Source organism: Penicillium coprophilum, assembly GCF_028826855.1.
Source record: "Penicillium coprophilum strain IBT 35676 chromosome Unknown utg000002l_segment0_segment0, whole genome shotgun sequence".
In the NCBI taxonomy this organism is placed as follows: Eukaryota; Fungi; Ascomycota; class Eurotiomycetes; order Eurotiales; family Aspergillaceae; genus Penicillium; species Penicillium coprophilum.
This window is the reverse complement of record NW_026622721.1, coordinates 1615827-1873788: the sequence shown is the minus strand read 5'-3', so window position 1 is coordinate 1873788 and position 257962 is coordinate 1615827. Positions and strand designations below refer to the sequence as shown.

The following is a 257962-nucleotide window of genomic DNA, read 5'->3' as shown; positions in this document are numbered from 1 at the left end:
GGGAAAATAAGCAGAAGGGGGGCCTGATATGTATATGGGGCCATGCAATGAATACACGTACAAGTATCACGACTCTGTAAACTTTAGCGTTGAGTCAACATTGATTGACAGCACCGGAATTCATCCACGCAAGGCATATCTACCTGATTGGTACAGTTCTGTATTCCTCTATCCAAGATCAACCCAGCATTCACGGGCATTGAACCGGAGGACCTCATTACCAGCAGCCCACCAGCCAGCGGTCAAGTTACGTGCAAACACCTCGAGGGCATAATAGTCCTGGAGCTGACCAACCTCGGTGAAAAACACATCCTCGAAAATAGATTTCAGGTTTGGTTTACGAGAATGCAAGTCTGGAACCGCAGCGATGACTCGTCTCGTGGTGATGGCCTCACTTATCCGTGTCAGATCATCCACTTGAGACAGGGGTGTTGTACTGCTAGCCTGAGCGTTGACATTGACATTAAGCCCACTCTTGCGGCCAATGACAAGGATCTCATACGGTTTTCGCCAGAGCCCGTCCAGTGCTGTGATCGGTCGTCCGTCCCACGTAGTCTTGACCCAGACCCATTCCTCACATATACAAAATCCTGCACCGCTCAAGGCCTCGTATGCTGCTCGCCGGGCCTTTTCCGCATTCGTGATCCATATAGCAGCTATAGACTGTTCACTTTGAGTCGGGCGACCAGTCTGTGTTTCAGAATGTTGTAGCCCCTGGTTTATTTTAGGGTCATGCGAGTGTACACGTAGTATATCTCGTAATCCTTCAGTAAGCACATCCATCTCGGAATAGTGGTGTGTTTGGTAGTGTCTGCTGCGCCGCACGGATTTATTTGGCCAGGGCGGGTCCATGAGGATGAGATTGAACTTCTGGTGCTTGGGGAGCCCAGGGATTGGATAATGATTGGATGTAGATGGACGACCGGCTTCGGTTTGAGATAGAGGTAGTGTACAAAGTACAAAGCTCGACTCAGGTGGGACAGCATATTCACACAGAGAATTCGTTTCACCATCGTGCCAGTTTCTAACCCTAACAATTGCGGGCTCTGGTGATGGATTCTTGACAATGGCAAGATCTGATAAAGCCTCGAAGTCGTTCGGCGAGGTAGTGGATAGAATTAGGGGGGTTCATTCTCAAACGAAACATGGCCATCTAGCGCACACTCTAAGTGCGTAGTATCATTTCCCCTCCGCCGCTTCCGTGGATGTTGGTTCGGCCCTGTGCTATCGTGAGATTGACTAGGCACAGCTCGAGCCTCACACCATCTGCGATCATGGGGAAATCCGGCCCTGATGGTTTCGAGAGAATCCCTCACGAGTGGCAATATCAGTTCCGAGTGGAACCGCCTCTCAGAAATAGGAATGCTGTCAAGGACCTTGGCGAGAGCAGCTGGCTTTTTGGGCTCGGTAGAGGGGAATGGCTCTTTGATAGGTTCGCATGAAAGTAATTCCTTATGTGTACTCTTTCCTGTTCCCGATTTTGATTTTGATTCTGGGGCTGGTTGTTGGTGTGGCGTTGGTCTCCCTTCTTGCGCAAGCGCAATTGAATGTGGGATGTCGAGGAGGTATATATTTATATCTTGGAAGAGAATTTCGGTCTCTTGGGTAGTATTGCTCATCTTGGGCTTTGTCTTCCGCCCTGTTGGGGATGGTGAAAATGGGCGGTTGATCACGCCGGGTAGTTGTTGAAGTTTCAGTTCTCTTGGCCTCATAAATTCAACATGGGAGAGATCTTGATAAAGTTGATTCTTTTCAATTCAATTCGATTTATTTGCATTCAGTACGATATAATTTCCACATATGCATCAATTCACTATGCTCCACTAGGCAGCCAAAATCTCGATCTTAAAACAATAGACTGAAGAGAAAAAGTCCTATCGAAAGATCAAAAGATACGAGGTCATTCAAAAACGCTGAAGATACAAAACTGGGCCCCCCACCCAGAAGAGACACAAGACTTTTTCACCGATTCCCTATGCGCATCCAGTTCCTCTCCCGGGTCCGATTCTCCCCTGCCGGCGATCCAGCGTCCGATCAGGGCGAAGAGATAGGACAGTGAGATCACAACACGTAGCCAGATAAAGCCGCTTGGTCTCCATGAGAAACTTCAAAAATGGAAGAAAATAAAGAAGAAGAAGATGATCAAGAAAATTTATACATGTATATGGGAAGGCAGGAAGGTCGATTAGAAATCATACGCGAAGATGGGATCAACGCTGGGCGCAAAGGCATGTACGTTAGTATTGCCGCATTACACGGGTTAGGGCCGATCCGAGAATGAACTCACCCGTCCACGTCGGCCTCCGCCCGACTGCCCCTGCACAGGCTGGGCCTGGGGGTAGTATTGCGGAGGGTACTGATACATCTGGGCAGGGTTGACAATGGGGCTGAACTGCTGGTAGTTCTGGGCAAGCATCGGGTTGGGACTCATCTGGCCAGGTCCAGACAGTGGAGAAGCCTGCTGCGGCTGCAGAGATCGCAGGTTATCCACAGCGGGCGAACCAGATGGGTAGCCGTAGTTGGCGCCCGGCATGCCAGGATAGCCTGGGGCGACGCCACGAGCCTGAGCGGCGAGGAAGGCTTGGTATTGCAGTTGTTGCTGGCTCAGAGATTCCTGGCTGTATCCGCCTGCACTGGAAATACCATTCAAGTGGTTTCCGAGCCCATTGGTCGAGTATGGGTCAAGGGGCGGGGGGTTGGACTGGTCAGCGGAGATCGGACGGGCGTCAGGGTTCTGCCCAAACGTGTTGGGAGTAAACTGCCCATTGTACTGCCTGTCCGTGGATGGCTGGGCTGGATAACCGGTGCTTCCGTGACGAGCCTGGCGGTGTTGTGATTTCTCCGGGGTGGAGTGACCCGCCTCACGTCCATGGTGATGCTCCCGACCACCACTACCACGTGAGGAGAGGCCCACTTCATCCATCAGGCGCTTATAGCCTTGGCTTGGGGAAGCCTTGAGCTTTGTGAGAACTTTGGACACGTTCTTCACGACTTCGGTCCGCATAGACTCGTCAAAGAACGGGGTGGTCAAGACCTTGAAGATTAGAGTCGCGCCAGATGTCTGATCGCTTAGGATCTTCTCTAAAACTTCATCGCCAGGACTGAAGAACAAAGCCTTTAGAACAATATCTCGAGCATCAGGCTCGTTGCGTTGGTTGATCACCTTGAGAACAGTCAAGTAAGCAACCTTGTGGGTGCAGAGGTGAACGAGGTGAGGCACGAGTCTCGGGGCCAACACTGTTCGGCGGCGAGGGAATGTGCACGTATCAAGGAACCAAGTGAGCAAAAGAGCTCCGTTGGCATTAGTAGCCAACTGCACACTGTGGAGAGCGATAGCAGATGCAAGCATCCGCTGCTGATCCTTGGTGGCATGGTGGCTTTCGAGACAAGCCCGCATCGCTCGGGCGCCGAAACGTCCCTGAGCGATTTCCCACATCCGGCTGAGCATAGACTCAAAGATAAAGCTGTTGAAGGGGCTGGCAAAACGTAGGCAGCACTGCAAGACATAGTTTCCATACTGATCCAAGAAAAGAGGAACGGTATAAGGGCGGAGAGCATCAACAATCAACTGCATCTGTCCAGGAGTTTTCGCGACATCAATGATCTTCTGCGCAGCCCAAGTTCCATTCTTGTGGACACCAATTTCGGAGAGATGGGGGGCAATGTGAGATAGCATTTTCTCTTTGGTGGATTCAGAGCAGAATTCAAACAGTTTCTGAACTACAGTGTTACCCAAATAATCGGACGCTAGCTCTGCAACCTCAGGAAGCATGGCCTCGGCAGTCTCCTCAATCTCTTGAATAGAGCATGCGCCATTGTCAATGCGTTTCCGGATGTCACGTAGACGAGGGGCGTCAAACATGCGCGACTGGCTCGTTTCCTGAACCGAGGGAATTTCATCCTCGAAATCTTGGAACGCGATGGAAGTCTGGATGCTTGCCGTGATGTTCTTCAAGTCATCTTCACTTGCGCCGAATTCTTGCACGATTTGCACCATTTCAGGCAACAGATCAGCCAGAGCGGCAATTTGAGGGACGGCACTACTGTTGTCAGCTCGATCTGTCCCATCTGCCGCTGCGGGATTGGATTTAAAGTTCGGATCAGGAGTAGGAGACGACTGGATGCCATTTGCACCAGGAGTACCGGTGGCCGATGCACCAGGAACCTTGGCGTAACCAATTCGAACGGGACCTGCGCCTGGGAAGATCTCCTTGCCATTGAGCAGCGATTTAGCTTGCACAGCGCTGTCGAGGCGGTCGAAGTTGACAAACCCGCAATTCTTGTGAGTGAGAACACGGGTCGATTCGATTTTTCCATACATTCCAAAGATGGCCTCTAGAGATGTGACAGTAGTGGACACGGGAATGCTACCAATCCAAAGGGCCCGGGTAGGTCCATCCTGGTTGTTCTCATCTACCATCTCGTTGGCCTGTCGGCCAACCATGGCGGTAATACCGTTTCCACCAAGATGCATCAGCTGAACTGCCTCGGACAATTCATCGTATTCACCATTCTCAGGAATCTGCAGGTCAGCAGCACTAAAGCTGTTGTCAAGACGGGAGGGCGTGGCAAGGTAGTTGCGGATCGACGATCGCTGGGGAGGTGCCTCCAAAATGCCAGCAGTTCGTGCCCTGGGTCTGTTGACAGAGGCATGGCTGGCAAAAGCTTGGACAGCAAGATTATGCTGGTGAATCTGGGCCTGTGTGGCGGCAAGTTGCGCGGCGGTTGCAGCGGCGGTTGGCGTCATAGTGCCTGAGGGAAGTTGGGAGTAACGGCTCTCATACTCAAGATCCTCGTCATCTGCGTACTTCTCCTTCGCATTGACAGAGTATGATCGGAATCGATTATTGTTCTTCATCATTGCCAGCTCGGCTAGGAGTGGCGGCAGCGCAGAAGCTTGATGTTGCTGCTGTTGCTGTTGCATCAACGCTTCCATTGAGGGACGTGCAAGAGAGGCCATTCCCTGTTGCGGGGTCTCTGCAAGCCCTAAGTAATCCAAAGTCTTCACATCGGTGTCCGCGAGTCCATCTCTCGAGAAAGAAGAGTGGCTGGGCGAAGTCGGTCCTTCCGAAGATCGAATACTAGTCAAAGTTGTAGCTCTCTCACGACCCGTCGACCAGTTGGTTGAAAACAATGATGGGCCGAAGGGGCCGCCACCTCCCAAAAAGTTGCCCCTCTGCGGCATCGAGCCAGCTCGAAGGCGGGATAGCGATGCCGGATTTGGCACCCCAGTTGAACTCGCAACCTTAGAACTTGTATCTATCCCAGAAACACCGGGGGGCCTAAAAGGACTAGTTGAGGGTGTGGGTCGCGAGGTCTGCGGCATGTAAGGCTGCTGAAGATCCACCTCATTCAGGGTTCCCATCGGAGGGAAACGAGATGGGACTGTTCCAGCGCGGGCTCGGCGGCCAGGGCTGTCCATGGAGCCATTGGTGGTGGGAATCAAATCGGGAAAGCTATCTTGACCCGGGGATTCGGGGATATTCTCGCGAAGCGGGGTTGAATGACCGCTAGTAGGGGGCCCCCAGATACTGGGAGAAATGCCTTCTTGCGCTTGAATTTCACGGGCTCTACAGGAAGAGTGAAGGTGTCAGCTAGTTGTCGCGGTTTTATATCCCACGGGAAGCAAACCTACCGCTTCGAGTATAGACGTGATGCCAAATCATGAGATGGGGAGCCAGCCCCCGGCCTCGAACTGCCAATGGACCCCGGAGAAGGTCCAAATGGCATTCTTGGGTTGCCAGACCCTGCCAGATCACTGGGAGAGCTGCGCCCCGTCGAGGTACCCGACATGGGTTGGGTAGTTGGGATGTAATTGAAATTCATCTGACCGTCAGGTCGCGAAACCGGCAACATTATGGATTATCACTTTATGCCTTCGATAGGGCAGTGCCCGAATCTTTTCCAAATTATAACCACCGCGCGAATCCCAAAATGGAGCAAAGTCGGGACTTAGATGAGCTTTGTCGTTCAAAGGCGTGGAATAAGAAAAATGAAAATAAGGATAGACCGAGGAATCAAGGACGCACACTGGAAATAGAGGTCGAAATTAGTTGGTGTTCAAAATACGTGTTTTGGCTATTGAGGGGGTTCGCAAAGTGGGAGGGGTCGATATAGCAATCCCAAAAAGTCGAGATGAATCGTGAGGATATTTCGAAAAGCAATTCGTTCCACATGCAGGAATCACTGTGCTGTGTCGGGGGTCTTTGATGACAATCTCACCGTTTACTCGGGGTGTATGACAATCTGCGGGTGTCCGAAAGTAATCGAGTTGAGCTGAAGCGGGAAAAAAAAAGGACAAGTCCTTTTCTAAGGTCGTCCAAGGCTCAAAAAAATACGGCAAATTCACAAGGATGGTCTGGCACAGAGTGCGTCGAGTTGAGAAATCAAAGATGGAAAGGATGATCCGGGTCCAAAGGGATCGAGGTGGCTGGAAGTGAATTAGTGTTGCGCTCCGAGAGTGTGTTTCAACACTAACCAAAAGTTGAATTCACCCTAAGAATGCAGAAATCAAAAGAAAAAAATAAAAGAGAAGTGAGGGCAAAGTCAAGGGAGGATGAGAAGGGGAGAAGAAAAGAAGGAGAAGAGAGATGTTGGGGAGCTGGCCGGATGCCCGAGGAAGATGGCTGTGGTTGGTGGAGGGCCCTCCAGCTTCACCCACAATTCGATTGTTGATTCAGATGAAATTTGGTTTGAGATATGGAATGATTGAATGTAATTGAATCTATTTACTTTATATATTGGCTGGTTTCGTTTTCTATCGAGTTCTGAGATATCCAACACAAGTACCTGGACATCTAAACTTGAGGTCTGTTTCATCTTACGGGAGCAAATATCGGGAATCGGCAGTTCCTCCAGGCGTTTGGCAATGGCCCCATCGATGTCATTTGGATGTCTCGGAGAATCTGTTTTCGCTAGACATGGCAAATCATCTCAAGAGGTATACGTTCAGTACAAATATCGGGGGCTTCATAACCCCATATCCATAAAAGTACAACTCAAAAAGCTTTCTCTCGGAAGAAAAGCGCTCATGGCACCCTAAAGAGACCAGAGTGGAAACGAAAAAAAAGCCCCGCATTCCAGTGCGTCATGCCTCAACGCTTGAATCCTTGGATATGTTGTATATTGATGGACCTTGGAAGCTCATTCACATCAAACATACCTGGGCATATAAGATATGATGCAACCGGTCATCTAGGCAGAATTGACCAATGTTTTGAAAAGACTGTTGGATGCGCGCAAGGGATATGGCTCAGGTACAGGTCCTCCTTCCTAGAGGCGTCAGGCTTGGAACCGTCTTGGATGGGTCACGGTGGCTGTGCGTTAGAGACGTAAACAGACTAGACTTGATCTGCCGGTTGCTAGCTTGAAGTACAGGGTGCTTTCTGGATCTTCAGGGTGTTCGCCAAGCTTCCAGAAGCTTTCGGTACGGAAGAACCGGCAGGTTCAAGGCATCGTGGTACAGGCACGGAGTACATGATAGAATCAATGATCGTCTCTGAGAGAATATTTGAGTGGTATCAGTATGCGATGAGGGTAGCACTAGATAAACTATCAGAGGAATCTTGTGTCGTTGCTTCAAGGTAGAGAAGTAAACACGTTAGTTGAGATCATTGGCCAGATCATATGTGCTCACCTGAGGCACCAACTTTTCTTTCGCGCCACTACCGGGTCAAGCCACTCTCCTTGCCAACTTGCCCGTAACGGTATCCTTCCACCATTTCAACAGCTCATTTTGAATTGCAGATTCCACATTTTACATGCTATAATTTTCCAACTTTTTGCTGATCATTGACACGCGATTCATAGTTGGTCCCGCGCGCGTGTCCCCTTCTCGCCTCTGATGCTTAATCGTCCTTTTTAAGGCACCTGCCACCCCAGTAACACCATGGCCGACATTATGGAAGAAGACCCATCGTCTGGACTACAATCTTCCGAGGAAGAAGAGATGCCGGTAGAATCCTTGGTCAGTGGACGCGCGAAACGGAGTACGGCGGGACTGCACATGTCTGCTCTCCTTGAGGCCGCTGCCGATGATGACCTGGCGCTTCTCTTTGAGGAAGTCGAAGACGATAATGAGTTTGCGGATGAGGTAGACCCGGATGCAGAGGATGAATTGCTTGAATCGTCAGACGAGGATGAGGACCAAGGACCGAACGCGCAGAACGACTACGAGGGTGAACAAAAGCTACAAAAAGATGAGCGCAAGAAACGCAGAGCCCAGAATGACCTCCGGTTTCAGACATTGCGCAAACGAGTTAAGATTGATCCGACCGCGCCATCCTCTATGGCCGCCGCCCCTCGTCCGAAGAAAAAGTCAGAGCGCATATCGTGGATTCCCACTGTGGAGGATGGGCCTACTCGGCAATCATCGCGTCGACAGACCATGGTCAATAAGGAGCTTACGCATGCTCGTCTTAAGGACAGCCAGGAAAAACGAGTCCGCATAATCGCTACAATGAAGGAGGCAGAGAAGCGGAAGGCCCATTTAAAACCGAAAGAGATGACCCAGGAAGATCATCTTGCGGAGGCTGCAAGGGTAGAACGCCTCAATAGCAAAAGTTTGAACCGCTGGGAGCTGTCGGAAAAAGAAAAGCGGACGAAAGACGCGCGAGGATCGAAGCACTACAAAACCGCCGTCTTGATGGTCCGGTGATTTCCTACTGGAGTGGTGTAGCTACATGGACGAACGGCCGGCTCACACGGGTGGGCAAAATCGACATCAAACCAAAGCCAGATAAAGAAGAATCGAGGAAGAAGAAAAAAGAAAAGGAAGATAAAGAGAAGGCTGCGGCAGAGTCAAAGTCCTTGAAATCTGCAAGTATCGTTGGATCCGCCCCTGCCTCTACCACAGCCACATCGCAACCACCACCAGACTTCCATGCAGTTGAGACCATTAGTCCAGCAAATTCCGCTCCACCTCCCACCTCCATGTTAGACCAGAAATCGCCTGAAAATAAGCCACCCGAAAAGCCTGCAGCTCCGACTGCAGATAATGCAGACACCCCCATAGTGTCTTCTGGGCCGAACGTCAGCCAATCAGATGCAAACCCTTCAGAGACGAAGGCAATCATGAAAACTCCTGTCGAGCAAAGCAAGGACAATGCCGTGGAAAATCAAGCTCCAGGGGTTGACCCAGATACACTAGTACCACCCTCTGCGCGAGATGAGCCCACCTCTGAAAGGCAATCTTCAAAGTTGTCTAAACATCCGGAGAAAAATTTTGCTGTGGAAATTCCAGCGTCTTGTCATACATTGCATTCTGCGGGCAATGACTCTACTCGAAGGTTGCCTGACTCCCCCACCAAGAACGACGATGCCATGGATATTGATCAACCCCCAGCGGCTGTAGCGGGTGCAGATTTTGCCAAGATTAATCAAGTTCCAGAATCAACAGACCAGGCAAGTTTGGCCACTCCACACGTTGCTGGTGTCCAACCGATTCCGGTAGAGACCCCTTTATCACATGCTGCTGGGGCGATTGCCCCAGAGCTACCAGTGGACATATCTCGGCCAGTTGAATCAGCCACGACTATCAGCCCTGCAATTGCACAGGCCCCTGAAGCCTCTCCGGCCACTGCAGCAACTAGTCAAGCCACGGTGCCCGAAAATGCTCCAGCCCAGAGCCTAAACCAACCATCCACATTACAGTCTGAATCCCAATTGTCAAATGGAATAGTGAAGGAACCAGCGCAACCTGAGATTCCAGAGCCCCCTCCAGTGATTGAACATACGGGACGCACTCTTACAATATTGGAGAACTTTGATTATGCGACCGCCAACCATCGTAAATACAGCATGTATTTCAACGCCAAGAAGCCTGCTCGTTTGACCAGTACGTTTCATTTTCGATTTGTTAGGACTCTCTCAGGCTAACCTCACACAACAGAAATCTCATCATCGCTTTGCGTCATCACCTCATTGCCTTCGCGTTACCGCGATCCAGAGACTGCTCTTCCTTACGCAAATTCATACGCGTATGGCCAGATCCGTCGTCTGCTATCAGAAGGGTATATCTGGAGCTCGATGCTTGGATGCTTTGTCGGCCCAGCCGAGGCTGCCCGTGGAGTACCTGAGCGATTTACAGGCAAGCCGGGCCCAGGTACAGTAAGACTACCGATCGACAGGGATGAGGGAGCCGAATCGATCACAGGGAAGGACAAAATGGCTCTCGATGAGGTTCCTTCGACACCCACTCCGGCTGGGACTCGAGCACCAGAGCCAATGGAGATTGATAAAGCATAATTATTTGTAGATACCCAAGAAATCGAGACCCTAAATGTCAGCATCACAGCAGAGTTCGTCCAAGCTTCAGATGATGTATTCTATGTTGACAGATGTCACCTGGCCCACAATTTATAAGAAAAAATCAATTTCAGCTTGCCCTGTGATGTTTTATATCCCTACCTGGTTCATCCAAGGAACCACATCGGTACCCGACGGAACGCAAAGGGGTAAGGGGGAAAAAAAGTCTCAAACAAAAAAAAAAAAAGGAGTCTCAACGTAAATCTGAAGGTAAAGACTGGGGACCCTCGGGATTCTCGAAACAAAGCCCCGGTTTTCCCCCATGGACCCGAAACACGGAGGATCGACGATGTGCAAGGCCTGGAATGATCTGTGACGAGGCCCCAACATTTTATCGTAATAGGCCGACGTACGGAGTGTGGCACTTCATATATCAACCCCACTGAGATTCTCGATCTATTTTCACTGTCGCCGTAGCCGGCCATTTTAATTCTGTATATTATCTTCACGACTTTGGTACAAACCTATGTGCGGACCTCGGGAGTAAACAGGGGGCAATGATGTATTCCTACCCACCTGTTCACGCCATATGGTAATATATGAAATAGTTCAATTCGAGGGATTTATGGCGTCATTTAGAATGTAGTTCTTCCAGGGTATATATGGTATCAATGTATACACTCCGTACTACGGAGTGAATTGTACATACTGAGGTAGAGATTCTTAAGAATGTAAATCTACCGATCACGCCAGATCCGACCCCCTCCGGAGATATGGTCCCTGCGCACTAATGCACTACTGCACTGCAGAAGATATGTTGGACTATCTACATCTGTGCGTTTCAGGCCCAAGGAGGTACACACGAAGATAATCCCGATTCAATCGGATTCAGGAGGTAAGTTGTATATACAAAAGCGAGGAAAAAAGAAAAAGAAAAAAAGAAAAAAAGCCGGTTAATTATAGAAAAAGCTCTATCGTCACTGGTGACTCAGCTGGTCTAGATCGGGGATTGCGTGTTCGGGCCTCGGGATGTGCCCGGGAAGTACCCGGGAAGTACTCTTAAGCGTGCATCATGGCGTCGGGGCCCATCGGAAGTGACTTACAGGGTACATCTGTTTCAACGGAGTCTAGACGTGATCGTCTCATCCTACCGCAACAGCACGTTTCTCTATTTTATCTTCAGGGCTAGAATTTCCCTCTTATATGGATATTTATATTCCAATTCCCTTCTCTTCATTCTGTGTCTTTTTCCTCAGTCTTAAACAATCTTAAATCAATTTGATACCTAGGTACCTATAAACTGGTATGTCATTCTTTATCTTTAGGACCTTCAGGGCCTGTTTTGCTCTTATCTCCCCCCACTCACAGGCTAAAGATAGCCCTGGGGTCCCCGTCTGCAAAAAGAGAACGTGTGTCAGATGCTAACATCTTATCAGTGAATTCATTCATTTTCTCAGTATACATACTCCGGTGTTTCTTCCTCGAAGCATTTGTATTCCCAATTACACCGGCCCGGCACATTCCAGTTGAAATCATCACCTTTTTCAACACAAATCCCTCAGTCTGTGCTCCCTCAGGGGCTCTTGTGCTCCACACTTGATCCAGTCTCGATAGTCTTCTTTTTTGATAAGATAGTGAGGCATTTGAATGCTTTCACCGCCACAAATGACTCAAACAGCCCCCTTCCACCGCCGCTCTCCTTCCACTCCTCATGTCGCTAAGCCTAAGCCTACTCGTCCAGCTTTACATCGACGAGGTACATCTGGTCCCAACATCACCAAACTAGGCTCAGGACAAAGGGGAGCGAGTAAGCCATCTACGTCTTCGGACGATACTGAGTTTGACATGGCCAGCTTCTTGAACTTTTGGTATGTCAATCCAAAGCTCTTATTTTTGCAGGGATTATTTCTCTCACATGCCTGTTGCCGTCATTTGTGATACACCGGTCTTTTCTTCAACATAAAGCTGACCCAATTCCAGTGCTATGTGCGAGAACCAGATTACTGTCCCCAACAACTCCTTGTTATATTGTAGCGAAAGGTATGTGGCACACCCCGGCCTATATTTAGAGCCATTGATATCCTCTCCTTTCCTCTCCCAATTCTCAGATCTTTGTTTGAGGCCTGCATAATATCTCAGTACTCGAATACTTATCATTTCCTTTCATCTGTACAGTTGCCGCCGCAAAGACTCTCGCAAACCACTTTCGGCATCATTACCATCTATGACCTCAATGTCTTCCACTACTACACCACCCACATCTCCTCCTCTCTCTCCACGCACTATCGTGGCCCCCTTGACCCCAACCAGGGTGCCAAGCAACTCAATTCCAACCATGCGGATACCCAACCACGTGCATGATGCCAAGTCAGATCTCGACCCCACAGAGTGGAAGCCGGTATTAGCCCGCAGCGCCTCATCCCTGGCATCTTCCGACGCATGGAACTACCTATCTCAGTTCCACCGCGGCACCAGCGAGCCCATGCTCTCCCGGCCCGCCGTCCAGCGCAGCAGCTCCAGCCTTCCCGCCCTGACCGGAAGTGCCCACGGCTACAGCAATGTCCCCGGCCTGACGAACACCCCGTCCACCGTGGCCTCGTCTTTCAGCAGCACCGCCTCCGATTACCTCGGCAGCATGTACGAGGCCCGGCCTCTTCCCCCGCGCCACAACCCGTACTTTTCCGGTACGAGCGTGAGCAAGGGCGTCGAGCTGGTCGTCCCACACATTGCTTCTGCACATGAGGATCTCGGCCCCATCGGTGTCTCGGACAGTGGCTCTATCTTCCCTGCCAGCAGTGCTGTGTGGGAAGATGGTTCGTATAAAAAACGCTCTGCTCCTATCTCTATGGCGCGGGGTATCAGCGGCCGGTCCGCTGATACCTATGTGAAAAACTGAATTGAACAAAGAAGATAAATGGGATGAGCATATCTTTGCTCACTTTTCTTTCCTTGGTTTCCTCTCGGTTCATTTCTCCCCCCATGCTTCTCTTTTCTTCTTTTCTTTGAATTTTGGGTATAAGCGAGCTGTGAATCTTTCAGCGTGGAAAATGATATGATATGATGGACTTTGCTTTTTATTTTATTCCATACTATTTATACCATCAAATATAGATTTCTTAATGCGGATATCACTGGTATTTAGATCAAATGAAGCTTTTGGAATTTGTTTCCATCTATCCCACCGGGATAAAATTATTTCGGTAACACTTAAACACATTACATAGTCTAGTCCTTGAATTAAGCTTATTTATTTGTGGATAAGCCTACCGGAAGATCTAGGGCCAAAAGGTGTAGGGTGCTTATCTGTGTATTTGTAGTTGGGTTCAGGCCGAAATTAGGGCTAATCGTCAATCCCAGTCTGTCAATGAAAGTTCGCCGTGGTCTACTTCCAAGATTACTTGGTATAATGAACAAGAGTAAACGGCCGCTATGCGGCTTTACGATGTCCTACAGGTCTTTTCAGCGGTCTTTTCAGAGTTCTTTTCGGCGAGCTTCTTAAATACCTCCAAGCCCGCCTTTCCAGTGTTATTAGGTAGACTGCAGAAAAAGGCGGAAAAGGCTCACTTTATGCAAGCGACTTTTCTATGTATAACTTCTGATAGGCACAACACCAATAGGCAAAAACACCCTATGAAGACAATTGAAACAATGGAGAAAGAACGCCCTGGGACCTGTGGGATTCGTTTCATCTGCCTCATGAACAATAAAGACACCGAAAGCAGATCTCATGGCCAAACAAATCCAACATCTACACCTGAGCCCTAGATATCAGAAGAAGTAAAACTGTACATATAGCGCCCTTGCCCGACTTACAGACAGCCTCCGTGCAAAGCGAATAGTAAGCACTGGTAGCCCGTAGCCTATGCATAGATATCCTATAACAAATGAATATGATGTGTATCGATATCTCATACGCAGAAACTAAAATAAGCACTTATATAAGGTTCCATAAGAAATTACCCTCATCCTTGGGGAATTGATGTTTGAAGAAGTACTTAGGCGGGACCTGAGAATCAGATTTCGATGGGTTCATTGGCGCGATGTCGCCCGATATATGGGGTCCTCGAAATGAGTCGTCCGAGGAGTAGGAGCTCAATGAACTGGAGCTTGGGGCAGGTCATGTGTGTGATTGTGGCGTGAAGGCTTGGGGTTGTGTTTTGATAGTCTTTATAGTTGTCACCATACTTGCCCCCGTATATTTGAAATTTCCGTTATGGGTGTGGTGGTAGTTCTAGACCTAGTTCTGATTTTAGGTTTGGTCGCTGTTCGAGCCTCTGTCAATGTGTTTGCGATCTTTCGTTTCATGGGCGAATTTCGCAGAGGGGAGAAAATATACATGTTTGAGTTGGTCTTTTGACTCTTGCAGTTGAAGCTGTTTTCTTTTCTTTTCTGTGTTTTGATATGTATAAATGGCAGTGCGTTGTGTTGTTGTTGATTGTCGTTTTTGGCGGATGCGAATATACAATGAACGCGCAGGACGGGGTTTCTAAGGAGTTCACGTGTACATATACATACCAGGAACAGGGAGCTGGTGGCGGGTCGTGTTTGTGTATCGCGTTGGTGGCAATTTCACGTGGCTGTGGAATGTAATCATGTGGCGTGCACAACAAAAGTTTTGTATAACACTTATATGAAATGGGATATCAATCAATGAAGGTGAACCTCTTGAATTCAGAAATGGATTCGTTGGTTTTGTCTGGCTGACAGTCGACTGCTGTTCTTGCGTCTAATTTCAAGCCTCGAGATGTATGAGCTGGGCTCATGTCTTCATACCAAGATTCGCGGAAGTGAATAAAACGAGCCACTGAATTTCGGTGTGTCTTCCAAGGTTGATGAGTGGGATTACATCACGTGTGTAAGTATTGGTGCACATTGTAAGTTGGCAATAGGGTCAAACCCCCTGGAGCAAGATGCTTGTACTGCCTCAGATATCGTAAACACGTATCGAGTAAAGTGGCTGCCATGGTACAAGAAACCTGGGAAGCTAAACTCGATGTCGAATCTCGATGTCACCTGCCCTGTCATGTTCATGTAATCCTTTTACATAATCCCTTAGAGGCGCCAGTTCCAAGGTTCCTGGGAAGTTTCCAAGTTCTCTCTCTGGACTCAAGGGAGTTGATGCCCTGAGAGGCTGAGACTGAGACTGGGATTATGGCTATGATGAGAACTGACTCACCCTCCCCTCATCACATGCTACTTAAAGTCTTGAATCATATCTCGCTCTATTGTGAATATAATTAGTTTGCCTCTCTGCCACTGAAATGCACCCTGATCAAGCCACGGATAACCTGAGTAACAACATATCGTCAAGAAAAGCGAACGAGATGGAAAGAGACAAACTAGACCAACTCTGGGTGGCAAGCTGCAACTTCAGTTCACGGGTGGACTAAGAACATTGGGAGCCGACGGATGGATTCTGACCAACCATCGACCACGTACGATTCTTTCGAGGTCAAACTGCACACAACAGTAGTGGGTATGCATACCAAGAGCAATATGAAGAGCGTTGCTCTAGTTTCTGTTGTTATTGTCGGTTTCGGCTGCATTGGTGGCCAGTCGTGAGATCTGGACCGTGAAGAAAATCTGCTTTGGCCCGATCACAGGTGCTCTCCAGGCTTCATATCCAACACTTCGATTCAACAAATGCTAACGTCCTCGACTATTGGTGGAGCACAGTCCGGATTCCAAATTTCTATCCAGTGTACATCGTAACACGCGAGGTTGATGCGCATTGCGTATTTCAACGTTGGCGCCAGTGGACCCCCCCCCAATAGCCTCGCCAGGAACTATTTTCCTCACGGCAGGTGGATCCAATTGGCGGCACGGGGTGAATGATAGGGCTTTCCCTCTGTCTTCCTTCCCCTTGGGCAAGGTGAAGACTTTGACCTCCCTTATGATGGTTTATGTCTTGGAAGAAATGGCAAATGGATAATCTCGAGGTGTACCCTCGAGATGAGGTTTTCCACGGAATTTGACGTCGCCTGGTGATAGGGGTTCTTACATGAATCAAAGGGATCGACCCTGATTGAGTGATCAAGCTAGAGTTCGAGGTGGGTAAACCTCGCACCTGTTTATCTCCTAAATCTCACCTTTTCCCTCCCATGGCACATCACAGTCACTATAAGAAAGTCTCACATCAATGGGGAAACGACCACAGGAAGAAACTGCGTCTGTTATGCATCGAGCTGACCAAATGGTCCTGGGGCAGCTTACCGACCGTGCTGTGTAATTACTAACGCAGATAGGCCGGTAGCCAGCCACAAATTGCAGTGGATGAAGACAGCGTTGCCTATTTCCAGGATGCCGAGGAAACAGTATGGCACATCTTCACCGTGTAAATAAGCCAACGTCGATGCCCATCACGACTCCCACCGAAAGCCCGACAACACCCAAGCAGTCTTCGCCGTGCCCCGATTGAAATGACCTCGAATCACCGATCAATACTCCCCTTGTTGCGTTTGATTCAGATTACCACGACGTTCTGTGCTCTGTGGCCATGAGACTCTCCGGTCAAGTTGACATCTGACCCGAAGACGGTCTTCAAACACAGACTTTTCGATAGGTTGCAAGGTCAACAGACATCATACCTTTGATTTGAACCGCCATGGGACGACATATACCGCATAACTGATGAACGGAGACGACCCACGACGACGTTCATAACGTATGGTTTGGCGACGGTGGTTATGGCCCATACCGTACTACCGCTCACTTATTTTCGTTCCAACCTTGTTCTTGCCTCCGTTACTGTTCGAAGAAACACCTCTACGGAGCCCAAATGCCCTAGAAAAAACCCCTCAAATACCCCGGACGTGACGGCGGAGGCGATAATGGAAACAGCTGAGATGGTCCGTTGGGTTCAAGACACGATATCCTGCGGCACTGATGAGCTTTTCCGCATGGCCAATAACGGGAAACTGATAGAAAGGATACATGCCATTGCACACCCTCAGAGAAGCATAGAAGGCAGTCTCAAGCCAGGGATTGAGTCAGGTGGTTTGTCGTGGACAAACTAACGCCAGACTCAACATCAAATGCTGGTTCCATGTCACAGTTTTGAATTGGGGTGTTTGGTCCAATGCCCAGACCCTGTCACACTGTGTAACATCGCGGAGTGTTGATGAACCGACCCTCCCATCCAGCCGCGCCCATGGCATCCATAACCGGACAGCCAGGTTATCATAACACCCTTGTTTTGCTTTTCGACGGCTAACAACCGAGGCCTAGATGGTCCCAGAAGACATTCAAGGCGTGATGCTCACGTTTCGAACTTCGGATGTCGTGGTACCGGCAACGAAATATTCGGATCATGCGACGTCGAGTAGAGCCAAACGTGCTCAGCTTTATAGGTGCGGTCGATTATCCATTATTGTATACAGGATGGACATGGGGGGTTCGATTGTCATCAAAGGAGAAGGAACAGGAATCTTGAATCTCGACGTTGGCAACCGCAAGGCGCTAAGGATCCCGAACGGAAAGAGCGAGTCAGCACGCAGTTTCTGTCCGTAGACGGAAGCTGAATCACGTCTCGACAAGACAGAGAACTTTACCTCTTCAATGTGTTTCCTTCGGGTTGAAAGCAAACAGAACCCGAGTTCCCGGGTGTGTCTAAGGAGACTGACTGTTCGGGTTGTGACTGGACGAGAGACCAGCGTCTCCAGATTATCCACCTGAATTCACACCTTCAACTCCGAGACATAGTGAAGGGTTCACGAAGTCAAACGAACCATCTTGATAGATGGTTGGATTCCATCTTTACTAAACTTGCAGTCAGTTTACGTGCAGTTGGTTCGAGTCTAACCGCGGATAACGTGCTAGCCGTCCCAATTGGCTGCTCCTGTCTCCCGAGATCTATTTAGAAGAGAAAATGTGCAAAGCATTGCCACTAAGCGACTTTGACAAACTACTTCTGGCAGAAAGTCCAAAGTCGCCACATAATGCAAGAAGGAATGTCTCGCCTCTTTGAAATCAAGATTCTATCCGACAGAGAGCCCTCAGCAAACTCGAATCCAGATGCGAACACAAATGCGAATTACAGGGCCGCAAGTTCGCAACAATTCTCCAGCGAATCACAGACCGGGATCTGAGCCCAGATTACAAAAGCTGGAAAAAAACAAGACACAAGAAAAACATGATCTTAAGTTAGTTCAAATATGATACTTGAACGTTCGTGGAGCAAAACACGACCGACGATTGGTCGGCAGTTTTATCCGTGGCCCCATTCGAGGTCTCGAGAATCGTGAACAACTACAATGCAATTCCTTTTTTTTTTTTTTTTTTTTTTCAAATTTGTGGTTAATTTTCTGCAGAAATTCCCAGGTGAATGTGTTCATCAAAGGCACAGGGTCAAGAGCTTTAGCTCAGAACTATACCGGGCCTGATAATTCTCGCCCTAGGTCTTTTCGGCCTTATATGGACCAACTAGACTGGCGGCAATCTGCTTAGGGTATTTCCCCAAATACCTTCTTTTAAAGGTCCCACCTTTCTCTCTTTGACCTCTCGAGTTCCGTCAAGTCCCATCTTCCCACCTTTCTACGAATTCTATGTATCAGGCTATCTACTTCCCAGTTGGGTGACACTTGTCTATAAACACGTATGGCCGACCGCTTTCCCCCCTCCCCACCCCTCATACCTGGTCAATATCCATACTTCGCTTTCTTGAGCCCTTCGCCCCCGTCCTTTCACTAGAATTTATCAATCCCCAGCCCAACGCCAGTAGTCTACTTGTTGACCGCTATGAAGTTGTGGTATTTATAGGTAGACGCAGGAGGATACCAAGAACCCTCACATGATCAGCTACGAGCACGATAGCCAAGACCATCCCCAAACCCTTGCCAACATAGGAGAGAATCCTTGAAATCACACCTGAAACAGTCCACTCCAAGATGTCGGACCGTACCACAGCCAATTCCCACGGCCACGGAGCTCCAGCAGACCGCAACGGAAATCGCCAGACCGAGTCGGCAGGCAGGGAGAATGCAAGGTGAGTAGTCATCTTCCCGCCCAGCTTGCAACGAAAAACCTCCATTCTCTCTTACCTCTTTCACCTATCTCACCTGTTTCTCCCTCCCAATCGCATCTGCCCGTAAATAAGCTTCTTTCCAGCAACACATGGATGATCAAAAGCTGAGACCCCGTGACCTCCCCACAGCCAACATGCCAGCTACTCACCCGAACGCATTGAACAGATCCGCCAGCAGGAATCCGACCTGAACTACTACCGGAAGTTTCTAGAAGATTTGGTCTCCGTCATGCGTGATGCTCATAGCGAGTCCGTCGCTCGGATCGTCTCGCTCATTCGATCCGGGGCGTCGAACGAGGAGATCCACATCGCCCTTCAACGCGTCCGGGACGAGAGCTGACGTCGCACTCTTCAGCTTTCAACCTTGCAATGCGAAGCTGCGCTGTGGTTGGTAGCTTTCGGCTTTCGACTTTTGACTTTCGGTGATCATTTGTTCTTTGTTTTTGTTTCCGGGGACGTGGCACAGAGAAATCCAGGTTGAAATGAGAGTTGTTGACATAATGAACCATTCATATGTTGATCATAGGAGAACAAAAATGAGAGTGCCCTCTTTTTTTCTTTGCCTAGGCCTCGATAAAGACATAAGACAATTTCAATGCTGCACGTCGTGTGGTAAGACGATATAGCTCATGACACCTTTTTTCACGTTCATATTCTTTGCTGGGGTATTATGCCCTACGTGATCTGAACATCTGGAGTGTTGTGTTTTGTTATATGTGATTTCGCCTTAGATATTGCCCGGGATGTCAATGAATAGGGTTGTTAAAAAGGAAAGGTAAAAGAGTGTGTCCAACTCAAGGAGCAAGAAAAGGGGAAAAAGAAAAGTATTCGAACCCAGTGGCAATGACATCAGGCGTTGTTCAACCAACAAATGTGATCTTGTTAATATGGAACGGCTGTATGCCTTCAGGCGGCCTGGATGTCAAGTTGAAAAATACTTACCAAGCCCCGGTATAAGGGAGGGGCATACGACCAACGATAGGTGTGGAACCCGATGCAAGTTCACCAGCCGGGGCATGGGTAAACTGACCCTGGCGATGAGACATAACACAAAAGAGAAGTGGAAAAAGAACAACATCAAGATCGACGATTCAAACGCGGGACGTGTGGGTGAACGGAACCGAGATTGAGCTGCATCTGTCTGCCATTGGGATATGATTGTCGGAACAGAAAGATGAAAACGGGGGACAAGTACGCCGTCGACGTTACGCGCGTCTATACGATGTACCCGATCCAACGGACAGTTTTCTATTCAAGCTCCTTCGACCTTCAGACAATGGAAGCGGAATATCCGTTACTAGAGACCTAGGGCTACTTGGGTGTTTCTCGAAGGGGTCGAATGGAATGGGAGTCCCTGTGGGCTCACGGATTCTATCTCCGTGCGGTTTCGAGCAATGGAAGCTCAGGGTGTAGTGGATCACCCTTGCGCTGCGCGCCTCTTTTCCTGTAGACGCAGACGCTCCTCTTTCCTCTCCAATGCTAGAGATACTTCGACGCTTTGCTCTGTTTTGGAAAAGCTGTACTTACCCATCTCAAAGATTGACTGGAGAACCATCCTTGCACGGTCCGCCTCTGTAGGCAGAGAAAGACCCAAGACCCTCTTCCTCTCTCGCTCCCTCTCCATCTCCTAGGGACAAGAGTCCAAAGACTCAGTCCATTTGCTGTGAAAGAAATGTCCATACTAACCTAACTCTCACTGTTCGCTGTAGGCGATGAAGGGGCTGTTGAAGATGATGGGAGAAGGTGGTTCACGGACAGGGTTTCCCGCCCGAAATGACTACAGTAGGACGACGCCACGCCGATTCGATCCCCCGTAACCATGACAGGATTTCATCCAACTCGATCTCGATTCCAATCTTATCCTATACACACATGACAAACCGATATCCTATCTTCGATCACAGCCATACCCTAACACCCCTTTCCTATTTCCCACTAATCGGAATCCTAGTTCGCAGCAGTCCAGCATCGCCGACACCACCAGACCCCATCGGTGGCCTTGCTTGTTGGGACTAGTAGCCATGGGCAACGTCAATAGCAAACCCCACGCCAACGCCAAAGCCAACACCAAAGCCAACCCCAACATCAACGCCAACCCCATCGCTAAACTCAACACAAACCCAACACAAACCCACAACACCTTACATTTACCGGTCAGGGGGCGATGTCGACGCAGAATATAAGATAGCTCGTGTCACGCCGCGCATGAACAGCCGTGTTGTGAATCTAGCCAAACCTCTATGCAGAAGGGACTCGGTTAGAGGAGGTGTGCGCATGCATGCTTCCGTTGTGGTTGGTTTTGTAATCACAGGCGCCAAGGTATTGGACTGGGTTTCAACGGCAAGGGTTTGGAATATGGGATTTCGCATCTTGGAATCTGAAACTATATTCCTAGGGGATCCTATGTCGAAGACTGCTCATGGGTAAACTGTACATAGGTGCAGAGATGAGTGTCGAAGACCGGTGTCTAGCGGCTGCAGTGTGTGTATAGTGTCAGTGGCTGTTATTTAGAATCTGGCAAGACATGGCAAGATCTAGGTCGATATCCGTGTTTTCAGGGAGACAAGCCAGATTTACTTAGGTACTCTGTGAGTAGGTAACATAGAAACAGAATCGGTTTGAATTGATCTGAAGGAAATTTCATTCTTTGTCCATTGTGGCACCAATGCCACATTCCCATACCTATCATGATCACGCTTATACTTTTTCTTTTTGCTTTTAACATATCTAAGGGGTGCAACGGCCGGTGTACCGGGGGTACAGTGAGCAGTCACGGACGGTATAACGACCGCACAGCCACGCCAAGAAACGCTCGAGACCGAGGCCGTAGCCACCGTGAGGGGAGGTACCATACCTATTGGTTCAGATGTTAGTATAGAACGAAAGGATTGAAACAGGAAAAGAAAGATGCGAGATAGCAAAACTTACTTGCGCTGGTCAGTGTACCAGTAGTAAGGCTTGGGGTCCATGCCCTCATGCTTGTAAGCGGCCATCAGCTCATCCCAGTCGTCCATTCTCATAGAGCCTCCGACGATCTCGCCAACACCGGGCATAAGCACATCAACACTCTCAGTGACGCGGCGGTCCTCGGGGTCCTTCTTCATGTAGAAGGCCTTGATATTGGCGGGGAAGTGAGTCAGGAAGATGGGTTGGTTGATGATATCGGTCATGCGGCGTTCAGCAGCCTCGGCAATATCGTCGCCGAACTGGTGGGGCTGGCCCTCCTCGTTGGGGATTTCGTGCTCAATCAGCCACTGGATAGCATCGTCGTACTTCATGCGGAGGAAAGGACGGGACGGTTTCTTGAAGTCAGGGTTGAGCTGCTTGATATATCCGGCGATCTCGGGCTCAGCCAAAGTGTAGTCAATAACGCGGCAGATCACATCTTCAAGGTGGTCGAGCAGATCAGTGAAGGTGATGAAGTCCAACTCGGCTTCGATGTGAGTGTATTCCGACAGGTGGCGACGGGTCAATGACTTCTCGGCACGGAAAGATGGGCACACACAGTACACATCACCGAGAGAAGGGAGACATGTCTCGAGGTACAGCTGCGAGGACTGGGTGAGGTAGGCGTTCTCGCCGTAGTAGTCGAATTTAAACAAAGTGCTGCCGCCCTCGACTTGGGTCTGCACCATGGCGGGAGGTGTCACCTCCAGCATGCGGGTCTCCTCGAAGGCCTTGCGGAAAGCACGCAAAGTAGCAGCGCGAACCTTCATGACGGAGGAGGAAGTCTCACCGCGCAGAACCAAGTGGCGGTTGTCGTAGAGAGTCTGCGGGTCGGCGTCCGGCGCCACACGCGTGGTAATAGCCTCCTTGTCGCCGGCGGCCTTGCCGATAATCTCGAAAAAGTCGGCGTGCAGCTCGCGGTCGTTGGGTGCGTGCTGCTTGGGGGGCACGGCGCGCATCTCACCGTGGATGGACATGGAGGTTTCAAGGGTGAGGGTCATGATATCGTAGGTCTTCACCATGTCACCGGTCAGGACACACTGCAAGTATCCGTAGCCGTCGGTAAGAGTGAGGAAAACGACGTCCTTTTGGGCGCGGGCACGGTGAACTCGGCCCAGAACACGGACTCGGGTGCCGGCCTCATCGGACTCGGGGGTGCGCAGCTTGACGATGGCCGGATCGGTGACATCCAGACGAATGCGCACGGGCTTGGGCAACGAGGCATCCTCCTTGATCACGACCTTCTTGGCATCCTCCAGAACCTTCTGGCGCTTCTCGGCCTCAGCCTTCTCGCGGATGGCCAATTCGTGTTCCTTGGCAGCCTTCTTCTTGCGCTGCTCCCAGAGGTTGTTGGCCTTCTTCATTGCCGACTTGGTGGCGGGCTTCCATTCCAATTTGGCTGCGGGGTCAACATCCTCGCCAGCAGCGTCGGTCTGGGACTTGCGTGTGAGGTACTGAATGCCTTCGGTGGTAGGGGGATGTTCCACGTAGGCGTGGACGAGGGTCTTGTAGGGGGCGGTCTCGGTGCCGGTGGCGGAGGACTCGTCTCTCCCGACGTCTTCGTCGATGTAGATGGTGATAGACATGACTTTTGATCTAGTCCTTGCAGCCCAAGGCTTTGATTGATTGGGGTTGTAGCAGGGGAGTTCTGTGGGAGAGATAATAAATTAGCATAGGGTCTAATCTGTGAGTCATACACCAAAAAGCTCAAGGGATACAGGCAGGACAGATTAGAATGTGACAAAGAGCAGACTCACCTGATACGCAGAAAATGGAACTCTTATCTATTCCCAATTGCAAGTTGTCCCAGGAAGGAATCGCACATTGAGGTAGAGGGGTAAATTTCCGATAGATGCGGGATTCCCCACGGGTGCCTGAGGCATTTCCATATCTCGGATATCTTTCGGAATATATTCTTCTTGACTCATCCAAAGCTGATTTATATAAAAGTGCTATAGGTTGAAAAAAAAATATTACCTGACTTGCATTCCTTTATCTATATTAGTCCATTACGCACCTATAATACAGTATATCCGGGCTTATAATATTCGAGATATATCTATGGATGTATATACTTCATTCGAAGCAGATCACCAACCGAGTGAGAACCTTAGATATTTCTCTCCATCCAGTCCGTTCTATAATGATGTACGGAGTAATTATGTTGTACGAGATATATATCGATAGCTTTCTCTCCCATCTCATCCGTTCTGTAATTATTTAGTTACGGGGTAGTTCTGGATAATGTCTGTTGTATATAAAGGATGTCACGGGACCGGGAGAAGGGAGATTAAAAGAGGATTTAAAAGACGTCTTCTCCGTACTCTGTACTCCGTACTCCATATTTATATATATATAGTAATCTGATGGGAAATTAGGGCCTGATCCAGTTCTGCAGGAGCCACGGGAACTCGAAGTTTGGGGAAAACCGAGTTTGTTTTTATTTTTATTTTTACATATATTCTTTATAGGTACATATACAACATAGTTCATATATCTCAATGCTCAATGGAAAATCCAATGGAATAATTACATATAACTTCCTATAAAATCAATATAGAGAGTGTCCCGGCCCCCTTAACCCACTCCTATTCCTCTCCCCCTTTTAATGTTTTTTTTTCCCTCTTCATACCTTACCTGGATTCACTTCCTTGCCTTTCATTCCTTTTCTTCACGCTCTTTTTTTTTCTATCCCTTTTTGCTTCTGTTTCTTTTACCTTTACTTTAAGGATTATTTTTCTAGTTTTTTTTTTTTTTTTTTTTTCAAAAAAAAAACCAACCCAAGCCTGTCAACTGTAAACTCTTCCCCATCTCCCCCAGTCTTACCCCCTTTTTTTTTTTTTTTTCTTCAGATCTTTTTTCTTCACTCGTATTTCCCCTAAGCTGTTGAAGCTAACTATTTGTAGTCTTTGACTCTGGATTTCCTCCTACTCCTTCTTTCAGGAAACTTGATACTTTGTTCTGCATGGGGATTTGTGACATATACATATAAGTGGCATTCTCTAGAAGAGACCAAAAGGACGGGTTTGTTCTCCCATTCCCCAAATTCATTGAAAATGAAACATTCCAATTGACTTTTGAACTTCAATTTAGACACGTCTCCAGTTGAGCTTCGTCTTTTTTTTTTTTGGATAATCTTTCTTCTCCACCCGAATCCCTCCCTATTTTTCCCTGTGATCTTGGCTGTGGAGTCATCTCCTGAATGGTGATCTGATAATCCTCCCTTTATTTTTTTCCCTTTTCTTTTTCCCCCCCAGAGCGTCTCAGTCTGGTAGTCAGGGCCTCTCATCCCCGACTAAGGCTAGGTTCTTGTCTGAGGACAAGTTTTGGATCTATCTCGCCATGCAAGCCTCGGATGTATCGAACATTCCGAATAATTCGCGTCTAATTCACGGGTCTAAATACGCGTTGAACGGTGACACTGGCTTTTCCCACGGAGCTTACAACAATAACCATCCCAACCCGATTCAAGGATTCTCGGACCGGAACTCTCGCCGCGCCAATATCCCCGCTATAAACACTGCCGCAGGCCAACACTCCGATATGGCTTCCGGCTTCGATATGAACTACACCCCCCTTTTGCCCTCCCAGCTGCTAGTAGGCAGTCCTTTTCAACCAGGAACACCCTCGGCTTTTGCTTCCCCTCAATTTGCCAATTTTGGTGGCTTCTCACAGGGCAATGGCAATGGACACAATCAAAACAACCAGAACCATATGCACAGCCCAACACAAGGAATGCAGAACCACAGTTTGTATGGAATGATGTCACCTGACGGCATGGGCTCCCAAATGATGGGGCCTCAATCGCCGATCAATGGTCTTGGAGGTATGGGCAATGCGGCTCTGGGCAGCCCCCAAGCTTCTGTGGCTCCAGGCATGCTGTCAGGGACCAGTCGAACCGTGTATCTTGGAAATATCCCGGCTGAAACATCCGCCGAGGAGATTTTGAACCATGTGCGTAGCGGTCAAATTGAGTCGGTGCGCCTGCTCCCTGATAAGAACTGCGCATTTATCTCCTTCTTGGATAGCAGCTCTGCCACTCATTTCCATTCAGATGCCATCTTGAAGAAGTTGGCCATCAAGGGAAATGACATCAAGGTCGGCTGGGGTAAGCCTTCTCAGGTCCCCACCTCAGTCGCCCTGGCTGTTCAACAGTCCGGTGCGTCGCGTAATGTTTACCTTGGAAATTTGCCCGAGGAAACATCCGAGGATGATCTACGGGAGGATCTAGGCAAATTTGGGCCCATTGATACCGTCAAGATCGTCAAGGAGAAGGCGATTGGATTTGTCCACTTCCTGTCGATCAGTAATGCCATGAAGGCTGTAACCCAGCTCCCTCAGGAGCAACAATGGCAAGCGCCAAAGCGAGTGTTCTACGGCAAGGATCGTTGTGCTTATGTGTCCAAGACTCAGCAACAAAATGCTGCACAGTTCCTTGGAATTGCACCTGGATATGCGCACGTGCTAAATACTGCGGATCGGGATCTGATTTCTAACGCGCTTGCACAGCAGTCTGTTGCCGCTGCCGCTGTGGCAACGACAGCGGGCGGTGTCAACAACCTCGGTAACCGCACAATTTACCTTGGAAACATTCACCCCGAAACAACCATTGAAGAGATCTGCAATGTGGTCCGCGGAGGCTTACTGCACCATGTTCGATACATCCCAGATAAGCACATTTGCTTTGTTACATTTATCGACCCCACCTCCGCCGCCTCCTTCTACGCCCTGAGCAACCTGCAGGGGCTGATGATCCACAACCGACGCCTGAAGATTGGATGGGGTAAACACTCCGGCCCCCTTCCACCCGCTATTGCGTTAGCAGTCAGCGGTGGTGCATCACGTAATGTCTATGTTGGTAACCTGGACGAGGCCTGGACGGAGGAACGCCTTCGCCAGGACTTCTCGGAGTACGGTGAGATCGAGTTGGTGAACACCCTGCGTGAGAAGAGCTGCGCCTTTGTCAACTTCACAAACATCGCCAATGCCATCAAGGCTATTGAGGGAATGCGCAATCGGGAAGACTACCGGCGATTCAAGATCAACTTTGGAAAGGACCGCTGCGGAAACCCACCCCGTCAAGCCGGAAACAACCAGAACGGACAACAGAACCGTAATGGAACCGGCATGGAAGGCCAGTCACCACCGTCCGCTCTTAATGGATTCCAGCAGAACCTCAGCCAGTCTGGCTCCCAGTCCAGCCCGAGTCGCCCTGCCCTTTCCCCGGCATCCGGGTCATCTCAAAATGGGCAGCACCGCCACCCGCTGCAGAACGTATCCTCTCCATCTGGGGTCTTGAACGTCGGCTCGAGCAACCCACTAACCATGTACCTGAACCAGATGTCCGCTCATCAGGCACAGGACCAGGAGAACCATATCCACGACCCTATGGCCCTTGCTAGCTTACAGGCACAGTCCCAGGCACAGCAATCGCTGTACAACGGTGTCAGCAACGGTGACATGTCAAACGGAAACATGGACCCACCTATGCACCAGCACAAATCCTCCAACAGCTACCTCAGTGTGGCAAATGGATCGGGACACGGTCATCACGCAAGCACCAGCAGCCTTAGTGTGCCACGTGCCTCGCACTCAAGAGCTGTCAGCTTGCCCTCATTCTCCCAAGAGCCCTTCGGCCCGGTCTCTGGTCAAAGTCACAGTCGCGCAGGTGCGCACCAGCCTCAGAGCAGCTTCTCCAGCTTCTCTGCCCTCGCTGGACTGAATCACTCAGGATTTGGCTTGGCTATTCAAAACGAAAACTCCCTGCCCGGCTGGGCTGAGGAGGAGATCGGGGCCAAATAATTATTTGCGCACGCTCCGAAGCATGCAACCTTGGGCTCATTGTCCTGGGTGAACTTAATGCCACATTATTATTGTCTGTTATTACATATAGTCCCTTCTTGATTCTCATGTCTTTCCTCCCCCCGCCACCCCGCCCTTTTTATCTGATTCGTTTCTTGTATTGGTCATAATCTCTTCACTTCGGACTCTTTGCCATTCACTTTCCACCCTTTCCTTTATTTATTTATCTTTGGCTGTTTTTGGCTTTTCCCATTTCTTCGTCCGGAATTATTCCGTTCGCAATGATTTTCTATTCCCCTATTAATCCTTTTCATGCCATCTTCCCTTCATTTACCACATTGTATTGCTAGCTGGCTTTGAGTCTTCTCCATCTTTCTATATTTTGACTTTTCTATCTCTTTATTTTGCTCTGGGGCTGTGAGTACGCTGCATGTTTCACTGGATGATGACCATGGAGAGGGACGAGTCGTGGCGGTGATTATCGCATTGCATAGCGACCACTTGGGACTTTGGTCCTATTGGATTTTATTGCTAGCAGAGAATTGGCCATCTACCCGTTGAACTTGGAACATTAGTTAGAAATGTAAATGATCATCCATCTGTAATAGAAACCGGCTAGATTTCATACATGGAAACAAGAAGAATGTACCGGGCCAGATGTCATCTCCAATATCATCTTCAGCTATCTACCAGGGCAGGATTGGAACCGTTGAGTAGGCTGTATCGGCATGATCTAGGGAATAACTAGCATTTCGTAGATCTGTGATTGAAATTGTGCTGCTTAGTCCATATTACATGCATATACAGCCAGTCTCTTAGTTTTCATTCGGCCTTATTTCGCTCTCATCTGTCATCGACATCTACAATGCTCAGGTCACGTGATGACCAATCCCAAATCGGGCAAAGACGGACACATCAAATTGGATGCTTCAAACCACCTTATCCATTCGTCTCTCATCCACAACCCCAAACAAGCCATAGCAAAATCTGCGCCAACTTTACAACATGGCGCTTCCACCAGAGCAAATTAACATCAAGCGTCGGCGTGAGGAAGAGCCGGTCGAGACCCTATGTACGAGAGCAATCCCCTTGAATTTTCCCCTGCAACGTAATCCCATCTCAAAGGACACATAAAACCATTCAAGCGTTGCCTATGAAATTTCGTCCAACATATTGACAACAGAACTAACCTACCCCGCAGTCATTCAATCTGCACTCCACCAAACCAAGCGGCGCTTCACCGACTTCGTTTTCCACAGAGTCACTCTGAAAGCTAGCGAGAGCACGAGTGCAGATGCATCTCCAAGCCCCCCAGCAACACCAGCCGCTCAGCGGCTCCTGCGCAGCCCGCGCTCAGTAAGCAGTCTTCATGTAAACCGGCGGGCTCCGGCATCCTCGATGGGTGTGCCCATGGTGCGGGCCACCTCGCCGGGAGCAGAATTTCGCGAAGCGCAGCGCATCATAGCTGCACGCAAAGATGTGGCAGAGAAGCACAAGCATGCCGTTTACGGGGGTCCCAATCCTTTTACTGAACTGCAGCCCAGCTCTGCGGCTAGCTCTGATATCACCCGTCAACCCACAGTACGCGACAGCAGCCCGGCGTCAGTAGAGACTTCTTCCAGCCGTGCGCAAGCCCTGCGCCGCTTCCAGATCTCGCGCTCAAATCTCGACTCCCTGAGAAGTTCCCCTGGGGGAATACAGAAGCGACGCGCTGGTGGTCCGGCGCCTGGTGTGGCCGTTCTGGTCGAGCAGCTGCAGCGGAATGCGCACTCGCGCAAAGCGTCTATGGTCTCGGATCTGGTGGCGGAAGCACAGTCTCTCTCGCTGAAGCCCAAAGAACTTGTTCAGGATACAACGCCCCCGTCACCTGTTAAACCACGCAAGCGACCTGTCATTAACCAGGCCGAGAAACGGTGGCGCGAGGAGCGCAAGGGTGTCATCTCGGCTGCGAAACAGCATCTGTCTGATACCTTGGAAAAATCCGCTCAGACACAACAGAGGAGCTGGGACCAGGAAGCCGAACGCCTGGCCCATGATTTAGAGCAGGTCGCGATGGAGCTCGAGCTAGAACATGACCAAGACCATGGCATGGACCTCGATGTCCAGATCGCTGGAAGACCAGCTCCTCCCCCGCCTGCATCTTTGCAGCCTGCTTTCAGTGCCGCTCCTAAGCCCCCGTTGAAATATCAACCCCGACAACCCAAAGAACCAAGAGTCGCACCTACACCACTGCAGACTTCTGTGCAAACTGAACAGGCTGTGGAGGAGGATGACGAAGGCGACTATGTTTACGATGTTTACGTCCGTCGTCCGCTATCGGAAGCTGAGATGCTGAAGAATCCACTCGCCGAATATGAATCCGATCAGCAGCAAAAGGCGATGGCCAAATCCCAGCCTGGGGTGGGTGTCATTGTCATCACGGCCGAGGATGAGGAAATTTGGGAGGAGTTTATAGAGGATGACGAGGAGGAATGGGATAGTGAGGATGCTGACTCTAATGGTACGTGATTTTCCCCCATATTTTGCCCTCTCCTTACCCCTTTGCCTCGATCTTCTTCCTCTTCATTTCCAACTCATAGACTTCCGCTAACCCTGTTCGACCACAGCCGAAAATCACCCCGCCAACGATTATCCAGATGAAGAAGCGTCATCCGATGACGACGAGTTTGACTTTGATGATTCAGCGAGCGAGGATGGCGGGACTGGGTATATGTCTCGCTACCGCGGGCACGTAGACTCGGATGAAGACTACTAATCTGATTTGTTTGTTGACGGCCATCACAAAAAGCGACATTAATCTTCTTGCCATTTCCCCACTTCTCTTTGTTCTCGTTTTAAGAGGGTTCCGTTCGTCGGGCGTTTGCTTTGATTGACCCAGATACCTCAAAATTCATAATCCAGGCCTCGTTTGCTACCATCTTATTTGACCAGCCACCGAGAGCAAGGATATGGGTAGATAGCTAAAACAAAATAATCCCAAGCCCCAGCCAGAGAGGACAAAAAGATGACTGGGCCTTGTGTCCACTGTGGACTGAACTGGGAAACTGGTATATCAAGTAGGCAACAGACAAACGAGCGCTACATCCATGCTTCAGGATATGATCTCTCAGACGTGTAGTAAACCTATCCATCGAGCTCGGGAGATGCCTCCTAAACCATTCATCTACCAAACTCGATACATCGATGTATTATTGGGATCATGGAATAAAGGATGATCCCTGAGACTGAACCAGGATAAAGCCCCCCCTCACCGCTGATCCTGCATAGAAATTGAAAGCTGAAACGACACTACGACATCCTATACTACTAAACTATACCGCTTTCCTAGGCATTCGTCGAATATTTTTAGCCGTGTAGGATTGCATACAACATACATACAATATAGGCCATTGGTAACCAGTAGCATCAAAAGCAGCAGCCAACAGCGTCTAAAGACATGTGAATTCAAGCCATGTCCCCACCATTACATTCCCGGTCCTAATCCCATTCATCAATTCAATCCCAACCCTTGGTGCGATTCCACCCGCAGTCGCCCCTCTCCGCCCCCGAAAATATCTCCCCGAGAGAAAATGGTGACGAAAGTAGATGGAAAACCTCCGTGCGAGGGAAGTGGTCAGGCCACCCAAGTTAAAATAGCGGGCCAACGTTCAACTCTCGTATGGTGGAACCAACCAGATACGACGGTTTGTGTTGGGGGGGACTGGGGGTTCGCTTGTCTAACATCAAGATAGGAAGGAGTTAATGATTGTGCCACGTGGTTTTGCTTGTAATGCAGTCATCGTGAGATGTGATGAGATGGACGGGCCGAGTGTCGTATTGCGGGGTAGAGATGCAGATGAAGTCATTTTTGGAGCAGGGCGGGTAGATGAGGCTGTGTTGACCTTAGTGTTAGTGTTGGCGCAATAGATATGTGTATGTTGATGACGAGGCTCGGTCAGGTGTTCAGATATACATGCCGGGGATGTCGATCTTGTATATACTTACCCGGCAGCTGCAGAGTCTATTGGATGAAGAATATATATACTGTAGTTCAGTCCTTCGGTAATTGGTCCATAAAGATTGATGACAACCAACTATATTGTACAAATAGATGCAGTGTACATCTTGCTTCGCCGTAGGTTGTACAGACCGTTCCAAAGTTGCGATTATACAGTGTTCGAATCAGTCTGCCTGCATGTCCCGAAACAGTAATAAGATATGCATGCTGCAGGAGATCTATCCTATAGCGGTCACTAGTGTAGCGCTATAAATTATTGGGTGCGGCAAATTCAGTAACCAACCCAACATATGCGAACAGCTTCTTAACATAGGTGATATGGAATAGAATTTCAATAAATGCATGATCAATGCACGCACGTTCCAACGGCGCTTGATAAATGGATAATAGCCTTTTGAGAGGCGCAAGGTTGGATATCATTATACACATGTACACCGTAGACTCGACAATATTTGCAAGGCTACCACCCCACTACTTCGTGCAGAAATAGCTCCATATTAATCCGGCAACACGGCCCAAAACATGCCAAAATCTCGAAGATCATAAGAGATTACATTCGGCTTCTAAACGGGCAGATCCGATGCATACTAGGCACTTTGTGTTCTTCACGCTTCTTATCTTGAGCTTCTTATATGTTGCTCAAGTTTGAATGGAAGATCAACTCAATATCGCAACTCCGTCTGAATCTCCGTGTTCTCCGGTCTCGATGGAGCCAGAATATCATTCACGGCTACCCCGAAGTGTATCCATGGGTCGTAATGGGTCTATACTATAGCCTGGCCTGGTTCCATGGTTCGCTTTCATTTACTGCAATTTAATATCTCAATGCTGGTTGGGCGGATATAATAAGCGAAAGTTTATGAAGATGTGAGGCTCTGTAAGGAAAGGAAAACAAAAAAAAAAAAAAAACGTCGCGCTAGATGTAATTTACTCTATTGAAAAATTACAATAGAAACCAAAAAACAAATACCCACTGTAAAATACACGAATTCTTTACCTGTATCCCAGTCCTTGAAGACTCTTTCTGATTCATTCCAAACATGAAACAACCGTGCAACGTTCTGACTCGCAAAAGGAACCATGAGACCGACGTCACCAGTCCGCCTTGTTTGAGCATGTGCTTCCGTAACCCAATGGGAATTTTTAACTATCAAAGAAAAACTGTTGCCAAACCGAGTCAAGATGTGCAAGTTGTCGTCAGATGTATGCTCGGGGAATCTCTCAAGTATCCGCTATTAGTTGGGCATGTCTAGCATCGGTTGCGGAGAACGTCGGAAGACAATCCGTCACACTAGATGACATGTGGTCTCTGATGCTGTGGTCTGTGAAGCGATCCCTTAAAACTCAAATTTCTGAATAATACCTGAAGATATGCTGTGTGGTATTGCTTGATACTGTATGCTTTGAAGATCAAGGTCCTGCCAAATTGGGTGTATGGAGTAGAATGGATAAACTTTATCATACTTCAACGAAGATGACGCGGTTGATCCGGAGAAATTCATGAGCTATGAGGAAAGGCTATCGATAGTCTGACCTACTAAATCAGATGCAAGTCGGTGATATCCCAGAACTAAACACGCAGATACTACCTCAACTTCACGCTGAGATGAATACTACGCACCAGAATCATAGCCCCGCCCCCTCCTTTCAAACCAACCTGTTCGAGGCAGCAAATCCCGAAGCGATGCATTAAGACATCTCCGTCATCCAACAGGCTGTCGGAATTCAGACTATCAGCTGAAACATTAAAGTGCAGAAATAGCTCAAGCCAGAAGGCCCGATCCCGGAGCTAATGACCCGGGTCTCTGGCTTCGGTGTGATGGTGGTAGCATTAGTGCTTCGCCATGTTGTCAATGCTTGGGACTGATTGGCGTGGCTTGGGTTGAAGTCATACGCATGTGTGAATAGTGACCTGATCGGTGTCCTCACCGATAGTTATAGCGGACGCTGTAAATTTGACTGTTTACTACTTTAGGGATGGTCGAAGGTGCACAGCGCCTGGAAGTTAATGTGCGTGCATTTGACTTATGATCGCTACGGTCGCTCCTGATCATGAGTTGAGGGAGGTAATGATATTGTGGTTGTCTTGGTCGTTCTGACGAATGAAAGATGGTTTCACCTGTTGGTTCTTGGACTTTTTCACTTGGCTTTTTCATTTCTTTTTCATTTCCACCTTTTTTTTCCCGTTTCATTTCTTCGGAGGATCCATGTCACATCTCCCCATACGCAACATCCACACACATGTCCTAGCCTACATCACACCCAATCCAATCGTTCCTAACCTTGCAGTGAAAATCCTTCTTTCGCTTAATCATAGGTTGTAGTTTGTAGTACATCGTAGTATGGCGACATATCCTCGTTCCACTGCATAGCCCACGATCGGCTGCCGTGTAACAGTTTCCGTGCCAAATCCGGCCGTCAGGGCTGATCCGAATCCACTGTGGGAAATTTATTATTCTGCAGAACTCCTATGTACGTTGTCTCTGTTTACATAGCAGTAAACCTTTTCCAATGCATTATACCGGAGAGATGCCGTGAGAAAAAGAAACGACAGGCCAACACTATCCAATCCGGGTCTGACAATGTCGTTGTTCTCCACATATAACCGGTTGGACATTGCATATACGCACTGGCAAATCACAAGATGAGATAGCTGCTTTACCTGGCATTTAGTGGGCCGATTTAAGGTCTGAAGTCTGTACAAGAGATGTATGTTTGTACGACTGTATTGCACAGACCCAAAGTTAAGGCAGATCGTGTTTTCCAGGCCTGAAGAGTTGGCTGTGGATCAAAATAAATGAACATTCAATATCAGTGTATAATATATTCCATACAATATATCGTATGCTGTGTAACTATCTATTACATCCATGGACATATATATCCGGAAAAGCATACACACCTGATAGGCCTGAAATAAGCAAACCCCGACACAACCACCCCAGTTCTAGAACAACGATCAGGATCAAGCTAGTGACAACGTAAGACGAAAAGTAGGAATAGATCATCGAAAGTGAAAAATAAGCACAGCCTCTGTCAGTTCGTCAGAGAATTCCACGTGTCACTAGTGCTTATGAGCACCTCTCCGCAGCTGGGGTCGAGCTCTTTATTTTTATTTTTATTTTTGGCTTTGGGGCTGATAAGCATGGCTGGCTTTGGCAAGAGCCTGGAATTACGGGGTAAGATATCCATTGTGCTATATGTATCTGAGTAACGACTAACCCGTCTAAAGGGAAAAGCACGAGAGAAACGAATTGCCTTAACACGGAATTCGAATCTATATCCACTTAGCCTTGTAAGGGTCGTGAAGAAGATCGGCAAGGAAAAGAATGGTATCCAATAGCCGATTGCAGTGTTTTCAACGACGAACAGAAAACATCATGCAATAACTTTGCTCGATATTGTTTCATTTCATTCCAGGGCTTAATAAAATGGGGTTTGTGGATATCCCGTGCGGTAGATTGGTGAACTTCGACAATTTTGTATATTAATGTATATATCATCCACGTGGCTGGACTATCTACACAGGCAATGGCAATATACAAGCTGAATGATATTAGTATCCTAAGCCCGATGAGTATTAGCGCAGTTTCTATTTGGCCAGTCGGCAGTAATTAACGTAATGGAAATTTAAAATACATTGGTATCTAAGACAGGTATTTGTGCAAGATTTAGCCTTGTATTTCCGACTGAGGATTCTCATTCGTTGCTTCGCTTATCATTTCTTTGTGATTTGCACGTCGATCGATTCCAGAAGCGTGGTGGAATACGGAGTCTAGTCCGCTTTGAGTCTGTACTTTTGTTACGGTAATTTCGTCTTGAATATCGAAAATTTCAAAGAAAAAAAAAACACCCATATTCTGTCTTTGCTTCTACGTGTTATACACTCATAGCGTTTTTTCCCCCTCTTCTTTCTCTCTGAGAAAAATTACAGATCCTCATGAATTGCTTGCCGAAAAGTGAGATCTCCTTCAGACAAAGGCGATAGACATGGACCTACCTCGCCCTAGACTACATACGGTAAAAGAAGCTGGAGGCACTAGTAGGTACTGGATATTGAGAATCCTTGGCATATTTCCCTCCCATTTTTGATTCGCGAGGTACTTGGTTCAATGGTACTATATACAGGGGGCCATATAATTAATAATATCACGATGGTAGTATGACAGCATTGAGTATCCCGAAAGCATAGACGTATTCCCGTCAGAGCCACAATAAAAAAAACAGGAAGGTGATCATGGTTGATTTCATTGCGGGTGAGTTGCATTGGATCGAACCGTGCAGGATTGGGTCGGCCCCCGTTTATCATTTTAGTGCGAATGATGGCGTGGGGTCCAAGAAGCGGAGATACTCGGATTTAGGACCTTGCACTAAATATTATACATCAGCCCTCTAGTCTACCTGCGCCTAGGTACACCGTACATGCTACTGCTTATACCGAATTAGGAGCATAACGCGAAACTACCACTACTCTATACTACATGTAGTAAAAGCACATACCACGGACATGGGTCACTAGGGCGTGTCTAGTGCGAGAAATCCTGCACGCTTGTCACCTTGCGGCTGAAACATACGCCGAGTGTCCGAGGGCAAAATCAAGTAGGCTGAATCTGGGCCTATAGCTACCTAGATAGGGGACTCGGATCCGAAGCGAGCGCAAGGCCGAGAGGAATCGCGGAATGTTTGATTATTAATGCTCCTCTTTTTTTTACTAACGAAATATTTGAATCCCTGATAGCCAAGGGATAGATCGTTGGAAATTACCACGGGCCTATGATCTGATGTTGCAACACTGGCGCCAGGTTTTGACGCCCTCAGCGGGCCCCAACAGCCAACAACCAACAAAAGCCAACCCTTTGCGGGATTACCAGGGTTCTCGGGATAGTCGCTCTTGCCTGCAGGAGGTTACAATCAGGTGCTCGCGCCCAGTACTTGTTTTTAGTTAGCTACTCTGTAGTTGGCTAGTTGACTAGTTGGCATTCCTTACTCCGTACATGTACCGAGCTTTGAACAATATAACCAGCTTACAACAGGGCCCCACATATACGAATCAAGCACTCTTTCGCAGTCACGAGCTGCCAGGCTCTAAGCGTATCATGCCACGCGTTTGATCTGACAGTTCGGGGTAGTTCGGGGGGTCTCAGTGGATCCGAGATTTACTTGAGAGTGGCCGAGCCTCAAATTCCGATCCATGGAAAGATGAGGCGATTCCAACCTTGGAAGGTTACAAGGTCCGAAAAGGGTTATTTGTAATCATTTGGAATCACCGTGGAGTTCGGAGTTCACGGAATAGGAGCACCAGTCAAATAGATCGGTATTATGCGTCAATCGAGATTACCTGTCTCCGTACTCCGTATGGATGGATATACAGCATACTTGGTGCAGATGAACTTTTTGTCCCGTTGTGGGGGAGTGCCTATCCCTTCTCTCCGTTAGGCAACCCGTTCTAAAACTGTAGGATCCCCGAGTGTTGCGCAGTGACTGCGCGTCCCCGGGATCCATTCAGGACAAGTTGGATCCTGATCTCCCTGCGATGTAGTATCCGTGGTCGAATTTTCGGAAAATTGCGCATCAAACGAGTCATTCCCCCTGTCGACGGGTTCATCCCGTTTCAAATGGGGGAGAACAGATTCCAGGAAGCTGAGAGAGGAAGGGTCCAGATCTAAATGGATTCTAGATCGTCAAAAGGCCTAAACGCGCATTGTTATCTACTCCATACTCCGCAATGCATAAGGCAATCTACTTCGTGGAATGGCGATATTATCCAATTATTTCGTGCTGCAACCGTGGGGCTGTCGGCGGCTATCGCTAACGTTAAGCAACAGGACATAGCGTTTTCTTGGCTGCTGACTTGGGACAGTTGCAGAGCCTGGAGAACAGTCAAGGATCAGAGATTTGGAATTCATCCTTGCATACGGAGTACACTATCCTCATAATTGAGCTACAAACAAAGACAGCATTACAAAGAAGAAAAAAAAAAGAATATACCCAGAAAAAGGAGTTTCGACACCTCTCACCGATCTACGCGGCTCAGACCGGAAAAAGAAATATGAAATCATCAGGCAGTTAAGCGATAGAAGAAGATGATTGGTTATATACATATGAATTTTGGACCAATCTTCCTACGTTCTGTATTTGAATAAATTAAATTATTTTTTGTTGGTTAGTCGTTGGAGAGGGGCATGCCAATATGCACATCATGACTCGCGCAATGTGACAATAATTAACTTGGAAATTACCATGTTCTTTTGCTACCATGAGCACGGCAATGATGTCTCCATTCAGGAGAGAGTTGGATATTTGGGTCCCAGCGCGGTGAAGTGCACATATCGTCTGCATCTACTCTCCTAGCGTATCAAATCCTTTTACGGAGTGCTTAGAACCAAAGAAAAAAAAAAAAAGACGACATGGAAAATGCGATTGTAATATATACCAAAGCACGTGATTGAAACTGTCTGCGGCTACGCGACTGACGAACGCCATCAGGCTTGTGATTGGACGTGGATAGACAAAGAAAACAAGGTGGAGAGGGAGGGGGAAACTGGTATTAGTCCCCCGGGGAAGCCATGTTGATCCGATCTGCACGGAATCGGGGGCTTCAGGGACTAGGATTGTGAGAAGAGGCTTGCCAAGGGGGTCTCGGAAATAGCGGGCCATACAGAACCGACGCCCTGATTGACGGAATCCACGCTTGCGCAAGTTGACTGCGCCGCAGAGATATCGCAACGTTTCTGCCTTTTTCCTGGTCCCTTTTTTTTTTCTATAACAATTTGAGGAGATGATGTGGATGTCTCCAAGCAAATGAGATACAAGTATACCCGAGACCATGATACCTGTCCCCGCTCAGACCTGTTGATACCTACAATCTATATTGTTATACTTTTTTTTTTCTCAAATGTAAACCGTGAAGAAAATCCAAGGAAACCGTTGGCGGCTGCAGACTGACGATCTGGTCAAGGCGCAGATCGAAAAAAAAATGGCGCATAGGAAAATTATCACGCGAGTAACGTCTGAGGGCCATAAGTGGAGTGAGATGCATCGTCACAAATTTATGATGCAAGTTGACTGCGGAAATCTATATCGGCTGCTGCCGAGTTAACGCTGGCGCTCCCCCAATCTCCCCGCGTCTGAGATAAAAAAGTCAATCCACGGTTTGCTCTCGGTGCTGTTACTGAATGTGTACAATCTCAACCAGTATCAACTTAGCTCCGTTCAAGGTCCTGAAGAGGATAGAGGAGAATTGTGTGCTACAATCTTCAAGAAGCACTCTTACCTCATAATGCACCTGGCAGCCTTGGATGTGTTGGCCAAATTGAGCTTGCATTAGCTCCTTACGCTCATTCGTCCCGGCATCCCAGGGCCATGGCGCACGTCGCAACAGATGACTTTTGCGTCTACCAATAGACGCGGCGCGTTTGTGTTGGTTTTTTTTCTTCTTCTTAATTTCTGCAGTCTTTTTCCCTTCTATCCATGACCTCGAATAACAAAAAAGAAAAGAATGAGGAAAAAAACCCCCCCCAGTCAACATCTGACTGTATTAGCTCTCTACCTATCCACTTCTCACATGAACGGGTACGGTAGCGTTGGACAGTGCAAAATGAAACACTGACACTAAAATAGACAATGTACGCGAATTCTGTAGTTTTTTTTCTTTTTGAAAATTTGATTTTTTTATTAGATTAAGTCCCCAAAGAATCTCGACCCTATGCTAGTCATAAAGAGATAGCAATGGTTCTAATATCGGGTCGATATGAAATTTGTCATTCTTAAATTTTGCCTTGGCGCTAAGATTGTAAAAGGGCTAAACGTACGGAGTATGTCGTATGTCGTATGTAATTTTGATTACCGCGTAGCACCGGGTAACTTGCAATACCAAAGAAAATTCAAGGAGCTATATAGTAGGGTATAGTAGACATTGATTCAATTGCAAAATCGGAGTAGACCGAAGCCATTGCCACATCTTCAAATATCAAAGTGGCGAAAATAATGAAAGGTCCACGGTGATGTCTGTCCGGTTCACCGGTTTAATTCTTTTTTTTCTTCTTTTCTTTTTAATGTATGTTGTATTTTTTATTTAATTATCTGGGGGTGGAACTAAACCTCCCAAAAGAATTAAAAAAAGAAAAAGAAAAAAGACCCCTGTTAGCCCATGGAGCCTGTATCCGTACACAGCTATACAGGGGGGCCAAAGGAACGAGTACACCCAACAGCGACTATTTTGCTGTTTTTCTCTTCATTTAAGACTGTGTGTGCTCCAGGCTTCTTTTCTTTTTCTAGAGTTTCCGAGATCTATAAACCTTGCCCACCCCTTTATACTTCCTTTCCGTGCTCCATTGGCTCTTTGATATACAACTCTATATCCCCACTATCAAACTTGGTTTGAGCTTTCTGGAAGCTTGGTCTCTATAAATTCGTTTGTACATGTTATCGAAAATGGCAACACACGCAGAATCATACGCAACACTGCCATCAGAACGACAAAGCAAAATGAAAATCGACGCCTTGCTAAATCCAGGCGACGGAGATGATGACTCTCCACGTACCCAACACGCTTCTATCCCATCCCATCGTCATAGCTACCATCAGCCCTCACCAAGCTTCCCCCAAGCCCAAACTACTGGTACAATCGGAACTACCACGACACCAGCCCAGGCGCACTATCCAATACAACCACAGCAACAACCCAGAGCAGCAGCACAAACGCCAGTCACCACAGCGTAAACCCACCCCAATCCCACCAAATGTTCTTCACATATCGGCCCTCGGCCACGGGCAATCGCGCGAGCGGAAGTACAAACCAAAGCTCGCTCTCGACTCCCTCCTCGCCAGACCCCTACCATTCTCGCGAGCGCTTCTCCAGCGTCTCCAGCTCTTCCTCTACTAACGGCGACCGCCGCCGGCCTCCTCGTCCAAAGTATGAGGAAGAGGAAATGTACTTCATCTGGTACCACCGGGTCGACTTGTGTCAGGAGTGGAAGGAGGTCCGTGAGGCTTTCAATCGGCAGTTCCCGGACCGTCAGAGACGCGGCTTCCAGGGTATTCAGTGCAAATTTTACCGTTTCATCAAGGAGAAGAAGTGTCCCACTCTCCGTGAACAGAGGCGTATGCGGGATGGGGAGTTTTTGAGGGAGGGTGCTTCTGCTGCGTTGGCGGGAGATCATGGCTCTGCGCCCAAGTTTGGGGTTAGGGAATATACCAATGTTTGGTATCCTTGGATGAGGAAGGATAGAGATGTTGCGTTGCGACGGATGTGATTTTTTTTTTTTGGTTTTTTAACGTTCTGGGAGGTCAATTTGTCTGTCTTTTGTTTTTGCGTGGGTCGGTCTTCGTCTTTATTTAAGATACCTCTTGTTCAGCGTGGGAGGTTTTGTTGTCTTTTTGATGTTCTCTCGTTTACTCTCCTCCACTCGGGTTCCTGTCGTTTCTTTGTTCACCTTCGCTTCCTACCAGGTCCACGGGTTTCTGGGTCATATAATATCTACAATACGTTGTATGGAGCAATCCGTACTTGTGAGAGTCAATATCAGTTGGATTAGATCTAGATATGACCATCATAGAGTCGTTGAACTTGAATTAAAATCATTTCTTAAGCTTTTATGTTTAACCGGTATGACGCATCACATCATTTCCCAGGGCTGAATTTTCATTACCTTCTCTTTGCATTATCGTTCAACATCCTCAGACAACTCCCCTTGCTTTCTGTCCTTCCCAATCACGCATACTAGGCCAATAATCTTTCCAAATTCCGAGTAATGTACATGGTTCTTCCTCACCTTATTCGATATCCAACACCGTCCAGCCTTGTTTCACCTCTCACAGCTTATACCTGAAACCGTTGAATGGAACCCGTTGAGAATGTACATTCGTTTTTCACAATGTATATGCAGCATCGATCATGGCCATTGTGTTCTTCCCTGGAAAAATATCACTCACGTTTTGATTATCCGTACAGCCGGCTAATACAGCCGGCCAGACCGTGCTAAGAAAAGAACCTATCCACAGCCCGGCCAATCCCTCAGATCCGTCGATCGTGGGGTCTGCAATCCTTCATGCCAAGGCAAGTGTATTCCGAATCGGTCCTCTATACAATATACTAAGCATGAAGATCTCGGGTCTTCGGACCAAGTTGCGTAAACGTGTGACTACTTCTCACTAAAGCTTCCAAGACTGGGACCATGGGCATGTTAGGGGCTTAGGCTGAAGGATTTTATTGTTGACACATGGTGCGGAGTTCGGAGTACGCAGTACGGAGTACTTAAGTGCCGTGGCATACAATATAAATTGGGGGGTCAACTGCTCATTTCAATCGGGTGATTTGTTCTCTCTTTTTTTTTCTTTCTTCATATCTGGCTAATGTAGTTAATCAGCGATAGATGAACGCGTCTAATGGAAATCATACCTAGAATACGGAGTAAACGATGTAGACCCGCAAAGTCCGTACCTAGTTGACTGTGATGAGTCTAGGCGATAAGGGAAAGACAAAATTGACATGTCCCGCTTCGGCGTTTGCTTTTATCGTCATATTTTTATTTACTTTTTATTGTTTGATCTACAACCCTCAGATACTCCGTACTTCATGTGCCAAAGATCAAATCAAATGCAATTGGGCCCAATCCTGCTTCCTAACGGGCTCGGGAATTATCAACCACGAGTCCCATGAGATTTTTTTACTCCCTCAAAAATAGATCCCGATCCGTCTCAACCGCATGATTTCCCGAGGCACATTGTATGGTTATTTTGGGCGGGGCTTAGGCGTAGTAAAGGGGCTGACCAGTCAAGTGTGTTCGGTTGCCTCTAGAACAAAAAAATATATGAATCTGTCAATTGACAGAACTTTGATAGTTAGAGATATGTAGGTCGATATAGAGTGCTTCTCCAGAAGAATGTTGATGTAGATCTACTTTGGGGTATGTTTTGCACAACACGGACCTACCAAGTATCAACTTGAAAGCGAATTGGATCTTTCACATCCAGTCTACACCAAACAATATAGGTAACATGAAAGGTGCAACAGGAGCGATATAGAAGCACAGCTTGTGTCACAGTGATACAGGAACCAATCTTGATTCTCAAGTCGAGTACTACATAATTGGGGCAACTTGCATGTTTCTCGTGCAAGTATATTATGGCACAAACAACGGAAAAGTTCCCTCAAATTTAGACAACCCAGATCCACTGACGCAGTACGGAGTAGTTCGCACTAAAGTACTCCGTACTCCACATTGACTTCTAATTGACCACTCTCTTCCGCGAATCGCATCAGCACTAATACGAAATGAGCAAGAGAGTACTGCCGTTTCCGACATAGCTCGGGACTAAGTTAATCTAGGTCTACCAATTACGACGGATTCTTATGTACGGAGTACGGACATACTCCGTACTCGGCACGGGATACTACAATATACCATGTGGTCCCCTGGCGCACCGTCTTCTTCTAGATTGCTCGGGGATTTTGTATCTTGCCAAGGTTGTGCAAGGATGAGCATGTGAATAACAAAATGTTGTACAATTGTCACGGTTGACCTGCATGGCCATGTTGGATTTTTCCTACCACTGTAGCAGCTGCTATATACCGTACACGTGGGCTTCTACACTCCTCGGTGGTTTCTGTGTTTCCACTCTAGGGCTCTCAATTGAATGTCAACTTGTGTTTCATTGATTGGGCTACGGTAGATAGAATCATGTCCTAACAAAAGGATGAACCCTTAACTGAAATAGCCATCGAAAACAAATAGAAAAAATCTCAATCCAGAGAAGTCTTTTTGAACTCATCCGCTTCACTGTCTTGAAACCAATGGCCATGATGAACCTCGACGCGGTTGTGGCCATCAATGGATATTAGGCTCATACCCGTTTACTCCACGATAATGTTAGACAGCATCTGGTTGGGCTCATCAACAAAGTGGAATCCCTCGGCACGAGCGCATCTGGTGCAACGACTGGTCAGTAAAGGAAACCATCCGAAAATTGTAAACCAGACACATACGGGTCAGCTTCAAAGCTGGCAATGCAGTCATATGCCCCCTCTTTGATGTTTTGCAAGAATTCCCAACCTTCATGGAGATCGTAGAAGAAGATGTAGACATCGACCCCAGACTGGGAAAGACAGGTCAGTAGGGACACAAGACATACAACTACTGGCGTGCAAACTTGCCTCGGCTTGCTTGATCAGAATGTGATCGAAGCCCTTGCTACCCCAGGAAGGGTTGGCGGCAATACCTAAGATCTCTTCATTGTCGCTACTCTTGAAGCCAGTGGGAAGACCGGAGAGACAAACAACACGCGATGCACCCTCTGCGACTCGCTTGGAAAGCTCAGAGTTGTCGTGCAAACCATGCTCAGGCATAGAAACAGAAAGAACGAGTTCGCCATCACCATCGTTCACCTTGATTCCATCAGAGTGGTTCTCATAATATCTGACGCAGTCGTCTTGCTCAACAAACTGCACAATGACTTCACCATTTTCACTCCATGCGCGTTCAATAGCACCGCCGTAGACAAGATGCAGAATGCCGGAGATATTGGCCCACTCTGGAAGGTTTCCGAACACAATGCGACGAGGAGGTCCAGCAGGCACAACCTTTGGTGCAACCTGCTTCTGCGAATGCAGCAGCCGGACTTGTTTCATGAAATCCGCTGGGGCCGTAACACCCCTGGGCTTCTGGGAGGAGCCAGTGGACTCCTGATACTCGACAGACTCGGCCTTCTGCGATGTCTTGGAATCAACAGTGGACTCGTTGCCTGCATGCTTGTTTCCGGCGCCAGCTTTGGTGGGAGTACCAACGGCCTTTTTGTTTTTAGCGGCGAGATCCTTGGTGGAAACGTTGTCGGCGGTGTTACGACTCAGTTCAGCGTCTTTCTTGGGCTCGTTGATGTCCTTGCGAGGAGCGCTCTCCAGAGGCATATAACCGACTCCATCCTTGGGTCCAGCAGACTCGGTAGCAACAGGAACAAATGGTTTGGCACGTGGATCAATGCCAAAACTCTTCTGAGCGGCAGCGGGAGGAGGAGGAGCAGTAGCGGCGTTCTTCTCCTATGGAAAGCCAGTGTGAGACAGAAGTAACGAAGATAGATGCGACTTATCCTAGAGAGTGACAGAGATTGATGGGAGCCACGAACAATACCAGAACAGGGAAGGGAAACAAGTCACAGAGAGGAGAACATGAACATGCAATGGGAAAGGTCAGAGTGTAGACAGGGGTGTGGATGGAAAAAGAATACGACATACCTTTCCGAGCGGCATAGGCTTTGAAATACCCTTTTGGATATCATGAAGGTTTGGCATGTCATCCGAGACACCAAGCTTAGCGGAACGACGAGTAGCCAGCTGAGCAGACACAGTCTCCACGCCAGCAAGGCGGTTTGCACGAGCCTTCTTACGTACAGCGAGCGGAGCATGAATACTCTCCTCCAGGCTGATCATCTTGCAACTGGAGATGACGTCGTAGATTACCTTGGTGGTCAGGCGAAAATTGGCCTGACGCTCAATCGAGATCGGGGCGAGACCGTTAGGTCCAATCACAACAGGCTTCTCCATGATGAAAGATAATACCATGGAGGAAAAGGGGGAGGAGAATAAGAAAAGCACAATTTATCGGACGCGTCTGAGAGTCGAGTTGGGCAGGCACGTGTTGACCGTGGCTCTTTCCTAAATCGTTTGTGACTGTGATCCTTTTGAGGTGTGGACGGAGAGTCAAAGGCTTGTTGGATTTGGACATCCGTGACTTCTACTTCACCAAGTCCAACAGAAGAGTCATTGTTATGAGGCACAACCTATACCTATCAACGTCTTCAGTTATAGTCTTTGCAAAGAGTCACATTGTTTTCTGTCGAACAAAGAAATCTCCCAACAAGGTGGTTTCATTGCTCTCTTAGAGCATGCTTGTGCTGTCATCAACCGGCTTGAATTTTGGATGATATCTTGTTCATCAAGCTAGCTGCTATACTGATTAGGTAGAAAGGGAGCTGTGATACCTTTCAAGCTTTTCAATATTTTTCTTCATAGCTTTAGTGATCATCTCCCAAGAACAATTAGCCCGTATCTGCATCATAAAACCCCTTGAATGCAAACGCAAAGTGAATTGCCCTTTCTAGTCTTGCCTTTTTCAAGTTTAATACCGAACCTCCCTATCCCTCGCCCACCTTCGAGGTCCATCCGAACTTCACGATCCTATTTTGGTCTTGTCGTTAAAGTTTAGACTCACGTCCATGTTCTTTTGCCTCACAAACCACGCATTAACAATCGCCCATTCTGCACTAGGATCATTGAATTCAATCTGAATGGATGTCCAGGTTAGTCTCAAATCTCATTTTAGAACCAGAGTCTCCCACCTTGTATCTGAGAAATAACGATGGTATCAGCTTATAAATCTCAAGCAGACTGATATTCTTGCCAATGCAAATCCTTGGACCAGCCCCAAAAGTAAATGTCGCACGAAGCATCTTCTGTTTTCTGTCCTGGAACTCGAGCTCAGACTCGGTATCCATCTTGAGCCATCGTTCTGGAATAAATGACTCTACATCTTCCCCAAAGATCCGGTGACGATGGATTATCCACGGATTAGCACCAACTATCGTCCCGGCCGGTAGAAATGGGCCATCGGGAAGCTGGAGTCCCTCAGCGGGTACAACCCGCTCAAGCATCAATCCCACGGCTGGGTGAAGGCGTAATGCTTCTTTAATTACTGCATCGAGGTAAGGGAGTTGCTCTTGGCTTTGCTTCCACGAGACAGGTAAAGTGATCCGGTCTTGCTCAAGGGCGACGGTGAGCTCTTGATGCAGTTTCATACTTACTCGGGGGCTCTTCAGGGTGTAATAAAGTATTGCTCGGAGAGAAATCGCCGTTGTGTCAGAGCCGGCATTCAAATTGCTAATCGTATATGAAAGGACTTGGTTATCGTTGACAACAGCCGGGTGTTCCTTTTTTGCTTCTAAAAAACGATCGAGAAAGTCCTTCCGTTTATTGGCCATTGGTGACGTGCCTTTCTGGTTCAGTCGTTCGTCTATTCTGGCGCGAGCAAAGCGAGCCACAGCTCCGGTTGAGCCCCCTTTGAAAAAGCTCCTGAGAGGGTTCTTGATGAAAAGGTAGTCAAGCCATGGCATCTGCCCAATCTAATACTCAATATAATCAGCTTTCGAGCCGATCATCCGAGGCGTCACATTACGAACCTTTCCGAAATAGTCGAACATATGCTCCAGTGCAATGATGATTCCGTCGATATCAGTTCCTTTCTCGAGGAACCCAAGTGGTTTACTGAATGTCAATTCTCCGATGACATCAAATGCGTCTGTATGAGCTACGTTGGCTCCTATTTTGACATCTAATAGGGAGAAATAGACCACTTACAGTATTGCAGCCAAGTGGCAATATCGCATACTTTTGCTTCAGCCACAAACTCATCCAGTCTCCCAAATAAAGTATGAATAGTCTTATCGACAAAAGGCTCGAACTCGGTCAAAGTACTCATTGAGTAAGCTGACGAGATAGGCTTTTTTATAGAAGCATGGAAAGCTTCATCGGTTGTAGTAAATAGTGTAGGTGTCGGTCTGCCTTTGGCAAGCTGCTGCTGAACAGAATAGAAATTTGTCTTGCGAGTATTAGTGTGGAGATCAATCAGTTGTAGTTCGAACCCACCTTTTGATATCCCTTATTGGTGCCATATATAGTTTTCAACGCATCCAAATTCCGTACACTGACCACGTTGGGTCCTAGTCGAACATAGTCCCCGTGTTTTTTATGGAGACTGTAAAGCGTCACTTCTGTACGACCATTGGCAACATCGATGAACCTCCAAAGGTTCGTTATCTTAGCTAAAAATGGCCCGGGGATTGACGCTGCTCCTGGTTTGAGATAATTGCGAGTGAAATGAACTAAAGCAAGGGTGAGGAGGATAGTTGGTAGATGTGACCAAACTGAGATGAATGCTTCTGAGGTGATGGCCATAGTGAAGTCCACCGAAATGAGATCCTGGGTAGTGTGCTACTAGTACAAGGGATCTTGCCACCAGATAGTCCTTGTGGAGCGAAGTGATAAGGTTATTACGTAATCACTATGTGCTGTTAGCTACATAATCACCGCCGAATTTAGACTCGGGTGGGTTATATCACGTGATAAATAATTTCAGTGCCGGGCTTAGCGTATATCTACTGCCGGCAGAATTATTCTGCTATTTCTCAGCGATGACATTTTTGCTGCATTGGAATCCTATGGATTTGGACCTCATATATGATCCAGGTCACGTGACGTATACCCGAGCTCTTATGATATGGGTTGTTTCGCTTCGCTTCGTAATAATTAGTTACTACGTGTACTGTTTATACCTTGGACCTTGTATGGAATGCGGGGAAAAGGGCTAATTCCGCCCTTCTAGTCACCCGCGGAATAGGCCTCGCCTGGTGACCTTGCGGCAGTGCTCTGTATACTTCAGTTGGATGTTGTTTCCGCACTATATAGCCGTGATAGTACATTGATGACTATATAGGCTCGGTGCATGACCTCAAAGGTGGGGACATTGAAAACATCAGTCACCTATTAATTTGTTTAATCCTCATAAAGATCTCTCCAACAAAACTATCAATCCAACGAAGACACCAAAAGGTAAGGAAGTCTATATAACAAGAATAAGTAGAATGGGTATCTGAGTGGAGAACATTAAAACTTCTACGACGGAACGGGTATACTTTCGAAGCCTTTCTGCCCGGGTTTACGGTCTTCAACAATAACCTGAAGGCCACGACGGCCGCAGAAACCATCATTGCCCGCAACTCGATCAACGACTTGGAAAGATCCACCATCCTGCGTAGCATCTGGAACCCACACAGTCTCCTGCACAGTTTGGCCAGGAACTTCTGCGCGGCGGGGATTGTTCCAAGGAAGACCAACAAGGTGATTCCCTAGGTTGTGGAGGAACGAGTATAAGCCCTCAAAGCGGCGGGTGACTCCGAGCCAGGAGAGGGTGCGGCGATCATAAGCGGTCCGCACGAATGGATTCATGTAGATGCCCGTATCGGTGATATCGTCGACGTTGGTTGGTGGGTCTTGGATGTCCGCGTGGATGAGGCAGCATTCAGACGCCTCCCAGAACAGATCTTTTCCGGAGCGGAAGCGTGCTGGGTTGGGGGTTGTAGGCGGCGAACCGGTTTGGAAATATTTGGCATCAAATGCCACCATTCCGCCCCAGCAGCTACGCACTCGCACTGCGTCCTTGCCGGCCAGCACATCGCTTCGGCTCTCGCCTTTGCCGGATGATGTGAACCATGGGTAGAAGGGGAGACCCATGCTGTAACCTTCAAGATCGCGGGTGGCATATGTATCATAGAATTTGATAGGGTTGTCGAAGTCTACGGCGCAGGCTGCACGGTATTGGGCGACACCGTCTTCGTTGGCGTTTGTTGAGAATAAAAGCTGAGGGACATCGGCAGGGTGGAAGAGGATGTCGTTCAGATAGAGTAGCTTATCGAATTTCATCTCTGGGTGGTCGGTCAGTGGCTGTAGTGCTCGGTTCCGAACCTGGGCCAGATATTCGATGCGCTTGATTCGCTTTGATCCACCGGGAATGGTCACAGTGGGTATAGTTTTCGGGTCAAGGTGCTTTTCAGAAACAACGGATTTCTGGCACTTCACTTGCTTCTCTAACGCGCGTAATGCACGCTCTCCCTCCTCACCACTGTCATTCTCGTAGATACTCAGGAACACATTGTCAGGTCCAAGCAGATCAATCAATTCCAGGAGTTGTGCTCCCCATTGGCCCTGAGCAAGCTCGCCACCACTATCATACAGACTTGCTGCGATAAAAATCTTTTCCTGGCGGGGATTTCCTCGTCCGGGATATGAGCTCTCAAGTAACGATTTGCGGAGTGTAGAGTAATGTGCGGGGAGGTGGGTATATGACGGGAAGAGTATCGAGGTGAAGAGTGCGAGAATAAAAATGATGCCGGCGACAACGGGGAGGTAGCAACAGCGGCGAATACAGAAGCGTCGAGAACAGCTTGGTCGTGGTTTCCCTGCGAGGGCCGGTCTAGAAGGATTGTTCAGACGGCGATAACCCGCTGACGCCGAAGAGATGATTCGGGAGAGCCAGCCGCCCTGGCGTTGGCCAAATTTGGACGAGGAAGGAACTTGTGCTTCAAAATCATCCTCGTCGAGGTTGAACGTCCCCTGCGAGTCAACTGAGGACCGTGAGGCAAGCTCCCACTCATCGGGATGAAGTAGTCGTGCAGTCATGGTGGTTTTTGTGTCCAAATGGGTATATACCCTTGGGACTATCTTCAACTGCAAATTGATCCAATAAAGTGGCACAAAGTAGCCATTATCTATGGTAGTCAAAAAGCAACTTGTTTGATGATTTTCCCCGTTGTCCCGGGGCCCCATGGATAACTTACATCATCAACATAGTCACGTGATATTATCGGGCAAGTATATGATGTACAACATAGAGCCCAAATGTCACTGCAATTCGATATATATGATTTTAAATAGAAAACAAAACATTGAGAGTAATAACACAGTTGATATTTACTCCATGTATCTCACAATTGGGGTAATCCCATCAAAAATATATGTGTAACATGATATTTTGATGGAAGTTCCGGTATGTAGTGACGTAGCTGAGGTTGGGGCATTGCCTGTTGTCTTCACCCAGATGAAATCATTTATCTTTCCGCTCACTCTGTGCCTCCTCTTGCTTTGAAATTCTTGACCTTCCACCTTAAATCTACTCACTTGTCCAAATATTTGCGGCGTGGTGACTGAACATACTTCAATCTGACATTATAACATTGCTTCCCCGCATTCCACAGCCTACCATGTCGCAATCACAATTTAAATTTGCCAACACAGATGCCAAAGTGCCGAGTGATGCCACGGGCACTCCTCCAGCAGAGTTTACTATCAATGCACCGGCTTCCACAGATATATGGGCCCAGCCCCCTTCTACCTTTCGCTTCTCAGCCCCGATCTTGTACCGGTCGATCCCACTGGAGTCGTTCAAGCGGATCCGTGTTGCCTTCAATGCCCCTTGGGAGAAGAACTATGACCAGGGTGGCGTGATCCTCGTTTTGAATACTGCAGATGGTGGCCAGAAGTGGGTGAAGAGTGGCATTGAACTCACCCGCGGCAGACCCCACCTCAGCGTCGTCGCCAAAGACAACTGGGCGGATTGGAGCTTGCTCCCTGTGCCCTCAGGTGGTGGTGCAGCAACTCTCGAATTGGTCAAGGAGAAGGACAACAGTTTGTGGATCTATCTTGTCGAGGGTTTGCAGAAGTCTCCTATCCGGGAGGTCACTTGGGTCTTTGGGGAGGAGAATGTGAAGGACTTGTGGGTTGGTCTCTATGCTGCCCGGCCATCAAGTGAGGGTGAGGGCGAGCTGCCTGTCCGTTTTGGTTGTTTGGTCATAAACCAGGAATAGATCCACGGGATGTTCTTAGTTGGGTACCCCAATATGTAGATGGTGATGGCCACTGCGAACAATCATGATATACATATGACGAATAGGATAGCTAAAGCAGTAACATAAAGCAAGGGTACCATTGACCATATTTTGTAAGGATCTGTCTAGGTAAAAATAAAGATACCGGCTTGCTGCAGACATACTATGGCTCCACTATGTACGTGCCAAAGATGGCCAATATGGTGCAGATCCCGATGTGTGGATAACTTCTAGGTGGTCATTGGGTGCATTACTGGGATAATTGATGATAATTTATACACATCTACAATTTATACTGCATTCCTGTATTCCTAGCTATAGATATGTGAATTATAGATTTGGGGTCTTGTTTCTGTTCCTGTTTTCATTTTAATACTACAAGTACGCGACGGATGCTATTGTATATTTGTAAATTACCTTATTGGAAACCCTAAGTCTACTTAAGTCTATACCTCTCCAATCGGACTTATCTGATCCTACTATATCTACAACATATACATATCCCGATAATCGGGTGTATGCACTGCACAAGCCCTATCTCAGAAGCCGAGGTAACACCAGTCGCGTGTTGATATGACACATGTGGAGAAAATTCAATTTGAGATTCCTTTTCCTTTCATCCGTCAAATTCCGGTTCAACTACGGAGTACTTGATCAAATGTTGTACGATAGAAGCAGAAGGGAAAATGATATAGTCTCTCGGATCAAGTGACTTTGACATTCCGGTGGTATGTTTTCCTAGATCGGAGTTAATTGGGGTAGCAATGCGTGTTGATGCCAGATAGTGGAGACATTTCTATGCTGTACTATATGTAAAAATTCCTCTTTGATTCTGTCTTTGATGGTACAAAATAGAAGGAAAAAAAATACACAACAAAAGTTAACAAATATAATATAAAGAAAATCTACATCTTATCTGATGAAATGAACCAGGAAAAAGTGACTTGGCAGTACCAAAGACTTAGCGCATGCCACCGAGTGAACAAAGGTATCCCGCGGGTACCCCTCCAACTGTATTAATGATTTGCCCTGAGCACTCCACCTTTTTTTCCCCTCTGATTTCCCTTTTTCACAATATCTTCCCATAACTTTGGGATATATACGGAGTACACTGGACATGGGATTTCCACGTCCCAAATGACTGTGACACTGTCGAACTGGTTTGGACATGGAATGCTAGAGATGAGCTGAGATCCGACCTCAGCCTCTCACCTCACGTCTCTGCCACAGACCCCATCAACGTGCATAAGTGCGACCGACGATCGGGCTTGGTGTCATTTTGCGCACTCATACGACCTGCAGGCCTGAACTCTTCAAGCCCAGCTTCCCCTTACATTTGGGCGTCATCTTCCGAAGCACGGCGGATCCCATATCCAAGTCTACCCCATATCGGCCTACCGGATCCTGCTTCTTACATACAATAGCCCTTCATGAGTCAAACCCAGGCAAGCGCGCTTCCACGACTTTTCACATATCGCGCCCCATATTTATTTCCTTCTTGCCTTGTCCTAACCCGGTCTCTGATTCGCTGTTGACAACTCGTGTTGTTTCTTTTTCCCTGCGGACCTGACTGGCTCGGGCTACAAAGTACTTGCTAATTAGAGTGGGCTTTCGTCCCTTTTATGTGATACGCCCGCCGCTTCTTACGTCTGATGTCGCATGAACTCTTTTTTTTTCGGATGATCTGTTTTCCGCCTAATCGCCGCTTTCAAGATCGCTCTCTTTTGTATATGGTTTCTACCAATCCCAAACCGAGATCTTTCGCTGGTTATTCCTACATGGATGCTGTCCACTAAAGAATATTCCTGTTGAAAGTATACGATCTTGTGGTTACGGTGCGTCGGTCACCGAGATGCCACTTCTCGATCCACGCTCAGAGCCATCCTACGGCACTATTGAACACGAACACAGCAGAATGGAGGATGAAAGAGATCAACTGTTGCAGGATGAGGTCGAGGGTCAGTCTAGTGGACTGTCCACACCGGATGAAATGCAGGAGGGAGTTCAAAAGATCGAAGCTATCAATATGACTTGGACAGCGAAGTCTTTAATGATAGCCTACGTCAGGTCCGTGTGGCTTGCAGCCTCGTGCTTTTGCTGAACCCCTGCTGACTTGGCGTACAGTATATTCCTCATGGCATTCTGCACATCACTGGAAGGTCAGACTGTAATGTCGCTGTCTGCATATGCGACGAGTGCATTTAGTCAACACTCATTGATCTCGACCGTGCTAGTTGTTCAAAATGTGGTCAATGGTAAGACTTTTACTACCCCGCTTCAATGCAAGGAGCGGCTGCTAATCTATAATCGATCTATAGCTGTCATCAAACCCCCTATGGCCAAGATCGCCGACGTATTCGGTCGCTTCGAGGCTTTCTGTTTGAGTATCCTTATATACATGCTGGGATACATCCAAATGGCCGGATCTACCAACGTCCAGACCTATGCCTCTGCTCAAATCTTCTACTCTGCGGGCTCGACGGGGTTGCAGATCCTTCAACAAGTCTTCATCGCCGACAGCAGTGACTTACTGAATCGTGCCTTCCTTGCTCTTCTGCCCCAATTCCCGTTCCTGGTTACAGTCTGGCTCGGGCCGACCATTGCGGGGGTGGTGCTGCGCACTAGCTCATGGCGATGGGGTTATGGGATGTGGGCTATCATCTTGCCTGCATCCTTCTTGCCACTCGCCCTTACGCTGCTCTTCAACCAACGCAAGGCCCAGAGATTAAATTTAATCAAAAAGCGAACCAGAAGACGGACGAACTTGCTCAGCGTCATGCGTCGGACCTGGTACGATCTGGATGTGGGCGGACTCACCCTTTTGTCCGCTGCTGTCACATTAATTTTGGTACCTTTGACTCTGGCGGCCACTGCAAAGAACGGGTGGAAGAGCGTCAGTATTCTGGTCATGATCGCGCTTGGTGTTGTTTGCCTGTGTCTGCTACCGCTCTGGGAGTCTTCAAGGAAATTGGCTCCCAAGCCCCTGCTCTCTTTACATCTTCTCAAGCAGAGGACTGCTCTTGCCGGCTGTGCATTGGCGTTCTGGTATTTCAGTAAGCTAATTATTCACTCGACCTTCGAGCTGCCGTTGCTAACCTTACCTAGTGGCCTTTTACTTTTCTGTTCAGCCTTATCTCTATTCCTACCTGCAGGTTGTACATGGGTACGATGTTGCCACTGCCGGCCGCATCACGCAGACCTTTTCTTTCGCCGCCACCATTTCTGCATTCGGCGTCTCAATTCTTATCAAGTATACCCGACGATACCGCATCTACATTACCATCGGATGTGTCGTATACATGACTGGCCTAGCCCTTATGCTCCTATACCGAAGAGAACGAGCCTCGCACTTCCAAATTCTCGGCACACAAGTCCTAATCGGCATTGGTGGTGGCCTAGTCAACGTGCCCGTCCAACTAGGCGTCCAAGCATCCGCCAGCCACCAGGAAGTCGCAGCAGCCACTGCGATGTTCCTGACTTCCATGGAGATGGGCGGTGCAGTCGGCGCTGCCATCTCCGGGGCCGTTTGGTCCTCGGCCATCCCACACAAACTTCTCCGCTACCTCCCCGAGGAAAGCAAGAGTCAAGTTGCTGATATCTTCGGCAAGCTGACCACCGCTCTGTCGTACCCAATGGGATCTGCAACTCGCATTGCTATTAACCGTGCGTACCAAGAGACCATGAACCGGCTGTTGACACTGGCTGTCATCGCCACCCTCCCCCTGATCCCGTTAAGTCTTCTCATGGTCAATTACAAACTTGACAAGGTAAGTTGCCAAACAGTGTTTTCTGATGATCTTTTCTGACTTGATTCTAGATGGGCTCCGGTAGTCCCAACCCCCGGGGTGACTCGGTTCCAGTTGAGGCAGAGGTAGAGCCTAGCCCAGATGACAGACACTCCAAACGAACATAACCCCCAGCATTCCTGCGTGCATTCCGCACGGCGATCACGATCTTACGAACTGAGCTTTTTTGTGTGACTGTTTCATGGCTCACATTTTGTTATTGCATCTCGATACAGACCAGCAAGCGACATTTTGGTTTGTTTGAGCAAGGTACGGCACATCGATACATTCTCTGCGAACTGGACGACCCAGTCCATCATTTGCATTTGGCGTTATTATTTGCTTTATTCATGGGGTTAGACGTATCTAAGGCTGTAACATTTCAAGAGACCTGTATACCTGTAGATCAGGCATCTGTACACTAAAGCCAACTTCCGAGCCCAAGCGATTCCGATCCGGCCGGCTTGCCGCTCCAAAACCTTTCGGGCTGTAACAGGTCTCCTGCAGCTATGGCCCAATGGGGTCTCGATCATCTGCAACGGTCAGAAATAAAGTTAATGCCCCCTGGCACGCACACTAGACAAGGTACTTTGCATTGACTTATGTCAAACTGAAATGTCCTGGTCTAGTCTAGCCCGAATTTCACCCATCGCGGCCTTATATCCACTGCTATCCGTCACCGGAAGGCTTTGGATTTGGAGACTTTATTTCAGATCTTGAAAGCCTATCAAGACCCGTCAAGATTGAATCAGCTCCTATCTCCTTTCTCTTTGCTTTTGATACCCTACTTTGGAGTTCTTCCTCCCCCCAGCCCTTGTTCAGCTCGTATACCATCCATGGATATCCCCCCGGCCCCAGGTCCCGTAAGCACCACGTCTACCCATGTATATTACCCGTGCATGTACCTGCATATATGCATGCATGCATACCAGATACCGCGACGGGGGCTCTTGAAGGCACATTAGATATGAATTGGATTTGCCGGACACCCCTGGCCTGTGCATCTGCTTACTGTAAATGTATACTCCGTACTATACGGGGACAGGGGGTATGCACACTAGCATACAGATGTGCCATGTCAGCCGCCAGTCATTGTCCATCAACGAGAAGTCATTCTTAGTCAGTAATGTGAGCCAAGGACCTCGGCCACAAGATGATAGTTGGGGAGGACTGGATCTGGATCGGACTGCCAAGCTGTGATGGGAATAAGCCACCTACGGAGGACGGAGTTTAGACTAGAGTGCGGCGTACGGTTTGCATCGGACTGGACTGTATATGAACTATGGATACCGCGGTACGTATATATTATTGTATTCCTTAGATATCACACCGACGTTAAACGGCGGGTTGAAAGGGGGAGATTCAGGGCCGAAGGAAGACCGGGAACCCGTGACGATGAAACAGAATTGAAATTGGGGGGACTTTTTTTTTTCCCTAAGTTGCTTTTTTTTTTTTTTTTTTTCCTTTCGTGTCACGGGAAAAGGGTGAAAGAAAGTGACTCGAAAGGAAAAAGGGGGGAAATACTCCGGGGGGGGTCTCCTTTTGTACACTTTATAAGCCCGGGTTCTATGAGACTTATACTTGGTATACTTGGTATACTTGGTATGCTTGGTATTAATGGGATTATAGGTGCTGTAGGTGTATAGGTGTTATATAGATGGTATCCTTGATTTATTTCCCTTACAGAACTTCCAAGACCAGGGAAAAGAGAAATGGATCACAGCGCTTATCCGACGGCGGTTAACCGTTGATATTTATAGGATTTATAGGAGTCGAGTATGGGAGATACCATGTCTCTTGGCAGTTAAGTGACATTGGATTTATGATTAATATTTGAAATGTAAGATATAATATAAATCTATCTATCTAAAGCTCCAAGTATCTCAATATCTTGAATAAATACGGCTGTGTTAATCAAGAGCTGTACAGACCGTGTATCGAGACTAGCCGTCTAGACTCCATCACTCTGCGGGTTGCCCCATTCAATCCAGACCACAGCTTCTTCCTCCCTTTTTGTCTCCCACACTCTTCTTCTCTAACATCCTTACATCATTACTTCAAATTAATTCAAAATGGTCGTCGCTACCATCAAGTACGCTATTCCATCTCTCTTCATCCCCTTGCCGAGGCCAATACCCAGATCTCATGGCTAACCCCAATCCAGGTGTGTCGTGGTGGGGGACGGTGCAGTAGGAAAGACCTGTCTGCTCATCTCATACACAACGAACAAGTTCCCTTCGGAATATGTCCCCACTGTCTTTGACAACTACGCCGTGACCGTGATGTAAGTGATCCTTCGCCGAACCGCCCCTCCCAGAGACAAAAAAAAAATATTATACGTTAGTCCAGGCTCAAAGAAACACTGCTAATCGATCGCTCTCCTCCAGGATCGGTGATGAGCCCTACACCCTTGGACTATTTGATACCGCCGGTCAAGAGGATTATGACCGACTGCGCCCGCTCTCCTACCCGCAGACTGACGTGTTCTTGGTCTGCTTCTCCGTCACCTCACCTGCTTCATTCGAGAACGTCCGCGAAAAGTGGTTCCCCGAAGTCCACCACCACTGCCCCGGTGTTCCCTGCCTGATAGTCGGCACCCAAACCGATTTGCGCGACGACGCCGGAGTGCGGGATAAGCTCGCCCGCCAGAAAATGTCGCCCATCCGCAAGGAAGACGGTGACCGGATGGCCAAGGAACTAGGCGCTGTCAAATACGTCGAGTGTTCTGCCCTCACACAGTATAAGCTGAAGGATGTCTTTGACGAGGTACACCGAATCCTCCATTTTTGCTGCCCAATATCTCCACACCGCCACTGACCCGCTCTACTTTTTAGGCTATTGTCGCGGCACTCGAACCTGCGCCCAAGAAGAAGTCAAGGGGTTGCCGCTTGCTGTGAACTTATCACGGCGTATCCAACGGGTCCGAGTGCGACGGATATGTTGCACCTGGGTTGATGCCTGGTTGACGCGCGCCTCGAAGCAGCTACGATGGAATGAACCTGTTTATTTCTCTTTTTCTACTCTTTCACGTTCTACTGGGCGGCAAATATTTCTGGCTGGACTGGCTTTCTGGGATATCCGAATTCAGCGACAAAAAAAAGGAGGGTGTGGTCTTGTATTATGGTTAGCGATGCTATCTTGAAGCGTTCCATATCTACGTTTTCCAGTTGAAAATGGCTTCTGTGCTTTTTTTTCATCCCCTTTTCTTCTATTTGTCTCTGTTCGCATATCCTGGTTCAATGCTCTAGCCTCTCTAATTTGCCTTGTCCCTTTTCTGCTCCTTTTCTTGCTTCGCCTGGCTGCGTCTGCCCGTCTTCAACCTGGTCTGGACCCTTTGGTACTCGTCTATTCTCACCTTTCACTTTTCCCCCGATCCTCATTCCTCTCCTTTACGAACTACAGCGCAATTTTGACCTTCTCCCCCTTTTTTTCGCGTTGGCTATCCTCTCCGCATCTTACCTATTACCTTCTCCGCACCCGACGCTTTCACCTCTTTTGATCGTCTCTCTCGGCGTTGGACGTCAGGGCGTGTTTTGGGCTGTTTTCGTCACTCCCCCCATATCCCCTATATGCCCCTGTGTTTTTGTCCTGATATTTATTTACTCCAGCTTTGCGGCCACCCGGACTTTGAATTTGAGCTTGCTGTACCGTTCCCTTGCAGATCCGGCTTCTCTGCGTCTTTTTCGCCTGTGAAATCGCCCTTCCAATCTGATCTAACCATCGCCACTACTCTCTATGCGCGCGGTCTTGATACAAGCATCTCTGTTCATGTTCTGCGTTCAGTCTTGCGATTTATGTCTCACTTCAGGGCAACGCTATTTCTCTTAGAAAGTCGCAGATAGTGGACACCAATTCAACCAGTTCTATGAAGTCATTTGCTGAGGTCTACAGTTCTGATATAACACCTCCAGGGGCTGGGTGAGCATCTCTAGGTTTCAACTGTGTCATGAGATCACTCCAGTTTACACAGCATCTGAAAACCATTCGATTTATACAATATCATTCATTCTTCGCTTCATTCAACATGTATCTCGTAGACTTATCCAAAATAGCTCAAAGCTCATCCTTGGTCTCCTTCTCAGCTTCCTGCTCCATCCACCCATACCATCCACCAAGCTCCTCATCAACACCAGACTTGACAATACTGGTGATAATCTCAAAGGCAACCTGCGCCGCCGCAAGAGCAGTGGTCTCTCCCTTATTATCATAAGCCGGCGAAACCTCCACGATATCCGCCCCAACAATATTCAACTTCTCCAACCCACGCAGAATCCGAATAAACTCACGAGTAGTCCAACCACCAGGCTCAGGCGTGCCCGTTCCCGGTGCCGTGGACGGATCCAACACATCGATATCAACAGAAAGATAAACCGGCTGCTCAGGATCAAGTCCCGTCCGCGCAATAATTGTCTCAACAATTCCCATAGGTCCAAGCTCATCAATATCATCCGCATGAACCCGAATGAATCCCTGCTCAGGCCCAGGGTTCGTATAATCCCCCGCATCAACGCCAGTAAGTCGCGTCCGCAGTCCCGCATGCGCAGATGTAGAATTGCAAATCAGTCCCTCCCGACTCGCCTTGTGGAAGAACGACCCGTGGTTAAACTGTGTCTGCTCGGACTGCCAGTACGCGCTGTATCGAACAGGGTTCCATGTGTCCAGATGCGCGTCAAAGTGTACGACCGTTATCGGCTTCTGGTAGATCTGGTGCAGAGCGCGCAGCGCGGGCAGCGCAATGCTGTGGTCTCCACCAAGCGTGACGAGCTTGGGGTGCTTGGCGCCGATCCCGCTAGCCTTGGGGGCTTTGTTCACAATGCTGCGAGACCCAAGCTCCAGGAACGCTTCGTACATCTGGCGCTCGGCGAGCCCGTTGTCGAACGGTGTGATGGGGATGTCGCCGCAGTCGGTGATCTTAGCCCAGGATTGGTATGGGTTGATCCCGGCGCGCGTGTTGTAGCTTGTTGCGGCCATTTGGCGTGCGCTCGCGGCGCGGATTGCGCGTGGTCCGAAACGGGCACCTGCGGGTGTTTGTTAGTAAGTGCGCTTCCTAGATTTGATTGTATGTTGCGTCCGTGGCAGGTGATAGGATTAGGAGGGGTTGCTTTCTTACCTGGTCGGTAGCTGACGGCTGTATCGAATGGCGCGCCAATAATGGCAATGTCGTAGTGCTCATCGGGCTCGATCAGACACTTGACGGGCTTTAGGTGGGCGAAGCTGGCAATGCCGGAGAAGGACCACTGGATAGTCACATATTAGGGATCTTCAAGTTCATCACCTGGATACTGTAGTATCATCTTACCTCCTGATCCCACTTCTTGAGTAGTTCCGCCCGCTCATGTTCGGGCACTACCTCGCCGTTATCGTGGTGCGCGCAGGAGGCCGCGGAGCCGGCCAAAGCCAGTGTAAGGAAGGTTTTCCAAGTAGGCATGGCTAGAGTGATTGGAATGAAGGAGAAGAGAGATTGGAAATGAAGATATTTTATTCTACATATTGTCTCGTCAAGTTTCCTGAAGTAGCAGTGTTGTAAAGGGAAAGACGAGCAGATAAGGTGTGCCCGTCGTGCAGACTTTCCCTTCTTGGCTTTGGCCCGCTTTTCGGTTTTCTTTCCTTTGACACTCTCTGATAGCTTTTATACAACGCTTTTGACGATGCAATGCGGCGAGTTGTTGTAACTGGTCTTGGGGCGGTAACACCGCTAGGTGTAGGTGCGTTGTGTGTTCTATTCTTTTTAAATTCCCCCTTTTCGTTTTTTTCCTGGTTTGATAGCTCAACGGACGACCTCAAGAGCTCCTCTGAGAATGTTATCGGGTACTATCCATGTAATTCCGCAATCCTGGGACTCTATCTGTCAGAAAGGCCATCCCTGCCTTACTTTCCTCATTTCTGATTATCCTGGAGCTTCTGTGTGATATCCAATATCCCCGGACTCCGGGCTCTCGAGCTCCCTGTACGTCCCCACTTCCCCCTCCGGAATGGGAAGGTTGCGACAGCCAATGACGAAGGGCATGCGGATTAGTGGACACCTGTAGATAAGAGACAGTACCCGTCGTATACACACGGCGTTTTACTATACGCGTTCGATTGTACTTTGGTGTTTGGAATCTGTGGATGCTACCGTGACTAACACCTTGCTTGGCTGCAGGAATTCGGCGTACATGGAAACGTTTACTAGATGGCCATTGCGGCGTTGTTAACGTGAAGGACCGCGATGAACGTTTTGCTGAGCAGCCCTGTCAGGTTGCTGCTGTTGTGCCACAGGGCAGTCGTGAGGATGGGGGTTGGACTGCCTCGGAATGGTTGAATCGGGGTGTAAGTAACTTTTTTCGACTAACTTCGCTTGGCGAATTGTATTATATCTGCAATGCTGACACTTTGAGTCAGGAGGAGCGGAAGATGGCCAAATTTGCGCAGTATGCCATGGCAGCGACAGAAGAGGCGCTTCAAGATGCGAGCTGGAAGCCGGAGTTTTTTGATCAGAGGGAGGCGACAGTATGTGTGGGGATATGTGCTGGTTTGGCAGCTTTACTTACCATTTTGATAGGGAGTCTGCCTGGGATCAGGCATCGGAAATTTTGATGAAATTTACAACACGGTTATAGCTTACGACAGAGGGGTGGGATTCTTCTATCGTACATAGTCTGGAAAGCCTACAACTAACTCGTTCCACAGGGCTACAAGAAGGTCAATCCACTGTTCGTGCCAAAGCTGCTGATAAACCTTGGCGCTGGGCATATTTCCATGAAGTACGGGCTCATGGGTCCGAGTCATTCCGCGACGACGGCTTGTACAACTGGCGCTCATTCTATTGGCGATGCAGCTCGATTCATTGCCTGCGGTGATGCTGATGTGATGGTTGCCGGTGGTGCCGAGTCATGTATCCATCCTTTAGCCATAGGCGGCTTTGCGCGCGCAAGAAGTCTAGCGACGGGGTTTAACGATAACCCAGAGAAGGCTTCACGTCCGTTCGATGCCGACCGTGCAGGCTTTGTGGTCGGTGAAGGAGCAGCTGTGATGATTCTTGAGGTATGTGTACTACCTCGTATTCATATACAACAACCTGACGTTAATGTCCGAACCATAGGAGTTAGAGCATGCTCTCGCAAGAGGGGCACGAATCTATGCAGAAGTCAAAGGATATGGGTGCTCCAGCGATGCACACCATATGACCTCGCCCAAGGAAAATGGCGAAGGTGCATTTATGGCTATGAAAAAGGCGCTTAAACAAGCCCAGTTACGCCCTTCTGCGGTTGACTATGTCAATGCACATGCAACTTCGACCATTGTCGGCGATGCTGCTGAAAACGCTGCTATAAAGGCACTTCTACTTGGCCCTGATGGCAAAGATAAGGCTGCTGATGTGAACGTTAGCAGCACAAAGGGTGCTCTTGGTCATCTGCTTGGCGGTGCTGGTGCTATAGAAGCTTTGATCAGTGTACTTGCAATCCACGAGGTGAGTTGCATATTTGCATTGGACATACTGTGCTAAAGCTTGTGCTAACGAGGAACAGAATACTATGCCCCCTACTATCAATCTAGATCGCTTGGCTGATGGGTTTGATTGCAACTATGCGCCGAAAGATCCCCAGTCACGACAGATTGATGTTGCCTTGACAAATAGCTTTGGCTTTGGGGGTACAAACAGTAGCCTTTGCTTTGCTAATTATTCATGATCTTTGTTTGTATGATATAATATTGTATGATACTTTTGTTGACTATTATGTGGCCAGGAGCTTGGCATGGACTCTAGAAAGAATCGCTGCCTAATCGATCTGATTGACTGGCAATGTACTATTATTTGACGGTTTTGATTCAAAGAATATCGTTCCCCCCACCCATTGATCTTCGTTGACAATAATCTAAAAATGTGATGCTCAAAGCACGATAGAGGCCAAAATGCGGGTTCAATAGATTAATAGATGGCACGTGATTAATCCTACTCCGGAGCCCCAGGCCGACCTTGACTCCGGAGACTGAACTCATTCCTTAATAACCTCCCACTGACGCCATTTCAGAGGCTTTTCGAGTGATAAGAAACCATCCTGTCTCTCGCTATTCTTTCAGTTTGCGCTCACCATGGCGAACAGTGGTGACCCCGGTCGAGGTACACAATGCCTTATTCCTGTTGAAAGCGCCAGAGACTTGGGATACTTTGACATCAAGCTCGGCGCATAATACATTTAGAAGCAATCTAAGCTAACTCCATGTTCATTGGTAGGACCAGGAAGTTTGGTTGACGCTTCCGGGTACACCTTCACAGACAAGGATACCAAACCTGGCAAGATCAAGGTGAAGAAGACGGCCAAGGCATCTACGAAGAAGAAGGCAGACGGTACAGCTCCTTGTACGTGTTTTCAAAGGCATTGATGATAATAACAAGCACATAGAGGCCAAAGACGGTCCTGTCGATACCTCCCCTGCCGCCTCTCCTCTCCCCACCCTTGACAGCAAAGTTGTCTCTGTATTCCCGACCGGCAAGCCGCGCGAGGATGACCTCCTTGAGACCGTAATATGCAAGCATTGCAAGCGACCCACTCTTAAGCAGACCGCAGCGGACCATGTCCGCGGCTGCTTGAAGGCCAAGCAGGAGAAGGCGCGCAAAAAGAAGGAAGCCCGCGACGCGGCCAATCGCCTGAAGGCTGGCGACGATAGAGACGATGACGGCCCCGACAAGGTCGACGGAGACAACCCCAATATGGGTCAGAAAAGCGCCAAAAAGAGCGCTACCAAGGGCACCGACGATGGCAATAAGAAGGGCAAGAAGCGCAAGGCCGATGAGGATGACGGCAAGGAGTCAAAGAAAAAGAAGAAGAAGGACGAGCCCAAGCAAAAGACGGCCAAGCCGAAGGGCCCCGTCGATGTTGAAAAACAGTGTGGTGTTACTCTTCCCAACGGCGCGCAGTGTGCTCGTTCCTTGACCTGCAAGAGCCATTCAATGGGTGCCAAGCGCTCGGTTCCTGGACGGACACTGCCGTATGATATGCTTCTCCAGCAGTACCAGAAGAAGAACCAGGCTCGCCAGCAGAGTAAGCTTACACCTCATCCATTCTCATTATAGATCACGAGAAGACTAACCCGTTCGAATTGCAGAGGCTGCTATTGATGCCAACGCTCCTCTGCAGGAAGACATCGAGAACACAGGTCCTATTGACTCGGATGAGGAAAGAGACGCTGTCATGGCTGCCATTGCCCGTTCTGCACCTCAGCCTCTTGTTCGCCATCCCTTAATCACCACTAAGTCAAAATACCGATACGTCCGCATCAAAGAGCAGATGTCGCATGCCATGGGAGTTCGAAACGGCGGTGGTCTTTTCTCCAACGATGACAGCCAACCCCTTTTCGGTGGCATTCTTTTTTCGACTGTCGCCCCCGATTTAGACTCATCGTCCCTTGACGCCAATGGGGAGGCTGATGTCTCTGCTGGCGGAATGGATGTAGGCAAGAGACCCGGTGTTCCAGGTGGTCGCAAAACTCCGGTCACTTCAGCCGCTTGATTGGCATGTCAATTGATGTCCTTTCATCAGGCGATGATTTATGACGACTCTCTTTTCGTTTGCGGTTGGGTTTGAGCTTTTACTGCCTGTATTGGATATTGGATGCTGGCGTTCATGGGTGCAGGAGGACTACTGACCATTGCACTATTCTTCTTCGATTTCTTCGCATCTTTCTCTTTCTTCGATTTCCCTGGATAGGCCATGGGTACAGGCTGGTTCTGTCTGCTTTGAAAGGTGACGATATGATACCCCGGCTGGCGTGATATGTACATTTGAAGTTTTGAAAGTAGTTGCAATTGAATACTTTCCACCTTATCTAATTCTGAGTGGTACATCTGTAAGCATACATACTCTCTTAAATCATGTAGGACGTTCTTTAAACTCCACTATGCAGATTCACCTAGTACTGAAGGCCGCAGTGACCTCGGTGGGACCTCCCGAGGTCAGCTATTCAGATTACGTTATGTCGGAGCATACGAACCGGTATACCGGAGATTTAGTTTATCCAGCTGTTCAGTAATTTTGAATTAGTAATCCGCGGCCCATACCTCCTACCTACAACCTATAAATTGCTAGTGTGATTCAGAAAGGATCGCATGAGTTTTATTCCTAGGAGGATCTATCGACTATATACAGATATGTACGGGTCCGTAGATAGACCACTATAGCAGATAGTAGTCACGTGCGGGCCTATATAGGTGTGTATAGTTACTAGAGACGTAAGTCTTATATTTGAAATAAGCTTTCGGATCTTATCCTCCCCTACCGAACTAGAACTACTCTCTAGTTTTAATATCTTATAGTCCTACTTATATATTTTCGTAAGTTTAAGCTTTCGCCTAGGGGTTTCTAGGTGAAAAAAGTGAGATTTTTAGCTTCTTCCTCCCCTAGTAACTAGAAAAACGGTCCTCTATTAACTATATTAGTTATAAAGGATTTTTAAGGAGGTTCGTAAAGAGTATAGGGACCTAATTTAGTCTATTTATAATCGAACTAGTATAATTATAAAGAGATAAAAGAAAATCTATATAATATAATAAAAATAGCTTCTTTTAGGCCCTAGGGCCTTTATATATTATTATAGCCCTTTTTTATAGATAAAGGGCTAAAATCTAGTGGTAAATTATTAAGGAATTAAGTAAAAGAGAGAAGTAAGAGAAGTAGTAAGGGGTATAATAACTATTAGTGGATAAAAAGTAGTTCTTTAAGATATAAAAATAGCGATTTTAGTCTAGAGATTATCTCTAAGAGCCTCCCCTAGCTATAAGAATAGCCTTAGATCTATCCTATAGTAGTGGCCTACCTATTAATTTTTCTTACCCCTTTTCTTAGTTACTTATAACCTTACTCCCTTTTTTATCCTTCTATACTTCTAATTCTATTACTATAAGCCTAATTTTATCTATAAAGATAGTGAAAAGTAGTATATATATCCTTTTAAGGCCCCTAGATACTTTTATAGGGTCCTTTTTATAGGATTCTAGGTCTTATAGGTCTATTTACTAACGTTTTAGTGTAAAGAAGAACCTACTATTCCTATCTCTAGATATAGCCTATTGTTACGCACTAACTAACTGGTCACGGTTAGGTTGGATGGTTCAGGGTATAGTTACCTTATTACGCCTCGGGTTTTCTAACGTCAACGATACGTCTGTCGTCACTGAGCTGTTGCCTTATCCGCAGGCCTTACTGTAGCCTAAGTCCCTAGGAGTCGTGTCGAGGAATCGATGCTAGGTAGAGCGCCGAGTAGATCTATACTGGGGTATTGGTCTAACTCGTAGTGTTGTCAAGTTATATCTTTAGTCAAGAGTCTCGTGTTTCTTAAAAGTATACATAAGTAACAATATAGGATTAAAGACAAAGAACTAAACTAAGTATATAAATAAACGTCCTTATATATCCTCCTATCTTCCTAGGAGTAGTTAGGTAGATAGTAGCTTGGTAGATTTGTCTTGGCGGAATCTATCGTTCTACCGTCGACCTATCTACTACCTATATAATCACGTGATACGATTTCTGGTTTACCGGGGTATCCTTTACACATGATCTAGGTTGATTGGCTCTCGATAGCCTATAATGCTGGTAGGGTAGTTTAGGTCGCTGGGTGCCTAATAGGTCTGTAATATCACCTCCTCCTTTCTAGGAGTTTCGTCCTCGAAGCTTATAAATCCGTGGTCCCCCTCTTTCTTCGGTGAGTCAGGTTTCCTATCCTTCCTATCCCGTTATACCTAAACGTAAGGCTAATTCTATCTTGGAAAGTACTCCTAAGCTTCCTCGTGATTCTTTAGTTACTTATTATATATAAGCAGACTATATTAAGGTGAATAGTTTTGTGACTACTATTCCTTATGGTCACTACCTTGGTTTAGGTATATCTTACGTAATAGATCGTTCTTATTGTTATTCTAAGTGTGCTACCTATATATAGGTAGGTAGGTTATATAAATAAGACTTCTACACTTCTTGTGAGTAGGATCTATTACGTGATACCGAAAATAAACTTTCCGTTAATATTGAAAAGAATAAAAGTGAGCTCGATTTACTAGAGCCCGAGTTATCTACGCTATAATCTTATCTTGCGGAGTTACACCAAAAATTGCTAAATAAACAAAAACAATATTAAGAGGCTATATCGCGTTAGCGATAGTTAAGAAAATAAATAGCTTTCTTAAAACAAAAGGGTTTTAAAATGTTAGAGTATGATACTAAGCTTCTTTAAATTCTCGATAAAAAATATTTATCCCCTAAGTAGCCTTCCTCCTCTACTCTTGATCTAGAGTAGTTAGCCACTACTACCGATTATCCTGACTTCGATTAGATATTATCGGAGATTATTGGTCTCCCTTCTTCTTTCTAGGATTCCGAGTCTTCCTTACCTCTCGTAGTTCCGGAGTTCGCTTTACCTTCTAGTAGTATTGTTGAACGAGCTAATAGTAGCCCCTTAAATTCGCGATAGGTTCCTATATATTTTCTAAGGTAGGGTAACCTTTCTATTATACTAGTAATTGTTGCTAACTATTATACTATCGGTCTGCTAGGATACGTTTAACTTTGTACTCTTCTTCGGTTTCTATATCGAGTTCTATATCGGTAGCGATTTTGGTATCGTTTAATATAGGTTCAAGTAATAAGATATAAAATACTAGGTAAAGTCTTTTTATGCTATATAGGAGTTTTAATCGATAGTTAACTTATCCTATTTTTTCGTCGATTTTAAAGGGTCCTAATCGTAGATAGTTGAGTTTATCGCTTGGTTGTTTTATCTTAATGTTTTGTTGTAGTAGGTAGACTTTTTCCCCCTTTTTTAGGTCTAGCCCTCCTTTATACTGATTGTTATAGTACTTCTTTATTTAGAGGTTAACGAAATCGATATCCTAGGATAGCTATAGATAGAGCTATTTAAGCTTAGTGGCTTTGAGTCTTACTAATTCGGCTATAGCTACCTATCCTCGCGGGGTTCTAATCACCCTTAGGTAGTACCCAAAATTTGCGTAAAATAGTGATTTATTAGTTATTATATATATAGTGTTATTGTATACTAATTACGCTATTAGTAATAGTCCTACCTAATTATCTTGTTAGTAGTTTATATAGTGTCTTAGGTACTGCTTTAGTGTTTAGTTCACTCTCTCTATTTATCTATTGGTTTGTGGGTAATAGGCTATTAATATTCTTAATTTAATACCTAGTTAATCCGTAAAGGATTGCTATATATTAGAGGTAAATAATTTATCTCGGTCCGATATAATTTTGGTTAGTAGTCCGTGGTTAGCGACTATATATCGCAAGACAATATTAGCTATTCTGTCGGTGGTGATAGTTTCCGTTATTAGAATCATATAGGTATACTTCGTTAGCCTATTAACTATAACTATAATTATATTATATCTGTTAGAGATTAGTAACTTTATAATAAAGTCTATTGTAATCTAATCCTATGGTTCTGTAGGAGTCTCGGATAGTTATATTTCTCTATATAGTATATATTATACTAGCTTATTCCTTTAGTATATATCGTAATTCTTGATATAGAATCTAACTTTTCGATATATATTTAGAAAATAATAGTTTTGTGAAATATATTCGATAGTCTTTTCTACCCCTATATATCCGTGAGTAGGGTTGTTATGGTGTTTCTAGATCACTTCTTTCCTTATATTCGAGGGTATATAGATCAGTCTATATATCAGGATGGTTCCTTCCTGATTTCTGACTAGTTTACCGTTATCTCTGGCTAATTCTTAGATTTGGTCTTTTTCTACTTCTTACTTGATCCTCTAGATTAGTTTATTATCTTGTAGTTCTAGCGTGGTGGCTAGTATTTATCGATTATATAAGATTATTCTATCTAAATTTTGTTTTAGGATAGCGGGTTCCGTTACTTTGGTTCCTAACTCGTAATCTAGTTATCTACTAAGAGCGTCTACTTAGCTATTCTCTATTCCTTTACAATATTCGATTTTAAAATTATATTGTACTAGGGTTTCAGCCTATTATACTTATTGTTAGGTAAGCACTTTTATCATAGTGAAGAATATAAGGTTCTTATAGTCTAACCTAACTACCACTATATATTTTACTCCTTCGAGGTATACTCTCTAGACTTAGAAAGCTAAGACTATAGCTAAGAGTTCCTTATTATATATATCGTAGTTAAGCTCTACTAGGATTATTTTTCTAGACTAGAATACCACTAGTCGGTATTTCCTATTTGTCCCTGGCTGGGTAAGTCTTGCTCCTAGGGCGTAGTCTAATACGTCTGTTTCTATAATAATAGGTTATTTATAGTTAAATATAGCGACGATAGTTCCTTAAGTAAATAGCTTTTTGAGCTTATTAAAAGATTGCTCTACTTATTTGTCCTATAAAAAGGACTATTCCTTCTTAGTTAGCCGATATAGCCCTATAGCCGTTTTAGTGTATCTATCGATGATTTTCCTATAATAGTTAGCTAGTCTAAGGAATTATTGTACTTCCTTAACGTTTTTGGGTATTGGCTAATCTATAATACTTTTGACCTTATCTTCCTCTATTCCTAGTCTATCGGGACTAATACAATATCTAAGGAACGTGGTTTCTTGTGTATAAAACTCGTATTTCTTAAGTTTAAGGGTGACTTCCGCTTCCCTTAGCTTCTGTAGTACCTTCTTATTGTGCTGCACATGTTCCTCTATGGTCTTAAAGATGAATCGCTGAAACGTAGTGGGTACGTTGGTGAGGCTAAATAGTATCACTCGGTACTCGTAGTGTCTGAACTTAGTTCTAAATACTGTCTTCTATTTGTGTCCTGGCTTGATCCTAATACAATAGTAAGTATTAGTGATATTGTACTTTATAAAGTATTTTACTCCTCCGATCCTACCCTATATCTTGTGAATAAGTGGTAGTAGGTGTTGGTCCTTAATAGTGATCGAATTTAAATATCGATAGTCCACACAAAGTTGTAACTACCTATCTTTCTTAGGTACGAAAATAATTAGGTATCCGGCCGGTGATTTCGAGGCTCAGATATAACCTTTCTTTAGGTTATTATCGATATATTCCTTAAGTATATCGGATTCTTTCTACAATAATTGATAGATAGGCTTAAAGGTTGGTTCGGAGCCTTCTATAATATTAATCTTATGGTCAAATGGACTATGCTTAGGTAGTTTACCCTCCTCTAGTAGGGTAAATATATCTTGGTAATCCTTATACTCTTCTAGAATCCAGGGTTCGCTATCGGTCGTGTATAGCTTCTCGCTCTTAACAAGTATATATTCCGACAATTCTTAGTTAGATATATCTAGTACTTATTTAATGGCTATAGGGGTTTTGTCCTATCTTATTGTAGGTCGTTTCCTAATTCGTGATCGATCGTAGGGTCCCCGTTCGATATACCTATATCTATTAAATTTAATGGTTTCCTTCTACTAGTTAATACTAGGGTTATACCTTTAAAGCCATAGTATACCAAGAACGATATTGTAGTTCCTAATAGCTAGAATATTAAATTTAATATTCTCTAGGTACTAGTTAATATTTATATAGAGTGTTATAGTTTCTTTGGTTACTCCTCCTAAGAGTATTTCTCTATCTAGTCCGCTAACTAGGATTATATAAGGTAATCCTTAGGTTTAAATTCTTTATTCTTCCTAGAATATTGGGCTTATAAAGTTGTTCGTTGCTCCTAAATCAATAAGTGTCTAGGCTTTTCCGGTAGGCAACTCTATATAAAGTTTAATATAAGTTCCCGATATTATCGCGGCGAGGTGTTCGGTTAGCTAGTTCTAATAATCATATATTTATCGCCTATTGTGCTAAATTCCTTAGTATTCCTTTCGCTATTATGGTTTCTTCATCCACACTAGTGGCCTTAGTTCGATACCTAGATCTAACTTGCCGGACCTATAAATTGTGTATAGTTCGTCATAGTATATCACACTAGCTATCCTACTATACTCTAGGTATTATGTATATCCTTTATACGCGTAAGCGGAATCGTTATAAGGGTATCCTATTAGATTATTTCTATTTATAATATTAAGTATCCTTCCTTCTAACGCGTCGACCTAACTCTATTCTTAGAGGCAGTCCTAAAGCTCTATCTTGGCTCCCTTATAGTTCTATCTATAGTCGTACTTAGGTATTCCTTCTTCTAAGTCTTCGAGTCCCTTAATTAGGATCGCTCGGTTCGTTCTTAGCGGTGTGTTAGGCTCTACGCTCTAATTAGCCCCTTAGGAGGTCTCTAGGTTCTCCTGGTTTCCTAGGGACATGACTAGCGTCCCTAGGTGACCCACTTCTTACTCCTAGAAGTCGTTGCCTATTTCCTAGGAGTCGCTAGCTCCTAGGTTTATATACTAGGTCTATCCTTGACTTTCTATCGTATCCCACTCGATTTCTAGGAATTCCGCTTATAGCCCTTCGGTTAACCCTTTAATATATAGGTTACCGGCTAATATCTCTTCTAGGCTTAGGTTATTCTATCTTACCAAGAGATCTTCTAATAACTCGCTAATTAGGTATTCGTTTTCTTATATCGTATATAGTTCTTCGCGTGGTATCTATTCTTATATCGTATATAGTTCTTCACGTAGAGCCTAGTACCTAGGCCGTGGTCTATTAGGCCTCTTATTCTTATATTCTCGAATATAGTGTCCTAGTTTCCTATATATAAAACAAAGGTTTTTCTATCAACACTCTTTCTACTTATCTTAAGTAGTGTCTAACTCTATCGGCTTTAGGCTATATAGATTATTATCACATAGTACTTTCTTGTAGCGCCTATACTATCGGAATCGATTAAATCTATATAATTTACCCTTCTTCCACTACTCTATTTCTCGTCGCTTATATTATCTCTTGTTAATATAGTTATCGATCTTAATAGCGATAGCGATAAGTTAATCTAAAGTATTAGGTCTATCGATTTATACTAGTTTGTCCTTAACTTCTAGCTTTAACCCTACTTCGAAGTATAGAATATACACTCAATCGGGTAAGTCTAAGTAGGATATAATCTACTAGAATTCGGATATATAGACCAACGCGCTGCCCTACTATTTAATCTTCTATAGTCTTCTTTTAGCGGTTCGTTAGGCGTCGATATCTCTAAACGTTCGTTCTAGGTGTTATCTAAAGCTAGTATAGCTCTTAAAGATAGAAGTGGTAGTAAATAACTATTCTTCTGGCACCTTCTTATAATAATCTTATATATATAGCTCGAGCTAGTTCTAGGCTTATCCGCGTAGGTAAGTGGATACAAAAATCACCTTACTAGCTTCGCTAGGTAACTTATCTCGGTTTATATCTAAGTGTATATCTATCTATATAAGGAATCCTCGAAGCTTAGATTAGGTTCCTTTAAAGTATTCTACCTTAGGGAGTCGTAGTATACCGGCCGCGCTAGTAGGTGTAGAGCCGATTACCTATTACTTAAGTTATTCGAGGAAGTCGTCGACTTATCCGAACTTACTACTATTATTTACGTCGTGATCGTTGATGGCCTATATAGCTTTTTCCAGGTTACGTCGTAGGTTAGCTAGTTGCTTTTCCTACCTCGCAATAGTCTTATCTCTCTTATTATTAGAGTCCGGTTCCTCTTTCTTAGGTTGCTAGACCGGAGCCTATATTACTCTCTTTTCGATTTGAGATATATTGTCGTTTGTTTAGACTCGAGACTAAGATCGAGATAGTCTTTAATATATTACGCACTAACTAACTAGTCATAGTTAGGTTAGATAGTTTAGGGTATAGTTACCTTATTACGCCTCGGGTTTTCTAACGTTAACGATATATCTATTATCACTAAGCTATTACCTTATCCGTAGGCCTTACTATAGCCTAAGTCCCTAGGAGTCATATCGAGGAATCGATGCCAGGTAGAGCGCCGAGTAGATCTATACCGGGGTATTAGTCTAACTTATAGTGTTATCAAGTTATATCTTTAGTCAAGAGTCTTATATTTCTTAAAAGTATATATAAGTAATAATGTAGGATTAAAGACGAAGAACTAAACTAAGTATATAAATGAACGTCCTTATATATCCTCCTATCTTCCTAGGAGTAGTTAGGTAGATAGTAGCTTAGTAGATTTATCTTAGCGGAATCTATCGTTCTACCGTCGACCTATCTACTACCTATATAATCATATGACACGATTTCTGGTTTGCTAGGGTATCCTTTACACATGATCTAGGTTGATTGGCTCTCGATGGCCTATAATGCTGGTGGGGTAGTTTGGGTCGCTGGGTGCCTGATAGGTCCGTAACACCTATTTCTTTAATAAATTCTTATCTAAGCCTTTCCTAGAGGAGTATCGATTTATAGCTAGCTTTAAGTATATCTACTTCTAGGCCTATTTTAGTCTATCTAACCCCTATTCCTCTAATAATAATAATACTAAAGAGGGTTATATATTCTCTAAGGCCCTAAAGGGGTTAATCTATTTAGGGTTCTATAGATCTAATTTCTATATATAGGGTAATCTCCTTCTACTTAAGTTATTCCTAGATTTAGTAGAGTATATAGCTTTACCCCTACCCCTTAGAGACTATATAGCTACTACTAGAGCTATACTAGGTAATAATAGAGATAGGGGTAATAGCGATAATAATATTACTATTATTCCTAGGCCTATTCCTACTACTACCCTAGTTACCCTAGCCCCTATTCCTAACCCTACTACTATCGCTACTCCTATTCTAGCCCTTATAGCCCTATTTCTAGCTCTTATTCCTACCCCTACTACTACTACTACTACTATTCTAGCCCCTATATCTCTCCCTATCTCTATTCCTAGTGGTTTTTTATAGCTATAAGGCCCCTACTACTATTATATATAACCCCTATATCTATAGTAATAGCCTATTTAACTCCTACTATATTACCTTCCTAGCTAGTACTAGGTTCTAGTAGGGCCTTATATATATCTACTACTAGTATAGTAGTATAGCTAATAAATATACCTTCTATAAGTATAGTTCCTTTCCTATATAGGTCTATTTAGTACTAATTAATTATATAGGTACTACTAGTAACTTTACCTATCTCTCCCTATAGCTATACTAGCTTATAAAGTATTATTAGCCTTTAAGCTTATATTTATAGGACCCTATAATATAGGCTTTAGCCCCCCTAAAGGGTACTATCTATACTCCTACTAAGAAAGGGCCTATTAAGACCTTTATAAAGTTAACTATACTTAGAAAAGCTACTACTATTCCTATTATAGCCCCTACTACTACTACTCCTACTCTATAAACCCCTATTAAGAAGTATTAGGCTCCTACTAGCGATAAGGGTACCTAGAAGAGTAAGAGATATAAGGATATAAAAGGTAAGGACTATACTAGTACTAAGGTAAAGAACCTCCCCTCTATTCCTATATAAACCTCTATAGCTCCCTAGTTAGGCCCTATATATAATTAAGAGCTATATACTAGCCCCCTAGAGTAGCTATATATATATAAAATAGCTAATTAGGCCTTAGCTACTAATATATATAAATAGGTCTATAAAGTATATAACTAGGTCTAGTATAATCTTAAAACCCTCTATAAGACTATAGATAATCTAGAGTAGGATATTCTAGCTTCCTTTAGCGGTAATAGAGATAACTCCCTATTAAGTAAGAGCTCTATAGATATCTTAAATAAGAAAAAGTAAGATCCCTTAGGGTTTTCGCTAGGTATTCTTAGGTATAGGTAGTTTTATAGGCCTATTTAGGCCCTTTTTCTTAAATTCTTTCTCTTTTTACTATAAGGGAGGGGTAGTAAGGCCCCTCTTTCTTATATATATTAGTTCCTTAGAGCTTACCTTTCTAGCGCTCCTATATTAGCCCTATTAGGTCTAATTTAAATTATATTAAGCTCTTTCTTTTATTACTTATCTTATAGCTTCTAATAGTAGTAGGATTATAACTATAAATAGGTATACTAATTAGGCTAAACCTATAGGTTCTTAATAAGTATCCTCTACTAATTTATAACCTAAGGATATTACTAATATAGTATTATCCTTAGATTCGTAGTTATTTATATCTAAATTCTACTTATCTATACCTAGTAGGCCTAATATAGGTATATCTATACTATTATTTTACTATTTTTACTTCTAAACTTATATCTATATTTTAGCTATTAGTTATTTAGTAATAGTTTCCCCCTTATAAATTCTTACTAAGCGCCTAAGCGCTTAAATTCTTACTATTCCTTCTTTATAAAAGTTAAAAGATCTATATAGGTAGGTAGTAGAGACTTAATCTTATCTAGGACTTAGCGGAGTTCTTCTAGATAGTTAATTTTAGCGCTAGCCTAGTAGAGTATAGATCTTCTAGTAGGTAAAGCCTATATTTAGGGGTTTTCGCCGATATTTATATCTAGTAATCTTACTCTATTAATAAGGTTCCTAAGGACTTATCCTTATAGTTTAGCTAAGGTATAAGTACTAAGTAGGTAGCTCTATATAACCTTATATAGCCTAAACTATATATTTTCGAACTTCTTCTTTATTTTATTTTAGATTAGTACCTAGTCTCCTACTTAGAAACTTATTTTAGTGACTATAGTATCCTAAATTTACTATTTCTTAATAGTATAGATAAGTAATAGTTTATTTACCCTTAATTAGGTATCTACTAGCTATTATATTTATTTATTATAGTCTATTTAGATAGATAGGCCTATATTACCCTTACTATTAGATAGGATTTAAGGGTTAGTTCTATAAACTAAGAAGTATAGGCTCTATTTAGAGATACTATACTCCTATATATATATAGCGAAGACTACCTAGGTTAGGTATTTATCCTATAGCTATATAGGTTTCCCTATTAAGTATTTTATAAGTATATAACCTACTAAGCTATTAAAGTTTTCTACCTTCCTATTAGTTTATAGGTAGTATAGTATAGTAGTATAGTATTATACCTTAATTATATTTATAAAGTAGTATATAGCTCTAGATAGGAGATTAGGCCTATTATTAGAGATAAGTTCTATAAAAGCTCTATAGTAGGTATAGAGGTCCTAGTATAAAAATTCTACTAATACTTCTTTAGTAGTATCTAGGACTACTTATATAACTAGCTATCCTATAGTATAGTTAATAGTAGTAATAATCTATCTATTCCTATTTAGGGTAGTTAGTAATCGACTAATTAGGTTAATTCCCTATTACTTAAAGGGTCTTTAGCCCTTTATAACTATATATTAAGCTCTTTCTTATTCTAGGCCCTTCCTAGATCCTTATAAGACCTAATAGTTTAGGTAGGTCTTTATAGCTTCTTTAATATCTACTTAGAGTATTAGCTACTATTCTCGTAGTTAGATTACACTATATAAGCTAGGGAATCTAAGGTAGCTAAACTCCCTATAGGTATTCTATACTAATTCCTCCTAAAATAGGGGTTTAAGGTATAGTAATATCTCGCTATCTTTATATATAAAGACTAGTTAGTAGTTAATCTCTAGAGGGGCCCTTCTATCGATTTAGGCCTCCTAGAAACTTAGGTATATAGTAAATTTCTTTATAGCCTAAGCGGTTATATAATTATTTAGTTCTATTCTATCTTTAAGGAACTAGATAGTTACTACTAGCTATTTATTTTCTAGGACCCCCTATATATTTCTAATTATTATAAGATAGATATTCTATATAGTCTATTCTTAGCTAATATTTATAGGGGTATCTTAGACTAGGTCTAGTTATTAGCTAATTATATCTATAATAATATTTTTAGAGTCTTTCTAATAGTAGATAGCTAGTTAATATTCTTAGAATTCTATAATCTAATATATAAGGTATTTACTATACTCTTTTATAGTATTTAGGTACTATAGGCTTATATTATTAGTAATAATTATTATTTTAAAGTAGTTACTATTAATATATCGGTCCTATATATAGATCGCTTCCTTAATAGCTAGGAGCTCTTTCTTATATATAGGGTAGTTTAGTTCTACCCTATATAGCTTCTAGCTATTATATATAACTAGATAGAGGACTCCCTTATTATCTTCTTATATAAGGACTATACCTAGTATCTATTTAGAGATATCTATTTCGATTATAAATAGTTTATTCTAATCTAGTTATTTAAGGACTAGCGCTAAGATTAATAGCTCTTTAATCTTCTAGAAGGTACTCTTATAAGCCTCTATCTATATAATTAGATAGAATTATTTCTTATATAGAGTACTATTACTTTCTTTTAGTAGCTTATATAGTAGAATATAGATCTTTATAAAGTCTTTAATAAACCTTTAATAGTATATAGCTAGTCCTATAAACTACTAGATATTATAGATATTCTTAGGTCTTAGCTAGGACTATACTAATCCTACCTTTACTATAAGGGGGTAGATTATCCTATTTCCTATAATATATCTATAGAATTTAAGTTAGTTAGTTATAAACTAGTACTTTATAGGTAATATATAAAGTTTTTATTCCGCTAAGAGAGATAAAGCCTATTCTAGATATATATAGTATTCCTTAAGTAAGGCTAAGAAGATTAGTATATTATCTAAGTAGACTACTATATAGCGGCTAAGTATTAGGTATAATATATTATTAATCACTAATTAGAATATTATAGGGGTATTATAGAGTCTAAATAGTATTATAAGCTATTTATACTTCCCCTATATTATATTAAAAGCTATTTTTTTAATTACGCCCTCCCCTATATAGATCTACTAATACCCTACTATAAGGTCGATCTTTAAAAGGATCTTTATATTTCTAATAATATCTAAGAGCTCCTAGATTTATAGTAGTAGGTACCTATTTTTCGCTATAACCTAATTTAGGCCTTAGTAGTTAATATATATATACTACTTCCTATTTCCTTTTTAGATAAATATAATTAGGAATCCCTAGGCACTATTTTAATATTAGATTAGGCCTTTCTAGATAAGTTCCCTAATCTATTATACCTACTTATCTAGCTTATTAGTAGAAAGAGGGTATATATTAATATTAATAGGGTAGGCTAAATCTATATAGATTTTATATACTATATCTTACTTAGGTAGAAGCGCTATTAGGAGTTCTAATTAGAAGAGCTATCTATATTTTTCTAGGATAGTTTATATTAGTAGGTTATTATACTATAGTAGTTCTATCTAGGGTTTTATAGAGTTATCTAGATCTACCTAGACTATAAATAGCTAGGTCTCCCTATTCTTTTTATAAAGTACTCTATATATATACCTTATAGAGAGTAAATTAGTATAGGTATCCCTTTTTATAATTATATATAAATTACTTATAGGGTATATATCGAATATCTTATACCTTTTATCTATAATAGTTATTATAGATATTTACTAATTAATCTAGGGGTTTTTAGTATAAAGGAAGTCTTACCTAAGAATAATATTATACTCTATATCTAGTATCTAGGCCTTAATATATCCACTCTATCCCCCTATTTTAATAGGGAGAAGTATAAATCCTTCTATTTATAGCTTTTTACTATTTATAATAGTAACTATAAGTAGGATTTTTAGCTTATAGATCTATTATAGTTAGCTAAGTCTCTAGATAAGCTAGGGTATAATAAATATATTACTAACTCCACTATCTAGGAATATATAAGTCTAGATAGGGTTAGTTAGGTCTAGATATATCTTTCTATAGTAGAATATTAGTGAATTACCTATAATATTTAAGGATACTAATATAAATAGGGGCTCCTATCCCTATTACTTATAGTTTAGTTCTAGTTTAGTCTATATAGACCCTTCTATAGCTTATTATAGATCTAATAGGTTATCTATATTAAGGGAAGGGTTTATAGAAGCCTATTAAATATAACTAATAAGGGCTACTATATTATTTAGTTATACTAGTTTTCTAATATCTTCTTACTACACTATTTAGCTATAGCCTTTTACTTCTACTTAGTCTTCTCTATCTTTAGCGCTCTATATTTCTAAGTAAGATAGCCTACTTTCTTATAGTTATAGTATATATAAGTTTCTATAGGGGCTTTTATAGCTATAATAGATAGGTCTATTATATCTAGGTTTATAGAGATATATCTATCTCCTTATTAGTACTATATAATAGTAAGGCCCTCCTTATATCTAATAAAAAGGGATATAATATCTTCTAGCTTAGTAGGTTAGGGTCTCTCTCTAGCCTATTCCTTCTAGTACTCTAGTTTTATATCTAATATAAACTACCTAATAAGTAGCTTTTCTAAGATACCTATATTAAGATCTATAGTGGTCTATTAGAGTTACCCTATATACTCACTAATAGATAGGTAGCCTTATTTAAGGCTATCGAACTTTTCCTAGATCTTTTCCTAGCTAAGGTATTCTAAAAACTCCTATATAAGCTAGTTCTTAAAATCTTACTAGGAGATAAATATACCTAAATTTTAGCTTTTATAGATTTACTAATAGTCTTTTAGTTAGTCTATCGCTATTTTTACTAGTTTTCTACTAGTGTAGAGGACTTATATAGTATTAGGTATATTATACCTAGTGATATCTATAATTTATTAGAAGAAGCGATTATAGTTAGTGTGAGCACTTTAGCAGAAATAATATTATAGCCTAATAGTAGGTTATAATATTTTGTAGGGGAAGGTGTATTAGGTAAGCTTTATCTTATATAATATTGTATTATATAAGATATAGAAAGGTTTATACTTAGCTTAAGTAGATAATAATAGGTGCGAGGTAAGAAAAGTTGTATTGAATAAATTGTTTTCTAGCTAGGAATCCTCTATTCCTTATATAGGCAAGCTCTAGTAGTATAGAATATCATAGAAGGTCATTAATAATATAATGACTTTATTATGATATCCTAGATTTATAGCGATATATTGTGAGTCATAATATAGTTTACCGTAGATAATATATCTAAGGTTCTCTTAGATACTACCGGTAAAATATATATCTTATACTCTCACACCATAGTATATATCTTACAATTACTATTATGCTTACAGTTAGCTACCTACTTCTAGGCTATATTACCTTAGATAGTACTATTATAGTTCTTAATTTTCTAGATATTATTTATAATAGTTCTCTATATATCTTTATCTATACTATTATATCTAGCCTAGGATAGTACCGCTAGGGTATAGCTAGGAGTTATTAGGCCTATTAGTATAGGGCTAGTAGTTATTACTAAGGGTAGAGCTACTTATATAGGAGAGTTAGCGATAATAGCTATAAGCTATATAACCTTATTTTAATATATTTCTAGGTTCCTAGCTTATTCTACTACCGCTAATAGGACTAAATAGACTAATTTATAATCCCTAGTACTATATATATAGAGGTATAGCTCTTATTCACTAGGAGTAAGGGTATCTAAGGCTTACTATATATCTAGGGTAAGTCCTATATAGACTTACTTAATAGTTAAGGCTAGGGGCTTAGGGGTACTTATAGTTATAATAGGTTATTTATTACTTAGGTTTCTAATAAATAATAGTTTTCTACCTTATTTATAGTAGGGTAGTTCCCCTTTTATATCGCTAGGGGATATCCTTCCCTAGATATAGATCTAATTCTAATTAGTTCTAATATAATTAATTATAAGGGGTAAAATTACCTTATATAGTCCTAATTAGGAGTTCCTATTCCTAATTAGGTTTCTCCTTACTTTATAGGATACCTTAGGAGGTCTTATCTAACCCCTTTTCTTAGCGGTACTTTATACTACCTAATATAGCCCTAGTTAGACCTATATATTACTTAATTAGATTCTTTATCTCCGATAAATACTTAATATAGTATTAGCTAGCTCTTATCTTCTTAACCACTTTTTTATATAGTACTATATAAGCTAGCCTAGGTCCTTAGTATAGTATTAACTAGCTCTCTTTCTCCGATTACTTAGTTATACCTCTAACCTAGGGCTTATCGATATTTTTATTAGATTCTAGGTCCGCTAGATTGTAAATTAGGTATAGGGGTAGTAGGAATAAAGCTATTTAGGATTGTATATTTCCTTATAGCTATATAAGGTCCCTTTTTATCCCTTCTATCTACCCCTATCCCTAAACCTTTATAGAAAAAGGTTTTAAACCGATATACTACTAGATATAATTCAGAAAGGATCGTATAAGTTTTATTCCTAGGAGGATCTATCGACTATATATAGATATATATAGGTCTATAGATAGACCACTATAGTAGATAGTAGTCACGTGTGGGCCTATATAGGTGTGTATAGTTACCAGAGACGTAAGTCTCATGTTTGAAATGAGCTTTCGGATCTCACTAGGAAAGCGGATACTACAATATAGAGATTTTAAGACCATTGATTAGACCTATATACACTCTTTGACCAAAAGTCCTACGACAGTCGGTTTTTACCCACACCCCATTAAATATATATCACTACATTCAACTATATATTTTACACAACCAATATAGTAAATATATATTAATTTTAATATCAATAGATAGAGAAATAGCCAATAAATTCAATACATTTAATATTTAGTATAATACCCCTTTACTTTACGTGTAGTAAGTAATCTCCTAGGTATAGAGCGAATTAAATTATTAATTATACCCTAATCAAGTGTATCCTATATAGCGTATATAGCTCTCTTAAAATGTATCTAATCCTCTATACTCCTACCTATTTCTATTAATTTAGGGTATATCTTTAATAATTTAACCTTTAGGATCTACTAGTAAGGCTTAATAGGGCTAAGATTAGGTAAATATAGAGGCTAGTCCTCGATATATACCCTATATTCTTTAAACCACTCTCCTATAATATCTATAGTATATATATAGGTATTATCTCACTAGAAGATAGTTCTAGGTATATAGATTAGAAAAAGGCCTTCTTTAAGAGTGTTAAGATAGGAATTTACTATATAGCTATTCCTAATACTATATCTCTCCTATTCTATAACTACTAACTTTATATACCTACTAAGCTAGATCCTAGCCTATACTATTTATATAATATCCTTTATATAAACCTTAATATTTATAAGTTTATATTAATAGGTCTTAGATTATAATCTTTAGGCCTATTTTATACTAGAATTAGATATTTATTAAATAGAATATTTATCTAACTAGATCTAGTTTAAAAAATTAAGTTATAACCACTATTTCTATATAAAAGTAAGACTTTTTTTTACTATTTAAATACTAATAGGGATCTTATTTAGAGATCTCCTTTTATATAGATTATAAGTTTAGTAAACCCTTTAAATTATAATTTAAGAGGGGTACCTAGGGTAGCTTATACTAAGGTATTTATAGAACTAAAGAGGGTTCTAGTATACCTATAAAAATATAAATTTATAGGCGCTTTAGTTAAAGATAGGGGGGTAGCTAGTATAGGGTCTCGATAAGGTATTTTTTTGCTCTAAAAACCACTCTTTTATATAGTAAATAGTGCTTTAGTAATAGCTATATTCGATAGCGAGTTTTAAAGTAGATAACCTAGTATCTAGGGCACTATATATCCCTATACGTTACCTAGGAGATAGCTTGTATTAAATACCCCTATTTCTAGAGATTCTAGTGCCGAAAGAGCGTATGGTTATTTTAGGAAGAAAAAAAATAAATAGGGTGGTTAGGGGGTGATATACTATGCGCTAAAAATGTGGGGTTTGTTGTAAGACTTTTGGCATAGGATGTATCATAGACTATGATTTATAGTCTCCATGCCTAGATAGCTTTCTCCCTTCTCCACGCATTTTAATACAGTTTTTTGGAGCATATCCTACTTCCTATAAAACCTGTATTCTTAGGTTATGAGCACCTCACTCGACGTGGAATCCTTGCAATCAGTATATTCCACGGCCTCGAGTCCTCCACTTGGGTGCTTGTGTCGCACCCCTTATTGATTTAGACGAATCAAGTCTCATCAACCACCTCGGGGACCTGTAAAACCAAGTGGTAAACCCCATTTTTTTTTACTGTCACTAGCTAGTTAAAAAGCCGGATTTCAATTCTTCAAAACCCCACCATTCGTCGAATCCACCATTCGTTGAACTTCCGATTCGTCGAAACCTTCTATTCGCCGAATCCCTATTCGTTACACCCCGCCGGTACACCCACCACCATATCTCGTCCCGGCCCTAAGCAGTATAAGGACCTCGATATGCAATACTATAAGCAAGGTATAGAAGACACCGACCTCGCTCGTAGCTATCTAAAGCTAAAAGGTCTATCTAACTAGCGGGATTAGGAGTCTGCTATTATGACTACCCTCGATAGTAACAATCGATACTATATTACTATAGCTCTTTATAGGGTTCCTCACCCTATACCTCCACTATACGAAGACACTAGAAATAACTATATCTACTAGCACCTTATTAAAGAAGGTATTAGCGATATTAACACTACTACTATCTAGTCTGACCATCCATATTCACAGCTATTTTCTACCGTGATTCTGCCGTACCAAAAAGCTCCATGGCCGCGATTCATAAACCGACAGGGTGTACTAGCCTATTTTGGGACAGCGGGGGTGGGAGCGGCGAACAACAGACTACTGCTGTACCACTGTAGGTAGAGCCACCAGCGTTTAATTATAGATCCTCGTAAAAGCCCAAAGTCGGTGTGTTGAAATGTTCAGTGCTCAACCCCCTTTTAAGAGCGTCGCGACGTCCTCTTCAATCATCAAGCATCTGGTGTATTCGCGTTCTTGTCCATTCCTCCGACAGTTTCAGAGATGCGGACTCGCATGTGCTTCGACGATGTCGCGTGGGAACGGAGTGAGGCCATTCAAGACGCCTGGGTACACGAATTATTCAAGGAAGAGACTTTGATGGCTATAGGTGAATTTGTCCTGAAATATCGAAGAGGAGTGCCCATTGAGCTGTGTGATCCAAAAGCTGGGGCGTTTAATGTGTCCTTCAGAATGAAGTTTGAGGACGGCGGTTCTGCAATCATTCGATTTCCCAAACCCGGTGCTACGATGTTTCCCGATGAGAAGGTGCGCAATGAAGTCGATATAATCAGGTATATTCAACAGCACACGACGATTCCCGTACCATTTGTCCTGCACTGGGGCACTAAAGAGGAAAATCCTCTCGGCCTTGGTCCATTTATCATCATGGAATACATTGACCATGTAATGGACCTGAGCGACGTCCTTAATACCCCTGGATTTACGATTAAGGATCGTCCGATTCTCGACCCACACGTTGATGACGCCAAGCTTGAACTGCTATACGGGCAGTTTGCGGATATTTTGCTTCAGTTGTCCACGCTACGGCTGCCTAGGATAGGATCATTGGTCCAGACTGACGATTTCACTTGGGAGGTGGCGCAAAGACCCTTATCCTATAATGCGAACGAACTCGTCCGTCTAGGGACTCTACCACGCTCGAAGTTGCCAAGGGTGAACGAAACTTTTCAATCAGCGTTATCCTACTTCAATAAACTAGCAGATCTCCACCTCGACCATCTCACATACCAACAAAACGATGCCATCGATTCCGCAGATGACTGTCGACGAAGGTATATTGCAAGATTATTGTTCCGCAAGCTCGCTAAGGACGGTCGATTCACGACTTCTTCCACAGATCTCGGACCATTTAACATCTGGTGTGACGATCTTCGGCCCTCTAACGTCTTGATCAACGAACATCTTCAAATTGTAGGGGTTGTGGACTGGGACTTCACTTATGCTGCACCAGTGGAGTTCTCTCACGCCCCACCGTGGTGGCTGCTTCTTGAGCAACCAGAGTATTGGCCGGATGGGGTGGAAGCGTGGACGAAGGTGTATGAATCACGCCTACAGACGTTCTTGAAGGTGCTACGCGAACAGGAGGACATGGCCATAGACCGCGGTAGGCTGAAGGATGAACAAAGGCTTTCCACGCCAATGCAGCAAAGCTGGGAGAGCGGTGATTTTTGGGTCACTTATGCGGCGAGGAAAAACTTCGCGTTCGATGCTGTATTCTGGAAAAAGCTTGATGGCCGATTCTTTGGACCCGGAACGAGCACCGACGACGACCGTTGGAAAGAACGGATAGACCTTCTTACCGAAGACGAAAGAGCAAACATGGAAAAGGTAGTCGAGGAGAAACTGGAAGAAACGACAACGAGGGTTTTAGCCTGGGAGCCCGATGAGGTAGACCTGAAGATCTCGGACTAGTACTTGAGATAGGAGTACACGGAAGAGCACAGTTTTCAGGAGGCTGCCTTCTCTCATCTTTTGAATTCACGTTCGCTACGGCACTTGTCACGAAGATGTATTTTCAGAGAAATTGTCTCGTTTCCTCGGCCGTTTTCTCATTTAGACTGTGCAAGTATATCGGCGTATGAAGTCGGATCACGTCTATCGTAGGAAAGACCACGGTTTCAGCGCCCACCTGGATGTTCTCACGAATAGATCAATCGTCGGATCACGTCTATGCGCTCGTTGAGATGAAACGTTGCGAAAAGAGACAAGCTGAATATTTCTAGTGGCCATAGCGGTGTGAGATCCTTTATTTTCTCAAATGGGGAGGATAGGATGAAGATATGGCATGAGGTATAGTAAAATAATCACGAGAAACGAACAAGGCCCCCTCCTCTTATACCTTTCAATCAGAGCATACTATAGGAATAAGTAGGAGTCCCAAGCAACATTACCGGGCGCTTCGAAGGGGAGCCAGGTATCACCTTCGTCTCATATGCACGATTAATATCAATTCTGAGCATTGGAGTCCCGAGAGTTAGAGCCCTATCCATTATTGGCGCCAGAGTTGGGGCGGCAATGCTGGGACTTTGAGTCGTCAGTTATTTTTACATGAGCACCACTGCAGTTACTCGCTGCTAAGCTACTAACTCTCAGGTGTGTCAGGGGTCAAAGGCTGGCCAGAGACGGACCAAGCAGAGCTGCGGCTTGGGGGTCACTCGCCAACAAACGTAGCCGCCGGCCAAAATAACGATATGAAAGTTCATGCATTAGCGTGAGGCTGAGTCGTGCACATGAGAAACACACCGGATACCCATTGAGTTGACAGCCAAAACGCTGTCATCATCACTTGGAGCCTTATTGCGTATCATGTACATGCAGCTCCCATCATCTCTGCTTCAAATTGCAAGGATCTGGGGGCCCAAAAGTAAAGTGTGTCCAATGATTTAAAAAAAAACGCTCAATTTGGTGTTAGGCCACTAAATTCGTCATCAACGTGCATGATGTGAACACAGAAAAGGCAAAGAAGGTCCTGAAACTTGCTTCAGGGATAACAGCTGGTACGCTGTTCTGCCTGGGAGAAACTGCTGGCCACACGTGTATTCCAGCAAAAATGTAAACAATGTTGAATGTCAGAACAGTTCGGCAAGGGTCATGCGATCTGATGGCAGGTCAGAAGGCGTTTAAAGGGGACTCGTAGGGGTTTGGACTTATCCCCAATGCACAATATCGATAGTTTGGTCGGCCATGTTCAAAGTCACGCTCGCAGCTGATAGCGGGGAAGCGTCAAGGAGGGTTGGTGGTGGGAACAACGAGATATAAAGACAGGTACAGACTTCCTTAGTTGGTGTGTGGTCCCTAAGGGTTCTTAGGGCCTAGTATATATACCGCTGCAGTGACAATCGGAGGTTCCGATTGTCCCTATGATCTTTTAGCCTAGTCAACGTATTCGGTAAGCGAGTGGGCCATGTAAGCCAGTGGGTCACCCCACCAAACCCATTGAATTTAACTATATTTTTCTCGATAAAAGCACCATTTAATTGATTTAAATAAATTGATTTATATAGCTGAACACCTATTGATTTTATGCCCTATATCTCCACAACCACTACACTTTGGTGGGGCCCGCGTACGTGGTTGTAAAGCCAGCGAAGGGCTTCCTCGTGGAGGGGAAGGAGGTGCTTTATCTACTCCTATAGGCTCAGTAATCAATTAAGAAGCTTCTTAAACTAAGAGGCCTTCGTCGGCCTATATCTACTTCCAGGATTTGCCTCGCTTTTACTTCTACTTCTTATTTAAAGCGCGTAATTCGCTTACTTCCTTCTTAAGTAAAGTAGTAGACTATATAGTGATTTAATAGGCTTTTAAAACCTAATGTTACGCACTAACTAACTGGTCACGGTTAGGTTAGACAGTTCAGGGTATAGTTACCTTATTACGCCTCGGGTTTTCCAACGTCAACGATACGTCTGTCGTCACTGAGCTGTTGCCTTATCCGCAGGCCTTACTGCAGCCTAAGTCCCTAGGAGTCGTGTCGAGGAATCGATGCTAGGTAGAGCGCCGAGTAGATCTATACCGGGGTATTGGTCTAACTCGTAGTGTTGTCAAGTTATATCTTTAGTCAAGAGTCTCGTGTTTCTCAAAAGTATACACAAGTAACAATATAGGATTGAAGACGAAGAACTAAACTAAGTATATAAATGAACGTCCTTATATATCCTCCTATCTTCCTGGGAGTAGTTAGGTAGATAGTAGCTTGGTAGATTTGTCTTGGCGGAATCTATCGTTCTACCGTCGACCTATCTACTACCTATATAATCACGTGACACGATTTCTGTTTTGCTGGGGTATCCTTTGTACGTGATCTAGGTTGATTGGCTCTCGATGGCCTATAATACTGGTAGGGTAGTTTAGGTCGCTGGGTGCCTAATAGGTCCGTAATATCACCTCCTCCTTCCTAGGAGTTTCGTCCTCGAAGCTTATAAATCCGTGGTCTCTCTCTTTCTTCGGTAAGTTAGGTTTCCTATCCTTCCTATCCCGTTATACCTAAACGTAAGGCTAATTCTATCTTGGAAAGTACTCCTAAGCTTCCTTGTGATTCTTTAGTTACTTATTATACGTAAGCGGACTATATTAAGGCGAATAGTTTTGTGACTACTATTCCTTGTGGTCACTACCTTAGTTTAGGTATGTCTTATATAATAGATCGTTCTCGTCGTTATTCTAAGTATACTACCTATATATAGGTAGGTAGGTTATATAAATAAGACTTCCACACTTCTCGTAAGTAGGATCTATTGCGTAACGCCGAAAATAAACTTTCTATTAATATTAAAAAGAATAAAAGTGAGCTCGATTTACTAGAGCCCGAGTTATCTATACTATAATCTTATCTTACAGAGTTATACCAAAAATTGCTAAATAAACAAAAATAATATCAAGAGGCTATATCGCGTTAGCGACGGTTAAGAAAACAAATGGCTTTCTTAAAACAAAAGGGTTTTAAAATATCAGAGTATAATACTAAGCTTCTTTAAATTCTCGATGAAAAATATTTGTCCCCTAAGTAGCCTTCCTCTTCTACTCTTAATCTAGAGTAGTTAGCCGCTACTACCGATTATCCTGACTTCGATCGGATATTGTCGGAGATCGTTGGTCTCCCTTCTTCTTTCTAGGATTCCGAGTCTTCCTTATCTCTTGTAGTTCCGGAGTTCGCTTTACCTTCTAGTAGTATTATTGAACAAGCTAATAGTAGCCCCTTAAATTCGCGATAGGTTCCTATATATTTTCTAAGGTAGGGTAACCTTTCTATTGTACTAGTAATTGTTGCTAACTATTATACTATCGGTCTACTAGGATATATTTAACTTTGTACTCTTCTTCGGTTTCTATATCGAGTTCTATATCGGTAGCGATTTTGGTATTGTTTAATATAGGTTTGAGTAATAAGATATAAAATACTGGGTGAAGTCTTTTTATACTATATAGGAGTTTTAATCGATAGTTAACTTATCCTATTTTTTCGTCGATTTTAAAGGGTCCTAATTATAGATAGTCGAGTTTGTCGCTTAGTCGTTTTGTCTTAATATTTTGTTGTAGTAGGTAGACCTTTTCCCCCTTTTTTAGGTCTAGTCCTCCTTTATGCTAATTATCGTAGTACTTCTTTATTTAGAGGTTAACGAAATCGATGTCCCAGGATAGCTATAGATAGAGCTATTTAAGCTTAGTAGCTTTAAGTCTTACTAATTCGGCTATAGCTACCTATCCTCGCGGGGTTCTAATTACCCTTAGGTAGTACCCAAAATTTGCGTAAAATAGTGATTTATTAGTTATTATATATATGGCGTTATTGTATACTAATTGCGCCGTTAGTAATAGTCCTACCTAATTGTCTTGTTAGTAGTTTACGTAGTGTCTTAGGTACTGCTTTAGTGTTTGGTTCACTCTCTCCGTTTATCTATTAGTTTATGGGTAATAGGCTATTAATATTCTTAATTTAATACCTAGTTAATCCGTAAAGGATTACTATATATTAGAGGTAAATAATTTATCTCGGTCCGATATAATTTTGGTTAGTAGTCTATAGTTAGCGACTATATATCGCAAGACGATATTGGCCATTCCGTCAGTGGTAATAGTTTCCGTTGTCGGAATCATATAGGCGTACTTCGTTAGCCTATCGACTATAACCATAATTATATCGTGTCTATCGGAGATTAGTAACTTTGTAATAAAGTCTATTGTAATCTAATCCTATGGTTCTATAGGAGTCTTAGATAGTTATATTTCTCTATATAGTGCGTGTTGTGCTAGCTTATTCCTTTAGCACGTATCGTAATTCTTGATATAGAATCTAACTTTTCGATATATATTTAGAAAATAATAGTTTCGTGAAATATATTCGATGGTCTTTTCTACCCCTATATATCCGTAAGTGGGGTCGTCGTGGTGTTTCTAGATCACTTCTTTCCTTATACTCGAGGGTATATAGATCAGTCCATGTATTAGGATGGTTCCTTCCTGATTTCTAACCAGTTTGCTATCGTCTCCGGCTAATTCTTAGATTTGGTCTTTTTCTACTTCTTACTTAATCCTCTAGATCAGTTTATTATCTTATAGTTCTAGCGTAGCGGCTAGTATTTATCGATTGTATAAGATTGTTCTATCTAAATTTTGTTTTAGGATAGTGGGTTCCGCTACTTTAGTTCCTAACTCGTAATCTAGTTATCTACTAAGAGTGTCTGCTTAGCTATTCTCTATTCCTTTGTAATATTCGATTTTAAAATTATATTGTACTAGGGTTTTAGCCTATCGTGCTTATTATTAGGTAAGTACTTTTGTCGTAGTGAAGAATATGAGGTTCTTATAGTCTAACCTAACCACTACTATATATTTTGCTCCTTCGAGGTATACTCTCTAGACTTAGAAAGCTAACACTATAGCTAAGAGTTCCTTATTATATATATCGTAGTTAAGCTCTACTAGGATCATTTTTCTAGACTAGAATACCACTAGTCGGTATTTCCCATTTATCCCTGGCTAGGTGAGTCTTACTCCTAGGGCGTAGTCTAATACGTCTATTTCTATAACGATAGGTTATTTATAGTTAAATATAGCGATAATAGTTCCTTAAGCGAATAGCTTTTTAAGCTTATTAAAAGATTACTCTACTTATTCATCCTATAAGAAGGACTATTCCTTCTTAGTTAGCCGATATAGCCCTATAGCCGTTTTAGCGTATCTATCGATAATTTTCCTATAATAGTTAGCTAGTCTAAGGAATTATTGTACTTCCTTAATGTTTTTAGGTATTAGCTAATCTATAATACTTTTAACCTTGTCTTTCTCTATTCCTAGTCTATCGGGACTAATACGATATCCGAGGAACGTGGTTTCTTATATATAAAACTCGTATTTCTTAAGTTTAAGGGTGACTTCCGCTTCCCTTAGCTTCTATAGCACCTTCTTATTGTGCTACACATGTTCCTCTATAGTCTTAGAGAACACCAAAATATTGTTAAGATATACAACAACGAAGATATCCAAGTATTCTTTAAGTACCTTAAAGATGAATCGCTAAAACATAGTGGGTGCGTTAGTAAGGCCAAATAGTATCACTCGGTACTCATAGTGTCCGAACTTGGTTCTAAATACTATCTTCTATTCGTGTCCTAGCTTAATCCTAATACAATAGTAAGTATTAGTGATATCGTACTTCGTGAAGTATTTTGCTCCTCCGATCCTACCCTATATCTCGTAAATAAGTGGTAGTAGGTATTAGTCCTTAATAATAATCGAATTTAAATATCGATAGTCCACACAAAGTCGTAACTACCTATCTTTCTTAGGTACAAAAATAATTAGGTATCCGGCCGGTGATTTCGAGGCTCGGATATAACCTTTCTTTAGGTTATCGTCGATATATTCCTTAAGTGTGTCGGATTCTTTCTGCGATAATTGATAGATAGGCTTAAAGGTTAGTTCGGAGCCTTCCACAATATTAATCTCGTGGTCGAATAGACTATACTTAGGTAGTTTACCCTCCTCTAGTAGGGTAAATATATCTTAGTAATCCTTATACTCTTCTAGAATCCGGGGTTCACTATCGGTTATGTATAGCTTCTCGCTCTTAACGAGCATATATTCCAACAATTCTTGGTCAGACATATCTAGTGCTTGTTTAATGGCTATAGGGGTTTCGTCCTATCTTATTATAGGTCGTTTCCTGATTCATGATCGATTATAGGGTCCCTATTCGATACACCTATATCTATTAAATTCAATGGTTTCCTTCTACTAGTCAATACTAGGGTTATACCTTCAAAGCTATAGTATACCGAGAACGATATCGTAGTTCCTAATAGCTAGAATATTAAATTTAATATTCTCTAGGTACTAGTTAATATTTATATAGAGTGTCACGGTTTCTTCGGTTACTCCTCCCGAGAGTATTTCTCTATCTAGTCCACTAACTAGGATTATATAAGGTAATCCTTAGGTTTGAATTCTTTGTTCTTCCTAGAATATTAGGCTTATAAAGTTATTCGTTACTCCTAAATCAATAAGTGTCTAGGCTTTTCTAGTAGGCAACTCTATATAAAGTTTGATATAAGTTCCCGATATTATCGCGGCGAGGTATTCGGTTAGCTAGTTCCGATAATCATATATTTATCGCCTATCGTACTAAATTCCTTAGTATTCCTTTCGCTATTATAGTTTCTTTATCCACGCTAGTGGCCTTAGTTCGATACCTAGATCTAACTTACCGGACCTATGAATTGTGTATAGTTCATCGTAGTATATCACGCTAGCTATCCTACCATACTCTAGGTATTGTGTATATCCTTTACACGTGTAAGCGGAATCGTTATAAGGGTATCCTATTAGATTATTTCTATTCATGATATTAAGTATCCTTCCTTCTAACGTATCGACCTAACTCCATTCTTAGAGACAGTCCTAAAGCTCTATCTTAGCTCCCTTATGGTTCTATCTATGGTCGTACTTAGGTATTCCTTCTTCTAAGTCTTCGAGTCCCTTAATTAGGATCGCTTAGTTCGTTCTTAGCGGTGTATTAGGCTCTACGCTCTGATTGGCCCCTTAGGAGGTCTCTAGGTTCTCCTAGTTTCCTAGGGACGTGACTAGTGTCCCTAGGTAACCTACTTCTTACTCCCAGAAGTCGTTACCTATTTCCTAGGAGTCGCTAGCTCCTAGGTTCACGTACTAGGTCTATCCTTAACTTTCTATTGTATCCCACTCGATTTCTAGGAATTCCGCTCGTGGCCCTTTGGTTAACCCTTCAATATATAGGTTACCGGCTAATATCTCTTCTAGGCTTAGGTTATTCTATCTTACTAAGAGATCTTCTAATAACTCGCTGATTGGGTATTCGTTTTCTTATATCGCATATAGTTCTTCGCGTGGTATCTATTCTTACGTCGTACGTAGTTCTTTACGTAGAGCCTAGTACCTAGGCCGCGGTCCGTTAGGCCTCTTATTCTTATATTCTCGAATATAGTGTCCTAGTTTCCTATATACAAAACAAAGGTTTTTCTATCAACGCTCTTTCTACTTATCTTAAGTGGTATCTAACTCTATCGGCTTCGGGCTATATAGATCGTTATCACGCGGTACTTTCTTGTAGCGCCTATGCTATCGGAATCGATTAAATCTATATAATTTACCCTTCTTCCACTACTCTATTTCTCGTCGCTTATATTATCTCTTGTTAATATAGTTATCGATCTTAATAGCGATAGCGATAAGTTAATCTAAAGTGTTAGGTCTATCGATTTATACTAGTTTATCCTTAACTTCTAGCTTTAACCCTACTTCGAAGTACAGAATATACACTTAATCAGGTAAGTCTAAGTAGGATATGATCTACTAGAATTCGGATACGTAGACCGATACGCTGCCCTACTACTTAATCTTCTATAGTCTTCTTTCGGCGGTTCGTTAGGCGTCGATATCTCCAAACATTCGTTCTAGGTGTTATCTAAAGCTAGTATAGCTCTTAAAGATAGAAGCGGTGGTAAATAACCATTCTTCCGGTGTCTTCTTATAATAATCTTGTATATATAGCTCGAGCTAGTTCTAGGCTTATCCGCGTAGGTAAGTAGATACAAAAATCACCTTACTAGCTTCGCTAGGTAACTTATCTCGGTTTATATCCAAGTATATATCTATCTATATAAGGAATCCTCGAAGCTTAGATTAGGTTCCTTCAAAGTATTCTACCTTAGGGAGTCGTGGTATACCGGCCGCGCTAGTAGGTATAGAGCCGATCACCTATTACTTAAGTTGTTCGAGGAAGTTGTTAACTTATCCGAACTTACTACTATTATTTACGTCGTGATTGTTAATAGCCTATATAGCTTTTTCTAGGTTACGTTATAGGTTAGCTAGTTGCTTTTCCTACCTCGTAATAGTCTTATCTCTCTCGTTGTCGGAGTCCGGTTCCTCTTTCTCAGGTTACTAGACCGGAGCCCGTATTACTCTCTTTTCGATTTAAGATATATTGTCGTTCGTTTAGACTCGAGACTAAGATCGAGACGGTCTTCAATATATTACGCACTAACTAACTAGTCACGGTTAGGTTAGACGGTTTAGGGTATAGTTACCTTATTACGCCTCGGGTTTTCTAACATCAACGATACGTCTATCGTCACTAAGCTATTACCTTATCCGTAGGCCTTACTATAGCCTAAGTCCCTAGGAGTCGTGTCGAGGAATCGATACTAGGTAGAGCGCCGAGTAGATCTATACCGGGGTATTAGTCTAACTCGTAGTGTTGTCAAGTTATATCTTTAGTCAAGAGTCTCGTGTTTCTCAAAAGTATACACAAGTAACAATATAGGATTGAAGACAAAGAACTAAACTAAGTATATGAATGAACGTCCTTATATATCCTCCTATCTTCCTGGGAGTAGTTAGGTAGATAGTAGCTTGGTAGATTTGTCTTGGCGGAATCTATCGTTCTACCGTCGACCTATCTACTACCTATATAATCACGTGACACGATTTCTGTTTTGCCGGGGTGTCCTTTGCACATGATCTAGGTTGATTGGCTCTCGATGGCCCATGATGCTGGTGGGGTAGTTTGGGTCGCTGGGTGCCTGATAGGTCCGTAACACCTAATTTATCGTATTATTTAGTGGACTTATAGGGCTCCTTAATCTCATACGAAGTGATACTTTAATTAACGAAGCTTACTTTTATAATTATATATAGTTTGAGGGTATCTTTAGGTCCTAATCGCTTTCTCTACTTAGGGGGGTATTAGGGTTTAGAGTTAAATATTAAGCTTTGAAATCATTTAATCAGGTAAAAAAAGCACTAGACTAGTAGCTTTAAAGCTATTCTTAATAGTCTCTGATTTATAGGATCACTAGTGAGGCGGCGTTGTAAAGTTGTACACGGTATATTAAACTGGCGGGCTACTTGTGAAGGATATGCCTGGGCGCACATTCTCCCGCTCGGCCAAAAGACCATTATATCAGAGCTCTCGCTCTGATATGCCCAGGACCAATATATATAGTAGCGCACATAGTTTATCCGTGACACTACTTCACGAATTGAAGAGATTTCTTGGTTCTTAAAAGCCTAGATAGCTAGTAAGATCCTACCCTCTTACTCTGTTAAATTGCGAGAGGATTGAGAGCGAATTGGTGGTATGGTAGGTGGTTGAATTGACTAAGTGCTAATCTATAGACGCGTTTTGGGTGGGGTGCGTAGCTCGCTTGTGTGCGTAGCTCGCTTGTGAAATACGTCAACTAAATGCTCTTATATAATCTATTAGGAGTAGCGGCCTAATTACTACGTGGGATTACACTTATATAGGAGTAAGGTCACGTGACATACACACGAGCCCTTATGATATGGTTTTCACTATTTCGAGGTTTTACGATCAGAAACATAAAGTGAGCTATACTATGAAAGGGTTCTCAGTGGTTAGTAGGTCCCAGACCAGTATCGGCATTCACCTGAAAATGTAGTTAGTTAACGTAATTCACTACCGAGTGGCCACTACCACTAAGTGGCCACCCCTACCCAAAACACATTAATTAATTTAATCCCTTCTTTTTTAACCACCCACTATACCACTAATACACTCTTAAAGCTTAAAAGAATCAATAGAGTAAGAGGGTAGGATCTTATTAGCTATCTAGGCTATTAAAAATAAAGATATCGGCTCTATTACTCTTACTATAAGTACTTTTAATATCCTATATATAACTCTCCGCCGCCGAATTAGTAGAATATAATACTATATAACTTTACACACTAATTACTTAAAATTAACTAAAACTAAAGAGGAGTCTCTTTAAAAATAGATTCTTTCTATAGATTTATATAGATCTATACCCTAGCCTTCTTGTATATAAGAAATAGTGAATCTTCTACTTAAAAAGTATAGAACTACCCTAGTTATTTTAGTTAGCTAAAATTAGGTTATAAAATTTATAAAATAGTACCCTAACCTATCCTCCTAGTTCTTAAGATACTATAATTATAAATATATAAAATATAAGGACCTAAAAATTATTAGAGAATAGTTTAATCTAGTATAAAAATTAATTATTTAATATAGAATTAATCCTAATAATATCTATAACTTTAATAAGACTAGTTTTATAATAGGATTAATAGTAACTATAAGAGTTATTATATAGAGTAAATACTATAGTTAGCGCTTACTTTTATAACCTAGAAATTATAAGTAGGTAATAGCTATTAAGTATATAAATACTTTAGGGTAGATACTTCCTCTATATATAATTTTTAAAGGTAAGGTCTTTATTAAATCTTAGTTTAATAGCCTTCTAAGTAACTAGAGATTTAAAATTAGTCCTAATAGTTAGACTTCTAATAAAATTAGACTTTATTAGCTTAAAAAGCTCTTTATTCTAATAACTTCTTTATATATAAAGGGGAAATATTAGCTCCTAATATTTAATAGTTATAGAAGCTATTTAACCCTAAAGTTTAACTAAATCTATAAAAAAAATTAGATTATACTAATCTATATATCTCTATACTCCTCTTACCTTTTATAGCCTCTTAATATTAGCTATTTTATAGTGTTAAAATATATATATAGCTAGCTAGTTAAATCGAAAATATAGGTTAGGATAAATTATATCGATAAACTTAACTTCCTTAAAGTATACCTATATAAATTAAAGCTTTTAAATTAGAGATTATTAGAAATAGCTTTAGAGTAGCTAGTTTAGTATTATTTATACCTAACTAAGTGATTTTAAAGCTTAATATTTAGCTTTAAACCCTAACCCCCCCTAGCTAGGGTAGTGATTTAAGCTAGAATTTTACCCTAAAAATACCCTTTATAGAGAAAGAATTATATCGATAGGCTTTATTAATTAAAGCTTTACTTTATATAAGGTATTATAGCCCACTAAGTCTATTAGATTATATATTAAACTAGTTTATGAAAGGCTTCTACCTTATAATATAAGGTACTATCTTACTTACTAAAGAAAACTAGGAATTATACGCTAAAAATAAGAAGTAGAAATAAAAGTGTACTTAATCCTAAAGGTAGATACCTACTAAAGAAGGCCTCTTAGTTTAAGAAGCTTCTTAATTAATTACTAGGATAGTGGAAGTAGTGGAAGTACCTATACCCCCGCCGTAAATAAGCGACTCGCCGGCTTTATAGCTACGTATATAGGCCCTACTAAGGTATAGTGGGTGTAGAAAAATAGGGTATATAATTAATAGGTATATAGGTAGATAGATGATTTTACTATATTTAATTTAATAGCGTTTTGGTGGTGTTATATATATTTAAATTTAATATATAGGTTTTAGGGTGGCCACTCGGTGGTAGTGGCCACTCGGTAGTGAATTACGTTAGCGGCTATAGAGCTTACCTTATCTATTCCTAGCTAACTACCTAGCTCCCATCTGTTCAATTGATAAGTGAGCCTGCATCAGGCAACGTCTTCGTGACTGAATATTTTTTTTCTACTATTGTTTTTGAACAATGGTCAATTTTTTCCAGAGGCTCGCCATTACTCGAAGTATATTATCCGCTCCCTGTTTGCGGAAACCGTTAGTCTGTTCCAGGCAGCCTGCCATGTCTGGTTCCACCCGCCATCACTTATCCACCAGTCCACCAGCATTCCGTGAGGAATTCTTTCGAAATACATCACGGCGATGGATGCAGGTGAAGCCTATTATTGCTTTGGTCGTAACCACTGACTTCCAGCTAGAATCAACGAGACCGCCCGCTTGAACGAACGATACGTCAAGTTTCGACCAACAGAGCTCCAACGGATCGCCGGCGAAGCAGTACAACAAGACTATTGCCCTGATATTAATAAGTTTGCAGAGGGAGGCTTCAACAAAGTGTTTCTTCTGCGAGCAAAGAATGGCCGTGAAGTGATCGCGCGAATTCCGACTCCCCTTGCCGGGCCTCCTCATTATACAACCGCTAGTGAGGTGGCTACCATGAACTTCTTGCGATCTGTCCTCAAACTTCCGGTACCGGAGGTCTTGGCTTATTCAACAACATCGAACAATCCCATCGGAGCAGAGTATATACTGATGGAGCGAGTGAAGGGAGAGAGTCTTTCTTCACGGTGGTTATCTCTCACTACCGACGAGACGAAAGATATCATGACACAAATCGTAGATATGGAAAGGAAGATTTTTGACTTCCATTTTCCTGCGTATGGAAGCTTATATCACAAGAAGGACCTCGACGGGGAAACCCAGATACCAATCGTGGAGGATTTCTGTATCGGCCCTGTGTCTGCTCGGCAGTTTTGGCATGGCGAACGAAGCGAAACCGAAATTGACCGCGGACCCTGTACGCTCCTCCCTTTCTGTTCTTGGGTTAGAGATATAATTCCCATGACCGGGACTGATTATTGTCAGGGCTTTCACCCGAGGACTGTGTTACATCCGCGGCTCGCCGAGAGATGGCTATCATTCAGCACCACGCCAAAGCTCAGCCTCGCCAAACTTTCCTTTTACCGACTAATCATGACATACTTCCCTCTGAGCACACCTCGTTACTATCACGATTCCTACAATTAGCGCCTCATATAATCCGACCAGGTTCTTACAGCGTTCCGACCCTGAGACACCCCGATTTGAGCCTGAGTAACATTTTGTTGGCACCTAGATCAACCAAAATCATCAGTATCATCGATTGGCAGGATGCTGTGATATTCCCCCGCTTCATGCAAGCGGGTTATCCCGCATTCTGTGAGCACGATTCCTCCCATCCTCAAAGTATGCATATTCCATCTCTTCCCGATGATTTCGATGAGATGGAAATCGAACAACAGAGACAATGCAGAGCCGTCTTTCGCTTAGAAGAGGCCAATCTTTACTACACAGCCGCGATAGGTGTACACAATGAGGAACACATGGATTTGTTAAGACTTCCTTATCTCGGAATACGGCAGTATCTCCTTCGCCAGACAGGGTATCCCTGGGATGCAGACGTAATTAACTTACGTGCTGCGTTAGTAGGTATCACGACCCCATCGGTATGGAGCAGCATCTCATCGGCCGCTTGTCCAGTTGTGTTCAGCGATGAAGAACGAGAGGCTGCCATGGTGGAATCGCAGGAATGGAATGAGTCTGAACAGCTATTGTCCCGGGTTAGAGAACACCTCGATATAGATCTGGAAGGCGGGACCGAACCAGATAACTTTGAGAGGGCGGTGGAGGGCAATCGAAAGTTTCGTATGGAAATGGTTCGGCAAGCAGAAGTGGACCAGCGCGAGATATGTTGGCGAAATTGGCCGTATAAGGACGATGAGGATGACAGCATGCCTTCCGGGGATATCTAACTATTTGATGCGAATAAAATATGCTTGCTCATTTCTCAAACTTGGGGTTGCATCGAGACGGATTTTCCAATACTGTTACTGCGCAGCCGCCATCGATGGCAATAAATGTCATATTCCTGATTTCTGGGTATGAAGAGCAAAATCTCGCGGCCGAAGGACGACTCGTCAAGGACAGGCAATTTGTACCGATAGCTTCTCGAGCCTTGGGCCGGGAAGATGAAACGGACACGATCACACCTCATCATACTGTGAAGCCTAGACGATGATGAGCACCCTTTTAGATCAGATATGAGCTATGCTGCATCAGGTAAAACCTTGTGTGAGAGTTAACAAAATGAGAAGCAGATATTGTGTTTATTGTAGGACTATGTAGAACTTCATGTGAGTAGTGTCTTAGAAGACATTGGCATGAGTGTTTACTAGTATATAGATCGTCGGATCATCTCTATCGTAGGAAAGACCACGCATGGTTTTGGAGGTTGAGAGTGTTCATGATTCTATCCCTCGGGATTGGTGCCAATTTTCTTTAGGATTGTCGTTACAACCAGTATGTTTTCACCATAAGTTGGCGATCACGACAATACGTAGCTATTGTCTACATAATGAGGAGATGGTTAATTGTTAAATATAATGGTATCCTGAAATGTATAGGTCTAATCAATAGTGTTGAAATCTCTGTATTGTAGTATCCGCTTTCCTAGCAATTTATATGGGCGGCGGATTACTGATTTAAAATTACTAAATAAACTAGATAAATAAAATCTCCGGTATACCGGTCTATATACTCCGATATACCCCCTTAGCGATACTAGTATAGGATTACTAGAACCCCTATATACCTCGGTATACTAATCTCTCTACTTCTTTATACTATTAAATAGCCTATATCTACTATATAAAGTATTTAAATAAATACTTTATACTTATACTAAGTAAGTAATTTCGTAAGTCTATTAGCTACTATACTTACTATAGGTACCTATTTTACCTATATCCTTCTATTTCTAATTTCCTATCTTAACTAGTGGCGATAAATATTAATATACTAAAGCTTTATCTTAAACGCTATATCTTCGCTTATTAATAGGCTAATAGTTCTCTTATTGTTATAATTAATAGTTAATTTATAGGAGGGGTAAAAACTAAGGGTATTTAGTAATCTCCTCTACTATTAAAGCTACTATACTACTTCGGAAAGCCTAAGTAATTTAGCTTTAGTGGTAGAAGTAGTGACTATAGGTTACTCACTAGCCTTCTAGTCCACTAGGCCACTATATACTTAGTAGATATATCTAGCTAAGCCCTTTCTATTAGGATTAGACCTGGTAGTGACCCGCGGGTGACCCTCACGACCCTTCCGACCTAGAGGGTAGTCCACCTAGAGGTTAGACCCTCAGAGGGTCACCTGTGGGTAACCCTAAGGGTTATTAAATAGGATAAATAAGCAAATTTTATAATAAAAATAAATTTTATATAAATAAATTCTATTATATAAGTAGATTTATATACCCTATTTAGGCTTAGCGCTATATATTTATATATCCAAGGGTCGCTATAGGTTATAGAGGGTTATCTATATATAACCCTCATGGAACCAGGGTTAGGGTCAGGGTCGCTTATAAGCGACCCTGACCCTTAGAGGGGCGGGTGGAGGGTCTAAGATCATAGACCACCTAGAGGGTCACTGCTAGGTCTAATTAGGATAATCCCTATATAAAGTATCACTTATAAATTACACTAAGTCTATCCCTAAATCTACACTATATTTAATAGTAAGATACTAGGTAGAATATAGGTAGGATCCTACCTAATTAGCTACTTACCAGTGCTAGGGACCTAGGTTTATTAGGTATTACACTAGGTATATAGTGGCCTTAGTGGTATTAGGCCTTATAATAGTGGTAGTATATCTAGTAGATCCTACCTTTTACTAACAAAGAAAGATCTCTTTTAGGGTAGCTACCCCCTAAAATAGGGTTAATTTATCTACTAGCAGTGGGGTATAGACTAGTGGCCTATCTATTAAATTATACTAAGTCATAATTGCGGAGCGAAGTGAAGTAACCTATATCATAAGGGCTTAGGTATAAGTCATATGACCTTACTCCTATATAAGGTCTAAATCTATAGGATTCTAATACGGTGAAGAATGATCGCTAAGAAAGGGTAGAATAATTCTACTAGGCCTCTGTACTAGAGGCCTTAGGTACTAAAAGTTCTTATCATAGGATATAAACTAGCGAGTCTAAATTTAGCGATGATTATATAATTAATACCTAGTCATAACTAACCACTAATAAGTCACTTCGCTTTATAAGGACTATCTAGTGGCTCAAGGCCACCAGGATCCCTTATATTTATTATATAGCTATCTTAGTATAGCTATAGTTTCTTCTACTCCCTATCCTAGATAATTTAGATATCTAGGAACTAAGCTACTTCTTTATAATTAGTTAATTTCTAGTAGAATTTAAGATCTTACTTAAGCTACTTTACTTTCTCCTATATAGATCTATAGCCAGTAATTGAGATATTATCTATATAGAAAAAGACTAGTAGTCCTTCTCCTATAAAAATATATAGGTCTTTAGTTATTTACTATAACCCTAATTTATAGAGTATACTAGCTACTTCTTATTACTAAAGCCTAGGTAATACCTATAGACTATATAAAGCTTAGTAGAGCTTCTAATATTTACCTAGAATCTAGAAGCCTTTAGGTATATAAATATATATATCCTTATCTAATTTACTATTTAGGAATACTATTATAGTATCTCTCTATCTTAAATTAAGGTTAAAGGTAGTAACTAAAGCGAAGATTATCCTTACTATCCTTACTACTAAGGTAGTAGCCCTCTTTTCTTTATAGGAGATTATCTCTAGATCTCCTTATATATAGATTTAGGCCTTAAAGTTAATAAGATAGCTATCTTATCTTAATTTACCCCCTAAAGTAGGGTAGTCTCCCTATTAATCCCTACTTACTAGGGATTTTACTAAAGATCCTATTACTAGATCTCTTACTAGGTCTCTTACTACTAGCTTAGGGTATCTAGTTACTAAGAGATATCTTGATCCTATAGATCCCTTTCCTCTTACTCCCTAGTCTCCTAACTAGTAAGTATCTAATTTATTACTTTAATAACCTTATTAGTAGTAAGTTCCTATAGTTCCTATATAATTAGTATAAAAATAGGCTAATATCTCTTATACTTAGGGGTATATCTCTATATTTTATTAATAAATATATCCCTAATAGGCTTTACTTTTCAACTATATAGAAACTAGATATTTAGTACTATATATCCTACTAAAAAACTAATCTCTATCTATAGATTTATCTTATTAGTTTTTACCTAACCAGCCCTTACATCTTTTTACAAAAATTACAGACCCTCCTTACGGAGGGTGTAAGAGTATACAATTATCAGGTGTAAGGCCTATCAACCAGGTAAGATACAAGGCTAAATGATTGGGAGGGAGGATCAAAATATATTCTGTCAAGTTGTAAGACTAACTCTTGTAGGAGGGAATAGGATCCTAAGGATCTAGGGGTTCTTATCCTTTAGATATAGGACCCCGCACTTACTTAGACCGAGTACTGAGCTAATTACAAATTAACCCCACTTTGACCCTAGGATATAAATAACATGCTTAGGTAAATAACCGAGTATCAGAATTAAAAGGACCTTTATCCTTTATAATTATCCTCCCTCTCCTATATAGATATCCCTATCTACGCCTAAAATAGACTATTAAAGTAGTATACTTTCTTTATCTAGTAGACCCCGATTCTAATAGGATTTTTGAGGTGTCACGGATAAACTATGTGCGCTACTATATATATTGGTCCTGGGCATATCAGAGCGAGAGCTCTGATATAATGGTCTTTTGGCCAAGCGGGAGAATGTGCGCCCAGGCATATCCTTCACAATATATCAGAGCTCTCACAGTCGGAGTCCTAGGTTCGAAACCCACTGTGGTGGAGTTTTGAATTTACCGGCTGACAAAGCGTGTTGATTAATCAGCTATAATTAGTCATCATTACCCTTAGGGGCGACAATATAATAAGCTGTTTATGTTCCTTTCTTATTTAAGACGTCATTCCCAATGTCTATACTTCCTTACTATATGCTTACGAGCTTAGAGTGGAGCGTAAAAAACGCACACCAATTAGTATTGCCTTTACTATTCGCTGATTAGCTTTGAGCGCACTATCGCTAAAGAAATAGAAGGATTTAAAGATAGCCGATTGTGGCACTACACGCTCTGAAATAGGTATAGGGATATGCCTCCTAGAAGGGAGGTGATAGTTATCACAGATAAACTATGTGCGCTACTATATATATTGGTCCTAGGCATATCAGAGCAAGAGCTCTGATATAATGGTCTTTTGGCCGAGTGGGAGAATATACGCCCAGGCATATCCTTCACAATTTTTGAGGCTAGCTCCTTTATAAATAAAGGCTCTCTGTTTTTATCTTTATTAAGAATTTATACTTAAGGGGGGGTTATAATTATAATTCTATACTACAACTAGACCTGGTAGTGACCTATAGGTGACCCTCACGACCCTCGAACTGCCCCACCACTAGGGCGGTTCGAGGGTCTAACCTTCTAACCCTAAGGGTTATCTACCTAGAGATTAGACCCTCGGAGGGTTACCTATAGGTAACCCTAAGGGTTATTAAATAAGATAAATAGGTAAATCTTATAATATATATAATTTATATAGATTTACCCTATATTTTTAAGTGTCCTAATTATATATCTAAAGTTCTTTAATATTAATTTTTAGTGATATATTATTATAAAAACTTATATTATATTCTTAAATCTAGTTCCTATCTACTAGACTACTATATATCTATTAAGCCTTTTTAAAACCTTCTAAACTCTTCTAGATAATTAAGGGAGAGGAATTTTACCCTCTTTATCTATACTATCCTTAGTACTAGATTATATCTTATTACCTTTACTTAGTGAGCTACTTCTTTATCTCCTCCTAAGTATAATATTAGGTTGTAAGCATAATAGTAATTGTAAGATATATACTATGGTGTGAGAGTATAAGATATATATTTTACCGGTAGTATCTAAGAGAACCTTAGATATATTATCTACGGTAAACTATATTATGACTCACAATATATCGCCATAAATCTAGGATATCATAATGAAGTCATTATATTATTAATGACCTTCTATGATATTCTATACTGCTAGAGCTTGCCTATATAAGGAATAGAGGATTCCTAGCTAGAAAACAATTTTATTCAATACAACTTTTCTTACCTCTCACCTATTATTATCTACTTAAGCTAAGTATAAACCTTTCTATATCTTATATAATACAATATTATATAAGATAAAGCTTACCTAATACACCTTCCCCTACAAAATATTATAACCTACTATTAGGCTATAATATTATTTCTGCTAAAGTGCTCACAAGTACTATCCACAATTAGACTATATAAGTCTTCTCTAGGTTAATAGCTATACTATTAGTACTTATAATAAACCTAAGGAACTTAGTCTTCTTCACAGAAAACTCGGATTTTAGTAAAGAAACTTATAAACCTACCCTTTATAGGCGACTAAGTATCTCTCTAACCTATCGCTAGTGATCTTCGATATTCTTACTATAGATTAGGATATTATCTATAAAGGTAACTATATAGTTATCTAGGTACTCCTAAAGAACGTTATTTATAAATCTTTAAAAAGTTATAGGGCTATTTATTAATCCGAATAGTATCACTTTATATTTAAAGGATCTATATCTTATATAGAATATAGTGAGGTCCTCTGTCTCCGGTGTTAAACGAATCTAGTGGAAGCCTTACTAGATATTAAGCTTTATATAGATCTTAGCCTTACTTATTTATTATAGTACCTTATCGATTAGTGGTAGAGGGTAATAGTCTTTCTTTATAATTACGTTTAATCTCTAGAAATTAATATAGAATCGAAGTCCCCTATTAGGTTTTCTTACTATTAAGATCGGGGATATATATAGGGCCGAACTCGGCACAATAAATCCTTTTTTAAGATTATTAAGGATATATTTCTTCGCTACCTTTAACTCTTTAAGTGATAGCTTATAGAGTAGATAATATCTAGGTTACGCTTCCGCTTTAAGAATAATATTATAATCCACACTAGGCCTATAGGGTAGTAACTTATCGGATTTTTTCTTCGAAAAGACTTCTACTAGGTTATAGTATTCTTTCGGAAGAGTCCTTAGGATTTAGTTAATTTTGGGGTTCTAAGTCTATATACTCTTTACTTTAATAATATAGTCGATCTTATAGAGCGAAGTGATAAAGGTTTCGATTTCTCTATTAGTCTTCCCTTTCTTATAGAGTCTATTAAAACTAATATCTCCGATAGTACTAATATCGATTATTAGTAATTTATCCTATCGTTAAGTCTTCGAGACTACTATCTTACTCCTATTGTTTAGGTTACGACCTATCTTTCGTTATTCTTTAATTTACTAGTGTCTATACTATCGTTCCTAGGTATATCTATAGCTATCCTTTATATCTAATTCCTTTCGGCCGAAAAGATAGTCTTATCGATTAATATCGGCTTAATAATTAGGGTTTAGTTTCGGTCTCTAGAGAATAGTGGTTAGTGTTAGTATTACTATCTTACTTAATACCTTATTAAAGAGAGTCTTCTTATCTAGCTAGATTATTTAGTATCGACAACAATCTAATAGGATATTATTATCTATAAACTATTTCCTTCTAAGGATTATATCGTATTTTCCGAGATTAGCGATTAATATCGGAACTTACTACTATATCCTACTATCTATATATATTATTAGTTTACTAAGCTTCCTATTAAATCCTCGAACCAGACACTCCTATCCTATACTTTTAGCTTTTAATCTAAATTATTTACTAAGAAGTACACTTAACTCCCGGTTTAAGAATATATATCTATCTACTTCGGTATCACTAAGCACTAAAATAGAAAAAGAGTGTCTATTATATATTAGTCTAATATCGAAAACTAAACTATCCCTAGGACCTCTAATCAACTTATATAAATCTAGCGAGTATAGTGATACCTTCTATCTACCTAGGTAGGAGACTTAACCTAGGTATCGACTTTTCCCTAATTATTATCCTTCTCGTTATTAAGCTTAATAATATAGGGAGAAGACTAAGCTACAATAATAGTACTAACTAGCTTCTTCTTCGGATAGTTACGGGTTATATATCCTTACTCCTTATAGTTAAAGTATCGACCTTCTTTTATTAGGGTATCCTACTCAGCGCTTAAGAGTCTTCTAGGGTTAGAGCTTTCTTTATATTTTATATAGGGGGTAAAGGTTAACTTTATAGTTAATCCTACTCCTATACCACCGCTAGGAGTAATAGTGGATTATATATAGGAAGTAGTCTTTACCTCCTACTAGAGGTTAATCTTATAAGATATACTCTAGTAAGTCTTAGAGAAAGATTCGAATATTATAGCTTCCTAATTAACTACCTATATTACCTAGCTCTATAGTAGATATAGTAGCTTTAAGTATAAGTTATACTTACGGTTCTCCTTAATTATAGCGGCTTCTTCTATAAGCTATATAAACTTAGTAAGGAAATCGGTAAAGCTATCCTTTAGCTTTATTATTAATTTATAGTACACTATATAGGCCTTAGTATATCGGTTCGGATTCGTAAAAATAGTTTTTAAGTAGACAATTATATCCTTAGCGTCTATATAGGGGTTACTTAACTTAGAGCTTATTCGGGGTCTAATATATAACTAGGCCTTCCCTTCGTAACGACTCTATATATAGAGCTTATAGTACACTAGTAATAGGTAGTAATCGGTATTCACTTCGAGTTTCTACCGGATAATAGTTTCCTACGTTTTAAATCGGACTTCTTTACTATCGCTAAGTATCGGAGCGTTAGGTATCTTCGTAGACTTCTAGGTAGTAGTAGCCTCTATAATCGGCGCGCCGACACTAGTCTAGCTCTAGAGATTTATAAGGCAAAAGGTAAGATTACCGCGTTTACGGATAGCGATATCTTAGTAGGCGATCGCCTTATCTCGCTCCTAAGTAAGCGCCTCGATAATTATCTTAGCCTTAATTTTGTTAGAATATAGGATAGCTAACTTATCCTCTAATTCCTAGACTCTCTTTCTTAAGTTCTAGTATTTATAGGCGAGTTTATAAAATCGTTTACGAGTTAGAGTCTTCTATAGTCGCTTATAAATAGAGGAGCCTTCTCTATTATTATTATCTTCCTTATATTCACTAGTACTAACTAGTCTCTACGGTTTAGGGATTAGGGTATTTAGGTTATAAGTAACTATCTCTTACTTATTACTATCTTCTTTATTAGGTATAGCGATAGGCTACTTACTATAACTAGTAGCTAGGTTTCGCTTCGATCTAGCTATTCTAATTAGTCGGATATTAGGTTTAGGTTTAGGTTTCGGTTCGGATTAGGTCTTAGCTATACAATACTAAGGAACGAAAGTAGGGTAAAGCGGGACCGAGACTAATTATAATAATAGTCTATATAGTCGTACTACTTTATTAGAATAAGAGTGGTACTTAGTATTATATTACTAGCTAGTTCTTTAAACAAAAGAGTGTATTTCAATAAGAATACTAAGTACAGAGAGAGAAGGAAAAGGAAGAAAGAAAACTTTAGGACCGGATCCTTTATATAGCCCTATCACCACTAAGTATGTAAACAATGCAAACTCTGTTAAGGCGGAAAGATTCGGCAGAATCCTTTTAGCGGAAATCTTTTCGGCAGAAAAGATCCACCTTCCAGATCGTCATAATTAAAAGGACCTTTATCCTTTACAATAATAAACTTATAAGGTAGGAGTAATTTAGTGGCCTCCTTATCTATAAATATATCTAAAGAGGGGCTATATCTACTAGCTATATTTAACTAAAATAACTCTACCTAAGAAAGATAGGCTAATAGCTTAAAATAGTTTCCTTTAATACCCTTAGGGACCTATAAAATTAAGTAAAATTAGTATAACTAGGTACTAAAATAGGGTAGGAATAAAATAGGTTACTTACTAACTTATAAGGCTTATATAGCTAATTATAATATTAGTAATTCTTACTATTATAGATTTTAGTAAAGTAATAGACTAAAAAAACCTAGAGAGACTATAAATTAGTATTAGTCTACTCCTAAAGAGATATCTATAAATATATTATATACTATATAAACTATTATAGGATAGGCTATACTAGCTTATAAAGAGAGTTATAAATAGGAGATATAATTAGAGATACTAATTTAATACTAATATAAGTATAAAAAGGGGTTAAAAAGAAAGTAATTCTATAATAAAGTAAGGTATTAAAGAAATAAGAAAAATATAGACCTAAGAAGAAAAGATAAATAAACCTAGGTTATCTATAATAATATAACTAAAGCTATAAAAAAGGAAACTATAATAAAGGGTATAATATAATAAATATTATATCTACTATTTCTATTAAAACCCTTAAAAACTATTACCCTATTAAAATAAGAATAGACTACTACTAAAAATACTCTCTACTACCTATAGTTTAAATAATAGAACTAGAAAGGACTACTTAAGACTAGTAATATATATCACTAGAGAGAGACCTAATATAGGATTATATATACTAACACTAGCTTCCTAGACTAAATCTAGGAAATTATACTTTACCTAGGTCTATAATATATATCCTTTATCCCTAAGCTATAAATATTATCTAGACTTAATATAATAATAGTACTACTATCTTAGTAATATACTTTATAAGGGTTAATAATAAGGATTTAGGTATATTATATAATAAACCTCTAAAAATTATTAATAAGAAATATAGATTAGCTACTAAAATATTAGCGATATATACCTAAAATAATATAGTACCTAATTATATATATCCCCCTTATCTACCTTAGTATTACTCCTAAACCTATATATAGACCTATAGGCTTAATATACTACTATAAAGTCCTTAACTAATTAGAGAACCCCCTTATTTATAGTCTCTAAGAAATCGGTGTCTTATAAGAGATACCTATTATTAGGGGAGTATAGCCACTTAGCCTAGGCTAGGATTAATACTAGATTATAAGTATCCCCCTATATTCCCTTAGTAGGATACTTATATATATTATATTATTTAATATATTATTAGTATTTCTTCGAATTAGTAGTCCTAAGGAAATACTAGATTAATATTAGTTCACTAGTTTCTACTATATCCTAACTATTAATACTAGTATATAAGTACTTTATATACTATATATATTTTAACTAAATTAGATTAGAATAAGAAATTAGAGGTATAATAGGAAGATAGTTATAGTTAGACCTGGCAGTGACCCTCTAGGTGGTCTATGATCTTGGACCCTCCACCTGACCCTCTGAGGGTTAGGGTCGCTTATAGGTAACCCTCTACAACCTATAGTGACCCTTAGATATATAAATTTCGAGCGATAAGCCTAATTAAGGTAGATAAAACTACTTATATCTCTTAGTAAAATATAGTTATTTATATCTATTTTGTCTACTAGATTATAATTACTAATTTATAACTATTTATGTTATTAAATATTATAAAGTTATTTAATTATCTTATATTTTAAGTATAGTTCTCTTAGTTCTATACTTTTTTTATACTATATAACTATAGGGAAGCGGTACTTAGTAAGGTAGAAGTGATTAGTCTATATTATAGTAGAAATATATATTAAAGATATATATCTATATATATAATATTACCTTGAAAGAAATATATTTTATTTCTACCCTTTAGTCTTTAGATATAAGAGAATTATATCTAAACTAGTTTAGAAGGCTTTATATAATAACTAGATATACTATCTATTTTCTAACTAAGGTTAGAAATATAAGGTTTATTAAGGGTCTATAAGGTTTATTAAGGGTCTATAAGGTTTATTATAGGTGACCCTTATAAACTAACTAATAGTAATAGTTTATTAAATAGTTTAATAGATCTACTTAGTAAAAATAGTAAATTTTAGTCTTTTACACTTTAATTATAGAAAATAATTTACTATAAGTTATTTACTCCTTACTATATTTATATTTTCCTATATTAAATATATTATAATTTTCTAATACTTATACTTCCTTAAACTATAAGGGGGCTTTATTAGATACTCTTTAATACCTTCTCCCTAATAATATACTATTTATAACCCCTTATATATTAGGAAGTTAATAAACCTTAATATTAGTATGTAATAGTTATTAGTTTATCTCTCTTAGCTCTTTATAATATATATCTTTACCTCGTTATCTTATAATACTAAATCCTAACTATATTAATTCCTTTACCTTATACTATAATATAATAAGTAAGGAATTTATTAAATAGTGGCTTTAGATAGAATTTAGGAAGTCTAAGTATATAAACTAGGATATACACTATTAAGTAGAATACTAGAATAATTTTAACTAAGTAATAAATACTAAAGATAAGAAGCTAGATATAATATATAAGTAATATTAGAAGGTTCTTAATTATCTAATAGCTACTTCTATAGGTATATTATCTATAAATAAGTATAGGAAAGGGGTTAACTATACTAAATTTATATTAAAAAGACTAAATATTAAGAATTTACTTAAGATAGCTATATATTATATCTCCTTATATTATCTTTATTACTAAATTATCTATAGGTATTAAATAAACTAGCTCTTATCTTCTTATAGGATATTTAGGAGTAAAAGCTACTAAGTCTTATCACTATTTTATATCTCCTATTTTTATTCCTTAAACACTAGGAGTTTACTAATATTATTAAATATATATACCTTACTCTAACTATACTAACTATTCCCTTATAATAAACTATCTATAAGTAGTTAAAGGTATTTATCTATAAATACTAAGAAAGACTCCTCTAGAGTCTATTACTAAAGATAAAGCTCTCCCTTATACTAGACTATTAGATATTATTATTTTAGTAGGTATTTATAGTAGTAATAGGCTACTTTCTAGATAAAGATTAGGAGTACTATAAGGTTCTCTTTAGCTTTAAGCTACTCTCTAGTATATACTCTAGGTTAAATCTTAGTAAGGTTATTACTTAGATATTATAAAAATATAATATTCTTAATTAAGTACTTATAATTAGTACTAATAATACCTTAAATAATATAATACTAGTTTAGGCTATAAATAACTTAGTAAGGACTATCTAACTAAATACTAATTCTATAATTATTTATATTCCTTATATTACTTATATTATTATTATCTAAATTAGTCTTATAGATTTACTTAGAAAGATAAAGGTATCCCTAAGTAATAATACTACTAAGTTAAACTAGTCTAATAATTATATAAGGGTATTATATATATACTAAAGAAAGTATAAGATTATAGATATACTTAATAAGGTATACTATATTCTAAGTATTATTTCTATATACTAATATCTCTTTTAGGTTTATAACCTTACTATTTATATTAATATAAGCCTATAGTAGTAGGATATATTTTATACTCTCTAGGATAAAGAGCCTAAGCTTATTCTAATCTAAGATATTAGGATATAGTAGAATTTAACTTTCCTAATACTCTAGTAAGTAAAGAGACTATAGCTAGTATTTAATACCTTCTACTTATAGTATAAATAGCCTTACTTTATATTAAGCCTAGGAGAATAGAGATAGATTAAATATCTACTCTTTATTTTTAAACTATTCTATAAGTTTATAAATCTTATTTCTAGGACTAAAGACTTAAGTATCTACCTTATCTTTAGTATATATAACTACCTTTTTAACTATCTTAAGAAGGTAATTACTATACTTTAGTAGAAGAAGGTTCTATAGAAATAGCTTATATAATCTACCCTTAAAGCTATATTAGAAAAGCTTTTAAAATACTATAAGGATATAGATAGTATCGATAGGTATCTTTATACTATTAGTATAATTTTATCTCTATCCTAAAAGCTTTAATTCTTCTTATTAAAGGAATAGGAATTAGATAATCCTAGTAAAGCTAGCTAGAAGGATATTTACTAAGGTAGTCTTAAGACTTAGGTTAAGCGCTATAAGAAGTAGCTTAATATTAGGGATAGTTAGTTATTATTAAGTAGTCTATTATCTAGGGTTAGAATATCTAAGCTTAAATCTATATTAGAGTTAAATAACTCCTAGTAGTCTATCACTCTATAGGAGGATAAGCTAACTTAATATCTTAATTCTAGTAAGTCTAATAATCTATCCTTATCCATATCTAGCCCTATAGTATTTATTACCTTATATATTCTAGAAAGAAAACTAATATAAATAGCTAATTCTTATAAGTATTACCTATAATATTATATCTATCTTAGCTACTAATATAGGTATAGAGCAACTATTTAACTCTATATATAATATTTATTATTACTAGTAAGGCTTACTAAAGCTAAAGATAATCTAGGATATTATAATATTTATATATATAATAAGATTTAATCTATAGGAGAGTTAGTAGCTAATTCTCTAGGAGTACCTATCTTCCTAGGAGATTATAGCTTTAATAGAGGTAAGTAGTATAGTTACTACCTTATTTAAACTAATTAGTAATACTAAGGAAGATATAATTAAAGAAAGTTAGTTACTATCTACTTTATAACTATTACCTATGTGAGCACTTTAGCAGAAATAATATTATAGCCTAATAGTAGGTTATGATATTTTGTAGGGGAAGGTGTATTAGGTAAGCTTTATCTTATATAATATTGTATTATATAAGATATAGAAAGGTTTATACTTAGCTTAAGTAGATAATAATAGGTGAGAGGTAAGAAAAGTTGTATTGAATAAAATTGTTTTCTAGCTAGGAATCCTCTATTCCTTATATAGGCAAGCTCTAGCAGTATAGAATATCATAGAAGGTCATTAATAATATAATGACTTTATTATGGTATCCTAGATTTATGGCGATATATTGTGAGTCATAATATAGTTTACCGTAGATAATATATCTAAGGTTCTCTTAGATACTACCGGTAAAATATATATCTTATACTCTCACACCATAGTATATATCTTACAATTACTATTATGCTTACAATTATAATAAAGCTTTAAAATAGATATAGCCTTATTGTTTTTAACACTAATAGAAGGAGTTTCTATAGCTATATATAGGTTATCCTTTATTAGGGCTACTTTAACCCTAATAGACTATATAGTATAGTTCTCTAAGCCCCTAAGTTTAGGGAGATATATCTTATCTAGGGAGGCTATAGTAAGATATATAATAAATATCGGAGATTAGGTATATATATATAGTATACTATATATAATGATATACTTATATATATAGCTCACTATATATATAGTAATATATACTATATATAATTATAAGAATATATCACTATATACTTAATAGTATATAGTATAGTACTATATTTAGTAATATACTAAATATAGTAATTCGGTAATTATTCGGAGAAGGCTCGGTAATATATTGGTATTTCCTATTTAGGAAATATATAGTAAGCTAGGCTTATAACCTATAAGTACTTTAGTAGAAATAATATTATAGCCTAATAGTAGGTTATGATATTTTGTAGGGGAAGGTGTATTAGGTAAGCTTTATCTTATATAATATAATATTATATAAGATATAGAAAGGTTTATACTTAGCTTAAGTAGATAATAATAGGTGAGAGGTAAGAAAAGTTATATTGAATAATTATTTTCTAGCTAGGAATCCTTCATTCCTTATATAGGCAAGCTCTAGCAGTATAGAATATCATAGAAAGTGATTAATAATAGAATGACTTTATTATGATATCCTAGATTTATAGCGATATATTGTGAGTCATAATATAGTTTACCGTAAATAATATATCTAAGGTTCTCTTAGATACTACCGGTAAAATATATATCTTATCCTCACACACCATAGTATATAAATATATATCTTACAATTACTATTATGCTCATATCCCCTATACCCACTATACCTTAGTAGGGCCTATTGACGTGGTTCTAATACTAGCGAAGCACTTCTTGTAGTAGGGGGGGTACTTTAGCTACTTCTATAGGCTTAGTAATCAATTAAGAAGCTTCTTAAACTAAGAGGCCTTTATCGGCCTATATCTACTTCCGGGATCTATTTCACTTTTACTTCTACTTCTTATTTAAAGCGCGTAGTTTGCTTACTTCTTTCTTAAGTAAAGCAGTAGACTATATAGTGATTTAATAGGCCTTTAAAACCTGATTTATCGTATTATTTAGCGGACTTAGAGGACTCCTCGACCTTATATAAAGTAAAGCTTTAATTAACGAAGCTTACTTTTATAATTATATATAGTTCGAGGGTGTTTTTAGGTCCTAATCGCTTCCTCTACTTAGAGGGGGGTTAGGGTTCGGAGTTAAATATTAAGCTTTAAAATCACTTTATTAGGTAAAAAAGGCACTAAACTAGCTACTTTAAAGCTATTCTTAATAGTCTCTAGTTTATAGGCCTTAATTTATATAAAGGGGTATAATTTAAGGAAGTTAAGTTTATTAATATAGTTAATCCTATATCTTATTTTTATCTCTACTAACTAACTATATATATATTTTAATACTATAAAATAGCTAATATTAAGAGGCTATAAAAGGTAAGAGGAATATAGAGGTATATAAATTGGTATAACCCTATTTCACTTATAAATCTTATCGAATTTAGGGGTTAAATAGCTTCTATATCTATTAAGAATTAGAAGCCTATACCCCCCCTTTATATATAGAGAAGTATTAGGAATAAAGAGCCTTTTAAGCTAGTAAAGGCCTATTTTATTAGAAATCTAACTATTAGGACTAACTTCGAATCGCTAGTTATTTAGTAGGCCTTTAAACTATAATTCTATAAAGACTTTACCTTTAAAAATAATATATAGAGGGAGGGCCTAACCTAACGAATTTATATACTTAATAGTAGTTACCTATTTACGATTTCTAGGTTATAAAAGTAAGCGCTAACTATAGTATTTACTCCTTATTATTACCTTCGTAGTAGTGATTAACCCTATTATAAAACTAGTCTTATTAAAGTTATAAATATTATTAGGGTCGATTCTAAATTAAAGGATAGTATTTTAAATAAGTGTAAACCACTCTTAAATAATCTTTAGGTCTTCGCACTTTATATATTTATAATTATAGTATCTTGAGAATTAGGAGGAGAGAAGAGGATACTATTATATAAAGTTATAGGTCTATTTTTCACTAACTAAAATCACTAGGGTAGTTCTACGTTATTAAAGTAAAAGATTCGTTATTTCTTATATAGTAGTAGGCTAGGGGGCCACTCTATATAAATCTATAGAGAGAATCTATTTTTAAAGAGATTCCTCTTTAATTTCGGTTAATTTCGACGAATTAGCGCGAGAAATCGCGCGGTTTTGTACCCTATAGATATAGGTGGAGAGTGTTAACTTCGGTATATTGAATTAGTGTGCTACCTCACGAATAGAGCGAATTTCTTATTTTTTAATAGCCTAAATACCTAGTAATATCCTACCCTCTTACTCTATTGATTTTTTTGAGCTTTAAGAGCGAATTGGTGGCATAGTGGGTGGTTGAATTGATAAAGTGCTAATTTATAGACGCGTTTTGAGTGGGGTGTCCAGCTGGCTTGCGTGTCCAGCTCGCTTACCGAATACGTTAGGACATGAATGATGTGCTTAGGTAAATGACCGAGTATCAGAATTGAAAGGACCTTTATCCTTTACAGAGGGTCCGCCACCTAAACGTAAGGGATCACCTAAACGTCAGACTTTTTAACACTTTTACTTTAGGTACCATTTACTAGACTATAATATAGTAAATTAATTAATTTAATAGGATATATAGATAATTTAATTAATTTACTACTAGAGTATCAAATTGATTTTAATTATTTACACTTTTTTTAGCCTATCTATACCTCCTAATTTTAATCAATACCTTCTTCGACTTCTACCTTATATAATCTTAATTAGCTTTTTACTTAATTTATACTCTTTTCTTTTAATTTCTTTAACCTAGCGAGTATTAATAATACTAGTGATTTAGATATAACGATAAGAAGCGTTATACCTAGTAGGGTAAGTACCTATAATAGCCTATATCTAGTTAAATTCTTACTAGAGCTATAGGGCTAAAGTAGCCTATACTTTAGCCCCCTTTACTAGCTTTATAATCCCTTCTTTAAAGCGTGATAAAGTAGGGGAATATTAATTAAGATAATAGCTAATTCTCCTAACTTTCTTAGCTATTTTTAGGGTACTAAACTTAGTATATTAAGAGGTTATCGATAGGTTATTTAACCTAAATAGGTTATTAGGATATAGGTTATATACCACTAATTTATCTATAATTAGCTTTAGATTAATAGGCTAAAGGTCTATTAATTTAAATCTAAGCTTAATTATATAGGGATAAGAGGTCTTTTTTTTAAATTTCTAAGATTAAATAGAGGAATTTATCCTTTAAAAACTTATAGTATCTAGATACTATAGTAGCTTTAATACCCTTACTATACTAGTGTTTATAGATACTAAATATACCTATATCTAAAGGCTATAGTATATAGCTAGTATATATAAGTAAAAAGAATAAAATAATATTATTCTTATTATAAAACTTAATTAATTTAAATTTAAATAGAACCTAAAATAATTATATAGAATAAAGTATAAAATACTAATTATATAAGGCTTTATCTATTTATAAAATAATTAAATCTGTTAGAGAGTAAGACTATTATTTATATAGCTAGTATCTATAACTACTATATACTTATCTTCCTTAATAGTATTAAATTAGTAAAGGAGAGCCTATTTTCTACTTAGAATAATAAGTAGAGAATAGGTAAAACTATTAGCTAAAATAGCCTCTAAAATAGTAACTAATTTTTAATAAATAATAGATCTATTAAATAGTTTCTTCTTTAGCTCTTTTATAATAATAAATTAATTATAGCTAACACTAATTTAGAAGCTAGTTTTACTAAAGTTATAGATATCTTAGTAGTAAATCCTATACTCTATAACTATATATTTATAGTTATTAAACTACCTAGAAACCACTAATTTATTAAGGGTAGTAGCTTTCTTAATATCTAAAGCCCTCTAACACTATATATAGTACTTAGGGTAATATTTAAGAAAATATTTTAGCTAATAGTTATTAATTTATAGGGGGTCTATAATAGTATCTTAGTAATTATCTTTAAGGATTAAATTAGTAGTGATTATAATTTAATAGCGATATATTAAGGCTTCTACTATATTAAAGTAGTTAATATATTTATATAAAGCCTTCTCCTATTCGATACTAAGTTTCTAACTGTTAGCTAGGTGTTAAAAGAGCGTTTTTCTACCTTTCTATCGGTATTAGAGTCGGCTTTCTAGGACCGCGAAGTCTCGTATAGTTCTCACGATATTAGGTTTAGATTGACTAGATAGGCTATCGATAGCTTTAGTTATCTAATCCTCGGTAGATTTATTGGTTTTAGGTATAGTGGGTAGAATGGTTGATAGTGAAAGATAAAAGTGTGAATTGTCAAAAAATCTGATATTTAGGTGATCCCTTACGTTTGGGTGGCGGACCCTCCGTAATACAAAGGGGTATAACGGCCAGTGATAAATAGACTGTATGACCATGGATCGGATCACTACCCAGTAGTGACGACAATCGATATTGTGACACCACTATACAAACCACCAAGGAGAAGAAACTGGAAGGCAACAGATGATAGAAGACTTATAGAGTTCATCACCCAGCACACTAGCACCAGCACTAACACTAGACACCTCACAATAGCCGACGAAGTGGAAGCTAAGTGCTAAGCATTCATAAAAACTATTACCAAAGTAGTTAATATCTTAACACTATAGGCGGTCCTATCATAATAGGCTAACCCCTACTTCACACTAGAGTGTTAAGAAGTAGTGAAAGAAGTACAAAGGCTTCGCTAGAGACACAAAAGAACACACAATCCCTATAATAAGGAACTATATAAAGTAGTAAGAAACTAGAAAGTATAACTAATTAAGGCCGCTCTCCGCCTTTACCACTAATAGAAGGTATAGGAAGTTATTAAGGAAGGTCTATTAGGGATATAGAGGATAATTAAGTAGGTAAGAAATCGATAGGGGGTATATAATAAAGGGATCACACTATCGATCTAAACCCTAGAAGGCCTTATAGAGATAGTTAGAGAGAAAGTAGCTACCTTCTAGTAAGCCTTCTTTCTAAAGCTACTACTAGCGGATCTCTTAGATATTAACTTAATAGTGACTTATTCCCTAATTTAATTCCTAGAGATTATATATTAAGAAATTATATAAGTAGTTAAATCGGTACTACTAAATAAAGCGCTAGGGGAAGATAGCCTACTAAACTCGCTATAGTATAAACTAATCGAGATCCTAGTAGTCCTCGATACTATCTTATAGATATATAATACCTATATATAGCTTAGAACTAACCCTTTATACTTCTAAAAATCGATTATAGTAGTACTATATAAAGTAGGTAAAAGGGATTACTAACTTATAAAGTCCTACTAGCTAGTTACCCTTCTTAATATACTTAGTAAATTCCTTAAGGTAGTGATGATTTAGAGGATTAGTTATATAGTTAAGACTAAGGGACTACTACTAAATATATACCTTAGTGGGAAGAAGGGTATCTTAGTGGACTATACTATCTAACTAATTATTAGCTAGGTATAAAGAGTATAGGGGAGTAGAGAAGGTAAGGTAATAAGTATACTAATACTTAATATATTAGGTATATATAATAATATCTCTTATAAAAGATTAATCTATAATCTATATAAAAGAAGGCTAGGAGAGCTAGTACCCTAGGTAAAAGTATTCCTTATAGTATAGAGTACCTATATATAAATACTAGAAGGGATATCGAAGTAAATCCTAATACTAACTAGTATCCTATAGGGGTTATCTCTCTCCCTAATCCTATACCTAATCTATAATATAGATCTAGTGGAAGGATATACTAAAATAGGGGTAAAATTAAATGCTTAGGTAGATAATATAGTATTTATTATTATAGAGAGAGATAAATAAGAGAATATCTTAAAACTATAAAGAGCCTACTAATATATAGATACCTAGGTAGCTAGATATACCTTAGTATTTAACCCTAAGAAATATACACTAATCTACTTTATTAACCTAGTAGAAAGAGGTAGGAAATATACACTATTAGTGTTACTAGGTACTATAATATAGGCTACTACTATAGTAGAGCGATACCTTAGGGTTTAGCTAGACCTAGGATTAACTTTCCGATACTACTAGGAGTAGATACTTACAAAAGTAGGGGTTAGCCTATAGGCGCTATAGGGCTTAATAGGCTCTATATAGGGAGTGTCTCTTTTAGCTATATAGGCTATCTACTAAGCGGTAATAATCCTATAAATACTCTTTAGAGTGGTAGTATAGTACTTACTATTAACTACTACCCTAAGAGAGAGAAGCTATATAAAGTAATTTACTAGTATCTAATCGAAAGTGGTATACTTAATAAGTAGCGCCTTTAAAATAATAGCTAGAGAAGCTCTAGATATAGAACTATACCTACTACTAATATAGTAATAGCTAGACTAGCTAGTCTAGCTAACTACTATTTATATATATATAGGGCTAAGATATATAGTACTAAAAATAATACTTAGAGAAAGAAACTAAGTTTAATAATAGTGAGGTAGATAGATACTAATAGAGGCCTAATCCTAGAAAAAGGGTAGATACTTAATACCACTCCTAGGATTAGTGGTATAGAACTAGGAGAGTTAAAAGGTATATATCTAGATACTATAGAATAAGCCACTAAAGGTTTATATTAAAGAGAGGGAATAAGTAAGGAACGCCTATAAAAGAATTATAAAGTAATAAATATAGGTACTAGTATAACTATATACTAATAGGAGTAGGTATTAAGGTAGTATTAGAGCTATAGTATACCTAGTATACCTATATAGCTAGAATAAGGCTAGGCTATATAATATAGGATCTAATAATAAATCTATAGTATATACTACTAAGCTATATATAATTAAGATAGTATTAGAAGTTATTAAGGAAAGATCTAATAATAAGAATAACTAATAGAAAGATTACCTAGTAGAGAGTAGTATAGTTATCTTTATAGATAACTAGGTAGCTCTTAAAGCTATCTAAAATCTATAAATACTATCTAGCTAGGTATACCTAGAGGGATATCTCCGCTTACTAGAATAGCTTACTAGCTAGGGGGTATAGGTTAAATTACACTAGATCCTAGCCTATAAGGGTATCCTAGGTAATAAGATAGCTAATATCTTTATAAAGATAGTAGCCACTATATAGGAACTAAACTACTATAATAGGTTTATCTAGCTTACTATAGTAGTGAGTAAGAGTGTGAAATAGGAATTAATAATTATATAGGAGAAGGTATAGATAAAGGGAGGATCGAGGAGGACTACGTAGAGGACTTAGAGGATAATTAAGGTACCGAAAAAGTTAAATTTAGCTTACTAGAAAGGACTATAAAAAGTAACGATATTAGTGTTAATCTAGCTCTATATAGGGATTATTAGACTAGCTAAATACCTATCTAAAATTAAGAGGAAAGACTCACTATAGTGCTAATATAACCTAGGAAACTAAAGTGTCTAATATATATTACTTAAGTATCCGCTCCTAGAAGAACTCCGGATAGATATAATAGAGGAATTATTTAGGGAAGGGGTATCGATAACGCTTAGGGAAATAGCGATATTAACGGAAGTAAAAGTAGCACCGATTATAGCGAAGTTTATAATCGTATTAGGACTCCTAGGATAGTTTTAGTTAGTAGACTCGGTCGCTATAGGTAAGGAGAAGGGGGTAGGGGATAAGGATTTAAATCTAATAAAACTAAAATAAGACACTATAAGTGCTAGAGAAATAGGACGTATAACCTAGTGGCTAGGCACTAGGTCTACCGAGGTCACCTTATAGTAAAGGAACGTATAGAGAACAATGTTTATTACCGGCGAGGACAAAGAAGTATAGCGTCGCGATCCGAATCTATTCGTGTACGACCTACCGGAGTGATACAGTAGGTAGACCTAGTAGTCCTGGTGATATAGGGACTTGGTGACTTAGGGAGCTAGGAGGGGGAGTTAAAGAAGTGAAGAAGTGAAAGGTGCATTGCAGAAAGAAAAGGGGTCTCTCTGTGCCTGTGGGGACTACGGGAAACTATCTATATAGGATAGATTACTTTCTTTACGTTTGAATTTCTTATGTCATTTTACATTTTTGCCGGCCGGTTTGTGGCCTTATAATTCAGGTTGCGGGACCTCGGGAGTTGATTCTCGAGTCCTACATACTGGGTGGCTGTATACTGGGGATACACCACCATTTGTCGTCGGGAGCAGGCTCTGGGACGCTATCCCCGCATAGCAGCATGTATGTAATTAGCGAGCTACATCGGGTCAATGAATTCATCATCATCATCATCATAAATAGACTGTATTTTGTCATTGGTGCCTGATTTTGGACGGGCAGAAAATTAAAATACCTGAATTACTATTACAGATTCCTTAGTAAGCCAGGTATCTCAATTCCCCCTACCTAAGGCTAAAATATCACTCCAAAAATAAAGCTCTTCCTACCATACAAATCTATGTATCACCCCTTTTTTAGGTGGTTGACTTTCAATTCCTCTCTCTCTTCCTCTCGGTCTATCTACCCCTTCTTCTTACTGTCAACCTCTACCGTACGCCTGGCCTTACCACTGCTTACTTACTACCTCGCTGCCCTTCTCGAGGTAAATACCATACCCCAGAAAGTCTGCCGCTGAGTCTGACCTATTGCTATTGCAGTTCTTACTAAAGACTGACCTACTGTGCTTACTTATATCCCTCGCTTACTAGGATCCTTAAGATATCCTTTGTGTTATGGTGGAGTAAGAGCTTGTCGACTTGATCTCGGATATTGGCTCGTTTAGTAGTAGTAGAAGTGAAGGTAAATTGCTGTTGTTGGAGGCGTTTCCTGAGGCCGGGGATACTGATTTTCACATCATATGTATCACGGAGATAGATGCGAATGTCGTTATGCGTAGTGCCTTCAATAAGGAGACCGAGGATCTCGTCTTTGTAAGGATCAATATCAATATAAGCAGGTATAGCGATAAAAGTATAGAGTAGTGAAAATGTAGATAGGCAGGGAGGTTGGTGTATAGTACGTGGTATTAGGCGGTGTAAAAGGCGGTCTATAATTCAGGCAATAATTTTTAATTTGGACAAAAATTGACAAAATACAGTCCATTTATCACTGGCCGCTATGCCCCTTCGTACTCCGTAAGGAGGGTCTGTAATTTTTGTAAAAAAAATGTAAGGGCCGGTTATTCGCCGATCATCCTATTTTGTCTTTGAGACCCTACACCGTGAGCAAAGCGAGCCCTCTTATGAGCCTTAGGTGATCCTCTTTATTCATTTCTCTGAAATACCTGCAGCTAAAAAGCGCCTGGCTTATATTGTCGCGATTGCGGGCGAGCGCCCTCGCATTTGCTATCACTCCACCACCAAGCTTTCTAAGTCTGGCTATTGATCGCAGCTTGACCCCTCTCTCAACTCTTAAGGGAAGTCTGCACCTTGCAGACTCGTTTTCAAGCTTATATCACAAAAATCCCACTCCTTTGAACCTCCGAACCTTCACAATGAGCCACGCTGTCCCCGATCTAGACGCGATAGGCATTAAAGCCGACCATGACCTAGCTGATCAATTTCGTCGCGAAGTCGCCAAACTCCTTGGGCGCAACAATCTCAACTTCCCTGGAGCACAGCCGGTCAGCTTTTCGTCACGCCACCTCGGCGAGCTGCAACGGGAGGACTACTTTGTCTGTGAAAAGACTGACGGCATCCGCTGCCTGATGTACTTTGCGCGCGGAGATCCCGACTCCGACATGCCGGAGATTCACTACCTGATCGATCGCAAGAACGACTACCGCTACGTACCCGGTCTACACTTCCCTCTGCCGAACGACGAAAGTTTCCAAGGATACCACGTCGACACCCTGGTTGACGGCGAGCTTGTCAACGACACCTACGAGGATGGAACCACCCAGCTGAAATACCTAGTTTTTGACTGCCTCGTTCTGGACGGACAAAGCTTAATGCACCGTACCCTGGACAAGCGGCTAGCGTACTTCAAGGAAAAGGTGCTCAGGCCATACAATGCCATGTACCGCAAATTTCCAGAGGAGAAGAATCACCGCCCCTTCGCAGTTGAGGACAAATCTACGCAATTCAGTTATGGTATTGAGATGATGTTCCGCGAAATTATCCCCAAGGTCAAGCGCATTCACGGAAATGACGGTCTCATCTTTACTTGCCGCAGTACTCCGTACCGGATCGGCACCGACGAACACATCCTCAAGTGGAAGCCGCCCCAAGAGAACACTATTGATTTCCGTATGCGCCTCGAGTTTCCGACGCTCGAGCCAGATACTGAGGATGAGGCTGATGGTATCACCCAACCATATGTGGACTACGACGCTATCCCGACCTGCCACCTGTTCGTCATGCTCAATGCTGGCGAGTACCGTCATTTTGGAGAGATGTTCCTTGAGCCGAAGGAATGGGAAAACCTAAAATCCATGGGTATTCCTCTTGATGACACTATCGTTGAGTGTGCCAAAGACGATGAAGGACGCTGGCGCTTCCATCGTATTCGTGATGACAAGAACGATGCAAACCACATATCCACTGTTGAAAAGGTCCTTGAAAGCATTGAGGACCGCGTCACCGAAGACGATCTTATCCGCCTTGCCCCCATCATCAAGACAGCTTGGAAGCAACGCCAGCACAATATGGCTGCTGGAGACGAGGAGAAAAAACGGAGAGCCCAGGCTATGCCACCGTCCGCGAATGCGAATGGTGTCAAGCGGAAGTTTGAGGGGTGATGAGGAAGGAGTATAGCCTGTTTTCTTAGGCATGCGGCTTCTTTCCCGGCTACACTTCGTCTCTGATTCATTGCAAGGCGCTTGGCGTTGGTTTGGGCTTTTGTATTTTATCTACAAGATCATGGCATGGCAACATGGAAAAGGATGCGAATCTCGAAAACAGGAGACGGTGTTTATGGGATTATCATTTGATTTGGTCCAAGCAATGAAAGAAATTACCCTTTGTACTGTACTCTTTGAAATCTTCAGCTGGAAAATATATCCCAAATCCTGTATAGCACCCCGATGCGGAACAGCTTACATAACAATCTCCCAGTTTGCTCCCTTTCCCGCATCATTTCCCCATCACCAAATGACCACAGTATCTGCTTGATTCCATCATTCCCATCTCTGATATTGCTTCAGCCCCTACTGCCAGTCCAACAAGATGGGCGTCCGAGATTCCCACGGGGAGACGACGGGGACGCCCGACCCCGTTGATAGGGGGTTTGCCACACTCAATACCATCAGGTATGTCGCTCTTTACGTCTAGACTAATTAGCCTTGGGTTTTTTATATCTACTTTCATCGGTCGCAAATGCTAATTAGCCTCATAGGATCGGTGTGAAGGCCATGGTGCAAAAGGTTCGTCTTGATCCCGTGGTCGCAGATTTTTTGTGGTCATGTCACGTGATTATCAATCGGCGTGGTCGACCCCAATTGGACTTTGATACTGACTTATATTGTTTAGGATGGAGAACTCCGCAAAGCTGAGATTCTGTCAATTAGGCATCGAAAGGATGGCCCTTCATTTTAGTATGTTTACTGTCTATATCATGTCTGCGCTTTGAATCCGTGCTGATATAGATCCCAGCGTACACTATGTCGATTTCAACAAGCGTCTCGATGGTAAGTTCCAACTGCAGCACTGTTTCACGTTGACGTTGAAATTTTCTGACATATTTCTTCAGAATGGGTTGCGTCTTCTCGCATTGATCTTTCCCAAGAAGTTGAATGGCCACAGCCAGAAAAGGCTGATAAAAAGAAGACCGCTGCTGCTAGCAAAGCGGCGCCCAGCAAGAATGTAACTGCTAATAAGCGTGCCCAGGCAGACAGCCGTGATATGTCACAAACACCCGATATCCTGGGCGGCAAGAACCTGAACATCAGCAAGGCATCACGGCCCTCGAAGGCTGGAGGGAAAGAAAATCTCGGTGCCGAGACACCTGGAGGAGACACATCGATGTTTCCATCTGAGGCTGTGTCAACAGTTGGCACGCCCAAGGCCACTGAGTCAGAAGACTTCGAGATGGCAGATGCTGCAGCGGAAAGCAAATCGGTAAAAGAAGATCAAGTCCAAACGGCAACGGGTGAGGTGATCACACGCGGGGAGGAAATCGAGCGACTTCGTACAGGTGGTAGTATGACACAGAACCCGACAGAGATCCATCGCGTGCGGAACTTGACCCGTCTCCAGATGGGCAAGTATGACGTCGAGCCATGGTACTTCTCACCGTACCCGGATTCCTTCTCGGACGTCGACCTTGTCTATATCGACGAGTTCTGCCTCAGCTATTTCGACAACAAGCGTGCATTCGAGCGCCATCGCGCAAAATGTACCTTGACCCACCCACCTGGTAACGAGATCTACCGCGATGACTACATCTCTTTCTTTGAGGTTGACGGCCGTCGTCAACGCACCTGGTGTCGAAATCTGTGTCTCCTGAGCAAGCTCTTCCTCGATCACAAAACACTTTACTATGATGTCGACCCCTTCCTGTTCTACTGCATGACCACACGCGACGAGACCGGCTGCCATTTCGTCGGCTACTTCTCCAAGGAGAAGGACTCTGCTGAAGGTTATAACCTGGCGTGTATTATGACTTTGCCGCAGTACCAGCGCCGCGGTTTCGGTCGCCTACTCATCTCGTTCAGCTACGAGCTCAGCAAGCGCGAAGGCAAGCTCGGCTCCCCGGAGAAGCCGCTCAGTGATCTCGGTCTACTTGGCTATCGACAGTACTGGCGCGAGACACTGGTGGAGTTACTCATCGAGCCAAACCGAGAAGCTATCAGCGAGAACGAGCTCGCGGTGCTCACTTCGATGACTGAGAAGGATGTCCACGAGACGCTGGTTGTATTCAACATGCTCCGATACCACGTAAGTTTGATTTTCCAAGTGTGCACTGCAGCGTATACATACCATCTGATTTACTAACTCTCTGCAGAAGGGTAATTGGGTCATTGTACTCACGGACCAAGTCGTGGAGGAGCACGAGAAACGTCTCAAGAAGGAGGAGATCAAAGGCGCGCGCAAAATCGATCCTGCCCGTCTCCAGTGGAAGCCTCCTGTCTTTGCTGCTTCCAGCCGGACCTGGAACTGGTGAGGGACGCTTTCTGCTCACTTTCCTTTCGTTCAATTTCCTGCGCGCTATTTTAATTATGCGTGGCTATTTTAATAGGTGTTCGGGCTTGGCGTTGTAGATGTCAAAAACATGGCCATATTCGGACTTGTGGCATCACGAATCCCAGTATGTTCATGTTAATTTGGTTTTCTTGACATTACGGTTTGTTTAGGCGGCGCACTCGAGGAACAAGGGCGTTTCTTTTGGACCTTATAAGGGCTTTCCTCGATTGATACCTATTATTTGTGTAAATTACTTGACCATATTCTGTCTTCTGATTGTGCTCCTAGGCCTGTTTTTCAATTAAAATCCTTCTTGGTCTCTATATCTGTCTCAACAGCACACTGCGTATGCGATCCAAACCATATGAGGCAGTCCAATAAAACGTCCTTCGGACGGAACATCCTCTCCCTACAACTCAAACAATCCCGTCTACACTAAGCTTGGGTGTAAAGCATGTAGCGCCCATATCACTACAATGCCCCACGGTGGTCCCGTAGAAAGACCAGGTATCCCATCTTAGCAATAGCACAGGTCTCTCTCCCGATTCCCAAAGGCGTGCTTATTTTCCTGGTACTCTGTAAGATGAATTTCGTCCATGGCCCACACAAGACCTTTGTTGAGCTCTTGGTCATTATCTGACCCAAAGCTTTCAGGTGGGCAGTTTCGCTGGAATAACTCGAAGAGCTCAGGTCGCAACACCTAGAGAGCATGGTGGTTGGGGTTTGACGGGGGAGTTGACAGGTGAAAGTTTGATGTGGACGACGTTGTCATCCCTTGGATGGGCCTGGAATTAACCACCCTGCGAAAGTAGTAGGTTGGCGGAAGATCGGTCATTATAAGTTATTACGAGGCAATTCCGCGGGCCAAACAGTAGCAAGCCTTGCTTACCTATTTGAGGACTGGAAATTACATGTACAGCAGACAGAAGGGATGGAATTTTGTAACAATGGAATTCTCTTGGTAAAGTATCGGTGCGGATTTGGCTGAATACTCGGCAGCATGGGGCTATGTGATACTGCTAGGTCGGAACAAGCATGCACCACTCGGGCAATGATCACGCAGACAGGACGTTGAATAGGTAGATGACGGTCATCCACACATCAAAAGCCAAAAGAAAGGCCGGGCAGGGTCCTGAATGGGTCGGGGGAGACACATAGGGAGAAAACGAAAATCACAAATACATGAGAAACGCGAATGCGTGAAGAGGGTAGAGAAGAATCTGAATTGTGGCCCAACTCCAGAAGAGCAACGAAGTGGGCAATGGCAACAAGAGTCGTGAAAACAGATGCTGATTAGAAGTTGGCAAGAATGGCCCAAGTTCTCACCTCCCAGGCAAGACTGACCAGAACGAAAATACCGAAAACGCTTGAAGATGATCCATATGCTTGCAACGCCGAAACTTCTTTTAACGAGAAGTGGAGGGTTCGGGGCTCCAGCCCGACCGCTGACGCGGCTGTGGTCGTGGGGCAGTGTTGGGGGTTGACTTCTTAGAGACACCAGAAACATCGCCGGACTTGCTGTTGATTCCCTTGCGGGATCTGGCATTGATACTTGTATTGTTGTTGTTACTGCGGCCTCGAATCGGACCAGCCTTGCGTTGAATCACAAAACCCTTGGGCTCAGAGCCACCTGGGAGCAACACCGAAGCACGGGTGTTACCATGACTGTCCCGATCATTGTATCCGACTAGGAACGGCTGAATGCTCTGCGCCTGCACCGGCTTAAAATTCTTCCCGCGGGATCGCTCTGAGGGACGAGTTGCGCTCCAAGAATTCTGAGGTGCCATATTTGGGACACGGACAGCAGGCAGGGATCCAGGTTCGCGGTCTTCAAACATTTCATCTTGTTCATTGACTTGTCGAACGGCGAAATCGCCATCGCCAGACTGGGAGCTGATCTTGATTTGAGGAATAGAGACAGACACTGGAGCTGCATGAACCGGAAGAGGCTCCTTGGTAGCTGATGTCACAGCTAAGACACTCTTCTTCTGTGTGGGAGTTGTCTTGCCAAAGAGGCCGTTGATCTTGTCCTGCCAAGACAACGCAGTCGCAGGAGGGGGCACGTTACGCGGCGGTGCGGCTGCCATAGAAGCAAATGTCGGCGGGGGCGCCGGGGCACCAATGGCTTTGGGAGGCAACTTAACAACCGGCTTAGGAGGCTTGGGGGTCGGAAGATTAACGTGGGGCCGGGTCGAGTCTCCGGAATAAACAGGGTGGGATGTAACTTCTTCTGGAGGGGGAGGCGAAGGACTACTGCGCTCCTTCTCGGCGACCTGGCGCTTCGAATGTTCAGATGCGGGAGGGAAGAATCGAGAGCTCCGAGTGGGAACATTGCCAGTTGGACGAACACCGATGTCAGACACATTTAGGCTATCCATAGGAGTATCAAGACTCGTGAGAGGATTGGGTTGCTGGTTGGCAGCTGCTGCCTTGGCCTTGGTGATGTCTTCCTCGTTGTTGACAACCCTTTCAGTGACCTGTGTGACGATTCGTCTGCCATCTTCAGTGGCCCGTGTTTTCTTCCAGGTTTCGGAGAAAACAACAGGCGCAGGTGGCGGGGCTGGGACTCCCTTCTGTCTGTCATGGAGTCTCTTGAGGAACTCTTTGGCGTTCTGAGATTCCTTCTCCAGGGCATTCTCATGGAAGTTATTCCAATCATTAATGGCACGAGCATTCCGGTTGCTCGGCGGGCCGATTGGGCTGGGGCGTCCAATGGGGTTCAGGGAGTCAAATGAGGGGTGACGCGACTCAGGTGACGGCAAAGAATCAGTTGGCTCCTTAGGAGCAGAGAACTTGGGGGGAGTAGGCATATTTGACGAATCCATGCCGAGTTGGCCTAGAGGGTTCTCACGAGATGTAAATGTCCCCAGAGGTTGGTCAAATATTCCGTTCCCGAGAGTCGGGGTGCGGTCACTGCCAAAGGGTTTCCACAGATTTTTGGCGGATGTGGAAGGTACAGCAATATTGGGATGAGACCACGGTGAGGTCGAAGTTAGATTACCTTGCCACTGAGTCCCGTGCTCGTCAAGCTTGGTATCGGATGCCTTGCTCTGGACGGGTGAGTGGGGTTCAGTCTTGAGGTGGGAGGTAGATGAAGGTGCAGAGTCACGATGAGGTTCTTGGTGGGGTGATGAGACACGTCGGTTGAGATGTTTGCTCTCAGATGTGCGGTCATGTGCACCAACGAGTTTCTTGACAGAGTCTGGATGATGCACTTTCATCATACCATACTGTTTCGGTTCCCGATTGGGTTCTGGAACAGGAGGTTTGGGGGGTGAAGAAATAGAATGAATGGGTGGATGAGGAAGTTGGGAAGGGGTTTGTGGAGGATGAAGAGAGTGAGGGTGAGGGTGAGGTTGAGGTTGAGATTGAAGAGAAGGCGGGTTACGCGTTTCGGGGGTTTTCTTCTCTGGCGCAGGACCCATCGCCGCAAGACGTTGCCTAATCCTCTCCTTTTTAGCCGCTTCCTCTTTCTCCTCCTGCTCAATTCTTCGTTGTCTCGCCTCTAGCCGTTTCTCTTTCATAATACGCTCTTGTAGAGCAACAGGATCCTCCTGAGGTTCTTGCGGAACCTGAGGAACCGCCAAAGTTCCCACAGGAGACATACCTACATCAACAGCTGGACGTGCTGTGCCGTTTGGACCAGATGGAGTAATTTCGTCTTTGCCATGGTGCTGCTCGTGACCCACTATTGCTGAATCACCCAGGCCGTTCACTTGAGAATTCCGTCGACCATCATTGTATCTGGGAGGGCCATCGAATCGGCCAACTGACATCCTACGGCCAAACCCTCCGCTTCCTCCACTCACGTTTGATGATGCGCGACGACGACCACCCCAGCCCATTCCATCCTGATGACTAGACCTGTGCGTCTGGAATGCAGCAGATGGCTCTGCCGGCCCACTTGGATGATCATTTGGCCTCTGCAGTACTGCGGGGGCACGAGGGTGTTGGTCATGGCGCCAAGATCCTCTCCTGGTTTCTGCCACCGGCTCGTACTGGGAAGATCGAGGATTGAAAAGTTGAGGCAAATCGGACTGGTCTTTCCATGCACGGTTGAAATCATCCGCTGCGATCTCCTTAGGTGGCATTGACATCGGGCCGTGGTGGCCATCCTCTCTCTGGGGGTATCTCACGGGCATGCGCTGTTGGTGAGGTTGAACCGAGGCAATAACCGGAGACACTCTTTCAACAGGAGGCAGAGCGGCCCAGGGGGACTTTGATGGCGGTGCTGGGCTTGTAGAGCTAGATGGAACTTTGTCATTCGTGCCGTTAGAAGAAGCACTCGCAGTCCTCGCTTGCCGTTCAGCGTTCGCTCCCACTTTGAGTACCATAGCACGAGACCCCATTGATACAGTTGGCTTCGGCACAACCTTGGGAGGTTCCTTCACGATGTTTGGCTCTACAGGCGGTAGCTCTTTGGGCTCCCGGTGACAAGGAGCTGGCGGCGGGTCAGTGTGATGTTGAGTGAGATTGACCTTAGTTCCATCTGTCCACTCAATCGTCTCGGGGGCCCAATCGTCTTCATCGTCATCAATATCCGCCCATTTTGCTTCGGAGCTGACAGCCCCATCTTCTTGGATACGCGAAGTCATATGAATTCCGTATTGTTGTTTCAATTCCTCGTCAGTCAAGTGCTTCGGAGGAGCGGGAACAACAGCTACACAGATATCAATGTCAGTTTAGAGGATTCTACTCCATCCCATGACTAATACATACGTCTGTTCTTATTCCACACTTGATTTGGATCAGGCACTGATCCACCAGGCTTGCCTCCGCCTGCTCCAGTCTTCGAAAAGGAATCACGCGTGCCGAGTGTAGTCTTCGCAACCAAGCGTGGTCGGGAGCTTTGTTGTGGGGTGCCGAGTGGTGTTGTAGAAGTTGGCACTAAGCAAGTTAGAACTAACTCAAAGAGAAATTTGAGAAAAAAAACATACCTTTCTCTGGCACCTTTGGGGGTGTTGGGGCCCCCGGGACCTTGTTTACCGAGAATTTGGCAAATGAAACTGGCTTGAATCCTGCTGGCTTTTTAAGTGAGCCACTGTGAGTGGGATTCTTGCCATCTGATCGGCTCGCATCCGATTCCGAACCACCTTGTGATGCTGTGTCGTCTCCGCCATCCGATGCTGAGGCCAGTCCATTAAGTTCAAGAACTCGAGTTGCAACAACTCCGGCACCCTGTTTGGAAGTATCCTGCCCCGTATTAGCAAGTGCTTTGGAGCGCGTCCAGAAGCAATGCTCACCATCGTAGAACCTCCAGCGTGCTTGTCACCGGCAACGCTTTCCCCCGTGAAACAGGACTGTTCGTTTTCTCGTGGTTCTGCTGATCATTCAAGTTTGAGTTGTTCGATGTAGCGGTGGTCGTTGCGATATGTTCTGTCTTCCCCGCGTCCCCTCCACCAGATAGGTTGTCGTTGGTGCTCGCAGGAACGTCGGAAGGCGAAGGCTCGCCGCCCGACAGGGTCTGATCTACCACATCGCGGTTGCTCTGCTCTGCCATAACAATACTCGATTCTGTTTCATACAATATTTGCGACCATGTCAGCCAAGTTCCCTGACAGTGGGGAGATAAATCCGAGGACGTAATAGGCAGTCGCAGATCAAACATGCCAGATTCCCATGAAAACATACCTATCGTCAGATACCAAGGATCGCCACAGTTGCACTGGTTCCTTGACTGGTTGCACCCTGAATATTTGGGATATCACAACCAGGGATGGGATCGACCAACTCTCTCGGATGTTGATGAGAAAGCCCGTGTCAAGTTGGGCTCAGTGTGGAGAGCACGATCGCGGAATCGATAGGCGCGTGTGTCTTGGGAAATCCGCAGCCCAAGAGGTCCCAGAAAGGGATTAGGGCAAAGAGGGAGGGAGTATGCGTAAGGACGGTTGATGATACAAAGATAGGGAGATGATACGAGATTCAAGAGTCAACTCGGGTTGAAGCTGAGGGTCGCTGCTTTCGGTTTAGCGTGGCCCGTTCGAAAGTTGTGAGGTCTGCCCACACACTTGGATCTCTTCGAAAGCCCTAGATTTTTTGATGATTTAGTTAATGCAAGCAGTGGTTATGTTCGATGCAGTCGTTGCTTGCAAAACAGAATTCCCGGGGATTTCTTGATATCTGGGGTGAAGTTTGTATGTGATAAAAAAGTGTGGAAAGAGCCCGTCACTCAAGCTTCTATGTAAAATGTATACTTCTAAATCTACTGCAACTACAACAAAACGATACACGATAGTAAATCTGAATATTGAAACACAGTGAGATTCTAAAGTTCTCGCTAAAACCACATTTCTCCCTTGCACTAGGACAGAGGATCCAATATATACATCAATCCTCCACCTATTCGATGAGAAGGGAAAGCTTAGTGGGGGTGGTTCTTGTGGTGACCTAGTCAAAGGAATGGAGTTAGTGATTTTCCACCTATAGAGAGAGCAAACAATCAAATTGATGGCTGGAAAACACATACGCAGGTGGAAGTAGTATTCCATGCTGTAACCCAGGATCAGGATACCACCAATGGCGTGGATAAGGGCTGCATTGGAATTAGTATAAGATTTTATACAAAGAGAACATTGACGGATACTTACGGACACCGGAGGCGTTCTTGCCGTTGAAGTAACGGGCCTGGTAGCGACCGATGAGTCCGGTAGGCTTGACAGCAGCGGCAGGGCCACGGGGGAGACCAGCGTAGAAGGTCACAACACGCTCCATACGGGCAGCATCCTGGGCGGCACCAATAGCCTTGATTGAGAATATGTCAGTTATGAAGGCAAAAGAAAGACGGTATTGGAAATCAAATCGCGGGTTTCACGAAAAACGGCTTCGGGGCGGGACGGGTGTGGGAGGAATGCACCAAGTCGAAGGATGGGAGCGCATGGGTGACTTACGTTAGGGGAGGCAACCTGGAGGTATATTTAGCATCATTTCAATAATCGAATGACTATAAGTTGTCATGAATGACGGTGTGCTTACCTTGGGAGGGATCAAGGTCGAGAGACCTCGGCGGGCAATGTAGCTCATCTTGTCTAGGCTGAAGGGGGTCAGAAATCGGTCGCATTGAATAGAGCGGCTCTCAATGAGCATTCTCCGAGTGGTATAGACGTGGACTTACGTTGATTCGCGGCGCAAGTGAACCAAAGAAAGCTGATGGAGGAGGAAGGAGGAACAAACCGAGCCCTGCGGGTGTTCGGCTTGCCAAGCCCGGCTAAACCCGATTCGGCGGTGTCGTGACCTGCCTGTAATTCGCAACCAAACCACACTTGAAGGGAGTCCTCACTGGCAACGACCATTTCCCGCATCACAAAAGACACAATGTCCCTGTTCAGAATCGGGGGTGCTGCTAGCCTTCGGGTCAGCCGGATCGCTGCGCCTGTCAACGTCCGTTTCGTCTCCGTCAATGCCCCTAAGGCCGTTCCTTCCGTGAAGACCACCACCTCGGATGCTCCCACCACGCCTCCCAAGGACAGCTCCTTGATCACTAAGGAGACCCCGTCCGAGGCTATGGCCCGTCACCAGCCGGATTATGAGGCCACCATTGATCACGGCACTTCGTACGACATCCCCCTTTGGTTCCTTCGCAGATCCTTTTACTAACTCTTCGGCTTAAATTAAGGCAATTCTCCCCGGTGCCCAAGCGCGTGATGGATGGTAGCGAGCCCGGCAACACTCTCCCCGCTGCCGTTCTCTCTGGAGCCCCTACCGATCTCCAGGCCCGCACTGTCCGGTACGTTAGACAAATTTCGAGCTGTATCGCCTAGATCCCACAAACTAACGATTCCCACAGTATCTACCGCCCTACCAAGCCCGCGACACAGTCCGGTACCTGGCACCAGCACCACTGGCGCATGGATTGGGATATCTTGCAGCGGGGCCACCGATGGGAGAACTCGCTTATGGGCTGGCAGTCGTCTGCCGATTGCATGCAGGGCACCAATCTGAAATTCAAGTCGAAGGAGGACGCAATCGACTTTGCCCAGAAGCAGGGCTATGAATACTTTGTTCAGGAGCCGAATGAGCGCCGTTTTGTGCCCAAGTCCTACGCCAACAACTTCGTTCACGAACCCAAGAAGCTCAGACACATCAAGACCAAATGATTTGACTTCGCGCTGTATTATGTACATATTTGCTAGTTTACCACTCGAAATCAATTCCAAGCACTTCTATATATCGTGTTCTAATCTAGGTTCTCTCTATACGTCATAATTGAAGGCTAACCACTCAATAACCAGGATTAAATGGAAGGAGATGATGTGCCATATAGGGCTTCTAGCCAAGAAATCGATTCACAATCCAGTAACGTTGTACTGTGGGCTGAGTGTATATAAGTGAATGTCTAAAAAGCGAAGAATCATTATTTAGCTAGCTTAATTAGTTTTTTAACTTATTCGCGTCATTGAGAAATATTGCCCTATAAAAGTCCGTCAACCAATGCCTGTAGCTCCGAGATTTCTTAAACCAGCTGCGCTCGGATCCCAAAGTGCTTCCGATATTGTTATATAGCCGCTTAAATCATTGCACAAGCATAGTACATTCGAGCAATAACTTCCCATAGTAAAATTGGAGCCAGGTTTGATTTTGTGCTGCTACAAACTGTGCCATTCAAGCTTCTACTCCGGTGATGATTGTATATTTGGGTTAATATCTCGCCATATGTGTACAACGAGTGTATGAAATTCTATTCGGTCATTGGGTTAATTGTCTACTTTCTAGGCTGAAGAATGCTACTAAATTCTATACAAAATTGTACACGGAAAGTCTGTACAGCGGAAAAGATATATCCTAGGATCAGTGCTCCCTACGAAAATCCACATTCTCTAGGCTTAAACCTACAACACACGCATACAAACTGGTAGAATAATCTAATATCTTAACAAAGAACCCATGATCTAGGCTTACACCGGAAGGACCGCAGACAATAACGTACGAGCAAAAACTCATGTGCAGCTAAAGTCTGAATGGGCCCCGCCACCCCCCACCCTAAAAATTGATAAGATCAAAAAGATTAACAACTTTTCTTTCCCATCATACTCCCGAGATCCTCGAAGCACATTCCTCAAAATGGGTTCTGAAACAGATAACACAGTTTCTACTCTCCGCAAGGTTCTGGTCTCTGAATCTGAGCCACTTGCTCGCCGCTTCCGCGCTCTTTTCTCCCTAAAGCACCTGGCCTGTCTACAGCCCAGTACAGATCAGACTCTCCCCGCCATCGAAGCGATCGCCGCAGGTTTCGCGTCGCCTTCAGCTCTACTCAAGCATGAGCTTGCCTACTGTCTTGGCCAAACAAAAAATTTCGAATCTGTCGCATACCTGCAGCATGTGGTGAAGGATGCTGAGGAGGATGCGATGTGTCGCCATGAGGCTGCCGAGGCGCTCGGCGCTCTTGGATATGCGGATAGCTTGGATATCCTTAAGAGATTGAGGGATGATACTAGTGAGCTGGATATCATTCGGGAGACTTGCGATATTGCCGTCGACCGAATCCTGTGGGAGAACTCGGAAGAGCGCAAGGCCGAGAAATTGAAGCCTAGGTACGATTTGCGCGAGATACTATATATCACGAAGAGAAATGCTGACACTGAGATCTTTCATTTACAGTGATTTTACCTCTATCGACCCTGCTCCACCTATGCCCCTAGAGGCCAGCGCCGAACCCTGTATCCCCGACCTGGAAAAGACACTGCTTGACACAAAGCTCCCTCTGTTCCAAAGGTACCGTGCTATGTTCGGTCTGCGCGACCTTGCCTCGCCCCCTGATCTTCCCACAGCAGTCGATGCCGTCAACGCACTGGCCAAGGGCCTCAAGGACCCATCTGCTCTCTTCCGTCACGAGGTTGCCTTTGTGTTCGGACAACTCTGCCACCCTGCCTCGATCCCTAGTCTCACAGCCTCACTGAGTGACCTGTCGGAAGTAGGAATGGTGCGACACGAAGCGGCAGAAGCCCTTGGCAGCCTGGGCGAGGAGGAGGGTGTGGAGGAGACATTGAAGAAATTCTTGAATGACCCCGATCAGGTGGTCAGGGACAGTGTCATTGTTGCTCTTGACATGGCAGAGTTTGAGAAGAATGGCGAAACCCAATATGCACTGATCCCAGATAGCGCTGCACCTGTTGCTGCATGATGGATATTGTGCAAAAAAAAAGAAGAAAATTTGTCTCGTGACGGTCGTGATTTTGATAGCTAGTTATACAGCCATTCCCCAAAAATAGACATTTCCCTATATCTTTGTACATTTCGTGATTCCAAGATCAATTGTTGGAGGTTTCCCTATCAAGATAATTAGTACTTCTTGAGCATTCATAGATGCATGCTGTTAAGGCGGGTGGGCATACTTGAATCCGCAGACACATCTGTAGAACACGGTACTTCCTTCATCGGCACTGCGAAGTTGGACCGTAGTGTAGAACATCTGTTTCCTCCCGCATTCGTTGCATGTACGATCGATAATAGCCTCAGTCTTCCGGTCCTCTGCTGATAGGGTCTGGACTGCCGATCGTTTGGCTCTCAATGATGAGGGGAATGCGGAGGGCTTAGACTCGGACACGGTTGTTTGAGGAATTGTGTCTGCAAACAATGAGTGAGTAAGGAATCGTCTAGCGAGTAAACAGAGGGAAAGAAAGTTCATATTCACCCACCTTTGTTCCGAGTGCCGCAGACATCACAGTGCAGAATCGCATCCGCATTGCCAGTAGATTCTCGTAGGAGATTACCGCAATCTGTGCAGAAAATTAAGGACCCGATGACAGACATATTGACAAGTGTAAGATAAACCTCACGAGCTATAAGCAGAAGATCAAGAGTGTAAGCAAAGTGACAACGAATCGGGCTTTATGCAGAATAAACTATGCAACTTTTTTTTGACGCACCAGCCTCTAAATAGGCGGTCACAGGCGGCAATAAGCGTGCCGTCACCCATACGGAATCCATGAACTCATTTAGTCGTAGCTCAGCGCATTTTCTTTCAGATTCTGTTTTTTTTTTATATATTCCAAAGCTCAAAAGGATCTAGGGATGTCATAAGGCGCTCGCCTTATTTGCCATGTCTCTACCAGGAGCATGTCAACCTTGTGACTCGCGCCTACCTCTTTTGACTTAACCGCGACCATGGACAAGAATGGGCGACCTGCCGTCCAGGTGGTCATCAACGGCCATGACCAGATGCCACCATATGCCTCTAATATGCAGTCTCAACAAAGGCCGCTATCCGTGGATGAAGCACTGCAGTACTCATCCATGTCCAGCGCGCCTGTCTTTGGTCTCGGTTCGTCTGTTCTCTTTATCTCTTCAATTCTGTTCGATTAACTGACAGCTTGTATGCACAGACTGTATCTTACGTCCCGATGTTGGCCGACCCTCAAATACTACCTCTATAAACCATGTGCTCCAAGAAGGCCGCAAAACACTGGGTGAACTTGATGCGGAGATGCAATCTGGACGGGACGAGTCTAGTCGTTTAGAAACATCTCGAGAATATATTCAACAGTTGCTGGATGGAGACCAGCTGACCGAATTGTAAGGAAAATCGAGTCTTTGAAGCGCAGTCAACTCATTCGGATTTCATAGCAAATTCAAGCTTCCTCAGGTTCCTATTCAAAGTCAACAATTGCGCCCAAACGATCCAGATGGTACTGCTACTGGTAGCAATAGCCTTGGTTCTTTCGCACAGATGATGCTTGAATCTACGGATATTGCATTCAGATGTGAGTTCGAAGACGCTACAGCTGTTTGTACATAGTTGATTGACTGACTGGCCGCAGACCCTGAAGCTCCCTTGAAAATAAAACCCGAAAGGAGAGACCCCACCCCAACGACAGCCGCTTCATTTAACCAGCGCGCATTCGTTGCGAACAGATCGCAGTCGGCATCTTTCTCGGCCTCTTTTGAGCAGAATCGTCCTCCATCGAGCCAACTGTCTGTGGTTATTCCAGTCAAACCTGCACCCCAACACAGCGATTACGGGAATGCGAAGAAGAAGCAAATGAGAGCCCACGGCCAAGACGCCATGACGGCAGTACGACTTAGGGACCAAAAAGAGGAAGCAGATGCAGCCTTGCAAAAGCTTCAAGACCTTCTTCACGAGGTCTTTGAAGCAGAAGATCAAATTGAACCTGATACTTCAACTCCCCCTACTTTTGACACACCAAACCCCGTTTTCGTAAACCCAAAATCTTTAGAAGTGCATGGGCTGATATTATCTTCTGATGCTCACACTCGCCTCCAGAAAGCCCTTCGGAAAGTTGCAGGGTTTGACCGACTCCAGGACATACCGTCTGATTATCTCAACCGCATTCAGAAATTGTGCGAAAAGCCGATCATTGCTGCACAATCTCTCGACATAAGCTTAGGCGATTCATCCAGTGAGCTTGAGTCTCAAGAGTGGCTGGGTAAGATTGAAGACGTCTTGAATGCGTTATTTGCAATCGGAACGCTGTTGCAGACGATGTCTGGGCGTCAGACGGAGCGAGAGCTTTGTCCAGAAGATCTCATCGAGGCCATTCCCACCGTTCTCAATCATCTCTTTGACCATTGCATAATTCCCACGGTGGAATCGCGTCCTGGTGGCAAAAATGGCCAGCACTTCCAATTCTTCTCGACCCAGAAACGAATCATCGGTACTCTTGTTCACCAGAGCAAGAAAGTTCTCACTCTTTTTGCAGACTTTTTGTCTCGCATTGACGTCTCCGAGGGGACCATCACGGCTGCGGAATTTTTTGCCGCAAAGTTAATATTTGTGGAAAATGCGCACAACGACAAAGACTCCGCCTTAGGATACCAGAAATACGAGCCTGCGAGACGTGGTGCGATGGATGTGCTTGCAAAAGTGTTTTCCAAATACCCTGAGCAGCGGCCGTTCATTCTGGATGAGATTCTGGTTTCATTGGAGAAACTTCCCACCACTCGTCAGAATGCTCGTCAGTTCAAAGTTGCAGATGGAAAAAACATCCAACTGCTCACCGCGTTGGTGCTGCAGCTTGTTCAGACAACCGCGCTGGAAACACCATCGCGATCGAAGATCAAACGTCGAATCAAATCACAGGCCGATGGCGATGAGGATGAGCTTATGGGTGATGGTCAGGATCATGCGACTGGTGAGTCGGATGATGACGAGTCAGATGAATCGTTGGAACGCCTGGCGAACAAGGCAAACCGACTTTACGATAATGCCATGCGCTCCGCGCAATACATTGTGAACTTCATCGTTCAGCGTGCTATGAACTCGACGAAAACTGGCGACCAGCCGTATCGGAATATCCTGGATCTTTTTACCCAGGATCTGATCAATGTATTAGGCTCGGCTGATTGGCCAGCCGCAGAACTGCTTCTCCGGATCCTAGCCTTGCGCATGATTCAAATCACCGATCAAGATAAAAGCGCGGCGACTGCGAAGAGTATGGCACTGGAGCTTCTCGGCTGGATGGGTTCTGCTATCTCAGATCTGATAGCAACCGCTCAGCACATGCTCCCAGCTCTGGAAGACCCCGACAGTGAACTGACTGATTATCTCAAACAACAATTCGAGGACTTCTCTTCTGGTGCTTTGCATCATCAAGACCTCATCACTCCAACGGGTCCGTATAGGATTGCACTCGAGCACCTTTCGCAAGACAAAAATTCCGACAACTGGCAATTAACCAGTGCACGGGGCTACTACTTGGCTCAATGGGCCAAAACAGCCTGCGCCCTGTACTACAACTCCGAGGACCAGGAAGAAATCGCACAAGACGAGGTGACTGGAGATTTGGTCACTCTTCTAACAAGATCTTTCTCAGATCCACGCTGGCTGGAGACCCATAAAGAATTCGACAAAATTCCAAACGTGCATGGCAGATTTGCTTATATCCTCACGGTCTTGAATTCCAACTTCGGCAAAGCATTTGACACCATTCTCAAAGTTCTTTTGGCGTCTTTCCTCGGTGACTCGGCCAAGGTTCGCAGCCGCAGCTTGAAGAGTGTTATCTACATGCTCGAGAAAGACCCGAACCTTCTTGACAGAGATCCCTCGGTTTTGCGCGTAATACACCGGTGTACGACAGATGCTTCACCCATGGTTCGAGACTCTGCGTTGCAGTTGATCGGACAATGTATTGGTTTAAAACCTAAGCTCGAGGAAGAAGGATGCCGAAGCATTTTGGCCTGTGCAGCAGATCAAACAGCTGGTGTACGGAAACGCTGCATCGGGCTTTTGAAGGAGATTTACCATAAAACATCTCGGAAGGAATTGAAGCTAGCCATTCTCGATACTTTCCTCCAACGCACAGGCGATCTTGAGGAGAGCGTGGCATCTTTGGCTCGCCAGACCTTTGAAGAAATATGGCTCGTTCCATTCCACGAATCCATTGATTCCTCGTCCGAGGGCCCGAAACTGAAAATGGCCCTCGGAGAGCAGGTGAGCCTCATCGTTGGCCTGACCGAGCGCAGTGAAGCTGCCCTAGAGTCTCTTAGCGTATGTTTGAAAGCGGTCCTATCGGACAAATCAAAGTCTGCGGCATTGAACTCTAAAGTTTGTAAGGCGATGGTCTCAACCATGTTCCAGAGACTGGTGGAGGATTCAGATGGATCCAGCAAGAAATTCCAGCAAGCTCTCTTGCAGACAATCACCGTCTTTGCCAAGTCGAATGCCAAACTGTTTACCCCGGATCAGCTGGAGGCCCTGCACCCTTACATAGGACACCTTTCCACCGCAGATGATCTCTTCATCTTCCGATCAGTTGTGGTTATCTATCGCTGTGTGTTGCCATTCTTATCCTCATCCCACAACACCCTTCTGAAGGAAGTGCAGAATGACCTGTTCAAGAGCGTTGCTAAGCTTGCACGCTCAGAATTGAACGAAGTCATGGCTTGTTTGTGGACCATCAACAGTGTTCTGCAAAATACGAACAGATTGGTGAAGTTAACAGTCTCAGTACTGAAACCATTGCAGCAGTATAAGAGTGTCGACCTCTCCTCGGCTACACATGCTGCAATCCTTGCTCGTACCAAGAGCTATATCCGCATTGCAGGTTGTGTTGGGCGCCATTGTGATCTTGAAAAATATGCATCTCATTTCAAGAATGAATTTCCCACATGGAACGGTGGTTCAGTTGCGGGGCTGATGGTTGACTCCATCATTCCCTTCACTGCATCAAACTCACCTTTCGACCTGAGGGTTATGGCTCTCGAAAGCTTGGGATCTATATGCCAGTCTTGGCCTGGTCAATTCGGCAGAGAACGCACACGGCAGACTTTCGCGCAGGCTTTCAAGGAAGATGCCCCAAGCCTACAAAATATCGTCCTCCGATCATTTGCAGACTTCTTTGCCATTCATGAAGGCAAGTCCGAAAAGGCCGTCATGCCAACTGCAGAAGCTGCCAGTCAGGAAGACACCACTAGACTGGGTGGCTCTTTGAGAGCTAGCGACAACGATGGCGCTGCTGCTTTGATTGCCCAAAACTTTCTCTCAAACATGCTCCAGGTGGCACAATCGCGTCAGGATACTTATTCACTGACTGCCATTGAGCTCATCGCGAGTATCAATAGACAGGGCTTAGTGCATCCAAAAGAATGCGCGGGCGTCCTCGTCTCTCTGGAGACTTCTACGGTCCCTGCAATTGCGAAAATCGCATTCGACACGCACAAAATGCTCCATCAACAGTACGAATCCATGTTTGAGCGAGAATACATGCGAGCTGTGCAAGAGGCATTTTATTACCAGCGCGATATTGTCGGTGACTCTAATGGTGCTAATTCTCGACCTTATGTTTCGAAGCTCGCGCCGTTGTTCGAGATCGTCAAAATCAGCAACAGCCGTTACCAGAAAAAGTTCCTCGCGAACCTTTGCTCCAAAATCAACTTCGAACTGAAGAAATTGAATGTAACTGGCAACCCTCCAGAACATCTTCTACTAGCACGCTTCATTTCCCAAAACTTGGCGCATTTTGACTACGGTCAATTGGCTGAGGTGGTGCCAACCATCGCGTGTATGGAACGTATCGTTTCTTCGACTGGCACTATTATTGCACACGCGATTGAGACGGAAATATCTCCCACCCCGATTGGTCCGCCTCAGTTAGATGCTTCAAATGACATGATGCCAGGGCTTGCGCCTGAGATGCCCCAATCGACGATCACACCGCGACAAGCCAACCCCGCGACACTGAGATTGCTGGCAACCGCTGCTGCATCATTGTCAATGCTTTGGGAAGCTCGAACTCACCTCCGCCGTCTTTATGGCGTTAATGCCCACAGCAAGAACAAAGAAGGGAAACCTGCAGTCAAGGAGCTCAATAAAACTGCTACCAAAGTACACGGAGTAACCGGTGACAAGTTTTGGGAAGCCATCGCCAAAAATATGACAGCTCTAGACAGCGAGGAAGCAATGGTCCAAAAATGTCGAGAGTTTGCAACCCTTCTCTCCATCGATGAGGAGTTCAGGGTGGATGGAGACGAGGACGCGGAAGGGGACAGCCTGGACGCTGTCGGAGATATCGACGAGACGATGGCTTCTCGGCCCATGAAGCGCAAGAGCTCTGTCTCCAGCTCAAACTTCAGCAAACGACCTAAAGGCCGGAAGGGTTCAACCGGAAGAAAGAAGTCTAGCGCTGAGCCGGACGAGGACCTGGATTGGGACTGATTTCTCATATCCACCTCATTCATCATACAAAGGATTTTTGTTTTATTATCTGCATGTCAAGCGAGGTCGGCGTTTATTTATTTTCCCCTGCACATGAATCATTCCGCGGGTAATGGGGGTTTCTTTACTTATTTTTGAGACCGAAATGGGTGGTTTCTTTGCTTATGCTTTTTTTTTTTTTTTTCATACATGCTCTGAGCTCGAGGCGTTCCTTGAGCTCAGCCCGATATCTTCTTACCATTAGTTATGGGTATATAATAGAATTCTACGGATTCAATTCCATTGGTACATGACACATTGACTTATCTAGATATAGTTCTCGGTGAATACATAACGGAGCCCGGAGCTGTCGTATGAGTTTGAAGAGTTGATGCCGGATTCCCGAGTGCTCCTGGCACGTGACTGATATCTGATGACGTCGCCAGCCATTATACCTGTCGTATCCTTGTCTTAACTTTGGTGATAGGCTCTTTTTGTTGCAGATTGCTTCTAGGTCGCTCGTTATATGAGTGCACAAGAAAGATCATGAACTGCTTTGTCTCGGTTTTCTATTGTTGAATATCCACTACACAAGCTCCCTTCCTGTTAGGACAATGCTTAACGCGATGCTGCGCCGGACCCGTGCGGACGGCGCCGCGCTGAGGTCAATGGGGTCATTACCAGGTCGGACTCATACCCCGAAGGACTTATTTACCTTCCGCCAACGTCTATCCCGATCCTTACACACCTCTCGTCAGCGACCGGCCCTCCAATGGCGAGGCTTGGCGCCGGTCTCGATGCCGATCCGATTCAAATCAGAGATCGCAGCTAAAGCCGAACCTTTGGGAGAATCCCGTACTCTGAGTACTATACGCAAGGTCTTTACATACTGTGGGTTCTTCATCATCTCCAGTGGCGCCGTGGTAGTCGCCTTCTTCCTCTACGATGCTAGTACATACCGCGAAGGTGCCAGTGGTGTGGATATTCCGGTTTCGGAATTGGCTCTCAACCCTGAACACGGAGGCCCGAAGAACCTGCCCATCGCCGATGTGTTAGTCGGTGACTATGACTCGGAGGCTATGCTTCGGCAGAAGGATAAGCCTCGTCTGGTTATCCTGGGAACGGGATGGGGTACCATCGCGCTCCTTAAGAACTTGAATCCTGCCGATTACCATGTTACTGTTGTTTCCCCTACTAATTATTTCCTGTTTACTCCTATGCTACCTTCGGGTACGGTTGGAACTTTGGGTCTTCGGTCGCTGGTTGAGCCCGTTCGGCGCATTATTGACCAGGTCAATGGTCACTTTCTCAAGGCTTCCGCGGTTGATGTCGATTTCTCTTCGAAGCTGGTGGAAGTATCACAGGTTGACCAAGATGGTCAGAAGAAGAACTTCTATCTTCCATACGACAAGCTTGTCATTGGAGTCGGTATGTTGTGCCAAAGAACAAGCAAGCAAGTAAATTTATTGACATTTTTATGCACCAGGCTGTGTAACAAACCCGCACGGTGTGAAAGGCCTTGAGAACTGTAACTTTTTGAAGACGATTGATGATGCTCGCCAAATCAAGAACAAAATTTTGGAGAATATGGAGCTAGCGTGTCTCCCCACCACTTCTGATGAAGAGCGAAGACGTCTGCTGTCTTTTGTGGTGTGTGGAGGTGGCCCTACCGGTGTTGAATTCGCTGCCGAGCTATACGATCTCCTTAATGAAGACCTGCTTCATTCATTCCCTCGCATTGTACGAAACGAGATGTCTGTTCACATCATTCAAAGCCGAAGCCATATTCTGAACACTTACGACGAAGCACTATCTCAATATGCCGAGGTATGTTTTGTTTTCTCCACATCTAAATCTCTTGTGGAATCTTTCTGGTTTTAACGCCTTACAGAGTCGATTTACTCGCGATGGCGTTGAGGTGTTGACCAACGCCCGTGTTAAGGAAGTCCGCAGCGATCGGGTTCTTTTCTCCCAGGTCGAAGACGGTAAGACCGTTGTAAAAGAAATCCCAACTGGATTTTGCTTGTGGTCCACCGGAGTTGGTCAGTATACGAACATAGTCACTTAATATACTGGATCAAATTACCACTAACATCTCTTTAGCTCGAGCCGAGATTTCAAAAGTACTATCTGACAAACTGGAAAGCCAAAACAACAAGCACGCTCTCGAAACTGACTCCCATCTCCGCTTAATTGGCGCTCCCTTAGGCGACGTCTACGCGATCGGCGACTGCTCAACAGTCCAGAACAACGTCGCAGACAACATCGTCAGGTTTCTCCGCACCGTTGCCTGGGAGAAAGGCCGCGACCCCGAGAAAGTGCAGCTCACTTTCTCCGAATGGAAAGAATTTGCCAGTCGGGTAAAGCGACGCTTCCCGCAAGCCTCAAGTCATCTTCGTCGCCTAGATCTGCTCTTCGAGCAGTACGACAAGGATCACTCCGGCACTCTCGACTACGGCGAGCTGTCTGAGCTTTTGCACCAGATTGACACGAAGCTTACGTCCCTACCTGCTACAGCCCAACGCGCCAACCAGCAGGGCGTGTACCTGGGCCGTAAACTGACCAAGATTGCTGCCGCCCTCCCTGGTCTCAGAGCCAATGAGATCGACTACGGCGACCTCGATGATGCTGTCTACAAGGCGTTCAAGTATAAGCACCTCGGAAGCTTGGCATACATTAGCAACGCTGCTATCTTTGACTTTGGTGGTATGAGCTTCAGTGGCGGTGTCATTGCTATGTATCTTTGGCGTAGTATCTACTTTGCTGAGAGTGTCAGCTTCCGTACGCGGTGTATGCTGGCCATGGATTGGGCCAAAAGAGCGCTTTTTGGAAGAGGTATGTCTTTGATTCCCTCGCTGTTCTTTCATCAACATCCGTGCTTGCTAATCCTTCTATTTTCCAGACCTCATGAGCTTCTAAAGAAGCCAATGTTGCCTCTCGTTTATGACCTGTTATTGGTCGATCTGAAGACATTTATGATTGATTTTATTTTCGATATTCGGCAGGCAGCTTGTCCGGAGCTATCTTTGGTCGCTTTTAGAACATGTCCATAGATAAATCTTGCCTTGGTTGCCTTTGTTGCTACCTTATTAGTTTTCATAGCCAAGCTTGATTTACATCTACTGGTTGGATTTGTTGTGTTTTTGTGCGGGGCATCTGTCTTTCTTGCTTGTCAAACGTTATACATGGAACAGTCCTTTTTCTCCCATCTTCTTTGCCGCCTTCCTATAAAGCTGACAAGGCGGAAAATCATTTTGAAGGTATCTAGAACTATTGAGAAACCCATTGGAAAGACCGTTGAAAGGACATGCTGAAAACAGTGGCCCGGGAGACATGTAGCTGTTACCCTTGTTGCTTATTTTTCTGCCAACGCCCTTTTTCAAATCTTATAAAATAGCATTTATCAAATAGATTTACGTCGCGGAACTACCATATGCAGGATAACATAATGTGTACGAAGAATCAAGATGGAAGCCATTGGTATTGTAGAGTCGAAGAGCTTATATTAGAGCCAGCGGGATACCATCGCCTGAACACCTAGAAATGTGGATCCAAGACGCCACGCTAGAAGAGCAAAGACGAAGAAAAAGGAGGTTCTGCCGCGAAAGGATAAGAGAAATCTGACTAGCAATCTCAAGTCCAGCTTGAGGGGAGGGGGTTGAGTCAAGAGACCATTGGGTCAATGTCGCTGTTGTTGGACATCACAGAGTCACGAATATTAGTACCAAGGTCATTACTGTTACTGTTGTTGTGAGAATCGCCGACCAAGCCGATGTCCAGGGTGTCTGGAATATCTTTTTTGGCCTCGCGTGCCTTTTGCTCGGCATACGCCCGGGTCTTCACAAGATTGCGCAGCCGGGCCTCTTTACGAGCGCCTTGGTTCTGCAGAATTGCCTCATTCACTTGGGTTGCAATTTCTTTACGAAGCGCAGGGTCCAAGAGCGACGCAAGCGAGGGAGCCAGTTTATCACTGGGGAAAATCAGAAGGGCAAGAGTCCGCTCGAGGTCCGCCAGGAACTGAGGGTTTGTGGGAGCGCGCGGTGCAAGTTGTGCCGTCGCAAAATCCAGGGCAGGAGTAATATCGCTACCGGGGGTGTCCATACAGGTGCGGATCAACTCAACAAGCTGCAGACGCAGGAGAGCAAAGTGCAACGAAGGGTCTTCGTCAAGGATCTATTCAAGTATTGTTAGCCAGGCACTTGACATGAAATGTGTGATATCTTGGGAAAATTCAAATTTGGCAATTGCTCATATTAAGGACTGAAGATGTTTGTTTTTCTGCAAATGTCCCCGAAGGGAGTTTAAGAGTGGTGCATGAAACTTGGTAAAATCATAGCAAGTGGAGCCAAGGGATGTGAAGCATTCTAGTGGGTAGATATTTCTTACCTGGGGGTTCAGCTCGTTGATCCTCTCGACGGCCGCTTGGATATCACCAGAGTGAATCGCAGTGCGGATTTCAACCCGCTCTTGGATGGCTTCAAGATCCGTTCTTAGTTGGATGTTGGCCTCCACTGCGAATTTCTTCGCAGCAGCAGGATAGCCGTTGGTGATAAGGTAATCCATGACCAAATAGTTGATATCACTGCATTGCACTTGTTAGTAATCATTAACTCAACGGATGAGTGAAAATTTTGCAGTGGTGACGTGAATCAGAAGGATAAGTCATTTGTTTCTCCTCACATGTTTTCAGAGAGATTCCCAACTTAAATTCAAGAACATCATGTCACGGTTGTGGAAAGCGGGTGGGGTAGAGGTGACTCACGTCTTGGATGGTTTTACCTCTTCGAGCTTCCGCTCGAAGTGATGCCACGTAGGCGTCGCAGTCGAGGGAGTGCGAGACATCTGCATAGTGTTAAAATGCCAGCAACCACGGGTGTCAAGCCGAGAAGCATACAAGATTAGCAGACATTATAAAGTGGATAGCCGGTCTTGAATATGATCTGAAGCTATCCGTGAAGCTGGAAGACAACCCGAGAGACGACGGCCATGGGGAAAGGCAAATCGCTTTGTGGGAGAAGACCGGGTTGGATGCGAAGGAGAAAAGGAATTGAAAAGCTCGCGGCGGAAGAAGTAGCTTAAGCGAAAGCATGCGCTAAGCCTAAACTGGACGATTACAAATGCATTAAGTAAGCACACGTGACTCTCACGTGGGCCAGAGCAATCTTGGAACCTTTCAGGAAATGGACCTCGACTAACCCGCTTTGGGACTAGACCTTAGGTAATTATCGTGGGCCCCCACCCTGGCAGCTTTCACGGCTGTCACAATCGAAATCAAGAGGGGCGGAGAGGGTCGAGATACCTACCTATCTTGTATTGTTGCATACATAGACATGGAATCAATTTCACCTTTCTACTCTTCGTCTACCGAAGAGCGATATGCTCCACCATGGCAGGACTTGAGCATTATTGGCATTGCTGGCAGCTCTGGCTCCGGCAAGAGTTCTGTGGCAATGGAGATTGTCAAGTCTTTGAACTTGCCGTGGGTGGTGATCCTTGTAATGGTACAGCTTACCAACTCTGGTGTATCTAAATTGGGACCCTCTCGTTCTAATATGTTCATTGTAGGACTCATTCTACAAGACCCTGACTTCTGAACAACACCACAAGGCCCATGCAAATGAGTATGACTTCGATTGTCCAGAATCGATTGACTTTGATGTGCTGGTGGACACACTCCGTGATCTGAAGAAAGGGTAAACTTACGGTCCTTCCTATAGCTCTTCTCTGCAAGCTGACTAGATATAACACAGAAAGAAAGCGGACATCCCAATTTACTCGTTTACTGAGCACCAGCGGCAGCCTAACACCACCACCCTCTACTCCCCTCGTGTAATTATTCTCGAGGGAATTCTGGCGCTCCATGATCCCAGAATTGTCGAGATGCTTGATGTGAAGGTAGAATAAATTCTTTGCTATCCTTGCGCTTATCGGTGCTGATTTGACGATCTAGATCTTTGTTGAAGCAGATATGGATGTATGTTTAGGACGCAGGAGTGAGTGCCTCGATCGTGCTACGTTGATTCTAACTGACAATACATAGTTCTGCGTGACGTCCGTGAGCGAGGGCGTGATATTGAAGGAATCATCAAACAATGGTTTGAATTCGTGAAGCCGTCTTACACTCGCTTTGTGGAGCCTCAACGCGCTATCTCAGGTTGGTAGTCGTATGATATGCAAAACTTTAGAGGCTTTTGGTTAACCTTGAATCCCAGACATCATAATCCCGCGTGGCATTGAGAACACCACTGCTATCGGTATGCAATCCCCTGAACATGCTGGTCTCGAGCACCGTAACCTAATTTATCTAGACATGGTGGTCAAACACATTCAACGCAAGCTGCAGGAGAAATCTGACAACCACACTGAGGCGCTTCGCAATCTGGGTTTGATTGCAGCAGAAGTAGAGCTGCCTTCAAATGTGCATGTGTTGCCCTCAACGCCACAATTTATTGGCATGAATACTATTCTGCAGACCCCCGAGACTGAGCAAGAGGATTATATCTTCTACTTTGATCGACTGGTTTCGATCTTGATTGAAAAGTATTGCCGTTCCTCTTAGTGTGTGCCTTGTGGTTACTTTACTGACATCAGCACTCTACCTAGGGCCTTGGATATGACATCGTATGTAGCCGCAAATGTGGAAACACCACAAGGGAACACATACCTCGGTTTGCACCCCAGGGGTATTGTATCAGCTGTGGCTATCTTACGTGGAGGTTCTTGCATGGAGACCGCGCTCAAGCGATCCATTCCCGACTGTATTACGGGTCGTGTGCTCATCCAAACGAACGAGAGCAATGACGAGCCAGAGCTGCATTACTTGAAACTTCCTTCAAAAATCGAGGAGCATGCGACTGTCATTCTGATGGACTCTCAGATGACCAGTGGAGGTGCCGCACTTATGGCTGTTCGTGTCTTGATTGATCATGGTGTTGAGCAAGGGAGGATCGTTTTCGTAACTTGCGCAGCAGGTGAACGGGGCCTCAAGAGGCTTACTGCCGTATATCCCAGGATCAATGTGATTGTTGGGCGCATCGAAGATGAGGGAGAACCGCGCTGGATAGAGAAGCGGTACTTTGGATGCTGAGACGTTGATTTAGTCGTTGCTCATCGAAGTATATATCTTGACCCATTCACCATGATTTATTTCTAAAACCAAGCATTGGGTTATCAGGATTATCATTCACCAAGGGTATGCTTATACACACATTGCATATTTACACAAATTCAAGCAAATACTATTGGAATTATGTTCTTAAGTTGCCCTGAACGACAGTAGCGTTGAAAAAGTACGAAAAATGCCCTTTGAGAATACACGTGCCTGACCGCCCTGACTTCCGCGGGCAGAAAAAAGAAATAATTTATCGGTCTCGACTATTTCCACTTGTTGAACCCGACGTTCTCTATTTATATCCAGGCATTTGAAAAATTGGTCTTGCATACTTGCGGGTGCAAAAGTGAGAATTTTCAGCCCCCAAAATGGCAGGTCCAGGCAAAAAAAAGTCCAAGGCTGGTAAGCCCAAAGGCGAAGCCGGTCCAGCGATCAGTACGTACAATGGAAGCCTCAAGACTTGTTTTCAGGAAACCTTATGACTGTGGTTACTGACTATTCATATTTTTCTAGCGGATCCTCGTTTTGCGAACATCCAGACCGATCCTCGCTACCGTCTTCCTAGCAAACGTCAGACTCATGTCAAACTCGATAAGCGCTTTGCGCATGTGCTAGAGGATAAGGATTTCTCCAGCAACGCTCCTGTCGATCGCTATGGACGAAAGCTCAGAAAAGATGACACCAAAGAAAAATTGAAGCAGTTTTACCAGGTGGAGGAGGACGAGGACGAAGATGAGGATGAGGACAGCGCCGACGACGACGAAGAGGTCCAGAAAGAATTGAAACGGGTCAACGCTGCCTCATACGATCCTGCCCGTGACGGCGGCTTTGAGTCCTCGTCATCTGAAGATGAAAGCTCCAGTGAAGAGGAAGACGAAGCGGAGGACAATGAAATCGAGTTCCCGGACCAGCAGCGGTCCGAAGTGCCACTCGGCGAAGTGACGAATCGGATAGCTGTTGTGAACCTCGATTGGGAAAACATTCGTGCCGAAGACTTGATGGCAGTATTCTCCAGTTTCCTTCCGTCTGGGGGGCGGGTGTTGAACGCCACAGTCTACCCCAGCGAATTTGGAAAGGAGCGCATGGAGAGGGAGGAAGTTGAAGGCCCCCCGAAAGAGATTTTTGGATCTGAGAAGAAAAAGAACAGCAGCGATGATTCCGAAGAGGAGGAACTTGACTCTGATGAGGAGGAGGAGGAAATCAAGAAGTCTATGTTGAAGGCTGATGACGGTGAAGAATTCAACTCTACACAATTACGGCGGTACCAGCTCGACCGACTACGGTATTACTACGCTATTATCAAATTTTCATCAAAAGACGTCGCAAAGCATGTCTACGACCTGGTGGATGGTGCCGAATACCTCTCTAGTGCCAACTTTTTCGATCTTCGCTTCGTGCCCGAGGACACAGACTTCTCCGATGACAAGGCCCGGGACGAGTGTTCTCGGATTCCTGACGGTTACAAGCCTACTGAATTCGTAACGGATGCTTTGCAACACAGCAAGGTCAAATTGACATGGGACGCGGACGACAAATCAAGGAAAGAAGCTCAGGCACGTGCCTTCCGGGGCTCACGCCAGGATATTGATGAAAACGACCTGAAAGCCTACCTCGGTAGCGATAGTTCCGACAACGAAGATTCAGATGACGAGGACGGAGGCGTCGAAGTCGTCGATAATACGGCAGGAGAAGCTTCGACCACAAAACTATCCAAGAAAGAAGCCGAGAGACAGCGCATGCGTGCGTTGCTGGGTTTGAGCGCCGAACCTACCCGCACTAAGCCGGAACGCCCCGTCGGCGAGATGGAGGTTACTTTCACATCGGGCTTGGCCGGCGGCCATGGGAAGGATACCATCTTCGAAAATGAACCGGAGATTGAAGAAAGCACTCTTGAAAAGTATGTGCGGAAGGAGCGTGAGCGCAAAAAGCGCCGAAAGGAGAAACTCAAGGCTCCCAAGGCGTCTTCAGGGGATGACGCCGCAGCGGACAGTGAAAAAAACGAAGCTACTCCAGCCGAGGCACCACAGCAAGCGGAAGAAGAGATGGGATTCAATGATCCCTTCTTTGATGATCCTACCGGACAGGCTACAGCAGGTTCTCGACGCAAGGAGGAGAGGCGCAAGAAGCGCGAGGAACGTGCCGCCGAGGAAGCTGCGTCAGCTGCTCAACGGGCTGAATTAGAGCTACTGATGGTAGATGACGAAAAGGTCAACATCAAGCACTTCGATATGAATGAGATCGAAAAGGCCGAAAAACAGGCCCGGAAGAAGGGCAAGGGCAAGAAGGGCAAGCAGGTGGAACCTGTCCAGGCCGACGATTTCAAAGTTAACGTCAGCGACCCCCGTTTCTCACGTTTGTACGACACTCATGACTTCGCCATTGATCCCACCAACCCCCGGTTCAAGTCGACTTCCGGCATGAAGGCCTTGTTGGACGAGGGCCGTAAGCGCCGACGTACCGGTGATGACGCGGAGGGTGAGGCTCCGACAGAAAGCCGGGATAGCCAGAAAAAGCAGAAGAAGTCCTCCAAGGAGTCTAGCTCTGAAGAGTTGAAGCGATTGGTGGCAAAAGTCAAGCGTTCTCACTAGGAGTCTGGTATAACTGAAATGATTTGGAATTTTATACACTAGTGTTCAATGATAGCAATTGACCTGTGAAGTGTTAATTCTTTACATTCGTACATTGCAATATGAATATGCCTCCCAGAGTAATTGACAGTGGCAATGTGCCGTCTCGTGTCAACTTACCATATTGTACATACGGAGGGACACGTGAAATAGGATTGGCTGAAGGGCAGAACCACGTGGACAGACCAAGCTTAGTGGTCAAGATGAAGAGCAACCCTTTCCTCTACGCGGTATTTACAAACATGATTAAAGGGTTTGTCGAGAGGTGTGGTGTCTGGGGTTGCAGGCATGATCCTTGTATCACACGAGGTATGAGTGACGGTGTAGAGATTGCATGTGCCCAACATGAGTAACATTTTGAGAGATAAATCATTTCTCTCCAATCCCACATTCATTCTCGTCTCAAATCACACAAATCAGCGCCGCCGAGTAACATGATTCCTTGTAAACCCGACTATACGGTGACACGAGGACAGTAGAGAATAGTGTCATGGACGACGGTAGTTCTCAGTGAAGCTATCGTTTGGATGTAGTTCCGATGGCCTAGGATACTTGATAAAGCGAGAGTCTTCCTACGCTCCAAGCTGTATCCCTTGTGATGCTTTTAGTGCCCTCACCCGAGCCAAAGAGGCAGATCTACAATACAAGACCAGAGAGGTCACTATCCCTTACTGTGAACTTTGAGGCTGAGATCATGTGACCAAGCTCACCGCCCTTTCACGTTCCCTCTCCACTGCCCTCCCCGGGTGGTTTCTCTGTTCAATAGACTGGGTCCCTTGAGAAGTCCCGGGACTATTTCACTTGACCTCCTAGTTTTCTACACAATTCAGATCAGACTGTGGAGTCCTCGTGGGTGCGAAGCCAATTCCCAAAGTCTTAATTGCTGATCCAAGCCCCACTGCTGCACCTCATCCCACCTTCCACTCCTCCCCTCTCATAACGCTGGACATTCTCAATTCACTTCATCGTTTGATGATGATTCTTGCTTCGTTGAATTAAGCTATGGGTGGATGCAGTCTAGATATCCCTAGCTGTCTGATACCCATTGTTACACCGCGTGAATTCGACCGGCCCGTTTTCTTTTCCCTGCGTCCCTAAGTACCTATTCTCTCTGCGGGTTTCCCCGTTCTCATTCAACATGCTTGGCCGACTCTTGAGTACTGCGGCGTCAACATTGAACCCGGCGGCATATTCTGGGCGAAGCAATGGAACACCTCTTGAGTCTGTGACCGAAGAGGAACATACCTCCGGTCTTCTTTTCCCCGACGCTAGCCTTCTTCGACGCTCGCATACCCATGCCTTCCCATTACAGACGACCTTCAATTCCCCGAATGCCTCGACCGCTGGGGCATACGATGATCGTGGGGCAATGGAACTGGATGCAATCAAAGATTTTCGTGTTATTGTTGCACAAAATGCATTGGGCGACCGAGATGCATGTGTCTTACTCGACACTCGTGCGTCCGATTCATCCCCCGGCGGTCTTGGAATCGACCCACAAGGCAACGAACAATCCGGCCTTAGACATACTCGGGCAGTATCGAGTCTTTCTCGTGGAACACGTCGAAATCTCCTCACCCAATCCTCTCTCATTGAACCAAGTCCTCTCTCCGCAGCTGCAGATGCACGCAGGTCGTCACCAGCCAGCCCGGGTGCTTTTTCCCGGGCTCGAGGCCGTAGCTCTACACTGGCACCACCGGGCACACATGACCACGGCCCATCGCGACACTCCTCCGACTCGAATGATACTGGCCTGCTGAATTGCATCTTCGGCAGTAGCGCCTTCAGCTATCGCGGATCATCTACAAAAATGCACATAATTTCCGCTGACGAAAACTCAGCAACTGGGGTGAGTGCATCACCTGCTGCCCGCAGTCCACTTTCCCGAGCCTATACCACAGGGAACCCCTCAGCTCCGATAGGAGGAGCACGAGGAGTGGAGGACAAGCCACCTTCCAAAGTTACAGTTCTCTTGACTCGCATGTTTAGTGTGAATCTTCCAGAAGGAGCGGAAGCATCAGCTGAGCGACAAGACTACGCCAGTGCTCTCTACCAAGAGTCATTGCCCGAGATGGAGTTCCCCTTTCCGGATGTTTCTAAGCGCAAGAAGATCAAAGAGAAGAAAACACCCATGTACGCAGTTGCAATTACGATTCAGATCCCCTTGCTGCCACGCAATACGGGACGCCCGGTATCAAGATTTAGTACGCCAGGCCCAGACTCTCCTCGGCCTGGGTTTTCAAGCTCGCTGGACTCTGACCACCGCTGGCCGGGTGGGTTTTTTGATGATAGCTTATCTTCTGCCTCGCCCCCGGCTAGCCTGGATGAGCGCCTGGACTTGTTAGTTGATCATTGGGACGTTATCACTCGTACACTCTCCCACCTCGAAAGACTTGTTCGCAACGAAATTCTCTTCCTTTTGAAGAAGGTGGACTCTTTATCCGGGCCACATCCAAAGCCGGCGAAGCCTCCCAATATGCAGCGGACTAACCAGACCATTGTCCATTTACCTGCCAACATTCTATCGGTCAACTCGAAGCTCAAGGAAGAAGCAATTCGCAGCTCCCGCCGAATCAGTCTTGCTCTTCAAACCCCATATGTAGTTACTGGACAGAGTCGTTGGGGCGTCTGGAGGGAGGAAGGCCGCTCAATTGTGCGTGGTCTGGGCGACAAAGAGCAGAACTTCTTCTTCCTAGTGGTTTTGACAGCATTTTTGGGAAATCACACCGAGTGGCTCAATAGCCTTGGCCCAGAGTGGTATCGTCGCCGCCATAACCAGCAACAGAAAGCCCAGCAGGATGGCGAGCTCATTCTTGCAAATAGAACAGTCATTATATGCCCAGATAAGATGACTGCTCGCCGCCTCGTGTTTTTACTAGCCGCTTTTTTGCCCTCCAAACAACGCATGGAGCCGTTACCTTCCCCTCTTAGACCTGGTACATCGGCCTCAATGCGTGCTATCTCTCAAAGCCCACCGACTGTGCCTGTCCTTCGCCAGGAATCTCTCCGGAGAGCGATCGAACGACGAGCCCGTGCTCAGCGAATGATCATGGGCGATAATGATCACCACCAGCGATCAGTGAGCGTTTCGTCTCAGGAGACAACCCAGCGTTCCTTAGATGGCGCTGAATTAACCCCACCGGCAGAACACCCGCCTTCGGCCCGCAGAGGGTCTGATGCTCGCTCCATCAAACCCCCCGGTGCAAACATTCACTCGAAGGATGTTCGGGCCATGAATACCAGCGGAGCAACTACTTCTATGATCACCCAGAGCAGTACTGTGCCTGTTCCGCATTTCACTTCTCAGCCAAGCCATTCTATCCAGGCCAGAACGGAGGGCAGCGCTGCCGAAGGCAACGATAGTCTAGCATCGGAGACTCTGCTAAAGAGTCTTCGACGAAGTGATAGCTCTGCAGTGAGTACAAACGGCAGTGTTTCCTCAGCTGGAGGTCGCTGGGGAGGTATTTTCTCCGGACTTTGGAGCTCTCGCCAAGGCTCATCTACCGAAAGTAGTGAGCCATGTCCCCAATCTGAAGCTCGCAAAAGGTCCGCCTCTACAATTTCTGGTCCTGCTAGGCGCGGGTCAACCACCTTGACTCAAATGGTTAAGGAAGTCAGTGAAAATGAGGATGAACACCGGCCCGAAACAGCTCCCAGTGGGAACATTTCGATTCCAGCTGCTTCTACCGCTGCTTCTCACAACACCCAGGCTGCCTCACCAGAACCGTCATCACTCACCAGCCAAGTTCGGGAATCGCCTTTGAAGTTGTCAGTCCGAGCAGATGAAGGTGTGGTGGATGTTGACCTTCCACTTCCTGGTTTCATGTCACTTTCTTCGTCCGGCGATTCAACTATTGCCTCGCCAAAGAAGACTCGGACCTCCGTTACTAGCATGGATGCAGTTGCTTCTACGCACAGCAGTGGCTCCGGGTTTCCAGGTATCATGAAGGATAGCGATGGGCCGACTGCCCATGTGGCTGGTTGGTTGAAATTTTTCCACGAGGATTTCTCGCTGCAAGCGGTTCGACCTTACGGTTCCCTTGAAGCAGAAATCAAACGGGCAATGCGGGCTGAACCGTCCCCGTATATTCCGTCCACATCGGATGTAGACGGATCAGAGAGATGGGTAGATGTTGCGACGACTTTGATTGCAGACACTAAGGCTTCTACGGTGAAACGACTCCGCTTGCGGCGCAAGATCATAGTGGGCCATAGCTCTGGAGCTTCTCATACGCCTCCTTCCCCCGCCAACGCTACCCCACGTGGATCTACTGGAGCTGCGTCAGCCTCCCAATTCACAAGCTTCTTTTCTGGAAATGAAAATTCCCACGGGCCCGCCATTGACGGGCAGGATCAGAGCTTTGTGGAAGAGCGGTTCATTGAAGAACCTGTGATGGACCTCGACGGAGTTCTGGTTGATGCTGTCGAGCGTGTCTTGGGACAGAGTGGTTACTCCTCAATGGCACAATCGCGTGCCCCGTCCCCTAATCGTGCTCGTAGAGCCGAAGACAAAGGCCCCTCTAAAGGCGACGAAGCCCCTCCCGTTGAGGTGCCTCGTGGTGAATGCCGCAAGATGGTGCTCGGAGCCCTGGAAGAAGTTGTCCGCCTTGTTACCGCTGAGCACTGCCGTGAAGATGTGGACAGCACACTTGGGCTTGCCGACCGCGAGCGGAGAAGAGCACAATCAGGTGCTGATAATACATTGCGTGAAGGAATCCGAAAATGGCTCCTTGACGTCGAAGAAGTTTGGTGAATCTGCTTTACTAGGCTTTGATTTCTTTACGTTTGCTGATTGCATATCCATGTCTATTGCACTGATGCATGCATTCTTCCTTTTCTTTCCCCTGCCCAATCGTGAGTGCTATGGTCTTGCCTTATTTGTGAGCAGATCTGGGACGGTTTTTTTTTACTGCCTTTCTCTTGCTTTCACTTGTTTTTTTCCCCCGGCTTTGCATCTTGCATCGCGACCTGTCTTGAATATGATACCCACCCACTTCGTACTGAAGCTTAGTTCTACTAGTGGGGGCTTTTCCCCTGCGTTCTTAATATGACTATTGACCAATTTGATGCAAATGATATTCAGTTCCATGCAGTTCATTCTCTATTTGATTCGAATTTAGGCAACATAAACCAGTTTCACACTGTGACCACTTGCTTCAACCTTTCCATCCGCAGTAGGGGAAACTTTGATAGTCTTTAAGATCTCGTCTGACTGATTTGAGTTGACAATTTCGACGGTAGTCTCACCGCGCAGGCGACCATTGACCAGCAACTCAATCCCCGACAAGGCATCATCCTCAGGCGCCTTGATCGTGGGATTGGTAACAGTAACAGAGCCGGGACGGATCAGAATGGGCATAGTATCAAAGTCATGAGTCTCTGTATACCAACGACCAGACTCATAAGACTTGGAATGGTCAAACCACGAGATCCATTTCCCAGCCTCGTCATCGGACGACTCAGGCACATAGAAGGTAACCTCGCCCTCCTCCGTAAACACTGGCGCAATCAGCAAATTCGGCCCAAACATATACTGTGTATCAATGGCATATGTGTTGAGATCCTCAGGGAACTCCAAGAAAAGCGGCCTCATAAGCGGTGTGCCGCTTTCATGGCCCTTTAGCGCTTCCTGCAGAATATACGGAGTAAGCAAGATCTTGCGCTTAACGCAGTCCCGCAGCACATCCGAGCAATCCTCGCCATAGATCCAAGGCACACGGAACGAAGACGATCCATGCAGACGCGAGTGTGTAGACATAAGTCCAAACTGCACCCAGCGCTTGTACAGCGCCGGTGGCGGTGTACCCTCAAATCCACCGATATCAGACGCCCAGAAGATATAGCCGGACAGCATCAGGCTCAGTCCGCCGCGAAGCGACTCTGCCATAGCCTCAAATGTGCTCTCGCAGTCGCCACCCCAGTGAACGGGGTACGCTTGTCCGCCTGGTGCGGTACTGCGAGCGAAGAGGAGACCCTGGTTGCGCCCGACCCCCTTGCTGAGCGTCTCGTACACGGTCTTGTTGTAAAGGAGAGCGTAGTAGTTGTGCATACGCTCTGGGTCTGCGCCATTGTGGTATTGGACGCCCTTGGATGGGATGCGCTCGGCAAAGTCGGTTTTGAAGCTGTCGACACCCATCTCCATTAGTCGCTCCAGGTGGGCGTTGTACCACTTGCAGGCAGCGGGGTTTGTGAAGTCGACAACGGCCATGCCGGCTTGCCACATGTCCCATTGCCATACTGAGCCATCGGTGCGCTATAAATCGTTAGGCACTGTTTCTTCTGGTGTCATTTTCTTGTGTGCCACATACCTTGATGAAATATCCGTTCTTCTTGCCCTCTGCAAATAGTGGCGATGCCTGGGCGATGTAAGGGTTGATCCAAACACTAATGCGGAGACCGCGCTCCTTGAGGCGCTTGAGATATCCCAGGGCATCGGGGAACATCTCCGAGTCGAAGTCGAAGTCACACCACTGATAAGACTTCATCCAGAAGCAATCGAAATGGAAGACACCTAGGGGGATGTCGCGGTCACGGAATCCATCAAGGAACCCAGTGACGGTATCTTCGTCATAGTTGGTTGTGAAACCTTTCGAACAATGTCAGCTTCTTTCATTCAGATTTCCAGGGCAGATGATATTCCAAACTCACTCGTAGTCAGCCAGAGGTTATAACTCCACGACGGAACCAAGGCCGGTCTGCCAGTCAAAGCAGTATACCGATTCAAAATATCCTTAGGTGTAGCTCCATACACAACAAAGTATTCAATCTCCTCGCCAGGCACAGAGATGTTGACGCGAGTCGTGCGCTCAGACTGCACTTCCAGACTGACCTTACCAGGGTGATTGACGAAAACACCATATCCCTTAGAGCTGATATAGAAGGGGATATTCTTGTAAGCCAACTCGGACGAGGTACCGCCATCCTCATTCCAGATATCGACGGTCTGTCCGTTCTTGACCAGAGGCCCAAACCGCTCTCCAAGACCATAGACCTTCTCGCCAACGCCGAGGTCAAGTCCTGCGAGCATGTATCCCTGGCGCTCGGCATAGATTCCGTCATCGTAGCGATGCTTATCAGTGCGCTGGTCGCGCACGTATCCGATAGAGCGGAAGGATTGTCCGGTAAGTTTCTTGCCACTTGGAGAGCGGTATTCCAGGGCCAGATCATTGGCGGAGGTGTTCACGGCCAAATTGAGTGGCCCGCTTGTGTAGTTGAGTTTCTTTTCTTCCTTGTCGTGCTGGATCTTGGTGTGTCCAGTGGCCTTGTTTAGGTGGTAGTGAGGACCGTTGTCATTTTGACCGTCCCTGGATGCTGTTAGTATACTCTGCGGAATTACTTTCAAACATGCAGAGCTCCGGGGTAAACACTTGAAACTACTCACCAGTGGACAAGCTTCACGCCGATGACTCCCTCCAGTGGCGAGGTGACCCGCGCGGAGACAGTTGCTATAGATCTTGGTTAGCATCTGGAGTTTTGTACCATGGGGGTATTGAAAACGCACGCGAATTAAGAGTGTGTCCTCGGTGTGCCTGAAACTTGTTCAACAGCAGATTGACAGTGTCATCTTCAATGGCAAATCGCTCTACGTTGCTCATCCACTCGATGTTGACGCCCTCCTATACGATCCAATTGCATGTCAGTACTCATTCTCCCGGCTTCATTGAGTGAATTCTATTACCTGCAGGCACCACATGCCAGCGGTGAACTTCATCTTGAGGGGAAGGAGAGGAACTCTCGATTGGGATCCTTGTTCTTGAAATTGGGAGTGCACAAGCTACCCCCGGAGATACCTGGTATCTTCGAGCTTTGGATAGAAATGAAAAGCAGAGTGAAAGAAGAAACTGAATGACAGAGGAGAAGCAAGCTCTTTTTGTTGTACGCCGGTACTGGGGCACGCCTGACGTGCTCAGTTCGACACGGGGTATCATCCGCCATGGCCTGATTTTGAATAGCGTGCATTTTCCAGCAGAGAGCTCCGCTATTTCTGGAGCTTGGGGTAGAGATAAGGCGGGGCAAATCCTCTGGAATTTTGGCGATGCCGTTGGGATTGGGCGTCCACCAACCAGAGTACGTGGGTAAACTTCGGCTGAATGGCTGATATCAGGCTAAAATGGACGGTGGCTTGCGCTAGCGAGGGGTATCGCGCGAAATCGAGTAGAGACAGGGATATTTTGGCATTCCCCCGAACTTGAGATTGGAAATCAGAAAAAAAAATACGTATGGAGATCGTGGGGGTGGAATAAAATCGAGTTTCACGGCTTTTGCCTTACACAATTAGAATATAGCTAATATCGCATTTCATTTGGGTTCAAAATCAACAGAGCATGGGTATTTTCGAATTAGATCAAGGGTCGTAAGCTGCCACTCCTAGGGCTTGCATTGTAGCTAAGACTTTCCCCTCGAGCTCTGGCCCGCGTAACTTCCGGTGACATCAGTCCCTCGCGCGACTCACGGGTAATCCGGGATGGTAACCCTGGCGGCGGTGAGATATGATGACTGACCACACTGGCAGGAAGCTCGAGCGACGGGATTGATGCATCCATTAAGTTTGTAGTAGTCGATTCCACCTTCGTGGACAATGGACGGGTATGAGACTCCGAATAAAATTGCTCCAATTGGGCTGAATCATTGCAGAACTCAGCGAGCCCGTTAAGAATATGTTCTGGGGCCCGATACAGGTTCGCCGAGTCAATGTTTGTTGATCCGGATGGGGTAAGTGGGCTTCCGATGCTGCCAAGGTCATGAACGGGCCGGGTAATTGGAGAAAGTCGCGGTGAGACGCGGTCAAGTCCATCGTGATTCGGTGCACGACCTCGGAAATCGGACCGATTGTGGTTCTCGAAACGGCCTGCGTCTCGACTCGCCGTGCTACGGGTACTCACCAGCCGATTGGCAAGCAGGAGGAAATCGCCTTCGTCGGTGATCTGGGCCAGGATGCTTCCGGTTCGGTGGATGAATTGCGGATAACGATAATCTGGCTTCCCCCAGGAGTAGGATACTTCAACGTCTGCCGGGAATGCAGAGGAGGCTTCGAAGTCTAGCACGAAATCAAACTTCCGCAGTATGGCCTTCTGGTAATAAAGGCGATCCGGTGGTCCTGGTTGCGCAAATGACGCATTGTTGAATACTGTGTGGAGTGGTCCTTTGGGTGGTGGGACCTTGAGTTTGATCTCGTAGGGTTTCCGGAATGGCTGCGTCTTATCGATAGCACAGGCTTCGGCGATCGGCACCTGAACCAATTTCAGCCCAAATTTTTCAGCAGTTGAGGCCCAAGAAAGCACGGTATCTTCAATCAACTTGGGGGTGGTGCTCATCCAGCTGAGTTCGATATGGAAGCAATTCTCCGGGTTATGAAGTCGGTCCCAGTGAAGGTCAATCACTTCTGGCCGATTCGACCGCTTGCGCGGATCAACATCGTATTTCATAGATTTGGACAGCATGATAGCGACTTTGTTCTTCGCCTTGGAAGGAGTACTGGGAGTCTGTGGTATGCGCTCGTCGATGCTGTCTGATCGAGCTTTGAGGCTGAGGGGAGAGTCTTTGGCAGTGCCAATGGCCGGCGTCGACGGCATCGATTTGTCTGATCTAAGCTGAGGGAACCAACTTCCTCGAGACTCTGGACGAGTAACACGATAATCGGCACACACTTGATAGAAATAGTTGCCATCTCGGAAATTGTGTCTCTTCTCCACGTGTTGGAACAAGCCATGATCGATCAATTCGTTGCCAAATTTGACTGCTTGTTCACGGGTATCGATATCACGTATGTTTTGTAACAGCCAGGTTGTGAATTCAAACCCGATGAAGCAATTGTAGTGTAACCTCCAATGCCACCGTCGATCCATCATCCGGACGCCCTTTTCGCCTTGGATGATTTGCGCCAACGACATAAGACTGATGCTGGATCTGTCCAACAATTCCGACTCGGGTAAGAGCTGAGCAGGGGGGGTTGTCAAGTCCTGGATCAGTGAGAAGCAAACGGTCTAGCTCTGCTGTAACAATTTCCGATGGATTGCGTGTTTGGTACATGATGTTCAAAGGATTCTGATCTCGTTTGGGATTCGACGTCTCGAAAAGCTTTTCTTCTGGCGACACATACTTGAACCGTTGCCAGATATGGGTTAGTTGGCTGATCCCGAGCAAATGAATTTCTTCCTCGTTATCCTCATGGGAAGTTTGCAAATTGCGCCGAGAATTGGCATGAAGCTGGAGCGGAATCAAGACGTAACGAACTCGCCAGAAGTGCAGCTGCTGTGCTGGGTTTTGGAGATAATCTCGATGACCAGCCACATAGTTATCGGCATAGTTCCAATTGTACTCTTCGGAGGTTGGATCCAGCTTTATATCCTTCACTTCGTATTCCGCGCTCAATATTGTTTTCATAGCCGGTTGATATAGTGTATAGGTAGGCTTTCTGGGAGAAGTGACCACCGCAGAATTTTGATGCGTGAAGCGGGTCACTTCCACTTCTCCATCTTGGATGCAGACAAGTCGATGAATTGTGTTGCCCTTGGAGAGAAACATTGTGAGCCCATCGCGCTCTAGACCTCGGAAATCGAAGACGTTCAATGATTCAAGGGCAGGCTGCGCGGATACTTCAGCCACATGTTTTCCGACAATAATTTGGAAGCCATGAGAAAGCCGGAGCGAGATCATTTCTCGTAAAAGCACCCCACGTGTCTTTGGTGCTTCAATGCCTTCAGAATCTTCATTTGGGAAGACACGATATGGCGTCTGCAGATAGTCCGAGGCAAGCACACTAGCTGTTGGAAATTCTTCCGTCGTCAGTGGAAGCACCGCGGGAGACTTCAAACTCTTCCACTTTACCACGGCCACATGAGGAGGACGGGGATACGCATGTTGCCAGCGGCCAAACCAACTAGTATCCCGCAGCACGTCTTTAGGGGTATTGCATGGGTTAACAGACCGGACCCATGGAGACAGAGCTTTGCTGGGGCAGTTTCGCGCATATGGCTCGCGTGGACTATGGTTGAGAGTTATTTCGATCTTGTGATCGTTCGGATGATGTTCACCATGGCTCCGACTGACTTCGTTTGGTGCGGTCTCTACCGGCGGTGATCCATTGGGGCCCACCTGCTCTGGCTGTTCGGATTCTTTTGGTGAATTTTTGGGGGGTATTTTGATAGAAATCGGCTTAGCAGGGGTCTGAGAAACCTTGGCAGGTGTTGAAGATGTCGAAAGTACCTCGAAGACTGATGTAGTCGATGCTGTTTCTGACGGGCTCAAAGAAGTGATACTCCTGGCATCGGACATTGACCCAACAGGAGTTCTTTGGTTTGTCATGGGCAAAGCGCTGGCATGTTCCACATTGACTCCGGTGCTTGCTAAGGCTCTCGGGGGTGTAGCGCTCAAGCCTCGAAGCGCAAAACTAATCGTCCGAGAAATCCGCGAGGCCATGGGCGCCGGCGTCTTCTTCAACACTGGTTTTATGGGAGACATGCTCTTGCCCGAGCTTGGGCTTCTTGGTGTAGTCATATTTGAGTCAATTCTTCGAGGCCCAGAGTGCACAGAATCGTTCTCGTCAGCTGGATTCGTTTCATGATGGCGGAGGCGTGTGATAGAGCGGGCGGATAGCCGTTCATGCACTCCACCACCAGCAGCCTGGACTTCTGATTCACTGGGTCGCTTTGCCTTGGGCGCTTTGGTAGTCTGCTGCCGTTTCGGAGAGACAGCAAAAAGGGTTTCATCGTATTGGTCCATCCAAGACATCACTGCCTTGCGTGAACTCTGCATATCTCGAGTCTGCGATTCATTTTGGTCTGCCATGTTCTGGATAAAGGATTCCGGGCGGAGGCTATCACTGAGTTGTGCCTTGAAAGATGAAGGGTTCGTGAAACGGGTTTTGGGGGGGAACACGACTAGCTGAGCTGTAACTGGGCCAAGGTCCACGAGGTCTCGTTCCACGGCGACCTTCAGTAAGGTAAGGGATTGTGATATTCGCTTGTTCACTTTCCATGACTCCCATCATTTGGATCTCATACATGCGCACTCGTGGCGTGAAAGCCTTTGATGGCCGAGTGACAGTAAGCGAGATGGGCGCATTTGGATCTTTTTTCAAGATGCGCCGGGCCTCTCGATATGTTTCAGGGTTCCAATAGGAGATATCGAGCCAATGAGGGATTCCAAAGCTCCAATCTTTGGCTTGGGGAGTTGTCCGTTCCCTCATTCTGGTCGCGGACAGGTATGAGCTTGGAGAAAGATATGAGGATCTGCTAACAACGCTTGACAGGGAATGATGTATCTCAGAAGACATCCTATCCCTGTTAGCTTCATTGAACCTAGCCCCTCCCGAATCCCCAGAATCTCGGTCTACTGGCTCCCGGTATTTGAAGAGTGGCACAGAATGGAGAGGCATCGGACTCAAACAGACCAAGTCAATTGCTATGCCTCGATTCGCAAGAGCTTCTGTTGTAGAAGTTAAGGACTCGTAAGAGACCTCGAAAACGCCGCTACCGGGGGTGATAACAATGATCGAGGTGCCAGTGTGGACCATGTCTCGATCTATATGGTCGAAAGCCAGGTGAGCAGAGGCGAGATGAATGGCCTCTAAGATGTTTCCTCGTAAAGCTGAACTTGGGTGCCCGGCAATGGTCGCCATGTTTGGCTTGGAAGGGATCTTGATACCACTACCAGTTGCAGCATCAATGTCATCCGTTTTCAGGATTGACACATCTCGCAAAAAGGTCCTGAATTCTCTCTTCAGCTCATCTAAGATGGTTGTCCAATGACCGCTTGCCATATCATTTACTACCACACGGTAGAAGTCTCGAGTTGGAACTTTGTTGGGTCCGGATCTGCTGTTCAAGCTCCCAGCGCCGAGTTTGGGTTGAGTGGGATTCTTAGGCCTATCATACTCGACCCGGGTAAACAACACAATGGTAACCAGATGTTTTGCGTCCGAATTAGCCCATCGCTTGAAGAGCTCCGGGAGAAATCCATTGATAACCCGACTGAAGAGGATGTCCCCAGTCCCCTCCGAGTCAAAATCCCACATTTCTTTCGACATTTGGATGAATAGAACATATTTGGCTGATTCGCTTCGAAAAATAGGGATCGTTTGTGGCGAAAAATATCCCGAAAGACATTTTCTTTCGCGGATAAAGATGTTCTTCACAGTAGCTTTGATGCTCCCCATGAACATGATTTTTTGTCCTTTGTATATGATTTTATCTGATAACTCCGACATGACTAGTCTCCACATGTCCGATCGAACCATGTACTGATCGCGAAAGGCAATGTCGACATGAGACGCCGCACATTGGTCTCGATCCACAATCGATAATAGAACTTGCGTTCTATTCTTAAAACCAAAGATATTGGCGATGTTGTTTGTTACCGAAATCTCCAATTGAGGATTTCGAGCCTTGGTTTCTGGCGGAAGGGCCTTGACCACAAATAGACAACGGTTCTGCAATGGAGTCTTAAATTTTGAGGTGCTATCAGCTTGGGACGCCGAGTTGAGTTCCACATGGCCTTCGCGGGAAGCTTTTAAAGCGGCCTCGGGCTTTAGGGTAGAATAACTAGCATCGCCAGGCCCCCGCACGGGCAGGATCTCGACGACATCTCCAACTTGCACTTCAGTCTCGCCGAAAGCCGACGGGTTCAACAAAATCTCTTCACGCGAAAACGTCTCATCGTGGACCCAGAGCGCACATTGATGTCGCGTCCAGCTTGTTGAGGAGAGCCGAACAGTCCTATCATCTGCGGCTTGGTCGTGGTCGTGGTCACGGTGCGAGGTCTCCAGTGAGTGGGTGGAGCTGCTTTCCAAGCTCGCCGCGCTCACTTGCCTCAGGTGCGACCGCCGCATGGGCCCGCGCATAGACATTTCTATGCGCCTTCAAGCTTGCATTTCACTGCAATCGGGTATTTGAAATATCAGACTGCGGCCATGAGTTCTTGCAAAGAGATAGTCTTCGCAAAGGGGAGATACGATGATCACGTGAGTGAATCTGGTCACATGATATTCGTGCCTGAGGCAAAATATAGACTTCGATCCAAGTCATCCAAGTGCAGCTGTTGGCTTCCTACGGGCGACTATTGGGACCACCGATATATGACTCTCTTATTGGTTCATATTGCCAGGCAGTATTCAAATACACTCTTACTCTACAAGAACTAGTTAGTATATTGTTACGAATTGAAGTGTATCAAATTGAAGCTTATCAAAAAGATCGAAACACAAATTAGATCCTTTATTTCAAAGGTTCTACGTAGAAGTGTCTCAGGCTTAGAGTATGCTTTTCCCGCCTTTTTCTACTATCTACCTATAGACTAGAAAGGGGGAAAATATCTTGAGGACATCTAAGAAAAATAGGAAGCCCACGAAGAAACATATTTAGAAGACTGGTGGGAAGACTAGCTAATGTACTGTGAAAACTCCTACAAGAAAGATATCATTTTAAGCAGCCATTTACCCTTGTATGTTGTATAGAAATAGAAAAGAAGCTCGGTGGAATGAGTGTATAGGTATACTCAGAGATATATACTTAGAGAGGGCGGTTAGGAAATATGCGGGAGGCCGTATCCAATGAGAGGTTGGTGGTCTCAATATTCTAAGTCTCATAGGGATCGAACCAATGGACTCAATGGTCCATATATCCTTCCGCTGTCCCAAGTGCGGAGGAAACTATAAGCAAAATGGCCGGATCTGGGAGGAAACAAGCAGTCAATTGCTAGTTCTGAGCACTCCTCAATTGTGAATTTCTAGAGCCAGCCCTACACGTAAAGTAAACATGGATCGATAGCATGTTCAAGCAGACCGCCTGATGCATATTTCCTAGGGACACTAGGCACTATATTATAAGTAAATCTTCTCCCCGTTGGACTACATCAATCACAAAGGTCACTTAAGTGCATGCCCAGGTGTGATTAACCAAAGCGGAGTGATAAGATCAGAACAAATTGTTTGGAAGCACGTCAAGCATTGTAAATAGTAAACAGTAACAGATGTATGTACGAAATAGTAGTAGTGAGCATGATTATGATTGTATCGCACACGGCATATGTTCTAATTGTGATTTTTGTTAGAGAGGGCTAAAACGACCGATCATAGGGTGCGTATGTCGGGATGGCATTTTCAAACTGGCGTCTATATCATTCATTGAGCCATTAATGTTGGAGTCTCCCTCTCACACACAACCAACGGTGGTTCAACAGACCAACACACACTTACACACACAAAACCCCCGTAGGGGAGCAATGCCTCAGAGTTTGACCGAAAAGGTAAAATGTAAGCCACCTGTCTTAATCTTGTCTTCGGCGAGACTCTCCATTGGAGTGAAAGCGGATTTGAAGGCGGGTGTCTTGTTTTTTTTTGGGACATGCTTGGTCATGAGCCATGACCCATTGAGTCGATTACACACAAGCAAAGCAAAGACGCAGGTGGCTGAATTTCCGCAGGGTTTTCCGCGCCATCGACCCAGATCGGAAATTCGAATTTTGCTCAACCAGGCGGCAGAGAATGATCTTGGTGTCTTCGATAGGACCTGTCAAGTCTACCTAATTGGTTCCATTTCATACGGAGTTGATTTCCGGGTGGCCCCTGTGTCTTGCCTATCGTCTCCCCAAACCCAAAATGAACAACAACTCTTCATTACTCCCAACGGAGGTCTTGGTCTGTTCCAATTGATCCCTGGAGGCTTTTTAGAAGAATGAGTACTGAGTGGTGGGAATTTTGCGTGTGTTGCACTTACAGAAAAAGCCAGAGCAACGGGCGCATTGCCCCCAAGTCCATCCTTATCCTCGCGTCTTAACAGATTCAAAATTACAACTGCTAATACTTGGTGAGAAGCTTTTGAGGATGCTTCTTACTCGGTGGTTGGAGATTGTCGTTGATGTCTCGATTCATGCACTGGCGCATGTCATGGGGAGTGTCAGTGCCGTGAAACAATGGAGAAGCTGAGAGCGTGTGAAAATCCACCGAAATCGCCCAAGCGCGCCCAACCATCAGGCCTTTTTCATGCGAGGGAGGAAACTATTCCGGACTCCTTTTTGATGATGTTGCGTGTGAAAGTAGCTCTTTTCTTGCTTAGTGCACTTAAGCCCTCCGTGATGCAACCAGGTGGCGCACCCACCACTCGACCTTTGTCATGCAAGCTCACGACCTCCTCCGGTCTTTCAACATGTCATTAAGGTACTAAAGTCACCATGACTCCCTCGTGGCAGCATTGTATAGTTCAGTCACATCCACTACTTTTGGGCGCAGCTTTCGATGTGGTGTGGACATCACGATTTCATATCACGGTCAAATCATGACGTCCTTCCCCAGACATACAGTGACATCTTCTGGGTTGAATTACTCAATGCAGAGTTTTGGTCCTCAAAAAGCAAATGCCTTGCAGCTCGCAGCTGGTGCTAGCAAGCCTGCAGACATCCAGCTGCCCGACTTTCCACCGAGGTTGATCGCGCAATCAAACACGCCTGTTGAACTGTCGTACCGTTGGTACAAGGGACCCAGAAATTCATAATGAGTATTTCTATCAATGGGGTGGTGATGACCTGTTGTCTTGCTTACCTATGAGGGATGGATGATCGTGCTGGTATTGGTGGGTCTTCCATTCTGGTACCAAACAAGTTTCGGCCCACACTGAGGCATATTGGAAGGATGAGAAGGACGGCGCAATTGAAAACAAAGCGCTGGGCGTTTATTCAAAGAGGTCTCCTCATAAGCTTCAGTATTTTTGAGTCTGAAAGCACAACGACGACCCTCAATCAGACCTTTGCAGCAGCCTTGAAAGGGAGGGCAAACCCGGGGATAGCGCCACTGCGGACAATAACCCGTTCTTATTACCAAAACAATGTTGTGTTGATGCAATGGATTCATGATGTATCATGTCAGACCCTCAAATACGATGGTGGTATGAATGTCAAAGCATCGGGATTTGGAATACCGGTGATTCTCGGACCGAAAGAGGGCAATACGATTCAAAACGTACAATTTCACAACGGAACTGTCCCTGGGACAGAGAGAACATCAGTCTCGCGTGGCCTATCAAGGAGCATATTTCTGATCGGTATGCAATTTCCGGATGCTTCAAATACAAGGAAACCCCCAAGAGGCTCGTACAGATCACATATGACATTCATGCGATACAGTCCATATCCACAGTATGGAAGGGCTTACAATATATCCATGCTGCGTCAAAAATACCATCCAAAATGGAAAGCCTAGCCCTTATTGGTACCGCTGCCCTTAGTGGCGAACCGGTAAAGACCTCCGACATACCAGAAGGCCTCATTTCGGTCGACACCCACTTGTGAATCTCCACCGTACGGGGATCTTCTACTTGGAGTTTTGGCTTTTTTTTTTTTTTACTATTGTGCCAGGGGGGGGTTGGACACTTCTTCCGCGGTCTTCTAGTGTGGCCTCTGAGTCGGTGCTCCGCTAGCGTGTTGCGTCACGCGAAACCCCATTTTTATAATCAGATCCTTGAAGATATCTGGCGACATGGATGAGAACTTTGGTGCCCCGTATTCCGAATATTCAAATCTGGAAAATGAACTCAATTACGGCTGGGCTATGCCTGAATACCCGCAGCTTTACCCCGTCGAACTCACTGAAGTTGTCCATCGTCGTGATATCCGTGATAATTCTCTATTCAAGACCGACCGCGTGAATCCCAAGGTGGCCATCCCCCGAAACTCACAACCCAGTAGTTGGACTAGCAGTGGTCGAGTCAGTCAGGCTTGCGAAATTTGCCGTGAACAAAAAGCCAAATGTAGTGGCCATCGCCCAGCCTGTCATCGGTGCCTGGATTCCGGTGTCCAGTGCTCGTATGGCGACCGAAAAAAGGAGAAGCTGGCAAAGTACACAACATATTCCTCAGTTTCAACATCCTCTAACCGGTGATAGGCAGCTGAACCATCTAACTACACGTGTTGAAACCTATGATGCTCTACTTCGCGATATTTATCCCAAACTTGACGTCTCGTCGGCCCAGCAGGTCGATCAAACGCTGAGGGAGCTAAATGCACGCACTCCACTCACTCAAGTCATTACCCCTACCCAGACCCCTGCCCCATTCATCCATCCATCAGATCCAATCAATCATTCGGTTCTTTCTCCTGCATATCCAGGTATATCTATCTCCTCGGGGAATGTAGACTATACCGAAGAGGACTTCAACGGAGATGAGAAAGTACAGACAACGGGATTTGTGGGCGAGCACTCGGAGATGGCATGGTTGTACAGACTCAAACGCACTCTCGATCATAACACTTTGAAAGTAACCAAAGAGAACCCCACACGCCCTTCGATCTCTTCAGTGAACTACTTCCAAGATGACTCGGAAATTCTGATTCTTGACGATATCGACCTCGCATACCGGCCTCCGCAACAAATCGCCAATAAGCTCGTTGACACCTACTTTCACGTCGTTCATCCTACCTTCCCGGTCATTGGCAAGGCAATATTTTTGAATCAATATCGATCCTTCTATGCGAATCCGAACGTGAGACCTGGGAAACGTTGGATTATAGTGCTAAACCTGGTGTTTGCCATTGCTACCAGACATTCCTCTCTCCTCGATCAGCCTCTGACAAATTGCGATACCCATCGGAATTATCTTGCACGCGGGTGGAGGCTGAATGTAGGTAATGTGTTGCTAAATCATCCCGACTTGCAACAGGTACAGGTGGAGGTCTTGGCTGCTTTTTACCTCCTCTCGGTTGGCCAAATAAACAGGTTGCTTTCTCTTTACCTCATCCATTCTTGCATGATCGATTTCTGATCTGTGGGACTTGTTCATCTAGGTCATGGAGACTCATTGGAATTGCGGTTCGATCGGCGGTGACTATGGGTCTGAATATTCGAAGCGAGAGCGAGACCATAACATACCGTTCGAAGGAACTTCGATATAGGGCCTGGTGGGCGCTTTTTATGTTGGATATTGTGCTATGTGAGATTACAGGCCGTCCACCTAGTACTGGCGGCAGTTTTTGCTCCACTCCCTTCCCTGTTCCCTTCTCAGAAAGCGATTTTGGGAATACCCGTGTTGTGCAACTTATCACCGACCAAAGGACTCGAAGTGCCTTTTTTACCTCTCTGATTTCCCATGCCACCGAGGCTTCATCAATAGAGAGTATGACTCTGAGCACCCCAGGGAAGCAAGGGTTGGGCAATGGAAATCGAGACGAAAGGGCCAATCAGATGGGGACAGAGGATGTGACACCCAACTCCTCTCTGTACTTTCTGTATGCAGTGGATTTAGCTCATGTCCTACGGGAGGCTATTGATGTTCTGTATGCTCCCAGAGCAATGCAACAGTTATGGCACGAGATCGAAATTGCCATTTCCACTCTAAACGACCATGCTGATAACTGGTTGTCTCGTCTCCCGGCGGAGTTTGATTTTAGAACGTCAGAAACAACTCATCAATTTATACAGCATCGTGCCAGTCTGGCTTTCCGATTCTACGCCACCAAGCTGATCATCTTGCAGCCCTGTATCCGCCGTCTATCCCAGTCATCTGAAGCAAGCTCACCGGGAACGGTGTGTGACCATATGGCAGCCTTGTGCGTTCAGATGGCAGATCAAATGCTAGAACTGCTGCCCGAGGAGCCAGACTTGACTTGGCTGTATGGCATCGCTCCATGGTGGTGCATCCTGCACAACATCATGCAGTCGACTACCATCCTCCTCACAGAGCTCTTCACGCGCACTCATACAGGCACCACCAAGGCTGTACATATTACCGAGAAGATCAAGAAAGCAATTCGCTGGTTAAAAGTAATGTCGACCAAAGACCTTTCCTCGCAGCGAGCCTGGCTTATCTGCATGGAGCTTCTTTCACGGCATGGCTCAAAGTTTGGGTTCGGTGTCAACACCGAGCTCTAGGCACATGGATTTCAACTTCTTTTGGGAGTTCAATCTACAGCCAGAATTAATTGGTGGGGAAAGTGACTTGAGGCGATTTGTCTGCTTGCTGGTTACAACGACATATACCCTGCAACTTGGTCCATCCATCACGAGTTCATCATGATGCCGGAAATTCTTGTTCGTGTGATGTCGCAATTATAATTTCGGTTTATCTTTTACGATTCTCTTCGCCATGGTTGCGTCTCGCTCCAGCAGGTTTCTCTCTTTTCGTACGATTCATCTCTTGCGTTTATTCGCAAGTATCTTTCTCTGGTATACACGATAGTGGTTCTACCTGTATACCCCCTCCAAGCATTATGAGGTCACTTTTCAACTCAACTAAGACCAGAATAAGCAAGTCAACAATGTGCGCATCATTATGAATATCTCATTTGCTCTGGCCAACCCGATCAAAACTCATGACATGTATATAAATTCTCCGCCTCGTTGAAGAACGTATCAACAGGATGTAACAACCCAAGGTCGATATCTGACTGCGCTAGAAAATCTTGCATGGTCGGCTCTAAAAATGCCATTTCAGTCGTGTACCCACTGACGTTTTCTCTCAATGGATAGGAATATGCATCAATGCCATGGCTGTTCACAGGCTGGGTGGCGGCAGAAGCAAGGATATCATGTGTTGTTGGTATTAACGATGGCGGGGGTATAGATGTTGATGGGTTGAGTGCCAAGGTGTTCAGGAAGGAAGTAGTGGCTGTTCCCAGACCCGATGAAGGCCCAGACAAAGCTAGCGTGCCAGCGCCAGATGGCGCATCATCACTAGCATTGGCGTTGATATTGGAAGTCACTCCTCCAGGGGCAGCCAACTCAATACTCCCCCCGCCTCGCCTCACTCCCCGATACGCAGCCAAGCAGACCTTCACTTGTTCAAGATTATGATAAAATTCCGCCGCAGCCAGATTCCCGTTTTCGGTCATGGAGCGCAGCAGATCCAGCGCTGAGTCAAATCCCGTCATGTCCGTCGGGCTGCCGATCGGAACAAAGCTGGACATTGCCAAGATCAAAGCCGAGGAAAAGAGGTAGTGGGCGTGGAAGTAGCCAAAGGTTGGCATGGATCCATTGATCCACCGTGTCAGAATCATCGAATGAGAGTGTCGCGCTGCATGGATACATGCTTCGCTTAGAGTAAGGACGGGCTGGGAAACGGATACGTCTTCGTTCTCACTTTCGGACCCAATCCCAATCCCGATCTTGTTGGTACTATTGACGGAATTGGGGTGGGGTTTGCCCTTTTTGCTTAGTGTCATCAAGAGGTGTAGTAGGGTTGGGCGCGTAGTTAAGATCACACATTGGTTGAAGGCCATGTGAAGGGAGACGATGGGTTTCTTGCTCGATTCCAGGTCTTCCATGTTCAGTCTAAGTGATTCGGGAAGTGTCTCCACCCAGTGTTTCAGGGCTTTGAGAAGTTTTTGAACGCGCTGGAGAAAGGTCTCTTGGTACTTTCTCCGGCTGTAAAGTCTCGTAATTGTCTCGCCAACTATGCGTGCCAGCTTTATGTTGGCCGTCATGTATTCTGAGTCGGAGAGTTCTTCTTCGTGGCGCCAGCGGGGGGATATAGTTGATGGCATGTCGACGTGGATATCCTCATCGAGTATTTGCATTGGGAGTCCCATTTTGGACCCCCACATCCGGTCGAAGATATAGATTGTCCACCATATTTGGATGCGGTGTTGGCGTTCCACTGGGTCGATAAGCTGTGATTCTGGGATATTGTGATTCAATCCGATGGTCAAACCCATCCGCATGGCGTTTCCGATCAGGATGTATGCTGAATGACGCCGATTGAGATAGTATGAAAAAAGAGACTTGGGATATGGTAAGTATTTTGATTTCAGACAATGGTACATGTTGAGCCACATACCAACAATAGTAGGGTTTCCAAATGTGTAACGCTGGTTCTCTCGGGCAGCATCTGGACTAACCCCATCGAGCGGGCAAAGTATGACGTGCCTGGTACCCTGGAGCCAGAATTGGGCTCGGATCGGATTGAATACGCCTGACCGAAGGCGAACAGGGCGAAGAATTTACACTTGTTAGCCGTGCAATCAAAATCTTGAGTCTGGTAAATCTCTTCCAGTTTATCTAACGTCGACTTGCGCATCATGAGGTGGTACAGATGCCCGATCTGGTGGATTGCTATCCGGACCAATAACCGAGCATGGTGAAGACTCGGCCACTGGATATCGGCTTCGTTCGCAGTGGTTATTGCCTCTTCACGCTCGTACTGTGTTCGGGGAATATGTGGCATTGCGCTATTTCCTGACAAGAAACGGCGGAACCGTGTTGCGAATGCTGAACATGCTGCCTCGCCGATGTAGATAGGTGGCGAGGAAGGATCATACCGGTGGAACCAGGCTCGATCTCCAATCAATGGATTCTGTATGCCTGTTCCATCAGGAACATCTGCTGTCCTGGAGGGGCGTCTGCTGTACACCTTAGTATATTGTGTGGGTCATGCCGTAGAAAGTCAAGGGGTGTCTACCTCTGCGAGGGGTCGTTGGTCTCGGCAACGTGGGCCGAAGTGATCGACCGTTCCTTGAGCCGCTGATTCTCTGCAAGTATTTGATCTAGATAGCTAATCAGACGAGAATGTTTCAGCTTCTGATCTGACACGCGTGATAGACAAGGCTTTTTTTAAAAAAGAAAAAGGCTTGATCTAATAGTATCCTGTGGCTTGGTTTGCATACTTCTCACTAACTCTCACCTGGCGATCTCGAGTAGCGTAGGCACATTCATCAGCGAGTCCTACCGCACGACATTTGCTACATGGCTGGTCTCCGGAACACTTGATTTTATGCGAGTGGCATCTTTGACAGCTATCAGTGCCATGCGTCAGTGCTTGGTGGCTTCGGCTTGAAATATCTTATCTGAGATACGCACGCGACAAATTTCCTTCTTTGGGAGTCTCGACCTTCCTGTCCCTCATCTTGTGTAGGAGCACGTCTTTTTCGTGTCATGTTGACAAATCCTTTATTTTTGGAGCATTTCAAACGGCGCGAAAGATGTTTGCATGCGGTCGGAGATTTGGAAAGCCTTTCCCGAGCGTTCGGCAACTTTGGGGGATCGCCGAGATGAAACTGACTAATCAACTTGCTGGCCCGCTGCGCTGGAATCTTGCAAGGCCTGCTCAGATGAGCATAACTGCATACCCAAGTGGGAACAAATAACGTGTACTCCAGATATTGGGGTTTTTCTCTTTTAGAGTCTCCATATGGCGAAATAATTTGCTGTCAATCTCTATTATTATCCACAAAATAATCGAGCATGCCTGTTTATCGCGATCTATACATCAACTCTATTTATCTATCATGCAGGCATTTCATATCGCCTATGATGCAAAAGAAATATGCAGGGGGGAAGCGCCATATCGTTGGAATCAAGACTTCGCATCAAGGCCGAACTTTCTCTCAGACCATCGTTGCATATCAATGCCCCATTTGGTGATAGCAAGTACTAGAAAACCACTTATTATAGCGAAAAATACGCCTGGGTAGACGGTTAGATACATTTCTATCATGACATTATTGGGAAACTCACAGATTGTAAATGTCCATCCTACTCCGATAGCACTGATCACCGGCTCAACAGCCGCCGTCGCTGCAGCAGCAAATATATACTGCACCACATACTTTGCGCTAATGACCTCCGAGCGGACATGCGGCATAACCTCTGCAAGATAAATGTTTAGCTCGGGAATATGTAATGTATGAAGCAGATGACGCTTACCAGCCGAATAAGTATTCAGCCCGTTGAAAGCCCCCAGAAGGCCTACGCCTGCAAAGAAAGCGGCGATAATTGGCACAACCATACCGCCCACTTCTTCCTGTAAGGTCCAACAGTAGATTAAGGTTGCAATTGGGAGGACTCCAAATAGGGTGGCAAGACCACTATTAAGTCGGTCCTGAGGTAGGCGCACCCCGTTTCGTTTCAGGATCCATTTCTTCACAGCGCGGTCAGACAGCCTGCCGCCAACGACGCTACCAATCAGAAAGCCAATTCCAGGGGAGAGGTAGAATAGGCCGCTAACGAGTGGAGTCGTTAAGTTGAAGCGTGGATTGAAAATTGAGCGGGCTGATGTGAGAAGTGCGTATTGGAATGTAGAAAGGAGGCCACATGTGAGGCACTTTTTGTTTGTTAGTCAGTCAGTTAATTTGATGTTGGCAGATAATGCTTACTGCAAGAAAAACGTTGGGATACACAAATTGACGAAAGATGCGCAAGGGATTGAACATGCTTATAACAGTGGAAGCCTTCCAGGGTTTGTTGGAGTCGATGATTCGATTCTTTTCTTGGATACTTGGTACGAAAAGAAGAGATAGGATGAGGCCGAGTAAAGTCATCGCAAATTGCAGCCAGTAGATAATGCGCCATTGAGCAAATGTGACGATGATGCCGCCGATGCAGGGTCCTAATTAGATAGTTAGCCATCTAGATCCAATGACATGCATATCTGGTGTGATAGTTTGGACAGACCAATTGCAGGTCCACTGACAGATCCAACCATGAAGCAGCCAACAGCAGTTCCACGCACAGTCTATCAACTCTTGTCAGTGACCAAAAAACAATCAAAATCAACCCAACATACCGGTTCAAAGATATCTGCAAGAATAGTCTGCCCAGCAACCATGAAGAAGGTGCCTGTAAAGCCTCCCAAAATTCGCATTGCGATAAACATGTGTAAATTGATCGCCGCGGCGGTACCCGCCGAGCATGCACAAAGCACAAGGATAGCTGCATTATAAGCATTGCGACGCCCGAATATACTGGTAATAGGACCCCAAATAAAAGACGAGAAGCCCATTGCAATCAGTACACCGGCATTAGTGACATTGAGAATCTCCGATGTGGTCGAAAACTCGGTAGCGATCTCCGGGATTGCGGGCAATAGTGAAGTACTGGAGAATGTAACAGCCAGGGTCATCCAGCTCACGATAAAGAGGATGAGGCATTTGCGCCATGTTGGAATGTCATAGGCATTTGAGGGCTGAGGTTTTAGGGCCAGGTCGTCTTCTGATTCCGAGTCGTGAGGAGAATCTACCTGCGGGGTTGTTTTCTGGGACTCGAGATCTGGCCTAGATACCATGATTGGGCGTTAGGTGAAATTAGATGGTATATATTCGATGTAAAAAGTTGATCGCTTGTGTTTGCATGTCTAAAGTAGTGAAATGAGGTACACAGAAAATAATCCAACAAGACTTGGTGGACATTTTGTACGAAAGAGCTCTCGGCATGTTGGTGCTGTCGCCGAAGCGTGGTTTTTTCTCGCGTGGAGCTTTTTTTTTTTCTCTGATGTGGATCGGAAAGCACGATCGGCATGTGTGGCCGAGTGCTTCGTTTTGCTTCTGGCGATCTAAAAAATGTCAAAATAGTCAGGGATAATAGGGATATTTACAATCATAGTGACCGTGTGAAGTTGATATCAAAGTGCCATTTGTGGCTTGAGCTACCTCAAACATCAGGCCTCTATTTCCTTACTGTCCACTCAGTCCACTTCAGCACCAATTTGACAACACACAAATTCATAGTTGTCTGTTCAGTGCAATCCCTCTCAGTGTGTTCTAGATGCGGAATATGCTGGGAATTATTCCCGCGCGTTATATGCTTCCTCCCATGCCACACACTAAACACCCGACAACCGACCCAGCGCCAAGCTGACGCTTCCCCACGCAAGCTTTCCTCTGCTCGTACAAAGAGATCGGCAAAATGGCTTGGCGAAGTTGAAGCTTTCAATCTAGCCCGCCAAGAGATTTTGTGTCCCAGGTCTCGGGGAAAAAGGAGATGTCGACGCAAGGGATAACGAAAGAAAAACATCGGTTCTAGGGAGAGGTACTTGATCACTCTACAAGATCCGACGACGCAATATCATTCAGCTATGGACCAAAAAGAGGCACTGAATGTCAAAGCATCCCCTTCGCCTTTACACCCAGTGGAAAAGCACCACACAGCTCACTTTGTCTTAATCCCCCAACCTAGTAACCATCCCCGGGACCCTCTGGTATGGCAGCAGACCTCCAAGCATCATTGTCCCTGAAGACGGACTGATGATACTTCCAGAATTGGGCTCTTACCCGCAAATATGTAATACTGGCCGTGTTATGCCTCGCATCCTTCTCAGGCGCTGCTGCGGCTTTATCGGCACAGCTCAATCTGACTGATCAGGAGAAGTTGTATAACAAGACGAAGCTGGAGGAGTCCTATGCAGTATGTATATGACCTCATATTAACTGAGACTTTAAACATTGTACGGCTATCAAACTTCGTATCATCCTATCTAATACCGCCCAGAATTCAGCCGCCCTAGCTGGCATGGCCGCAGGCCCATTTTTCTTCGCCCCGATATCTCACATGCTCGGTCGCAGCTCCGTGATATTCTGGTGTGTGCTTCTCGCGCTAGTATGTCAGATCTGGGGCGCTGTCATGACTGATCCTGGCGACTATATCGCATACGTGATGTCTCGGCTCTTTGCCGGCTTCTTCGGTGCTGTGCCAACAGTGCTTGGCCCTCGCATTGTGACCGATCTGTTCTTCTTGCATCAGCGAGGCCGCGCTTTTACTGCTCTACATATGGCGTTTTTGTTTGGAACTATTGCCGGTCCGACGTTCTCGGGTTTTGTTTCTGCACATTCGTTCTTTCCTGTTGAATTTTGGTGGACAGTCGGTTTACTAGGATTCACGCTTCTCTGTTGTTTTAGTTTCCTTGAGGAAACTGGTTTTGACCGGGAATGCTTTGAAAGGAATCCCGATATACCAAGTGGAATTTTCGCTAATAGATTTGCTACTTTCTTCTTCGGGCAGAAAATTGTCTTGCCGACTACCTGGAAAGAGACGGTGAGTATAGAGAAACCCCGGAGCTTGATGCCGTACTATGAGAATCAAGTTCGACCTAATATTAATCGGACAGGCCAAAGTCGGAATCACTCCCTTTCTAATCGGAATGTGTCCTATGGCCATGATTATGGGGGTCTTCACGCTAATATCCTTTGGGTTCTACGTGGGTGTCAATGCACTCACACCGGTATGGCTCCAGAAACCCGTTTCGGAAGGTGGCTACGGGTTCTCACTGGAACAAAATGCGGCATTCACATTCTGCCATTGGATTGGCATCATTGTCGTCCAATTCCATGGCCATTATCTGAACGATTGGTTACCGCTCGCACTGGCACGGCGATACAACGGCGGTGTTTGGAGACCCGAGTATCGACTGCATGTCCTGTGGCTTCCTAGTCTTGTGATCAACCCAATTGGCCTGGGTATCTTTGGTGCCGCGCTGCAGTATCATCTACACTATATGGTACTTGCACTGGCGGTTTTTATTGTGACCGTTGGGTCACTGGCTAGTGTTCCTGTCACTGTGAATTATGTTGTGGAGTGCTTTACGCAATATCCGGCTGAGGCTGGTATTGTTATTGGTGCGTATCGCATTGTGTATGGATTGACAATTAGCTTCTATATCAATCCTTGGGTTGAGGCTGTGGGTGTTGGCTGGGTTTATGGTATGATGGCATTCTTTGCGGTGTGCTCCTTTATGTTTGTTGTGCTGCTCATGTGGAAGGGACATGCTATTCGCAAGGTTCAATTTTCGAGCCTTGGATCTAGCGAGGAGGGCGAACAGTTGCTAGATTGATGATACCATATGATTGGTGGAGTGGTTATGGATCGTAATAGAAGGGTAAGAAAAAGAAAGTTGGTGTTGTGTACTGCGCGCATATTGTGAATATATGGGACCCTCACAAGGTCCGTGTTTTTGAAAGGAGATTACAAGGGTTACACGCAAGTTGGATTAATATTACTTGTATTTATTGTAACCCGCGTATAGTTAACTTTAGCGGAGATCGAAGACCCACGGCAACTATATACGGGGCCAGCTCAACCCTTAAAGGTCACTCCAGCCGACTCCCGGGAAGATAAGCCTAACGCAAGCTATTTAAGAGGAAAAAGAAATTTTCATAGCTCTTTGCTTTTACATTTGCTTCAAATCTCATCGCATTTTTCAATCCAAATATTTCTAACTTACGGAGACTTCTAGGTTTCCACTTGGAGGTTCAGGAAAGGATCTAGAACTTACCCATCACCATGAGATTCCTCGTGGATCGGTCAAAACTGACTGTTGTAGTAGCAAAATTCTCTTGTGGAGCGGTATGGCCCTGTGCCCTTTGATTATCATTGGAGATTTCGCTAACAAAACGTATAGCCCCGAGCGGGCGCAGAGAAGGGCCCGCAAGCCATCATCGACACCGGGGTTTTTTCTGATATACGGACAAGGACCAATATTGCTCTTGATTTCGTTGAGTTGTCTCAAGATGACCAAGGGTCTCAGATTCCATCAGATACGGACGTGATGGGAATGAAGAAACCACGGGAAGTGAGTGCGGCTTCTGCGCATATCAGTAGCTCTGTCTACCAACAAGCACGGCTAGGACGATTTGTGGTTACTTTGGGAGGTGATCACTCCATTGGCGTTGGCACGGTGTCCGGAACGGCCAAGGCTGTCCGTGAAAGATCATCAGGCCAGGAATTGGGTGTTTTCTAGATTGACGCGCATGCTGACATCAACAGACCGGAGACCAGCTTGAGCGGAAGAATTCACGGTATGCCAGTGGCATTCGTATCTGGCATGGCAAAATCTCCGAAAAAAGGCATCTTTGATTGGTTGGAGCAAAACCATTTGATCAACCTTCGGAAATTTGTTTACATCGGTCTCCGTGATGTAGATGAGGCTGAGCAGGAGACGATAGCTAAAACCGGCATTAAGGCCTTCACTATGAAAGATGTCCAACGGTAATCCCTGGTGCCTTGGTAATATGAGATTCTGGCTTCAAGCTCACACGCTTCCAGGTATGGTGTTGAGAAGGTCATGGACCTAGCCCTCAGTCATATTGGAAGTCAAACTCCGATCCATGCATCTTACGATATCGACTCCCTGGACCCGAAGTGGGCTCCATCCACTGGGTTTCCAGTAGCATCGGGGCTTTCACTGGATGAAGGCGTGGTTATTGCGAAGCGTCTTCATGAAAGTGGAAATCTGATTGCCTTGGACCTGGTTGAAATCAATCCCGACATTGCTACTTCTCACCTGAATGTGACACTCAATGCGGGCTGTAAATTGATCAAAAATGCGCTAGGAGTGGTAGATTGTCCGTGAATGCTAACTACCAATACGAACCATGCGATCCTCTCTGAATCACACTAGAAAGCAAGTAAATAGCCTATAGTCACTACTTCTACCACCGCAGCTAAATTACTCGGCCTTTTTAATACAGCAAAGTAGCTCCAATTGTGGGGTAGATTACTTAATACCCTTAGTTTATCCTATCCTATAAAATCATTATCTAGTATCAATTGTGGTGATAAGAGGACGATTAGCCTATTAAAAAGCGAGGATACGGCTTTGGAAACGAACCTTGCTTCGGCACGTCGATATTTAAGACAGGAGGTCAGAGAAGGGAGGATATAGGTCAAAAGGTGCCCATAGTAAGTAGTATAGCAGTCGATAGCCTCACGGAATTGCTCCCTCGGCAGAAGTATAAAGCTTTAATAGGCTGCTAAGGATAACGGATATAGACTATCTGATAGCGTAAGAGAGAGAGAGAGATCAATATGCCGATATATATAGAGTATCTAGCAATCCTATACCAGTTTCGCTAAGCGAGTGTTTCAGAGCATGAAGACTGGGATACCGGGGGATTTATTAATCTAGCATGTTTAGTAATATAGAATTGGTAATCTGCGGCCCATACTCCGTATAGATTGCTAGGAAAGCGGATACTGCAATGGAGAGATTTGAACACCATTGATTGGACCCCTCCATTTCACGATATCAAAGGACCTCGGGAAACTTATTGCCCCGCTCGTCACTGGCCCATTTATACCTTGAAGTCCCCCTATCTTGGAGTCAAAGGAGAATTGATTATCAAAGAAGAATATCCCCCTTCTAATTCAAGTACTAGGACTATCTTGTTCGATTCATCATGGCCTCGGTATCTTGGCAGAGCATTGTCGCAGAAAAGAAAGCCAGCATTGAGAATTCAATTCCAAATGATTGGAAGATCAAAAATGCTCCCTCGGAGGACAACTTGATGGATTTCCCCGAGCGATGTGGCATTCTCTCACCTTTTGATTTGGAGGTCACAAGTCTATCGGCGACAGAACTTGTTGGCAGATTAGCTACCGGCAATCTCAAAGCAGTGGATTTGACCCTTTCGTTTTGCAAAAGAGCTGCCGTTGCACAGCAGCTGGTGAGTCTAGCTGGAAAAGATTTCATTTGCAATTAAACTGATTGTGATCAGCTCAATTGTGTGCATCTCTTTTTCCCAGAGGCAGCACTTGTACAGGCCAGGCAACTGGATGAATATTATGCACGCCACAACAAAACCGTCGGGCCATTGCATGGTTTGCCGATTTCACTAAAGGATCAATTGCGGGTCAAGGTAACGTAAAAATATCTATAAGTAGAGCTTCACCTGACTGGTCTGCAGGGTACTGAAACCTCAATGGGCTATGTTGCCTGGGTTGGAAAGCGCGACGAGACTGACTCGGTTCTCGTTAAACTTTTGCGGCAAGCTGGAGCAATCTTCTATGTGAAAACCAGCGTACCTCAGACATTGATGGTTTGCGAAACTGTCAATAACATTATCGGGCGAACTGTGAATCCGCGGAACAAGAATTGGTCTTGTGGCGGTAGTTCTGGGGGTGAGGGCGCCATGGTTGGAATTCGTGGATCTGTGATGGGCGTTGGAACCGACATTGGTAGGTTTCTTTTGCTCCGCTGTGAGAAAGGCCTAAGAATCCTCACCGCTGATGCATTGTGATTTTGATTATAGGTGGCTCTATCAGGATTCCTGCAGCTTTTAATTCCCTTTTTGGAATTCGTCCGAGCCACGGTCGTCTACCGTATGCTGGTATGGCGAATAGCATGGAAGGTCAGGAAACAGTGCATAGTGTTGTCGGACCAATAGCACATTCCATTCCTGGTATGTACTTTTGGTGATACCCACACAGTTCGATCATTAAACCATCACATTTAGATCTCAAACTCTTCATAAAGTCGGTGCTCGAAGAAGAACCGTGGAAGTTTGACTCCAAGGTCATTCCATTGCCTTGGCGACAGAATGAAGAAGAAGTGATCAAATCTAAGATCACCCACGGAGGTTTGAACATAGCTACCTACCATCACGATAGCGTTGTACGTTTTCCGCCCTCTATAGCGTCACTACTCTACGTGAAAACTAATGCTTCATAGGTACTTCCTCATCCTCCAATTCTGCGAGGAATCGATATTGTTCGTTCGACACTTGAGAAAAACGGTCATAATGTGTTCTCCTGGGCTCCTCATGAACACGAGCTTGGCGTCAAGCTAATTAATAAAATCTACGCTGCAGATGGTTGCACAGTAAGCTACCCTAAATCATCATCCCTCCTAGTTCAATTTGAGAGAAGGGCCAAATTCTGATGCAAACAGGATGTATACAAAAACATCAATGCTTCTGGTGAGCCTGCAATCCCCAACATCAAAGATCTGTTGAATCCCGACCTTCCCAAGGCGGATGTGAACGAAATTTGGGATGTACAATTACAAAAATGGCATTACCAATGTGCCTATCTTGATAAATGGCGTGAATTGGAAGAGAAGATGGGACGGGAAATCGACGCGATCATTGGGCCAATTTCTCCAACGGCAGCTATACGTCATGACCAGTTTCGATATTATGGATATGCATCCATTTTCAATTTGCTTGACTTTTCCAGCGTTGTCATCCCTGTCACGTTCGCTGACAAAGAGAAAGACCTCAAAAACTCGAATTTCCAGCCTATGGGAAAGATTGATGCTGAGGTTCAAGCTGAGTATGACCCGGAAGCTTACCACGGTGCTCCCGTAGCGGTGCAAGTCGTTGGACGACGCTTGAGCGAGGAACGCGTTCTGGCTATTGCGGAGGAGATAAGTCGGCTTCTGTGAAGGTGAATGTATTCTCTCTTTTAGTCGTTCGGTCCAAGCCTTTTCAGATTCATTTGAGCTAGTCATAAAGCTCCCGGCGTCTTGAAGGCAATCCAGAGTGTATTTATGCATGCTTGCCTTGCTTCCGTGTTTCATCCCATAAAAGAATAGATTAGTCTATTATTAAGGTAGGATAGGCCTCTTACATTTGCAGAATTAATGTTCCGTACCTAAATTGCCGATTAATCCCAGTATGGCTCTGGCTGATACTCAGGCACCGAGTATGCCCACTAATTCAATGCGATATAAATGCCTGTTCTAGTTTTCTTAGACACAGCGATCCATTTTGATCCATTAAATGCAACTTTCACTTAGACCAACCCTAATTTGGTACGATGTCAGCGAACTACTGCCCTGCTTCAATATGGTAATAACTCGGTTAGATGCGCACCGAGAGGATTTTTCATCCTATCAGTTCTTCTGTCCTGTTTATTGTTAGCCAAACCTGCGGCTGAAGTTGGCTCGCAATGTCATGACTGACGTGTGTTGTCCGTATCCTCTTTTCCAAATTGTTTGAATTAAACACAAGACCCTCTACTCGCGATTGTCGTGATTCTGTAGAAGAGCCAGGGCTAGAAAGCACCTCATGTATATTGCCTTGGCATCGCGCAAGTTCTACCCATAGGGCAAAATATGACATGAGTTTTTTGTGTAAGCCCTTTTCAATATTTTGAAACATGTATCTGACTTCAAAGTGTCATCACGTCTGTTCTAGTTGCTGGGATGAACTTGACGATGCTCACATCGTTCGTGATTGACCTCACGAGAGCCGCTACGGCAGCAGACAAACTATTCAAGTTAATAGATAGACTCTCTCGAATCGACCCTTCTGGGGATACTGGAGAACTACCATCTGATACTCTGGGATAAATGAATCCTTGTTTTTGCTTATCCAACAAGGCCTAGCGCTACCGTTCTGGACAATTCGTCCCTCCAAGTACCTACCAGCAAAAGGATTGCTCTCGTTGTAAGCTTGAAGATGTCTTGATAAATGTATATTTTTCACTGACTGTTATCTTGGGCCAATCTGGATGTGGGAAAAAGTACCATAGTGAGCCTTCTTGAACGATGGTACAGTCCTGACCCAGGTCAGATGAAGCTGGATGGTCGACCCAATGATCAGTTGAACTTGAACTAACTCCAAAGAAACATTCAAGATGGTCTCGTTAGTACTGAATGGGAAGATGCATCAAAAGCTTCGCAAAAAAGCTTCGCAAATGAAATATGTCCAGGGAGCTGCGGTTACGGCTTTTGCACACGACTTTATTTCTAAGCTTCCGGACGGTTACAACACCCAGATTGGCCAAAGAGGATGTCTTCTTTTCGAGGGTCAGAAGCGAAGAGTAGCCATTGCCCGGAATCTTAAGATCTGAACAACATCGTGTTTGCCTGCCCTCTTCGTCCCAATTTTCCCGTTCTCAGGGGCGTTGATCTCTATATAAGCCTTTGCGAACTTTTTTTTTTGTTCTTTGCGTCAAATTAAAGGGTGAATCAAAGCTTATCTAAATCGCATATCACAAAAGGACAGTTCATAGCTTTCTTCGGTGCATCTGGATGTGGTAAATCCACCATGATCTCTATGCTCGAGCGCTTTTACGACCCTTCGACTGGCTCAATCAAGATCGGACCCACCGCACTCCCAACGCCCAACTAAGATCTTTCACGACAAGTTGTGGCCCTAGTCTAACAAGAGCCAAATCTTTTCCAAGTGTCCATCAAAGAAAGTTTTGCCCTTGGAGTAGACGCCTTGTTAAAGAACACAATATCCGATTCGGCAGCAGGTACATCCAATGGCGTTTCCGATGAAAGGCCCGAGGTAGCGCTCCGCGCCGCCAATGCCTGAGACCTCTTATTTTCCCTGCCAGATGGACTCTCTACACCTATGGAATCAGGGAGCACCTAGTTGACTAGCGGACAGCGGCAAGGCATCGCTATCGCACGAGTACTCGTCCGTAACCCAAAGGTGCTACTTCTTAATCAAGCTACAAGGGCTCTTGATACGAATAGTGAGAAGATCGTTCAAAATTCCCCTGCTGAGGCTGCAAAAGAACGCGACAAGATCACTATTGCTGTTGCTCATCGATCAAACACTATCAAGGATGCAGACTTGATTTGCGTGTTCTTGAAAGGGAAAATCAAGGAGCCAGTAACGCACCAAGAGTCAATTCTCCAGGGGGGCATGTATCGGAAGATGTGTGAGGCGCAGTCATTGGAGTAGAAGCCTAGAGATTTTTCATTCTCTCATTTATGTGCAGCTTTCACCTGTTGTAATTTCATAAAAATGGTAAATGACAAGCTATTAGGTGCTTGAGTCTAACGAGGGCCTTTTACAGCAGTGCAGACGCCTTGAAAACAATTCAAAAAAGTGCATCAACACCATTGATATTGATTGCATGACTGCTCAATTATACGTGTCTGTCTCCATTCTCTGATTATCGCGCAATTATAAACTCAGACAAAACTATTGTTATCTATTGGGCCTTCGCTGTGTAGTCGGGGGAAAGGAACCTAGAGGAAACTATCCGTATAACATCGTAGTCGGAGAATTGCGGTACTCGGTTGAACTCGAGCCTGCTCGGCAGGGATTTCACGATACTTGGAATGATTTCGACACCATGATTGAGTCTTCAAGATAGTCAATTCATGTAGTAATACACCGCTATCTTTCTTCATATACTCGGTCAGGACAAGGATCTCCGTCTTTAGCCCTCCCACGATATATTAGGCCTGACTGATCTAGGATAACGCGAGTACAAGTCTTCTTGAATGTCCGAGAATTGCCGGCTGTTTACTTGCGTCGCCTCTGTTCCGAGCAGTGACGTCATTTAACATTAATGTCAAGTGTCTGAATATCAGTAGATGCACAATTTCGAACACCTTCCTAGGCTATACTGAGAGGTTGGGGAATATATCACATGAAATCAAACTAAGGTGGCGGAATTATAGTCCGTAGGTAGACGGGGGCAAATCCCTCGGGCCAAACGAAGTGGATTGCCTCGGGTCGTAAGAACGATTCCGGTGCCTTTCTTTCTTCCCTGGTGCTCTATATCTGTTTATCGTACTATGTTTAAGGCTTTCAAAGAAATATTCAACCTCGGAAGATGTCGCCGAAAGACCCCACCCGTAAATGGCAAGGTTATCTAAGAGATGATTGTCCGGGAACTATATCAGAGACGTTGTGTAGGATATGTTACAACCCCATCTGTCTAATATCGTTTCCCAATTCTTGCCGGGCCGAATTAAGAAACGTTAAGTCGTACACCGAGGAACGGCAAAAGTGTATATAAAACATAACCCGGGACTAAGCCGTCGGTGTCTGCTATGTGAGTCCCACGGCAACAAGTGGGTTTGCTTGGCCCTATGTCGAAAAGAAACCGGAAGAGTTGGGAAAAAACAGCCATAGTGGCAGATAAATTGGGCCAAGAGAATTGCAGTTTGCAAGACACAAGTGCAAAACCTAGGCTATCATGAACGTATTCCCAAAAAAATACCCAACCCTTTTTAGAGATCGGAACGATACACGAAAACATAAAAACTGACACAGGGAGAGATAATTCAATCGAAGAGCCCGGCCACGCTACCAGGCTTCCGTGCCATCCCAAAGTTCGCTCAAAAAAAGACTGATGGGGAAAAAAACACTCGATGGTAAATGAATAATCAGCTCGGGTTTCGGCTGAAAACCTCGAGGAACGCCTTTTGCGCATGTTGAACAACATAACCGGAACAATAAAGGAATCGCATGTAGCAAATAAACAATAGCAAGAGCAAACCAAAACAAAGACGAGGGCGCGCGCAATGGGTATAGGTGAAAATCAATCTTCGTGATCCCGTTTTCAATTCCCGATCTGGGCTGATCCATGTAGTGGCCAAACCAGGAGAAGAAATTATTGGATTTGGAGTTCAATTCGCCTGCCTTCGGCGCTCGGGGAATTTCCCGCAGGTTCGAATGTCCCATTTTTTGAGTCGCCGGCGATTATAGATAGAAAAGAGGGAGAAAGAGATGGTCGTACAGTAACGTAAGACGTAGCGGACGAGGGAAGTCGTAAAAAATAATAATACAATGAAGCAAGGCCATTGGTATTGGTGCCACTGCTTCAATGGGCGCCGGCTGAAGAGCTGGGACAGAGAACCATGATTTCTGTTTAGAGCTCTAGCGGCCGAATTGGGACCAGACCGTGCTCAGCCAGCCGGCTGGAATACCGATCTCAGAAGGCGCGAGCATGGATAGCTGGCCCCATTCGGACCCATCCAGGAAGGCGAGGACATCATCTCCGCCAAGACTTGTTGATAGTAGGGTAGAGTCTGGGCATTCGGTTGAGGTCAGGGGCGGGGAGGGAGCCAATTGAGTGACAGAACCCGGTGGAGGGAGGACGGGGATGGTGTGTGAGGTGGCTGCGTTGATGGGAGGGAGGGATTGGGAATATGGCGGAGGCGGAGCCTGCGGGCGGGCCGGGAGCCAGGAGTTGATAGGATTCAGGCGGTTGCTTGTTGCCGTTAAGTACTGGGACGGGGACTGCGTAGTTGCGGATAGAGAGGGGAAGTTGGGAGATGAGGTGGTGTAGACGGGACCGTCTGGGTGGTGTTGTTGAAGAGATGGGAGGGAGTAGGGGGATCCAGATGGCATTTGACGGCTGTTGGGAAGTGGCAGGCTGGGACGGCGATCGCCGTCGTGTCCAGGCAGCGACAGACCCGGGCTGTTGACTGGAACCCACGACTCGCGACGACCACCGGCACCTTCGAGCATCTGGTCACCAGGTTCGCCAGTCTCACTCCGGACAGCATTGCTTCCAGCATCACTCAGATTCCGCTCGTAGATGGACTCATTTGCTGCGGGTACTGCAATACCGTCTTCGTCCGTCCCAGGCTCTACCAACTGGTCCTCGATGCTTCCAAAGTCGAGGAAAAGCTTTTCGAGCATCTTGAATTCCTCAAGGCCACCACCAGCACCGCCTTCACGAAGGAGACGACTCCCGTTGAGGGCGTGGTCAGAGGCATCCGACATGCTATCCAGGCGATTCCGTGACAACCGGCGGAAATCACGCTTGACTTTAGAGAAGTAGCTGTGAAGGCGATTCAGGGTGCGGAACCAGCCCATCGCCATCCTCAAGCGAGGACGCATCTCTCGTATTATATCCAAGGCCTTGCGTGCTTGTGCGACACCAAGCTGATGGCTATCATGGTTTGCGGGGGGTGGCTTGGTTCCCATTAATCCATCCGGATCCATGTGTGGGAAATGTGTCCCATAAACTCCCACAAAAGCAGCATTGTAGATAGCGAATCCGACTAAAGGGTTCTCAGCAAGAGCACCGCGGGCTTGGCATGTGGCTACAAGGTCAATCATCTGCCGTGCTGCCTTGAAGAGCTCACGTGCACTATCCCGCCAGAAACCGTCAGGTGGTCCATTGACCTTGTCGACGGCGAACAACGGCTCATCCAAGGGGCCAGAAGGCTCATTGCAACGAAGAGGCAGGAATGGAATATAAGCACGGTGAAGGACAATCACAGATAAGAAGTAGACAACATGCATCACAGTGTATGAAGCCAGAGTGGTCTTGTACATGATGTGTGTGTCGGTATTGCGAAGGGAATATTGCAGGTTACGAGAAAGGCTATCCTGAAACTCGTTCAGCTGCTGGCGGAGCGAGGCGAAGCGAGATTCGGGATGCCAGGGAGGATATTGCTCCGTGCGTCGACCGCCGGCGCAGGACCATTTGGCAATACTTCCCCACACCCGGATGATTCGAATAACCCGGCTGAGAACCGACTCCTCTGCACCAACCTCCCATCGATCAATCTCCTCCTCGCTCGAGTCCTTACGGCGAGAGATAGGTGACCAGGACTTACCATCTGGGGTCCCATTGGGCCCTGGCAGCTTTTCATCGCCAAAGCCTCCTATACTTTGACGGATGCTGGGGATTTGCATGCTTTGGGAACCGAAGCTCTGTGGGCGCCGAACGGTCGGTTCATTGAGTCGAGCCGTTCGAACCCGCTCGCCGAAAGCAAAAGCATTGTCGCTGGGAAGCTGAATTCCGAGTTCCTTGACTCGAACCATCCGAGGACGGTATTTCCCACTGCTGAGGCATCGATCGAGGATAAAGCAGGCCCAAAATGTCCGGCGCTTGGTCTCTTGGGCAATGATATCATCGGATGTCGGCTCCCTGGGTTCTATACGCCGTGGCAACCCAAAATGATCTGCCTCTGTTTTCAGGCCGGGGGACGAGTGTAGAGGATCTCGTGTTGGGAATTCATTTTCGAGTTCAAAGGGCAGACCCATAGCTTGTGCAAGCCGGATGGCCATACCCACGTAAACCCAAGCACTCTTGCCTCGGCACATTCCCCATTCGTGTAAGGCTAGCATTAATAGTGCCTGTACGCGCGCAAGATCAGGCTGGGCGAGACAAGCACCATCCAAGCCGGCCAGCCGGCTGCGGAGGGCTGCCGCATAGTATTCCGATGCGGCGAGCGGATTCGAAGAATGACTAGGTGATGCTGGTGAGTGAGCTGCCGCCAACGGAGGGTGGAAGCGAGCAGTCAAGGCCAGTACACCCAGCGGAATCAGTGACGAGGACGGGTCCACCTTAAACACGGGGTTCCGGGGATCTTGTCCATCGAGGGTCGCGGGAGGAGGAGACGAAAGCTGTCGGATTTGGCCGAGAAAGGTCGCGGGATGTAGGAAGGGTAGGAGGGTGGCAAAATGCGATTGGAAGAGATCGAAGACTGTCTCCCAAACTTTTGTTGTAAGTATCGAGGAATCAAGCGCATCCACACCGAGCTTGGAACCAGCCGATGAGCCGGTGACGCCTACCACCTTGCGCGAGCGATGTCGTTTCGGACCATCCCAGTCACCATTTCGATCCTCGCCCTCTGCTAGGGTGGCCAAATCTCGTTTGGCGCCGCTCACTCCGATTGCTGGGGTTGGATAGACACATTCGCGCCCGGACGACTCGCACGCGCGACAGGTGGTATCGATGCCGGCATTGACGCATTTGATTTTACTGCGCCGGCATCGAGCGCAAGCGATGCTAGACCGCATTGTGTACTGGATAGACCCGAGATCTATGGAGAGGTGACGACTCGGTTTGTATCAATCGCAATTCTCCCATTTACTGTGTCAGGTTTGTTTTTTTGAGGAAAGATGAATCTCGGGGTCAAGGTTCGGCTTCTGAAGAGTTAGCATTGCATATGCCGGGGGACAAGCAATACTTACTCAGATATGCGCAAAGGAGAGAAAGGAAAGGGCTAAGGAAGAACGGAATTGGCGGAGTGTGGGGGAAACTCAAAGAGAGTCGGGGCACCGGACCGGGAGAAACACAAAGTCGGGAGGGAACGGGGAAATGCCCAGGACCGGGGGGGGACCAGAAATTCGAAAAATAAAAAGAGAGAAAAAAAAATCCAAAAAGCCGAGAAAAAATCAAGAGCCGCTGAAATTGCGGAGGGCCCAAAAGTATGCAAGGACGCGCTTTTTCCTGGAGGTGGAGCATCCCCAGTTTCCGGGTTGCTTACGTAGTTCCTATTACTATCACACTTTATACACATTGTATAGTACGGCCATGTCGTATATTCAAGTACGGAGTACTCCGTACATGTACATAGTATATAATTTATAAAAAGTAATTTCATAAAATTCAAAAACTACCTATGTTAGTCCCTTGATACTATGTACCTTCTCGGCACGGAACCCTGTCTGACCTAAAGAGGGAATATCCCCAACTTTTATGTGATCTCATGATCGTCATCTCGCATCTCTACCCGACTCGGGCTCAGCTTACGGTCCGAAAATCAGAAGGAAAAAATGTACACATATACAATTTGGCCTGTCAAGTAGGACATTGTCTATTCTACCGGACCAAATTGAGATCTAAATCATCCGGACTGGCTGGAATAACAATACCCGTCCACTCGCCGGCCGATTGTCCTCCGGTCATTCTCCGGCATTTTTTTTTCATATGGGGCCCGTGAGGATAAATTATGCCAGCCCCCAAAATCTGGGGGATCGGTAGATTGGGGGAACATCAGGCATGCAATGTTGTACATTCTGGTTTCATGGCCTAGACCTCTCTGTGTCTAGGGTATTCCGTACGGAGTGCTCCGTACAAAGGTACCCTTTAACTCTACCTAGGCAATTGACTAGGTCTACCCCGTGGCAGCTGATGTCCGATCGGCATTTGTCTGGGCGGGAATTCATACACCGTCTCTTCCCGCGTCGGGAACACCAGAATAGGAAAGCGGGAAGTAAACAGTTGTACCCTGATGGGGGTATTCTCGGAGAGTACAGCGAGAATTCAGAGTCAGTAGAAAAAGAACCGAGAACCGAAGGGTGACTCCACAAGATACCAAAGAAACACCAGTGGACCGGATCATAAGGCTTCTCTTTTTTTCCCACATGGTTTTCTTTTCTTTTTCTTTTTTTTTTTTTACTCAAGAGGGGTATCTCGGGCCATTTGGAACCCTCGGGTATAGCCTTGTCCCCAAAGCATGGGTTAACCTGCCATCGACCATCGACGTAGCCTATGAGAGGATCAATCTGGGGGAGAAGGGGATATAGCATCCAATCAACGGATTCCAAGACCCTGGTCGGGGCTCCCCGCAAAGAAGCGAGATCCTAGATCCTCACGGAAGTTACATTGAGAGTTACCCTTGGAGTGATTGGCTTTGACTGTGACCTTTCGCCTCTCCATTAGTTGGCTTACCCCCGTGTGACGTTCCTACTCCCTACTCCGTACAGTGTGGCCTGTTGTATCCGTTTTTACCCCCTTGCCACCCAAGAATTGAGGAAAGGGATCAGGTCGGCAGATCCAAGTTACCATCTCGGAATGATATCACGGGATAATCAATTGGACTGACCTGCCCTTACCCATCAGTACAAACAGACCAAGACCTACATATGTTTCACCCCTTACGGAGTTCGACAGTGTTCCGAGGTTATACACATGTCGAAGAATGTCACACATCGGAAAGGTTATACACCGAGTTTTTGCCCCCCCCGGTCACATCTCGGCCCCGTCCGATTCAGCGATTGGACCACAACCTCCGAGGCGCCAGCGATTGGACCCCGGACCCCGCATTTACTTTATATTAGGTAAGACTCCCCATTTCCTTTTTCCCAAGGGTGATGTAGTATATCACATAGAGTACTACCTAGATACATGTATAGAGTATACAAATAGAGTAGGATTTGGATCACTCTTGAATGTAAATTTTTTGTTAAAAAAAAGAAATAGTCATGTGCTCATCAAATCGACCCTCTTTTTTTTTTATAGTGGAGAAGCTTAAAAGGAAAATTCCAACCTTGGACTTGGAACTTTCATGACATAAGGGAACATTGCACATTACATTTCTTGGCATAGCTCAGGTGACAGGATTAATAAAGAAAACTCTCTGGTCTGTTTCCCATCCCGCTTTCACCCTGCTATTATCCGCGGCATCCCCGTCTACGGAGTACCCAATTCGACTTGGACTTCCAATCCAAAAGCTTATGGCTTGAAATTCCAGTCGGCATCCAATTACTTTCCTTCCGCTTCCTGACCCTTCTCGGCACGGAGCAGTTGCCGACCTAGAACTTGTCGGCACGTGGTTCCTACATTAGTAATTTCATGATCTCTAGGTATCATGATCTCTATTTCTACTCTAGCAAATTTCTTGAAAATCTGAAAGCCTAAATGAGAAGAAGTAAAGACCTGGGAAGGTGTATCCCGAATGCCACCACTCCGTACCCCATAGAAAATGTGAAATTCGAAAGAACAGGCCAAGAACAACCCTCCCCACATCGGCTCGGTTAGAAAATCGGCAGGATACCGAGTCTCCCGAGTCCGGATTGGGACATTGAGCCTACCGTGCATGATTGCTTTAGTCCGGTAATTCTCCGATGGCTAAAGTGTACCTCCAATCCTTAATACATAATACTTTGTGTCATTCTTATACTTGCTCTCTGCTTATTTGTGCCCATCTGCTGACTTCAATTCGGGGGCTCAATCCCGAGCCCTATCCCCACTCCCCGGGGGTACCGGGTTAACTCTACTTTTTAGCCTAATCTCCCCGGCCGGTTAATTGAAGAGCCATTGTCTCGGTTCGATTGTTCTTGGTATGAATTATTATCAACGGTCTTTTTTGCTATATAGAAAAGAAAAATAATTCAAAATGCGTCGGACATGAAAAGGAAAGCACCGCCAGAGTGGGGTATATTATGAGCGATCATAATAAGATCCAAAATCAAAGCAAATAAACATGATACAGAGAAGGGAAGTAATAACCAAAAAAAGAGTACCCAGGATTGGAACAAGTGAATTAGAATATCGATATTGTATCGTAAACGAGGACCCAGCCCGATGACTATGATGAGTGTGAGGGGTTTAAACGAAGAACCTAAAGATACAAATCAGTAATGGGCTCTGGTCAACCATATATAAGAACTAACCAAGCCGCAAGAGCGATAATGAGATACATCATCATCAACAAGACACCCTCGAGCCAGTGAGACTTGCCATCACCAATGAGGTAGTTGACCTAAAAGAGACAGTCAGTACAATGGATATCACTTCTTCGCCATGAACCGATTCCACTTACTAATAGAACAGACACGAACAGCACAATGACCTGGAATCCATCGAAGTTGAGAGTCTGTCGCAGTTAGTTCCGGCTCCCAATTTGAACACACGTTCTGCGTAGGGCTCATGCATACCATCTCCTCAACGCCAATGATCCACCCAAGAACCACAATTAGCGGCAGCACAAGCAGTGCAATCTGCATGCTGGATCCGACTGCAACACCAATGGCAAGATCCATCTTATCCTTGCATGCGACTGTCACCGCCGTAGCGTGTTCAGCCGCATTACCAACGATAGGCAGAAGTATCAACCCGACGAACGTCTCGCCAATGTTATCGGTAGCCGTTAAAGCGTCGATGGAGTCAACCTGCATAGATCAATGAGCTAACCACAATCACAAAAGAGAGAAAGAAAAAAAAAGGAGAAAGGGGCATTTGCATACCATGAACTCAGCACACACAGCAACAAACGCTGTCGAGATGATCAGCGTGAGGATGGCAGTCACAACAGATAGCTGCGGCTCCTCAGGTTCATCATCGTTATCCTCCATTTGCATGTGGTCCGCGTTCTGTCCGACCAACGGGACGGCAGTCATTTTGCCAATTTGGGCAATGCCGCGGCTGGCGTCACCTTCACCGACCTTTACGTGTCGCCGTTCGACCTTCTCGCTGGGTCGGTTGTACATATCGGCGTGCGACTTCAGCTGGAAGAAGAGGTAGCAGCCGTACACGATCAGAAGGAGTACACTAGTGCCTGTGGTGTAGTGTCAGTAAGAAGATAGGTACGATAGACCAGCCAGGCTGAAAAGCACCAGCAATTAACATACCTCGGGATAGAGCGGCGGTCCCATCTATTTTTTCACCTATAATCAAAGATTCTTATTAGCCTCCGTTTTGACTTGGTCCTTGAATGTGGTCATAACTGACGATTAGACCACTTATGATAGGCAGTGGGAATAATCAAACTGCCGACAGCTAATGCAAGCATACTCGCGGCTGTCTGGGCAACCGTGACGTTGAAGTTCTGCTCTACGCGAGGAATGCCACCAAGGAAAAAGGACATGCCCATCACCAGGAGCAGGTTTGACAAAATGCTTCCGATGAGCGAAGTCTGCACGATGAGGGTTTTGCGTTGGATGAGTGCAATAATTGCGACAATCAGCTCGACAGCGTTGCTACATAGGTTAGAATGGCATTGTAGAAGGAGACAACGGGGAGTATAAAGCATACCCAAATGACGCATTTAGTAGACCACCGATTGTTTCACTCGTGCTAGAAGAAATGTAAGCATAGTTAAAATAGACCCAAAAATGTTGAAGCATACCGAAGGGCAATCTCTTCAGTTGCGAAACTGAGCATGGCAGCAAGGGGACTAGTAGAGGTCTGTTAGCCATAAGATCCTCGAAAGAAACCAACGGTATGAATAGCTCACATGATGGCAATGAAATTAACCACAAAGACCGCAATCGGGTTGGCCCCAACGGCATAAAGCGCGACTGTGCACAGATATACAGTTAGCACATACACTTCTATAAATCAACAGATAGTAGGAACAGCATGACATACTTCCAACTGGCGCAGCAACTAGAAGAACATTGATCCACGAGTTCAAGAGAGTAGACCTTATTTGCGAAGCAAAAGTGAACTTCTGATGTGGCTTCTTATCCTCCAACTCATCACCATCATGGCGATGCCTAAACTTACCCAAGATCCCACCCTTCCGCTGACGCGTTTGCGTTGATCCGATAGTCTCGGTATCAATCCCGCGCACAGACGAAACGTTGATCGGATCCTGGCTAGCCATGGACGGTTCAGGCGGAGACTTGTGTGTTTCATGGTCGCTACCAGCGAACTCTGCTGGAAACGTGTTTGAGTACTCCGGGGCGCTAATGCCGGCATTCATTTCCTCCCGGCGATGCTGGTCTGCTGGGAGGTCACCCATGCTCCGGCAATGGGTTAGCCCACTCTCGAGCTGCATAGAGTTCGATCGGTTGTGTGCTTTTGGGCCGAACATTTGGTACGGGTTCCAGGAACGCTCTCCGCTGTTGTGCCGTGCTAGTCGGTTGGCTGCGCTGCGAGTTGAATCTAATTGTCTTCTTAGAATGGCTGGCCAGTCAAGAAACCCATATGTAGATATTGGACTTACACATGATGGTGGACTGTCGCGAGCCTTTGTAGAGAAATGGATGCGTAAGTATAGCTTTGCAAGATGTGTTTTTTAAGGGTAAAAGGACAAAGCAGCAGCCGTTTTGAGTAAAGAGGGCAGCAGTGAAGTTCATCAATTAGGGCCAATGGATAGACGCCACAGCGTGGCTTGGGCCTGCGATACCTGGGACGGATGCCTATGAGAAGGGCTAAGGGAACACGTACACGCTAACGTTTCGAGATGTAGGCTGCCCAGTGGGTTGACAGGCAGAGGCGATTACGGCGGTCTAAGCGCTGGACGGGGGTGAAACTCAATATAAGGCCACAGTAGGATGATGAATGGCGGATCCGTGATGTTTAAAGGGGACCCAAATGATGGCAAGCGCACAGAAGAACGGTGAGAGTTGCGCCCAAACAAGGGGTGGGCAGGAAATAAACAAAGATCAAACGAATGACAATTATGAAACGAGTATGGTCAGAAAGAGAACAAAAGGAGGGACTGGGAAATGAAGGGATGAAGTTCGTCTGCCAACGATTTCCAAGATTTCTTTCACAGACTACGAGAAGAGTTGAGAAAACACAGCCACACTCGTCCGGGGCGATCGTGATGGTGCGGTATTGTGGTGCGTAGAGTGGAGTAAATATAAGCCTAGCGCCTACGAGTAGAAAATGCAAGCTCGAACCGCAAGATTGGGATGAAGTGAGTATGTAGTTAGTACTCCGTAGTTGAAAAAGAACTGGTCAGAATAAGTATTCGTTTCAAGCCCAGTTCTATAAATGCATGCGCCAACTGCGTCAGGCGTGGATATTGATGCGTTGGATCCGTACATCAGCGCCACTTGAAACCTTGAACCGAAAGCTTCGCCAGTGAAAGCTTTGCTGTTTTGTGCTTGAGTTACTTGGCGAAACCCGGAAAAACTTGTTTCTTTGAGATCGCCCAGCAATGTGCAATCTCTAAATAGCATCGTCACACCACGTCTGAGTTTCCTCGGGCATTCCTGCAGCTGTTGACGATGCGGTACAATCGTGGCACAAAGGCGGAAGGCCACAAATATGGGTCTTCATTGAGAGCAAATTTCCTCTAACACAAATTGTGTAGGGGGTTTTGACCCGCTCTTGGCAATGATTGGTCAATCAAGTCTCGAGTATTGATTTGCACAGTACTTCTGGCGCCACAACCCCTTTTCTCTTATGTTATGGTGTTGGTTGCTTTCCCAGGTTGTATAATGAAACGATCACGTGTTGATTTTTGAAATTGTTGGTTGGTACCTGTATAAGCACTAGGCAACTCCTGTGGTTGTCTGAGCAAGTGCCCTCTTGGCCCCGGGGGAGCCGGGCCCTGGATGCACTGGGATGGACACCCCCAACAACCTCAGGGACTGGGGACTGTAGTGATTAGGCAAGCTAGTGTCTATTGAATATTGTTATAGGCAGGGTGTTCGTGATGTGGTGACCAACTAGTCCTCGGGCAGATACTGCCGACGTCGGTGGCTTGGGCTCGCTCTTTGACCCTGTCAGAGTAAATGACTATCGTCATTCTGATGAGATATCTATCCACGAGACACTCAGCTCACCCAGCTGAGTTGATGACATAGTTGTCAGCTTTCCAGTTCTGTGTTGGTTCGTGTCTGTGCTGTACTGCGGTCGGTTGCTGAAACGAAGTGAGGTAGGGTAAGGCAGAATCAAGAAAATCAAAAGAAAAGTTAAGAGACTGAGATCAGACACCAAGTATTCAAGTTCACAGAGGGAGAGGAAAGAAAAACTCAGCCCTATGGATTTCTGGGGCATCTTTGGCGTCTTAAAATAGTTGCTGCCTACCTGTTTCGCGCTAGCCTCTTTTAGCCAGGGCTTTTACTTTCTCGCCAGGGACTTTCATGTTTACAACATTGGATATCGTACCTACATACTCTTCAGATATTTGGTTTACATTACTTATATTCTCCATTTCTTTTTTCAAAAAAAAAACGTGTCGATAAATCTCACAATGTGGGCCAAACCCCCATTCGGCCCGACCACAGACGGCGATAGTATCCCTACACGATGTCCAAAGCTTTGATGACCAGGTGAAAAGATGAAAAGAGTATCTCCCAGCATTGAGCATAGTAAGGAATATTTTCCTATATCATTCAGATAGGAATTGCTCCTAGGGTTATATGATCTTGTAAACCCCAGAGTTCTTATAAACTGACCGGGTTTTGGCGTTGGTGGTTCTAAGGCTCTTGTTCCCTGGTAGCACAAAAGGGCACATTACACAAGATGCTCAGAAAGTGCCTCTGATGGTAGTGATGCGAGTATCTCACACAGTTTTTCCGAGACATACTCTGAGACATATTCCGGCTCTAACGACACCAAGTCAAATGAATATGTGCCGAACTTTGGAAATAACATCTTTTCGCTGCGGCAAGTCTGTCTTTTACGAGGGCATAGGGCAGTCGATACCTAGAATAGAGACTCTCCTGTGCAACCTATGTATTTAACTGACACACCTATCATGTAGCCCCAAACAGTAGAGGGAAACAAGTCTCTGTTGGTTTGGTGACCAAAAATAAACATGTCCCACCCAACAAGCCAATACAACATATGTTGTACTCAAGAGTTTTGGCTCAGCCCCAATGTCCGTAAAATGGCTCATACTGATTCAACAAACAAAGAATCCACCACGACTCCATGCCAAGCGGGTTATTGGGCGCTACAAAAGCTTGGTAAAACAGGATATAATGAACCCCCGAACGGGAGGGGATTGACTTCCTAACATTTATGTATATCGTATGCTAAGGCCCACTTTTGACGTGGTCTATGATATTCAGGGGTGCAGCTATACCCCTGAGCTGCACTGCCTAGCTTTGCTATAGTCTGCGCTGGGCTGTATAGTACATAAAGTTCGTAGGCAGTACTCCGTATGTACGGAGTAAATTGCACATATTTGAAAATAAATATTGGCAGCCTGATTATTCTCATGGAAACGAGGGCTATGATAATCCAACGGAAACATTAGTGCCTGCTGTGCCGTCTGATCGCCCGTGTAAATTTAAGAATGTTCTGGATGTTGATGTCAATAGTTTTGGCCTAGAGATAGGAAAAATCAATAGATGATTACTTCGGGCGGAGGATTAATACTTCCATAGCACCACATACTCCGTACTATGCTATAGCATTCCAACCTTGGAAGAAAATGTATCATAAAGATAGATGCGATCCGTGGATTGACCCGAAATGCCCCAGAAACACACTAAGTACTGTGCCACCAGGCCCATGACTTGAGACGGGATTCAAATTATCAAGTCTAAGATTTGCATCTGTACATTGTAGGGACTATCGCGATATACAAGCCTTAGCCAAGGATGCCCAGAAATTTCATCCAGATGTCATCGCATTGATCGACCTTGGCAACGAACAAGCTTTCTCAATTTGCTGAAACTGAAGACTATGATATGTCTATCGTAGAAAATTGTACGGAGCCAGATGTGGGATATATGATGGTATCTACAACGTATGTTGTACTCTTTGTAACCCAGAGACACGATATCGAGACTCCACACCACCCTCCAGTCAGGGTCCCCCAGGGTCGAACGTCACCAGCCTTCCGCAGGCTTACTAGTGGATACAACTGTTTCAGGGGAAGTGGCAAATAAGCAAAAAGGACTCAACGGGAAGGGCTTCAGGGAAAGGACATAGTGGAGCGAAGTGGAGTCCCAGGGCCCAATGATGTAGAATATCAACTTCTTGTTCAGTGGTCATCATCTGGATTGCCAATCATATCTTTCAATCGCAATTTTTTCAAAACAAATATAGAAAAGAAAAAATACGAAACGAAAATGTACTTATGTATTGATATGCAGTTTACCCACATGAATGCGCGTACATCCCTTGGATCATCCCCCTTCTCTCTTTTCTTCTTTTCTATCTATATTTGCTCCTTTCTCTCGTTTACATCTACAATTCCGGTGTGCACTCGTTAGACATTCCTTAGGATTCCAATCTCCTTGCACAATGAAGGCCTCCATCATTGCTGGTCTCTCCCTTCTGGGAGCGGCCATGGCTGCCGACGTCCCCTCCATTGAGATCAAGGGCAAGAAGTTTTTCTATTCCAACAACGGAACCGAGTTCTTTATCCGTGGTGTTGCCTACCAGCCCGAATACACGGGTCGCAATGGTGCTTCTGGCAAGAGCTCATACACTGATCCGCTGGCCATCGACAGCTGCAAGCGTGATATTCCGTACTTGACCAAATTGCGCACCAACGTTGTCCGTACCTACGCCGTCGACCCCAGCAAGGACCACGATGAGTGTATGAACGCGCTCGCCGATGCCGGTATCTACCTGATCACCGATTTGTCCTCCCCTAGCGAATCTATTCAGTCCGACAATCCTACCTGGAACTCGGATCTCTTCACTCGCTACTCCCAGGTTGTCGATGCCTTTGCCAAGTACCCCAACGTTATCGGCTTCTTCGCCGGAAACGAAGTCTCCAACAAGGTCAACAACACCAACTCCATGGCCTACGTCAAAGCCGCTGTCCGCGACATGAAGTCCTACATCAAGCAAAAGAAATACCGCACCTCCCTGGCTGTCGGCTACGCCACCGACGACGATGCCACCGTCCGTGAAGCCGTCTCCAACTACCTGATCTGCGATGAAGCCGCCGACTCTATCGATTTCTTCGGCTACAACATCTACGAGTGGTGCGGCGATTCCTCCTTCCAGAAGTCCGGCTATGCCGAGCGCACCAAGGAATTCGCAGACTACCCTGTGCCCGCCTTCTTCTCCGAGTACGGCTGCAACGAAGTCCGCCCCCGCAAGTTCACCGACGTCCCCGTCCTGTATAGCGACAAGATGACCGACGTCTGGTCCGGCGGCATCGTCTATATGTACTACGAAGAAGCCAACAAGTACGGTCTCGTCTCCGTCGACGGCGACGACGTCAAGACCCTCAGTGACTTCGACAACTTGTCAAAGCAAATGGCCTCTGTAACCCCGACCGGCGTGAACTCAGACAAATACTCCGTCTCCACCACAGTCGGCCGCAGCTGCCCCACCACCGGCTCGGACTGGCACGCCGCCAGCAAGCTTCCCCCTTCGCCCAACGCAGACCTCTGCGAGTGCATGTACGACTCCCTCGAGTGTGCCCCTAACTCCGATATCACCGACAAGCAGGTCGGATCCACTTTCGGCTACCTTGGCGGCGAAAAGGGCGTCATGGACGGAGTGGAGTCGAACGCCACCACTGGCACTTACGGTGCCTACTCTATGTGCTCCTCTAAGCAGCGTTTGGCTTGGGCTATGAACGCTTACTACAAGAAGAACAAGGATAGCGCTGGTGACAAGGCTTGCGATTTCAATGGTGTCGCCAAGACCAAGAAGTCTACTGCCGCCTCTGGCTCCTGCGCTACTCAGATGAAGGCTGCTGGCTCTGCTGGTACTGGTGCTGTCGATGGTGGTCTTGCTGCTAGCACTGGTGCTGGTGCTGGTGCTTCTGGCTCTGGTGGTGGTGCTACCTCGTCTGGTATTGCTGCTGGTACTGTTCCCCAGGCTGTGCACATTGGTGTCTGGCAGGCGGGTGCTTACGCAGTCGCTGCTATTGCCTCTGGTGTCTTCATGATCATGCTGTAAACTTGAATTGTTTGCGTGTTCATGATTTAGACTGAGTTTTGTTTTTATGTGACCCCCTATCCAGTGAGTTGGATTGGTGCGGCGTTTTTTGTAACATTGTTTATACTCCTATCTTCAAACTACTAGCGGGTGTTTCTATTATCCCAGATATTTCCAAATCTCCTGATGTCATACAAATCAGTAGTTCTAGGTATGGATCTTCCAAGGCCGGACTGAAATGATAACTAGCGACTTCTTGATTGGCCATGGATTTCATGTTGTCATTAAGCCATCTTGATAGCCTAAGGAACACAATCATTGGCTTGAAAATTTCTTCAATGTGTCTTGGGCAACACTTTCCTTTTTGCGCTCTTTGTAAAACCGCGCACGTTCATGAAGAGAAGGTCGCCCCCGGGGCAAGTTTTTTACTCCACTTTGCGTTGTAAGCTTGGAAAGTTGCTCCCGATATTTTATAGATGCAATAATTAAGATTCGCATTGGTCTATCCTAATAGACCACCGTATATCCCCCGGCCCACAAAATGTGCGGCTTTTTCCAAAACTCATCCAGAAAACACATCCCAAATCCGCCAGGTCTCTCCAAAGAGCGAGATCCATTCCAATATACAAGTACATACACAGCGAGGTAATTTTATCCACCCTCTATATGTGTTTTTCTCCTGGGTATAATCACCCCTCAAGAAACATGCAAAAAAATATGTAAAACAACGCTCGCAGACGCAAGTGTAACTTTTTCGCCAAAAATAGATAGCGCTTAGTCAACGTCGTTTCGGTCCTCCTTTGAATCTGGGAAGTACTCGTCGAGTGTGGCCAAGACGCCCTTCTCGGAAATGTCTTTCATGGCCTGTGTCATCTCGGCGATGAACCTCTTGTCTGTGCGCAAGTCGTCACCGAATAGGTTCTTAATTTGCAGAAGTCCTAGAGGACCGCCAGGGTCGGCCTTTGCCGCAGCCCGAAGCTCATCAAGCATGGGGTCATTGACATTGAAAGGAACCTTCTTGTCATCGACGCCCCTGATATAAGTGAACCAAGCCGCGGCGACAAAGCACAGGCGGCGGAAAGGATATTCACGCTTATCTGCATTGGACTTCATGATCACCTCGGCGATCGACGGCATGATGAACTGTGGGATCTTGCCGGAGGCATTGAGGCAGATGCGGGGGAGCTGATCCTGAATTGTCGAGTTGGAGAAACGCTTCATGAGCGTTTTGCAATACTCGTCGATATCGACGCCGGGGATTTGAGGTAAGAGAGGCTTCACCTCCTCTTGCATCATCTCCCACACCAACTTGCGCATCTTTGCGTTCTGCATGACTTCATGAACGTATTTAAAGCCCGCCAATTGACCTGGGTAGCCAATGGCCGAGTGACTGCCGTTGAGAAGACGGAGCTTGTGCATTTCAAACTGCTCAACGTCGTGGACGTTATTAACAACCTGAACACCAACCTTCTCAAATGGTGGGCGGCCGTCGGAGAACTGATCTTCGATAACCCATTGCATAAAAGGCTCCGTAACAACAGGCCATGAGTCCTCGATGCCAAAGTTTTTATTCAGTGCCTCTTTATCGACGTTCTCGGTCTGAGGTGTGATGCGGTCCACCATGGCATTAGGGAAGGCGCCCTTCTCAGCAATCCATTCCGCAACCTCAGGGTTGCGCATGCGCGCAAACGACTCGAGCATGTGGCGTGTGATGGAGCCGTTCTTCTGCATGTTATCGCACGACATGACGGTGAAGGGATTGAGTCCCTGTCTGTGGCGGCGTGCCAGGGCAGCGTAGAGGAAACCGAAGGTTGTGCGCGGTGCGTTCTCGTTGGAGGCGGTGGCATCGTACTTGATATCGGGGTGTTCGCTTTGCAGCTCGTGTGTGTTCTCGTTGTAGTAGTAGCCGCTTTCAGTGATGGTGAGCGACACAATATGGGTATCAGGATGGGCCATCTTGGCGATGACAGCTTCGCGGTTGTCGGGGGCATAAAGGTAGGAATTAATGCATCCGACAACATGGGCGAAGCTTCCCTTGTCAGAGCGCTCCATGACAGTGTAGAGGTGGTCCTGCTCTCTCAGAATATCACGCATAGCAGAATCGAAGGGTTGTAAGCCAACGCCGCAAATTGCGAAATTCTTCACGCCATGCTTCTCCATTAATTGGTCGACGTAGACGGCCAGATGGGCTCTGTGGAAACCGCCTACGCCAATGTGAACAATTCCCTCTTTGACGGTGCCGGCATTGCGTGCACGATGGGTTGGTATTTGAATCTTCCCACGGCCTGCCTTCCCAATCAAGTCCAGGTTCTTCGTGTTGAGCCTTAGGGCTGCCATTGTGATTGGGGGTATTGAAAGAAAAGCTTGAGAAAGAAAAAAAAATGAAAGGTTTGCAGCTAAATCAACGAGTTTGCGAGGGTCACCGCTGGTTTTGACCGCTGATCAGCCAGGGCGAATATTACATCATGTGGACTCAAACCGCCACCCCTGAAGGTGTCCACCTTCCTGTGACTGCAAAGAGCCATATGGAATAATCCTTTGGAATCTGATTAGTTTGTTTTGGTGGAGATTAGCTCAACCAGTCCGCTCGCAGCCTTGGAAAGCTGTGGTTCTAATAATACAAGCACCCTTGCGTCAGAGCTGTCCGCTTCCGATCTCGGGGGCCGAGAGCATTCTTTTTCCCGATGCATTGGCCCCTTTCGGGATTTTTGTTTTGGTTTCGGGTCTTTTTCTCAACAAGACAAGACATGGCATGGGGTTTCCTTGGGGGGAATCAAAGGTCAGCTGGACTGAAAATTTAGATGAAGTTGATATGTTCCCCAGTTATGTGAGATCATAGCTGAAATGGGAAAGCCCCACCCGAGGAAATCCGGTCTGGAGTTGCCTCTTTTTCTTTGTTTTTTTTTAGGGGGGATTTACAACTATAGAGCACTATCAGGAAAGCATTTCCATCCAATTGGTAAGATGGCCGAGTTGGTCTAAGGCGCCAGGTTAAGGTATACCTTGACTCCATAACTAGCAATAGTTTCCTGGTCTCGCAAGAGGCGTGGGTTCGAATCCCACTCTTATCATGTCTTTTTGTTTTGTTTTCGATTATTTTTGGACATCCTACTGTTTTGATAATTGTTATTATTTTCCTTGCATGAATGATATTAGAATCAACCCTGGTAAGCATATTGGTGTTGGCGCAATTTTGATTTTTATTTCAATCCTTACAGTGAATGGCCACGTTCCAGATCCATAAACGTCCACTATCAGCCCCGCCAGGCATATCCGTCGGCGGGTATATGTATCACACACTCGGTAATCTAAATCCTACCGCGGAGTGTTCCGTAGAAGAAACAGCAAATCACATAGTAAACACAGTGGCTTAGGCTGATGAGAGAATTGTATCACACTATCTTCACCGAGAAAACGGAACGCGCGCCACCATCGGTAAAGAAAAAGGTGATCCCCCTGAGCTATCTTTTAGGGGCTGGCAGATGACCTCGTAAATGGACCCAGCTCTGCGGACTTGATCCATAGTCCGCCGGACTTCCTCTGGAGTATCGTATCGACTACGGAATAAACCACTAGAGTATGCTCATTGAATCACGTCCCCTGGCTTATTCCACCAGGCGATATACGCGACAATATCTAAAGGCTCTGGAAATTATACACAACAGCATATCCAGGACATCAACATTCTACCAGTTCAGGAATTTTTTTCTTCTTTTTCTCAACCAAAGCAAGGAATGGCTTCGGCTCGAGTAAACACCAGTACATCTCTCGGTGCAACGGTGTACAGCCAGCGGTCCGGCTTCTGCAAAATCTAAATCGCCTATTTTGGCACAATACCCCTGAGTGTATTCCAAGGATGCAGAATACACCAGCTGACCTTGAATCTCGTATTTTGGGTCAGCCACCAAAGCATGGGTAGAATCGCATGAAGCGGCTATACTGCTCGCCACAAAAATCCCCGCCATTGTACCCCAACCTACTATCTTGGAATAGATATTTATATCACCGAATTCGGCGGTGCCCACACCTAGAATTAGTACAACGGGTAGTATAGTGCAATAATTATGCCTTTGTCAATTGACCAATTGTGAAATAGTGAGAAAGAAAGGGAAGAAAGTGAGAGATACGTGAGTTTAGTGTAGAAATTAGGGTTAGGAACTATATTGGAGTATACATATAGGGTACATAGTATGGTGGCAGGGTCTATATATAGTAGCAAACCACCTTGAAATATGGTGACATATAAATTTGTGTTACATAAAAAGCTTCATTTTCTGGGTCGCCCGGGCCGATTTGTTCCGTGCTGGAACAGCTCAAATGATAACAAAAGCGGTCAAAAATTAGGCCAAATGTAGGCACCTAGACAACCACAGGGGTACCTGTCTCTCTTAGATTCCGCTCCTGCCTAGTCGGACGCTCCAAGACGTGAGTTCTGCTGTAGCCGGAGACAAATGACTATGTTATTGCGACGAGTCAAGGGAAACGCACTTTCACCTAATAGCATTGTGGCACACTTATTAATGCCGCCTCATCATGGCTAATGCTAAACGACCCCATTTTGGATGAACCCCAGCGATGACTGGGTAAACACAATGACCTTGTTATGACCCTTCCCGCGCAATATCTTGAAGTCTGCCTCCCCAACTGGGAAAGCAGCCCTCCCGAATAGTGTTGATTAGTCATTTCTTCTGATTCCTTGCAGAACTAAAAACCATCGACTGAGTCGCAAGATGGCACTGCAGGCGGCGTCAGGATCGTACTCAGGAAATGTCATAGGTCTCCCAATTCGAATAAGTATCGATCTACAGACAGACGGTGGAACCAACCCACCTGTGAGTGAACCAGGTTGCGAGCATCTCCGTCGGATGGCCAAGGAAGATGCCAATACGGAATGCCGGGATCCGTACGGTCGGTATCAACACGAGAGATGTGATAACGCACTGTTGCGAGCTGATATAGTAGATATTGAAAATGGTGAGTGCTGATCGGTGAGAACCAGGGTCCTAGCGGATGGAGGGTCGATAGCTAGGTACCGAATTGGAGATCACGGCGACATCCCTGAAGGCGAGAAGCTGTTAGTGCTTCTGGAGACCCATCACCTGCCAAGAGAGGTCTACCAAGGAGACGTCATTGATCCGACACTATACATAGGAAAGCCATTTTCTTAAAGTAAGTTCAGAAATATTCTTCAAAAAGACATTCAAGCAAAGAACCCTAGAGAATCATTGAGAAGATCAATGACAAGACCATTGAATGAAGATCACAAGGCCGTATAAGTGGTCAACTATTCTTGCATAACTTTCAAACACTTCAGTGTATGTAAATTATAGTTTCAATTTGCTTATATACAATCCAACGAGATAGACATGTGGTACCAGGGAGGTATTGAAAACGAAACCACGTCCCGTCAACAGCCTAGATCATACCCCAGTGCTCAGATCAAACTGTTTCCTAATGCACTGCCGTAAGGTGCTCTTTCATATTCTCTCCCGAGCTGAATGGGCTGAATATTCTGTTACACGGAGGGCAAACGTGGCCCATCCAGAATCAAGCTCGACGCCCGCTCCGCAACAGCATAAACAGTGGCCTGAATATTGCCAGTAGGCTCAAGAGGGAAAATACTAGCATCAACAACTCTCAAGTTCTTGGTCCCGTAAACCTTCAGATTAGAATCAACAACACCCCCGTTTTCCCTCGGCAGCATGGCACACGAGCCTGCCGGGTGGAAACATGTATACAAGCGATCCTTAACAACATCCTTCACATGATCAAGGTCGCTCAAATCAGTGGCATTCTCAGGGATGCGTTTCCCGGTCTTGAGGAGAGTAGAGAATGGTGCAGTCTCCGCAATGCGGTCCACGAACTGCAGCTGCCGCGCCATGATCTCTAGATCGAGTGGGTGTGAGAGCAAATTGGGGTCGTAGGTGGGTTTGTCTTCGATCTTTCCAGAGGAGATGTGAACCGAGCCGCGCGAGAAGGGGTGGTTGTGTAGCATCATGATAGAGATGTAATTCTCCGGGAGAGTTTTGGCCAGCACGTCGGTGAGAGTTGTCTTTCCTGGGTTCATGTGGAGTTGGGCAGGGAGGAAGAGGTAGTGCGAGGAGGATTCGTCACTTTGGAGGAGCATCTTGCGGATGTGAGAGTATTGTGCCTGCAGGTTGGCTGGGATGTTCTCGTCGTTGAGGTGTTGGGAGAGCAGGGTCTCGATTTCTTCTTTCGGCACGACACCTGTTCCGTTCATGAACGGGAGATAGGCCATGCTGAGCGGCATGCCTGCCAGTGGGCCTCCGTGTGTGTCCTCGTAGAGCTTGATGAGTGCCTGGACGACATTTGGATCGCGTAGGATATCGCCGGAGACCTGGCCGTCAGCGATTTCGAAGTTGATGCTCGTGATGGCATGGTCTTGGAGATTCTCGCCCACGGCGGGGTTGTCGATGATTACCGGGATGCCGTGGGCCTGGAGAAGATCTGCACGACCAATGCCTGAGAGCTCGAGCAGTTGAGGGGTGTTCAAACTGCCTGCACAGAGGACAACTTCTTTCGTTGCGGTGATCTGGTATGGGTCTGGAGTGCCTTGGGTCTTGACCTGCACACCTGTGGCAATGACCTCTCCGTTTTCTTCTTTGAAGAGAATTCGCTCGACCATTGTCTCTGTGAGAAGTCGGAGGTTCGGCCGCGCTGCAACATCGGGGGAGTAGTATGCCGCTGCGTACCCTCTTGCCCCCGTCTTAGAATCGACGCTCAGTGGACAAGTAAAAGCGCCCAATTTGTGGCCATCGAGGGGATCGGCATCGGTTTCCCAGCCCAATTGCGCAAAAGTCTCGTTCCAAGATTTATTGAACGGCCCATATACATCGGGTAGAGATACGGGGACAGGGCCATGAGATCCTTGGTTATCAACGTTCATGTACCGACGTGTGCCAAGTAGTTCTGCTGTAGCCTCGCTGGGTGCAGAATATGTGTGAAATTGCCGAAGATAAGGCGCCATATCCTTAGCGCCCCAGCCATCATTTCCCAACGCTTTCCAAGCATCAAGGTCTGATGCAGTGGGGTATGCAACGACGGAAAAATTCAACGCGGAGGAGCCGCCGACGACACGACCGCGGGGCTGGCCGATCTGCCGGTTCTTTGCATGAACCTGTCCTTAAATCAGCATCGGATGCGAGGATCTGCTGAAGGAGGACATACCTGTGGAACACTCATATAATCCCAGTCAAAGTCCGGGTTGCCATACATTGTGGCCAAAAGTCCAGGGGTCTCGATGCGAGGATCTCCCATCCGATTGGCGCCGGCTTCAATGAGGAGCACGCTGATGGAGGCATTGCGGCTTAGGCGATTTGCCAGAACAAGACCGCCAATTCCTGCGCCGATGATAATGTAGTCGTATTCATCCATGTTGCAATTCAATTTGATGGGGGAAGTGCGCATTAAAATATTTTGGAATCAAGTATTGACATCGACTGACAGTGGAGTACATGGAAGGGCATACTTCCGGACTTCCAGACCCATATTAATTACGGCAAACGGGGGTACGGAGTAGTTAGCTGTTAATTTTGGGCGGTTAGCTAGCGTACCATAACTTTTTTCGGAAGCTGATAATTTATATCCCTCAGAATGGTGACTAGGTTGTGATTTGTTGATGACTGAAACAATGGAGACAATAGAGGAAATGGTCTTTGCAAACTTGAGTTAGTCCCAGTTAGTGTGCTCTAGTCTTTCCAATGACAGTCGATTTCTTCAGCCTTTTTAAGTAAATTAATCTTTCAAGGTTTTTTGGTTCGAAAAACGGCCCGTCACAACGGCCCATAGCAATTCCATGGTTAGCTAGCCCCTGCCGATCAACTTGTCTGGCCAACCGCCTGAAACCCTAGCAGTTGTGATCAGCTGTTAAAGTTCCTTTAAGTTTCTTCACGTACTCTAGATTGTAAATAACCTATCTTCACTGAAAAATGCAATTATACAATGTCTTCGAATTTCCAATTGTGCGAGACCAGCTCATCGCTAATACAATCCTTGTTGCTCTCGCCACTCTTTTGGTAATATTGCGTGGTGTCTCCCGACGAATTCGAAAAGCTTATCTAGGATGGGACGATGCATGCTGCGTCGCGGGACTATTTCACACATATGGAATGCTCGCAATGCAATTCCACTATGCTCGTGTCGGGATGCGACACCACATCGCCGTGATACCCCCAGAGAATGCTGTATTAATCGCCAAAATGCTGATGGTCTACCAAATCGTCTACTATAACGCCATGGTTCTGGCCAAGTTCTCTTATCTCGCCTTCTACCTGCGCATCTTTGTGTCGCGGGAATTTCGCATCCTGACGTGGATCTGTATGGGCTGTGCGGGTGCATACTGGACCGGCAGTATGCTCCAGATCTTCCTAATTTGCACACCCTTCGAGAAGAATTGGAACCCTACCCTACCAGGTCATTGTGCGAGTCAGAACGTGGCTTTTTCGACGATTGGAGCCTTTAATCTCCTTACCGATGTGATGATCATGATGTTGCCTATTCGCTTTGTCTGGAAATTGCAAATGTCTCTCGCGACTAAATTGGCGCTGGTTGGAATCTTTGGATTGGGTATCTTGTACGTTTTTCTTTTTCTCAATTTTCGAGGTTCCCCGGTGCAAAATTCTGACAAGCATCATAGTATCTCTTCTATCACCATTGTCCGAATCTTTGTCCTCACCACGGTCGATTTCACCGATCTATCTTACTCTATGATTTGGGCTGCTTTCTGGAGTGTCACGGAGCCTGCTCTTGCCATTGCAAATTCCTGCGCGCCCATGCTCCGACCGATTCTCAAGGCTGCGTTCCCGTCCTTGTTCTCCAGTGTCCGTAATGCATACTCGACTCAGCCGTCAACGGGACCCAGCCTGAGCAAGAATAGTACGGCGAAACGGGAGCATGGCATAGATGAGATGGATAGTGAGTTTCCACTCACACGATTGGATCAAATACCAGGATCGGCAGACGGAGGGTCATTGAATGATCAGTCGCAGGATGGTCGCTTGCACTACACATCATATCAAACCCCTAGGTTAGCCGTTGGGACTCCTAAAGGATTACTATAAGATTCTAAGGTTGAAAACAATCAATCGAGTTTCATTTTTACATTCTCTCAGCCTTCTTAATGGGTGTGCCCATTTTGCGTTGAAATCACCTTACGCCACCTTGGTGGATGAGCTTTGTGCTCTCTTCTCTCCCAGACAAATCGCGTAGCGGTAGTAAATTTGAGAGTATTCTTAGATGTGAGTTCAATTATTTTGTGCCAGGTAACAGATGTTAGTTATATTTGGGCTGTTCGATACTGCCAACAGCAATGCTCGGACAATGCAGATTGAGGAGTCGCAAGAAGATGATGATTAAATAAAAACAAAAAAGAGAGAAGAAAACATACAATAGTAATGCTTTATAAATTCCTTGTTTCTCTCCATTTATTTATGTGTTTTTTTAAGCCTTGGGACGCTCTGGGATATCCTTTTCCTTATTAGCTCCAGGGAAGCGGGTACCTCTATCCTTGACCTTCTTTTCCTTCTTCTGTACAACCGGAGGCGGGTAAGCCTTAAGGGTAATTTCCTGCCATTCGGGCGAATCAACGTAGGCTTTGTGAATAGGTGCCATGAGACGATTCAAAGCCTCTGCTGCTGCAGGCTTGAGAAGTTGGGGAGTTAACTAGGGGATTGTTAGTAGGATGCCGAAAGTAAGTGAAAGAAATCAACATACCACATCATTTGCGTAATCATCTTTGAGTTGTTGGATGTCAGTGTAGATGAGAGGTTCGTCATCCCGGCGTTCCACGCGGAATTCCTTCTTGCCGGCGAGGGCGGCTGCGGGGAGCAAGACAAACTCAACCATAGCAATTACGCCATTGTTCTCAACGACTCGAGGAACTGCTTCCGATTTACGGATTTTTTTGGCGACTGCCTCAGGTGGGTCGAGGAGATCAATCTTGCTATCTAGTTGGGGTTAGTTCTGAATATCCAAGAAATGTGGGATTTTGATATACCTTCGATACTTGAGCTCATTTTGCCACCGCTGAGGCCTGCAACCATTGGAGTGATGAGATGGGCACGCTAGGAGTCGACAATCGTTAGTAACATTCAGGAAGCCTGGAACAAATATATGCCTTACCTTTCGGTACCCGAGTTTAGGTAGCCATTCTGTTGCTGCCGTGAAGAGCTTCCTCTGATCGAGGCCTGTTATTTTCAGTTAGAGATAGTACAGATATGTAAGTGGAGTAGAGTTAAGACATACCGCCTAATTCAGCATCGACCTTGAGATACTCTTCATCGAGGACCTGAAGGATCGGGTAGAGAAGACCACTCATTGGGGCGTTGGTCGATTGCTTCACAATCTCTGCGCCAGCCTTCCTACAATCATGCTCAGAGGTCATAGCGGCAAGCCGGTAGACATCCATAACATAGTCGGAACTCCGCTGGTAGGAACTTCCGAGGACGAACTCGAGTTTCTCCGTCGATACGCCCACAGCCTCTAAGACTGCCCTGATGATCTTTTCATAGTATTTGACACGGTTTTCAACCAGTTCGAGGGGCGCTTTCATTGAATCCAGGAACGCGTGCACATCGGCAAGGAGAATAACCACCTCGCATCCTGACGCTAGTAGCTGGGCAATCTTAAGTGCGGCGACGAAATAACCAGAATGAGGCCTTCCGGTTGTAGCAGTGCCTAAAATAGGAGAGATGTCCATGTTAGTTAACCATATTGAATGTTAGGTGGGGAGTCATTACCCCAGTAGACACGGGGATTGCGCCCCTCAGCAAGGATGCTCTCGATAATTTCCGGGTTAAGAATCTCGCCGAGATTCTCACGAATGAGAGCGAATCTTGACTCCGCAGATAAAGACATTGTGAGGCGGATTGAAGGGTGGGCAATAATGTGAGGGGAAAAGATCACAAAGAAAAAAGTCAGTCCACTTTGACCCCGCGATAAAACTTGCAGAAAAGGGCGGTCAGACGCGGTGAGTCACAGTCACATGACCGTAACCGATCCGTACCTGACCCAATCAATAAATGCCGTATGTAAATTTAAAAAAAAATCCATGAGACTTTGATCAAATTAGATGTCATCATTATTTTCGTCATCCATTCTAGCGGCGGTGTAATAATTATCTTAGTATGCGATTATCACTTCGTCGAAACTACGGAGTGCCTATGTTAAACTTATAGTTAGTGGTGGAGCCGCTCCCCACGTAAAGATGCATGGACCTCTTTTTTAAAACAAATCATAACTCCATGGGTTTATGGGGATGAAATTATACTACTTACTACCTTCTGATCAAGACAACTGATCTATTGAGGAGAACTTTTGAATGGGGTTGTAATAAGGAATGGCATTTATCAGTGATGTTGTCTGGGTTAGATCAAATTGCCCCATTTCTTTTTGTGGACGGGGAGTAATCTAGGGCAGAGAGTAGCATTTTATTTCAATGTATCTATGAATTTGTATACTCATAGATACAAAGTAGGGGCCTGATCTCACGAAGCAACCCACGTATGGGTAAAATGTTCCCTCTGCATCAAAGTTCGACCACGGAACGTTTGAAGGAACATCTCATCAAGCGTAGTGGAACGATTCTATGTACTCAGACAATGGGCAAAAATCCAAACAGCTTTGAGAGATTCAAGCCGAGATAGAGGAGGATTACCAAAAGTTCTAAAGAACTAGATTTATAGCTGCATCTGAGTGATTCACGCAAGTGGTTTTTTGATGATTTTCGGGTTTTCCATCAAAGAAAGTCGATTGAGTAATGAACGCTTGGGGGAAAAAAGGCTCACAAAGACGTTAATCTTTGAGTTTGTGTATACTTCCTGGTATTTGAAATCCTTGGAGGATTGAGCGATATTTCACATTGCTACCTAAGCCAAAGCAGAATATCAACAAATGTACACAAAAACTGGTTGATGTTGGAAAATAAGTTATAAGAGGCTTTGTAGAAGAGATCCATGTATAATATTACACACCTTTATCTCATCGAAAGATTATGTTGGCTTGCTATGTCATATTTGAGGCTGAAATCATTCATTGTCAGCTGTGTATAGGTATGGAAGTCTGTCTCTTCTGAGGTTAAAAATCAAAACTACTCGACACGGTTGCTATATACATTGGAGCTACGTCATTATATCTACCTCGTATCCTCATGACCTATGAGTATAGCATTCCTCGTCCTTGGTCGCTAGACCGAGGTTCACACTCATGGGCTGCATAGCTTGGCATTGATTGCTTTGAAATTAGGACTGTTATTATGTAATTATCTTTGTGGATTCCTGGCGTTTTGATGAGAGTCAAATACTTCTTCCTATTCATATTTTACCGAGAACACCACAGCACAATAATGGAAGCCCCTCTGATAGCTGTAGTCACAGGAGCTGTAGGTCTTGCCCTTTGATTCTAGGCTACCACTGACCGTGATTGCAGAACCGTGGCATCGGCCGTGCCATATGTGCTGCGCTGGTTCAGCAGCTTCCAGGTCCCCTAGTTTTGTACGCAGCCTCGCGTGCCGGGGCTTCTCCCGATCTGACCAACCTGACCATTCCTCCAACTGTCTCAATTCGCCCTGTCCAGCTCTCCCTAACGGACCAGGCAAGTATCTCAGCACTCAGTGCGAGGATTAAAAATGAAAACAAGGGCTGTGATGTACTCATTAATAATGCCGGGATATATTTTTTCCAAGAGAACATCACAGCCGCACAGCGGCAGGAAACCCTTGACATTAACTATCGTGGCACTCTCAATGTATCCAAGCCCACCGACCCAACTTCTCTGGTCCTAATTCCCGCCCACTAACATGCTCAGATTTGTCAAGCTTTCCTACCAATAATGCGCAAGGGTGGCCGTATCGTCAATATTTCTTCCCAGTCCGGCCAGCTCAAATACTTCCATCCTCGCTTGCAGGCGCGATTTCTGCGCCCCGATCTCAATCTCTCTGAGCTGGATGATCTAGTTGATGAGTATCTCGTACGATAATTTGATCATCTTTATCTTTCTCTGGTCTACTGACAACCACTTCACTTTAGCGCTCAGCCGAACGGCACAATGCGAGCGCTTCGGGCTGGCCCCCTCTTGCTTACTTCACCAGCAAAGCCGCTCTAAACTCCGCCACACGAATTTTGGCCCGCGAAAATCCTCATCTATTGATCAACTGTTGCTGCCCTGGGTGGGTGGGTACGTCATTGGGTGCGCAGGCGGGCCAGCCACCAAAATCTGTTGGTAAGTATGGAGTTTCTTTCTCCCACAGGACTTCTCTCTTATAATGATATTAGAACAGGGAGCGAGAATTCCACTGCGACTGGCGATTGGGGAAATCGAGCAAATCAGTGGGCGGTACTGGGCGAATGATTCGGTGGCGAGTGCGGGCTATGGGAAGGTCCAGGATTGGTAGTCTAGGGTTTCACTTGATCCTGCATTTGAGATAATTTATGTCAGTGATCTAGCGATACTGCCATAAAGTCTGCTGTTGGAGGATGGTCAACTTTGAAACAAGTCTTTGGTATTTTAATTTGCTTCTGCTTTTAGGACAGAGCCCCGGAGAAGGCTGTATTTTAGAAAGCCAAAAGTACACGGTGCTCGACCTGACAGCCTTGATTAAGCAGATCAATATGGATGCTATCTTTTTCCAAGCAATATCCCGAAAAGCTGCGAAGCATCTGCAGGCATCTCACGCACCCCCTGCAGCTGCTGACACATTACATCGTTGATGCTGTACATATCGCTTAGTGAACTAAATATACACCAGGGCTGACTTTTACTTACCGACATAAAAATAGAGCATATCAAGCTTGCAATAGCAGCTACATAAACGCAGATGAAACTTTCCCCGAAAAGTTAGCAAGGCTGTCACCAAAAACTGAACAGTTGGCACTTACATATTATGCCAAGCAGACACGATTATAACAAGCGCCTGTTCACGCAGCGTCTCGGAGAGTGACGAGAGTAGCTTGCTGCTAGTCCCAGAGACAATTTGTCTGACCTGAGACTGGGGGTAATCAGGAAGTAGGGCGAACAGGCCATCCGACGCAATATTGACGAATACTGCGCCGCTAATAGACAAGCCCATCGTCATACCGCTTAGCTGGGCTGCAAAATCTATGTCAGCTGGAGATCTGGCAGATGAGTACGAGGACGAACCTAGTAACATGAGAGTCAGCCCATTAGGTGCTTCTGCGGGTTCTACAACAGCTTGGATGACTGCAAAAGCTGCCTGGGTGTAGGCGCCAGCACCAAGACCTAGCACAACTTGTAAACCATATATTACGCCTGATGAGGTGTCGACGTTGACGATGGTGGCTGTTGGTGATCGTGTTAGCGTATGATCTAAGAAGACATGCACACTTCACGTATGACTTACACATTAGCACAGCCGGGATGAGTGCGATTACGCTGCCGCCGAGATACCAGGGCTTGTAGTAGCCAAAATGAGACATCATAGCTCCGCTAGTTGGGATAGTAGCGATGAGCAGGAAGATGAACGGGAGTAGACGGACGGCAGATTTGATCGCGTTGTCTCCTTGGGTGAACTGGAAATATATAGGGATATAATAGACACTGACATAGGACACGGTACCCACTGCTGCACAACAGATAAACAGCAGGATGGGTTCCTTCTGGGTAAAAAGGTGGATGGGTAAAATGCGTCTCTCGACCGTGGTGGCGATATTGAACCCCTGTTGTAGACCGAATATGATCCACAGAACACCGGAGACAACAAACAGCGCAATAGTCTGCCCACTATCCCATGGATAAAGGGTTCCACCAAAATTGATGGCCATGACAAAAGTAGTGAATGAACCAACACTGAGTATGGTGCCCACCCAGTCGAAGGTGGCTACTTTCTGCCATCGCGAGGTCCCGGGTAGTGGGTCGTTGGACGGAATGACAAAAACATAGGCTGGAAGTAAGATGGCACCAAAGAGAAGGTTGATGTAGAAGGCCCAGCGCCATGTATACAGCTCAAAAGCACCGCCGATGACAGGGCCCAGCACAGTGCCTAGACCCCAAACCAAGCCACTAGAATGAAATTTCAATATATAATCAATCCGTTTTGACAAAGCATATGCTCACCTCAAGCTTAGATATTTTGGGCGCTCTTTGCTGGTGGTATTCATAGAAATCAGAGCAAGTAGGCCGAAATACATGCCATTTCCACCCGCCCCAGCAAAGACCCGGCCAATGATTTCGGCGTCCATCGTTGGCGCACCACCACACAGCGCGGATGCTGCCATAAATATAACAGTGGACACAATAAACACCCATTTGGCATCAAATATTGAGTATATTTTCCCAAGCGGAAGTACCATTGCCATTCCTCCAATCATGAATCTGTATGGAGCGAAGCTTGTCAGCGGCGACGTTGATGGCTAGCGCTATCATCCGACACGTACCCCACTGATAGCCATGGCAAATCCTCGACGGCATTAAAATCGTTGACAATTGTCTTTTTGTAAATGAAACATAGTTATTAGTATGGGGTTCTTGACTGAGGGGAAAGAATGATGTGCCTACCGGAGCAATGTTGGCAACAATTGTATTGTCCAAAGAGTAAACAAAGATTGCTGTCAGGGTGCTGAACAGAAAAATAAACCACTAAGGCAAGTCAGGTGTTTGTTTCTCCCAAAGCGGGATGTAAATGAATACACGAACCCTCAGGCCGGTGATATTCCGCTTTTCCTGTGATTCCTGCGACGTATCACTCGAAGCGAGCTTTTCAGTATCCTGAATGACCTCAGGGCCTACCGACATAGATACTGTAGACATGATTAAATCAATTACGCCTGTATGAACAAACCTAAAAGGAAACTATACGGCTACTATATTGTATCACGTAGGATATTGTAGGCTTTCCCAGCGGTCATTTGTCAAGTCGGGAGGGAAGTTTCCCCGACAAATGGGACTGTACTGCAAAATGTGCTTTTTAACTGGGCCGAGAATGATCGCGGAAATTGACAATCTACATAAGTTTCCGACTCCATAACGGAGACTTTTATAGTTCGGCAGATCTACCCGCCGACCCCATGGCCGATCCACCACGCATGTAGAAAAAGTCTCCGCTTATTTTTATGAACACAAAAGCCAAGATTGACACGGCCTGTCCAAAATGACTGCACGGGGGGGGGGCGTTCTTAGATCGGACCATCAATCTTCGTGTGTGTCTATCATTCATAGATCATTATGTGAATTGGTTTGCCCGTATCACACTCACAAAAGCTAACTGGCCTTGAAATGACATAACTATATTAACAGCTGAAAAAAGAAAATGACACTAGGCCCAATAAGCGGTCCATCCCTTCTGAGGGTTGGGCCGCACGTGTTGAATATAAAAAATGAGTCCGATGCAAATGCGTGACACAAGTACCTTTCTGGAGAACCACCCGGACAAAAGCCACTTGACGTCAAATTTCATTAACAAATATAGCTCCAGAATACTTATATGATATTGAAAACGACTCCTGACACACTCTTGTTAAGCTACTTCGGGTATGTCTTCGGTTCTCGACCAGCCCATCGTAATTATAGCATCCCATATCATTCTAGATTCTTGACACCCCTCACATAATTTGGGCCATTATCATGATATCTCCAAATACAATGTGTATTCATACTCATATAGTAATGGCTGAATACTGTAGGGTGGATGACATTGAATTCTACGAAAAATGTGTCCCAGCAAGTATGTGTACATTCTAAATCTATCGTATGCATATAATCTACAAGAATATTACGTAACGATCAAAGCGAAAAACGGTAGTCTAGGCATTGGATGCGCAGGAGAAAGGCTTTTGAGCGGCCTGCGCATTGATCCGAATGCTTGTTCCTGTGGCCCAAAGACCCATTCCACACTAATTTCATTAGTATGGTATTATCGTAAACCAAGAGATAGAAAACTTACAATTAGGCAACACAGGGCAACGAGAAAGATGTTGAGTGCAGTTAAAGCCATCTTTCGTTTGCTTGAAAGGTACCGGCCCCGGTTCATCTTCAACCAAAATAGGCCCTCCAGACCGAACGAGAACCAGCTGCAGAATGCCGCTGCAATCATGTTGAGAAGATCGTTGAACACAGGAATAGCGAGGGCGATCACCCACGCGATTACCCACATGAGGAACGTGATCAACACCCAAGTGCCATATGAGCGGAAAGACCTCTCGCCCATCATATGCGAGCCACGGAACAACCGCACGTAAATGGTCTTTGCACCGACGTGGCAAATGACCACTCCAGCAATGACGATCGTACCAATGGAGATGCCAAATGCAATTTTCGAAACGATTTCACTAGCACTCAGCAGCGCGGGGCTGAGGACATCCGGCCCGGCGTATCGGTAAATCACGAGCGCAGTAACAAGATACAGCGATGTGTCCGTTGCTTGGAAGGCAATGAGCGCTTTGGGATAGTCGCGTGGATCTTCCAGCTCCGACTGGAAGCTGAAAAATGACATGTGGCCGGAATAAGCAAGGACGATGTTCAGGGTAGCAGAGAATCCGTTCATCAGAGTTGGGTGGGTAATAGCATATGCTCTGGGATCGGGTGCCTCGATGCCAACAGCGATCATGGTAATCATTACAGCGGTGAAGATCGATAGGGAGGCTAGTAGTTGTTAGTTTAGTCTCAACAGCAGAAAAGAGTTCTGTCATACAGATGATGCCCAGATATGAGACTTCCTCCATGCGCCTTGAGAGAGTCAGGATGAAACACAGGACGGTTCCCACCAGGCAAAAAATGATGGTACAAGTACCGTGGTTAGTAAGAGTATTCATCATGATAGAGAATGTCAAGACATGAGCGCCCATAAGGAAGATGAAACAGATAACCTGGGCGATTCCAACAATCTCGCGACCCCAAGCGCCGAATAAGATATCTGCGGCATCTGCCATGTTGTGAACTTGAGGGTATCGCAATTTGAATTGGCCGACAACATATCCAGTGTAGGTCGTCAGAGCTCCAATTCCAACGATGATGATACAACCACTGCCAGGATTAGCATGAATTCCTGATAAAGTCGAGAAGAAAACCCATCAGACGTACGGGACCAAACCCAAAACTGCCATCGACGATGGGAGGGAGAGAACTCCCAATGAGACAGACTGAGCAATCATCACTATTGGCTGCTTAGCTAGAATTCATGATTGAAATTAGTCCAACTGGGGTGAGTTACAGATTGCACAGTTCCTGGACGAAAGTTCGATTAGCTTGCTGCCATGGGAATCCTGCAAGTGTAGACTTACCACCACTTCATACTCCTGTAACGCACACCACCAACAACTTCCCCGGCAAATGGATCTTGTGACTTCTCTGGATCCATAAATTCCTCCACATCTTTCCCCAGGTCTTTTTCCATGTCTTTCTCCATGTTGTTAAATTTATAGGGTTGGTTGCAAGTTGATGTTGACTCATCGAGTATCGACGATAATCTTTGAAGAAATCTCTGACTCCCATGGCCCCACTATTTCCTTGTCTGGGGAAGAGAACTACCGGACAATCGGAGTGAAACTATCATTGAGATATGCAAATAAAGCTGAGAAGTTGAGCGGAATATTCGATATATATGAAACCGATCAGATCTTCTTATGTACTGATTCTGCGCGCATGCTGGGCGGAGGATAAGTCTTGACAGACATTCTTTGGCCCTGTGCTTGGACAATGTCTTGCATCATGTTCAAAGACGTATAAAACCCCAGATTCTTAGATGCTTCTTCCCCGCATTAGGTGGAGCGTATCTGGAATGGATAAGACTCTAATCTCTATAAAAAATTTTGGCGTCTTCGAAGGAGCATGTAACATGAGTTCCTGTTCCGTTCCTGTTCCGGGCCCACTATTTGTGTCTGAAAGCCATTGCCTCTGAACATACTTGAGCAAGAAGTCCTGCTAATGTTGTTTCTATCTCTTGATATGCTCTATACCGTTCGAAAAATCGATCAATTACGTTCTTGTAGTGAGTGATAAAAGCACAGAATTCAGCAACATCAACATGCCAATTCCGGAAGCGGATATCTCCTTCCGTGTTCCGTCCGGTCGAAAAACTCTTTACCACCGAGGTCATGTGACACTATCACGTGACTAAATCGACAATCAAAGGAAGCAGATCATGCGGTGCAGCAGACATCACTGAATGGCATCAAATATCACGGAAATTGCCTTGCCTAGCCTGCAATGAAACTTCCGCTGATGGCTGGTAAGACCATTGCCTCTGGACCCGAGACCCGGGAGGGGATGGGGAAGAGTCGGATGATCACCAGGGTCACCACCCACAGTATTCATCTTCTGAATATACTATGTATATATATACTACATATGTATAAAAAGTAGTAAATATTCATTTATTTTCCAGACGAGCGGCGTTGCAACGTGACGGGGGAAAAGGAAGAGAAGTTTCCAACGAGGGGAGCAACGCCTTCCAAATGGAATTCGTCTGAATGCAATCACCCCATAAGACTTCCAAGTCCACAAGGTCAAGAATAAGCTATTCAAACAAAAGCACCATAGAGTCCCTAGGCTCCTCTTTCGAAATAATTCAAAAGACACAAAACTAAGCATGCAATAGGGTCTTTCTAGACGCTATGTAGTCGACATGATCAATATTCATGGTGGACGAGTCAGACTGTGAGTTTGAAATTGTCAAATTAGCTGGGCAAACCAGGAACAGTGGCCCATATCTGGTGTCGGGAAGTTCACTTTTACCGTGGTAAATAAAGCCTCGTGACAACAGTTCGAATATCAAGACGACAAGGGCCTGGAAACCTCAGCATGGCTCAACTTTGTGCCTTGACTTGGGCAAACTCATGGTGTCTTGGTCTAGACTCTAAGTCGTATGAAATTTGGGAATGGCAAAGTTTGATGACTTCGGAATTATTCTGGCGTTGCATCACTCGAAATCCGTGCTGTGCAGGGGTCCCAAATCTTGTCAACGCGGATAACTGCTGGAATACGGAAGACCTTCACATGATTTATTGACAACTGATTACCGACATCATATGGCAGGTAAAAAAACCATAGCTACAATTTATTCTCCAAAGGAAAAAAAGTGAATTATGCGCAAATCTTTGAAGTATATAGAATTCTAATGTGTTCTGGCCATCTAGATCCGTGGGAATTTCACTTTGAGTGGTCAAATTGATCAACGGAATAAATCCATAGTAGTAGCAATGCCTAAGCGACAGCAAAATATAATAGGAACCCATCTCTCCCTTTCTTTCTCCTGATATCCCTTCCTACAAACATCCTATCTACTATCCAATCACCCTTCCCCCTATCATTACCTTTCCCTTTATCAATAGTGTTCCATGACTTGATGATAAAAACGTCTTTACTGAGTTGGAGGAAGAATATAGGAAGAGTATAAGGTATTTTATCAAAGGGATCGGTCAGACATGGCTACAAAGGTTCTGAGGTGACGGCCGAGTAGCTGAGTGAAAATTTCCAATCGTCAACGGACACGTGGAACAGACGGTGCTGGAAACTTGATCATACTGAAGATAGGAGTTCGCCAATTATTGCAGATTTTGGGCTTGCAGCAAAACCTGACTCGGGTCGATACGATGGAGCGAGCTAGTGGCTACGAAGCCCACTGGAGACCACGACACAGACCCTAGCGGAGATTCTGCTAGATGTGTATCTGCAGAAGCCTGACTCACCACAACCTCGACATGTGCCGGAACCGAAACCTGGCCTGCGACTCATAGTGACCACGACCACGACCAGATCCGAACCCAGACCCGGACTCCAGTCCCGACAACGAATCGACCGGTCTTCCATGAAGACCGGGGTCTCCTGGGACAGCAGAAAGCCTCCCAGGGGATCCAACGGCCGCGAGCTTGGACCTCTACGTGGTGCTGCTGACTAGTAGCCTATTGGTGAAGCCAACGCAAGCTCATATCAATATTCTTGCCCAATTTCTTTACATACTGCAACCCCTGTCTTGAACACACTTTTAAACATGGGATTATAAGTTCTTATTGTCTCCAGACAAGCACATACGACCATAGGGTGTGGAAAACAGGGCTTCCCGTCCGCTCAGCCGTACTTAAGCCACACGCCGGTGAGTTAGTAGTTGGGTGGGTGACCACCAGCGAATCCTCACTGTTGTATGTTTTTTTATTTTTTATTGAAAATACCTTTTATTGAACTTCTCTCTTGCACAGTGACTTCAGCAAAGTTTTTTTTCACCCAGTTGTAGCGCCTCGTGGTAGGCATACAGCATGCTCTAAGTATTGATTGATGGATCAAATTGCCGGCGGAGTATTCATCAACTCAACACTGAATCCTAGGAGTGTCATGTCATTTCTAGAATAACCATCTCTGACGGCTGATAGGCGAGCCGGAACACCCATTCTTAGCTAGGCAATTAATCGAAAATTGGGCTCAAAACTAAAAGGTATTTGTACAATCCCCCATTATACTTAAACATGCATTGCCCACATCTTTCACCCTTTCCCTCCATGATAAACTTCTAGATACGATCGTTTGCAATTGTAAGAGGAATCAACGAGGAACCAGCACCCGAAACCAAAACGCAGACCTATAGGCCGTGCCTATAGAGACCTCTTTCTTCTGCAGTCGCGGATACATGACGGATTTTCCCCCACTGGCTTTGCCGTTAAATACCTGTGGTCATCTTGATACTGCACGAAGAATGGAGGTTTAACTGTCTACTAGCTTGAGTGGCTTGGCTCAAAAATCTCATTGACTCGTGGGCCAATTCTTATCCCTAAGGTTGTTCTCATGCAATAGACGGATAATAACGTTTTGTTGCCCGCTAGTCTCCTCGGTGTATCCAATACAATGTCGGCACGAAGAAACGTTTATGTTGTACGCTGTCATTTATTTTATTATTCGGGTTACAGAAGATATATTTATTTGACTCATTTGACTTCCCTAGCGACTCAATTAACTCTTTGCTCCACAGATATCACTAGGCTCAGCAACAGATGACTCCTATGCGACATCCGAGGACATTGATTGACTGACGGCCAGATCAAATCAATAGCGAGATCCCCGGGCCCAAAACATGTTCAAAGCTACGGACTAGATAAGATTATGAAGCTCAATATGTTGTATTGTAATAGCTGCAGAAAGTGTGTAGAGGGAGGAATTAGGAGTTAGGAATAGGCTGTAAGAGTAGGAAGTCGTGTGACTATTAAGAGCATTCAACAGCTTCTTTGCCGGTGATAAAATCACATAATCAGGGTGGGGGCCAATTGTGAAAGGTTTTTTGTCCAACGCGACGAGCCTTGCTGGGACCAGATCGCAGGGAGTGCCTGGATGCCTGCAGATATGTTCTGGAACTTGATCTTCGCAAATATACGTTTCATCCGATCAACAAAGAATATTCGATGCTCCGGGTCTGTACTATCTGCCGCCGCAATGAAGCAGACCCACACAAGGGCATGAGAGCCCATCTGATTGGGTTCGATCTGCGACACCAACTGCTTCAAACTCTCCAAGAGCTGCCACTGGTCATGATCAGACGCCACTCGGCCGAGATAGATCCCAGAAGCTTTGATGAAAGCCATTCTGGAAAGATGGAGTATATGGCTGTGTTCAGAATCCGAAGGAAGGTCATAATAAGTCCAATCGAGGTAGTGCTCAAGTGGAAAGCTCAATACATTCACGCCTTGATTCTCACTGAGCAAGGGTTGACCGAGAAATTCAAACCTAAAATCACAGTCAGACAGGGTCAGAAACGGTCTAAGAAGAGTACCATATGGTACCCACATGTGAGTCTGTTGGCTTAAAAAACGGCGCGCTGAAGAGGGCGCAATTTGGTCAGCATTTTGTACCAAACACATCAAGGTTCGCAGAAGGTGGCCATATTCCGAGCTGCCTGTGATGGTCTCTCCAACTAGTAGAACGATCAGAGTTGCCCACGTAGAGGTGTTGAATACGCGATCTGGTGACGTTGAGTCTCGACACAATCGTGATATCAGTGCAGCTCGCCCTCGATCGGCAACTGACTGATAGGAAGGGTTATTCAAGGCCAGATGTTGTGCAGCTACTACGCCGACAGCACGTTGCAAGAGCTCATCCTCGCACGCTAGGGGCAGTAAAATATCTCGATAGCCATTGGAAACATGGTCTAGAACAACCATCACAGGAGCGACTTGTTCCGAGACTACTGTTTGTTAGTAGATAGATATCCTCGTCGGCTGAAGAAGAGCTTACAGTGCGACATCAACATGCGGGTCTGAGAATTCAAAGGAGCAAGCCACCGGTGGATTGATCCTGGCACATGAATAAGCGCCTCATCAAAAAGGCGATCAACATATCCATCGATGACATCGGGGTGATTTTGACGCAGCTCTAAGGGTTCAGCACATGCAGGCCCGGTGTCTCGGTTGCTTGGAGTGAGAAAATTTGTTGCTTGAATTGAGTTCAAACTAGTCGCTGCGCATTTCTCTTTTTTCCTTCTGTTACGCGCCAGCTGGTCGTTTTTCCACCTGATTTTACGTGGCGCCGGTATAGCCTGTGCATTGCCTTCAAACGGCTCGGGCGGTGGGTCCGCCACTGGAATGGTGCATCCTTTTAATCGTCCACGTTGGGCGACACCAGTGGAGAAGCGAATCCGACCAGGGCCGGAGCATTCAATTCCTTTCTTCTGACATTTATTGCACGTAGGCCCTGTATTGTCACAGATAATACGGCGCTTTGAACATTGAAAGCAGCCTAGAGGTAATGTGGAGCGTGGTTAAAATCTTTGTCCGCGGCTGGGAGATAGAAACTCACCCCTGATTTTGCCGCGAGGGGAGGACATCTGAACTCAGATATGGGAAGATCACATAAGGGGGCTTAGATGATATTGAAGAAGAGATGTGGTAAGATGAGAAGCTTGTCGAGCATATCGTTGGGCGGGGCTCTTACCGAGGAAGATCGGATTGGTGACTAAAAGCCCAATCGCCCCTTTATACCAAAATGGATTTGTTTCTCGTCTCTTCTTTTTTCTTTTCTTTTTTTTTTTGGGAGAACAAGATTTCAATTCGTACTATTAATAGCTATATTTCCTCATCATTTGATTGGAGCCGGGGCCCATTATACTTTCCTCGGGCATATATTCCCCAGTTGATTCCAGCAAATATGGCCATAACCGCTAGTACAGCCGATGTGTAGTCTGCATTTCTCCAGTTAGCTATATTATCCTTGCTGAGGGGATATGAATCATGGAACTTACTCATGTTGCTTCCAGTCACCGGAAGAACCGTCGGAAGGTCATAGAAAATCAGAACAAGAATCGCGAACCCAATTGTGATGGCATTCACACTCCACCCCACCACAGAGGGTAGTCGAAAAGCTCGATCTCGAGGCAACCAGAACTCAGAGCGCTTGCGATACATGAGAAGTGCAGCTGGAATTGCATATGAGATGTGCTGGAGCACCAGACCACTGCCAATGAACGCGTTAAAAGCAGATGAAGAACCCAAGTAGATGCATCCGATGATGAACATAATGACAAAATTGAAGATGAGACCCCATACGGGTACTTCAAACTTTGGATGTATTCTGCTGAGCCATTTGCTGCCGATAATGGCACGGTCTCTAGCCAGCGACCATGTCAGACGAGAAGCGGTTTGTTGAGCACCGATGAGGGCGAAAACGGCGGCGCAGCAAAGTAAAACGACGAAGACTGTAGCGGCTACACTCGACCGCGTAGCCTGATACCACATCTCGAAAATAGGAACCCTTGTTGTTGGTCAGCGATATGGAAGCGCAATATAGCTCAGAGAAAGGGGAATGCAGACATACCCGGTAGCAGAGGTCACAACAGCATTCAAATCACTGGTGCAATATAGCATGGCAACCATGAAAGTGAATGATGAGACAAACCCAATAAGCAATGTACTCATCAAAGCCCGAGGTACCACTGTGTTCGCATTTTGGCATTCCTCGGCCAAGTGCAATGCCCCGTCGATGCCAGCGTACATATAGTTAGGCGTGACAAGACCGGTCAAGAAGGCAACCCCCCCCAGAACTCCAACCACTATCATTGATGAAGGTTCCCCAAACGTTGACAGAGGGTTGATAGTTGGAAGATGACCGAGCGAGACATGTAATAGTAATGACAAAGAAGCTGGCAAGGGTCGCAAAGACTGAAATCATTAGAGCCTACTCGTTTGAACTTGGGGTGAGTACTCACAAGCAACATCGTGAATCCAAAGGGATCGTTTCAGCAAAGTTATATTGTATAATAATACAAGTCCATTTATGGCTTGGTAGATGAGAAAATAATGCCATGCCTGTGGAGTGTAATCTGGATTATAGAACAGGGCGATGCCAACAATAAGTTGTGCAGGGATAATAGCAATGCCGGTGCAGATGGCTATCCATGAGAACACGTTCGTCATGCCACAGCAGTAACTCTACATAATTAGCAAAAGCAAGTAGTTGAGATACCTTTCCCTTTTTTTATGACTTACCAAGGCACGATTCATGGACTTGGGGGCCAAGATAGAAGTCCAGTGGTACTGTCCACCCGCGGTGGGATAAACACTAGCCAGCTCAGCCAGAGTAAGAGCACAAGCACCGATCAAGATGAGAGTGAGGATAGGTCCGTAAACCAAAGTAACCGGACCACCTTGGGCAATGGCGAGAGATACTGTGCCCGCCATTCCGGCCCAACTGTCGCATATAACCCAACTCGCAGATATAGTCTCTAGTCTTGTCATTTGCCTCGCCCCACCTCCTTGAAGGCTGAGGCTCTTGACCTGTATTTGTTCGACATCGCCTTCTCCATGAGTGAGTTCTGCGATATCATGAGCGAGATCCATTGTGAGGGGGATGGAGGCTGGATGAGAATGTAACTCACGCCTTTCAAAATCATAGGAAGCTGCAAGTAAAAGGCTCTCAGTACAATGAATCAATGGGGGTAGGGTTTCAGAAGTTCACACATACCATTCTTGCCTTTAAGCTCCTCTATACCCATATTGTATTATTTGTCAATAAGATGAAGATGAAGCCTGTAGAAACAGCACATTCAAGTTCTTAAGAATGATTGAATATGCTGAAAGTAGTAAGAATTGATAACATTCCTCATAGTTCGGCACATAGCGATAAGAGACGTGCGGGGAAGGGAGATCTCACAATTACCGAAAGAGGAAAGAAATGAGAGAAACGGCTTGATAGCGGTGGCAAAGCCCCATAAAATAACCAAGCAAATTGAACTACACGAACCACTTCCTACGTGTCCCGAGTGCTCTTAGATAGGCTTCTAAATCACGATTGTGGACATCTAAAAGCCTATCTTCACGAGATATGAGTCCTCACAAGATACGAGTCTGTAATGTCTTTTACGTGATTTTAAAGTTGACATGGTAGTTCAGCTGATAGAAGTTGCTGGGTATGAATTTTATGTGATAAATGTAACGTGAGCAAGTATACCAGAAGAATGAAAGAATGACAAGTGCAAAAGCCATCGAATTTAGAAGTAGGTCATGCAGATGAAACTTCTAGGGTTGGAATGTAGAATATAGCTTGCATATTCGGGCGAGTCAACGATGCCATCAACAATGGAAATAGGCAAATGTATCGTGCACAACAATGAGACCTTACCTCTCAAAACTATCCTCGAGATACAAGCGTCCTGTGACTTTATTGGAAGTCTACTTTGTAACTTTCGAAGCAAAACTACAATAGGAGCAGAATACTATCAAGATATAGGGTATGACCTGTGTAGGTATATATTATGTATATATTGCTATTTATAAAGAAGAACGCAGGGCAGGAGCAGGTAGAAGCTCCTCCTTCACCGTCATAGCCGCCCGTGTACCCTCTTCAATAGCACCGTCAATGAAGCTTCGCCAACCAACAGCCCAATCAGAGTTTGCAAAGACTACGTTCCCATGTCGAGCCCGCATCGCATCCAATGAAGTGGACAAAAGTTGAGGAGGCGAGAAAAACCAGGCGCCCTTGGCAAACTCATCTTTGCTCCAATTATGGAATACCAGTCGCTTGATATCCATGTTTCCCGGAGCCATGCTCTCCACGGCCTTTTTGGTTTCGTTGATATCTTCCTCGGGATGGATGTGGTTGCTAGAGCCGCCGAAACAAACGACGTGGGTGTTTCCTGAGGGAGTGGTTCCATCACCAATGGCATATATGAGCTTGTTAAAGGGATAAGAGATTCCAGTCCATGAACGCATGTCCTTGTTCGAAATCTCAGCGTGAACCTTCACACATTGGTTGACATGACCGATGTTTGTGGCTGTCGCTCGTTGAGTATCGAGAGGAGGATTGAAGGACACGGAGTTGAGGACGTTGAGAGGAATTGTAGAGACCAGACGAGTGCCGGAAAACTGGCGCCCATCACGAGTGGTAAGAGTGACTTGATCACCTTGATCGCTGATTGAGCTGACAGGTGTGTTGAATACATATGAGAGTCTTCCGGTGGCTAGTGCCTCTTTGAAGAATTTGATTGCAAAACTCGATTGACCTCCCTTGAATTTGTATGATATCAAATAATCCATGCAGCCACGGTAGGAGTACCCGCATAGTGCCCACCAATGAAGGAATTCAAAGAAGCTGGTCGTTTCCAATGTCCCACAGCTGCAAAGAAGGACAAAGCTCTCAAGAGATGCACGTTCGTTGGGAGTAAGAGACAGAGCAATAGCATCAATCCGGTCCTGCGCGGACATTTCATCATAACGGCGAGCCTCGGGGACATGGAACGCGTCGTGGGCGTAAGGAATGACTTTTCTACCCATGTCACCATCGACATTGACAAACTTCTCGAGGCCAGCAGCAAGTATAGTGTCCTGAAATGCAAAGTTAGTGATCGTTTCAGGTGTACCCGGTACTCAAAAAAAAAAAAAAAGGGAGAGAGAGACAGATACGAACCTCTTCTTCGTGGCTCATTACTGAAGTACCCTGGTTTGTGCGCAACTGGAAGTGATTTACTCCACGCGAGAAATCAAAAGATTCTTCCAGCTCGGTCCGCATGTTGTATCGCGAGATCTCGCGCCAAACGTGAGGCTGACCCCAGTGGACCCAAGTTCCACCCATCTCAAACGGATAGTCGCCAATGTTGGAGGACCAAGAACGTCCACCAATCCGATCACGAGCCTCAACCAGAAGAACGCGAAGGCCTGTATGATTTAGCAAGATATTCCACAAAATCAAATCGAGATGTAGGTATGCATAACGCACCGGCAAGGGTCAAGTCACGAGTGGCCGTGAGACCAGAATATCCGCCGCCGACAACGATAACATCATACTTTTGCGGCGAAGACGAGATATTTGTAGGGGGCGAGATGACACCAATTGAAGGCACACCTTGTGCAAGCCCAGTTTCAGGCGTCCATTGGAATCCGTCACGGGAAGTCATCGTGATGGTAGTCTAGTGCCCAAGAGAATAAAAGTATAAATAAAAAGTGAAAAAAGAATAGGAGAACCTGTCCCTGTTATAAAACCTTCCGAGCTTCTAGGAAAGAGATAATCTCTTGGTGATTATAACGTCCATAATGGTATGATCTTGGGCCCAATGGAAGATCGCGATAAGAACAGGGATAGAAAAAATACCCAAAATAGCTAAAAAAGGGAGATTCTTATCCCCCACAAGAGTCTAGCGGAGAAGATTATATTCTATCTGATTCTGAAGATAGTTGCAAACCGTGTTATGTACAACATACTCCGCAGGTGAGGGTGGATTAAACAAGGCTGCTGGGAGGCGATTGCAAAATTACCTGATTAGGATAGTAAAGCGAGAAACTAATCGGAGCCAGTTAGCCTTGGGATACACAGCCGCTAGACCGCTTTAGGTATACCTCCAGCTGTCCGCTATTCTCATCCGTACAACACAAATTATGTCCCTATACTATCCTTCACCATCAGATGACCTATATTACACCTATTCCTACTTAAGAGACCGTATGGATGGCACAAAAAAGGCCGTTCGATAAATTGGCTGGTCAATCATCGAAGCATCTTGCTGAAAATCTAGCTCTCCTGGCCTGAGCCCTACATTTACTTCGCTATACCAGAGATAAGTCTTTAACCTTTCATATGTCGAAATAGCCGCCGTGGCATGAAAGTTTGATCGCCTTACTTGTCGGTAAGTATAAACAGGAACTTGGCAGAATTGCGAAGGGCATATAATGACATTGATGAAGCCTTCGTATTTGAGAAACAATACCCATGACGCGATCCGTACTAGATCGTAAGAAAAGTAAGTGATGCTATTAGCTTCAGAACCCCGATTAGCGTCCGGTATGTCTCGAGGAGACCGGACACATGCCAAGTTTCAAAGTCCGATTGACCTTGGGGTTTCTTATTGCGGGATGTTAACTGATTAACAGCGCCTTTTGTATTGGGTATCCCCCGGTTGTGGTTGAGATAACTTTTCCCACATCTCGGGCCTATAACATTCACTCAGTCCCGCCGTGTGAGCTGTGGTCGCCTTAAATAGATGAAGCCTCACCATAGGATTCACCCATCGCTGCGATCACTTGGTTGACTTGGGAATAGGCCTCAGAACAATGTCCTACATAAATGATGCGAGAGTCTGACAGCGAGACTGATAATAACTCTACTACAGTGGTCACCTCGAAACCAGGATTTGAATCTAACTTCTGTTCTTTATAGAGCAAGGGTTCGAAGAAATCTTATGTGATTGCACTTGACGGTCTTGGTTAGCCCGCCTTTGGATAACAGCCGCCCACATAGCCCTCCGCATAATTACATAACAGATGGAAAAATGATGGTTACTCTTCAGGAACACCTCGTTCTTGCATTTTTTCCGCTGCGTTCTGCTTCCCGCTCTCTGTAACAGTGGGATTGTGCTGCGCGCTTGATATGGCCAATTAGTACGCGCATAAAGAACAGGTTGCCCTGAAAGTTATACTCACGCCTTAAGCCCAGCGGAAACCCTTACTGGGTTTTTTCTTTTATCGCCTCTTGCCTCGTAAAGTTCCTCGCGAGGCTGGTCACCGCCAATTTCATCAAGCATTGCTTGCGCATTCTGCTTTGCCTCTTCTGAAACTTTTGGGTTGCTCAGGGTACTATCAAGATATCATGTTCTTAGATGTGCTCTTTATTGTTCATGTTCATGGTGAAAAATATAATACTCACGCCTTGTACCCGCGCATTGCGTTGAGCCTGTCTTCTGCTGACATGCTAGTCTAGGTGATTCGGCGGTCTCAATAGCGATAACGAGGAACGGATTTGAATAAGGTCTGCTTTAAACGAGTATTCCTGTGCTTATATGCGTTATAATTCTCAGCGGGTTGCCACGCATCATTCCTTCGTCACTGTATCTTGACAGAAATTTTGCCCCTTGCAATGAATTCATGATGCCATGATCGCATCACCTTCGACAAAGCCCCTAGGCAACGAGGATAAGGCTACCCCACCATGGAGCCTTCGGTATATTAGTTAGAGCACATGTTTTGGCGTTTCGAGTCGCAATTAGTCTTTTGCCAATGAGGAATTGTGAACAGGGCGTTTGAAAGGGGCCAAAAAAAGGCCGTCTCAGGATGAGCCTTGAGGGAAGTGATTCCTCCTCGAGGTTACAGGCACTCAGGAGCTCATGCAAATAGTATGAGACAATATGATGATATTTCAAATTGTGTGAACTATCCGTAAGGGAGCAAATAAGGGTACAATACCTGAGTCTAGAATTATGAAACGGGTTACATGGCTACAGAGATGTTATCAAGTATGAAAGGAGACTTGGATAGTGCAAATTCTTAAATGCTTAGATACATAACGGCGACCCGGAAATCTTTACTTTTACCGTTCTGATAAAAATATATGCTCAAGAATGGAATCTGAATGAATGTATTAATAAACTGTGTTGGGCCCTTTTCATCCCCCAATCTCAAGTTTGATCAGTTCACAAGCTTTTCATCAACACAGGACAAGCTAGCGGAGTTCGAATCGCCATAGCAAATAGGACCCCACGGCGATCATCTTATTCTTCTGGCTGTTCGGAGTGGACTGAGTGACCTCCTTTTCGGCCTGCTTCTTTGGCCCTCGGGTCCCCGGGCTGAAAACTTCCACTTGAAGCATGGCCGCCTTTTGAGGCAATGTTTTTCTGGAAATTTATGAGCACATCTCATATTGATACATAACAGATACCTTGACTAACCTGCTTTTCGGGATCCATAGAAGCAAAACCGCTTCGATGACTAGACTGTCCGCCCTTTCGAGCAATATTCTCTACCTCTTCGTGAGGTCGGTTGGAAAAATTACCAGGGTTGGGGTTATCAGACATGGTGGTATTCGACGTTGTACGAGCGCGAGATCACTTGAATATGTATGGTGGGTTCTCTTGGCTTCAGAGCGAGATAAAGCAGATAATTATGTATATTATATTTATATAGGAATGCTTCGGTCGAGCTACTTTACGAGTAAGATTTATTGAGTTAACTTGACGTCAAACTATGGTCTATATTTTGTATCTGTCGCCATTGCCAAACGCCTATGATTTCGTAATGACCAATTCGTGACGAACTTCAGACCGTGTGACTAGTGTCTCTATCTTGATAATTCAAGGACAGACGGATCTCAATGCCAATATTGACTTTATTCCTATGTTCGAGAACAGGTCAGAATCTTTTGTTATAGGAATAACACGTCATCATGAGTCGAAACACTGTTTGTTCCAAGGCTTTTCGTTGGGCGAGTACTTTAACGAAAATCAGACGGCAAAAGGCCAGATCTGCGCAGTTCCGAGGTCGAAACATTGGCTGCCTACATACCAAGGTGGGAAACTGAGCGCGAAGCCCTTCAATCCTTACAGCTCACGCGGACAGCAGATTCTTGTCGCTTTTACCACATCACTTGCTTGATTCAAGAAAAGCAAAGGTCATAATTTAGATGTACCCGGCAGTGGGAGGTGTTCATATCACTCGAATCTCTTACATGGACCCCCCAGTATGTAGTTGCACATCTGATGATGCTGGAGAATGAGTTGACAATCTTGTTGACATCTGAATATGAAGCAATAGTGACGATAGTGTATAGTTGGTAATCTATGTAGCAGACCCATGGTGTAGCCAGTCTAAGGCCCGCAGGTCAGTCTTCAGCCGGGACATATGGGGGAAACATGATTTAGCGTGGGCGACTCCTTGCAGGCATCCACTCAGCCACTCCTTCGTTATATTGTTACAAATTGACGACTGTGATAAAATCAGTGCGATTAGCTGTAGCTACTCACTGAAATGTGTGATTACCCAATACTTAAAGTACTTGTGAGGTTTGCAAACGACTCCCTACAGTCATATTGAAATGTCATCAACCCTTCCACAAATCAAGTTTCATTCTCTGAACTTGGCTTCCGTACTTTCAGTTGAATTTAAAAAGAGCTTCAGTGTATACAAGATACAGCAGAGCACCTTACATGTGAAAATTACGTGCTTCGATCGATGGACGTTCCGTGATTTTATGATATCGGAAAGCAAGGCAACTCTGTATTCAGTTTCCCGTACAAAATGATAGATAGGTACAAGTCAATTAAGCTTCGGGCAGATCGCTTTCATCCGGTCCCTCATTGTACTTGTTAGAGGTTCCAGGCTTTGCATGACGCAGACGGTCTCCCTTTAGAATCCTTGATTCATCGATCACTTCGCTTTCGTCCTCCTCTAGACCTTGTCAACAGTCTGCATTATAACTTCATAATTGGTAAAAGGAATATGAACTCACCAAGCTGTTGGTTGGAGTTAGAATAGGGAGGTTGAATTGGGTCTTCAAGTGGCTCGCTTTCTCCTTGGACAGGGACTTGATTTCTCAAGCTTGGATCGGTCTCATGGGCATATGAGTTGTCTGTGAAGTTTGCAGTCACGGGAGAAGAATCGTTCTGTCTTTCATAATTATAATCTGCAACTCGTTCGGCACGGGTCGACATAATGCTATAACTTTCGAGTAGACCGTCTCCGATATTTAGAGTAATCTCCTTTAAAAGAAGGCAGAAGCATCTGAAATTTATATCAATTATTACATAGTCAGGGATTGGCCTTGCTACTTATTTTACAACTGTTCTGACGCATAAAGGACGTAACCCAAAGCCCGTGGCAAGCGTACGTCGTTATGATTAGGGGGGCTGATTATTTTGCTTACCGATCAAGCTAAACTGGATGACATGTGAAGCCATAAAATGCGAGGTATCGGTTACAGCTACTTGAATAACACGATCCACCTTGCTAAAGGCATAATCCAGCGCCTAGCTATATATTTCCAACCGGATGCACACCCGCGCTTCAGAGTCTAGTTCCTTGATATAGGTATAGTAGTTTACCCAGGACTTCACTGGACCGTGGAACCAGAGGGCCTATAAGAAGGCTTCCGGAATCTGGAATGGATACAGTTATTAGTCAGTCATGCGCTCGAGGTATCCTTTTAGTCGTATCATCCGGGCTAGAGAGTCTTATGCACCACCAAAAATATCACACATTGCTCTACTATCGGATTGATAATTACTTGCATTCTATCTCCAAGAGGTCAATGGTTCAAAGTACCATTCACCCCCAATCATCATCCATCATAGCCTATCGCTTAGAAGGAATATTAGGTCAACCTATAGACTTCTCGCCCAATTCCACACTGTCTATTGCGCAATCACCCTCTCACTATATCCAATAGCATTTGGGTTGTAAACAATATTTACTGAGAGTATATTACATACGACCATAGGGTGTGGAAAACAGGGCTTCCCGTCCGCTCAGCCGTACTTAAGCCACATATTCTGCACGGCCAATACTCAATGTGCCCTCAGCACCCAAGCGGCACTCTAGGGTGAGTGCGGGTGATATGGGTGAGAAGTCTTGAGACTGGGGTGAGAGAGGTGAGAACGGGGTGACAATTCTCACCCTTAAGGTGATAGGGGCCAACTCACTCTAAACCAATATCAGTTCTAAAAAAATACAAATAGCCTACTCCCGAGGCGCTTCTCTTAGTCTGCCATGATTTTCTTTGAATTTCTTTACTAGCTAAAATATATTCCCTAAACGGAATATCCCGAAAGCACTCTAGGAGCGTCTCGCACGTGCGATATCACGTGGCTTTACACGTGACTATTAAGACGAGAAGGAAAAAAAGGGCAATACTATATACTACCCTAAGCTAGCGCCTACTACGCTAGAAAAATATAACCGTATAGTTGACAATTAGGCACTATAAGCTTCGCTCGGATTTAACCGATTTTGGTTCCTAATTATCAGTAGATAGAGGATTTCCCGCAACGAGTCTATAGACCCAAATTTTCCTAACCTACCTATTCCGACTCCTGAACTTTTAAAACTTTTCGTAGAGTTTTATATCAAATTGTGTAAAAAGCTTCTATCTTAATAGTTAGCTTGTAATCACTTCACCAGCTTTATATCGAAGTAGGAGCGAGAAACTTCTTAATCCCTTCCCAAGGAAGTCAAGGATAACGTTCTTAATATAAGAGGTAATAATTATCCTTTTAGGAGCTCGCTACTAACAAAAACAAAAGTATATTAGGACCGAACTCATAGTAGACTATAAGCTCTGTATAAAGCCTAGAGAGTGGTTCCTGGTTAATAGAAAGGATATAGCTTACCTACTTCGACACCTATTCGTGGATAACTATTACGATTATATATATAAGAGAGTATATATATAGACTATAAGTTCTCTTTCTTTATTTACTGGCTTAGGTATAAGAGTAGGGGCTATTGTCGAATTAAGTGCTTATCGTAAATCAAATAAATACTTATATTATAGGGTTTATATCTTGACGATTACAATTCCTGATTATACCAAAACTAATAGATAATTATTAGTATCTTTTATTTTATCTTAAATAGAGTAAGGAAAGGGGATCTCTAATACGTTAGGTAACAATTAATCCCGAATTCTTGAAAGGCTAGTATTATCGCGACGATACTACCTTATAAGTTTACGAGCTATAATCATTATATCTAGAAATAGCTAATATAATAAAATTAGACCAAAAAATTGGTTTAGGGAGTATCCGGTGCTTAGGATAAGTTTTATTTTCTAGGTAATTGTCTATAGGGTAGCGGATAGTGCCTTTAAAGGGCTTACCACCGTGACCGAGGTTCTTACTGTAAAGCTACCTAATAGAAGAGAGTTATAGACCTTAGAATAGAATAAAACCACAAAAGATTTACTATTCTTTAGAAGGGTCACTGCTTAAGGACCTAACCTAATAAGGGCGTTGACCTTCTCCTTATTACGGTATAACTTTACTACCTTAGCCTAGCGGGATAGGTTTAAAGACTAGTTACGCGTGTATAGAATTCGAGTAGGTATTATAAACAAGATCGACCGTAAGTATATTTATACTGTTATATCCTAATTTTACTAACAAATTTTAGCTAAGGCTTCTTAGGCTACTTATAGCCAGGCTCTTAATCACTAGAATCATAATACCTATCTAAAATATTAGTCTTCTCTTAAGGTATTAGATATATAAGCCTTATTCTATGATTTAGAGCCTAACCACAAATACCACGATATAGAACAAAGTATATCTTATCACCGAGACTCGAATATACCGCTAAAACTCAATATAGCTACGACCACACAATTCGAATCTAACAATAAAATTGTTATAATCAATCAGAGAATTACCTACTTAATATAGGAGATTGCTAGAAGACTAGAAGAGAATAGGGATCTCGTATTTAAATAGGATCGTCTCTATAACAAGAAAGTAAAGAGATTGCTCGCCTAGAAGAAAGATTTTATTAAAAACTAGTAGGACACTTTGTACACTAAGTATATCTCTAGGAATAACTTCTCTAAACGCGACCTAACGCCTCTTTTCGATATCTACAAGAAATATCTACTAGAGCGCTCCTATCTTAGCGAGAATTTATTGAATAAGGCTACTCTAGATAGTGAACTTAGTCGATAGTGCCTAGAAGATATAGTCACTATTTATATATCGACAGAACGTACTATTTACTACCCTAGTATAGCCCCTAAGGAAGGCTGTTGTCTAGTATACAATAAGTCTATACTAGAGTGAGTATACCTAAAGAGTATTATAGATCAAAAAGTTGATAAGAAGATAGTATTCCACTATAAGGGAGAGCTAAGTATATACTATAGTGTCGAAGAAAATCCTTAAATAGTACACAATACTAGTAGCGCTATAGGAACGAAAAGCGCGCCTATCGACGCGTATAGCGTAGTTTTGTTTAATTTTGTTATCTTTACGCTGAACTCTTCCTTAATAAAGATTCCTGGGATAATTATTATAAATGCTATCTCGATAACCTTAACCCCCAATATAGTCTTTTGACTTTCCGCTCTACACTTATTACGCTAGGGTTCTATCTATTCTACCTAGGCGATAAAAGCAAGAAACCAGACAAGAGATTCCAACAATAGGTTACAAAATCAACTCTTCTAAATTATATTAACGAACACTTAGCGTTAATAGACTCTTTAGCCGTAGTCTTCTACCCTTATCTATGTTACGAAGAAAGGAAGTATATTAACAACTTATATCTCTAGTGGCACTTCTTTAATATATATTCTATAGAAGAGCCCCGGTCAAACTGTGTCAAACGAAAAAGAAAGTGGTAGCTTTAGTTAGAGCCCGTAGAAACTGCTTTTAGGAATTTAAGCGATAAAACGTTACCGAGTTTAGAGGATTATTTTCTCACTAACACTCTACTAACTAGTTTTAAAGATTCGGATATAACCCCTATAGATGATTTATTTATGGAATTTATACGCTTAGATAACGACTAGGCGTAGGGTATTGACTAGGATTCTATTGTTGATAATAACTATTACTAGAAACGAAGGTACTTAGTACACAATTAAACAATACTAGATTAATAGTATATTTATTAGGCATAGATTTAGTATTAATACTTATATCTTTCTTCACATACTTTCCTTAACCAAACCCTAGGTGCGTAGACACCCTTAGATATATATCCCCTCGGTATAGCTCTATAAGTATATATTTTATAGGCTCACTCACCGGTTCTAGGTAGGCTATTAGTGATATATAAAGTATAGGTCTTAGTACTTAATCTCGCTCTAATCCTATCTAGTATTTTATAAGTAAAGTAATTGCCCTAGTATTACCTATATTACTAGTTCGACGGCCTATACCAATTAAGCGTATCTATTTACAAAACCCGGTTTTATAAAACGAGGTCACTAGGCTCGAATACTATAATATTTATAGAGAAGCGAAACTTAAAGGAAGTCTCTTTTATATTCACGCTAGTAATATAGAAAACCTAGTAGGTAAAACCATATCTAAAGAGATCTATATACTATCGATCTTTTCTCTGCACACTATAGGGTCGGGTAACGCGGTTCTATCTAAGTAGAAAAAGAAAGTGAGTGTAATCGTTCAATCCAAGAGCGGGAGGATAAGCTATATTATAAATTATATTCTAAGGGACAAGGCTATTTATATAGCTACCCTATAATTATCTTATCTAGAGTTAGCGTAGCTAGATATTTCGCTTAATAATACTGAAGTGGATAATAGAGATAATACCGATATCGAAGGTATAGATTCCGATGATTCCGGTGCCGATAAAGATAATTGCGATAAAGATACCGATAAAGATAGTGAAGATAGGTCGGAAGTAATACACAAGCTACCAACCTTAAATCCGTTATCTAATCGACACCCTACCTTATCTCTATTTTAGTTATAGAATTTAACCACCCTATTTTCGTTTATATCTATCTATACAATAGGTAGGATATTGTCTTTCGTGCTACCATATACGCCTATATCGAGCTTAGAGTACTCCTTACGAATACTATATTTAATCATACTTAGATCTAGAGTTTCGTTAGTACTAATAGTATATCGGTGGCACTATTACGCACTAGAATAATTGTCTATATTAAGGAGACCAAAAGATAATAAATATCCTATATAGCTATAGTTATCGTTAGACTATATCACGTATTGGTAATTATAATCGATAACCGTGAGACTACTACCTAAGGCGGTGTGTATATAGACACTAGCGAGAAGTAGGAAGATAGAGAAAGTTATATTTCCAATATTTATAAGGATTAAAAGATGATAGATAGATTGGTATCTCTAGCCTTAAGCTATTGTGAAAAGCGACGATTTTGTACAGTATATATATATCTACGAATTTAAATGTCTATAAGTCTCTTGATACACTGTGATAAAAACCGTGGTAATACACGCGCAATACGCTTTGCGGTACACTTTGCGGCACCCTTTGCGATATACTCTGCGATATACTTTGCGATATACTCTACGACACACTTTTTTGAGTCGAGGTCCCACTAATTCCTAACTTAATTTTAGCTCCTAAGCTAGCTTGCGTTCCTACCCCCCTAATATATAGCTTTGTCGAGATAGATAGGTGGAGTCGTGATACGTACTATCTGGTGGCATAGTGCTAAGGTGGATTGGGGTTACTGCTCTAGGAGTCGCACTATAAACTCAAGTATTAGCGCTGTTTTATAAATTGCTTGTATAGTTTAATGATTTTTTAGTCTATAGCCTAACTTAGATATATAAAGGTAGGTATTCTTCTATATTAATCCTCGATCATATATCCTAAAGTCTGTTAGGCTTAAACATAAGTTTTGTTAATATCTAACAAATACTATATATACTAATACCGCCTAGAATAAAGGGAATTGTTACCTGGTTTTATATCTCTTGTCATGATATTGATTCCTATTGTATAAAGATCAAATTTATAGGAAATAAGCCTAGATCCTATTTTGTTTGTATTTAGTTGTATTTACTCCCTACTAAGCGGTGTATTAATATTAATACACTATATATAAATTGCTTAGAGGAAACCAACCTTCTGTTATCGAAGGATTAGCGAGAGTTTATCTACAAGAAGAAGGATTAAATCATATTTGAAGAACGTATTGTTTGGGTAAAGTAGGAGTGGGACCTTTAGGTTACTTCTCGCGAATACCAATATATTAATAAATCTGTGCAATATAATAGGGGCTTATATATTTATCTATTTAGTGGTGTTGGTATATATTAGTCTTATTTCGAGTTCTTAAGGCGGGGCGGATCAGAAAATCAGACTAAGGGCAAGATTGTTAGATATAGGAGGAGTTAGCATAAGAACACTATTATAAGTCTAAGTTCTATAGTACGTATCTATTCTGCAATTTTATATATATAAATTCTATAACTCTAACTAGAGTACCACTAAGTAACTTAAATTATTCGAGACCTTACTATAGTAGTCTAATATAGACGCTATTCTAAGTTATTTACCACTATACTAGAACACTACTAAGAATAGGGATTAGGGGGTAGAGTAATCATAATAGGGTATTTTTAGCACTCTGATTATTTATCGTATTTTTCTAAGTCTATAGGCGAGTCGAAATTAGTTGTAAGTAGATATAGTAGTCTACTAGAGAGTAGGGACACACTAGAGAGTAGGGACGCACTAGATAGTAGGGACGCACTAAAGAGTAGGGATATACCTAGAGAGTAGGAACACACTAGAGAGTAGGGACGCACTAAATAGTAGGGACGCACTAAAGAGTAGGGATATACCTAGAGAGTAGGAACGCACTAGAGAGTAGGGACGCACTAAATAGTAGAGACACACCTAGAGAGTAGGAACGCACTAAAGAGTAGGGACGCACTAAAGAGTAGGGACACACTAAAGAGTAGGGACACACTAGAGACTAGGGACACACTAGAGAGTAGGGACGTACTAGAGAGTAGGGACGCACTAGATAGTAGGGACACACTAAAGAGTAGGGATATACCTAGAGAGTAGGAACGCACTAGAGAGTAGGGACACACTAAAGAGTAGGGACGCACTAAAGAGTAGGGATATACCTAGAGAGTAGGAACGCACTAGAGAGTAGGGACGCACTAAAGAGTAGGGACGCACTAAAGAGTAGGGATATACCTAGAGAGTAGGAACGCACTAGAGAGTAGGGACGCACTAAAGAGTAGGGACGCACTAAAGAGTAGGGACACACTAGAGAGTAGAGGCTAGGTATAACGTATAGACCTACTAGAGTCGGTAAAGCGCGATACGGGTTTAAGTGTTGTAGGTATATTTAAAATTATAATAGCGCTTCTTTCTATCCCTTCGTGCAAGATTTCTCTCCTCTTTCATTTAAAGCAAAATAAGAAGAAAATGGAAGTAAGCGAGAACCTTCTTAGTCACCGAATAAACACCCTCACCCTTTAACGGCTACAATATTATTAGGGATACATAATTATAAAGTTATAGTATCTTAGATATAAAGAGTATAACCTAATAGGAACCCGAGAGATCGCCGAGAAAAATATAGAGAAACTTTTTAGGATATTTAAAATCGAAGGCTATAGTAACCTAGAGCCTAAGTATAGAGTTACCGCGACTATTGATCAGGAGGTCCTAAGAAAAGCACTTACAAAATCAAATCTTACCCTAGAAGCACTTATCGATCCAAGAAATCAGCCAAATCTCCTATTAGAAGGAGAGGATATTATTACTTATGTATATAGGAAATATCATCTAAAAGCTAGCGAGAGATTTAGAGAAACTATATAGCTAGTTAATCTTTATCTAAATAGTTAGGTAGTATTAAAAAATATCGAATAGAGACTAACAATATTATAGATATCTCGATCGATACACTCACCTAATTACGCAAAGAATCGACACAAAGTATAAGCTTCACTGTCGGCGAAATATATCGTACCCTTAGGTCATACCAAATTTCACAAAACCCTACTTAGGAGCAGAAATGGTAGGCTAGACTTAGTTCCGAAGACTATTGTAAATAAATATAACGCTTATAACGTAATAATTAACGGTGTCGTATTTTAGATAAGTTATTACTATATATTAGGCTATAGAAGCCACTACGATCTTCCTAAATCACTAGGATATTAGGCCTAAAATGCCTAGAGGTATATTTGATAATTGTATACCTCGTATATAGCTAACTTCCTTCCTAGATACTAAACCATTATCTATACGTAGTCCTAGAAATATAGACAAAATTTCTTGAATCTTAGGATAGGTAGCTTATCGACTCGGATTCTGTGTCCTATATTAAAGGATTAATACCTAGTATCGCTATAGTAGACCGAAAACGCATCACTAATCTTATAGATTTAAAAAAGATATTTCCTCTTCTTAGAATAACTCAATATAGGGAAGTCCTTAAGGGTCGCCTTCTCTAAATACCTAGGAGGATATTATCTCTTACTACGCTTATCTAAGATACACTATTTATTAAGAGACTAGTAAGAGCGCTCTACTATCTCTGTCCTCTAAAATTTAAACAAAGCCTTCGAAAAGTTATACTTACTTAATAGAATCTTATCGGAACCGGAGGTCTCCTTAAAGTCCAGATAATAGAATAGGAGTTCATAATAATATAACGAACTAAATACCTATTTATTATATCTATACTATAGCTTTAGCTTTTTGCTTATAGGTATTTCGTCCACTAAGGAGGCCACGTAAGAAATTTTCGACAATAATTCCAATATTTCACTATAGATATAAGCCTAAGTAAGCTTACTATATTGGCTTCCTAATTAGGCTTTAAGTCGGACTAAATTAGGTAGCTTCGAAGTAGAAATTTAGGGTAATATATAGTATAAGGCTTTTTTAAATCTCTAAGTAGGGAGGAGTTCTATAAATACGAAGAGCGAAAGGTACAATCGATATTAAATAGACTTTAGAGTATATTACGGAACCTTCCTAGTTCTCTGGCGGAGGATAATAGTATAGCCCGATTTATAATAAATAACCTAGAACTCGAAGTAAGCCACCGATTTAATAGCCTAGCACAAGATAAGTATCTATAGTAGTGTAGAAACATTTTTTACAATTAAATCTTTAGTCCCGATTAGCCACTATCGGAATATATAACATCGCTCGGCGTAGTAAAAGATATTATTAGGTTATTCTTTGGCAAAAGTTCATTTTTTCAGCTAATTTTCGATAAACGATAAGCTATACCTATCTAAAGTCCTATAAGGCTTACTAAGACCGCGCCAGGATCTATCGATCCTAATATAGATTTTGAAGAGTGGTATCTACAAGTTTAACCTATAAATCTATCGCCTTCGGAAGTACCCTAGCCCTTAATAAACTCCAGACCAGAGTTAGTAGAGGAAGATACCAGTGAGCTAATAGAGTTAGCTAATTACCTAAGTAGAACTCCCGATCGTGATACTCTACTGTTGGCAGCTAGTTTCAAGGAAATGTCTTAATAAATAGAAACAAAAAACTACCTATCCGTTCGAAATAAGGTACCTAAGATCCTTTTAACGTGGTATTAATCATATCAAGAAGTGATCGTTTTATACCTATTCGAATTAAGAGTCTATTATAAATTCTTCTTAGGGGGTGGATTTAACCTACAAGTAGTCTTATACGATCTAGTAAGTGATTATCTCTTTATAGTGATTAATAAGTATAGAATAGGTACCCTAGATATAAATAAGGTATATAAAGCAGCTTTAAAAGAACGGTTAATACTTATCGGGAAAATAGATAATCTAAGTCATAGAAATGACATAGAAGGGACAATTTCATTAGATAAACTCTATGATTACGTTCTATACTATAATATTTATATAGGAAAGAGAAAGGCAGATTCTATAGATAATCGATCGGGAAAGCGTTATCAGGAAACAGCACCTGATGAGTAGTTATAAGGAATAAAACTATTTTCTTGTTCTTCAATCAATTTTTTATCTTATAGAGGATATTACTCCCTCCGCCACTTATCTATAGTTTTACACCCCCTTTTAGTCTAATAATAAGCTTCACTCTTATCTAAAGGATCATGCCTCTAAGCAGATAGCGGTAGTAGTTAATAACACCATAGTGGCGTACTACGTAGTATACCTTGTGGGTACTGCGATAGATACTTCGCCTATAATAAATTCTGATAGGCCTTGTATCGCCCTACTATCTTTTATCTTAGTGTAGCGCTCACTATGCCTTCTATACTTAGAATATACCGGGTAGATACTTATAAGCTATATAGTTAAGTGAACTAACCGGAGCATAGGAGTCTAGATTGTAAGTATAGCGGCTTACTACTATAGTTATATATCTATATCGGAATACGAAGTATAGAATATAGACCTATTTATAGCGTGGAAAATCCTCTAGGTGAACAATATAGGTTAAAACAAAGAAGCTTTACTATTTATTATAGATATAAAAATAGTACCATAAATATTTTTTTGGCTTTCTATCACTTTAATTATAGTCCCGACGGACGAAGTTCTATTTCGTTTGTATATTTAGTAGCCTCGATAGGTAGAGATTTATAAACCTAGTAATTAATATTCTTCTTAGCTCCTTATATTTTATATCTAATATATCCTATCAAGGTGAATATCATTAATACGTTTACTAATACAGATTCCTAAAGGAAACGCCTAGTGGTAATAACGCTTTAAACTCTAATATCCCCCTAGGTTTACTAGATAAAGAAACTCTTCCTATCGATCTATTATTATATATTCACGTCTTAAGTTTAAATAATACTAACCTTTAGTAGATCCTCTGCTAAACTAGAAGTATTTACCTTCTCGACAAACAACTACGCTAACTTAGAAAGACATAGCATACCTAGGCCTTGCTTAGGGTCGCCTAAATAAGTTAGTCGGTCACTTAGTAAAGTCATAATAGACCTAATAGCCTCGATATCTTCTTTGATACTATCGCGAGACCTTCTCTTTATTAAACACTCCCCTATATTTACTGTCTAATAGTCAGAGTTAGTCATTATATTTATTAAGTACTATACCTATCTTGATTTCGCCTTTCGATGTGAGAAGTATATTACTACAATCTAATAAGGGATAAGAGGTCTTTAACTTGTAGTGGATAAAAATAATCCCTCTAAGGATTTCCTTATAGATAGTTGCTATATCTACTTCACTAAAGCGAATATTCGTTGCTATATAACTAAGGCTAATAGCTAAATAATGATATTCGTATACGATATAGAATTTCCCTCTAGATTAAAAGCCTTCTATTAAATATACCAAGTTTTGGTGTATGATAGATTGAACTTGTCTAAAAGTGTGGGTGTTTTGAATGCTACACTACTTAAGAAAGTAGGTAGGTAGGTTCTTAGTGTCTTTAAGCCCTATTACGCCTAGGCCTACCTAGTTAATATTGTAAGATAGATAGTACTATACCGGTGATTCCACTTTGATAGTTAATAAGCTATTGATATTTTTAGTTAGAATAATAGGGACCCTAAGTCGATATATATAATTATTTTGGACTAATTTCTTATTAGGTTTCTTAATTTCGGTACTTTCCTTAACAATACTTTCCTTGTCGAGCCATAGTTTCTTAGGAAATTGAGTTTTGCGCTTCTCTCGATTCAAATTGGATGCTATTCTGAATTGGTTATAAAAGTAGAAATATAATATTAACACTTTATATCTAAAGTGCTATCCTTGTTTATATATTTAAGGATTATATTTTGATGACTAATTCTCGCCCTGGGCACTCTATATTCGCGGTTATATTTTTAGTGTTATAGGGTGGAGATTTAGTAAATACTTTAAAGTTACGACCGCCTAAATTTCCTGTATATCTCTAGTATTTACTAATATGTTAGGCATAGGATATGTAGCTAAATATGGTTGAAAGTAGCCTATTAGTAAATTTTCTCGATATAAGTGATTTTATATAAATCTAGTATTTTAGCTAAGAGACTAAATTAAAGAACACTTTTCTATTCTACCATACTTAAGTACTTAATTTTTGGTCAACAAAGTAACTATTGAAGAGGGGAACGCTCAAGGCTATATGCTCTGAGGCATACAGGTCGATTCAGTATCTGTAGTTCAGTCTCATACTCGATTTTGCATACAAAGAAGACAATCCAGAGAGGTGTAGAGGTGTATGTTTGTCAATCTATCTCTCCTAACTACTTATACCCTCCAGCGCTCCTAGATTACCTAATCAAACACTTAGTAAACAATAGGACAGGCGACACTATATATTCATAGAAATTCTACGCTTTCACAATACCTGATATTATATATTACCCTGTTCTCTAGCGTCTTTATATTTGTTTTGTTTCTTATGGCCTAAGGAAGGTATATAAGCTTCCAGTTTGACCCTAAGGCTAGAACTTAGGTTCGAATAGCTTGACGTTCTTATCTACGCGTGACCTGACTAAGTTCCTAATATTATCCTAAGTTTGTGCTTGTGTATATACTGGTTTGAGATAAGAGGGCGTTTCATAATAAAGGGAGAGAATAGGGCTTACCTAGGATAATCATTTTCCCTAATTGATTTCCTATCTCTATATCAAGCTACTTTTCCTAGCTAACGCGTCTGCTATATATATCGATAAGCCTATTCTCACTAATATACTAAATTTTATCTTCTGATTAAGCGCGTAGTGGATTGTAAATTAAGATATAAAGTATCTACTTAGCGTAAGTAGATAGTATTACCAAGATAGAAATAGGCACGAACGTAACCGTTATCTTACCTAACGAGGGTCTAGAGTAGGTCTTGTACGCTCTTATAATCACTAACCCTATCTAACTACTAGATAAGCGAGATTACCTATATACGTACTTAAGCCTTTTTATAGCTATTGAGAAGCTCCTTAATATATAGTAATTAAGCCGCGATACCGATACTGGTAGTAATTATAAAAGTATATCTATAGTCGCCGATATTGTAGTTTAATCTCTAACTAATAGATAACGGACCAAAAGGGCCATTAATCTAGGCCCTAAATTCTCTATTTGGCTTAATGCGATCGAAGAGTCTCTTCGTGAAACCGGAACGAGGACGAAGTAAGATTGAGATTAAAACCGCCCAGCTATTGATATTATTCTCCCACTAGCTAATAGTAAAAGGGTATAATTGAAAAACATAAAAGATTCCTACGGAAGGAACTCCTAGGTTAATACGTTGACTGGCGCGCACGACCTACGGTCTAGGTAATAATAGTGTTATTTGAGTAATATCACCTATATAGGGTTATAGATTTATTTATATATAGCTTCTTCCTATCACCACATTGCGATAGATAATACAAATTAGCTATAAAACCCCTATAATAATAAAGGTATAAGCGAAAACTAGTGGGAATACCCAAAAATTCCCTTTAGCCGACCGGATATACTACCACACTCTGTAGATCATTGTCACTATATATCTAATATAGGTGATAAGGAATACTTTGTAAACCCTTTTCTTCACTAATAGCAATATTACCAAAGCCAAAAACATACTAGCGGCCTTACTAATTTTAGTATCTATTTATATTTTAGGAGCACCAGGAAAACTTACTAGGAGACTATAGAATTGTATCTTGTTTACCTAAGATATCGCCCTTAATCGAGTAATAATTATAATATAAGCTAGAGCTTTAAATAGAGCTACTAGCGCAAATAATCGATAAATAAATCTATAGGTATAGAGGGAAACTCTAAGAAGACAAGCGCTAAACTCGTAACTACCGCCCAAAAACATTAGAAATAGGTTAATAAGTGAGAGCTTCGCTACCCTCTTACCAGTATCTTTAACAGAATAGACCCGTATAATATTGTAGGCACTAGTGCCAGCAAAATAAAGAACTATCAATATTGAATAGGTTCTTAATATACTTCTAAGACTAGCGAAGCGCTAGTAGGATTGGGTATAAATTATATAGCGCAATAGAAATGGTCGAATACGAGAAAACAAGAAAGGAGAGGTTGATAAGAATAAGAATATATATAATGTAAGGCGGTACAATACAAATAAGAGAGCTATAAGACCGAGGACTATACTGTAGATTACCTCCGGTGTTATTAGAAAATAAGTGATAGCAAAATAAGTTATTTCAGTGAAAAGTCTAGAAACTTATTCATCTACTTTGGTATATACTAGGGTCGGATTTATAGATCTTTATCTTCCTATTTACTTCTTTCCTGGCGGTACTTAAGAACCATAATACAGTGGGCCTTAGCTAGTTCGGATTGGTAGAAAATCAAGTGTATAATCAAATCCCTATACCCCTAAGTGCTAGCTTAGACTAGTTCCTATCTTAGCTTTTTGTGGAGAAAGTCCGCGACGCTACTTTTGTGTCCGCGATTCTACTTTCGTGCCTATAACTCTACCTTTGTGTCTACGACTCTACTATTGTGTCTATAGCTCTACTTTTGTTTCTGCGACCCTAATTACGTCTATACAATTCTACCGTTTTCGAGCGCCTAGAGCTTTATAAAATTAACCTTACCATAGTACTCACTAGCCTATCCCTACTATGGCTTCGGAAATCATCGATAACTCCGGATAAAATATAATTTATTTATACCCTAGGTAAATAGCCTATATCTACTAGAGAGCTATTATAATAAAGATAAAGTAGGCTAGTATACCCTCTTTGCTATCGGTAGGAGAGAAAAAAGCCTTAGCTAATCTTACTATAGTGAAGATATCTCAACCTAATAAGTTAAATAGTTCCCTCCTAATAGCTACCGCCGAGAATAATCCTAGCTACGAACTGGAAAGTCTTAGCTACAATAGGTATATTCCTAAGATATAAGTTTTTCTATCACACTTTCTACTAAGATCTTGATATTAAAATCGTATCTAGGTATAGTTTACCCTACCTTAGGTATCCTTCCTAAAAGTATTCTTTGAATTAGAAGATCAATTAGGCTAGTTATAGATAGCTAAGCCTTAGTAACTACTTTGGGTACTTAACTGTCTTAATCAAAAGAAGAGACACCGGTAGATAGGGCGCTAGCTTCTCTAAACTATAAGTTACGTTATATAAAAATATAGTGGGCCTAGTGGAGGCTTTCTTTGATAGTATATCTACTCACTTTGTTTACAATTACTATGGTTTCGCTATTAATCTTGTGTAAGTCGGCTTAACTCCTACCTTAGAATTAAGTGAGAAAGATCTAGCGAGTATCTATAGAAGTGTTCTTAGGGGCCTTAAATATATCCATAAGCAGCTCTATATAGTCCATAGGGGTGTTAACTATGATAATATCATCCTATACTCCAATAGAGCTATTAAGATAGGTAAGTTATATATAATATTATCCTTTATAGATAGGACACTAATCCCGCTAGTAAATATCGGGGATAGCATGATTAATAATAGTCCTATATCTATAGATCTTAATTGTGAAAATATTGGTTTACTATTGCTTCAACTAGGTAATTTATATAAATATATAAAAAATCCCGAAAAAATCCCTAGAAAAGCTGCCTATAGGCTGTCGAAGTATATAAATCACTTCATAGAGTATATTAGCTTATCATTATATTTATATATATTTAAGGTTTGGCTACTATTTAATATTATTTAGTCTCACGCTAACAATATATAGTATATATTCTTTTAGCAAGTGGAATCGGATAGTCGGACTTGGTATCTTATACCTTATTATCTAGATACAATCATACACTAGGGGTTTATAACACAAGAAACAGAGACCTAAGCGAGACTGTGGTTCTCTTTCTAATTCATCACTTATAGCTAAAGTAGAAAATTGTAGGACTCTTATTATTAAATTTTTTACTATTAGTTAAATATAGTTTATACTAGAGAATTTAATACTATACCTTATCCTTTATATATTCCTAGCCGTTACCCCTAGGATAATATAAAATAGAGGAAGATTAACTCTTAGGCATAGAGGGGTTATTCGTTGCGCAATATTAGATTGTGTTCTTATTTTAATCGGAGCTTGACTTATTTTCACAAAAGCAAAGTATAATCTAACGCAAAGGATACGCACTATCTATTCTCCCCTCTATATTATACTAACTTTTGTTCCGCTTGATTAAATTAGGGTGAAAGTAGGATCTTCCGAGTAACTACAAAATTTTAGTAGATATTTTATCGTATTATAAAAGGAAGTATATTCTATTAATCACATTCATAAGACTTTATATATAGAGCCTCTTTATCAGCAGCAATATTTACTAGGTCTATATCCCTATAGAGATCCTCTAATAATCGAAAATACTCCAATCTAGTGGCGAAATATCGAGTAAGCCGAGATAAATTACTCTCGGGGCTTTCTAGTAGGCCTTCTATTTTACTAAAATTTATTCGTTCTAGATTGGGATACTACTATTCCTACTAGTCTCTTAGCTTAATAGCGCCGAAACCCTAAGCCTCTTTAGGCATTATATTACTCACTAGCTATTTATTATTAGGGGGCCCACGATCTATCCTCGACTAAGTTATAGATAAATAACCCTCGCTGATAATTAAAGACTAGATAGATATCTATATCGTAGAACTTAGCGAGCTTATAAGCTTTAGTTTTTAATATCTAGGACCGCCTTATAAATTTGACTTAGGAGTTCCTATAAGGATCGGGGCCACCTATAACTTTAAGATTATTTAGTAAAAGAATCTAGAATAAGGAAAGGGGTAACGAAACTTTATAAGTCATAGAAGTTACAAGTTTTTGCTATAGACGAAAAAGGACTTATATTTATACCTAAGAGTTTCTTTATCGGACACACTATAAATATATTCTAGGTTTGATCCCGGTTTAAATAAGTGCGCGTTTCCTGGGATAAATATCTCCGGAGCCTCTTGATTCGCGCTTATATCTCCTACCCCTAACGGGATTTTAGATCACGTTATAGCTCTAGTAAGGTTGTTAGTAGGGATATCTATGGTTATCTTAACTAAACGAAGACTGTAGGCCTTATTGTGAAATAAACGATACCACACTCTCCGGGAAGCCGCTAATCCTCTAACGCTTTTTAGAGCTAATCTATAAATATAGGTTTACTATATACTCTAGATAGTGGGTCAAGAAAGTAATAGAGCGGTTATAGTATCCGCACGAGGGGTAGAGACTATCCAGACCGCCAAAACTATCGATTAATCCATAATCTAAGACAAAGCTAAGTCTATCGGGGTAGAGAGTTTCTAAAGCTAATATCACTATCTAAGCCGGTCCTTTACAACGTACTAACCCGCGACACCAGAATAGGGTCGTAGTATTTTCTGGTAATAAGTCGATAACGAAGAAGAACCTAGAGATAAGTAAGGTAGTTACTGTATCCTAGGCCATTCGTCCACTACCTACCTAGAGAATAACAAGATCGCGATAGTCCTCTATAGCTTCGATAGCGTTAATAGTATAAGGTATATTTCCTAAAGGTACGTCTAGGCGGTGACTATTACCTTTAACAGAAGTATCCAGATAGCTTCGCTATTTTCGCTAATCGCTATCTATCTCTATAGTTGATATCTATATATCAAATCCCCGGCGTAAGAAACTATCACGAAAGATATAGCGAAAATATAGGGTTTACTTATTAGCCTACGCTTTTCTAGTACCTAGTGATAGTATTCTTATAGAACCTATAGCTATAGGCCAAATTTGGTGCGAGACCCGATATATAATCTCTCCCGCGAAGTTATATCTTAATCTACCGTCCTAGAAGGAACTAATTCCCTATAGATCCGCGGGGGTAAAAAAACTTATAATCTAATAGTGAGCCCTACTTATAGGAAATAATATATTAGATTATATCGACTTATAACGGAGCCGCGGCGGTGGCTTATACTCTAGAACTTAATTAGCGCTAACTAAAGAAAATAGGGTATATTCTTAGCTCCGGCCTATATTCGCCATATAGTTAGTTTATTTTGAGTATCATCTAGATATATAATTTGAAAGTCTAGTCGTATTAGTAAAAGTATGTATGAATATAACCGTCGAACTTACTATTTTCATCCCCTAAGTTATAGGCTATATTAAAGTTACCTAGAACAAAAGCACTTATATTCCTGGAAATACTTGTGGTTACTACCCCGACCTTCGGGCCGGAGCGTTGTAGTCCTAGTAGATCTTCTCGAGTGGCACTAAAAATACGACAACACTCTCTAAAGGCACTTTTTAGGGCGGTATCGAAGACCTACGAATCATAGTAGCTATTATATAGGAGCTATTTAACCTATTTAGCTATATCCCCAAAGATAGATATAAAGCTAAATACCTAGCGAAGTAGTATAGGAAAGATAGAGGGGTATCTTTTATAGAAAATACGATAGGCTAAGGTATTAAATCGCTCTGAGTAATATATAATATCCTATATCATTACGAATAGCCTAAGGGCGATAAGCCTACCTATAATATCCTTTATTAGGTTTCCTGATTCGGAAAAACTATATTTACGCCATAAGGTTACTAACTTACCTAAACTTGTGCTAAGTGCGAGGTCTACCATATCTTATATCGCGTATAGGTATAGATACTCCTACACCAGAAGCAGGAACTCTAACGGAATCACCCCCCCTTACTCCACTACTATCGATAGTAAGGATTATAGGGCTTATAGTCGCTAGAAGGATATCCACTACTAACAGCCTCTAGTAGAGGCAATAGAGATAGCCCTTGATTATAAACTAATACTCTAGCCCGGAGGTAGGGCTTCCAAAAATCTAAGTATAGCGGTCGCACACTATATATCCATATACTAGAATATATTGTGCAGAACGTAGAATATAGACTAGATAAATACGATTACTTCGTATATAACATAACTAACCACTAAAGGACTTAAGTTCTTCTTTACGTAAATTCGCCGAAGAGACTATATTCTCCGAGAATCGCTTATATAAGCGCGAAAAATAAAACTTAACCAGATCACTTTCTTTAGCGGGATATATATTAGGCTATAGTACCTTAGAACTACGATACGCTATAATAACAATAGACCGATACAAAGTTCCAAATACTATATAGGGGTTTATAGCTATCTAGTGTTAGCTTTAGCCTATAAAATATTAAGATAGGACTAACCAAGTATCTTAGGTATATAGTGGTCTAGAAAAAGCGCGGACAAAATGGTGGCGGCTAATCCGGAGAGGGGGAGATTAGTATAGTGGCTAATTTTAAGATAATGCGCCAAATATAGCTTAGTGTATAAACTAATAGGGCGATCCTTCCTCGTAGCTTTCACGAAATCGAACGGATAAGAGATATCCTCTAGAATATATTTAACCGCTACTTGAAATAATACTACTAAATACGTCCTATTCGGCCGAGCTCGGTTTTCTTATCGAATAGAGGAAATAGCGTCGACCTATTCTATGATAGACGCTTTGATTTATTAGAATCTTATGATATCAGAGAAATCATTATCCTATAGGTATAAATATATAGAGCTAGAGAACAACCCAGATAAATCATTATATCCGCTTTCTCGGATTCTCCGGTAGAGTAATCCTAAACCAGATACGCCCTTTTCTTTTATCACCGATAGGCTATAAATAAATATCGCCCTTAGTAAATGTTAGGATAAGAATAAGGACATCGAACGAAGCTATAAACAGCTGACGAGAAAGCTTATAACCTTTTTAAGATAGGCAGCGTTGTCGATAAAGATATAAACTATATCTATAAAGACAAATATCAACTAAGACTATAACACTAGTAGGATTTTGGCCGCTAAATAGTTATTCCAATAGATAGGATAGCCAACGCCGGTATTAAGTCTTTTTGTAGGGTACAATTTATCGGTGCTCGGGATATCACTATCGGCCAGCAATACTAGCCGCCGGCTTTATAAAGAAGCGATATCGTATCGCAATTTTATTAGAGCCTTAGAATCATATCTTTTTATATTATTAAGAGGGTAGAGCCGCTAAAGAGTATGATTCTTCGTTTTCCCGCTAAGGAATATATATAATAATAGATATTACCTATCTTGGTTATATAACTCGGAGACCATATATCGCAGCCGGCTATTGTCTTGGATTATAAATATAGAATCTTCCTAGGTACCAATATCAAGCTAGCTAATATCTATCGAGTTTTGTATAGTGAAGTAAAGATAAAGAATCTACTTCTATTGTGTCTTATAGTACGAGATATTTATATATAAATATTACTCCTTTAAATAACAGACTTATTTTATAACTAGGGTGATAATTTATCAAACAATCTCCTTCTCACCCTATTCTCACCCTATTCTTACCTCGTTCTCACCCCGGCTCTAATTTAACTATATAGATCCCGGACTACGTACTTTTATCTAAGCCCGCTCTCGCCTCCCTAAGTCTAAGAGGCAAAAGTCGAACAATAGGGTACTATAGCCAATAAAGAGCTCCTATTACCTAATAGTTAGTGGCCCTATTAGGAGTCTAGCGCTTAGAGTAGAGAGATATAAGATCTATCTACTGTATCCGAGACCAATTTTTATTCTATACCTCGCCCTAAATATATCTAGTAATAAGTATAATTATAACTACGAAATATCTCTGGCACTTAACGTCCTAGATAGTTCGTATGATCCCTTTTATTATCTTGGCACTAACGAAACAATATATTGCACACAAGTAGATATTGACCTATACAACGTATTAAGCGCTTTTGTTTAGTAGTAGGATATAATTATAGGAAATAACAGTTTTGAGTCTAAAGTGTGCTAGGAAGTGTCTAGGGTCGCTCCTATAGTAGACTTATACCGGGATAGGAGCGATTATAGGATAAGGTAACCTTCCCTAAAGATAGGTCCTAACTAGAGTTAACAAAATAGTAGCCAATCCGATATATTATTATCCTTAAATTTTCCGTAAGGCTTAGGAGAGATTAAAACTATCTTATATATAGATAAAGCCCTATCTATCACCCTAAAGCAATTTACGAGTATAATAAGCTAATTTAGTGTACTCTTGTAAACACTAGGTAATAAGATCGAAGGCCTAAATAGCCGCTTCGATAGTATAGAACGCCGCCTAGATAGTATAGGGAACCGCTTAGATAGTATTAAGTAGAGCATAGACAGTATAAAAGATAGGATAGATAACTTGTCTTAGGGAACGGAAAGCCTAGAGAATAAGGTCAAAGCTATCAATAAGTATCTACTCGAGGTCATAAGGCGAGAATAGATAGTAATAAAGGAATTTAGTGACCTAATAAGTCGCTACCATCAGTAAGAAATATAGCGGGTTACCTAGTACGTTTAATTAATACGCGTCGATATTTCCTAAAAAGAAGCCTAACACTATAATAAGAAAGTACTTAGTAGGTTCCACAGCTTAAGTTCCTTTACCTCCAGCCTATAACCTGAAACATTTGACCAGTCAAAAACAGCCCCTAGCTCCACTCCTAGAATTGGATCCCTAAAGTATCAGGTATTGCTGCTCCGACTTGTGTAGGCGCGCGGTTACCTATATAAGGACGTCTTCTAGGGAGCTAAAGATATCAAAAACCCTTTCTTAGAACTATAAGAGTATCTACTTAGTCTCTTTATACCACTAAAGCTCCGCTCTGAGATAGCCTATCTTATAAGCGGTTTCTTCTAGCTAGGTTTTGAAATCTAGCGATTATCGCTTTACTTATTGTAACCGGGACTATAGTCTCTCGAGATTGGACAATATACCTCTAAGGCATAGAATTTAATAGTCCGCGGGAGTTATCTCCTCGGATATAGGATCGAGACGTTAGCTAGTATATCGACTTATTGTGATTGATCAAAACTGTAATCCGGACTATAGATAAAGGAGTTTCGCCCTTAAGATTAGGAAAGAAATATTGAAGAGATTAAAGGAGGCTTATAGCGGGTTATAATACCGTTCCTAAAAGGACGATTATTGGCATACTCTATCACCCCTTAACGTAAGCGGGGGTGATAGTTAATAGGACAAAATGACACTACCTACGACACAAAAGATATATTAACGTCTATACCATTGTATGGATTTTAATACCCACCTAGGTTCCCCACTCTGTTGCTATAGTTTGCTAGATTTATTTCATCCAATAATATACGAGTGTTATAGTTAGGATCGATATATGAAATACCTCTATAAATACATAATAGTAACGCTTTTATCGATAGATATAATTATCTTTCTCGATATTAGAAGAGAAGAAAGGATTTATAGTTAACTTATCAATCAGGTCAATATAGTAACTACCCAGAATTTTAGGCCTTATTTATAGGCGCTATAAAGGCGCGCAATATCGTTCGTTGCCTTGTAGATATATATATCTACCTCGCACTAACTTATAGCGCACT

At 43.9% G+C, this 257962-nt stretch overlaps 65 protein-coding genes across 65 annotated transcripts; 33 read left to right on the top strand and 32 right to left on the bottom strand.

Moving 5' to 3' along the window:
• Positions 1-168: 168 nt before the first annotated feature.
• Positions 169-852, bottom strand: N7500_002054 (MT-A70 family; the record flags this gene model as incomplete). The annotated part of the gene is made up of 1 exon (XM_056673200.1): positions 169-852. The coding sequence occupies one exon, from the start codon at positions 850-852 to the stop codon at positions 169-171; it is 684 nt and encodes a 227-aa protein (XP_056536719.1).
• Positions 853-2260: 1408 nt separating this feature from the next.
• N7500_002053 (putative RNA binding protein Jsn1) lies at positions 2261-5793 on the bottom strand (the record flags this gene model as incomplete). The annotated part of the gene is made up of 2 exons (XM_056673199.1): positions 2261-5570; positions 5636-5793. 2 exons carry the CDS (start codon positions 5791-5793, stop codon positions 2261-2263), a joined length of 3468 nt encoding a protein of 1155 aa, XP_056536718.1.
• Positions 5794-7888: 2095 nt separating this feature from the next.
• N7500_002052 (putative signal transducer) lies at positions 7889-10245 on the top strand (the record flags this gene model as incomplete). Its single annotated transcript, XM_056673198.1, is given in 3 exon segments — positions 7889-8539; positions 8557-9835; positions 9890-10245. The coding sequence occupies 3 exon segments, from the start codon at positions 7889-7891 to the stop codon at positions 10243-10245; spliced, it is 2286 nt and encodes a 761-aa protein (XP_056536717.1).
• Positions 10246-11910: 1665 nt separating this feature from the next.
• Positions 11911-13141, top strand: N7500_002051 (uncharacterized protein; the record flags this gene model as incomplete). Its single annotated transcript, XM_056673197.1, has 3 exons — positions 11911-12113; positions 12226-12285; positions 12421-13141. The coding sequence occupies 3 exons, from the start codon at positions 11911-11913 to the stop codon at positions 13139-13141; spliced, it is 984 nt and encodes a 327-aa protein (XP_056536716.1).
• Positions 13142-19130: 5989 nt separating this feature from the next.
• On the top strand, positions 19131-19607 carry N7500_002050 (uncharacterized protein; the record flags this gene model as incomplete). The annotated part of the gene is made up of 2 exons (XM_056673196.1): positions 19131-19228; positions 19397-19607. 2 exons carry the CDS (start codon positions 19131-19133, stop codon positions 19605-19607), a joined length of 309 nt encoding a protein of 102 aa, XP_056536715.1.
• A 1077-nt stretch (positions 19608-20684) lies between these two features.
• On the bottom strand, positions 20685-20891 carry N7500_002049 (uncharacterized protein; the record flags this gene model as incomplete). Its single annotated transcript, XM_056673195.1, has 2 exons — positions 20685-20770; positions 20795-20891. 2 exons carry the CDS (start codon positions 20889-20891, stop codon positions 20685-20687), a joined length of 183 nt encoding a protein of 60 aa, XP_056536714.1.
• Positions 20892-21994: 1103 nt separating this feature from the next.
• N7500_002048 (asparagine--tRNA ligase DED81) lies at positions 21995-23799 on the bottom strand (the record flags this gene model as incomplete). The annotated part of the gene is made up of 2 exons (XM_056673194.1): positions 21995-22121; positions 22196-23799. 2 exons carry the CDS (start codon positions 23797-23799, stop codon positions 21995-21997), a joined length of 1731 nt encoding a protein of 576 aa, XP_056536713.1.
• Positions 23800-25555: 1756 nt separating this feature from the next.
• Positions 25556-28015, top strand: N7500_002047 (putative differentiation regulator (Nrd1); the record flags this gene model as incomplete). The annotated part of the gene is made up of 1 exon (XM_056673193.1): positions 25556-28015. The coding sequence occupies one exon, from the start codon at positions 25556-25558 to the stop codon at positions 28013-28015; it is 2460 nt and encodes an 819-aa protein (XP_056536712.1).
• A 1005-nt stretch (positions 28016-29020) lies between these two features.
• Positions 29021-30770, top strand: N7500_002046 (Iwr1 domain-containing protein; the record flags this gene model as incomplete). Its single annotated transcript, XM_056673192.1, has 3 exons — positions 29021-29087; positions 29217-30515; positions 30622-30770. 3 exons carry the CDS (start codon positions 29021-29023, stop codon positions 30768-30770), a joined length of 1515 nt encoding a protein of 504 aa, XP_056536711.1.
• A 9675-nt stretch (positions 30771-40445) lies between these two features.
• N7500_002045 (uncharacterized protein) lies at positions 40446-41266 on the top strand (the record flags this gene model as incomplete). The annotated part of the gene is made up of 2 exons (XM_056673191.1): positions 40446-40551; positions 40599-41266. 2 exons carry the CDS (start codon positions 40446-40448, stop codon positions 41264-41266), a joined length of 774 nt encoding a protein of 257 aa, XP_056536710.1.
• Positions 41267-43866: 2600 nt separating this feature from the next.
• N7500_002044 (uncharacterized protein) lies at positions 43867-45549 on the bottom strand (the record flags this gene model as incomplete). Its single annotated transcript, XM_056673190.1, has 4 exons — positions 43867-43939; positions 43999-44108; positions 44167-45045; positions 45241-45549. The coding sequence occupies 4 exons, from the start codon at positions 45547-45549 to the stop codon at positions 43867-43869; spliced, it is 1371 nt and encodes a 456-aa protein (XP_056536709.1).
• A 625-nt stretch (positions 45550-46174) lies between these two features.
• N7500_002043 (cytochrome P450) lies at positions 46175-47955 on the bottom strand (the record flags this gene model as incomplete). The annotated part of the gene is made up of 5 exons (XM_056673189.1): positions 46175-46288; positions 46344-47123; positions 47181-47299; positions 47359-47599; positions 47647-47955. The coding sequence occupies 5 exons, from the start codon at positions 47953-47955 to the stop codon at positions 46175-46177; spliced, it is 1563 nt and encodes a 520-aa protein (XP_056536708.1).
• A 717-nt stretch (positions 47956-48672) lies between these two features.
• On the bottom strand, positions 48673-50235 carry N7500_002042 (glycosyltransferase family 69 protein; the record flags this gene model as incomplete). The annotated part of the gene is made up of 1 exon (XM_056673188.1): positions 48673-50235. One exon carries the CDS (start codon positions 50233-50235, stop codon positions 48673-48675), a length of 1563 nt encoding a protein of 520 aa, XP_056536707.1.
• A 581-nt stretch (positions 50236-50816) lies between these two features.
• On the top strand, positions 50817-51419 carry N7500_002041 (uncharacterized protein; the record flags this gene model as incomplete). Its single annotated transcript, XM_056673187.1, has 1 exon — positions 50817-51419. The coding sequence occupies one exon, from the start codon at positions 50817-50819 to the stop codon at positions 51417-51419; it is 603 nt and encodes a 200-aa protein (XP_056536706.1).
• Positions 51420-53292: 1873 nt separating this feature from the next.
• mirC (siderochrome-iron transporter MirC) lies at positions 53293-55353 on the top strand (the record flags this gene model as incomplete). Its single annotated transcript, XM_056673186.1, has 5 exons — positions 53293-53507; positions 53565-53695; positions 53759-54493; positions 54546-55207; positions 55258-55353. The coding sequence occupies 5 exons, from the start codon at positions 53293-53295 to the stop codon at positions 55351-55353; spliced, it is 1839 nt and encodes a 612-aa protein (XP_056536705.1).
• Positions 55354-57297: 1944 nt separating this feature from the next.
• Positions 57298-58122, top strand: cdc42 (Rho family GTPase CDC42; the record flags this gene model as incomplete). Its single annotated transcript, XM_056673185.1, has 4 exons — positions 57298-57317; positions 57390-57509; positions 57613-57991; positions 58060-58122. 4 exons carry the CDS (start codon positions 57298-57300, stop codon positions 58120-58122), a joined length of 582 nt encoding a protein of 193 aa, XP_056536704.1.
• Positions 58123-59278: 1156 nt separating this feature from the next.
• On the bottom strand, positions 59279-60653 carry N7500_002038 (agmatinase; the record flags this gene model as incomplete). Its single annotated transcript, XM_056673184.1, has 3 exons — positions 59279-60243; positions 60336-60462; positions 60525-60653. 3 exons carry the CDS (start codon positions 60651-60653, stop codon positions 59279-59281), a joined length of 1221 nt encoding a protein of 406 aa, XP_056536703.1.
• A 225-nt stretch (positions 60654-60878) lies between these two features.
• On the top strand, positions 60879-62895 carry N7500_002037 (putative beta-ketoacyl synthase (Cem1); the record flags this gene model as incomplete). The annotated part of the gene is made up of 5 exons (XM_056673183.1): positions 60879-60930; positions 61368-61714; positions 61895-62248; positions 62307-62675; positions 62734-62895. The coding sequence occupies 5 exons, from the start codon at positions 60879-60881 to the stop codon at positions 62893-62895; spliced, it is 1284 nt and encodes a 427-aa protein (XP_056536702.1).
• A 403-nt stretch (positions 62896-63298) lies between these two features.
• On the top strand, positions 63299-64716 carry N7500_002036 (deubiquitination module subunit SGF73; the record flags this gene model as incomplete). Its single annotated transcript, XM_056673182.1, has 4 exons — positions 63299-63326; positions 63483-63554; positions 63610-64248; positions 64313-64716. The coding sequence occupies 4 exons, from the start codon at positions 63299-63301 to the stop codon at positions 64714-64716; spliced, it is 1143 nt and encodes a 380-aa protein (XP_056536701.1).
• Positions 64717-70280: 5564 nt separating this feature from the next.
• Positions 70281-70662, bottom strand: N7500_002035 (Retrotransposon polyprotein; the record flags this gene model as incomplete). The annotated part of the gene is made up of 2 exons (XM_056673181.1): positions 70281-70460; positions 70651-70662. 2 exons carry the CDS (start codon positions 70660-70662, stop codon positions 70281-70283), a joined length of 192 nt encoding a protein of 63 aa, XP_056536700.1.
• Positions 70663-83880: 13218 nt separating this feature from the next.
• Positions 83881-85311, top strand: N7500_002034 (uncharacterized protein; the record flags this gene model as incomplete). The annotated part of the gene is made up of 1 exon (XM_056673180.1): positions 83881-85311. The coding sequence occupies one exon, from the start codon at positions 83881-83883 to the stop codon at positions 85309-85311; it is 1431 nt and encodes a 476-aa protein (XP_056536699.1).
• A 6090-nt stretch (positions 85312-91401) lies between these two features.
• On the bottom strand, positions 91402-92238 carry N7500_002033 (Retrotransposon polyprotein; the record flags this gene model as incomplete). Its single annotated transcript, XM_056673179.1, has 4 exons — positions 91402-91523; positions 91674-91731; positions 91759-91808; positions 92103-92238. 4 exons carry the CDS (start codon positions 92236-92238, stop codon positions 91402-91404), a joined length of 366 nt encoding a protein of 121 aa, XP_056536698.1.
• A 5280-nt stretch (positions 92239-97518) lies between these two features.
• N7500_002032 (aminoglycoside phosphotransferase family protein) lies at positions 97519-99167 on the top strand (the record flags this gene model as incomplete). Its single annotated transcript, XM_056673178.1, has 3 exons — positions 97519-97528; positions 97571-98173; positions 98242-99167. 3 exons carry the CDS (start codon positions 97519-97521, stop codon positions 99165-99167), a joined length of 1539 nt encoding a protein of 512 aa, XP_056536697.1.
• Positions 99168-122891: 23724 nt separating this feature from the next.
• Positions 122892-124136, top strand: N7500_002031 (mRNA guanylyltransferase; the record flags this gene model as incomplete). Its single annotated transcript, XM_056673177.1, has 1 exon — positions 122892-124136. One exon carries the CDS (start codon positions 122892-122894, stop codon positions 124134-124136), a length of 1245 nt encoding a protein of 414 aa, XP_056536696.1.
• A 427-nt stretch (positions 124137-124563) lies between these two features.
• Positions 124564-126499, top strand: N7500_002030 (NuA4 histone acetyltransferase complex catalytic subunit ESA1; the record flags this gene model as incomplete). Its single annotated transcript, XM_056673176.1, has 6 exons — positions 124564-124646; positions 124733-124760; positions 124867-124931; positions 124990-125024; positions 125087-126273; positions 126341-126499. 6 exons carry the CDS (start codon positions 124564-124566, stop codon positions 126497-126499), a joined length of 1557 nt encoding a protein of 518 aa, XP_056536695.1.
• A 1426-nt stretch (positions 126500-127925) lies between these two features.
• N7500_002029 (uncharacterized protein) lies at positions 127926-132019 on the bottom strand (the record flags this gene model as incomplete). The annotated part of the gene is made up of 4 exons (XM_056673175.1): positions 127926-131179; positions 131239-131406; positions 131457-131712; positions 131774-132019. 4 exons carry the CDS (start codon positions 132017-132019, stop codon positions 127926-127928), a joined length of 3924 nt encoding a protein of 1307 aa, XP_056536694.1.
• A 106-nt stretch (positions 132020-132125) lies between these two features.
• On the top strand, positions 132126-132323 carry N7500_002028 (uncharacterized protein; the record flags this gene model as incomplete). The annotated part of the gene is made up of 1 exon (XM_056673174.1): positions 132126-132323. The coding sequence occupies one exon, from the start codon at positions 132126-132128 to the stop codon at positions 132321-132323; it is 198 nt and encodes a 65-aa protein (XP_056536693.1).
• Positions 132324-132880: 557 nt separating this feature from the next.
• Positions 132881-133539, bottom strand: N7500_002027 (F1F0 ATP synthase subunit f; the record flags this gene model as incomplete). The annotated part of the gene is made up of 5 exons (XM_056673173.1): positions 132881-132906; positions 132986-133051; positions 133107-133260; positions 133407-133421; positions 133492-133539. The coding sequence occupies 5 exons, from the start codon at positions 133537-133539 to the stop codon at positions 132881-132883; spliced, it is 309 nt and encodes a 102-aa protein (XP_056536692.1).
• A 291-nt stretch (positions 133540-133830) lies between these two features.
• On the top strand, positions 133831-134612 carry N7500_002026 (ETC complex I subunit; the record flags this gene model as incomplete). The annotated part of the gene is made up of 3 exons (XM_056673172.1): positions 133831-134069; positions 134132-134242; positions 134303-134612. 3 exons carry the CDS (start codon positions 133831-133833, stop codon positions 134610-134612), a joined length of 660 nt encoding a protein of 219 aa, XP_056536691.1.
• A 964-nt stretch (positions 134613-135576) lies between these two features.
• Positions 135577-136636, top strand: N7500_002025 (deoxyhypusine monooxygenase; the record flags this gene model as incomplete). Its single annotated transcript, XM_056673171.1, has 2 exons — positions 135577-136046; positions 136114-136636. 2 exons carry the CDS (start codon positions 135577-135579, stop codon positions 136634-136636), a joined length of 993 nt encoding a protein of 330 aa, XP_056536690.1.
• A 192-nt stretch (positions 136637-136828) lies between these two features.
• N7500_002024 (DNA-directed RNA polymerase I core subunit RPA12) lies at positions 136829-137442 on the bottom strand (the record flags this gene model as incomplete). The annotated part of the gene is made up of 3 exons (XM_056673170.1): positions 136829-137079; positions 137151-137294; positions 137382-137442. The coding sequence occupies 3 exons, from the start codon at positions 137440-137442 to the stop codon at positions 136829-136831; spliced, it is 456 nt and encodes a 151-aa protein (XP_056536689.1).
• Positions 137443-137619: 177 nt separating this feature from the next.
• N7500_002023 (putative sister chromatid cohesion protein Mis4) lies at positions 137620-143125 on the top strand (the record flags this gene model as incomplete). The annotated part of the gene is made up of 4 exons (XM_056673169.1): positions 137620-137776; positions 137838-138027; positions 138079-138215; positions 138273-143125. The coding sequence occupies 4 exons, from the start codon at positions 137620-137622 to the stop codon at positions 143123-143125; spliced, it is 5337 nt and encodes a 1778-aa protein (XP_056536688.1).
• Positions 143126-143714: 589 nt separating this feature from the next.
• Positions 143715-145959, top strand: N7500_002022 (putative NADH-ubiquinone oxidoreductase 64 kDa subunit; the record flags this gene model as incomplete). Its single annotated transcript, XM_056673168.1, has 4 exons — positions 143715-144532; positions 144591-144931; positions 144996-145146; positions 145208-145959. Coding segments are annotated over exons 1-4 (2058 nt in total), but the record flags the coding sequence as incomplete, so codon positions are not given.
• An 808-nt stretch (positions 145960-146767) lies between these two features.
• N7500_002021 (glucose-induced degradation complex GID8) lies at positions 146768-148013 on the bottom strand (the record flags this gene model as incomplete). The annotated part of the gene is made up of 4 exons (XM_056673167.1): positions 146768-147277; positions 147491-147686; positions 147867-147946; positions 147999-148013. 4 exons carry the CDS (start codon positions 148011-148013, stop codon positions 146768-146770), a joined length of 801 nt encoding a protein of 266 aa, XP_056536686.1.
• A 421-nt stretch (positions 148014-148434) lies between these two features.
• N7500_002020 (uridine kinase family protein) lies at positions 148435-150191 on the top strand (the record flags this gene model as incomplete). The annotated part of the gene is made up of 8 exons (XM_056673166.1): positions 148435-148605; positions 148670-148797; positions 148855-148999; positions 149055-149097; positions 149145-149258; positions 149317-149358; positions 149413-149644; positions 149708-150191. The coding sequence occupies 8 exons, from the start codon at positions 148435-148437 to the stop codon at positions 150189-150191; spliced, it is 1359 nt and encodes a 452-aa protein (XP_056536685.1).
• A 392-nt stretch (positions 150192-150583) lies between these two features.
• On the top strand, positions 150584-152803 carry N7500_002019 (pre-rRNA-processing protein ESF1; the record flags this gene model as incomplete). Its single annotated transcript, XM_056673165.1, has 2 exons — positions 150584-150650; positions 150729-152803. The coding sequence occupies 2 exons, from the start codon at positions 150584-150586 to the stop codon at positions 152801-152803; spliced, it is 2142 nt and encodes a 713-aa protein (XP_056536684.1).
• A 1177-nt stretch (positions 152804-153980) lies between these two features.
• Positions 153981-157595, top strand: N7500_002018 (uncharacterized protein; the record flags this gene model as incomplete). The annotated part of the gene is made up of 1 exon (XM_056673164.1): positions 153981-157595. One exon carries the CDS (start codon positions 153981-153983, stop codon positions 157593-157595), a length of 3615 nt encoding a protein of 1204 aa, XP_056536683.1.
• Positions 157596-157958: 363 nt separating this feature from the next.
• Positions 157959-160553, bottom strand: N7500_002017 (putative sugar hydrolase; the record flags this gene model as incomplete). Its single annotated transcript, XM_056673163.1, has 6 exons — positions 157959-159095; positions 159151-159428; positions 159491-160146; positions 160224-160287; positions 160344-160458; positions 160521-160553. The coding sequence occupies 6 exons, from the start codon at positions 160551-160553 to the stop codon at positions 157959-157961; spliced, it is 2283 nt and encodes a 760-aa protein (XP_056536682.1).
• Positions 160554-161181: 628 nt separating this feature from the next.
• On the bottom strand, positions 161182-166688 carry iml1 (GTPase-activating protein IML1; the record flags this gene model as incomplete). The annotated part of the gene is made up of 3 exons (XM_056673162.1): positions 161182-162801; positions 162842-164773; positions 164823-166688. The coding sequence occupies 3 exons, from the start codon at positions 166686-166688 to the stop codon at positions 161182-161184; spliced, it is 5418 nt and encodes a 1805-aa protein (XP_056536681.1).
• Positions 166689-170309: 3621 nt separating this feature from the next.
• On the top strand, positions 170310-172697 carry N7500_002015 (putative C6 transcription factor; the record flags this gene model as incomplete). Its single annotated transcript, XM_056673161.1, has 3 exons — positions 170310-170668; positions 170715-171545; positions 171614-172697. The coding sequence occupies 3 exons, from the start codon at positions 170310-170312 to the stop codon at positions 172695-172697; spliced, it is 2274 nt and encodes a 757-aa protein (XP_056536680.1).
• Positions 172698-173128: 431 nt separating this feature from the next.
• On the bottom strand, positions 173129-177822 carry N7500_002014 (MFS transporter; the record flags this gene model as incomplete). Its single annotated transcript, XM_056673160.1, has 8 exons — positions 173129-174433; positions 174601-175165; positions 175222-175306; positions 176277-176408; positions 176466-176862; positions 176915-177147; positions 177213-177273; positions 177325-177822. 8 exons carry the CDS (start codon positions 177820-177822, stop codon positions 173129-173131), a joined length of 3276 nt encoding a protein of 1091 aa, XP_056536679.1.
• Positions 177823-178611: 789 nt separating this feature from the next.
• N7500_002013 (uncharacterized protein) lies at positions 178612-180363 on the top strand (the record flags this gene model as incomplete). The annotated part of the gene is made up of 4 exons (XM_056673159.1): positions 178612-178734; positions 178794-178940; positions 179025-179567; positions 179641-180363. 4 exons carry the CDS (start codon positions 178612-178614, stop codon positions 180361-180363), a joined length of 1536 nt encoding a protein of 511 aa, XP_056536678.1.
• A 449-nt stretch (positions 180364-180812) lies between these two features.
• Positions 180813-181881, top strand: N7500_002012 (arginase; the record flags this gene model as incomplete). The annotated part of the gene is made up of 4 exons (XM_056673158.1): positions 180813-180875; positions 180931-181227; positions 181270-181517; positions 181575-181881. 4 exons carry the CDS (start codon positions 180813-180815, stop codon positions 181879-181881), a joined length of 915 nt encoding a protein of 304 aa, XP_056536677.1.
• Positions 181882-182707: 826 nt separating this feature from the next.
• Positions 182708-184692, top strand: N7500_002011 (amidase; the record flags this gene model as incomplete). The annotated part of the gene is made up of 7 exons (XM_056673157.1): positions 182708-182974; positions 183026-183166; positions 183215-183485; positions 183560-183709; positions 183764-183921; positions 183979-184128; positions 184198-184692. 7 exons carry the CDS (start codon positions 182708-182710, stop codon positions 184690-184692), a joined length of 1632 nt encoding a protein of 543 aa, XP_056536676.1.
• Positions 184693-185888: 1196 nt separating this feature from the next.
• On the top strand, positions 185889-186104 carry N7500_002010 (uncharacterized protein; the record flags this gene model as incomplete). Its single annotated transcript, XM_056673156.1, has 1 exon — positions 185889-186104. The coding sequence occupies one exon, from the start codon at positions 185889-185891 to the stop codon at positions 186102-186104; it is 216 nt and encodes a 71-aa protein (XP_056536675.1).
• Positions 186105-188881: 2777 nt separating this feature from the next.
• Positions 188882-191764, bottom strand: N7500_002009 (putative C6 transcription factor; the record flags this gene model as incomplete). The annotated part of the gene is made up of 1 exon (XM_056673155.1): positions 188882-191764. One exon carries the CDS (start codon positions 191762-191764, stop codon positions 188882-188884), a length of 2883 nt encoding a protein of 960 aa, XP_056536674.1.
• A 3316-nt stretch (positions 191765-195080) lies between these two features.
• Positions 195081-197425, bottom strand: N7500_002008 (hydrogen/calcium exchanger domain-containing protein; the record flags this gene model as incomplete). Its single annotated transcript, XM_056673154.1, has 12 exons — positions 195081-195093; positions 195146-195234; positions 195295-195348; positions 195410-195643; positions 195719-196029; positions 196103-196138; positions 196203-196450; positions 196506-196547; positions 196600-196647; positions 196708-196771; positions 196842-197360; positions 197422-197425. The coding sequence occupies 12 exons, from the start codon at positions 197423-197425 to the stop codon at positions 195081-195083; spliced, it is 1662 nt and encodes a 553-aa protein (XP_056536673.1).
• A 3985-nt stretch (positions 197426-201410) lies between these two features.
• Positions 201411-203030, top strand: N7500_002007 (glycoside hydrolase family 72 protein; the record flags this gene model as incomplete). The annotated part of the gene is made up of 1 exon (XM_056673153.1): positions 201411-203030. One exon carries the CDS (start codon positions 201411-201413, stop codon positions 203028-203030), a length of 1620 nt encoding a protein of 539 aa, XP_056536672.1.
• A 753-nt stretch (positions 203031-203783) lies between these two features.
• N7500_002006 (mannitol dehydrogenase family protein) lies at positions 203784-205346 on the bottom strand (the record flags this gene model as incomplete). The annotated part of the gene is made up of 1 exon (XM_056673152.1): positions 203784-205346. The coding sequence occupies one exon, from the start codon at positions 205344-205346 to the stop codon at positions 203784-203786; it is 1563 nt and encodes a 520-aa protein (XP_056536671.1).
• A 2393-nt stretch (positions 205347-207739) lies between these two features.
• Positions 207740-207994, top strand: N7500_002005 (uncharacterized protein; the record flags this gene model as incomplete). Its single annotated transcript, XM_056673151.1, has 1 exon — positions 207740-207994. The coding sequence occupies one exon, from the start codon at positions 207740-207742 to the stop codon at positions 207992-207994; it is 255 nt and encodes an 84-aa protein (XP_056536670.1).
• A 530-nt stretch (positions 207995-208524) lies between these two features.
• Positions 208525-210404, bottom strand: N7500_002004 (GMC family oxidoreductase; the record flags this gene model as incomplete). Its single annotated transcript, XM_056673150.1, has 2 exons — positions 208525-210147; positions 210198-210404. 2 exons carry the CDS (start codon positions 210402-210404, stop codon positions 208525-208527), a joined length of 1830 nt encoding a protein of 609 aa, XP_056536669.1.
• A 554-nt stretch (positions 210405-210958) lies between these two features.
• On the top strand, positions 210959-212089 carry N7500_002003 (uncharacterized protein; the record flags this gene model as incomplete). The annotated part of the gene is made up of 2 exons (XM_056673149.1): positions 210959-211602; positions 211666-212089. The coding sequence occupies 2 exons, from the start codon at positions 210959-210961 to the stop codon at positions 212087-212089; spliced, it is 1068 nt and encodes a 355-aa protein (XP_056536668.1).
• A 379-nt stretch (positions 212090-212468) lies between these two features.
• On the bottom strand, positions 212469-213884 carry N7500_002002 (tyrosine--tRNA ligase TYS1; the record flags this gene model as incomplete). The annotated part of the gene is made up of 6 exons (XM_056673148.1): positions 212469-212690; positions 212742-212974; positions 213025-213091; positions 213150-213214; positions 213273-213704; positions 213767-213884. The coding sequence occupies 6 exons, from the start codon at positions 213882-213884 to the stop codon at positions 212469-212471; spliced, it is 1137 nt and encodes a 378-aa protein (XP_056536667.1).
• A 1486-nt stretch (positions 213885-215370) lies between these two features.
• N7500_002001 (uncharacterized protein) lies at positions 215371-216417 on the top strand (the record flags this gene model as incomplete). The annotated part of the gene is made up of 5 exons (XM_056673147.1): positions 215371-215406; positions 215454-215771; positions 215832-215993; positions 216053-216245; positions 216299-216417. 5 exons carry the CDS (start codon positions 215371-215373, stop codon positions 216415-216417), a joined length of 828 nt encoding a protein of 275 aa, XP_056536666.1.
• A 276-nt stretch (positions 216418-216693) lies between these two features.
• N7500_002000 (Major facilitator superfamily domain general substrate transporter) lies at positions 216694-218789 on the bottom strand (the record flags this gene model as incomplete). The annotated part of the gene is made up of 8 exons (XM_056673146.1): positions 216694-216735; positions 216789-216846; positions 216902-217322; positions 217384-218042; positions 218097-218354; positions 218417-218469; positions 218538-218618; positions 218676-218789. The coding sequence occupies 8 exons, from the start codon at positions 218787-218789 to the stop codon at positions 216694-216696; spliced, it is 1686 nt and encodes a 561-aa protein (XP_056536665.1).
• Positions 218790-219781: 992 nt separating this feature from the next.
• N7500_001999 (Amino acid transporter transmembrane) lies at positions 219782-221382 on the bottom strand (the record flags this gene model as incomplete). The annotated part of the gene is made up of 6 exons (XM_056673145.1): positions 219782-219871; positions 219922-220619; positions 220669-221000; positions 221058-221130; positions 221188-221201; positions 221258-221382. 6 exons carry the CDS (start codon positions 221380-221382, stop codon positions 219782-219784), a joined length of 1332 nt encoding a protein of 443 aa, XP_056536664.1.
• A 3820-nt stretch (positions 221383-225202) lies between these two features.
• Positions 225203-228787, bottom strand: N7500_001998 (uncharacterized protein; the record flags this gene model as incomplete). The annotated part of the gene is made up of 8 exons (XM_056673144.1): positions 225203-225683; positions 225744-226140; positions 226191-226646; positions 227194-227702; positions 227766-227798; positions 227847-228090; positions 228157-228379; positions 228437-228787. The coding sequence occupies 8 exons, from the start codon at positions 228785-228787 to the stop codon at positions 225203-225205; spliced, it is 2694 nt and encodes an 897-aa protein (XP_056536663.1).
• A 930-nt stretch (positions 228788-229717) lies between these two features.
• On the bottom strand, positions 229718-231339 carry N7500_001997 (flavin monoamine oxidase family protein; the record flags this gene model as incomplete). The annotated part of the gene is made up of 3 exons (XM_056673143.1): positions 229718-230770; positions 230853-231100; positions 231162-231339. 3 exons carry the CDS (start codon positions 231337-231339, stop codon positions 229718-229720), a joined length of 1479 nt encoding a protein of 492 aa, XP_056536662.1.
• A 1375-nt stretch (positions 231340-232714) lies between these two features.
• Positions 232715-233125, bottom strand: N7500_001996 (Con-6 family protein; the record flags this gene model as incomplete). Its single annotated transcript, XM_056673142.1, has 3 exons — positions 232715-232799; positions 232859-233011; positions 233082-233125. 3 exons carry the CDS (start codon positions 233123-233125, stop codon positions 232715-232717), a joined length of 282 nt encoding a protein of 93 aa, XP_056536661.1.
• A 797-nt stretch (positions 233126-233922) lies between these two features.
• On the bottom strand, positions 233923-234225 carry N7500_001995 (con-10 family general stress protein; the record flags this gene model as incomplete). The annotated part of the gene is made up of 2 exons (XM_056673141.1): positions 233923-234045; positions 234100-234225. The coding sequence occupies 2 exons, from the start codon at positions 234223-234225 to the stop codon at positions 233923-233925; spliced, it is 249 nt and encodes an 82-aa protein (XP_056536660.1).
• A 1241-nt stretch (positions 234226-235466) lies between these two features.
• On the bottom strand, positions 235467-235857 carry N7500_001994 (uncharacterized protein; the record flags this gene model as incomplete). The annotated part of the gene is made up of 2 exons (XM_056673140.1): positions 235467-235594; positions 235656-235857. 2 exons carry the CDS (start codon positions 235855-235857, stop codon positions 235467-235469), a joined length of 330 nt encoding a protein of 109 aa, XP_056536659.1.
• An 855-nt stretch (positions 235858-236712) lies between these two features.
• On the top strand, positions 236713-238854 carry N7500_001993 (uncharacterized protein; the record flags this gene model as incomplete). The annotated part of the gene is made up of 7 exons (XM_056673139.1): positions 236713-236744; positions 236982-237018; positions 237177-237274; positions 237453-237582; positions 237976-238041; positions 238582-238617; positions 238699-238854. 7 exons carry the CDS (start codon positions 236713-236715, stop codon positions 238852-238854), a joined length of 555 nt encoding a protein of 184 aa, XP_056536658.1.
• A 7601-nt stretch (positions 238855-246455) lies between these two features.
• On the bottom strand, positions 246456-247332 carry N7500_001992 (uncharacterized protein; the record flags this gene model as incomplete). The annotated part of the gene is made up of 4 exons (XM_056673138.1): positions 246456-246487; positions 246551-246686; positions 246970-247029; positions 247126-247332. Coding segments are annotated over 4 exons (435 nt in total), but the record flags the coding sequence as incomplete, so codon positions are not given.
• Positions 247333-251834: 4502 nt separating this feature from the next.
• Positions 251835-252369, bottom strand: N7500_001991 (uncharacterized protein; the record flags this gene model as incomplete). Its single annotated transcript, XM_056673137.1, has 3 exons — positions 251835-252009; positions 252137-252246; positions 252358-252369. The coding sequence occupies 3 exons, from the start codon at positions 252367-252369 to the stop codon at positions 251835-251837; spliced, it is 297 nt and encodes a 98-aa protein (XP_056536656.1).
• A 188-nt stretch (positions 252370-252557) lies between these two features.
• N7500_001990 (uncharacterized protein) lies at positions 252558-254164 on the bottom strand (the record flags this gene model as incomplete). The annotated part of the gene is made up of 7 exons (XM_056673136.1): positions 252558-252699; positions 252725-252876; positions 252905-252964; positions 253030-253115; positions 253663-253852; positions 254039-254064; positions 254134-254164. 7 exons carry the CDS (start codon positions 254162-254164, stop codon positions 252558-252560), a joined length of 687 nt encoding a protein of 228 aa, XP_056536655.1.
• Between the last annotated feature and the right edge of the window lie 3798 nt (positions 254165-257962).